Source organism: Tyto alba, unplaced genomic scaffold (assembly GCF_018691265.1).
Source record: "Tyto alba isolate M040663 unplaced genomic scaffold, T.alba_DEE_v4.0 Super-Scaffold_2, whole genome shotgun sequence".
NCBI lineage: Eukaryota > Metazoa > Chordata > Aves > Strigiformes > Tytonidae > Tyto > Tyto alba.
The window spans coordinates 53,856,662-54,144,874 of NW_024881282.1; the positions used below are offsets into that span (position 1 = coordinate 53,856,662).

Consider the following 288,213-nt stretch of genomic DNA (forward strand, 5'->3'; position numbering starts at 1 on the left):
ATGATTATCACCAAAAAAAAAGGACAGAAAATATGATTGTGTCCTAATCCTGCCAGTGTTGGCACATCACTAATTTTACATGGATGAGCAATTCTGGCAAACGGTTATATAAAAATTTAGTTGGGTTTATTAATTCTTGCAGTATTTCTATTATGATACAGTAGGTTTATTTTTCCAAATCAGTGTTCAAGATACAATTGATGATGTGTGCATTAGGAAACAACAGGAAAAGATGAGTGTTGAATGCAGCAATATGAGCCCCTATTTTTGATGGATTACAATCACCAGGGCTTTTTATAAAAATTACTATTTGCTCAGAATAGCAAAGCCAAGTGCTGAACTCTAGATCCTAAATACAGCTGTGGGAACCTGATGGAAACACATGGCTTCTCAGAGCTGATCACAAATTTTGCTGAAGCTAAAAGGTGGCTGCAGCAGAAGCCAAGTGGAAGAACTTTCTAAAAAACAGGTTTGCTTTCCTTGGCAGCTTCAGGAGCAGTTGGAAATGAGTTCTAGCCCCACAGTTTTCCTGATGCTCTCATGGCTGTGTTGTGCAGAATAACAACATCAAGGTGGCTTAAATGCCTATGAATTCCCTGCAGCAAGGTCTCCTATTAAATGTTTAATATATGGCTATAAAATTACGGCCAATGTTGTTTACATCAATAGCATTTACCATGACCCACCAAATTACCCTCATTAAATCAATAGTTTCCAAACTTCATTTTCACCAAGGACCATAGTCTTTGCTGAAACATTATTATGGAATTAATAATGGGATTATTATCATAATAGTCCTAAACTACCATAATCCATAATACTAAATCAATATCTTTATGATTCCTGGATGCCTTTTCCCACCTCACCCAGACACCTTTTTTATTCCTGCCTTGCTTCAACCCTCCACTGCTCCATTTTAAAATCCCATTTTTCCCTATGGAGTAGCTGGTATCCTCCCAAAACCACTTCTTGCCATGTTTTCAGTGACTCATTCCTTTCCCCAGAGGGGTAAGGACTTGTGACCCCATAGGGACACTGTCCCTTGTTTCCATCCTTAGGAGGATTTCTGGTCATTTGCAAGTTTGTGCTCAGGGAAGAGATCCCCCCATTGGGACAAACCCCTCCAGGCAGAGGTACCATGTTAAAATCCTGGGGCACAGTCACTGCTTCACTTGGGTGACCCCCCGCACGCTCCCAGAGAGGGGCAGCAAGCTCAGCATACTGCGATGCCAAAGACAAGTTTCAGTCCCTCGTTTAAAAAAAAAAAAAACGGATGTAAACTCTTACTGAATGGCTTTAGGGCATCTAGAATAAAAGGATAATTGTACATGTGAACTATAATCCCGTGTCACAAATCCCCCGTGAGGAGCACATGAAAACAACCTGAAAAAGAGAGCGGCACAGTGCCTGCACTGTTTTCCTTAAACATGTTTGCTTAAACTTCAGGGAGTGGCTGGTTTTCACTGAAAGCGCTGACAGACCAAACCCTCCAACCTTCCTGAGAAACTTCTCTCAAAAAACTTTATCCTTGAAAACCTGCTACATCAATGTAGCTGCCAACAGAGTCAGAGAAATACCTGCTTATCAGCATTTTCAGATGCTTCGTATGCAGCTTATACAAGCCTTTCCAACCAGCTTTGAATTTCAGGCTTCATCAGATTTAATGGAGCACCGTATCTGTCTTTGTGGTGTCAACACTTTTCTTCGGTCTCCTCTTGAGCTGCAGACTCTCTCCCCCCTCTCACGCCAGCAAAGTTTTTGACCATGACTTCCAGACCTGCATCTCCCACTCATTGCTGCTGAAATGGGGGTCTTCCCAGAGCCAGCTTGTTTTGAGGTAACTGTCAAGGGTTTATTTTACAGTGCTCTCCACCCACCTGAATCCTTTATTATTAAATAAGGCATAAATATAGATGATACAGTTCAAGATTTTTATTAACCACTGGTATTTTAATGGGACTGTAGCTCATTAAGTCCCATTACAAAGGTGCAAACGGAGATACCGCAGCCTTTGAAATACTGAAATCCATAGAGGGAACCACTTTTTGGTTCAGGACTGCAAACTGTAGGCACAAAGGACAAGGGTGTAGCTGTGACCATTTTCCTGTTTTTTGGAGCACATAGACAGTTGTCTGAGGGCTGGAGTCACCAAGACCGGGATGAGCAGCCCCAAAACTGCCTCACCACCTTCACTGTCAACCCCACGCTGTGCCCGGCCAGGGAAGGCAGCGAGCAGCGGTAGAGTTATGTTACTCTCATCTTCAGGGAGACCAAAACTGGTTTTACTTAGGCTGGCAACAAGTTTTGGACCAGCCATGGGGTACCACAACTGCACCGTGGCCTTGGAGGCCGTGAGGTTTGCACAGGGCTGCTGTGCCGGCCGTGGGCAGAGAGCCCTCAGCACCTTCTTGCTTCAGGCTGGGCTCAGCAAGTGGAGGGGAAAGGACTCTGAAAACACAGGGTGAAGGGAACTAAGTGGCTACACTGAGAAACAATTGGCAATAACCAGTATTAGCTTACGGCATGCTAATTATTTACTTGCGTGACTCAAATGTATTTGAGGTGAATGTTTCACTCTCAAAAGGGGCTACAGCTCCATAGAAATCACTGAAGATTTTTTAAAAAGACACTTTATATTTTTTAAAAAGTTGTAAACACAGATGTTCAGTCACAAAGAATTATATTTCCAGAAGGTCTGCATATTTATTCTATGTCAGCTATTTGGTGGAAGATTATGAAGCTTGCTTTATTGCTTTAAATCTGTTAAAAAGCATCTTTTCTATCCGGTTTCTTAGGTTGTTGCACACAATAGTTGAAAGGCCATGACCCATAGAAGACAAAGGTTAATTTGATTTTCAGATACATCAGCTGGAGTAAGCAGAAGGTCATGCAGATTGCCTATTGTTGTGGCAATGTGTTTGCTTAAAGCATTTCCCTCTGCTGCCTCCGCTGCGGAAGCAGAAATATTCAGACAATCCTGTTTGCACTTTTTCCCCATCAGTCCCCTCCAGAGCCAAACTGATTTCTCCCTGACACAACCTTTTCAGTTTGATTTTAGGCCTTCATGTTTTCTTGTGGGATTTTTTTTTTTTTTTTGAGAACATCTGAAAAAGACGGTTTCTGTGATCTCAGAAGAGCCTTTAAGTTAGCCCGATGGGTATATTGCAACACAACTGAGATGGTCCCAGTTCTAAACCAGTGAAACTCCTTAGTGTCGCTGTATACAGGATGGCCATAACTAAAACTCTGCTAATGCTCTCCTAAGTGCCTGTCTTAGCTGGAGCTGGCAGCCCTGTAGTACTGAATGAAGTCCTGGGTTTTAGTTGCTGATTCAGTTCAAACTGGGAAAAATGAAGCAGATATAACTGTCACATTTTTGTGCCTTGGGCAATTTATTATAAGAAGACACATGAAAAAAGTATTCTTTTTCTATTATTATCATCTTTAAATTCACTCTACAGAAGACTGTCAAAAGCCATAGCTTCTAGTCAATAAAAAAGGAAATAAAAACCAAAGACAAACCAAGGCAAAAATAAAATCCCAATAAAGAAAATGAGGTGAGTAAGAATCCATTAGAATAAAAATGCCATGAGCATTAATAAAAGAGAGTGGTCAAGTTACAAAACAAGTGTGGGGCGAAAAAAAAATAGTGTGCTTGTCCAAGCTAAAAATGGCTTAGAGACCACCCTACTGACACAGGTCTTTGCAGAAAAGCAGCAGAAACTGTAACAAGAGACCTTTGAAGGATACTGTAGAAGAAAGGACAAAATTTATAGTATCTTGTTACACAACTAAAACAGGTGAGATCTTTTTTTTTACTCTAACACAACATAAGTATTTATATACACACTTTTATTTCTCCATAAGACATCTGAAAGTGCCAATAAATTCTAAATACTTGCTTTTGCCTTGTTCTTTTTTTCTTTGGCTATTGACAAGATTCTGCATATTAGCTGTAGCAGTCTGAATGACAGCATATTAATACCAGAATGTCGTGCATTTGGGAAAGCAGGTAGTCAGGCTGACTATGCAGGGCCCTAGGCATCTCATGAGAAGCGCTGGAAAGAAAAAGATGAATGGAAAAAGTTTCCATATTGCTGCTTACAGAAGATGAGCAGAAATCCAAGAGCTAAATACAGAAGTAGAATAATTTCTTTAACTTTCTCTGTCACCATTTAGTATAGCCAGGACTGTGATTTCTGACAGCATAAAACATCTGGTAAACTCGGCCCAAAGACTAGGAGCATGGGGTTTTGACAACTTGCTCAAAAATCCCGCTTCTTTCTTTGGCAAGGCCGGCTGAGAATGAGTGCCATGTAAGGCACCTGGGATTTTGTATGCCCAGGCTGACATTCAAACCTTAAAGTTCCACCAGAACTGTTTATTTAATTAGTATTTTAAAAAACAAAAATAGAAGCACTGCCTAACTGTGAGCACGGCATGATTGTTAAAGCCCGACCATGCTGCAGACACAGCCCCAGCTGACACGTGGTTGAAAACCGGTGCCTGGCTGGCCCGAGCTGCAGGGAAGCTTGTGCAGCAGAAGCCGCAGCCCCGATGTAAGGAGAGGATCCTTCTTGGTGTTTGCCATCTGCTCTTGAGCCGCCGTCAGCAGACGCGTCCCTCTTACTCTTGAAACAGCCCCATTTAAGGAGCGTCTGCAAGGAAGGCAGCTAACAGGTTACTCAAAAATTCCCCACCACTTGGTATATACAAATCACTTCCCCACGTGTTTAACCCATGCTTAACTCAGGCACGAGTCAAGACCATCTTATATTCTGAAATATGCTCCTCGTCAACCCAAAATGTTAAGGCAGTTAAAACTTATATGCCTGTGCTTAGCCAAGCTTTTAGTGCTGTCCCAGAGCTCCAAGCACCTACAAATACCCACACGTCCTTTTACCTGCTCATTTCCTGTTCTCTCTGCATTGCAACCTATTTGATTACTTTCCGTTTTTTTGCTGAGACTGTCAGCAAAAGTGTTGCCATTGCTGGTATTTTGAAGCATCTCACATCATCATCAGGGCAAGATGTTCTTTCCCAGGAGCCAAGGCAAAGGAGCCCCAGAGAAGATATAATCATTTTGCTCCACCTCCCCTATGAAGAGCCACCAATGGGAGCACATAAACAAGCTAATCCCTACTCCATCTCATTATTAGCAGATTTAGCTACAGGCATTAAAAAGGAACAGATAACAGAAAGTAAGAGGAGGCTGTGGAAGCAAAATTGTGGTGTGATGATGCTGCTTATTGTGAAATTAGAAGTTTATTTTTAGGATACTTGCAGATAGATTCTTGTAGAAAAAATAATTCTGTAGTTTTAGCAAATGTGAAATTCTTATAGGCTTATGGGCAGTTTAAATTGAAGAATTTATTTATATTTATATAGATTGCAAGCAGTTATAAGATTATGTGACATCTTTTACTGTGATTGACAGTCAATTAAGATCCCTCCTTTCAGTCTCTCAAAAGGAAATCCTGTGTGTGAAATTAATATTGACTAGAGGATGGTGCGGTAGAAATCAGGTATAGCAGAGGAAATAGGTCACTCCAAGTATTGCTAGTATTTATTTATTTTAAAATTTACTTGGTGCTCCTGCTTGCAAACTGGCAAGAGCACCAATGGCTTCGATCTTGTCAGCTCTGATAAGCCTAGAAATGCTGGGGGTTGCTGCAGGCGCGGATGGGAGATCTGGTATTGTAGGAAGTAGGATTGATATCTTAATAAGTGGCATTTTCCCCTCCACATCACTATGATGCCTCAGGCACTGTGCTTCTGAAGGGCCTTTCTCTGGAGATAAAGAGCTTCCTCATGCTTATTAAAGATCGCACAGTACTTTTGAAAAGGTAAGAATAACTTCATTGATCACCACATGATGTGGTGATCTTCCTAGGCAGAATCATGTGCAAAAAAAAAGCTCTAAGTTTTTGTTTTTTGGGTTTTTTTTTTTTTTGTTTGGGGGATTAATAGAGAAAAACAACCAATTCTTCCTTCAAAACTGTTTTTTCCCCTGCAGATACAATCTCATCACCATAATGTCATACCTATTCTGACATACTTTCCAAATAAATTCAGCAGCAGAGTTCACACCTGTGAATATTCTGCACATCTGCCATAATAATGACACAGAAGTTCATGCCAGCAGAAATGGTGCATTCATCTCACATTAGACCTACTTCTGCTCTCACTGAAGTCTTTGGGAGTTTTCCTATTGCTTTCACTCAGAGCGTGAAAAGCACAGGAAACAAAAATCAAAGCAAGCAAGCAACATAAGGAATAAACAAGGTACAAGCAAGAAAGAGTTACACTGCTGAAATAAAATATATGCTCCTAAGAGGCAGAGCCCCTAGTATTTCCATGTTCTGTAAAAGAAACAAAACAGGGCCTGCACCATAATTAATTTTTATGATAGAAAACGTGTAAATACGTTGAGTCAATGCACTTTCATTCCATACACTTCCAGCTACTCCACATAATATACCCTCTGTTCAAGTACCGATGAGCCAGAACAAGAGTCCTCACAGTCAAGTGGATATTTAATCTTGCAAGCTTTTCCTTTATTTTAAAGTGAATTTTGTTACACTTCAAAAAGCAGCTAGAAAGGCAGAAATAGGACAGGAGGAAATGGAATGAAGCTGCTCTGAGGGAAGTTCAGACTGGGCATTAGGAAAAGTTTCTTCACTGAGAGGGTGGTCAGTCACTGGAACAGGCTGCCCGGGGAAGTGGTCATGGCACCAAGCCTGCCAGAGCTCAAGGAGCATCTGGGTGATGCTCCTAGTCATATGGTTTAGCTTTAGGTAGTCTTGCCAGGAGCAGAGAGTTGGACTCCATGATCCTTATGGGTCCCTTCCAACTTGAGATATTCTATGATTCTATACATAAATGATACCTACAGAGAGCTTATGATAGTCATAATTTTTTTACTGACTGTAACCATTTGTCTCCTTTTCTCCAGGTTGTAGGGGACAAGTTGATAGCTGGTGGGCAGGGCTGCCACTCAGATGGATCTCAGTGGGCTGGAGGAATGGGCTGACAGGAACTTTCTGAAGTTCACCAAAAACATATGCAAAGTCCTGCAACTAGGTTGGAGTAAATCCATATTAAGGGCTGACTGTCAAAAAAGCATCTTTGCGGGAGAGGGCCTAAGGGAACTGATAGACAACAAAGTGAATATAAGCCACCAGTGTGCCTTTGAAGCAATGAAGGCTAACCACATATTGGGGTGTATTAGCAGTAGTCAAGGCCAGCGATCGTACCCTTCTAAATGGCACTTGTGAGAGGACTGAGTCCAGTGTGGGAGTCCACAGATGACCTACTGGAGTGAGTCCAGCCACCAAGACTGTCACAAGAAGATGCTGAGAGAAATGGATTTGTTCAGCCTTTAGAAGGCAAGACTAAGGGGGAGAAACCTTACTGCTGCCTTCAACTACCTAATGAGAGGGAATAGAGAGGAAAGAGTCATATGCTTCTCGGAGGTGAATGGTGATGAGAGGCAACAGACACAAACTGCAACAACAGAAATCCCAAATAGATACCAGGAAAAAAAAATCTCATGGGTCGCTGGTTGAAGGTTGGAACTGGTGCTGCGATATCTCTGTCCTTGGAAATACTGAAAACTTAAAAGGGCAAGATTCTGGCCAATGTAATGTAATTGGCCCTGCTTTGATGAAGAAGTTGGAACACATGATCTTGAGAAGTCATCTCCAATCAGGATTTTTCTATCATTGTATAAAAGTTTAGAGTATCCTCAGTGTAAATCTGTTTTCATCATGATTAAAATGCTTTTGAATTTGCTGAATGCTGAATATGATGTATCACAAGGTGGTATAACATAATTCAGATGCTTCAAAGAGCTCATATGAATGTGCTTCTGGCCCACAAACACCTTCACTAGCTCCACGGTGTGGTTAGCCATTCAGAGAAAAGTGTATTACTTTTTACCAATATCACAAATATGTTTAGATTTTGAAAAAATCCAACCTGTCATCTTTCCTTTGCATTAGCCACGGGATTGCAGAATGACATGGAGTCAATTTTCAAACATTTTCCTAGAGAATTCAGCCTCAAAATTTTATTTGAAGTCAATATCCAAACCTTTAGAAGTCTACCCACCACCACAGGAAAATGTCTGGCTTGGACCAGATGGACCACAGGCTTGGAGATTTGAAGAACTTGCGGAGATCCGCCAGGCCTGACCATTACTTCCTTTGAGAAGCGGGGCTTCATCTTTGACTCAAAAGTGAACAACATGATCCTCTTTCCCAAGGAGAACTGAAATCAAAGCATCTCTATACATATCTGTAAGAAGAGGCCATATCATACCTGTTGTATCCCTACAGCATTCCTGTGTCAGAAGCAAGCATCGATTTCAAACTGCATGGATTTGTTTTGAGTGGTGAGCCATTAAGCTGTCTCCCCACATGTCTGATCCGAACTCTTCCTTGTCATCTTGCAGAGGTAATAATTTAAACTGTAACATGCCTACACATAGTCCCTTACATTTCTCTCCCTCATGTTTTGTGCAAAATAGTGACTGCACGTGGGACAGGAGGACAATCAGTGCATCCTCTCTGAGTTTTAGTGAACAGTATTTTACAAAGTCCTTGGGTCAAATAAACTGCAACGTTTAGCCTGCTGGTATAGCCCCTCCAGGAGTATACTTGATAACCTGTGAGGGACTCTACCTTTACACAGAAAAAATGAGCCTCTCCAGGATACACGCCAAGTTCTGCCCATACCTGTCCTCTCACTCCTGCGTTCCTCCAGGTGGCAGGTCCATTAAAGCATTAGTGAGAAAAACAGGTGCTGGAGCGCCTGTCTGATGAAAAACACTGGCCATCTAGCAGACAAAAGTTAGTATGAAGAGATTGTCCTCAGGTGGAAGAGCCTGGGAATGAACCGGGACTGGACAAATCTAATACAGTTCAGGTCACCAGTATCCCACCACCTCAGGCTTGCCTTCCTCTATAACATCCGAATGCAGATGAACGGCTGCCTGTTATGGCACCCAGACACAGGGCCTGTGAAAAAACCCCTGAATTTTAACAAGTCTTTTGTTTCTTTTTATTTCTTTTTCAGTTAAAGTAATGACCTCTGAAACATAACCAGGAAGCAAAGCAAAGCAAACTGAAATGCATGAAATGAAGAACTACAAGGTTTCCATTATATTGTCATCAAATGGTGAGTTATTAATGTCAAGTGGGTTTTTTTGATCTGAGAGGTTTACTATTCCTCAAAATATCTCTACTATCAGCCCTAGAAATGTCTAACCAAGAAATAGGAATAATAACGACCTCCTCCCAAAGGGGGTATATCTGTAATGTTTCATTTGGGGTGGGTGTTTTTCCAACTCTACTTCAGGTAGCACTTAACACACTCTTAACATCCCTGTTCACTAACCTACTTTTGGCTCTGCAGACTTTATTAATAGACAGCTTTATCATAGGAACTGATAAATGTCACATCTTTACATTTCTCATGTCTGTACACAAGGAACCTGGAGCAAACCCAGGCATTGTTGGAACTCAGCTCTCAGGATGTTGTTTAATAAACAGAAATGAAATGAGCTCACAGAGCTTAGTCTCCCAAACGGTGTAACTGTGCGTTCAGTGGTACACCAGCTGGTTTCAGGTATGAGCCAGCTAGATGACAGCCCATTAGCCCCACTAGCCACGTATGATGACTAACCAGCTTTTCACCGCTAAATCCCAGTACTGAGCTCCTCTCATGCCTTGCTGTACCTACCTGCTCCATTTTGCAGGTCACGCTGACTTTCTGTGCAACTTGCAGCTCTCAGGAGTACTGCAATCTCCCAGGGCACAGTAGCCTTGCTGTGCAGAGGACAGGCTTCCAACATACTCTTGCTACATTCCCCCTGCCCCTATCTTCCTGAAGCTTGGCACACGCAAACCTGAAACCTTTCTGCACATTCGGGTGACCGCCACTTGCAGCAGACCTCCACCATGTTTTCGGTACAAAAAAAAAAAAAAAAAAAAAAAAAAAAAGAGGATGACATGGTCAGCATGATACAGCCCGAGAAGGTAGGATTACAACATCCACTCCCTCAAATTTGAAGATATTCAGTCTTGTCCTTTCACCTTTGCATCCTAAACGCCTGGCTGTGCCCAGAGGCACCCCGGGGGGGGGGGGGGGGGGGGGGCTACCACACCATCGCTGCTGGCTAGCTGGCAGGCGTGACCCCCGGCTTCCCCAGGCCGGCTGCAGGACTCGGCGAGGCTACTTGTATTTTTCTAACGAACGGTTTTTGTAGGGAAGATATCCTTGACGCGTTTAAAGCCCTTCAAGCGGGAGCCTCGCCCCCCGCCCCCCCCGGCCCGCAGGCTCAGAGCGCTCTGCCAGGGGCCGGCCCAGCCCCGGGGGCAGCAGGGACGGGCGCGCCGGTAACGGGGACCCTCCCCACACACCCGCCCCTCAGCGCGCCGGGGCCCCCGAGCGGCTCCCCGTCAATCACCAAGCCTGCCCGGCCGCTGCAGGCAGCCGGGGGCGGCCCCGCCAGGCCCCGCCTGCCGCGCACCTGCCGCGGGCCGCCCCCGGTGCCGGTGCCGGTGCCGGTGCCGGCGCGGGGGGGGCGGGCGGGAGGCAGGGCCGGGGCGGCGGCCGCCCGTGCCCGGCGTGTGCCGGGAGCCCGCCGGTGCCGCAGGAGGAGCAGGAAGCGCCCGGGCAAATCCAGCTTCGTTATCACATGACTCAGCAGCCGCCGCCGCCGCCGGGTCGAGTTCACCCCGCGCCGCGCCGGGAGGGGGGAAACCTGCCGCCGCCGCCGCCGCTGCAATGAGCCCGCGGCCCCGCCGCTGCCCCTGAGCCCCCGCCGCTCCCTCCGCCCGGCCCGGCGCCCCCACTGCGGAAGCGCGGCGTGTGTGTGTGTGTGAGGGGAGGGGGGGGGGCTGCCGGAGCCGCCGCCGCAGCGCTGCCCGCCGGCGCTCCCCGCTCCCCGCCCTGCGCGGCGCGGCGGCTCCCGCCGGCGGGGGTACTATGCTCACGCGAGTGAAGTCCGCCGTGGCCAATTTCATGGGCGGCATCATGGCTGGCAGCGCGGGCGCCGACCACGGCAGCGGCGCGGACTTGCCCCTCCGCTTCCCATACGGCCGCCCCGAGTTCCTGGGACTGTCCCCGGACGAGGTGGAGTGCTCCGCTGACCACATCGCCCGGCCCATCCTCATCCTCAGCAAGGAGACCCGGCGCCTGCCCTGGACCACGGGCTACGCGGAGTGAGTACGGGCGCCGGCTGCGGCGGGCAGGTGGAGAGCGGCCGGGCCCGCCCGGGCTGCCCCCGCTCCGCCGCGCTGCACCCCCCCCCCCCGCTGCTGGGCGCACCGGCGGCGATACCGGCTGACACCCCCCCCCTCACCCCCCCCCCCTTCCCCCCCTCCGCGCCCCTCCGCCTCCCGCGTTGCCGGAGGCGCCGTCCCGGGCCTGCGCGGCGCCGCGGGCGGCGGGAGCCGCGGTGCCCGGCCCGGGCCGCGGGTTTGCATCAGGGTAGGACGTTGCCGAGAGGCCGAGGAAGCGAACGGTCAAGTGGCCTTGGAAGTCGCCGCCGAAGAGGCCGGGACCCGGGCGGGCAGCACCGGGGGGGGGGGGGGTGGGTGGCGAGGATGAGGTCCCCGCCGGTGAGCAACTGTCTCTCTTATTGACTCGGGAATGAAAAGGGCTACGGATGGGAAACCCGCTTCGGTTTGCGCGTCTGTAACTGCTTCTCGCTGCCCAGAAGTGGTGAGACGAGGTGGGGATTGGGGCGCGTTCCTGGTGTCCTGGCAGCCGTCGCGCTCGCTGATGGTGGCTGGTCACTTGTTTCCCCAAGTGCGTTCCAGTTTCGGGAGGCACTTGAGGAACATGACCTCCAAACAGGGGAAAAACGCAGTGGTGGCCAACCCCAAAACTGGGCTATCCCAGCTGTTTGTTGCCCCGACTCACTCGTGTCACGGTGTTTACTTGAGAGGGTGTCTGCTTGGGACTTGGCGGCGTAGCCCCGGGTACAATCAGAATGCAGGATTGCATGCAGCGCCTTAAATACCAGCCAGGCGAAGGGCAGCGTTTGTTTGGATGCAGATCCTCATCCCACTGGCGGTGGGAGTAGCTGCGGAGGCAAGGCACGTCCTTGCACTTGATTCCGGTATCGGTAGACACGTCGTTTGCTTTGATGATACAGGGGAGCAGGATTCAGTATTTGGTTTCTCTCTGCTGCTGTCTCTAAGTCTTGAGCATACCTGGCCATCCATGTTGCTGCCAACTCACAGATTACAGAAGTTACACTAAACTAGCTCTTTCAAGCTACAAGCTGTTTTGCTGTCTCTTCAGGCGTACATGAATGCCCAACAAAGCTACAGCAAAAACTACGTTGAAGGATTCATATTGTTAATGAGCAATCACTAGCTTTATTTAAAAGGTTGTTGCATCATTGGGGACACTGAAGTGGAAAGAGAGGTTTAAAGAATTTTATATTGGATTGTTCTCTTCAGATTATTAAAGAGTTGAATAGACCACTGGGCAAATTCCCCAGGAACTATAAATGTTTAAAAGTAAGCTCTAATTGTTCTGCTACTATAATAGTCCCTTAAAAAGCAATTCTTTAGCAACGCATGTAAGTGCTGTTATTTTTAGCGTACGTGAGGTGCTGCGGCTTTCAGCAAGTAGCAGTAATTGCAAGTTGATGACAAAGTGGAAGGGAGGTTCTCTGGCTCCCAGGTATGTGCATCCACTGCTGCCTGCGAGCTGTGCCTGAGACTGGGAAAGGAAAACGTAGGTGCTGGAAAGTGAAAGCCCAGGTCGAACCTGTAGATGAAACCTGCGAGGGAGTGCTTGGAGATAAAGTAAATGGCTCTGGGGATCACGAAAGGAGAAGAACATGTCAGGATTGTTTTCATATACTTGTTATTCTTCTGAGCTTTGAGCAATTCAGTTAATTGGGAGGCGTAAAAAAGTCACTGGCTTTCTCTTTTCCTGTTGTTATCTATATGAAAAGTGGTTGGCCTTTTGCTTTATCTATGTTTTTTTTTGTTTTGTTTTGTTTTTTTTTTTTTCTTTTGTCTCATCTCCTTCCAGTGCAGTTACTGGTTCTAGTGCTGGTGTAGCAGAGCTCAGTGAAAGGTACTCTTTCTTAGAGAAAGAACTAGTGAACTTGTTACCAGGATCTTCCCAGAAACATCTATATGATCTTCCAAAATGGGGTTTGGTTGTAACCAGAAGATGTCAAAATGTTCACTGCACAGAAGATAAGAGGAAAGCAGTGCTACCAAAATTGCATTGTCCTCCAAAGGCAAAGCTATGCAACAGCCATTAATGAATAAAGAAAAAGAAGAAAATAAGGACAAACTTGGGTTTGGCCCAACATGACTTCTTTTTTTTTTTTTTTTTTTTAACACCTACTGAACTATTATCAGGCTTTCTGAAAATAACTGTGAGACTTGCTTGGAGGTATGCTTTCAAAATATATGTTTTTCCTTTTTGGAGCACATTAGAGTTATATAGAGAAAAAAAAAAATAGAGAAATACCAGGTAGGTCAAATTACTATAACACATGTTCTGAAGTTTGTTTGCTTGGGGGAAGCAGGGGATGAAGTGCTTTTATGCTATTATTTGGCACTGTGTTAGCATCTATATTAAGGAAACTTCCAGAGCAGTGTTCGCCTTTTGTTACAGTACAAGTGAGCACTTGCAAGAATGTTAGGAGGAAGTCTGGTGTCCTCACAAGGAGCTTGTGACATAATACAAAGGTCAGACATTTAACTGACATTTTACTAGTTTTCTTTGATATGAAGGAACCAGAACATATGTGCCATACCAGCAGTGCTGTGAGGTCCAGCCTCCCTGCGCTATTGCCTTTTCCATGTTTCCATGTTCTAGCAAATCAGCAAACGTGATTCCAGTGTTTTGTTGGCAGGGTTGCCTTTGGGCACTGGCATTTTTACTACTTGAAGTTAAGAAGTTTGTTGTAGACTTAGAAGATGGGGATTTGGCCCAGAAGGTGTAAGGAGAGAGTGTGCGCCACCTTTCCTGTGTCTGCCCTGATGTCACGGGCCATTCACACGGCGGGGTTTGAGTCGGTGTATTTGTGCTTCGTGCACACCAGCATCTGTCTCGCTGTCTTCAGGGAGAAATTTTGGCTCTGAGGATAGATCACCTGGAGGCTTTGGCTCAGGGCAGACAGCGCTTGAAATTTTCATGTTCTTTAGTTGTAAAACATGCCAGTTTACAGATGATACTGGAGCTCCTTGATGTCGTCACATCGGTGTTTCATCCAAGCTGGAGAGGGCATTTCGAGGTTAGACCTGATTCTCATGCAGGACTAAAGCAGTCTGAGTCCACAAAATATGTAGGTTTTTTTCAGGGACTTCCTCTTGGTCCTTTGATTCCAAGATAGGGATTTCTCGCTAACCTAGGTAGTGATAAAGAAGCCCATATTGTTGGCTATTTCTTCTCCTTCATATCTATGGTATATGCCTGTTCATCTGACTTGTTCCTCTGGAACGAGCACTTCTCCTCCCCTTCTTCTTGCTTCTCATGTACTGAACTTTTTTGTAATGGATATTTTTGCAATATTGCTCATCCATGTCATATATTTTAACTTATTTTTTAAATTACCTACTTATCTCTGTGGTATTATGCAGTGAAATGTAAATTAGCCTTTATTTTGTATTATTAGCTTCCCCTCTTTTAATAGTGTGTTCATTATGCAAAGCGTGTAGGCAGGCAAATGGAATCTTCAGAAACATACTAGGTGCTGGGATAAACCATCATTGCTTTCTGAAATTTCAGTGGGAATCCCATAGCGACTCAGCCTTCCTTAGTTGGTGAGAGGCCTGAAAATTGTCTTCTGAAACAACTGTCCTGCTGTCTGCTTCTTGCACAGGAGACCCGAGACAATGAATTTCAGTTCACCTCCTGCTACAGGATGGCAAAAGGCCAGTAGATGGTTCAAAGAGATAGTCTTATGCCACAGACACTGTTCTAAGGGTCATCAAACTCTGTAGAGGCAAAACGAAAATGGTATCCCACATCTGGTAAGCTTTTAAATTGTCTTTAAAGGTATAATTTTATTTAGAAATAAACATTTCATTTTTAATCAAGGGCATCCTTAACATCGTTTTACTGCATGTGGTTGGCTGATGTGCATCAGGAGTGACCTGGGGAGAGGGTAGTCTGTTAACAAACATTCCTTTAAGTCTGCCTTTAATCTAGAGGGGTAAGGAGATTTGCAGCTCTCTGGAAAGTTAAGTGATTTATTTCAGTAAGGAGGTTGGGGTGGGGGGAGGATCCTGCCTGACACTTTATTTACTCGTTGCCCTTCCTCCCCTCCACAGGCAGCTGCGCTCTGGAGGCCACAGGGCTCTTCCAGACCTTTCCCTGTCTGAGCTGCGAGCTGGTTTCTGAGTTTCTGCTTGGATTGCCCTGTTACTGGGAGGGAGATTTCTTCTCTAGTCCCTTTCTGTGCTGTTCTTAGTGTGTTACGACTTCTTCCCTGCAGAGCTGCTGCTAAGTTGCCCTCCGCTCCTGCACTGAACTCAGAAAGTAACTGGCAAAGTAGGGGCAGTGACACAGGTGGAGTACATAACATGAAATGACTTAGATGGTATTCACCTGCATCCGAACTCTTCCCAGAACATTATTTTTCACATTTTGTTCTTTCTGCTTTATCTTGTTTCCCCTGTGAAGGTAGAGGATGAGCAGGGTGGAGCAGAGCCTTCCTCTCCTCGTTGAATTCCCTGGACTACATATGGCGCGACAAAATAGATGCTAAATTTGCAGATGACAAAGGACTAGCCTGCTGCTCATGCTGGTGGAGTTGCAGGGAAGCTGCAACTGAGTAGCGCTTTGTGGTAGAAAAACCAAGACTAGTTATTTTCCATCTGTTTTGAATGTGTATTCCTGGTAGTCCAGAATTCAGTACTGTAACGGCTTTTCTAAATTGTATGAATCCTGGGGATGGGACCGTAGCTAGCTGCTTCTGTATTGCATGCTTTCCTCTCTTTACACTTATATTTCTGCCATCTCTTCAGAGAATATCAAAAGATGCTATTAAATACACTTAAGGGAAACGAGGAAAGTTTCAATCGTATGTTGTCTGTGACCTTATGCAAAGGACAGTTTTGCCTGCCTTTTTTTATTAATTTTTAAAAAACTTCTAAATGATACTTCAGATATCTTTGCAGTTCCGTGTTACAATAGGTAGCCAGCAACTTAACTTTTGTGGTGTGTGTGTTTCTTTGCTTATAAAGTCAATTTATTATCCCAGTGGTGCCTTTCATTTGATGAGACACAAAGTCTAGGCTTTTTTTTCTATAATGTTACATTTCAGAGATACTGTGGTTTTTCTGTTCTGCAGGCCTGCAGTAGCAATTACATTTCTCTGTGGTGTGGTGACTACTGACCCATAATGAATGCAGAGTTGTAGGTGAAGTATGACGACTGTGTCTTTCTGCAGCATTATTACAGTGGCATGTTGTTACAGCAGTAACTTAAGTTCAAAATAAAAATAAGGGGGGAAGCTTATGGATTTTTTTTTTTCTACTCTAAGTAGTTGTTTGGTAAGGCTGATGATGTTGCATCATATTTTCTCATGCTGTGTTAGTTAGCTTGTAGGAAATTACTGTACATGACAACTGACTGGAGGTTTTTAGTAGAATAATTTCCAGACTTTCTCAGTGATCATAAATTTTAGGTTCACACAATCAACATAAAATTTGTTGATTTTGTGAGTTAAGATAATGCAGAAGTATTTTTCCACGTGAGGTACCTTTCATTTTCTGTCTAGACCAAACTATTTATACAAACATTAAGGTTTGTAATAAAAATCTGAAGCAGGTGAAAGCTTACCATGTCTGTGAGATGAGATAAACCAAAGCACAGAAATTGCTTGTCCTGAGTCGGACAATATGTTGATGTCAGAGGATAGCTTAGGGTTTGCAACTACTGATCGTTTATTCTAATCCCCATTGCCTCCTACTAACAGGAGATAACACTGCAGTCATGCTCCTGTGAATTGGAAGTTACACATTCTCATTTCTGGGAGCTAATCTTTCTAACTGTCAGCTGGGTGCATGACTCATACCCCATTGGTAAACACATTTCTTGTATGTATTCTGTTTGGTACAAATTTCAGGAGGATGGTACGCCTGGGAAAAGGAATACCTTTTTTTATCTTGTTCTGTTTGGCTGTCTTCTCAGGTTAAGTACATGGAAATAATGAATTACTTTCCTTTTTAAACTTTTAAAAAATTTGTTTATGCTTCTCTTTGGATAAAATTATGTTCCTTTATTCTTTCTGTAGTTCAGAACGTAAGAGTGAGTAGGACCTGATGAATGAGCTAAAAATTCAAATCCCATATGTGTACCTAGAGACGACCAAAAATTATTCCTGTGCATGAATTATTCTTCTATGCATAATGTAATGTTAACTTTAATATACATTGCCAGACTCTTGTTTAAACCTGAGCTCAGATAAAACAGCCTACAGAAACCTCACGATTGTTTTAAGGGCTTCAGAAATCCCTTTTCTTGCATAAGAGCTTATACGATAGCATCTAATATTTATGTAATGCCTCTAATTTGTCAAGGGTCTTGCAAATAATAATTGCAGAATAACCTTGGAGAAAAATGTACATGTGTAAATGTTCTAGTTCTTCAGGTGAAGAAACTGAGGCAGCGAGGATAAGTTTTGTCAAGAGGTTTGTTAAGAGTGTGGAGAAAGAATCCTGCGTTTAAGGTTCTGTGCTTGGACAACACAGTTGTTTTTCCTGCTGTTGTGTGCTTGGGTTTTCCTATGTGGTCTCTGCTTTCTTAGAACTAACAGGGGTAAAAGGAGAAAAAGAGAATGAAAAATGGTGTTCCGGTATTTTTAATGCAGTCTAAGTTGCACACACATGATTCCTAATGAGGCAAGTATGAAATTCATCCCTCTAAGCTGTCTTGTATCACTAATTCCCCAGAGGCTTAGGGCTGGTGCTGTCTCATGTTTCTGAAAAGCTCGCTTGAGCATAGTCCTGGCTTCTGAAAGCAGAGGGTGACTGTGTCTGCCCAGGCAGCCTTCCTTTGGCCCCTTCTGCCTTGGCACTGGTGGCAGTTGGCAGATGTTACCTGCAAACACTCTGGCTTTGTTCGTTTGTCTTAGATGCAGCTGCATGGCTTGGGAAAGGTGTAAGTGGGAATGGCTTGGCGGAGTTACCATCATGCTATAAAGTAATCTGACAGGGCTGTGCCCCTTAGGGTGAATGAACTGCTTTGAGCTTCTGAACGTGATCAAATGAAACGTGCTCAGTTCGACCTTGAAAGGAAGCAGTGCTGCAAAGCACAGGCCGTTCCTGCAATGGGATCTGTGTTTCACGAGACAAAGAAATATGGTTTGTGGGTTTAAGTACAGGTTAAGTCAGCTCTGTGTCGAGCTGCATCCCAAGTAAGACTTGGAGTAGGGGAGTGCTGTTAATGAGTGGAGGGAGATGTCTTTGGGTGGATTTGGGCAAAGCACCCACAGTAACTTTGCTGTGGCATGAGGCTGGAGTTAGGAGCAGGTGCTGCGTGTGTGCTGGAGCAGCGTTTGCAGGGGGAGATGGAGGTTCCTGGATCACATCCACCCTGCCCTGGATCTTTATCCTCTCCCTTTTGGATTGCTATTTTGACTGAACTTGCTGCTCTAAAATGCAAGAGGTCCTACTGGGCTGCAGCAGCTCAGTATTAATTGTGAGTTTTGTTGTCTCTTAACTGTCCAAGGATTTTTTTTTTTTTTTTTTTTTTTTCCCTTCCTCCTTGTTAAATGGAGGGAGGAAGGTGGTTTGTAAGACTTCATTCCCATTTGGCCAGTTACGTATACCTGGTAGGGTATATGTTTGTGTTGGCTGGCTACAATACAGGGTATTATCCAGAGTGTTTTCCCTGCTCATAGGTCAGGCAGAATAGCAGGGCTCATGGTTTAAAGTGCTCAGAGTGCAAAACAGTTAACACAGCTGGTGAGAGAAATCCCAGCTTGTGTTGAGCCCCTCCACCCCACAAATCCAACAGACGTGAGGTGGGAGTTTTATTGCCTTGTAATTACAGAGGTTCAAGCACGTAGGAGGTGGCCAGCAGATCCATTGCAGCCATTTGGCTGGCTTCACCGCTAGTGCCTCCTGCCCAGGTCCCCCGTCCAGCGGCATGCTTGCCGTCTGGTAGATGCTGCCAACGCTACTTGTGGTTATAAGTGGCAGGGTGCTAAATGGTTGATGCTGTGTGAGCTGTTCAGCAGATGAAGCTCATAAAATGGCTGGAGGCACGTTTGATTCCTCCTCCCAATACCGTACATAAGGCAAACGTTTGTCTGCAGAGTTTAGCGTTCTCTAAATAAATACCGCACATGGCGAGGCTTAACAGTAAGAGTCTGCTTGGGGGAGTTCAGGACTGCTGAGGTACAGGGGTACAAGCAGTGCTGTGTCCTCAGAGACCCTCTGGCTTGACAGAACTGAAAATGTATATATTTTTAACAAAATTGTAATGGTAAGCTGTCAGTGCCATTGACTGAAGTGATTATCATCTGTGTTTAACTTCAGTTAATTTCCTTCTCTTTCTTTTCTTTGATACCAAAGGTTGCATGGACACCTGAATCTTGTGTGGTCCTGGTCTTGATGGCCATGGCAATACTTCTCCTAAATGGTTCCCATCCCCAAGATGAGTGGGTCTGGTCCCCCAAGAGGAAGGAAAGCAGTGTTATATCAGCCTCTCTCCTCTGATGTGGGGAGATCTCTCTGTCTATTGGTTTCACTTATAACGCCAGGTTGCTTTTAAGTCTAGTGGGCATCTCCCCTGCTGGAGGAGTAACGATGTCAGATCCTGTAGGCTCTCCACCTTTCCTTCTTGTGAAAGCAGGTCCTGGGTCCTGGTGGTGACTGTGTCTGAAAGGTGAATAACTATTTCCAACCTCTTTTTTTTTTTTTTTTTTTTTTTTCCCCCTTTCTTCTTTTTGAAGTGCTACCATAAGGTGTAGTCAATTTTGACTGATTGTTTTTGATGCTGTTCAGGCTCCTTTGCAGGCAGCAGTAATGACACTGATACTGTGGAGTGGTCATCTTTTCCTGACTTCAGGGAGAGAGGGTGAGGAAATGAGTGGGAAACCATGTACCACTGCCTGTATGCTTTCCATGGTAGTTTTCTGCTATGATAAGAGAAGAAACAGATTGAGCTTTGATTGCATCTCTTGCTACTTTTATTTTGCACCATAAACAATTGGGGTTTTTAAGGGGGGAATGACACAACAGCATATGTGTGAGTTGAAGAAGAGCGTGTGCTGTTTGGGTATTAGCTTGTGGTGGTTTTGTGGATTGTGCTCTGATGTCCTGTGTACCACTGCTTCAGAAATCCTGCAGCAAAGTATTCTTGGACTGGCATTAGAGGTCTGTGAGATTGTCTAGGGATCCTTGCATAGGCATAGCTCTGTTTCCAAAGTTTTTCCAGTTAATTTTGCCTTTTATTGAATCTGCTGGTCCCATAGCCAAGTGGCCTTTGTGCTGTCCTGTCTGTGTATCTGCCTCATTGCTTAATGGTACCGACAGAGGTGAGATCTTTCTTCCTCTCTGCTCCCCCTGTGAGCCCTTCTGAATTTCCCTGATTTGTTCCTCTGTTCTTTGTGGCCTGCTATGACAATTTCTACACTCCAAACTCCCTGCAGAGAGGCAAAAGATATCCGGCTCCAGCCAAGCTTGGCAGCAGATATTTTATTTTCTTTTTTGGGCCACCATTGATTCACTCAGGCCAAGTATGATTTGTCTATCTTTAGGTATGTATTAGAGACCTCCTCAGAAGCAGATTATGCATAGCACATGTTTATAATGCCATAAAATATCTGTCAGCCAGAACTAACAATGTGGTCCTTAGTGGAGTCTTATGTTGGAGGTGGGACTGAGGATAGGTCTCTAGGTCTTGAACAACTGAACAGTGGTCCATTTTGTGGAGAAGTTTTGCAAAGGAAAAAAAAAAAGTTGCCCTTCAGATGTAGCAGGTCACCACGTGGACAGATGCGCTATGAGCTCTCATCCTTCAGTTCTTCCTGAAACAGCAGTTTTACCCTGTTACCCTGTGGAATAATTACTGAAATGACCAAAATACAGCATTGTTCACACATTAAGGAAAGGTATAAAATAAAAAAAAGCAGCTAGGGTAAAATGCAGCTGCAGCTGGTGTGCGAAGAATCCACCACGTCATCTGTGATTCCCAGGACAACACTGCTTGCAAAGGAACACGGGGAGCGAAACGGGCTGGAGAGCTCATGGTCTCTCCCTGTGATAGTACAGCAGGTACTGGAACGAGGTGGTACTACAGAACTGACAAGCTGCATACTGGCCACCCTGAGACAACATCCTGTCGGATTTTGATGAAATTCTGTCCTTTGTGCAAACTTTGCTCATTATAATGTCATTACAATACCAAAACACACCTCCATCCCAAAGGCCACCCGCCTCCAAGGTGCGACCACGCCTCTTTGAGTCTGCACCGTGAGTCTTTGTAATCTATACCTTTAAATGTGAGATGGGAGAATTTTACTCCAATCATAATAAAGGTATTTATGACCAGAGTCACTCAAACTCCACCTTGAAGGTAAAAAATAGTATAAACATAGCCTGGGAAGAGGGGAACGTGGGGGGAAGACACCATAGTATGCACTTCTGGGACCAGTCGACGGGCTGAGCCTCTCTTTCCCTCTCCATAGGGACGCCTTTGGGTAAGACTTAAGAACTTAGAAATCTTTCTAGAAAGTCTCTTTTCCATTTTTTATAGCCTGGCTGTATTGTTATAACTTTGTTATGTGCTTTACATATACTCTTATTTGCACGTGCTTTGCACCAGCAACCATAAGAAACTCTATATCTGTCATTTAAAGAAACTGTACCATTTAAGTAGCTAGTCATTTCAGTTTCTCACTGAATGCGACCAAAGCGTGGCTGTTCTAGTTCATGAGCACAACTAGACTGAAGGTGCAGTCCACTATTAGTGTATCCAAATCATAACAGTTCAATATATTGAACTCAATTGGGCTGATAGTGGTGAATTGGTTATCACTCAGATTTTCTGCCTTAACCATTTCACGTGACATACCCAGCCATGAAACACTTGATACTTATTCCCTGGGGTAAACCGGGATCCATTCCACAGTGAGCTACCTGGGCAAGGGTTTTGTCCTTTTGTTCAGGTGTGGTGTTTTTAAAGATACAGCTCTTTGAAGGCTAAGAAAATACCATCAGCATTGCTGCTTTGATTTCGATGGGTTTTGTTAGGTTTTGAAACAGCTTGAATGAAAGGGAGGTTAGGGCTGGAAACAGTTGCCCAAAGTGCCACTGATTTTGTTTTTCTTTAAATTATTATTAATTATTTTTCTTTTCCCATTCTCTCTTGAGGAAAGTTGCTTTTTATTTGTGGTTGTGGACATTTTTCTTTCTGATTCATAATCTGTGCTGCCTGTCCATGAGGAGGAGAAAGAGAGAAGCTGTGAGACTTAATAGTGGGAAGCAAACCTTCCTTTACTTTGTGGTTTGGAAGAGTGCTACTGAAATTGCCTCAGGCCCAAGCGTTGTAGCTGAGAGCAGGGTCCTCTCCAGCAGGTCAAGGGTTGTGTTGGATGATCCATTTCAATGGCAAGAGCTGCCACATAAAACCCATCACACCCCTACCTTGCTGACCAGGCTCATGAAGCAACTGAGCAGCTCTTCTTGTACCCTGGAGAGCAGAGGGTTGCACCTCTGTTCGTTTTGGTGCCCATGAAGGGAGCTTAGTGCCTTTTCCATGTCCCATGCACTCGCAGTTAATTCTACTGGCTCCACATCTGTGCAAGTGCCTTGGCAGGCTGAGTGCAAGTCTTGTTTTTTTTTTTTTTTTTATTTGTTCAGCAGTATATGATGCTTTGCAGAAGCCTGTGCAGTAAAACTAGGTTCCTTAAATTGCTGGTTATAAGTGTTTTTTAAAACAGCATTTTGGAGAAAGTGCTTTTTATTCCAAATCTGTATTAAGGGTCTTTGTTTCACAAGTGAATGCTAAATTTTGAAGTAGAAATTAGATTTGATTGAACTAGTTCTTTTTTTCTCTTTGCTGAACTTCTTTGTAGGTGTTTTGACTGCAAAAGGAAATTAAAAGGTGTTTTATTTTTCCCATTTCTTTCAAAGGACTTGATCTAAGTTCAAACTTGCAGTGTTTATCCTTTAGACGTTTTAAGAGTCGTACAGTGAAGCCTGTATTGTATGTGTGGTGGTGCTGGTGCTGGAGTATGCCTTTAGATTCAGGTATTTGATTAGGCAGTTCAAAATGGAAAATGCTCATCATAAAGCTAACCTCAGTGAATACTGTTGCTTTTATCATCGCATAGGTCAAAGTTTTGTGGGTAGTTGGTCTAAAATGAGTGATTTCTGTTTGCAGAATATAAATAGATTTTTTTCACCCATCCTTCACACAAAAAAAAAGTTGTTCTTCAGACATTTTCATGTGTCATTTGAAGGTGAGAAATCAGTCACCTATGCTCTTAACCATAATACAGAAATTGTTAAGGCGTTAAACTGATATTTTTAAAAATTAACCGTACATCAACATCAGATTTAGAGGGTGATTCCCTCTCCCTTACCTTGCCGCCTCTCTTGTTAATCCCATCTCCAGTCCTGGGCTTTCAGTTCATTTCTTTATTCTTCTAAATAAATTTTAATTAAGATCAGTGTCTCCACAGTCCTTGCAAAATGTAGATGACAACTTCTTCAGGCTGGGATTCCCCCTGGCATGCTTCTCAATGTCATTCTAAGGTCTCTCTGTCCCTCTCTAGTAGTGCAAAACCATGAATTATAGCCCAGTGAGTTCCTTCGGCAGCCTCTCCACAGTAATCCCTGAAAATCCTGGGTCTGTGGATGGTAATTCTATTAGCCCTTCAGCAAGCCGAGTCTGGAAGAATGCAGCTGGTGTGTGGGAATGTGGAAAGTTCCCTGCCATTGCCTTTAATCCTGCTTTTAGAGGGGGAAAAAGTTATAGGCTAATGTGATTAGCTGTAATCCCATTCTTGCTTGGTTTTAGAACAGTGTCTGATTCCTAAATCGTAGGCTAGTTCTGTGAAGTGCTTTCATGGAGGGGACAGGGAATTATTTTGATACTCAGCTCAATTGTCTTTGAGAAAAACTGGAATCAAGAGAAAAAGAAACTCTCATAGCCAGCAGTGAGTTTCTAGTTTTTGTTGCACTGCCTAATTTAGAAATCTGAAACCAAGAGCGTGTAAATGGAAGCACAAAATGAGCATAATCCTGTCAGGTATCTAGGTGTATGTATAAACACAAGCAAAGAACAATTTACACATATACTGCAAATTGCTCTTCAGGGCTTTGTAGGCCCAAAGGTTTACGCTGGGATCTTGTTATTTGCTGAGACGTTGCTGCTGCTGTTGAAGATGATGGTGTGGTTGGTTTAATGTGGACCAGGGACAGAGCTATCGCTAATAAAAGCCACAGCTTCTGCCTGAAGTGAATTATCTGGGGACTTTTTTTCTCCATTGAGGCACTTGTTTTTCCTTTTAGTGCTAAGGGAACGAAAACACTAGCTTCTGTGGCAGCGCTAGTGTGGAGTGTTAGAAATGCTGTTGGCTGCTGGAGAGAGGGGGCAGAGGCAGGACCCTCTGACAGGAGTGGAGCATACCGTGGCCTGCTCCTGTGTATGAACACAAAGAACACACTGCTTTGGGGACAAAAGGCATCTTCTTCTTGTGTGAAAGGCAAAGTGCAACCTGAGATCAAGGTCTTTCAATGACATCAGTTGCTCATAGCAGACTGGCTGTGCTTGCAGGTTCCGTGCTCCCTGTGGCCCGTTTGGGGGGGAGGAAGCATTGCTCTCACAGGCTCGTCCTGTTTTCTGTTTTCAGGGGAGAAGAGGGAGAAGGCAGAAAAATACCTTGTTCAAATATTGTTTGTTTGTGGAAGAAACTGGAAATAAGTGTGGCTGGTCTTGGAGTCAAATGCTGCTTGAACCCTCTGGAGTGAACGGCTCGGGAGAGAGATAAGGTCTGAGGACCGAACTTGTTGCTTTTTTGTTTGCGCAGCAAAGTTAAGATCCTGCAATTTAGAGAAGGTGTGTGAATTGAGGCTTTCTCTTTTCTTCCCATCAGGTTCCCCCTCCTCTTGTTCCCTTTCCTACCAGCATGGCAGTGGTGGCATCAGGACCCCAGGCAGGGAGGTCCCGGGGGCAGCTGCCCCAAGAGACACAGGGAAGGGAGGGATGGCGCAGGCCCTGCTGGTAGGGCTGCCTGACCTAAGCTGTCACACAGCTTTTTGATTCAGCTCCCAAAAGGACTGCAAGGTGGGAGCAATTCACTGAAAAGGAGTATTATTCACTTTTGTCTCCTGTGTTGAGTCAGCCTCAGGTATCGGTCCTGTCACAGTAGTTTAAATGTTTGGGAAGGGCGAGAGAGATGATGCTGTAGTGATAACATGCTGCAATACTAATTCTATAAACTTTTGGGCTTATTCAAGCTGCTGTTTTGAGAGGTTGTGTGGGACTGCCTTGTTTACAAATAAAACTATCACTTAGTTTAATTTCAGCATAAGCTACACTACCTCTCTTGTACTTGTTTACAATCCTGACATTTTGGTATGTGGTATAACTGCTGTGTTCCCTCACAGCTCTGTCTAAGGCCAGAAGACTTCTTTAGGCTATCAAATAAATGAGTGCCTTTTAAGACAACAACAACAAAACCCTCAAATTTCTCCCCACTATCAAATAATTGAAGCGGAAGTTTTCGTTCTTCTTTCCCCTTCGAAATTGTATCATATTCCCTGGAGAACCTGGAAACACTAGATGAGTAATTAGATGGATTTAATCTTGGAGAAAGGTAGTGGTGTTTGGCAAGGATAATTTGAACTGGTGTTACACAGGTATATGTTTTGAATATAATGTAACCCCTCTAGTATCCTTCTGGAGAGCATCCCAAAATGGTTGCTCTGTGCGTAGTCAAAAAGTCAAAGAAAGTGTTAGTACACAAAGGAAGTGGGATGTGATAGTGGAAGGTGGATTGCCTCTGTAAAAATCCATTTAAAACATGGTTGAGAAGATGCTGTTCACCTTTAATTATGGGCAAAGCTAAAGAGGAGGTGTAATGATTATGAAAAAAAAAAAAAAAACAAGTAGGAAACAGGGGAATTGAAAGAGAGGGAACAAAAATGAAGCCTACAAAACCAGGAGAGAGTACACTGAAGGCAGGCTAAATATTTTTGTAGTGGGGGAAAAGTTTAAAAGGAATAGAAACCCCTATGACAGAAAATGAAAGGCTGTAAACAGTGGTAAAAGATAATGCTTCCCTCTGTAATTTAGAGTATATGGGCAGAATTCATTTCATGAGGACATACCAAAGAAGCCTTTCACAACTGTAGGTCAGTCTTCTGTTTCAGGAGGTCCTGAGACCTTGGATCTAAAGATATTTAAAATTAGAGATAGGTGTCATGAAAACCCAGAGTATTTGTATTTTCTCCCCTTTTTCTTTAAAATAAAGAAGAGAGAACCCCTCGTGCTTTGATGCATGACAGAGGTCTCTACTGGGCATTAAGGGGATCACTCTGCTATGGTTGGGCTTATTCCTGAATTAACCTGGTATTTCTCACACTTCCACCTGGAATACCCAGACTCACCTCTGCAGCAGATAGCAATGCAATTAGTGGGGCACAAACTGAGCTGCTGAGAAAATTCTTCCAAAAGTGTGGGGTTTTTGTTGTTTGGAATGATAATCAATCCAGTGTGTTGTGGTTTAACCCCAGCCAGCAACTAAGACCCCCCCAGCCACTTGCTTACTCAGCCTCATGTGGGATGAGGGAGAGAATCCGAAGGGTAAAAGTGAGAAAACTCATGGATTGAGATAAAGAGAGTTTAATAGGTAAAGCAAAAGTTATGCATGCAAGCAAAGCAGAATAGGGAATTCATTCACTCCTTCCCATCAGCAGGCAGGTGTTCTTCCATCTCCAGGAAAGCAGGGCTCCATCGTATTAAATACTTGGGAAGACAAATGCCATCACTCGGAGCACCACCCACTTCCTCCTTCTTGCCCCAGCTTTTATTGCTGAGCTCAATATCATATGGTCTGGAATATCTTCTTGGTCAGTTGGGGTTAACTGTCCCCCTGTGTCTCCTTCCAACTTCTTGTGCACCCTCAGCCTACTCACTGGTGGGGTGAGAAGCAGAAGAGGCCTTGCTGCTGTGTAAGCACTGCTCAGCAATAAGGAAAACACCCTTGTATTTTCAACACTGTTTTCAGCCCAAATCTAAAACATAGCCCCATACAAGCTACTATGAAGAAACTTAACTCTATCCCAGCTAAAGCCAGTACACAAAGGAAATAACAAAATGTGAGAGAAGGCCCTTCGATGGAGACTGCAATGGAAATTTAAAGTGGCAGCACAAACGATACCAAAAAGTGGTATGTAGATTGTCTGCATGGGGAGAAAATTCCCTTTAAAACAAAACCTGTTAGGGATGAGGAGACTTTTCGTTTTAGGAGTCCATATTTAAGTACTGCAGAAAGCAACTTTTTTTGTTCAAGAGTAGATATGCTTATTTTATGGTATTCTAAAGAAAGAGCTTTTTCCCAGCTAAGAACTGTGAAAGTCTGCCTCACCAAGAAGAAAAATAGTTTTGACTGGCCGTTGGTGTCATGTAATATCTTATTCTTCATCTTTCAGTTCTTGTGTAATATTTTAGCCCACATTCCTGAAACAAAAAAGCATAAGAAATATATGCAGAAATATAATAAGAAATAGAATACCTATCCATTTTTTCCTCTCTTTCTGGATCTCCGGTGGAGAGTCCCAGCCCTCCAGAAGCATCATAGATGGGGAGGGGTGGGGGAGTGGGATGTGGGGCTCTATACTACCTTCCCCAGCATTGCAGGAATACTGTTTGGAAAAGACTTCACAATAATCAAGTGAACATACTGTTACAGTAAACAGTTGAGCATTGTTACGGGCAGGTTATAAGGCACAAAAGATCTGTGAGTAGCAAATAGATTAGTCATAAAGAGTCATTGAACTAATAACTCAATCTGGAGGAGCAGCAAGGTGGTCTTGACTTTGAAAATAAGAATGGATTTTGGAAATTGTTTCCCATGTGAGGGTTTAAACAAGACCTGAAAGAACCAAAATACCTACAGTCATACTCACAAGTAATGTGGAACATGTAGGATTTGTTCTCAACACAGAGAAAGGTACTTGCAGTACAAAAGCACCTGGTGCTCTCACCAGTGTGAGATGCAGCATAGTGAGGGGTGTAAGTCATATACAGAGCTAACGTAGCATTTTGCAGGAGAGCTTTTCTTAACCAAAATTAAAAGGATGTTTGTGAATATGTAGACAGAGATGGAGGTTTTCATACAGGAGGCACAAAGTAAGCTTGTTTGGGAACACTGCTGCTAGAACATTTGTGAGCTATTATTCTCCTATGTCTGAAACAGTGAAGCAGGCATTATGCATATCTGCAGATAAGAACTTATGCAGTATTCTTCAGCGAAATCTGCTGAGAATCAAATAAAAAGTAAACCTGGTAAGCGGTGTGCATTTAGCTATGTAAAAAGTAAATCTATGGGGATATGGGAGGAAGTGTGATTGGAGACTCAAAAGTGAGATGGAAGTTACAAGACGTTTTAGGAAGCAGTGTGAAATCTCAACAAATACCTGAGATGTAGGAAATAATACACTTCCAGGTAGCTGTGTAAGGTGTGCATAACCTTTTCACAGGACTTGATCAGCTTTGGATGGGTTATAGGAAAGGTCCTCACTCCTTCCTGTGTCTGTTCACCTGGTGCTCTGCTGCCCTGCAGCAATGGGAGATTCAGAGCTAGAAAAGCTTTCATTTTGCAGCAGCGATGTTAATTTTTGACATCAAGAGAGGGAGTGGTAGCAGGGCTGTGGAGGGGAGGGACCGGACCTGTCTGTGGTAGTCAGCAGCTGACGTGAAGAAGGATTTGCTATGGAAAGCATTGGCTTCTCACAGTCTCTCCATGCAGCATGTTGAATGTCTTCAGATCTCCTTCCAGCGTGAAGGGGTGATGTGACTACAAAGCTGACTTCTTAGCCATCTCTTCCCCCATGTTTCATGGGTGCACTTCATATTGCAGAAGAGTGAAATGTGGCCACCGAATGACAGAGTAGTCTGACAAGGTCCTTAGGGAAATATGTTTCCCCTTGGTCAGCTCTGAATAGGAATTTGGTCTAGAAATCTGAAAATAAGAATTTGACAACTGCTTGAAGTCTAGGACCATTACTAGTGTTGCCCTATTACAAGTACAGGCTTCATGTGTGAGCAGCTGCCTTACCTGGTGTTAGCAGCTGGGGAGTGTGTGCGACAGCTGAGAGTACAGGTTTCATCTGTATGTGTTGGTAATGACCTGTTAGATGATGTTTTGAGGAAAGCCATTTTAGACAGGTTTTTAAAGAAAACAAACCCATGACCTTTCTCTGAAACAAAGCCTTTCCTTATTCAGTGTGCCCAGCAGGCTGCCGGGAGGAAGTTTTGTTCTTGAGCGTGTTTTGTTTTCTTTTGCCTATTACTTTGGCCCTTCTCATCAAATTGCTCACTTGAAATCCCCCGCTGTTTGTTTGCAACAGTGGCATGAAATGGAAAACTTCTAATTATATCCTTATCTAAGAGTACTGCCACTCTTTACTTAAGTACTGTTTGAGATAAAAACGCCACGTTGATCTGCTTTTCAGCTGGACTAATCTTGCAGTGCAACAGGTATATTTTGTGAATTATGTTTCTCTGTGATCATTGATCCTTTTAATTAATTGTGTGGCAAATTATCATGAAAAGGAAGAGTTATATCTAAAGAGAGGCATTATTACTATTTTCCTCTGCCAGCTCGCAGTCTGTGATGTCCAGTGTGGCTGTGTTGTCCATTTGACCAGTGGAGTGTTAGGGGACAAGAAGTTGTCATCACAATTTGATTCCTCAGACCTTGCCAAACTTCTGAGGTCCTGCCCACAGACCAAGAAACCCTCATCCACAGAACCAGCAGGCATCTGAAACACATCGTCAAAGTGTTGTATGCAACTCAGGTGCCAGCGTCTCTAGGGAGAGCCCTCTTTCATCTGAAGAACACTCTTTGTTGTTTCTCTTGACAAACTGTGCCCATGTCTCCCCAAACATTTGAAACAATTCTCATTAATTATTCATCCCCTTATTTACCATCCTATTCTGTGACCACAATAGATCGGTGGGTATTTTAGAATCAAAACTGGAAGACCAAGAAAAGAAATTTTTTCATTCCTGAACCCACGTTTCTTTTCTGCCCTCACTTGAGCCTTCAGAATAGCCATCAGCCTTAGCAAAGTCTTCACAAGGAACAAAATTCCAATGGACTTAAAAAAATCCCAAAACCAAAGCGACCAACCAACCAAAAAAACCCCACCCAGCTGAAACCACACTATGCCAAAATAGCACGTGTTTATAATAAATGTTTTGAATGACAGAGCTGTAGGAATTCCCGAAGCCTGTGTATGCTTTCAATAGAGTAGACTTTGTCCAGAGCAGGAGTGCCATCATGGGAATTCTGTGGGTGACACTACACCCAGGTGCTTCCACATGCTTTCCTGCAGACAGTTGGTAGAGGGCTGGGACACCGTTTTCAGCAGCAAACATCTTTTGTATCTTCCTATCATCTTCCTGGCCTTGATCCAAGTTATTTTTAAACAAACCCCCTAAAAATCCAGTACAAAACATACAAACACAAGCTTTACAGAGATGAACTTGGGAAATCAAACTTGCTGTAACTCTCCTGGATATGCATAATAGATAATGGTAGAGATACACATATGCATAATGGTAGGGATATCCCTAGACATGTATAATGACTTTATGAGCTGGCTTGTAATTATACCCTGCTCTCCTGCTTCACCCCAGTTGTTCCGAGTGTGCCCTTTCTCCCAATGTCTCGCCAGCTAGTGCCCTTCTTGTCAAATGACATGGCCCATGTTCTACCAGCAACTTGTTGCTTTATGATTTATCTGCATTTTGTTTGAAGTTTTCTACATTTGTTCATTTCTGAAGAAGTTTGTGCATACCTGAGTGGAAACATTGGGCAAAGTTTCAGCTGTCAGTCAGTCTCATAAAAGATGCTATTGCTATCTAGAGACATGAGCTCCTTAATATTATTTTGGTAGTGGGCTATTTTAAGCCACAATCAAAAAAATGAAATAACCCCCTCATTTGATTGTTAAAAGAAAGGCATAACACAGACTTACAGAAGTCTTTTGGAAAAAAGCCAGTAGGATTAAATGCTGTCTGTGCACTCCCAGATGGTGAAGCTAGCAAAAGATTACACTTAGAGATTTTGTGAAACTCTCCTAGTCACCCAGAAATAGTTATAATATGTGGGATGCTTGAGTAATATTAAAACAATTCTTTGCATAATACTGTAATTTCCATTGTCAAATGTAATTGTCACATCTCCAGATTTTAATGATCCTTATTTATACTGCATCTTTAAGTTCCTTTTAAAACCATCAGAATTTCCTAATTTCAGAATACAGTGAATTTGTTGAAAGTGAAACACTAATGTGGTGCTTGCAGGTTCTGCTTCTGCTACAAAAAAAAAATGGGTATTTTTCTCTTTTATTCCAATTTCAGAGTCTGTTTCCAACCATTGCTACCATGCCTTCTGTTTTTCTCAGGACCTGGCAGAGGGATGGGAAGTGTAGGAGGACAGGCAATTGATGTTTAATCCTTCATATGTTTTCTAATTTATATGAGGGTTGATTATACATGCATCTAGAGCAAATAGGCAGACATACATATTCTAAGTAGAGATACATTATGATTTTCCTGCTACAGACAAACACTGTATCATCTTCCACGGCCTCCACGGTTTGGGCCTGGTGAAAATCCTTATGATGTCTTTTTACTTCTGACCTATTCTTGCAGATGAGAAAGCTTTGATACAGATTTAGCACTTGAGAAGTCTTGTTTCTTAAGAGATTTTGTCAAACTGTCACTTAGATATAATTTGGGCCTTTCTTATAGGGAGTAATTAAAAATGCTGTAAAAACTACAGAATTCCCTTAAGTAATTGAGTGACTGAGTGATCATTTTATATAAAGGTTTCAATGTACTAAATAGTCTGTTTAAAAAATAAGAAGTAAAACCCTGTGGCGTTGTGAGAACATCACTGTCGCTAATGCAAGACTATTGCAGATGCTTTGTTGCAGAGCTGAATTTGGCCTTTGTATCTCTTTGGGTCCCTAAAGGCAAGGTACCTGCTTTGCAGAATTGCCCTTTATTTCAGGATTGAATAGTCGAGTCAGTCAAGTCTGGCAGCTGCTCCCAAAGGGTGCCTTGGAGGTTCGGTTCCCTGACTCCCTGGTGGCATTTGCCAGCAGTGGGGAGTACTGTGTGGAGAATTTCACGCAGTTCCTTTCTTTGGTGTGAAGGTTTCTTGTTTTTCTGTTTGGTATATTAAGGGTAAAAAGAAGCATCACTATCTTCATATGAAAGATAAGTATCTGTAATGACAATGAATTATTTCCATATTATTGAGCATTTCCTGCTTTGGTAATTGTTGTTGTGTAGCAATGCTGTCAGTGGAGTTGCTGCCAAATTGGTTTATAAATCTGCAGAAACTGCAGTTAGCAAAGGGAGTTTATTAAAATAATACAATTTAGTTTACAGGGTTTCTTCCGCATTTTTGAAATTTCCAGGTTGCAGAATACAGACACATTATTTAATACTGTAGTTTGAAGTCACAAACCACTCGGTCACCTTGACAAAATTCAGGGTGGCCATCGTGTTTATTGGGATGAGAAAGGATAGCTACAGGGACATACCCAATGGGAGCAGGTGCAGGACAGAGCAAATCACTTCCAATGGAGACTTATAAGCTCTCCAGAAGCATGAAGTCATCAAGCTGGTGTGCTCTGAAAGAGGAGAGAGCAAAAGTGGAGACAATGCAGAAGGTTTTAGAGATGAATCACTGCTCAGCCTAAGTGGGCAGAGCTAAAGGCTTTGGGGTTTTGATAGTTTGGGTCTTGCTTTTAAGTTGAGATGTCTAAGACACCCTGTGCTTTACAGGCAACCTGGCCGTATCTCTTTGTTACATCTGTAACATGCCCAAACTGTAGGGTGGATTTGCTTCCACATATCACATTGCAGGGTTGCTGGGCGATGTTCTAGTGTCAGCATCCTTTAAAGGGTGTTGGAAGAGCTGCAGGCTGAAAAAGAGGACTGTGGAAGTTATTCCAAAGATGGACAAAGTGCCTTACAGCAGGAGATTTGGATATAATCTGTCTAGTTGACATAAAAAAAAAAAAAAAAAAAAAAAAGGCTGAGAAATGAGTAGATTTATGAAGCTACTTCTGGGAAAAATGCATTATGAAGGAACTCTTTTATCTAGTGAAGAAAAGCAGAAAAAGAACTGAGGCCTGGGAGCTAAAACTGTAAACTCAAATGAGAAATAAAGCACAAATCTTTTGTGGGGTGGTGGGTAATTCAAAGCTCTGTCAGGGAAATGGGTAAAGCAACTATCTTGCGGTCCTAACTTGACAAGCAAATACTCCAGAAACACCAAATGTTTCCACAAACACAAATGGCTGATGTTGATCCTGAGATATTTCAGTCACGTATAAGGATCTCTGGTAGATTAGAAGTCTGACTAGATAATTAACTTCTCTTTTCTGGCTTCAGAACTTTTTGTAAATACACTTTTTAGAATACCTGCATTAATAAATAAAACTATTTTCATATCAATTGGCTGTATTGGTTATAGCACTTGGCTGAAGTCTTTCAAGTGTAATTACTCGGTGTAGCTTACTCTGCTCTGATTAAAGATTGTGACAGCCTTACTAGTAGCTATGGAGATGCTCTGCACTTTCACCCATTTAGAAAAGATTATCTCAGATGGGGTTGTATTTAAGCAGGTAACCAATTAGTTGGGCCGTGGCTGAACCCCCAAATGCTGTGTGCCTGCATACAAAAGGTGTGCTATGTAGTCCTTGTGCCTGGTGATGGAATTGTAAAAGCCCGAGTTGTAGAATAGCCCTGGAGAAGCAGCTGGGGAGTGATGTGGTGGCAGCGATGCTTGCAGCGTTGCCACTTGCAAAAGGGCAGCCTTCCCACTTCAGAGGAGCAGCAGCCCACAGTTGCAGACTAGCAAGGCTGAGATTTAAATGCGGTTCTTGAAGATGGTTTCTCACAGCTGGACTGCAGAATACCCAAAAGGATTCTGCCAAAGCTTATCTTTGGCAGTTTACAGCCTTGAATAAAACATTTTAATTACGGGGTACCTGTACTTGGACCATTTCTATTTCTGTTGGGTTATTTCCATATCTTCACATTTACTCTGGTGCTGATTTGACTGCTAGAAGAACACTGACTTGTATTTTGTTTAATTCTGATTAATTAAAGGTGTGTTTGCGTCACCACGTTTATTTCTCCCTTTGATTTCATTTCATTCAGCCCCCAAGGAGCTATAAAATATCTACCAGCTCTCTGCAGTATATACATAAATACTTAATTATGAGGTGACTTTATTAATAGAATTTCTTGTTCCTTATTTTAGTTTAATATATATATATGTCATTTGGTAACATGAGCAGTGAAAAGAAAAGCTTGATAAATTTCGTGTATAAAGCAAGCAATGGTCCCCTGTGAGAAACAATGTGTAGGGATATCTGCGTCTTGTGTGTGTCCCTCTCTCTAAATATGTATCTATATATTTAAGTGTAATTATATATTTATAGATATATATCTGTGTGTGAATATCTGTATATGTGTATTTGTATATATAGATACACGCATGTTTTAAAACAAGCTTCCATCAAGATATGACAGACCAATCCAGTCATCTATTGGGAGACCTTACATGTGCTGGAGGACAGAGGGGAACCTTTCAGGACAGCTGGCTCAAGGCAGGGGTGACCTTTTAAATCACCTGCTGTGCTTAGTCTTACCTTTGTGTTGTCATTGTAAAGACCAATATTTTCATCATCAGTCTTTCTTCCCGTTATCTTACTTTAGATAACTGGGGTTGGAAATACCATAAATGGAGTGAAAAGATCCAGGTGTAGTAAGTATCCTTGGCCTGTTTCAAAGTCTGTATTAAAATTAAACTGATCTTACAAAGCAAACAAAAAACCCCTACATGACCTTATGGGCAAGATGAAACTCAGTGATTTCAAGGACTTGTTTATTCTTTGTCTCAGGGGTCAGTCAATGGCTTGAAGTTTTGTAGAGGAAAATTTCAGCTGAACTTATCCAAGGAGATGGGTTCTAAGTTGAATACTCAGAGTTCTTGAAAATATTGTGATTTATCTGTTCTCTTTGTCCAGGCCTGATTGACAGTCAGGACAGGCATATTGGGCAGTGAGTGAGTCAGCACATGCTTAGCTGGAAAAGGGGCATAACACAAGCTGACTGTTCTCCTGCAAGGAAGGATGTGCAGAAGGAGCTGGAAATAATCTCGGAAGGTTAAGTGTTGTTCCATAAGAGAAGGGAAGGACACAGGGGCTGCGATGATAGCTGGGACAGAGACAGGTGAAGTGTTACTGTGCTTCAAGTGTCAGAAGGATGTGAGAAACCAAGTTTCATTAGCTCTTCTGGTATCATTCCAGTCTTCTGAAATGCAGAGGAGACTATGAAGCCATTTATTGACCTTCACAGGAGCATTAATGTCCCAGTTCCTAATTATTGATATGTTAAAGCAAGGGCCAGCTGATATCACAGGGAAGAAATAAAACTTATTGGAAATATGCTTTTTTAGTATTATGCTGAAGCGTAATCTATTGTTAATGGAATTCTTTTTATAACTTGGTACACTGCGCATTTAAAAGTATTGATTATAGGATTTCTGTGGTTCTAAGTGAAAAGATGCTTTATATGCTACAAGATAAGGAGGAAAGAGTACCTGTTTTGTGTCCTAGTTTGTTTTATGGTGTTAAGAAAATGCAGAGACTGCTCTCCCCTTCCCCTTCTCTTCCTGATAAAAAATTTAGAAGTTAAGTTACAGAAAGGAAAAAAAACAAAACCAAACCAACTCGCAGAAGTAAAAAGTTAGTGATCATTGCTTATAATTACTTCTCTTAAAATACTTTATGTTCCGAAATGTTGTTTGGAATACTTATTTCTGAACTCAGACACCAGCTAACTAGAAGTCTGAACAGTTTTGCTACGGGTGTTTTTTCTTTTTAATTGTAGTACTTGTTCTGGGTCATGTATATGATTTTAAACACTGATGCTTCAGTTGGTTCCAAAATCAAATTTCCCATGCAGTACCTAGCACCTTTAGATATTTAAAAACAAGCTAACAAAACATGCACTAAAATCCATACTGTCCATGCTAGTCTTTTTATCAAAGTTCACCAAAGGTGATGACATCCATCATCTAATGTAGCGTAGTAGTAAGGATTTGAAAGTTTAATGCTGCCAGTCTTCCTTCGAAGTCTGGACATCAGGGATGTTAGGTTAAATCTTATCTCCTCCAGCAGAATATGACATTCATGGGAACTCTAAATTTCAGGAAAGCTGCAAGTCTAATGCTGCCTCTTAAAAATTCACTTACACCAGTGGAATTGAGTTGGCGTATGATCAAACACAAAAGTGTTGCTGTGTGCCGCCACACAAAAGAGCTGGGATATGACCTTTTAGGGATTGAGGGACTAGTGTTTTTCTTCTGATAAACTGAGGTATCTCAGCTTCCAATCCAGATGAAATACTGATTGTTCATATGAATGGTTACCTACTGTTGAAGTTGGTTAAGCTGTTCAAGAATGTGAGTCTTTTCAAATATACATGAATTGGAAGGGGAGGTTCTGAAATAATGTATCTCTCTTTTCTCATTAGTTTGGTGTAAAGGTGGTTTGATTTTCAAATAGGAGAAAATAATTCTCTAGGTATGTATTTATCACTTTGATCCATGCAAGTAAAAATTTTATTAACGTGAGGAAACCTGGGATTAAATATTTTATACCTGTATTACCTGAAAAATCATCACAGGAAAAAAAGTGATTTGTACATGTGGTAGCATCTGTTCTGGTCACTGTACATTAATCCTCAATGTTTCTTTTTTTTTCCTTCTACATTTTTTTTCCTAATGGATTGGTATTATAAAGTGAGTGTTTAATGATGAATTTGGAAAAGGATGTATGTGGCCTAATATTAAAGTCTCAAAGCTATACAGGCATGTAATGTGAATTGTTCCACAAGCAATGCTCTGTCTGGTGTCACTGGCTGGGCTCATGTGAGGCTGTTCTTGTTCTTTAGGGACCTTCCCTGTTGTTGGGGTGGTGTATTTTGCAGTGTGGACTTGAAACCAGTCTGCTGTGCATGCTGAATTACAGTCTGGTAGCACAGCATGCCATTTGGTGTGTGAACATGGGGTGTGTTGTGTTGCTGAAGGGCTAATTGTGGTTGTCTTTAGAAAGTCAGAAGCCCACCATTTTTGTTTTGTCCTTAGATCTCTCTTGTTTTAGTAAAAGTGATAGAAAGAGTCTCTTGAGTTGTGCCCAGAAGAGCCACAACTGACTTGGAAAGGACTGTGTAAGGAAAGCAGCACTGGGAGGTGTTTGGGAGGATTTGGGTGACAGATGGCACCCTCATAGCCATACTGGGTGGCTGAAGACTGGTGTGTGGCCATTGGGGGCTGTAAACCCTCCAGATAAGGTAAGTGTATGTGTTGGCTGTGCCGTTGTGTAATGGTATTTTCCCTCTCAATGCTTTGTCCTTACCGCTGAAATAAATGCTATCCTTGATCTGAACGGGAGGTTTTCTCCTCGGGGGTGGAGAAGGTGGAAGGCCCTGTCCAGCCCAAGTGTCGTGCCCTGGCATTGCTTGGTCAGAGAACTGGTGAGAGGAAAAGCTACTCATTGGAGGCAAACCAACAAAACATGCCTAAAATCTTAATGGTTGGTGCCAGTGACCAGGAAAGGCTCATAGGGGAGACTGGTGCTGTGGTTGTAGTGGGGAACATAGGAGGCCCAAAGGGAGCAAGAGAAGATGATGAGAAGCGTGGCTTGAAGAGACTGAGCCCCTGCTCTGGGCTCCCCAGGTTGTGTGGCTGCAATGGCTGGGTGCCTGCATGGTCCCCACGTGTGTGGAGGCTGCGTTAGCCCCTGGGGGCCAGTGTCAAGTACTGGAGTAAACTTCAGGTAAACTTCAGGGTTGGAGGCGAGATTTTAAAGTCAAAGTCATGCTGGAAAGTGTTCTTTCTTTCTGCTGCACATCTGGCTGTGTCAGAGTGGAGATATGTTTTGAAATGATGCTTCAGAATCTGTGGGTGAGCCGTACTGTTGTGGTTTGAACCCAGTCGGCAGCAAAACACCATGTAGCTGCTCACTCACCCTTCCCCTGCTCAGGGGATGGGGGAAGAAACTGGAGGGGTAAAGGGAGACTTGTAGGTTGAGATAAAAGCAGTTTAATAACTGTAATAAAATAAAACAATAACAATAATAGAAAGTACAAATGGGTAATGTACAATGCGACTGCTCACCATCCACTGACTGATACCCGGCCCGTTCCCAGCTAATGATCCTGAAATACCAAGATCCTGCAATTGCAATCCCAGAAGCGAGACAGAACATCTCCTTCCCTGCTGCCCCTCTTTTATATACTGAGTATAACGTTACATGATATGGAATATTTCACTGGCCAGTTTGAGTCCAGTGCTCTGGTCGTGCTGCCTCCCAGCTTCCTGTACACCTGCACATGGGCAGGACACGCGGAGGTGGAAAGTCCTTGATCTCTAAGCAACAACTGAAAACATCAGTGTATTACCAGCATTCTTGTCATACCAGATCCCATACTGAATCCACAACACAGCGCTATTCTAGCTACTAAGAAGAAAAATTAACTCTGTCCAGATGAAAACAGGACACATACCCAGCCCAGAATGTGGTTCATGTCACCTGTTCAGATGGATCAAGAGCTCTGACCAGGGTTGTGGGATGCTATACACAGCTGAACAGGAGGGGGAGGGAGTTTGCTAGAAGAAATGGGCTGTGTTTCTCCTAAAATAGAATGAAGACAAATAGTTCATAGTAACTAATAATATATGTAGATGTAAGTAATAAAAAGAAAAGCAAACTGGGCAGCTGCAGATGGAGGAGGTAAATGGAGTGGATTGTGGAAGCCTTGCTTTGGTCAGTAGCGTCCAAGGCTTGGGGGATGGCTATGGGAAGGAACGTGATGGCCATGAGCGGTGGTGGAGGCTGACAGAAAGGTGCCATCAAGCATAGCAAGCAGCTGTTATGTGGCACTGATCCACAAGCTGGGTTGATGGCCGGTGATTGCTGGATTGCTTTGTCCAGTTTGTGCTGGAAAAAGTGTATTTCAGAGCTGTTGCAATCTGTTATTCTTAATGGCAGATGAACTGGTTCTTCCCTTAAGGCTTCCTCTGTAGTACCTTGCAGGTGCTGTGCCAGCTGAAGAGAGAGGTCTTGCTGCAAAAAAGTTGCATCTGTTTATCCCAGCTTACTTTTGAGGGTGGAGGGGTTGTGTTTCAAATCGCCGTGCACAAGTTAAGCAGTTTGCCTGGCAACAGACGTGTGATGAAATAGCAAAAGCAGAAAGACACAGAGAAGTACGATGCAGAGCTATAGGATCAAAATTAGAAATGATCTGACTGAGGTGAGGTGCTGAAAACTTAAGTCTGTTAATGCTATTGCAAGCCTGCAAGGCAGGCTGGATGGGAGAGGAGGCTGGGTTTGCTGTCATTAAAGAACTGGGGAGAGAAGAGGAGGAAGGAAGTGAATGCAGAGTGGGGAAAGAATGAGCGGACATGTGGTATGTGTTAAAATAACTCGAAGGTGATGCACACAAATGGGGAGACAGCCTGGCGACTGGCGCAACCAAGTCAGCAGCGATGCCTTGCAGGCACAAGGCTCTTGCTGTAGGTGGTTCATGCTGCTGAGTGGAGTGGTGACATGGCACGGGCTCCAAGCTGAATGCCACAGTTTTTTGGACTGAGAGAGAGGTTTGGGCCATGCCATCTGGTGTTCTGGGCAATGCCTTGGTGCACATCTTCAGGGCTGTTATGAGAAGATGTCTACACACCACTGCAAGAGCTGCTGAGCCTGCCATGCTTTAAGATTTGCTCTTTTCTGGATTTAGTTTAGAAAGGACATATCTTCCTCATGCCCTGTTCTTGCCTTGAAATCCCAATGATCCCTGAGAGCCCTGAGGTCAGAACAACTGCTGTGTGATATTGTGCCTAGGTGATTGGGGTAGTGGTGGCGAATAAATGGATGAATGGAATGGAGGGACTCAAAAGCCTATGCTGGTCTCATGAAGTGGGGGGGGGGGGAAAAATATCTTTCATACCTTAGAAGTCCAGAATCCAAAATTTATCACTTTGATATTGCAGAGACCTGGGATGGGTATCTAAGATTTATGTAGTACTTATAGTAACTTGATCTCAATCTGGTTTTAGAAAGTGTTTAAGAACAGATGTTTTTACTCCTTCAAGATACTGAGAATAACCTTTTCAAATTCTTGTTAAGAAGAATACAGGCCATGAAGAAACATTCATCAATCTGTGAAAGAATTGCTTCTTGTGTAAGTCTAATAAATGCTTCAATGAAGTGACATGAACACTTTTCTGGCTGTTTCTAGAATTTAGAAGATCAGCTGGTCTGTAGAAGTAGGAATAGACTTCCAGTATGCCATAGGAAGGAAAATCTTCAGTGGGGACTGTTTATTATGGAGATGCTCCTATTAGATGACTTGACTTGCAAATATCTGTAGTAACTATTTAAAAGAAAAAAGTTGTTAAAACTTATACAGTCTCATAGTCAAGACTGAATCTGTATCTGAGAGTTCAGTTCCTCCGAAAGGGTCATTTCTGTCTGGTCTCCAACTGAAGAATTTGAAAGGTATCGTATCACTGTGTCTTCAAAATGCAGTTAATCTGAAGTAGCAGTAAATCTAAGACAAAGAATTATAATAACCATTTAGTCTCATGAAGCAAGCTAGTTATAAAAATTAATTGTAAACACTGATAAAGACATCAAAACCTTAGATGAACCCTACACGTGGGTCTATCTGATGATTTGCAGGGCTTATAACTCCTCTTTGCATTAACTATACAGTCAAGGTTCTCTGCATCAGTCAGGCACTTGTCCCAGGGTCATCAATTGCTGCTCACCAGTAATTTTCACTTAATTTGCTTCTTTTTCCTTAGGTGTATTTAACTAGTATTGTTAGTTGTTCTTTGACTAGGGTTTCTGTGCTTTTTTTTTTTTTTCCTATAAAAAGTGTTTTTCAATTGTGAGGTAAAAGGAAGCTTTGCCGTTTGTTCCAGTAGAAGCAGGGTAGGGCCAGGACTAGCTGTGTGTGTCCAGGATGTCAGTCTGCACATGTGGTTGTTGCATATGAAGGTCAATTTATGTAGTGAGCTAAAAATGTAACCTAATTATATGGTTCAGTGAGAAATTGTGTAGTACAGCTGTAGCTAGTGAAATCCTATGTGAAGGGAACACGCAATTTAAAAACAGAATCATCATCTGTAAACCCAAAGAAAAAAGAGCTAAGTGAGGTTTTGTTGAAAAACTACAAATGCTATGATAAAGCACTTCAGACATGGATTGTGCATACATGTTGTGGTTTTGCTTGTTATTTTTTTTCTCTTTTTTTTTTTTTTTTTTTTTTTTTTTTTTTTCCAGCTAGAGAGCAGCTGCTGGCTTATGGTTACTGTGCTTTTGCTGGAAAAACTGGCCCAGTGTTTCAGTTTGAGAGTATAGCATTGCTGGGAGTCAAACCCCAGGAACGTGTGCTTTGGGGAGAGCCTGGGTATAAGGCCTTATAGAAATGCTGTTTTCCAGATGTTTAGGTGGTGTTGCAGAGGAGAGATATTAATGTTCTCTAATTTTGGTGATTTCTGGGACATGGTCTTCACCTTTCTGTGCAGAAGCTGTGGAGAAACTGATTGGCATCTAGAAAAGAGGTGTCTTGTTAGATACATTTTAATCTTAGTATGTGATGTCTTTTAAATTCTCTTGAATAAATAGCTTTGTAAAGCTAGACCAGGGGTCTCCAAAATGAGGTGTGCAAGATGATCCCTTGGGGTGCAGGAAGGAAAATACTAGAACTTCAGTAATACATGTATATAATTTAGAAATAAATACACATATATTGTGGGTGTGTGATCAAAAATATTTTTTACCAGTGTGATGTGCAGTTAGGATGGAAACCACTGTTCTGGACAATAATGTATTGTCTCAAATACACAGAAATTTTTAAAAATTAAATCCTGTCAGAGACTGTTTCCACCTTGCAGGGAGCCTGCATGCTGTCCGTCAGCTTGGATGATAGTCAGCTGACAGAGTAGGTACTGTAGTTACGGCAGTAGCTCCCACCTTGTTCTTCCTATAATAGACAAGCTCTGAACTAGAGCTTTATCATTAGCAAGAAAAGCTGAATTCGGGGGAAGACTTTAGTAGAAGTTGGTTGTTTTGTTTTTTTGTTTGTTTGTTTGTGGTTTTTTTTTGTTTGTTTGTTTTTTTTGTTTTGTTTTTTTTTCAGTTTGATTTCCCTTACTCAGGACTGATCACAAAACATGTGGCTCAGTAGTGTGGGTGAATGTCAGCATTGGTTCTAGCATATAGAGAAAATGTCTTTGGTCAAAAGCATATTGGTGTTGGCCTGGAAAGTCCTGGTGGGGAGGGGAATTGGCACTGGGGTGGGGGATGCTGCTTAGCACCTGGAATGAGGGGAATGTCTCACCCTGAATTATGTAGACCTTTGTAAATAAAAACCCAAAGAAACCAAAATGTCTATGTGGAGGTGAGTAGAGGTGATTTTTAAAATTATTTTTTAAAAAATAATTAGGCAATTAAAAATTATTTTTATTTACTGGACCTTACAGGGTCTCTTCTTCCCTTCTCACTCGGAGGATGTGTGCCCTCTGTGCAGCCATGATTCTCTGTCTTCCTTGCCTGGATGGAGTGTCTTGACTACTTCAAGTGGCTGTCACCTCTACACACATTCATGCTCCAACTCAGGAACTTATTAAAGCCTTATGTTATGTTTTGGCACGTTACTGGGTAAACAAAAAAGTAAACTACTGCTTTCTCAGTCAAGGATGAATGGCCTTGACCCCCTTTCTGTTCCACCAGCCAAGGCTATCGTCACATCAGGGCCACTCTTCTTCCTGTGTATCTGCTCCAGTGCAGACCTTTCTGTGGTCAAAAATAGCAGGTGTGGAGAGAAGGAGCCTGGGATTAATTGCATTGTTCCACTTGCCCATCATCCTTTGGAAAAGCAGGTGAATAAGCCAAATCCTTTGTCTTCTAAAGCTCCTGTTGTGATCTGGAGCAATGTTGTGAGTGTCTTGATCACAAGTGGCAATCCCATTATAACTGGAAACCTACTTGTTTTTCAGAGCACTTGTATTTAATGAAAAGTCCTAGTTCTTGTTTTCTGTTTTTTTAAGGTTATTTTCTTTACAAACTTGGCACCTTCAGAGTTAAGAGTTTCTGATCTGGCTCTTGTGCAGAGAATTTGAGTGCATCACAGAAAGGGACATTACTTCAAAGCAAGTGCATCTTTGTACTTCTGAACGTTTTTTTAAATGTGTGGGAAACATCCATTTCCATAGCCCTTTCTGTGGATAGACACTTACTTTACCTAATGGACATTTTTTCTTTTATGCTGCTCCATTCCTTCTTGCCCTGCAGCCACAGGCACCCAGGGGTTTCAGCCAGCCTCCATCCTTGTGTGCTCACAGCCAGCAAGCTGTGCTGTGCTGTCCTGCGTTGTGTTTGTGATATTCAAGAGGCTCAGATTATATCCTTCTTGGTAGTGTAATGTTTGATCTCTTTTTCCTAGGACTTGATAATAATGATTAATTACACTGCATCTTCAGATCTCTAGACTATGTATTACTTTTTCCCTTATGCCAGAGAGCAAGCTTAATAGCAGTATTTGAGACTGTTGACCTCCCCACTCAATTAGTGTTTGACACTGATTGTAGAAATCTTAGTCTGGGGTTTCTGAAATGATTACAAAGATGACTTTTTTTATCCAGAATCTGTGTTCTAGCAGCCATTAGTACTAGCAGTAGGACTGTGGCTGTAGATCTTTCTTTTCCATGCTTTCAAGGGAATACTGTACCATGTATGGTTATTTCAGAAATCATAATGTTTCCTAGGGAGGACCTGTTACCCTAACTGAGATCCACTAGTTCATTTAAGAAAACGAAAAGGGAAGTGGTACAAACTGCTGTATGTCAGTACTTTTTAAACACCTATTTTGAAGGCCATTTTTTTAAAAAAAGAAGTTGAAAGGATGCTTTACGTATATATCTGATAAACTTTTTTTCATAGCTGGCTGGCTGAGTATATACGCTGTAACCCAGCTTTTGTATTGAGTGTTTGACCTGATTATTGAATATTTTGTTTTCTTTAATTCTACTAAATTGCATCTCTGCCAGCTGTCTACTGACTTCGCTAACGACATTCCTCTTCTCTCATTTGTTGTGAAGTCTAGATAATTAATCTCTGTAAAAAGTTGGCTGTAAGTTCCAGTGGTGACAGTCACTGACCTTGCCAAAGTCGATCTGTAGGATTTACCCTGGACGTGGCTGTCTTGTACTAACACATCACTCTGGTGTTAAGCGGCAGGTACCAGACCAAAAAAATGGGCCAAAGGTAGAGATTTATTTTAACCTACGCAACTACCAACAGTGGTGTTTTTATGGGTTGGCACTGGTGGTTCAGTATTGTATTTAATGCAAATGAGTTCTTCACTTATCTTCTATCTTCAACTGGCTTGAACCTGTTTAACTGCATGGTGGAGGACCTATCAGAGGAACTGGAAAGCCTTGTTCAAAGGGTCTCTGCCTAATGTAGTATGCTGAGACAGGACTAGTTGGGCCAAAACACGGGCCACCTGTATCTCAGGTCACTGGCCTGCATTTCTGCAAGAATCTGAATTTTGCTGCTTCTGCTTGTTTGATTATTAGTGCTTTTATTGACTAACTGGCGTCTAGTAGTTTTTGTTATTGCTGTCTGCTTTATTTTGATAATTAGCAATTATACTAATTTAGCTTTGAAGCTGAGCATTTCTTTTTTTCCAGCCTAACACCATTGGTTTTGGAACAGAAACAGCTGGGGAGGTGGAGGTGGGATGGTAGAAGGAGAGAGAGAAAACAAAAACCTTCTTCCCCCAGTATTCATTTTCAATTGGAAATCTGCACATGTCCTCCAGGATAGCTCTTCCCCAGTGTAGAAGCCATCCCATGCAGACCATGAAAGTTGCCTCCTGTTTGGCATGAGCTCCTGCTTATAGCCAGCTGCGAGCTTCCTGAGCTGGAGTGAAATTCAAAGGGAATTAGGAGGCTTAGTGACAGATCCAAATCATGTCAGCCCTTGAGATACGTCTTCCCAAGTCTGTATTTAAGAGCCCAGTTGGCAGAACTAACGTCTTAGGACTGGGCATCTCCAGTGAGTGAATAAAAACTGGGCATGGAAAGAACAGGCAGATAAACTGTGTAGCACAAACGTGAAAGAGTAAATTCCATGTATTCATTTTTACATGGCTGATGCTGTCAGCTACCTCAGTGGTCACGCCCACCTGCAGGTGAGAATCTGTAGGATTTGGTATTTTTGCACTAGGAGTCAGTTCTTGTATGCCTCTCTGCTGGAATGCTCATAGTCATGGGTGAGGTGCTTGAGTGAGCTGCTGGATGCTCCTGTCCCAAGCAATAATTGTTATACTGCAGTTGGTATATTTGCAAAGGGGATTTTTCAACCAATTTTATACTTTCAAAGTGGGAATGTCTTTAGCGTGAAGAATTAATCATAGCGAAGGAAGCTTCTGGCATCTCTGCACTTACATTGCACCCAGGCCGGTGCATGAGATGGAGGGGCGGTGCCGGAGCAGCGGTGCACGTTCGCAGGCACAGCTCATGGACTGGCCTTGGGAGCTTGCAGCTACTTTCTTCTTCTTCCTCAGCAGATATAGAATGGGTCCTAAAACCCAGCACTGAAGTTCATGGCTTGGAAAGAAAGAAGGAATGCTGATCTAAATAAATTTGATTTATTTATTTATTACTTTATTTTTACCTCTGTTTTTGCCTGCTGTGCTTACAGGTGGAAACAGTCCTGACAATTTTTTGCTTTGCTATATGTAGCTGTTGTGTGGGTGTTGCTGGGATGGACAGAAACATGGAGGGGGAGAAATGATCCACAAATGTGGTTTTGATTAAGATAGTTGTGTGTAGTGTTTGGTTTGGGGGACAGATATGAGGAGGGTGTATGTGTGTGTGTGTGTGTGTTGATTATTTTTGATTATTTTTTTTTTTTCCCCTTGCTTGTGCATTATCTCTACATCGATCTGCTTTGAGCCTGTGAGTGTCTCTCTTAGGTATTTATGCTTATCGTATATAATTTATTTCTTGAAACATCTTACCTAACCTCATTATTTGAATAATACAAATGATAAAGTTCCCAGTTCAAGTCCTTATTCATGGCTTATTACCAAAGCATTTACATGAAAGTGTGCAGAGTGTCTATGTGTGTTGGGGGTTAGGAGAGAAGAGGCTTTTTTCTTTGATAACAAGAATATACCTGCAAGAAAGTACAGAGATCTGGGTGCTTCTTCATCCGAGCTCAGAGAGTCACAGATGAAAGCATTACTTCTGCATCACGTGGAAGGGAGCGGGCATTTGTACAATTACTATGGTACATTTATTATTGGCAAGGAGAGCCTGTGTGGGCAGCTTCTATCAATTCTGCTCGAACTAATGAAATCCTTCACAGAGGACCTCTTGATACTTGAGTATAAAGTAAGAGCTAAAAGGCCTCTGTTCATTAATTTTTAACAGCCTAAATGCCTTCCAGGCTTTTGATTTTTAAGGGAAATCATAAAGCAGTAATTCACATGGGAAAATTTTGTCAGGTTTGAGCAGCAGCAGAATCTTGTGGGACTTTGCAGAGGAACACATTTCCTGATTGATGACTTTTAAAAACTGGTGTTAGGAGGTGTGCTTTTCACTCTTGCACTGCATAAGCCTGGGACACCTTCATCATCAGGTATGTGTTTACAGATTGGAAAATGTTTTATACCATACTAGATACAGTGCAACAGTGGTGAAATGAGGAGATTGCGCTTTAAAGTTTTGTAAAGCTATAATTTTTCAGGAAAAAATGCTTTTAGTTTTTGACTGAGCTGTTGATCCTGATGGCTTTGTGAGATAGCTGTCCTATTAGTTAAGGCTTTGGTGGTATAACCTCATGTTGCTTTCTAGTCCTCTAATGTTTGTCCAGAAGCGACCCTGATACTATGAAATGTAAATTCCCAATAGTATGGGACAGTAAGAAGAAGGAGAGCCAGCTGCAAGGATAATGATGCTGTATCTCTTGGATGTGAACAGTGGAGATGAACAGCCAGGGTATGTCATTCTCCACTGAATGTTTTATATTCTGTGATATCCTTAAACTATTAATCAAGCAGTAACATATGTTGCATAATCCAATATTCAATCCTGCTGGAATTATATTACTTCTTAATTTCTTACATGGTTACTTAGTACCAGCAAAGAGTAGTTTGAATTTTGTGCTTGTCTGTAGCTTTAGATGAAGTCTCTCACCTTCTCTGTGTAAAATGTATGTAATTGTTAGGATTTTTCTCATTATTTTAACAAATCTAAAGTCAGAAGGCTTTGTCTTGAATTTTCTTCACTTGAATGTAAAGAGAGGATAAAAATTCAAATTATGAGAGATGGTATATAGTTGGGTGATAAAAAGCACAGATTGATAACCTCTTAAATGTTTGCTTCAATAACTTTGAATCTTTTAAATAAAGCTGGTATAATCAGACAACTCTCTGCAACTCAGACAAAGCAAAAATGATAACCCATTGAATCACTAAGTATGCTCATAAAGTAGTTCACAACTTTTCAAAAGCTGTCTGAGGTGACTCCTGTGAAAAGCTTGACGTTTAGATGACCTCATTCATTCTTAGGACGAGTTGTAAAGTACAATTTAATTTTCTGCATATGCCATCTGAATGGGCATATATGTCTCCGCCATTGCTGGCCTACAAAATCATTTCTGTTGGAAAAGACCTTTAAGATCAAGTCCAACCGTAAACCTAATACTGCCAATTCCCACTAAAACATGTCACTAAACACCACATCAACACATCTTTTAAATACCTTCCGTGAAGGTGAATCAACCACCTTCCTGGGCAGCCTGTTCCAATGCTTGACAACCCTTTCCATGAAGAAATTTTTCCTAATGTCCAGTCTCCCTGGCACAACTTGAGGCCATTTCCTCTTGTCCTATCACTTGTTGCTTGGGAGGAGAGACCAACACCCACCTAGCTACAATCTCCTTTCAGGTGGTTGTAGACAGTGATAAGGTCTCCCCTGAGCCTCCTTTCTCCAGGCTAAATAACCCCCAGTTCCCTCAGCCACTCCTCATAAGACTTGTGCTCTAGATCCTTCACCAGCCTCATTGCCCTTCTTTGGCCATGCTCCACGACCTCAATGTCTGTCTTGTAGTGAGGGGCCCAAAACTGAACACAGTACTTGAGGTGTGGCCTCACCAGTGCCGAGTACAGGGGGACGATCCCTTCCCTAGTCCTGCTGGCCGCGCTATTTCTGATACAAGCCAGGATGCTGTTGGCTTTGGCCAACTGGGCATACTGCCTGCTTATATTCAGCTAGCTGTCAACCAAATGAGTTCTCACTTCAAAGTTGGATACTCCTCAGGTTTAAAAAAGAAAAGACAATTGCTTAGAAAGTGTTGGATCATGAAAGTGTGAATAGAGAGGAGTCATTTACTTTGAGAAATGTTGGGGTTTTCTTTGGTAGCAAAACATGAGTTCACTTGTTACCTTCAATCCCTGGGTTTGAAGTTTGATTTGGAATTAAATATGGGGTTAATATGCAGGGATGTCACTATTCAAGTTAAATGCATAAAAAGTATGTGCACTGCATGATTTTTGTTTTCTTACCCATAATATTGATCTGTTTGGAGCAAAGAAATCAATCTGTCATAGGATTTTGACCGCTTGCAATCAGTACATGATGCTAGCTGGATTATTTTTTTTTATTTTTTTATTTAAGGACAAGGTGATTAGAGCAGGTTCCTCCACTTGAAGTGTGGTAAATAGGTGTGGAGGCTTCTTACTGTTCCAGGTGTGGAAGGCTCGCATTTGTGTCTCCTCAACTCAGCATAGGTTTGAGCTGAATGTTTAAAACAGAAAGCCAGTCTAAAGGTATTAAAAGTAACCTCCAAAAGAAGGAGAAATTCTTTATTTCATTTTTATGCTATGACAAACAATTAATAGGTTAACTCCTCTCCATCTCTTGAACTCAATATTCTTGCTTCAGTCAATCCTTCTGAGATGATTCTGCAAAGCCATTCACTTATTTCTCTGCTCTCCTTTGTGTCTTAAAGCAATGGGCTTTAAGCATGCTTCCCCCTTGAAAAAAAAAAAAAAAAGAAAGAAAACATTGAGGGGCAGAGAAAATTGGGGAATGGACTTCCCTTTTTACCCTAAGTTTTAAGGTTTTCTTGAATGCCCTCAGGTAATGCATATTCGTCATCTTCAAGACTGAGAGTGGCTCTTTTTAACAGTTTTACAATGAAAAAGCCTTTTTGCTGACTTGTTAAGCATCATATGTTGTCTTAGCTGGAGTTAATGTAAGCTTGTCAAATTATTTTTGCTACATGTTGTCAGAGCAGACCCTGCTTTCTGGGATCATTGAATATTGATACAGTTTGCTTACTGTTTTTAAGTAGAAGTATACTACTTACACCAGTGTCATCTGATACTGCCACTTATCTTTAAATTCACAGTCATTGGATTTATTCTGTTTTACCCGTTTTATACATTTTGGAGCTACACTGTACTTCTTGAAATACCAAAGTTGTGTTATGACTCATGATACATCTGTTCAGGTATGTCTCATCTGCACCCTCTGCAAATGGCTGTTTTCTCGCCCTAGAAGGGGAGAGATGACTTTTCTGGGTTTCTTCAGGGAGGGGGTCATCCCACTATAGACATGATGAGCTCTCTACTGACACGACTCTGACATGTAACACTGCAGCTTCCAAATTTAGTATGTTTATTTTAAAACAGTTTCCAATTGAGAAGAGAGGCAAGAGGTGGTGCAATTCAAAGTCCTAAAATTTGGACTTAATTAAAAAATTAGAAATTCAGGAAAGCATATCCATCCATACTGTTTCTCATGCTCCTCCACAGGCATCTGCTGTCAGTCCCACCAGGCTGAATCCGATGTGGGATGTGGTGAAAGATGGCTGCTGTAATCGGTGTTATCAGTCAGGTGGTTTTATGGAACTTGATGGCTCTGTTTCTCTCCAGCCCCATCTGTTTGCTTCGTTTGATTTAACTAGGGGATGGAGGGGAGGAGGAAGGTGGAGGAACACTTGTAAATTAAACTGGCACCCTTCTGGATCTGGGCATCGTTTCAATGAATTCCCAAGAGCTCATGGTAGAAAAGGGTTGTGTATAAAATAAACCTTTCTCATGTTTGGATCATGGTGATAGTTTTGCCTCTTGTTTTCTTCACTGTAGATGAAGGAAAAGCAAACACAGGGTGCATGTTTCAACACTGTCAATTTGATGCTGTGAATTCTTGCCTGAGAGGATGCTGTTCTGAACATTTGGTGGGTGGACGATTAAGTATCGCCTTTGAAAGTCCTGGGGTTTTTAGCTTCTCATCAAATGAATCCATTATGACTTGATCTAACAGTGCTAATAGTTTCCCTTCTCTGTCTGGCAGGGGGTTGTTTGTTTTGATGTGATCTCATCGGTATTATTAGATGAGATTGAATGCTGAAACATTTTTTCCCTTTTACTCCAGTACAAAATTTATTTATGTGTTCTTAAGATGGAGAGTGTGCATCAGAATTACAGCACAGTATAAACAGCAAACATTTCTCAGCTGGTGAATGAAAATATTTATAATTAATATTCTGCAGCATACAGTGTTTTAATCATTTGAAACATCCTATTTTGACAGGATAGATTTCAGGTATAGGTGGCTGAAGCATTAGGTCAAGTTCTGTTACTTTCCAAACAAAACCTTGGTTTAACAGAAACATATATTGCTTTGTGATTACCTCCCAGTTTTAAATGTTATTCCTACAAAGAGTTTATGTATGTTATTATACATAACTTGTGTATTAGTATTTCTGTTGAATGCAGCAACGAGGCCAAGAAATAGGGATGACTGAAAGCAAGACTGTACGCTTACTTGGATAAAAGGTTTTTCAAACAGAATGTAAGAAAACCAACAATGTAGGGGAGTTAGAATGAGACGCTCCAAAAACACCTGGGTTTTATCCATTCTTCTTCCCTGGGTTTCTTGTGCCTTCTCTGATGAATGTTTTCCTTGTTTGTGTCCTGTTCATGGGACATGAACAGCCCTTTCAGGTTCCTTGCTATTGCTTGTGGAGTTCTCTAGACTAGGCTTTTTAATAAGAATTAAGTCACATCTTTATGGCAGTACCTCCATGGGAATTTGTGGCAGTCAGGAATTTCAGTTGTCTCAATGATTTTACTTAGCACTGGATAAGAGCCTAGGTTCTTCCCACACTGCTACATACTACAAAAATCTGGAACACCGCTTTTAACTTCATCTTGGGGCTTATTTTAACGATGAACCTATTGCTTTTGTTTGGTTTTGTTGTGTTTCTTTAAGGATTGGCAAATGGTCAACTCTCACCCTCCTATTTTAATGACCAATTAATTTCTTCTTTTTTCATCTTTGCCCTTTATCCAACATGTATTGCTCTAACTCCAGGCTTTATAATTCCAGATGAAAATAGCTTCCAATGTCACTGGGACAAGCCTTCTACCACATCAGGGTATGAGCATCTGAAGAGGATTTTGACTCTCAGTGAGGGAATCTCTTGGGGAGAGGAGGTATCTCCTCACTGAATTGTGAATCTGCTGTCACTAATCAACCACTGGTCACGTGCAGTGGGTGTGCTAAGTGAGTGTTAATATGCTTGCTTTTTGCCAGGCATGTGGTATGGACCCCAAGAACAGAAGAACTTGGATATCTTCCTCTTCTGGCAGATTAAACAGTACACTGTGTTCAACCAGTCTACACAAAGTACTTGAACATTTGATGCCAACACCTGTTAAGTTCTTCTAGAAAATGGTTTAGCTGTTATGGAGAGGAAAAGTGTATGTGCTTGTTTTTTGTACCCCAGAAAGGAACTTGGTGCTGAAGACAAACATTGATCCAAATCATCAGTAAAAAAACTTCATGGAGTGGTGTAGGAAATCCTCCCTTGAGTTTTCCTGCTGTTGTGATTGCTGTGCCATTCCCCTCAGTGAGTAATTTTAAACAAGATTAAATATGACTAAAGACAGACATATCTGTATCTGTCTCATCAGTGTATGTCATTGTACATTCTGAGTAGGCCCTGGGATGATTTTTGTTAAAATCAAAATGCTATCTCAAAACAAAAAAAAAAATCCCTTTTCTCTTTTATTTTTTTCTAAACTGACCATCATTTCTGGACTACGGCAGCAACCTGTTGGAAACAAAGCTATTAATGGTAAAACTGATGTAGATCTTGGTCAAAAATATAACACAATTTGCTATGGTCACCAAAGTAAAATGGCATCTCTGTCAGTTCAAATTAGGCTGTAGCCGAATTTAAAAGCTTACTCCTGCCCTGTGTTTTGATGACTCATATAGCAACTTCATGTTCATTACAGAATTCCTTGAGGACTCTTCAAGTTTAGACAAGCTTAAACTGCTGAGTACCTAGGAGCTGGCCTGCCCAAGGCTTGTCACACAAACCTCTTCTCCATCTGGATCACTGCAGTGACCCATGCAATCCCTGCTTGATCCATACAGTTTAGTAAAAGAGCACACTGTTATCCTCTGAGAACCCTTGAACTCAACTAGGACTTGAGCATCACAAGAATCGTTCATGTCCTTGGTGGTGGGATGCCTTGTTGTGTACCAGATGTCTTGAGGTCAGACTGGTTCTAAGTAAAGGTTTACGGTTAAAAATATGTTTGTTTGATCCACTACAGAAAAAGTTTGTTTTCAAATTTATAAAAAGGTAATGTGTCAAAATGTATTTTTAGGGTCATGCTTAGACAGAAGGTGGGGTTTTTTTGTTTCTTGGTGGTTGTTGCTTTTTTTTTACCCTAAGATTCTTTCTTAGCTATTTCAGCATCTTAACTTCTTAACTAGTTTGTGATGGTGACTAATGAGCCCTGTAGCTGGGCTGACATGTCCTAGAGAGTCCCTAAAACTACATCTTCCTTCTGTATCATGTATCCTTCTTTCAGGTAATATGTCTTTCTGAAGGCACTTGCTAGAGCCACTCAGAACGGCTGCTCTGAGTTATCTTCCCCTCCCTGCCTACAACATGAGGAATGTCCTGGCTCTTCCATCCTCATTTCTTTCACCAGGCACTGGCCTGTTATCTCATGGCAGGAGGTGAAGTAATTTCTCACCACGTCCTTAAGTTTTTTTGATTAAAGTTTCTGTTGAGTATCTCACCTATCACATCTCCCATTCTGGACTTCAGATTCTTACAAGGCACACTGTATGTTTAATGTTTGTCATCACATACTACATTTTAACAGTGTAGAACATTAAAACAGTGTAGTAGATATAGAGAAAGATTTAATATATTAAGTTCAACATAATATGCCTATAGCTTGTTTTTTTTTTGTGAGCATCATATAAAAAATGTGTTACTGCAGAGCTGAATTTGAGTGTTTATATTAAATAACCCCCTTTTCCTGCCATGAGCAGTGTTAGTTTTGAAAAGAGGAGGATGATCTTCTTAGGATACTGTTAAGAGTATTTTTTATTAAAGATGGTAGTGTGAAAAATGTGTGCAACTCTCAGGTGGCTGTTCTTTAATGAGTTATATAAGTTTATTTTTGGTTGGGCAATATTTCTACTTTATCTAATTAGGGTACAAGATGGACTCTGTACTTGTTTAGGAGTATGTCTTCAAGGTGTGCAAATGAGTACCAGGAATGTAGACAAACTGCATCAATGTGAATCTGTTGTAGTACTGGTTGTATCTAGCTGTGTGTGGACATCAGATTTCTGATTAAAACTTTTTTAAGCTTCAAAGGAAGCGGAAAGCGAAGCACTGAAATGTAGTTTTTTGGGCATTATCTCCATTATGCTGCACTGGAGTTACAGTGCAGCTTTATATGAGTCTTCATTCTGTAGCTATCTACTGGGTAAAACAACATTCTTTCCCCTAGTTCTTAAAAACAAACAAGCAAACAAACCCCAAAACCCACCACAAAGAAGGCAACTTACAATTCCTGTTGATCTGTGTAGTCTGGTCTGTGCTAACTACTTTCCATTTTTTATTTAATCTTTGCCATTGTTGTGATCAATTATTTATTGAGTTTTCTATGAAAACAAGGTCTGTGTGAATGTTCTGTGTACATCAAGGAGATGTATAAGTAAGGAACTTGATTAAAAATAGCCAATGGATTTCAAACTAAGTTTGACAGTTACTACATGTTTTGTAGAAATATTGACTGAGTAGGGAGTGGTTATTGGTCTAATACTCAGTGGATATCAGATGCTGGAGATGTCACATGTCTTTCAAATCTGGGCTTTCCATGGCACTTACCTTTTTTTTTTTTTTTTTTTTTTTAAAGCATCGGTATGGCCTTTTGGGGAGAGACTATTGCTTGGGCTCTCTTGATGAAAGACCCCAGAAAACAGATGCAGGTTTACTTTGAGGAATTGTTCAAATGTCTTAGCTTGCAAAATGTCAAAACCACTTGCCATGTTGCCTCTCCTCAATGACCTTTTCTAAAAATTGAAAAGTACCCTCTGAAAGAAGCTGCTGCTTAAGGTGAGGACCAGGAAGCTGAAAAGACACTTAACCACTTCAATATCTTCTCTCTCAAACTTGTTTTCTCCTGTGGGTATTGAAGAGCTTTGAAATATTTTAAGAGTTGATTAGTATCGAAGTTGCGCACAAGAAATCTTGTGTGGTACAAGACAGCTCACTTTAACCATGTCTGGTGTCTGCCCTGCACTGCTTCAGAGTTCAAACCTTCAAACCTGTGTTTTGCTGAATGGAGAAACCCCATCAAGGTACACGTAGGTCACATGCAGAGTGCAGCTGGCGGAAAGCTAACCAGGTAGATGCTTTGTGATCAGGGCAGCCTGCAGCTTAGGGCAAGCTGTAAAACCAGCCTGCAAAGCTGGGACAAGGCTGTTGACTTGAACAAATCCCCACACCACTGCTGGCAAACTGGGAAAAGCTCCTGTGCCTTTGCTGCTTTGTTTTACACTTAAACATCTTAGTGTGAATTTGCCTTCATGAGCCCTCTACCCTGAGTTGGATGTGAACCAGAGCAGCTGAGGTACTAGCATGCACTCCTTTTTTTGTGGACTGTAAAGTAGGAGATATGATAGCGTTTGGGACAAGGGTGCAACAAACCTGAGCCTTACATTTCAGTTTAGGGAAAAAAAAAAAAAAAGAAAAATAACCCAACCCATATCCAGACCATCTTTTTCTTTTGTATCATTAGTTTCTCTGTCTTCATGCCTTTCTCTGCTCTTGGAGTCTTTGATCAGGCACTGAGTTAACATTATTAATAGCCTAATTCACCTTCTCACATCCTGAGATCTCACCAGAACAACACAGGTGCTTTCTGCTACTGAGTACAGCTGTAGAGAAATAACTGTTGAGACAGTATATGGAAGTTGTAGTTTCACCTCCTAAAATCACATTATGGCAGAACTTCAAGGAGGAACAACAGTTTTAAACCACTTCTTCCTTTGTTCCCTCTTTCTGTGGTACCTACAAACATTCCTGTCCAAAAAGATGAAGGCAACAAAATGTCAAGCTGTTGCATTATCCTAGTGTGAACTTCTAGGCAACGGAAAGGAGACTTTTGTATTTGGTCTGCTGACACTTTTACTTAAAGGTCTTAAGAGTCCTCACTGGGAGTGAGACTTTACTCGTGACTGGCTTATCTAAGGCCTATCAATACAGTTGTTGCTCATTTTTGCCAAGATTAGAAATTGGAAATTTGCCCTGAGTGGAAGCAACTTTCTCAAAACTTCACAGCCAATGTATGAGGGAGATGGGAATGGGAGCACGTTTCTAAACCTGGCCTAGCATTGTGCTAGCATTATGCTGTTTCATGCTCTGGTGAGTGAGAGGAAAGCTTTTAAGCATCTCCCCCAGAAAAACTGGCATACCTAGCAAATGTAGTTTTAAGATAGCTTGTTTTGAGCTGCCTGCCTGTGCTGTCCACCAGATTAACTCTTTTGTAACAGTCATCAGGATGTTGTGGTGTCTGGGGCTTGGCCATGTTGGCTGGTGTTTTGGCATCAGTTACTGGTGGAGGTTGGTGTTGCTGCGAGTGAGCTGGCAGAGGGCTGGAGGTGGGTTGTGGAGGGTCGTCAAGAGCACTAAACCCCGGTGGAGAAGATGGTAAAGGCACCTCGAGGGTGGTAAAGGCTCAGCTGCTTATCTGCTTGGCTGATGAGTTGGGTTCACAAGACTGGCTCTGCAAGGGCTTATTGCTTGAGCTGAACCTCAGAGTTCTGAAAGGCTCAGAGCCTTTGGTCCAGCATAGTTATTTCTTTATTTGATGGGAGGATAAAAGTCTGACATACAGGCTTTTGTTGACCAAAAATTACAGTTTATCTAATTCAATACCTGGCTTATCTCTTCCGCTGAGGCAAAAAAGGCAGTTGCCTAAGGCAACCAATACATTCAGTGTGATTGCAAGTTGTGATTGGTAAACCTCTGTAGGCTTGACTGATATGACATTAAAAATGGTGTTGTCTTTTTCAGTGCAGTGCTGGTTGCAAATACATATGCATTTTGCTGATTTTATCCTGCTTTGCCAATGTATATTAAGAACATCTGTGATCTCCTAATAAATGAGATGCTGAGTGGGAGCCAGCATTTCCTTTTCTAAAAATAGTGCTAATGTTAGTTTCCGCTGTGTTGGAATTTCTCCTGGATATCACATAGGGCTGGATATTGAAAAAGTTTGCTCTGATCCTTTCTATACTTGGCTTTACTACAGCTGAAGGCCAGAGTTGAAGAGGGTAAGGGGGGAGAGGTGAAGAGCTATGTAAACCATCCATGTGTCCTTCCCAGGCAGAAGAGAATGAACTCCATGTTTGGAGGGATGAGGGGAAGCAGTTATCTCAGTTCATGTCTCAGAGATGTGGAACTACAGCCAGGAAAAGCACTTGCTTTTCCAGGTTTACTCTAAGTTGGCCTTCTGATTTTTTGAAGAAATAAGTCCAGTTTGGGTACTAGGGACCCTCTGGAGGTCAGGGGTTCGTTCTGTCAGTCCTTTACCTAGAGGTGGTCTTTTCTGAGATAATGAACTATCCCTAGAAAATGGGATGATTTGAACCTGCCTTTTAGATTTAATGCTGTACTTCTAATTATCTTTAGTGATATTTGGGAGAAAGGAAACTTTGTAGATGGCTAAGCAGTTGTATACAAAGAGACACAAAAGATTGTTCTTGGGTACTGTGTAGGAAAAAGGCCTAAATTTAAAATACAGGTATCCCATGTTCCCCTCTTCTTGACTTTTTCATCACTGCTTTTAACGCTGTTGAAGGTTTACCCCACACCCCTCAGCAGCTTCATCTGCAGAATGGGCCTTTAAAGCCAACCTGTGGAACTGGTTTCTCCACTCCTGAAAGCAGCAAACCCCCCGTTTGATATTTGGGAAACTGCCATGGGCTGAGCATCGGCACCCTGTCACTGGTCCCTGTGTGTCCTTGCTCAGCCTGAGGACACTGCCAAAATGTGACAGCAGAGGATGCAAGTGCCTAAGCTACTGGGGAGCAAAGTCCCCATTACCCTCAAGCTCTTTTCCCAACCTGGCTTCACCAACAAAGTCCCGGGGAATAGGAGCAGTCAGTGGTCATCTTCAACATCAGAAAATAGGTTCCTGAAAGAGTATATTTGCCTAAACTGCCTGTCTAGATGTCTCGCCACAGACGAGGGAAACTCCAGGTACTGTAAAGCAGACTTTAGAACAGGGACATACTCTTCTGTCTCTTCACCTAGGCTGGATACCCTTTGTGTAGGTAAAGAAGGCAATTAATCTGAAAAATGTGCATTTTTGCAGTTCCGTCTCATCTAAGACATGTGAAGGAAGGGATTATCTTTTATTTCATACTATGTATTTCAAAAGTAAGAGAGATACATGTTGTTAAATGCAAAATTGCAGATTTGGGTATGTACTCTAAATCAAGAACTGCGATTAAACACTGCAAGTACTTCACTTATTTATTACTGGGGATGCTGATAGAAGGCATCAGTCTATAAAACTTACCTTCGGCTTCAAGAGACCTGTAAAATGTGGGGGGAAAAAAATATAAATCTTTCTAACTTTCTCTCCTTCCACTTAATGCATTATCGGATCCATTCATCTGTCTCTTTCCTCTCCCCAAGCTAGCGTTGCTCACACTGTTTGTCCTCCATACTGTGCTAGCTTTATGTCAGAAAGCTCTATTTAGGGGCTGATCTTACTGTAGCAAAATGGACTTGCGTATGTTTTTCTGCATTTTAGCTGACTGGGAACTTTTTGTTATAGTTCATCTTACCACCCAACCATTGCTTCCCAGTGGAAAATGCTGTAGATGTGTGTGCCATCAATAAAGCTCATCTGTGGTGCAGGAGCAAAGCTGATGGGGGGGCTGGCCCTGAGCTGTGATGGGAGCTCCCATAGGAGCCTTACACCATGATGGATAGTCTTGGTGTCAGCTGTGCTTCCAAGCTGTGAAGCTGTGTCCACTGGTGTTCACCACCTTCTCTCAACTGTAAATATAAATGAAGCTGCAGTCTGATTTGATATGTGAGATACAGTTGAGATATAGTCTGAAATTGGAAAAAATTGGCACATTCTAATAAGCAGCAGTTTTGCCTGTGTCACTGCAAGCTGCATCAGTCAAAAGACTGTGAATATATTGTGTACTATAAGCTTGCATTGCTGGGAGGTAAATACAAATAAGCTACAATAGGAGAAGTGAATCATTTTTGCTTCTGTTTTTGTTTATATAGTTTTTCGTGCATCTGTTCATTTATATCGTTGCCCATGACAGTTTGTGGGGTTTTATTGTTTTTATTTAGTTCCCAAAGGCTTGGAAACTTCATTATTCTTGTAATGTGCCAGGGCTGGAAAGAAAAGCTTTTTGTCCTGTTAGGCCGTTTCAGGCTTCTGTGCAGTTTTTTTTACTTGCTTTGAAACATATGAAGAGCTGTGAGTATCAGACTGCCTAAAAGGTGAGGAATAAGCACAACACAGAGATGACTCAAGCTCTGCATGTATCTCTGAGCTGTTGCTTGTTTCCATTAACTTCAGACCGAAGTGATAGTACTTGAAAGCATGCCCACCTCTTCACTTGACAAGATGGATAGTCTCTTTCCTCACATGGTGACAGAAATGTCCTTTCTTTCATTAAACAGGCATCATAAAATATATTGAAAGCAAAGGTGGTCTCCTAATTTTTCAGAGAGCAATTCTTCAGGTAGATAAGCTTAGTGGAGACTCAAAATAGATTGAGTTGAGGAGTGTTCAGCTTGTGGTGTGTACCTAAATGTTATGCAAAACAACCCCACAAACCAAATATTAATTTGACTGTACTATGATCTATTGAGTCTCATAGATGCCTTCAGAGAGGTGGTGATGCAGGGAATATTCTTAAAGCAAATAAGCTGACCGTGATCCCCATCTTTGTGCTTTCTTGTGCTGTTAATAAAGTGATACTGCCTTTGTTACAAAAGATGACCCTGTTTGTGTTTTGAAAACAGTTTGTAAAGGACGAAGCTTGAGATGATTAAGCAATTTGGGGAGTATTGTTCCCATGTCCAAACAATGGATTTCTGTGTCAATATACAGTGAAAATCATCAGTCCTACCTTAATCAAAGATATTTTTGAAAGTCTGTGTACTATTGAGAATTAACTGTGTAACAATGTGCTTGTTTAATTTTTTTTATCATGATGTTTAAAGCCCAGTTGAAGGCCACTGTGGAGTCATAGGCAGATAAAGATGCTTGAAGCACAGAAGTCTAATGGATACAATTATCATTGTAGTGTTCTTTGCTGTAGTTATTGAGGCTATTCAAAATGTTAATTGGACACTAAATTTCATCTCTAGAGAAAAGGTCTACTAAATGTTTGGGTCATGTTCAAAATATGCCAGATCCTAAGAGGATATTAATTGCTATGCTTCACAGCACGTTATCCCAAAGATCTGTTGTTTGATGAAGGAAATGCAAAAAAATATGATACGCAGTGATGCCAACTACCAACTGGAATGCTTGATAGTTTTAATTAGCATTTAGATTTTTTTTTTCTTCCATATAGTTCAGTTTGTGATGGTAGGCAGGAGATAAATCAGGCGTGGAGGAAATAGAACTGTTGTTATAGAGGTAAGAAAATAAAGTGCAGTGAAGTTTTTAAATGCATATATAAATGGGAATTATGGGATGCTTGTTACTTAATCCTCTGGTGTCCCACTGATGTCTTTATGGCAGAAATTCAATTTATATTCAATGGGTAGTTATAGTTTAAAAAGTACAGTAAATACAGAAGACTGTGCAAAGTTTCATGCATGTGAAAATAAGAGGATTAAACGATTTCAGTACTTTTTTCTCTTTTTTTCCGTAATTGAAAAACCATGCCTTCTTAAGCAGAAATATTGCTTGCAAAACCAAAAAAGACAGACGATTTCCCTTCAGCATCCAACCTCCTGGAAAAATGTCTTTTCTTCATAAAAGGCAGTAAGTGCCAGCCAAAATAACTTTCACAAGAAGGGAAGGAGTCACATATGTGGGAACTGTATTTATCTAAGCTCAATTGATAAAATGTGATTAACTGAGATTGGAGCAACCATCATGTACATGAGAAGACCATCAGGCAGGAAGCAGGCAATTTTTTTGGCATTTACTTGGAGGTGTCTGGTCTTCGGACTACAGTGGGAATGTAATGCTCCTTTGTAAAATGTTCTACTATTAGTAAAGTAAGTAATTGCTCTACTTGCTCCTTGCTGACTACTCCAAAATGCTCCTTCGGTCCTTCAGATTCCTGAGACATCAGGGACAGAATTTTTTTTTTTTTTTTTTCTCCCTGTTTGTTCTGGTTTATATATGGAAGCAGATTACAAGGGCCATGGGGCTGTCAGACTGAAGATGGGCATCCTTTCCTTCCTTTCCCCTTGGCACCACCATCCCCCAATGGGTAGGGGAGCATAAAGATATAGTTGCTGCTTCTATCTACTGCCAGCTTGTTTTTCCACAGACTCAAATGGACAGCCTGCTCAGCCCTGAGTGCGTAATGCCACTCTGGAGAAAGTCAGTTAATGTGCCTTCTCCCAGGTGAACTTCTTTCCGTTGTTTGATACCATGGACCCACACAATTTTTAATTTATGCATTACGGTAGGAAGGTGTGTAAGGACAGGTGATGTGGCAGGAGATTCCTTTGCCTCTGCTGCAACCACCATCCATTCATCAGGTAGGAAGGAATGTATTTCTTTTCAGAAATGCATTACTCAAAATATTTTCTTTGTAAGATTGAATTTTGTACTTACTGATATAATAAGTGTTTCGGAGGAATGGGAATTTTGTTTGCTTGCTTTTTTATTTTAATTTTTCTTCCCCTTCTTCCCAGTAGAAGAGGACTCCTGTGTTTTAAATCTTTCTTTCCTAATTGCTGTGCTGATTACTCCTGTATTCTATGGGGCATTTTATTTAAACACTGAGAAATACAGAGATTGGATTTCTTAATCTTTATGTAGTAAATAAAGTTTGTTTTAACCAGATAAGTTGATCCCTGTTTAAAATATACATGGAGTGTGTGTATGTATATATCTCTCAAAAGAAGACAGAGGTAAAGAAGTACAGTGATTTAACTGGTCCTGAAAACCCCATCTAAACTCCTACAGTAGGTGGTTTGATCGTATTTTGTGGTTATTTGAGTCAGTGGAGTAAATGATCTCCATTTTCACAATGTGAATATTTCCCCAACTCCTGACACACATGGTCTCATGGGAAAAGGTGGGTATTCTAAGCTCTTTGATGAGTAGAGGGGAAGGAAAGTTATGTAAATATCATGATCTTGCCATGTAAAAGGAAAAAACCCAATGAAAAGATGGAAGGTTCTGGCTGCTTCACAAGTTATTTTGAAGATATTTTTATTTGTGAGTGTGTTTGTGTATTAGTATATGATACAATACAATTCATTAGTTATATATAAATGCAGCATTATTTAAAGAGTATTTTTTTGTTAAGTGGTTGTCCCTCATGATTAAAATATTATTTTCTCTTTGTGTTTTCTTACTCTGTAGGTGTTTCCAGGTTTTGTTTGATGTATATGTAAAACCCAGTGGATGTTGTATCATTCTACTGTCTTGTAGAATGCATTAAGAAACTTGAAGGCAAGAAGTAGTGTATTTTAAGCTGCCGTATTGTCTTATATTAGGAGACAATCTTGTGGAGCTAGAGGATAATTTTGAGAATCGGTTTAAGAGTAATGTATATATTGGTTTGCTATGAAGTTCTTGTTTCCTGCTGGTTATTAAACTACATGACTGGGAGGTTTTTGTTTTTCTTTTAGTGGCAGTATCTTTGGACTGCGTTGGCTGAAAGTAGGAAATATCTTCTTCATATTCCCTTCAGTGAAGGGAATGCAGGAATAGAAAGTTCCTAGTAATGAGAAGAGAAACAAGTTTTTTGGTGGTGGGATAAGAACCAGCTAGAGAGGGTTGAAGAGTTGGGTCAGGACACTTGTTGCCATCCTGAGGATTGGGGGAAGGGATGTGACCTCACCACAGCATATCCCCTTTAACCAAGGGGCCTGGCAGGAGCAGAGGAAGCTGAGACAGAGTAAATTTAAAGAAAAAAATAATAAAAAAAACAAAAGACTCAAAGACTCAGCATAACATTGAAGTTTTATCTAGTGGTGACGAGAGCTCAGGATGTCTCCGCTTGAACCCTGAAGAACTTGCCAGGGGACTGGAGAATGTGAGACAGGGTTAGGCTTTATCAGGTTTGGTTTAGCTATAGGCTTGGAGAAGCCCTTCGGCTTGATCACAGATCGTGTGGGCACCTTGGCACTGCGTGTCCCCACGGAGGGATCGTGTAGGGCCGAGCAGCTGCCAGGAGAATGCCTGTGCCAGGTCGGCAACAACCAGGGCTCAGAGCTGCCCAAGATCAAAGGGTGCTTCAAGCATCTCTGCCAGTGTCTTTCCAATTCAAAGGGTGGTGTTCAGAAAGGAATGGCTCTCACCCTGCCATCGCCATGACATGGCGATGATGATGCTGTGCTGTTGTCTCCGCACAGAGTTGGAACTTGCCAGTTCACTGTCCTTCTCGAGTCACTGGGACTCGTTACCAACATCCTGGTTAGCTAGTTCAAAAATTATGTGGGCTTTTCTACACTACAGAACAGTCTTTGTATTAGTAAATAGTCTTGCTGTGGAAGAATGTCTAACTTCATTTTTCTGTGAGTGCAGTAGAGGCCTTTTCAATGAATAATACAACACGTTTGAAGATTGGGAGAAAGGACTTTTGAAGATGAATGATTTTTAATGATGGTATTTGTGGTGCATAACAGCAGCTATCTCATCTTTTATTGCAAACTTATATTTCAGGTGGATCATATCGTGAAATAAGAGTGGGTTTTGGCTTTCTTTTCAGGATAAAGTGTGTAGGAAAAATGAATTAATTTTTGTTTCTGTGAGGTTCCTGAGAACTTCTCAACTAGAAAGGCATATTAGGCATATTTGAGCATCCTGTCTAACAGTGTCCAGCACTGGAGACCTGTCAGGACTTTGCAGGAATTCCTGAGTCGGCAGGTTAGGATAAACTGCCCTTCTTTGCAGGTCTTGTCCTGGCTGCCAGGACAGCGTTCATACTAGGAAATACTACAGAAGCAAATGCTGGCTTCAGTGCTTGTCCTGAATTTGTGCATGTTGTTTCTTAGCATGTCCCCAGCACGGCTGTGGCCTGTGCAATCCGGCGGTTTTCCAGAAGGTACCCAGGAGCAGCCTGGGCAGCTTGGATGCAGACACTCACTTCTGGGAGAGGATGAAGAGAATAGCCCATGCCCCTTGGCCCCTGGGCTGGAGAAGGGCCAGTTGTGTGTAGTAGAACAGGTGTAACCCAGGAGCAGGCCTGCACAGTGGAGCAGATAGAGTTTGCTGCCACCCAGCCAGGGCAACCGTGGTGCTTCCCTTTCACGGGGCTTGAGGTCTCCAGCCTTCTGCTGGGCTGACTGAACTTGCGAAACCGTCAGGAAGTGGATCTGACAGAAAATGAGTGATGTTTGGGTGAATGAGCAAAAAGGTGGAATGGTGAACCTCATGCAGGGAGAAGGCAAACCCTTGAGGCGGAGGATGGGACTGAATGTGTCGACAAGCTGCCCTTGGAGCCTTCTGCAGCATGGTTTAGTCATAGGGATGGATGGATGGATGTGTTGGAGAGGGAGCTTTGGTACACCTTCCAGCCTACGGTTAGGGGATGTTTGCATTTCTTCTATCAGGCCATTCTGTCAGAGTCCTAAACAGATTTTTATTCTTTAAAGTCCAGATTTAATTTTTTCTTTCTTTAAATATCCTTTTATCTAAAGGAGTGAGTGGAAGCTGCACACAGACTTACCAAGCAGACTTTTGGTCACAGCCTCACATTCTGGCCCACCCTTGGTCTGAGTTTTGCAGCTTTTCAGGCAGGAGAGAGGCATGTTCTCAGATGGTTTAGAGGGATATTTTTTTTCCCATCTACCTTGTAAACCATTTATCCTGTGCTGCCTTTACTGCCCTCCACCCTAGCTAGCATGAACACTGGTCTCCTTTGGACATGTTGATGAATGCGGGACACCCTGTGCACCGCTTTGAAGGTGCTGGTGCCACCTCTTTGTGGCTTTTCCCAGTCTCACAGCTGTCTCTTGATGCTACTCTGGAGGGATTTTGTCCTTGGAAAATGATTTGCAAATCCTTTGCTGCTACTTGTTGATCATTTTGAATTGAGAGCAGATTAATGATTGTTTCTCTAGTGGCAGTGTTGACCTCTTAATAACGGTTATCCAGCTTTCTTGTGCCTGTCTAAATATGTGCTCAGACGACTCCAAAGGAACATATATGTGTAGTGTGCAAATGTCTAAATATAGCAATAATAATCTCTAGATTTCAGCAGAAGAAATTACTGGATACACTTCCGTTTGTGCAGAGTACACACTGAGATAAGTCTATGTTGACATCTGTTTCAGTACTAATTTCTGATGTCTCCCTGGTACTTTTAGAAGAGGAAAAATTCTTTTTCTGTAAAAATATCTGAACATGTCTTTGGTCTCTGGTTGTGGGCTGGGTTTTTTCCCTGTTATGCTAGAGAATTATACAGTTTTCAGCCCCTTTCCAAACTGCCAACTTTCTGCTCCACTGAAGTTACTTCTGGCTCCAATCCCAGTATTTTGGGGGAACAATAGATTCTATTTTAGCCTATACAGATTTAATTGCTCTGAATAAGGTTGACAATTATCTCTTTTTGTGTCTGAGAATCCCACCAGCTGTTTTAGATGCATTTAAATTGCTGCACCATGCTAAACTCACTTGTCACATCAGGAGCTATAATGCCAAATTTCAGACACCTGGTAATCCGTCCTTGCCATTTATTTTTTAAATAATTTTTGCTGCATTTAATTCTGTTTCTTCTACTTCCCGTTCAACATTGGTTCTCTCTACTGGGTGGCATTATTAGTCAAACCAAGGGACTGCTATATCAGAGATGCATTTTGAGGAAAATCGTTTTCAAATAGCAAGAATACATATTGAAAGAGAAGCTGGTGGGCTTTTTTGTCGGGTGGGTTTTTGTTTGTTTGTTTATTTTTTCTCTCCACCCCCATAACTCATGCACCTAGGGTGGGAATCATCTGACCATATGCTGACAACCTGCTGTGTAAGTGTCTAGGCTCAGCTTTATAGTCCATGAAGAGGAACAGACGCTTCATGCTAATGTAAACAACTAAAATAGGTCAGATGAATCATGCCCCCAAATGCCCTCTTTCTCTTTGCTTATAAAGTCTGGGTGATTTACTCAGACTTAGCTGTCTGCACTGTAGATGTCTGACTAGATCTCACTTCTAGGGACGATACTTGTAGCAGCAGGCACATGTAGGTGACTGAAGACACATGTGGAGACCAAAGAAAATTAAAAGTGTTTGGCTTCTTGATGCAGAACCGCTGCAAGTGCCAAGGTGAAGGTGCTCTGGGCTTGACTTCTTGAGCCAAAGGCAAATCTGTGTGGATTTTCCTAAGAGACAGATCAGTATTTGATGTTTGCAGTTACATAGCACTAAACTGTTGTGCACCATCTCTTTTTCATTGAAAGCTTCTTAGACTCATAAGATATCACTGCATAACTTTTGGGGTTTTTTCCAAAATGTTAGTTTAAGCAGGACCTCTCTTCCCTGTCATCTGCTATTTTGGCCTACATATTCTCTTCAATCTGGTTGTGGCAATATGATGATTTTGGTTTTTAAAAAAATATTAATTTCACTGCACAGGTGTTCCTGTGGGGTAGCACACTGGCATGTGAAGGTCGAGGTTGCCTACCCTGGGCAAACCAAGAGAGGGGATACTTGTGAAAATTCACCTTTCATTCTTTGCCTGAGAAGTTGGTTCTCCTGCTAATTTTCTTAATTGTTCAGCTGTTGAATTCAGCAGGGTTTTCTTTTCAGTCCAGATATAGCTTTGTTTAATGTTTATTTACGGTCTCGTCAAGGGGGTAATAAATTCAGGCCTTCAGTTTCAGTCACTGCCTTAGTGCATATTTCAGGTTTGTGCAACTGTAATTACAATTTCTGAAAACAAGTTGTTCCTTGGTGTAGCAGGATGCAGGGACACACTAATACTTTATTATTTCCTGATGTATATTATTACAGATCTTGACATGATTTTAATATCCCAGTGGTCTGAGAGGAGTGGGGAGGGTTGCGTACAAATTACAGCAGTCAGTTGGTTCTGGTGTTGACTTTGTTCTTGTTGAGACCTCTCTGGGACTGAGTGCCTTCGATCATGCTAAGCAGGATCTGTCCCATCAGTGATGTTTAAGTCTGTCTGTGCTGGGCCACTCCATCTCCTGTTGGTCTCTTCAGACACAGTTGACTCTCCTTAGTTATAGCTCTTAAAACATTTGATGTTGGCCCTGCTCACTATGTTTGTGTTTAGTACTTGCCAGTCTGCAGGTTTTCTGGTGTGCCTGGATGTGTTTGCAAGTGAAGACCTTGGATTGAGGTTTCACAGGAGCCAGTGGCGCTTTTGCTATTAACTTTGTAAGGGGTAGGATTGATAATGGAGACAGATTTGCAGTACAACTGGAAAAAAAACAGTAGTGCTGGAGGCCTGGTAGTAGCTGTGCAGCTGCTCCTGCTTCCATTCAGACCAGAGCTGGGTCCCAGTGTGGAACCATTCTGTGTTTCAGGCTTTACAAGGTGGCAGTAAACAACTTCTGCTCAGTGCCAAATCCTGTGTACACACTGGGTCTCTTGCTTTGTGCTTTGCTCCCTCTGTGTTCCCATCTGGACATGGCCCTGGACAAACCTGCTCTAGGTGACCCTGCTTGAGCAGGGGGGTTGGACCGAATGACCTCCAGAGCTGCCTTCCAAGCACAACTGTTCTGTGTTTCTCTGGTATTGCACCTTCCAAAACTGCTCCTTAACCTTGCTGTGCCTCCTCTGCTCTTGGGTGGGGGCACACCTCTTCATCCCACCCTACCCCCTGTAAGGGCAGCAGGAGCCTGTGGGGACAATTTGCTCAGAGGTCCAGGCCCAGTGCCTGCCCGGTACGGATGTCCGTGCCATCTGAGGTGCGGCGGGACTGATTGCAGCACACCCTGAGGACAAGTTCTGGCATACCATGGGAATAGGTGGTGTGCAGACTCCAGAGCTCCAGTACCTTCCCTCTGGGTGCAGGTAGCAGATGGGGCTGGAAAAGACACCCTTGTCTCTAAATCCTGTATGCTCACATGCAGACAGGCACTCCTTTGCTCGCTGCTGTATTCCTGCTCTCAGGTAGAAAGTCTGCATTTGGCTGTGATTCTTTTTACTGGTACTGATTTTACCAGGGTCCCTATGTTGACTTTGTCTCCAAATTATCGCTGCACTTGACACTTTGCATCTGTGATGCCTGAATAACTCAGCAAAGATATTAAGCACTTTGGCCTATATTGCATGTAAAATAGATGTTTTCAATGACATAACATTTAACTGAACTTTGAATATCTTGCCTGAGAAATACCATAGGTGTTTGTACAGGGATGTGTGTGTATGTATATATAAAATACATGTAAAGGTACTGCAATATTTTCTTAATCCTGCTTTACATTAAATACCGTGAGGTTTTTTATACCTTAAATTTGGGAAAGCTAATTTTAGAGTTGGTTGTTACTCCCAAGCAGAATGAATGAAAAATATACAAACGTTTTGATGAATCCAGATCTATGAAGATTAAGGTAGCTGCCTTTAACTTTTTTTTTTTTTTTTCCCCCCAGGCTCAGGGCTGTTGATATTTCATTGGCTTGCATTTAGCTTATATTTTAACAGCTTCAAAGATGAGGTCTAGGAAAGTAATGTTAATAATAGAAGTAAGAGATTGGGTTTGAGGCACATTTCTATGGCAGAGTCACTGTAGTGTTTTTTGCATGTGGCCCCTTCCTGCAGATCTGTCATTTAATGTTCTCCCAGAAGAAGAGTGATGGATATAAAACTCCAGCAGCAGGGTGTAGTTTTCCTTTAAGCTATTCTTAAAAATTACCAACATATGAGTGGCTTTGAATTATTTTTCTACTATGGATTCTTGGTAGTAAAGCTGTATGTAATGTTTTCTTTTCTCTTTTTTTTCCTCCTCCTTGCCTTGCATATGTGTGCTTTCATACATATACAGTTAGCTATAATGACTTTTTAAGAGTAAATTAGCAGATTGACTTCTTTCAGGTTGTAGGGATTTCACAATACCTGCAGCAGTAGAGGGATATCGTGAATAAGGCATTAGTGCTTATCTTTGGAAATGTGTACACGCTCTGTCACACTTGCAGAGATTAGCCTGGGGCTAATTTAAATTGACAGCTGTATAAAAGGGATTAGTACCATCACCGCAACTCTTGCGGTTAACTTTCACACATGCTAAATGAGAGATCATTTTTTTAAAGCTTGGACCAGTTTTACATAAGCCATTTATCTTGATTTCTCTTGACTCAGAGAGCTGAGACTGTGGTCTATAGCAACATAGCCTAATGGTGTGGGATTTACTGAAGTACTTTAAACTCATAACTTTCTTCATTGTAAGCATAAGGAGAGCTTTTATTTTCATATAATTGGCATTGTTCTAGGGAAGAAAGGGTTTATTTTGGATGTGCTTTCAAAAGTAGAACTTTAGCAAGGGCATCAGGAAGGAAAAGAAGTGGCATTTTGTTTTCTTCATACATCCTTGCCATATGCAAACACTCATAAATGACTCTACAATAAAACTGAAATATTTTTAATTCAAATTGAGCATTTGGATGTTTTTTTTGGTTTTGGTTGGGTTTTTTTTTTGTGTAGTAGTAGTATTTGGTGTAGTAGTAATAATAGTATTGAGGTTGTAGGCAAAGTGAGTATTTCTGAGGCCCGGGTGCCCCTTGCTGTAGAGGTTAGGGGCAGGCTGCTGTCCCTGCCCTTTGATCATTTTAACTAGCATGATTTGTGCATTTCTGTCATATAACTGTGTGGGGACAACTGGACTGCATATGCAAGCATTCTTTCTTCTATCAGACTTGAATGTCAATTGTGTGCTCTTTATGAGGGATGCTTGTGTTCAAGACTCCCCTCAGCCTCATGTGAACAAGGAGTTGTACAGCTCATGGGAAGAGGCATGGAATTGGCTGCTTTTCCCTTGCATTAGAGGGAAAGGAATGGTGAAACTTGGGTTCTTGTTTTGAGTGTGAGCTCAAGGATAGATCCAAAGATGTTTCTCATCTAAAAACAGCTCAGCAACACTATCTGTAGATGTGTTTCTCAGTATACAGTCAAAAGTCAAGTATTGCTCATCAATGAACTTTCAGGATCATCCTTCAAGGCTAAGGCAGCAAAGTCACACATGTGACAAAATGGCTGGGAACAAAATAAACAAGTCATTATCATGATGTGCACAGTATGTTTTCTTAAGATTGAATTGGGTAGCTTGGTTTCAAGAGTTGTCGGTCCTAATGTGTAAAGTGAACTCAAAGGACTATTCACAGGCTGATAAACCATGATGAAGTATATTCCTGTAGAAAGGTTCTTTTTCTTTTCACACCTGTTTTGTTTTTTAATGCTTTCTGCTTCAATTTGAACTCTAAGCTTGTCATAAAATACAATATTGGCTTACCAGCCAAAACTGGTAAGCATTCTTTGCCTAATCAACAATAAAAATCTAGAAAAATCTAGTGATGCATAAAAATCTTAATGCTTTTGTGCAAATATACTCATCTGAGGGCTGACTTCACCACACTGAATATGCCTTATTCATATGAGAAGCATCATTTGAAGAACTTTCAAGGCAACTTCTTCCTGTATACCATGGAAATAAGTTCAGACCCGTTTTTCCCAGATCAGCAGGATTTTGAAATTTACCTATTGAGAAGAAAAAGGTCTAAGTGTGTTAGTGGAAATTGAACTAGAAGGACACTGGTCAACATGAACTTGATTGTCCTCATTATCTTCTGGGTCTCTTGCTTCTTTTTTTCAGCAAGCTTTGAATAGATAGCCAAAGTTGCTTTAAATAGGATGATAAGCAGTCTAACCTGGCTCCTTCTGCAATTTCGCTATGCTTTGTGGGTAAGAAATGGTGGTTCTCTTACAGCATCAAGTTCATCTTTGCTTTTTCAACCTCTTCTCACCCCATGCTGATAGCCAGTCCAGGAGTAGTGAGAAAGGAGAATTTGACAATTTTGCCAGCTGTGGCTGAGATTGCTCAGCCCTAAAGTGAGATCATGCTTAACCACATTTGTGTCCCACCGGTTTGGCTCACAGCATCTGCTCTGGGCTCAATGTCCGTTGCTTTTCTTGTGTAATACCTTCATGCTAATTATCAAAAAGAGCTGCTCATCTACATGTAGTGATTACAGAGCTTGCTGGGTTACTGTGACCTACAGCTGTCTTGTTCCTTTTGTAGCTACTTAGTATTTCATCTTTTTTTGTAAAATGTAGCTGGGTGATATGACACACAATAGCACTTTGGGAAGTGCATACAAATAACATCGGAGTGGACTTCCCTTCCAAGATGTCATTGGCTTCAGTCCAAAGACAAGCTGTGTTACCAGTTTATGTTCATTTACACTGAACTTGTGGCAGAAATTTTTGGGACTTTTTTCTTGCATTTTTTTGACTTCTTTAATGTATTTTAAATTTCCAGCATAATTGGTTTTCTACTTTCGGGCTTTGCCTATTTTAATCCCGTATTTAGGTCCTTATCAGCTTGGCGGGTATAGTAGCTTCTAACCGGGTCCTAAAGTGAACTTGACTTGGTATACCAGTGTGATTGCTGGATTGGGGGTGGTGGTGGAAATGGGAGGGTGAAGAAAAGCCAGCAATACTTGTCTGAAAGTGTTGTTAATTGTCATTCTGAGATTGTTGAAATTATAATGCAAAACTGTAGCGTTGTCTATAGGTATGGTATTCGTTAATCTGGGTTACCTCTGTGTTGTTAGTCGGGTTGAATGCAGGTTGGCGTCATACTGAGGGTTGTGGGGTAGCACATGTGTACCCCCACGGGTGGAACAGGGAAAGAGCTGGGCTGCGGCTCTGGTGAGTGGATGGAGCCTGCCAGGCTGAGGTGGGGAGAGAAGGGCTCTGTGCTGCCTCATTAACTGGTTTATTCACTGTTAAAACAGCTGCAGGTGCCCACTGCTACTCTGAACCCCCAGCCTTAAATCGAAAGTCACAATAAACAACAAACTGCTTTTTCCTACCTCCTTTTTCCTAACCCTTAAGGAGAGGAAGAGCTTTTGTGTTTGCCCAGGGCTAACAAACTGAAATTTTTGTGGATCAAATGGGAGCAGGTTTCCCAAGTAAAGACATCTTGCAAGCAATGCTTTCACCTTAGTTCATAGACTGCTTTAGCCTTCTGTTGTGGGCTATATTTTCCTCCAAATATGTAAGGCATTGTGTTAGTTTATTTTTTTGGTGGTGGTGGTTGTTGTTTTTTGGGGGGGTGGGAGGTGACATTTTGCCATTATTCTCTTCTCACCTTGTGAACAGCAGGAAGGTCCTTAATGTATATATTTCAGAAACTTGTATATGCCAGAGTTGCAGAAAGTAACTTTTATCCACAGTAAATAAATAAAGCACCTCAACAACAGCCCTTGGTTATCATTACTTAATTCTTGTGATTATTGAATACAGTCAGTATTTCTTAGAAAAAATATTATTTCCCCAGTGAGCAGCATTACTCTTTGATATTGTTAGTAACCTGAAAACTGATAATAGAAGAAACAAGAAATGTGTTTAAAGTTGTATAGTTCAATAAATATTTAAGATTATATGTCTGCTAATTAGATAAATGGAGTTTGAAAATTTCCTTGGGGAAGGAAGATAAAGATATGGTTAGGAGAAAAATTCCGTTTTGGTGATTGAAACTTTTCTTTTAATTTTATTTTTCAAAAGGCATGGATTATTTTGAAGCAGATAACTTGTTTGCAGCACTTTTCTTAGTATATTTTTAATATCTTATGGGACTTTCAGCTTTTGAGCAGAATTGGAGTCTTCTCTTAACTTTGCCTTCACAGAGAAAAGCATTTGACAGCTATCTTTTTATGAGAGATCAAAGGAAGCAGCAATTTGAGACCATCAACCGGTCTTCTGGTTGTGGCTTTGCTTTCTGTCACTTTATGAGAAGCATTGGGTCCTTGCAAGCTGGTTTTGTGTTCCATCACTCAGCCTCTTCCACTTTCAGTTGACTCTCCCTGCCGCAATGGCTTCCTGCCTGGCACGGCTGCTTCCTCACTGACAAATCCAAGTTGATGCATCTCCCCCTTTCCCTACAACACTTTAATTTTAGAAACCTTTGTAGGTATTTTGATGTTCCAGTGTTAGACCCTGTGGGGTTGGAAAATACGCACAGCCTCAGCCTTAAGCTACTTGGCTTAAGCAGCACGGGCTGCTCAGACCTTTGCTCTGGAGGTGCTTGTGTAGGATGTCTTGACCCTTGCAACAGATCTTAACAGAGGAGGTGGAACTGGGAGTGCTCTCTGCTACTGCAGAGAGGAACTTTGCCTTGCTGGGGGAGAAGCAGAGAGGATTTGGGGTGTCAGTTACCGCACAGCTTAACTAAACTGAGGGGGTGGGTCAGGCTCCCTGCTTACAGGTTTTATTTCTTAGGTTGGGCAGATCTAGAGTGTATGTGCAGCCAGTTCCCACGCTTCTGCTGCAATGTCCTCAAGCTGTGGTAGCTTTCCTAGCCCTTATATTTCAAAAAGGATTTTTTGTGCACACTGCTGTTGTCATGCATTGTTCAGAATTTCTGCTGAGCTCTTTGCCTTTACCCATTATTTTTATATTGGTATGTTACATACAGAATTTTGCTAGACTTGTGAGTTAAAAAATACAAATACTTGGACAACTACTTTGATTTCCCCTTCTCCCTCTGAATTGGTGATCTAGACCTGGTTAAAATTTTCCTCCTACAGCACAGCTTAGAATGGTTGCTGAAGCAAACACAATTTAATGTAATGTCAAAAAGAGTGGTATAGGGAGGAGTAAAACAACCAAAGAGTGTATGTACTGATATTGATGTGAAAAATAGAGGGCTGAATAAATATGCTTCGAAAGAGCTGTTTTTTGGCTTTTTTTTTTTCTTTCTTTCTTTTGCTCCGGAAACTATTATCAAAACCTGTTTTGGATTTGTTCAACTGGCCTGTTTCGATTATTTTAAGATAAACTCAAGATTTTGTAATCAGTGACCTTGGCACAGGAATTTGAGTTCTGCTTGTTGAATGAAGAATAGAAGCACAGCATGACCTACATTTCCATTCAGTCGGATGGGGTTTAGGGTCTCATGAGATACCAGCAGAATGCTAATTATGAGCCAAACAAACTAGCTGGCTCCTATCTGAAGGTTTTACTTCTAGCTGAGACAGGCTTGAGATGAGTCTCGCAAAGTACTGAAGCGTCCATCAAGGTTGATGCAAGTACTTCTTCGAGTGGGACCAAATTCCACCACCTCACTGTGCAGGCTTCAGGAAGCTCCTGTTTGCAAAGTAGGATGTATTTTTACTAGCACTACTCTACTGTGAGCTAAACCTTAGGATTATTTATTCATTGCTGAGCAATGTGTTTGACATGGTAGAGGCAGCTAATTATGTAAAAAGAGGAGCTTCTGGTCAAATTAGATATGTTATTTGGCTTGAACTTTGTAAAAGTTTGAATAGGAGGTAAATGAGTAATAGGGGAGAGGAAAGAAGTGATGGAAAGGAGCTGATCATGAATAGGTCTAATCAAACAGTTCCTTGGGGAATCATGAGGAGAGAAGACAAAAGCAAGAATTCCCTTGAAATCCCTATGTCTGAGTAAAAGCTAGAGAATTATGTAGGCCTCAATCTTTTTTTTAAATTCCTTTTTCTCTGCATTTTATTACTATTGTTTGCATCCATGATAAAATGGAAGTGGGGATTGGAGGAAGTGGGGCAGGGTTTTTTTAATTATGTGTGAGAAGGTAGTGCTTCATCTCTGTTCGCCTTACTGGAGGATGACATATTTTTCAAGGCAGACAGAAAAAGAGATATGAAGGGGAAAAGAAAATTGTAGGAAGCTGATGCACTTCCTCAGTGGAAGGAGGGGGATGGTAGATTTTCCATAAAAATTTTCAGAGATCTAATTAAGAGTTACCTTTTGGAGATGTGAATATCTTGTTAGTTCTGCTTTGTTATTTGTATAAGCCACTTAGATGTGTTTTTTGTCCTGGTAAGTTACAGTCTGGGAGAGCAAGGAGGAAAGACAGCAGTAAAATCAGCATTGGAAAGCTGGTTGAAAGAATTGCCTCGAGGTGGGATTTAAGAAGCTGCAGAGGGAGAAGGATTTCAAAAGGCAGCAAACAGAGAGATGTTTGAAGCTGAGTAGAAGGTGTTATCAGCTTCAATGCTAGGCATCAGGCCACCAACACATAGCTCAAGCTTTGAGATTAAAAATCACAGGGCTTTACTGCAGTCCTTTTCCGAAGTTTACTTGTGGTGTGGGATGTGAGAGTAAAAGAGTGCCAATGTCAGGTGCCAGGTAGCTTTTGGCATCTAGAATCTGCATTACCTGGTAGCACCTGTAAGTACTGTCCTGACATTATGATTAGTTCAACTCTTCAGAAGGATTTCCAAAATAAACTTAATCATCTCCTGGGTAGTGAAAAAACGGATTTTTTGGGTGATAAAGTGAAATTTTGGAGGGAACGTATACTGGCATCCCAACCTTCACATCTTTTCAGTATTCGGTCTTGCCACATTCCTTTTGACCATATCCTCTTCTAGCAAGGTGTTTGGTACACAGGTTCAACTTCCAGGCATTTGATGGTAGCTGACTGCCAAGATAGTCTGTTAGGTCATTTTGTTCTTGTAGCCTTTCTAATGTATTCAGTGCCTTCACAGATTTTCTTGGCAAGAGCTTTATAAAATGATACCGTATTGTGCATAACTTAACACGCTGTTAGGCATCAGAACATCTCCTACCATTCAAGTCCTAGAGTCCGTCACTAAACTTAGAAACCAGAGCAGCTCCAATACTTGAGTGATTGTCATAAGGAATGGTAAGTGGTAAGGAAGGCAGTGATTTTTGTAAGGAGTTAGTTGCTTTTGCCTCTATTTGTCTTCTGCTTTTTTTTTTTAAGTGGGGTTGCAAACAGCTAGCAGCATCGGTGAGGAGACTGATCAGCTAAATTGAATACTGATTAGCTCTTCATATGATAAAACTACACTTCCTGTGCTGCTGCAATATTTTAATCATGCTTGTAACATAAAAACTAAAGATTTGTTGGTCAACTGATTTAAATGATTTAGTATTTGTGCTTCCCCCACCCTGTTTGTGAATACATGCTTCCATATTTCCCATCATGTCAAGAAAATATCGAATTTTCAGACTAGAAGCTTATTGTATCTCATTTTTTGATCTCCAGTTGCTCAAAGGTTAGGTACTACAGGAGGTGAGTAGTTAAACTGCTCACAGGTTCCTTGCAAATAGATGCCCCTTCATCTCTGCTCTCTCTGTGTTTCACAAAATGATTTTATCCACAGTTGGTGTTTATTTACAAGAAATACTTACAAACAACTGGTGGTATTGTGCATACAGATGTCAGACTGCATGCAGTGTGTGACATTTGTCACTGGAAGGAAACTTGTGGTTTCTGAAAGCAGTTAATTGTAGTGGATGCACATTTTCTCAGAAGACTGTTTTTCCTAATCAGTGGCAGGAATACTCATTTGTATGTCACAGTATCATGTTGCTCGTAGAAAAACAAAAGAATATATTACCTTTAAGCAAGGTTGACACAGAATTGACAGTTCAGCAAGAGCAGGCAAGCTGGGGCAGAGTCCCCTGCAAGCCTTCCTTCGGGTTTTGTTTTCTTTTCATTTCAACAACCTTTAGCAAGTGTTTTCCTGTTACATAAAATTTTACTGCAATGAAAACATTAGAGATCAAGAAGTCAGGTATGTCTTGAACTTGCCATCAGGATTATGATGTGCCTTCAAGCTGTTTTACTTTATGGGGAGGCAACAGTTGTTTTTAAAGACATTGTGTGCCTGATGTGAAACTCTGTTTGTCTAATAGTGGAAACGCTGACTCTGACTAGTGGTCAGCTTGTTAGGTGACTCAAACCTTGTAGTACAGAGGAGTGGTTAGGTAGTGTTTGTGGAAGAAGACATGCTTGCATCGAAGTGGCAATGTCTTTGCTTTGTTGGAAGAAGACACGGTCCCAGCTTGCACAGATTTTTCCCTGTGCGAGCCCAGGGCTGTCAGAGCTTGTATCTTGCTGAACACGGTGTCAACTGATGCAAAATTAGTCAGTTTGTGACGAGGTTACCATGTAGAATGTGAAAAACTTATTTGAACTTGTCTGTTCTGAGATGGATGATACCAACCACAGTATCTTGGATAATGCAAACTTCTGATTAGGGTATTTAAATACTGGTGTTGGAATAGCTGTTATTTCAGCTTCATCACTGATGGAAGGAAGATGAGCAGTTGGGGTACAAGTCTCAGGATACTCTTCACTATCAGAAGCTTGTACTGGGCTCTTAGTGCTGGTTTCTGCATGCCCGCAGCTCTTGGTATAAATTTTCTGCTGTCTATGCTGCAGGTGGGACAAAGGTGTGAGGGTTTGATTTTTTTGGGGGGTGGCAAAGGGAGTTTATGTTGCTCTGAGTGCTAGAGGGGTGTATTTAGTATGCACCTCTGTGTTGCTGTGGTACAAGCAAGCTTAACTTGCATGTTGGAGTATTAGGCAAAGTCTTTCTTTTGTATTTCTGTCACAGCATTTCTAATATATGCCCTTTAAACAGAAAAATAGCAGTTGCATATTTTTCTGTGCCTTTAGCAGTAACAGCTTTTCGGATTTATAGGAAGTATTTTGTTTGTGTAACTTGGAACTTGACAGAATGCACACCCTTAGCCAACAGATTCGTAGCAGAGAAGCTGGCAGGTAGAAAAGCAACTGGGGATCTTATGTTTCTGCTAGGAGGCATAAGTGTTATCAGCCTTGACCATCAAGTAGTTCTTTTAAAGAAAAGCCTGGTATGCCTAAGGGTAAAATATGCTCGTGATACCATTGGTTCTTATTCACATAGTTCTGTGAGAAATGCTTATTATGCCGTATGTAGATGTATGGGAACAAACAAGTGTGCATATGTGTGTGCGTATGCATATGTACATGTATAAGGAAGTCAGGTACTTTCATTCAGTTGGTATTTGCAATACTTCTGGGCTATGGTTCTGTTCATCTTGAATCACATACAAGATACAGATGGAGGCTTCTGTGCTTTACTAACTTGGACATGTCCCTTGTTTTCTTTTTTGTTTTGTTTTTTCTTAGGGTAATAAATGCAGGGAAGAGCACACACAATGAAGATCAAGCTAGCTGTGAAGTTCTTTTTGTCAGGAAGAAAGCTGGGGGCTCTAATTCTACACCCAACAAGAACTCTTCAACAAAACGGAGGTCGTCGCTACCCAATGGAGAAGGTCTCCAGCTGAAAGACAATTCGGTAAGCAGACTTCTGTATCTTGTCAGTGGAGAAGTACAAAATAAATTAAAAGGATGTGGCAATATGACACTGAAAGATGTTTACTGAATGTTTCATATATTTTCAGCTACCTCTTATTATCTCTGCCTAAATACAGAACACTTAACTATATTTTTCTTTGATCTACTACTTGATTTTTTTTATTTCCTGCATTGAAAAATGCTCCTTGTATCTAAGACATTTTAAAGATGGGGATGGGAATACTCCTTGGATTTTTCCATTTTGTTTCATTTCTGAAAAGATAATCCTGATAAATTTACTATTGCAGAATACTGTGAATTTAATGGCTGTGGTTGACTTGTCCAGTGACGGTCACTGCAAGCATAGTAGTATCACCTTTTATACAGTCATACAATTTAATTAAGGGTCAGATAGTCATTTGGGTTCTTTTCACTGAAGCAGTATTGCACGTAGCAAGGTTGGTTTATGCAGGTAGGGTAAGGTCACCCTGCACACTGAATTAATTGATTTTTTGCAGACTATGGCTCTTCTCTTTGTGTAGAGTGAGGTACATCATGAACTTGTCTATTGGCAAACATCTGCTATTCTTCATCTGTCCTGTCTCCTGACTGGCTAATTACTTCATCTGCTCTTTAAGCCTGAGCTCTGGCTCCAGCAATGATTGATAGTGTGTGTTCAGTTCAGACATTTAGACATGTAACACTAAATTCCCTATCTGAATGTTGGAGTTAGACAATGTGGATGTGCAATACTTCTGCTGCTGGGAGAACAGAAGTTCTCCCTAAATGGTAATTAGTCTTTCAGTGGACTATTCGTATCCTTTTCTGTTTGTTTGGGGTTTTTTTGTTTTTTATTTGTTTGTTTGGTTGTTTTTGTTTGTTTGTTTTGGGTTTTGTTTGTTTTGGTTTTTTTTGTTGTTTTTTGTTTTGTTTTGTTTTAAACTAGGTTGTGATTAGTAGTTTGCTTCTGCCTCTCTCCTCAAACCCCATAGCTTGGTACACCTGATGGCTTCAGGGGTCATCAGGGACCTGAGCAACAAGCATTCCTCTTGCATTGTGTGCTTGCCCACTTATTGCTTCTCCTGTTATGTTTCATACTTCATTATTGCTGCAGTGTTTTCAAACTGACAGATTTTCCAGGTTTGCAAATATCCCTGTTCTTTCTTCTTTAGAATCTTTCTTTGAGTCACCTCACTCAGTTCCTGTATGCTGATATTCTGCATTGTATTCTGACAGTCATCATTTTTTTTTTTTTCAAATACCTATTTGGACACTCCTGGGTAAAGAATTGTCCCCTGTACTTGCTGGTACTATGAGTTCTTTGTACAGGCATGCAAGGCAAAACATAATTTCTTTTAATAGTCTGTGTTTTAAAAAGTCTTTCCTAGAAAGTTCATGCAACTGTCTGCTGTTGGCTCATGCAGATGTTTGGTCTGTGAGTATAGTTAATTCTTGTATGCATTAATTATGATTAGTGAAGCAAACATCTGGCCACAGTACTTGTCATATGTATAAAACACATCAAGATAAGCCGCTGTGTGCCTGGTTCTAGTGATGGGTTTGCTTGATGCAAAGGGCATTGCTGTATCGTGCACACAGCGTGCAGCAAAGACCCCTGTGCAGGCACCAGCCTGGGTTGACACATCTTGGTGCTGTGCAGAGGTACTAGCTTTGGTTTATTTATTTTAATTTCCAGGCCTACCATGTGAGATACCTGGTCAGGGGCCTCTGCATCTAAGATGTGGGTGAATGTAGCTATACAGAGTTTGCCTGTATTGTCATATTTTAGAGGCATGCATGGGACGTAAAAGCTTTGTTGCATTGTTTCACAAAGTCCAGTTAACTTCCAGCTTTTGTGTAGTATCAAATCATTCTCAAGAGCAAAAGGCAGGCTATGTTGTAATATTATATTGCATGATTAATCATCTTCCTCAGAAGGACCTTTTTTCCCAAACATTACATAGTTAATATGTTTAGATTGCATTAAAAATACAGGGATATAAAACTGTTTCCTTATTGGACAAGTGTCTTCACTGTCCTTGATGTTATCTGTCATTGTGGTCATCATACTGTTATGGTATTGTAATGGTAGGGTCTATAAACTGCAGAATTTTGAAAGCTGTTCTTTTTATCCACTTTAATGATTGTCACCCTCACTAAACATCCAGCTACCCTGTGTTATGTGAAGTATGTCATGGACTTCTCTGACTTCTCTTCCTCTCTTCACTAGTGTATTTCCTTCTTTGATTATGTAGTTTTCATCTCAATTTTGGAAGAAACAGCCACTCCCTTTCAAGCTTCTTGAGAGAAACATTTTTATTACAAATCTTCTGTTCTTTCTTCTGTTTCTGACATATTTTGACCAGAAATGAGCATAATGTCTGAAGTGAAGAGCCAGCTGATCCATATAATATAGTATACTGTTTTCATGCTACTTGTTATTGTGTTCTTTATATGTTCTCTTTTTAAGTACAGATTTACTTTTGTTTTCTACATAACATTTGAATGCATGCTATAGCACTCGTTATTTATCTGTGTAAAACCTATTCTACCATGTTATGAGACCACAGCTTGTGAATTTAAATTTGTAATATATTTTCCCAAAACATGCAGCCTATTTCTGGAGAAAGTTTTCTACTAGAGGGCAGTCTTACACTAGCAATTAGTAGGATATTTTCCTTGATACATTTTTTGCTGGTTGAATATATCTGAAAAGAAAAAAAAAAAAAAGTACATATTTCTATCATGTGTCATAATTTTATGTTTTCATATTTTTATACTGTGAAGTATAATATTGTGTTTTGCCCTCACATAGCATTGTTAGCAAGTATTTTTTTTAAGGAGTGTATGAGTTTGGTGTTAAATGTGATGACGGTTCAACTTACTCTGTATCAATAGGATGTATATATACAGGTTTGAGACACTCCAGTGAATGGTATATCATTCTGGCAAGTATTTAGTAAGAAAGCCAGAGGCTGAATATTGTAAATGCCTCATAGGGAAATGCCACTCTAACACACAATCTGAAATTGTCTCCGAGTGGTGAAGCAACTTGTAAAAATATTGAAGGAAGGATGAGAGAAGCTGTCTATTGAGTATTTGTCCAATTAAAAGAAAGATTTCTTCTGTTCTTGTTTAGTTTTTTAAGTGTGGAGCACAAGGGAAATAGGAACTGGAACTTAAACTGTCTCTTGTCTATTTCATCATCCTCAGATTTTTCTTTTTTCCCACAGAATCTTTGAGAAGGCCACATGCCATCTTTGTTTTACCCTGCTTTCTGAGAGGTTTGTGAAACTTAAATATCAGCTGCATCTGAAGTTGTGTGATTATTGTTGTTTAACACTAACTCTATCACTGCAGCCCTGCACTTTGGCGTAGGGAAGTCGGAGATCCATGGGTCATCTGCATGGGTTGGGTGCCGCTGCCATGGCCTTGACTTGGCAGGTGGACTCTACAGAGCTTCTAGGAGTGGGAAGAAGGAGGTGGTGGGCCAGAAATGAGGAGATGGAGAAGTGAACATTTGTTTATCCCCAACGCACAAAAAAAATCAAAGAAACATGTTAAATAACATAAATATTGTTTTCTTCTTGAAAGAGCAAGTAATAAACCAGGCAGAACAGTAAAAGGAAAGACTGCAAATTCAGCTCTAAATTAATTCATGCTCCTCCCCCTACCCCAGTCCACTGCTACTTGATTAGTCATATTTGCCCTCTGTCCCTGTTCGGGAACGTTCACTTTAAATTGTGCAGCTTTTTCACTGGTACTATTTTTAATTGCCTTTAATATGGGTACCTTGATGATGAATACTGAAGACCATCAGTGAGTGAAATGGGAATCCTGTGCCAGGATATTGTCATAGTGACAGTCAGGTTGCAAGACTTAATGTGATGCATTATTAATTGTCATTGTAATATGAGGATACATAATTATTAATTCTGCAGTTTTCTTTGCCACAAAGATGGGACGGAATATTTGTTTTGTGTGACATAAGGCTGGTTGCCTGCCACAGGTGACTGAACATCTCATTGGTAACAGGAGGAGGCTTTTTTCTGAGGATGGGGTGTCAATTTCCCACCCATTTCAGATTTTAGGAGAACTGAAGATGCGCTCAAATGCATTTTGTGCGTGTAGTTCATGTTTGGAAATATTAATAGTTGGGGTGGGTTGTGGATTTCAGAATAACTTTTTAGTGGCTACATAATTTATTTGCCTGTTTGGAATTAGCTTTATAGAAAATGTTCTGAAGGTTTACAGTGTAGGATCACTGTCTAGCTTACCTAAAAAAACTGTCCCAAATTAATTGCTGTATATCGCTAAGGCTGCCCATTTTTTTTTTTCCTATAACTGAACTCTAATTATGTGTATATGTATGCATTATCTTTCATGATTTCTCATCCATTGCTTGACCCAGAACTTTGCATGTCTTAATTATATTTTACAATTACAAAACCCAGGAGACTGCTGAACCTTCCTGAAAGCTCGGTCAGCAGTTGAGGAGCCTGAAGCTTATTAAATTTCCTAGTACACTCTGGAAATGAATTGTAAGGTCAGTACAGTGAAGGATCTCCTTGCTCTTCGTGTATCTGGTAGCTACTCAGAATGTTGTTAAATATGAATCTTTTGAAAGAAAATCTAAAATAAATCACTGTGGTGGCTGATCATACTCCCACTTGAAGGCTCTGGCCAGTTAAAAGAACAAATGGAGATTGATGTTTGAAAGACTGCTTTGGACAGAATACCACCACAGCTAGTAGAAATTGATGTCTTGTTCTCTGAGAGTTTGCAGAATGTTAATACTTTTGGGAAGAAGTTCAACTCCCAAATGTGAAAGAGAGAGAACAGCCATGCATACACATACCAAAATAGGTAATCGCTTGGTGACTATGGAGGTGATCTCAGCTGTGAGAGGAAAAGGAAGGACCTTTCTGTGCTTTGTCTCACCTGTGTGCCCTGACTGCCAGCCCTTGTTCATTCTCTCGAGTCACTGCTTTATTTGCAACATATATTTAATTCTCATCAAATTAGTATGGTTTTGGATAATTCATTTCTTTGAAACAGAGGAGCCGTTCTTATTCTCAGGGTGGGGGAAATTAATTTGTTTCCTCTTCTCGTTTTAGACAGCTAATAGATTATTTGTGGTTATATTCTCTTCATTAGTTCAAAAGAAAATGAAGCTTTGTAGGAATACATAGTCATTTTTGGAGACTGATATTTGGGTTACAGTAATGCCTGCAGATCCCAACTGAAGTTAAAACACTAGAGCATCTCACAGAAGAACTTGTGTGTAAGAGCAGCATTGTGGTAGTTATCTCCCTTGACTGTTTATGCTTACAATACAGACCTCTCGGTTTTCTAGGGTACTTCTGCAGTTGATAGGGAGAAATAAGTCTAATTTGGAATGAGGTGAATATACTCCGAAAGTGCAGGTATTTGGGTTTTTTTTAAGATAGTGAACTCCAGAAGAACCACTATAGCTGAGTTGTCCATGCTGTGTTCATGTTAGTGGCAGCCTGAGAGTATAGCACAGGCCCGTGTGAGCTCTGTCCTAATTTGTGCTGCCCATTGGCTTAGAGGAAGTAAGTAGTAACATTTCAATTTCACTTTTTGCCATGGGCAATTGTTGTGGTCTGTTTTAAAGCTTCCTGGTCTCTTGATGGCACCTTATTTGACTGCCAAGTTCACACAAGGCTTGTTCAGTGTAGGACATACCCAGTGTTTGCTCATGATAATGAAAGTGAATTATGTTTACAACTGCTCTCCTTTATCTTCTGGAAAGCTCTAATACAGACTTTTGCTCTGTATTAAATTAGTGTGTGTGGGGGGGGATAGGGGAGCTAAACTTGTTCCTAATTGTAAGTTTCTGTTATGGTTTGAGGGCAGGGGGAGTGCCACGACAAAATATCTTCTTCCTCTGGGTGGAAGATAAAATATTTCCATTTCAGAGGTGTAATGCCTTCATGTTTTTTCCCCCAAAGCCAGGATGTTTCCAATGGAGTAGCACCTTTCGAATGACATGAGGACATAAGCTGTGGAAGCATTATCCATGGTACATCATAAGGTGGATTTTGGCCAAGGAGCCAAACCCTAAGAGAAGAATGGGAGCAGAAATAGTTTGATTTACCACTCCCAAGAGGCACAGTGTTGCCATTTTGAAGAAATGGTTTCAGTTTTCAGCTGAAATACTTTCACTTTGGGTTACTTGTTTCTGTTAGCAAAATACGTTTTGCATGAATAGCAGTCTATTTTTATAAACAAGTTTTTTAGTCAGTAATCCTGTCATCCGTTAAAAATGGTTTAAGCAGAATTTTACAGCCAACTGTTGTGCGAACTTGGAGGGATTCTGAGCCCAGAGCAAGCTAGCACAACTGCCAGTCATGCCTTCAGGGGTGAAGTTTCACAACAGGTTTTTTGGTGAATTTACCAGACTGGGTAAGTGGGTGGGTCTGGCTAAGGAGCCACATTCGTAAATGCGTACATTTGTTGGGTTTTCCACCGTTATAGGATGCATCCTCTATGATCCTTACTGTTGTAGGTAATCCAGTACTATAGGACAGTACTCCCTTTTCACAGCATTTTGGTAATGAAATGAGGAGTGCACAATAGACTACTGAATTCCTTCTCTTGGAGGAACTTTCCACTATGTAGATGGCTATTGTTAATGCACTGGTTAAGAATATGTTTGAATTTTACTACAGCAACAATGCTATAAGCTTAATAAAAAAATAGTCTTTTATGTAACTTTTATAATAAAGGCTTTTAAATGTGTATGTCAAAGTACGTTATAAGTAATAATACTCGTTTAGCAATGAATTCAGCCCTTTGAACATCATGAACTTGTACTGATGGTCTATATACATATTGCTAAAAGAGAGATTTTGCATTAGGTTTTGGATTTTGTAGCTCGTGGCAACAATGAATGATGTCTTTTGGATCTACAAATGACAGTTCATGGTGTTCTTACTCCAACCTGTCTGCCGTGTCCTACAGCCAGTGGTTGGCACCTCTGTGGAGCAGCTGGAACAGCAGAAGGTAAAAGGAGCTGCAGTTCTCACAGCCCTGTCCATAAATCTGAAATAAGCAGTGCTTTAGGCATGAGGTGCTGGCATACAGGTGGTGCTTAGACTATATGCTGATCTGTTGTTTAAGGGAACAGTGTTTGGGTGAATGAAACAAATCATGTCTGTCACCCTAAATTAGACCACAGTCAGCGTGACATGCAGATATAATTTTTAAGTTCTTTGACTGCAGTGAGATCTAGGCTATGCTTTCTTAGTATGAGGTGTTTTGCAACAGTATTGCCTGATGCCTGCCCCTTGCAAAGTGATTTATTTCTAAATCTGCATTAGTCCGCCCACATCTGACTCACAAGGCAGCCCCACAAACAGTTGTTTCAGCCTAGCTGGGAGAAGGTGCAGGATTAAGAAGAAATGGAGGGAAAAGGAGAGATTGGAAAGATTCTTTCCACATGCTGCTGGCAAATATGCTATCGTGCAAAGACAGGTATTGTTATGCCTTAAATGCTTCCCTGAAGATTTCTAGGTGAATTTCTCAAAAAAAAAAAAAAAAAAAAAAATTGACGTTATCTAGGATATGGCTCCTTGGTATTTTTCAGGCAGATTGGAGCTTGTGCTGCCCAGTACTTAGTTGGCCTCCAGCCCTCGGTTAATGGGCCCTCTCTGAGTGATAGGGCACCCCACCACGAAAACATTGTTTCTGCTCAAATCAGAGCAGCAGTGGAGCTGACTTACACCTGTCAGAGGAGACGCTGTGGAGCAGAAAGGGAGAGATATTTGAAAATGTCATCTTTGATCAATAACTGATGAACAAATATATAAATTCACCATATATACCTTGATGTTAGTAACGAGGTCTACAAAATTTACCTTTTCTGGATATTCTGCCTGTATGGGAGCAGTTGTGCTAGGAGTTGTGCTAAGAAATAAGGTCTAAAAGCATGCCATTATGGAGAGTGCTATACCAGAACACTTGCATATAGGTCTTCTGATCAAAGGGTATGTAACTCCAGTGCTGCACAGGAAACTTTTCAGAGGACTGGGAAGAACCAGGTGGTGAATGTGTAGGCTAGCACAAGTGGAGTGCAGCTGATCCCACTTGTCTACCATCCTCGAGGACTGCTGTGCTGGCTCCTGGGCTGGCACAGGCAGGGAAAGCCTGAGCTGTCTCATCTGCCAGTACGGATGGACCTTATCACCAGAAGTGGGGATCGCATCTTATTATTAGATGTCAAATGGAGATCCTTCATCTCATGCCTAGTGGGGACAAAAAAGGTCTATCACAGAAGTATCAGGTGCTGTCTTGTGTAGAATTTTGGTTTCCATGGCGGTAGGTCCATCATTCATCAATGATGTGATTTTTTTTTTTTTTTTTTTTTTTTTTTTTTTTGGAATGCTTTTCTGATCTACACAGTCATTAAGAAATTTATTTAATCTCACAGTGGTAGCTATGCTTGGTCAGTGCATCCTGTGACGGCTGTAAGGTAAGAAAGATTGCAAGTTCAGCCTTTTTTTTTTTTTGAGGAGATTAAGGAAAAGAAAAAGGAAAAAAAAATGGTGGGGGTGTGTGGCAAAAATAAGCATCTCCTTCCTGCCAGAGCTGTACTAACACAGTGGGTATTTCTCCGTTTCAGAAGGAAGGTTACCTCTGGGAAAGCTACCTGTGTTTTACCTGCTGCCCCTGTGCCACCAGTCACCTCACTTGTGGCTGTGTAACGGTGACCATTTCTTTTCCTTCCCTTTTTTCACCTCTTGCTTCTCCAGGACACAGATGGAATCAACCTGTACTACTGGTCCCTGTTCGATGGACACGCTGGGTCGGGGGCAGCTGTGGTGGCTTCCAAACTGCTGCAGCACCACATCCTGGAGCAGCTGCAGGAGATAGTGGACATCCTGAGGAACACGGCCGCCCTCCCACCCACCTGCCTGGGAGAGGAGCCCGACAACCCGGCCACCAACAGCAGGACGCTGACGCGGGCGGCCTCCCTGCGTGGTGGTGTGGGGGCCCCGGGCTCGCCCAGCACCCCTCCAACACGCTTCTTCACTGAGAAGAAGATCCCACACGAGTGCCTGGTTATTGGGGCCATAGAAAGTGCGTTCAAGGAAATGGTACGTATATCTCAGGGCTCTGAAGTCCTTGTTGTATACACTGATTAGTCACATGGCCTGGAGAAGATGAACGTTCAGGGATTATTTTCTTTGCACTCTTTTTTTTCTTCCCCTGCTTAAACACTATCTAAGTGTGGACAGAATTATTTAAGAGCCTTAGTAGCTTACATGATACATCCCTGTGGGGTAGGAACTGCACCTTAAGTCCCAGGCAGCAACACAGCCATGTTTGTGGATTACCTGACTCTTAGAATCTTGGTTCTCTTTTAATTTTTTTCTCCACACACACACACACCCCCACACCCACCTGTTTGTTTTTTTAAAGATAAAAATTAGTATTGCCTCACAGTAGCAGATTTCAGCATTGGCTGTTACCGTAAGGCTGTGTATGTGGTCATGCACTTTACAAAGCCTCGTTGCCCTACCAGAGCAGCAGCAAAGGCTCTCAGCGTTCCTTGCACCACAGACCCTTGTTCGTGTTGCCCACAACTACATAAACAGGTCATAAAAGGTCACATCAGGGACATGGATGAGGGGCACCATCCTTGATCCAGTGACCTGTAGTTCACGTTAGTATTGGCGTAGCTTATAAAACACAGTAGTGACTGTAGAGAGTCTGTGTGCAGCTCTTGACTGACAGGTTGGGTGTGGGTGAGTGGGGCATGAGGTACTTTACTACCACCCACTTGACTCTTGTGTACAGTGTGAACAACTGGTAGGAAATCATGACCCTATGGAAACTGAATATCCATCAGTTTCCCCATAGAAGGCTGTTTTTTTCTCCTCTGTATTGATTTAGCTGCTCCACACCTTCCCCCCTTCACTTCTCCTCATTATTAAAAATAATTCTTGTCAGGCAGAGCAGAGTCTTGGCCTGGCACAGTGAGTACATGCGGATTAGGTCTTGGGAGATCTGATTTTGTTCTTTTTTTTTTTATTTTATTTTATTTTAATTTTGGTTTTGTTGTATTTAGAAAAGCCTCTTACTTCAGCAGAAGGTTTTTAAATTAGTAAGTGTTTCCCAGAGGTTTTATTTGTTGTCTGAAAAAAGGGTGTTTGATCTTTGTTTTTCCTGATATATATGAATTTTGTTTAGTACATGCATCTAATTAGAGACTACAGTTATTGTTATAACAAAGTAGTACTTCACTTTGAATTCCAAATAGCAGTTATCTTGCTGGATTGCACTTCCTTCTACCCTAGGAATTGCAGGCAAACAGACCCACCAGCTGGGTTTGGACTTTTAGGTGGGTAGGTCCAGGAGCAGGATCCACAGCTGTGACTTGGGTATCGCTCAGCATGGGGCATGCCAGCAGATTTATGCATTGTGGCTAGTGGATTCAGTTTTTTCTAGCTGAAAAGAAAGAGGACACATGAAAATCTTCTGTCAGTTTAGCATTCAGTTTTCAGAAAGGGAGGACTAGCTTGTTCATTTCTTTGTTGAGAAAGAAGGAAAAAGACGACACTGCCCATCCACTGCACACTGGTGGGGTTCAGAGCAAGCTTAAGAGAGGAACACCAATTTCATGCTTCAGTTGGGGTGATTTTCAGGCCAGAAGAGTGCCAGGCTCTGAGTGCATGACATGACTCTCTCCTTTTGAAACTGGCTCCAAGTGCAGGAGAGATGAGAAATGGAATTTCATGGGACTGGAAAGCAAAAATAAGAGAGCTAAAGATGGGCTATTTCAAGTGCTCTGCCTTTCTTACATGAGCAGTCTGAGTGCATTACCCATCATTGCCTTCCTGAACACATCTAAGTGAGCAGGGCTGTTATTGCCCTGCTTTACTCTGAGTTCACCCCTCTGTTCGGTAGGTGTTTGCAGAGCAGACCATCTTAGCTCATGTCCAGGCACCTGACTGCTTGGGAGGGCTTCTTTCATGATAGAGTATGCAAATACAGAAATCCTGGATAACTCACTACAGTTACGGTGTCTGGATATTCCATGTACAGGTCATAGTAATCTATCCTCCCTTTTTCTAAACTGAAGTCCAGAGAGTGTTTTATTTTTCTCCCAGTGTCTTTGTTCATATGCTACAGATCAGATACCTTAATCCTCACTTTTGGCCCTTATTAGAGGGCTGAAGTTCATTGTCTGTCTTTGCTATATAAATGACTCTGTGTCTACCACAATGTAATATAATTTCAGCATTAAGTTTTACATTAAAAAGAAGTCTTATCAAAACAGTCAGATTAAGTGAAAGCAATAGATAATTATATCTACTTTAAATTTCTGGGTGAGTCTTGTGCTTATAATTGGTTTAGGCAAAAGAGTATTTTCTTTTGTCTGTGTAAGGGAGCAGTTTATAAGATCAACACTTCTGAGTTTCATCTATGCTTGTAATGATTGATCTTCCTTCTGCCTCTGTCTAACTTCCTGCTACCTTATACTTTGGGTGCAGATTTTGGGCCTCTTCCACAGCACATTGTTTATTCAGCCCTATTTTGTACTGGAATGTCATGGCTGTTGTTGAGTTAGGTCAATGCAGTTGAGATGTGCATAATGTATGAGGGTTTTCTGCCAGCAGAGTGTATCATTTTACCTGGCACTCGGTGAAAGCTCATGTTTCCTGGACACGTAGGCAGACTTTTTGGTGTTATTTCCTGAAACACCCATTGCTGCAAAGGAGCCCTTTAAACTGGTAAAAAAGTTGAGTAAATACAGATACTTTTTTTTTTTTAAACATTTCACGCTGACAGATTTATCTAATGATGGTTTTGTCCCCTTTTCCTGGGAGCATTTAGCATATCATTACTATTTTTCCCCAAATGCCTTTTGAATTCTAGTTAAGATCTCCCTGTTTTTGCCTGAAGTCTCAAATAAAATGCAATTCATCCCTTTCAAAAGGCTTTTGAATTTTTTTTTCCTTTATTTGGTGTGGTTTCCTTTGGACATTGCTTGTCTGACGGCTACATGCAGTAAAACACTGGAAAGCTGACACAGACCAAGTCATTGTCTAACTTTAACAATTAAGATGTCCCCTTTTAAAAGCACTTCTAGATGGTATTCTCTGATTGTATTGAAACCTGCGATTAGCAAATTTCTGTGTTCTGTTCTCAGGTAATTTACTATCCTGTTTAAAAAGTAAAAAATGCTTCATGTCAGTAATTGTCAGTGATCACCATTACTCCAGGTAAAAGGAAAGAAATAAGCTCAAAATCTGAAGGTGTCATAGGTCAAATCCTCTAATTTTCATCTCTTGAGTTTAAACGTGCATTTATGGATTCAGTTCTGGGGAACCAGGAGGGATGTTTCCAAGTGCTGTTCTGTACCAGATAGAAGCATCAAACTGTATTTAACCTTGTATAGAGGTGTGTGACATAGTGTGTGTGTCTATTAAAGAAAGATTAAGGGGAGAGAGCACCTTTTCCACATTGAACCCTGTTTAATTTTGAATGGGAAAAAATGGCACAGAACTGATCTGTATGATTCATTTGAAGTATAAGTTTGTATACATTGTATCATGATTTTCTTATTTGCTGAGATTTTTTTGACTCAGATGAAATCTAGACAGGTGTTTCTGCAAGGTTGGTGTCATTTTAATTTGAACAATCTTGAGAGAGCAACATAGGTTGTACGGTTTTCCTTTTGAAAAGCTTCCTCTTATTAAATAGCCGGTAGAAATTAGGAGGATTAAAACAGTGTTGCAGGCATTTTGATGCCTTTTTGACAGAGCTAAAGCAGATTAAGGAGTTAATTTTGTCTTTATGCTGTCTGAAACTTTTTTTTTTTTTAAAGCAGGTACCTGATACTGTGTGTGTAGGGAGTAAAGCTGCTTTCCGTCCTAGCAAGATTGAGATCCTGGAGGAAAGGCCCCTACTCTGAGGACAGATATAGATGAGAAATAGTTATTCTAGTTGTTGCAGTATGCTAACTTGTGGTAATGATGATACTGCAAATTGAACGTACCTAGTTCTGTTTTCAAGGTCCTCAGTTTCCAAAATTTAGCATCAGGTATAGCTGGCATTCGCTTTTTGTGCCTCCACACTTGCTGCTTTCGTGCTGTCTCCCCTCGCCGCTGCACCCGCTGCGCACACAAGCCCGCCCGGTTGAGGCTGCCGGTGGCGAGTGTCCCGGTGCGCTTCGCTTCGTGTGCCCAGCATGAGTGGGTCAAGACAGGTGGAGGGAAAAGCTGGGGTGCCACAGCACCCCGAGAGCCACCGGCTGTCCACGAGGTGGCACGAGCAAGCTGCTGTCGGGGGTCCGGGAGCCTCTGACAGAGCGGATGGTCTGGCTTCGTGGCATAACGTTCCTCCTTGTTCGGAAGAGATTGTTAATTAGCATGTTTAACCCTTGCTTTTGGGAAGCCCAGGTCTGAGCCTTGGTGAGGCAGGCACTCAGGAGATCTGAGCAGTCAGGGTGGTGGGGATGGTCTGTCCTGGGGCTGCTTCTGTCACTGGTGGAGAAAGCGACCCCTCCTCTGTCCACTCGCTCTGGAAATGTACCCTGTGGAACTGCATGGTGTCCTCCGCAGGCTTTGCTCCATCCTCCCTGCGCTCCCTCACCCAGGGAAGGGGGACCGGGGTGACCAGGCGTGAGGCAGCCCTTGTGAGCACCCTGCTCCTCCCGCAGCTACCTCACGGGTCCTAAAAAGGGGGACAGAGCACAGACTAAATTAGCTGCTTCCTTGGCAGGGAACGATAACCTTTTAGAACAGAGGACATAGAAATCCTCTTTTTCATTTGTTTTTCTGTCAGTGTCTACATGAGTGGCGTGTGCTGCCCTTTGGGCTGAAAGGTGCCTTGTTTGCTTCTGCCCAGCAGTGCTCAGTTCTTCCCCTGCATGCAGATAGCTATGTGGGCATCAACTGCATGCTACAGAAAGGAGGAAAAAAGGAAAAAAAAAAAAAAGTTTGCTCTGAAATCTTTCTCCAGATGACAAATGAGAAAAGCTTTGTATACATTCAGACTTTGTCTGGAATGAGCCCCTTTATACCCATAAATGCTTCAGAGATGCTTTGGGGTTTCTGCCCCTCTTCATGCTGTACTACTTTCCCAGCAGCACTGTTATAAAGTATTTCATTAAAAGCAAATACCTATACATCAGAATGAGTTAGTGGCATTGGTGGGCTTTATTTTATTTTCATTTATTTTTCCCCTCCAATCTTGTTGAGCTGTAGGAAAGCCTTCCCTTGCTTTGCTCCCCTCCTCAAAAAAGGAAATGTCAAAGTGTGTAATATCAAATTAAACATAACACTGAACACACTCTGGCAAGTCATGGTAGTAAATTCAAGTTCTGAACAACAACTAGATGGAAGAGCCCATGAATGGCAATTATTCAAAAAAATCCAGTACACGGATCTAGTTTAAGTCATGGAAACTTTGAAAATGAGGCCCTAAGGATTATGTATCTTCTCTCTTATAATAGATGCTTCTGAATTCTGCTTCTTGAAAGAAATAAATTTTAATTTAGGCATTCCATCACTTAGAAAGTATACATATGACACAGCTGAAACCAGGTGAGGAATTGTACATTGTTTGAAGGTCTCAGAGGATACTCCAAACTGCGGAGATGAAGGTTTTTTAAAATGCCTGGCAGTGCCTGGAAAATCCACTGTAGTGTTTGTAAGTTTAAATTATTTTGATGGTTAGAAACGTCTGCTTCCTTTGAACTGTTCTTTTCAGCTTAATTTAAAAATATATAGAAACCATGGGGAGGAAAATCAGCTTCTCTATGGCAAGATTAGATAAATAGGCATATATAACAGGCCCATGTCTGTGACCAAAGGTTCTGTGAGATTTGATTTTTAGCTTGGAGGTGTTTTCCTCCTGGTCCTCATTTCCCCCCCACCCTCGAATTAAAAAAGGGGAGACGGGGGGGGGGAAGAAAAAGGAAAACCACAAGTCAATGGGAGCACGGCTTAAGAGCCAGCAGCAAAACTCGTCGTCTGTCGGGCAGCCGGGTGCAGTTCCCGTGTGCGGCGGAGGATGGCCGTGTCGGGCAGCGCTGCGCGTTTCTTGCTGTCCCTGCCACACCGCCCGCCTCGCTGCTCTGTGTGTGGCACAGAGGGGGCCTGTCCCTGCGCACACCGGCCAGCAATGAGTCCCGTTATTTGTGACAGACACCCTCTGCCCGGCCTGCTCGGGACAGCGGCCGAGCGCCGCTGAGCATCCCTGCTGCTGCTGCCCCAGGTCACCTCCCTCTTCTCAAATTGTAGGAAAGAAAGCGTGGTCCCTGGCCTCCTCCAACTCTGCAGACTTTCAATCAAATTGCAGCTGTCATGGTTTGCATTTGTTGTGGTGCTTTTCCTCAGATAAATTTAGCTCTAAAATAAAGCTTTAAATTCCATACCCCAAGGCATGGACAATTTGAGCTGTTTGTTGCTCAGTGCAAATATGAAAATGGCTGAAATATAGCTCCGTGTGTGTATGTATGCATGCACACAGAGGCAAACAAATATACTCATAATAAAAAACACATACAAGTAGGCAGGGTTTAGCTGAAAAGATCTGCCAGTACTTGCAATGGCAATGTTAAATGATGCTTCCTGTTTGAATCCAGTATTATAGGGAAACATCAGTTTGCAATTGGATTTGATTCTGGACACAGGACAGGAGGGTAATTTGTAACATGCTATGTTATTAACCCAAACTAAACTAAGAGGCAACAGAATGAATTCATTGGCGTATACTTTAATTTTTGTTTAAAATGTATGGAGTACTGGGAAATAGCTCATTTACTTCTCTTTCATGCTCTCCACGCTTTCCTGGGACTATATATATATGCACACACATGTATATACATATACATATACATGTATATTTATATTTTTCTGTATTTTTTTCATTCCTGGGCTTGATTGATTGTTGCTGACAGACATGACCTGTGTTTTCCACTTCTATTAAGCAGGAGGACTTTTTTGTATATAATATTTTTTACACTCAGAATCAGTTGGAACCTAAACACGGGAAGAACTATTTGAGTAGGTACGTACCTCCTTAAATTTGGGCCTGTGCACATGTATAAAAATTAAGTCTTTTCAGGACCTCATAAAAGCGGTGAGATGACACAGGGTTAAATACTGTGATTCATCCTGGAAAGTCTGTGAATGCCTAATATTTTTCAGTAAATACTGTGCTACTGACCTTTCCCCCCTCTGCCCGCATAAGAAGTTTGGCATCCACCCGTTCCCTGTGTTACTGAAGGGTAGCCTTGTTGGCGTGAGTGTCCCCTGCTGCTGTTTGTACAGGTATATGCTCTGCAATCCTAGCATCCATTTTGGAGAGAAGATAGTTATTAATATCGTAGCTAGGTCTCATTAATTATTTGTTGTCTAAGTAAAACACTCTCCAATTATACCACCAGACACCTGTTGTTAAGCTACATTTATCTTTGCCTTCATTGTGCTTTTTCTGTAGCAGATTCCTTTGCATCCCTCAGAGTTGCCATTTCTTCCTCGGTGCCTGATGTTTTACAGTCTCCTGTCCTGACTTTTCACTAACATCTTTGCATCATAAGTAATAGCTACTTCTCAACTTTCAGTTCTTCTCCCTGACCATGTGGCCATAGCTACAACAGTAAAGAAAGCCAGTGGGACATGCTGCTTAAGACAGACTCTATTTTATTTTGGCAGGGGGGGATGATCTTCATTTTCTAAAACATTAGTTGCAATGCTGTCTTTACAAATCTTGTTCTCTTTTTCCATTAGGATTTGCAAATAGAACGAGAGAGGACCGTGTATAATATTTCTGGTGGCTGCACAGCCCTTGTGGTGGTGTGTTTATTGGGGAAGCTTTATGTGGCAAATGCTGGTGATAGCAGGTGAGTAATTGTGGTGTCTCCTCAACTATTCCTTCACCCCAGACTTCCCAGGTCTGATGTTACCAAGTTCCTTAGGTACAAACAGTATCACAAGAGGGTTCCACTTATTGGCTGGAGGCTTAATGGTTCTCACTGAAATTAATGCAAATGGCAGTCATAGGCTTCCAGTATCTTGTTGAGTGGTGGTTGCAATCAGGGAGGTTGATGACACTTCTGGCCCTATACCAGTTTCTGGATGACTTGATGGTGGAAGGATGCTAAAGAGCCATTGAAACAGAAGAGATGCTGGGTATGTAGTAGAATTCTGTGTTAAACACTGACGAAGTGACTGCATCTGGAACAGCTGGTAAGGCTGAACTGGTTCATTAGGAAGTCCTGTGGCTCCTGTCTTGGAAAACCACCTGACTCTCAGATTTTTATATAACTGAAAGTAATAATCTGTAAGCAAGTAACTGCTACTCCTGCAACAGGGAGGAGAGGTTGGAGAGGGGCTATCACAGGCTAGGATTTTTACTGTGTTCCATTTTAGCTTGTGTACTTGTCCGTTTCTCAGAACTGAAGAAGTTCAGGAGTTGTACCGTTGTTATATTTAGAAGTTGGATGCTTGAAGACTAATGATGAGAAACTTTTTCTCTGTGTTCTGATTTAGCTAAACCTAGGAGCATACTGGAAATATCTCACTTGCATTCTTTCTCTCTCTCTCACTCTCTGCCCATACCACCATCAGAGAGAGATAATGAGGCTGCTCTTGCAAGACTTTAGACCTTCACATGTTTCTTTTGGCAGTGTTCTGCATAAACAGGCCAGGGCACATAGTTCCCTGCATGATACAGACTGCTGTTGTGTTCTCTTAGTTAGCAGCTGAGACACTGAAGTCTGCAAAGGTACCAGACCATGTTGTCTTTAGGTGAAGACTGCTGTGGTTATGTGTTTGTTTCAGGTTTGTGCACACACAGTGCAGTGCATGTTTGTACTGTGCGTGCCCAACGTATTTACAGAGAGCTGTCAACCGCAAAATGTTTTGTAGTTTAAACCTAACATATTTATTGCCTCTTTTCTGCTTTAAACTATGTAGGGAGTCAGATAAATCCTTTGTGCATAAAGTTTCTATTCTTTTCATGTTGGTGATTGTCCTTAATATGCTGAATTTTGTGTTTATATTGCAAATTGCTCACCCAGTTCCTCTTGACAAGTGACATATTTGAATCTTTTTCACATCAAATATCAAATGAGTCCTCACAGAGGGTAGCTGCAAACATGTTTGAGTAGACCACCTGTCTAGTCATCAGAACCAAATTTTATCTCTCTTGCCATTATATTAGAAATAACCATGTTTTCCTGTGCTATTGTGCTTGAAATACAGTTGAGTCTCTTCCATTAGGTTGGCTAAATTTCTTTATCATCTCTTACAAGTGTTCTGTGTAAAACTGGCCATGCGGGACTGACTTCTGAGTAGTTGAAATCTTTGTTCTTAAATGACTGGTTGCTTGCAGTTCCATCGGGATTCTTTCTCTGCTTCCTGAGAGTAGCCTCAGCTCCATTGCAGCCTCTGCCACCCAGTTGGAAGAAACTTGTTGACAATGATCTTGAATTAGCCCAAGCATCCACTGTAGTTAAAACCACTAAGTCTTCAGTAGTCTTGTAATGTTCATCAAGTCCATCAAAAACATCTCTTTAAAAAAACAGGAATAGCAGGAATTAGAAGGGAAGTCATCAGCAAGGCTGAGTCTTGTTTGAACCAGGGCTCAAATTTTTCTACTCATTCCTTGCATCTTGTATCTTTATCCCTCCAGATCCAAAATAGTTTGGCTTTGCACTTTCCAAATGGACCTCATGGAAACCTTCCTTGTGCTGAGGAGAATTCTCTGAATTCCAAAACCATTTCACTTTCAAATAAGCCCCCTTCTAGATTTTCATAGCTTAAGAAAACAAAAAGCTTTTAAGCTAGAAGATCACTTGATCTGGGCCTCTCTCCCACCAAATTCCCACTTCCCATGTTTCAAAAAGGGAGAAATACCTCTATTGCAAAACATCTAAGTTGCTCCTCATCACTAAAAGGGCATTTGAGGACTAGAAAAGCAGCTCAGAGTTTGCCCACCTACTACCAGAGTGCACACTGTAATCTTGTATTTTTAAGAGCCCAGTCATGTAGTCAAGAAGTTTTATTTGTGTTAGCTGGAAAAATATGTTCCTTTTTGCTGTCTCATGCCTTGGTGGTCAACTTCATCGTTTGTACGGATACAAATGAGGGTGGTGAGAAATACACTAAGGAAACTACTTTAAAGAATGTTTGTCTGCTCTTGAGAATAAGGGCAGAGTTTGTTTTTTCACCCAAACAGGGTACTTGGGCTTGTTGCTGTTGGAACTAGGTGCCAAAACCCCCAGTTCTTCATTCAGGCTTTAGTTTCTTTGAGTTCACCTACTCATTTGTGCCTCTTCTCTGTTGTCTTCCTCCTTCTCCCCTCTCTACTCCCCCACTGGAAAAAGCCTACAAATAAATCAAGCTACATTTCCCACAGAACAGTCTGTGAGAGGAGGTTTTGTGCTGCAGGGGTGGGGAAATAAACATCTTGGGTTCATGCAAACCTCATTTGTTCCGCCTCTACCCAGAAGAAGCTTAAGTCTTTTTTAATTCCAGGCAACTTCAAAACAGCAGAAGCTTTTAAAGGTGGGTTTTGAACAGCTTCTGCTGTCACAGGACCAAGGTACATGCAACAAACTGTTACTATCACAATGAGACTAAGGAAACGCCAAGTGTGAGACTTGAATAATAATGTGCTATGCAGTGCCAGCTATACCTCAGACTTATGTCTGTGGTATTCAGTTTAACCACCAAAGCTTCTCAAATCTAATCATTTCATGCCACGTACCCTGGCAGTGTTGTATAGCAGCTGTCCTTTTGTAGTTGATGTGTAATTACATCATGAAAAGACTTTAATTACCATATTACTAAATTACCAGCCAGCAGTCCTTTCAGGTTCAGCCCTAGCTCGCTTCTATATGGACTATTAGGCTTCTCCAAGCTGAACACTTTTGGTTGGTGTAAAAGGGAGGAAAAATTGTGCTAATTGTAGGTTTTGTTATGAACTATTATTGAGCTTGATGTTATGGCATCACTAATGTCAATGATATAATTAAACTTCTGCTAACGATGCAATCACAGTTCTGTAATAATTATACGTTAACTGCACATGATACCAGGACCCTACTAAAAATGAGGTGATGTATTCAGAGCCTGATAAAAACAACTTGGAGGGAACCACTTTCATTCTGTAATGGATTGTCTGATCATTCTTGGATTCTGCCATAAATATGCCTACCTGTACAGTCAAAATTCATGTCTGAATATTGGCCAAGCTTTCTCTCTCTCTCTCTCTCTCTCTCTCTCTCTCTCTCCCCCTCTCTCTCTTTCTCTTTTTCTTCCTCTCAGTGGTTAACATTGTCCATGCAAGGTTATCTAATTAGCGACTGATAGTGCTATAGTCAGTTATCCAATATATACTGTTTTTTTTGGTGAGTGTTGAGGCTCTGTGAGTTTGACATACACACTGTGGTAACTAGGCCAGGTGCTCGGAATAGCTGGGGTTTTTTAATCAGGAATGCTAAATCTTCTCTGTTCATTCTTTTAAGTATTATTGTTCAGTTCTGTATTGCTAAAGTGACTTTTATTTCTAAACTGCCATAACATGCCTTGTTAAACTCAGTTCTTTTTAGTTTTATGCTCTTTATTAGGATGTTGTTTTATAGCTAGTGATGAAGCAGTGGTAAAACAGGGACTTAATGTTTTTACTGATTACTGCCCAATTATTGTATAGCCTCATGCAACATAACATTTGTCCACTATCACTACAGTGACTGTAATGCAGTATGATCATATTGACTATTTTTGGCACGAGTGTTCTTCTGGCTTTCATGTTGTCTGGCTAAGGAGCTGCTTGGAGACTGCAGGCGCTGCCATTTTATGCTGTGCTTGGAGCCATGTAGGGTAGCTGTGCTTTTATCATTATACGAGAAGCAGAACATCACAAGTTGATTTGGCTTTTTCATAGGCCCTGAAACACTCACTAAATCTGCAAATGGGTTCTTGAGCTTTTTTGATTTATTGGCAGAACTTGGGATCAAAGCAAAGAGCCTGATGTTTTGGAGGCTTCACAGACTTGCAGGGTCACTTTGCTTCACAGACTTGCAGGATTTTTGCTTTGCTTCATCAGCTTTTTTTATCATCTTTTTTGCCTCTCTGCTTTTGCTCCCTCGTGCTTATGTTTTCAGGGCACATTCACCCTCTGCTTGAACATATATCCTCATGTCCAGGACAGGTTTTTCTCCTCCTTTTGGCAAGTATAGAATTAATGCTAAGGCATTTGGGATTTTTAAATGATAGGAGCTCGCTGAATGAATGTTCTTGTGGCACTTCTGTGGGGGTGCAGGTTAAGCAACTTCATTGGCGCTTCAGGTGTGCAGATGTGGGAGAGTGTGTTTATAACACTGACTTCTCCCATGAAACAGTGAATTGAAAATTGCATTCTATTTTGTTTACTGTTTCAGTTCTTTCTGGATTTGCTGCTCGTGTTGAATCTCACTGCATTTATACTTCCTCTTCTTCTGTGTCATGGTGCTTGTCATCTGCTTCCCTCGTGTAGTTCTCATTGTAGGAAGTCAAATTTGGGTGATTAATCTGCTTTTATGAAGTAAATGAGAGACACGGAGACACCCACATATCTTCTGACTGGCACTATAACTTAAATAGAATTTCTGAGAAATCAAAATTGATGATTCTGATCCATTTTTATGGTTCATGGTATCTGACGTCTTCCTCAAGGCGGTCCAGCAGGGTGATTTTTTTGCTAGAAGTGCTAACACTCTGTAAGGATGGAAAACAAAAAGTGTTGTAGTATATTACTGTTGTAGAGCTAGTTTCCTTTAGTCTTTGTTTTTTTTTTTTTTGTTTTTTTTTTTTTTTTTACAATATTTTCAAGAAACTTTAATTTTCTGATTTTTCTTAACTACTCATCTTCTAATCTAAATGGTGTATATTTTCCTTGTTTTCCTTGAGTGGTCTGCCTAAGGCATCTCTGTCTCCTTACATCTGTGTCTGCATAAACAACAATAACTGTGCTTCATACTTAGAGGTCTCTAGAGGGAAGACTAACTCAGTTACTAAGCTTCTCCAGTCTGCAGTATTTGGAATAACGTTCTTTTTCCTGTCTCCTCCTAAAGATGGGACAAAAATAGCTGCAAATCTCTGAACCACACACAGGGCCTTTTCACCCTGCGACCACGCAGTCCGTGGTGACTCCTCTTTGTCCTCTGAAGTTCTTATTCCTCCAAATACTCAAAAGATGCCTCCTAAGAGGCGAGAGCAATGTTTCTGGATTGTATTTTGGCCAATCTATCTGCACACCTCTTTTTAGATTAATAATAATTCTTTGATGCAATCACTTGGAAGTAGTAAATGTTTGATCACTTCAGGGCAACAGACAACCTGAGCCTGGTCTACTCAGGAGCCTGTGTAGTGAGGAGAGACTGAATTTAAGACGAAGTGAGTCTCTCCCACACACATTCTCCTTTACTGACTGCAGTTTTGTAGGTGGAGAAGTCTGATCCTGCCTAGCCAAAAATGTTGGAAATGAGCATGGCATCTTAGTCGTACTCAGGAGATACGGCCAAGTCCCATCTCTCTGTTTCCCCTGCTTCTTTTCCTTAGAAGCCTGACTTGCAGGCCTGTAGAAGCACTTCTGCTTCCCTTCTCCTGCCTGGCCTCCTTCCAGAGAAAAGCAAGAGCACACGATTCATAGGAATAGCAGCAACCTCAGATATTGCAAGATTTTGTACAGGGTAAAGCTTTTGGACGCAATTCAGGAAACACTTTAAGTGGGGTGTGGAGAAAAGGTGTTGGATCACAAATATGTCATTGCACTCAAAGTGTAGCGATGAGGAAGAGTGTTTTCTAGTGATCCAGTGGATGACAAGTTCCAGGGTACTGGCATGTCGTATCCAGCGCTGACTTAGCAGAAATTATTAATTTGGCAGTAAGTGTTCATAGGCTTTTGAAGACAAAACAAATGCCCTGCATCTTCTCCAAACTTCTGTTTTTCCTGGGAGAGTGTATGCCTTAGCAATCTCTATGGCAATCTAGCATGTGTTGAAGCCATTGTAAACATTTTTGGTGAGTGGTACATTCATTTAAGTCTTTGATCCTAACCACACAGGTATCTACCCATGAAGTCCTCATGTTCCAGATTATGAGGAAGGAGAGGAGTTTTGGCTATTCAAGTAATACCAGAAAATTAGAAAGCTGCAGTTTATTGATACTAGTTTCCAGGAGTGACAAATTCTTTTAACTTTAATTCTCTTAGGTTTTCAGCCTTTAGAAAAAGAAAGGAAAAACAAAACCCACAAAACCTAAAGGAACTAACCAAGCCAGAACAAAAAAGCTTGTTGCTGCTGCTGCAAGTAAAAATTACCCTGCTGCATAGTTTTATTGATAAATATGAGCATTGATCAAGGAAGAATTCCCACTGTAATAGCATCTTTGCATGTATGTTGCCTGTAAAGCTTATAGTGTGAGGCAAGATCGGTGAAGGATGGCAAGATGTAATTTTAATCACTCTCTTACTGATGTATGAAGAGCCTGTGACCTCTAATAGAAGCAGCTTGTGGTATAAGGAAACATACCAGACTCCAGATTTCCCAGTGCAGTGCATTAAGCTCAAAAGCATCTTTTTAATTTGTAGCTGACCACAGAGACACCTGCAGATTCTTCATTCCAGTGTTAGAGGGCCAGGGCCAAGGCATGCCAAGCAGACTGAGTGCCTTGGATCTCTAGCTCCCACCCCTACTATGGGTGGAGGGCCAGAGCGCGCACCCCAGGCTTGCTTGGTAAATGTTTCCACTCTGCTGTGGTCCTTACTGTGTTGGAAAGCTTTTCTCATGCCCTAAATTTTGTGAGCTTGCCAGGCAGCTCAGGCCATTCAGTCTCAGCAGCAGCTCCACAACTCAGCTTGATGCCTGTTCCTGGGGCTTTCAGTGAGGGCTTCCCTTGTCAGTTCTGCATGGGCAAATGAAGCAGGGCTTGGGTAAAACCCCTCTGATGCAGAGAGCAGTCTTTCAGTCTGCTTTTACTTCTCAGTCCATCTTGTTCCAATATCCTCCAGCTGCCGCTGAATTAAGCAGAAAAGCTGAGGTTAAAGTAGATGTGATGCTTTGGGTGCTAAAAGTCATTCTGACTTCCTCAGTGGTAAGACAGTGAAGAAAAGGCGGAAGAAAAAATCCGTGCTTCTTCCATCTTACGTGGTCAGCCATATCCCAGCCATATTACTGCCAAAATCAACACTGACTTGTGCAGCAATACCTTCATCCACTAAGCCCAGGTTTAGTTGCCATAGTAACTCGTCCTGGCGATGAATGTGATATCCTGGACAGCAGGGAAAAAGACTTTGATTCCACAGATACCAGTCCTGAGGCTCAGAGCTGGCCACAGAGATGTGACTGCACTTCTTTGTTCATTTCCCTAACATGGCCTGGGTAATTGGTGGCATGTTGTTCAGCCGTGATACAGAAATGTGGTGGTGTATCATCATTTCAAGCCTGGACTTAGCTGTGTTCAAATGAAGAATACACTGAAATCATCATGGGCAAAATGAATCCCGTGAGGGCAGCAAATCTCCAACCTATGGATGCTGGAACCAATGGCAGGCAATTTTTGTGTGCTAGCAGTGTCACTATAAACTCACTATAAACTGGTTTGTAATAGCTTCCTAGCTGCCAGCTGAAGTCCTCTGAAAGATCAGTGAGTTCAGATGTAAACCAACAGGAAAGGACACACAATTAATTACAGAGTATTTTAGTTTAGTTCATTAGCTTTTGCTTTAGTGTTACTGGAACCAGAGCAGACAATAATAGTGTATAGGTGAACATATAAAGTCACCACTGGTTCTATAGCAAAAGTTACTTTCGTGATTAAACAAACAAACAAACAGAAAAATCACATACAGATGGCCAGTGCCATTCCATTAGTAATGGGGTGGGAGTAAAAAAAAAAAAAAAAAAAGAAGTATAATTAGCCCTAAAATGAAACACTGTTAATAAACCCAGCTGTTAATAATAAGCCAACTGCTAACAATAACTCCATACTTAGATTGCATCAGACAAGCAATACACTTGAGGAGTAAATTAGAGCAGGGAATTCATGGGAGAGTCCCATAGGAAGAGAGCAGCAGCCTGACAAAGAGGCACTGGGGACGAGAAGCGTGCAGCTCTTGGGGTCAAAAATGACTGGGCAATGTGTCTTCTGCAAGCTATCTCCTCTGTGGACAGCCTGCAAGCTCAGTATTTTGTTTAATTTAAAACCGTAGTGTGAGTAGTGTGGCAGAAACAAGTGAAGCAATTTAGTTACAGTGTTGGTGATGGCCAAATGCTTCTCACCCTTGGATACAATATTATAGGGCAGAGGGAGGCTACCAGGAGTAGAAAATCCCTTTAACTGCTACTTACTAAGCTGTTAGTTGAATACATGGGATGGAATGTGAGGTAAGTTCTAAAATTTCAGATTTTTATTATTTTTAGTGGCAGGGAGGGAGATGCTGACCGGCTCAGGTGCTAGTGTAGATGAGAAGTAAGCCCTTCTGTGGAAATCTATGAATATTATTTTGCTTTGAGAAACAGCTTCTACTTGCCCATTTGTGATCCTTTATTAAAAATAATACAATTCATTTAGTAAAAACAGACCACCAGAATAGTGGCTTTAGAGTATATCAGCAGCCTCATTTTTCCCAGAGGCCTTCTCCACAGGAATCACTAAATGAGCATCAGAAATGTAAATATGAATGAGTCTAGTAACTGGAAACAACGTAAAGCTCTGCATGTGTGTGCACAGGAACAGCTCGCATTGCTTGTAGGTGCCTCTGAAAGGTGACTTTCAAAGTTTCTTGCAGGGACTGGATTTCATGATTTCTTTCCCTGGGTCTTTTCAAAGGTGGGAGGAGGTACTCGTGCTGCCATAGAAGAGGTGTAGCCCACTTGGCTCTGTGCTGGTGACAGGACGTGAAAAGAGGTCCTTCAGTGAAATAATTTGGGAATGCCTGGTGGGTGTCCTGCGAGCAGGGCTGTACTTGGTGGTTGTGCTGCTGAGATGTGAACCCTCAGAGCAGCCAGGGTGGCTGGCAGTCTGCAAGAGGCCTTAGCAGAAGTTTGGGAGGGTTTTTCATTGTTGCTGCAGGAAAAGCCAAAGCACGCTCCTGTAGGAAATTACTTTAACCCTGCCTTTTTGTGATACTTCACCAAGGCAAGTTCTTGCACCTTTTATTGGCCTGAGGGAGCCAAAGTTCCCCTAAGTGATGAATGAATGTGTCAGATCAGTCTGCTTTAACCACAGCATACACAATGAGACTATGTTGTCACAGGAAGAGCCACAAGCAGGGAGAGTGTGTTCCCTCTTAACGTTGGCTTTGTTCGTCTGAAAGAAAAATGATCCAGTGTTTCTATTCTGTCACAATACTTCTGTGGACAGCCTGATGTTTGTGCTGAAAAATGTGAAGAAACCAGGTGGCAAGAATGTTGAGTGGCAGTAGAAGGAAAATGAGGACAGAGGCTCTACCCCTTCCCTGGTTTGTTGCTTATTTTCTTCTTGGTAGTGATGCCGAGTAGGGGTTGTGGCATTTTTGAAACATCTCTTGGGTATTACAGGTGGGAGGCAGCTGGGGGTTTTTTCCACTGGTGTTGCTGACGGTTGCTGCTTTCACCTCTGAGTTTTATGGTGATGGATATGTCATCACTGGAACCTGTTTTAATGCTAGCTAAATGTTATATAATGGTTTGTTTCACTATCCTCAGCCTGCCTTAATTCATAAAATTTAGTGCAAAGCCTTTAAATTATTTCCTTTGGTTCCATGATTATTGCCAGTGCAGTGAGGTGTTTGTTCACCTGGTTTCTAAAGAAATATTGAGAAATATGTCTGTGTGTGTCTAAGGGAGAGTAATTAAGGTCGTAAGAAGTGAAACCAAGGTGCCAGGGCTGAATGTATTAAAAGTCAGTAATTGTAATGGCTGTGAGTTCCAGTACTTTATTTAGAGAGGAGACAGCATTTTTTGGAGTCTTTTTATAATCACTTCTTCTTTCATGTCTTAGCAATTAAGAAGAGGTAAATAAACAAAACTGGTTTGGAGCTCACCAGACATTAGCATTGTTTTCCTTGGCTTCTTTAAATATATGCATTTAGTTACCGTAGTAAACAAGTACCTACCTAAACTGATTCCACAGTTCTAGGATTTACTTCTTTTTTTCCCCAGCTATTTTGTGACACACCTAATTAAAATCAACTGCTTATTTCCCCTTTGAATATAATAAAACCTTGCCTTATTCTTTCTGTCACTTTAATCCTTCTTTCTTTTCCATTGATACATTTCTAATACCTCTTCAGACGGGCCAGACACTTCTGCTTCATCCATACCAAATCCACAATGCTTAACACCTTTTGACAAAATGGATACATCCTCCCTGTGGCTTGGAATTGATACACACTGTCAAAAAGGGTTTTCCAGACGGTCTCTCTTTGTCACCTTTACCAGATTTTTATCCTCTGCTGTAGAAATGTGCAGTTTAATGTTGTGTTTCAAACAATTTTTAGCTGAAAAAGTGTGTAATGGAATTAGGGTGTCCCCTGAATACTCCTAACAGTAGGAGATGCCTCTTTGTTTTGAACACCAGAATCCCAATAGACCCATGACAGCAGTGAAATTACACTTTTGACCTTGTTCACTGAAGTGTTTCTTTCTCTGTATGATTAAATGAGAGTAACCAACAATAGCTTCCTCTAAAATGTATGAGTTTCCCTCCGTTTGTTTCTCATAAACTCAGAGAGGATGCTGTGCAATTCTCAGCTGATGGTGTTCTCCACAAAAGAAAGAAAGAAAAAAAAAAAAAAAAAGAGAACAGGAAAAACAAACCCTGCTTGATTCAAGGAGAGGTGGCTGTTTTAACCATATTAAAAATGCAAAAGCAACTGATAAACTGGTATTTTCCTTAAGCCAGTGTTGTTGCTGCATCCCAAGTGTGAGAGCAGCAGTACAACACAGTGGCATATTTTTGCCCTTTTGTTGCTTCACTCTCCACGTGTTTTAGAAGGTGATATATACTAAAGCACCAAGTACTGTTTCAAAGTATCAGATCTGAATATAGAAGATAACCATATTCTTAATGTTTTGTGTGAATGCTGAAATACTCAAAAGCTCATTTAGCTGATCGCCATGGACTATGTAGTTACATCAATTCAAAGGATAAATGTAGTAGTTTCTGTAGATTTACATGCAGCCTTTTAAAGTCCTGGTGTTTCTTTTCACTTGCATGTGACTGAGTGGACACAGCCTGCTGCAGGATTTGCAGTGACCAACAGTCTCGCTTTATGCACCAAGGTGCTCGCACATCACTTGCTCCACATTTAGTTGTTCAGGCCATGGCTTCTCTGGATCAGAAAATGCTCAGTGAAGTGGCCAGAAGAAAGATACAAACTGAGAGTTTTGTTTCTTCCATTTTAGGCTACTTCAGCTGTGCTTTGAGGACCTTTTTCCTAATATATTCCTGTTTTCTATGAATATTTACCAGCTCCAGATTAGTGATCGTACATGCTTTGCACAACAAAGAAAGTATCTGTGAAACACAAGGGCAACTATGATCCTGTGGTTCATGTGGGTGGGGAATTAGGTAGCTGGGTTCAAAAGAGGGGAGAGGACTCAATGAAATCCATAGTTTGTTTTCAGATGGGATCAAAATAAGTGATTTAGTGGCCTCTGTGGCATCAAGACTTAAGGCATTTCTCGTGTTTGTTTGCTTGCTGTGGATGATGTTGTGTGGAGAGGGCATCAGAGCAGTAGAGCATGGAAGGCAGTGCACTGAGAGGTCTGCAGATCTGTGACTCCCGATTTCCTATCCTGCCAGAAAAACTTTTATTTTTTAAGTACTACTTCACTGGTGATATAAATTAATGATTGGTATGGGTCTGAAGCAACCTTGACATCAGAGAATATTTGGTTAGTGTTGACATGCTTGTTCCGTCTGAACATGAATCATCCATCTGCCTTTGGCAGGCTCACCCTGTGGCTCTGCTATAATGTGTTTCACCAGTGTGGCTGAAATTAGAATGTCACTATTAAACATGGCAGAATAAGATGCTCTCTGGGCACTTCATGTCTTCAAGTTCTTCTTGCTTCCTATGTAGCTATTTCTGACAGTTTAATAGGACATCTGTATTCTGCTATACAATAATATATTCATATTTCCACAATGCACAGGGAGCTAAATGCTTTCAGAGCACTATTTCATTGCGTACATGCATTTTTCATGCATGGCAGAAGCAGTAATGCTTGTGTAATGCCATGATGCTGCTCAGTCCATTAGGAAGTGTAAAGTCCAAATTAATTGTCCTGCAGGACCATGCAGCGTGGGTCTCTAAAAGCAGTTGCTGGGCTGCTTGTGGCTGCTGCGTCAGCCAGGCTCCCTCCCCGTGAGCAGTTACTGACTTTGGGCTGTTGAATTCAGGGCTCTGGAGGTTGCTCAGTGGGAAAAGCCTTCAGCTGGTTCTTGGCAGCTCTGTCACTGCAAGGTCACCGAAAGGGCAGGTCAGGCTCCAAACCCAATTAGGGCCTGATTCGGCATCTCTGCAATCACAGGGGAAAAATCCCATTGAGCAGGGTGGCTCCCAGGCCAGGCTTTCGCACCCAGCTTCTCCAGTGGGATGGCTGGCGAATGTGTCTTGTTTTTGTCACTTGGGCCGTCAGAAATACCATTTGCTGTCATGAAATGGCTAGGCAGCTGGTGCAGAAAGGTAAAGAGCCTGGTGGGAGGATAATGAGCCCACCACAGTTGACAGACCAGTGACCTGTACGTGTATGCCTGCGTCCCTCCTGTTACTCATATCTAGAGCTGTCTAATTCCTCGGATCAAATCACTTGACTCTTATGAGCAGCTGTAACTTTCAAGCTGAATAAAGTCCAACTGCTGAAAACATTAATGAAAAACGTAAAACTGAGGTTCTGTTTTATCAGGTATCAACAGCATTGCTTTAATTTCCCCCCCTCCAAAGATGTTGGTTTTGGTTTTTTTGTTTTTTTTTTTTTGTGCTGGGTTGTGCTTTTAATTCCAGGTGGCTGCAATTTCTAGTGAAAATAAGTTGAGCTATGAAAGGTTGACCCACTCACCTCTGAATTGCTTTTTTTATATGATGCGAGTCCCTCAGGGCCCAATTCTACCCATAGAAGTGAGAATGATAGCTATCAACATATATAGGAAGTATGTTGGTGTGCACAAAGAAAAACGTGAACCCCAGACTGGTTTGAGTGGTCTTTAAAATATGGATTTCCTGTGAAATGGTGATTAAAGGGGAAGTAAAGGATAATTAGAAAATTAGCCTGACATGCTAGCAGTCATATCAATGTGTGGTTTTATATTAGCTCTTTCAGACAAGCACAAGATCAGTAGGTCCCTTATGACTCTCTTAAGCTAGTGTGTAAAATTTGGTTAGTGTCTGATCAGCTCCTTTGATCAGTCCAGTCTAGACTGTTGTCAGAGTACTTACTCTGTACTAAGCCCACAGTCCCCTTAAATGGAGGCCAACTCAAGTGAGTCAAGTTACATATAAAAAACTTATAAAAACTGTCCACTGTCTTTGAGTAAGTGAGTCTGGTTCAAAGCCAAATACCATAGGAACTGCAAAAATAAAAGCAAAAGCGTTGTTGCAGAAAGGAAGTGGTAGAGTTCTTAATTCATTTTTAAGTTGCTGTCTTGGAAATCCAAAATAAAAATTTTCATCAAACCTTTATTATTTTTAATTGGACTGGCATTTTTGTAAGCCTGTAATGTATTCAGATCCTATAAAGGGGAAAGAATTCCATCAAAAATTATTCACAAATTTCTCTTAAGAAATTAATGAGTTACAACCACTATGTCTGCCTCATTTGAAGCACAAAATATTGTTTTTAATTGTAGCGGTGGAGGGCCAGTGGGAGCCTTCAGTATGTAGGTTGCACTCTTGCCCACCTCTAATTTCTACACAGGATTATTTGTAAGGGAGTGCTGGAAGTCCAGGAGCAGTAAATTTGCTGTCAAAGTAAAGCTGTTTTCCCCTCATGACTAGAGCCTGTTCCCACCTCTCCCATTGTAGCACCATCCTGTACCTGTCCTTTGCCACATAAATCTCAGAAATGCAAACAGTTCCTTTCCTCTTCGATAATGCTCCTTCTTTTTGCATACTAGCAATAGCAGATGATAATTTGGAGACAAGTTGAGTCCAATATCATGTCCAGAAGACTTGGAAAGTTATCCAGTGCCACTGTTTTTACAAATCTGGCTTGTACTGTGGCTGGTTTTCTCAAGATGCCTGTGTTTTGAATTTAAAGGTTAAATTTTCAGTCTTCGTGTGCCTACCATATTTGCCGGTTGCATTGCAGTGCCATCAGAATGCCTGACATAGAAGCAATGCCAGCAAATTGATCAAATTATTAAGAGAAGTAAGCTAGCACATAAATATCACATCAACAGGATTAAAGGAGCACAGAAAAGAGACCATTTAAAACATATAGAAACTGAAAACTAACAGTTGCTTGTTTCGTCTACACCAAATTCTATGCAAATTCAAGAAGAGAGCTGGTACACTGCTACTATCCAAACACTGAATTAATCTATTGATGGTTGAGAAACAGCTCCAAAACAGACATTAAAATCTTTGAGATGATACGTAGTTCATCCAGCTCTTTGAAAGAGCCAAGCGTTACTATACTTGTAGAGCTGCGTAAATGATGGAAAGATAAAACAATGTAATTCTGTGAGAGAATACATGACTGCAGAATGCAGTAGGAATACTGGGTAAATTCTTCCCTCTTGTGCCTGTGTTTCAGCCAATGGCATTACACCAGGGAAGAATGGAACTGCATTTTGCATGTAGCATAGCAGATTGTTAAGAGGCAACAGGCAGGTGTTCGAGAGAATTTCCTTCTCTGCCATTTGCAAAAGTGTATGTGAAATCTGGATGATCTATAGTCATTCCATTATCTGCCATCTTTTGGCAGGTAACTAGTTAAATTTGTGTTGAACGGGACTTGCTTTTCCATTTCCATTTGCTGGTGGAGTAGAAATGTTTTGACGTGACATATGACCAATCAATAATTGGAAAGTGCTTACATGAGTCATTTGAAGCCAGTAGTTTAGACAGTCTCAGCCACAACTGGGATTAAAACCTGCAAAGAGTTGTTCTACAATCAGTGATTCTACAGCATCTCCTCTGGGTGTCTGCATTTCACTTAATAAGGATACCCTGTAGACATCAACTGAAATAACTCTTGCCTTTGTTGCTCAGATGTTTTTGTGAGCTCTGAAATGAACTTGGCATATACAAATATACTTTGCTATCCAGCCTGAAGGATGCAGGGCAGGAATTATTATCCTGTTCTGCTGACAACATCAGTGGAAAAGAAATGGCTTTATTTTACTGTGACTCCGAAGAGAATAAGAATGTGACTGTACCCTGTGGTTTTCTGGGTATTTTCTATTTTTTTTTTTTTTTATTTCCCTATATTGATGATATTTTATTACCATTACAGGGCTATAATAATTCGAAATGGTGAAGTCATTCCAATGTCTTCAGAATTCACTCCAGAGACCGAACGCCAGCGACTTCAGTATCTGGTAAGAGACTTGAGGACCAAATCAGGTGCTGATGGTGACAAGTGTTGCTTGGTAATATCTAAGGTTCAGACACACGCCACTGTGTTGCTGTGGTTTGGTGAAGGACCATGTGTCTGCCGAACACCAGTGACTGAACATGTTTGTCTTTTAGCCATCAGCAACTGTGGAGAATAACCTGGTGGTGGAAATCTTAATGAAAGGAGGCTTATCTCTTCTGTGAAGGCCATCACTTAGCATGGCTGTGTTTGTGTAGCTTGTTCAGATGCAGACCTTCAGCAGCTTACTGGTGTTGGATAATAAGAGCTCAGACATGGAGCTCTTTACTGTATGACAGTATAAAATGCCACAGACTGCTTTTTGTGTGCACGTGAAGAATATTGCAGGGTTTTATTAATTTTCTCTAATAGTATGCCAATAGTATCTCGATCATGGAAAAGGCATCTGATTTAGAGGTGATCTCAGTGATCATTAGCAGCTACAAGATAGGATGGGTGAAGAAAGACTAGGTTTATTTAGTGTAGCAGCACCCATAAAGCTGGGACAGGGTGACTAGCTGAGGACATGCAGGATGTTTTTTATACATCAAGTTTTGTTGGCTCATAAGCTGGCCAAGAAACGTAAGTCAAAATGCATGCTGTTATTTTTCTTGCAAACAATCTTAATACTTTTTAAGTTTTTCAGATTGGTCAGTTGAAGTTGGTTGGCTGTCAAGACATCATTGCTAATGTGGCCAGGAAATTTCTTTTGTGCTTCTTCACATCTCCTGCTTTTTCCTCTTGGCATAGGCCAAGGCAGGCTTACTGTCAGCTTTGACTGACACAAGGTGGACAGGCCAAGGCTAGTGGTGTTCCCTGATTTTAAGGTGTATCTTATCTTCAGCCTGGCCCAAGCACTGTAGTTTGAAAGTAGGCAAAATGGCAGCAGTTGAAGGTGGGGGTATAAGGGTTTAAAGAAAAATTACAAATGTTTCCACAATTGTCACGTTTGATTTTTAGTCCAGTTCAGTGGCTTGATGCTGAAAATTTCAGAAGAAATACTGCTTTGGGAGTATTCATATTCAGAGAACCAAATGGAAAAGAGGCCTAATAAATATTTACAGTTCAGTTACATTTAAAGTAATTTGTTTGCCTTTAAAATAAAAGGTATCTTTAGTATCTAGGGAGTCTGCTACTTCTGTAGGAAATACGAGATAAAGCATTGCCTACAAGGGAATTTTTTCTCTTTTGATGTCCTTTCTGGCTTATATTTGAAAACAGCAGCTGATCTGAAAGACATTTCTCCTGTTTCCTTTGGAAAATTTCTTTACCTTTGTTTGTTTAATTTAATTCTATATGTAACAAATATGCCAGGGCTGTGGATATCATATTCAAAGAAAATACATACAAGACAGTAAGAGCATGAAACAAAATTAGAGATAATTTCAAACATAGCATTCCATAAGTAACATTTTTACTATAGTGTTTTAAAAAAGAGAAAAATATTACCTCAAATTTCTTACAAGGTTGGCTTAAACATTACACTCCAATGGTTGCATCTGTCTTTCTGATTAGATCCCAAATACTCACTTTGGCTGTCCCCAGGTTCTGCTATCAGTCTATTCCACCATCAACATCTCTCTTCTGATGTTCTTATCTGAAAGTTACTTACTTTAGAGTTATTTTCTTATTTGTAGTTAAAGCTGAGTTTCTTTGTTTCAAACGTGTTGCACTGTTCTTCCTGCACAATAGGAAGAAAATCACTTAATCATTTTAGCATTAATATTTGACTTCAGAAATGTGGAGATACCATTTCATATGGGGATGTTACTGCCCAGGCAAAGGAAGGTTATGGATTTACAGCCTGCAGGCCACTGAGCATTGGTTCCCTGTGCAGTAGACACTGTTAGCACAGTCAGGGCCAAGGAGCTTTCCTCTGCCTTTAGTGCCTATTGATCGTTTTGGCCACGTGGGACTTTCCTCCTTTCTGGGACCTAATTTCCATGTGTAAAGAAATCTGTGGGATAATGAGTTGTTCAGTCCATGTGAGCATCTCTATACGAAGTTTTCCAGCCTAGTCTTAGACAAAACTGTGCTTCAGCTACTACTGGTTGAGTAACTGAGAGGAGGGGAAAACAAGTGTTTTCCTTGTCCAGCTCCCATTTTAATGCAGGTTTATTGCCACGTATCCAAGAACGGCCCTGAGCATAGGCCTCTGGCATGGCAACCTCAAAAGACCAGGTTGTCTACCCAGTCATTCTGACTTTTGAGCAGTTCTGGGCATGGTTGTCCCTCTGTCTCCACATGCACCCCATTGTTTTGCAGCGGGAGGACAACATACAGCTAGGGATTTCAGGCAGGCTGTATGGCAGAGGCAGACTTCTTTCTCAGGGGACTTGTGACTGTATCGCAGAAGACAGTCAGTCCCTCAGTCAGAGAGAGCTTCTACAGATGTAAGGCATGAAAACCTAGCACCAGTATTCCCTTGGTCCTTTGGCTTCTGTAGAGGATCAGTGCTTCCCTTCCACTGGTGGATGTTCACAAGGCTCCTTTTGTTTTGAATTTTTGTGCCTTTATTTTTAGCGCTGTGGCAGGAGAGCTCCACACAGTACCTACTCAAGGACAGCCCTGGCTTCCCATATTACTGTATCATGAGGGAAAACAAAATCCAGTATCGACTGGGAACTGCTCTGGTACATTCGGCAGTTGTGCAGACAGCTGCCAGAGGCAATTTTCCTTTCATATTCTGAGGAGACTATTCATTTCAGTCATGATAGTCTAAATTGCAACAGTAAATGGCATAGATTTTGTTACTTATTCCCTTGGAAAACACGTTCAAAATGAATGATGAATGAGTGTACTGCAGATGGGTGTACTTCAATTAGTTATGAAAGCTGCACTTCGTAGATGTCCTGTGAGGTCAGTGGTGTTCCTGCGTACTCTGACCACGTGTGTAGCTCGGTGGTGCCCCAAAAGTTCACAGCTCAGAGCAAAGATGGCGCAGTCCTGCTACCAGGGCAGGTTTTACTGCTCGTAGAGACTGGGTAGCTATCAGTAGCAGTGAGCTGTGGATGCTCTTTGTGTTTGGCACCACTCAAAGTTTCATGAGCCTGGACAGGCATGCGTTCAAAGAGGACCTATTCTTATTTCATTGTTCGGGTGAGGATTAAGTGATACTTACATGCTGAAGGATGCTTGGAGAACCCAGGCATAAAGAGGAATGAACGTAAATCTCCTAAATGTCAGTTCAGTGCTTCAGTTACAAGTCAGATACACCTTAATTCTCATACAATTTGTGGTTCCCTGTAACATCCAGCATAGGATTGCTTTGGCCATCTGATATTGCACAATGCTGTGGTAAAAGGGAGGCTTAAACATGTCCATACGATAATGGCTGAGTAATTTGCAAAACCTCTGGATGCCTTGTGCTGTACATGCTGCTGTGAGCGATTGTCCCATATACTAGAATATCCCATTGGAGAAAATGGCACAATATGAAAAGATAAAGTTTTAAGATATAGTTGACGTAGGGGAAAACAGCAATTTTGAAAATAGCACAAAATACGGTGAAACTGCCAGTGCCGGTGATGTCCCTGAGCCGTGCTCACTGGAGGAGCTGAAAAAGGCATGAGCAGGCTTTATCGAGGTACAATAAGATACATGCAGTGTTCCCTGCAGCTTAATTGTCACACTAGTGTGTAAGTCTGTGTTTATCTTAATTTCATGTTTGCTTTGCTGATCACCAGGAAACACAGCAGGAAGTAAACGGCCTTTTGAAAGAAACATGAGTGGACTTCATTTTAAACAACTAATGTTGAATGTAGTATATCCATCCACAACATACCCCATAAAATGGCAGAGTACCAAAACCACATGATGCAGAGTATACCAAATTTATGCCAAAAAAATGTAATAGCTTCTGAAAGAAATATGATGAAAAATATATTAGTTCCATAACACAGAATAACAATGTTGTCTGAACAAACCACATCTCATAAGGATGTAGAAAGTGTTTGATAGTCACTCTTTTTATTAAATTTTAAGTTCTCTGAATGGTGTTTCTGATCAGAGGTTCTTGCAAATTGAGACTAAACAAATGGAAAAAATGGAAAATATGGTGCCTCACCACAGATGAAATTCTGGTAGTCAGTTCACTTACAGTTTTTATTTCTCTTTCGATCACTTGAGGGGATTTCCCGATGTCTGCTTGTATATCTACTTGAAAGATCTGTAGATTCTTGAAGCGTTGCTTTTTATTTATTTTCTGGTTATGCTGCCCAGCACGGTTTGGTTAGGGTGGAGAGGAAGAAGAGTCCTGTCTTGTAGTAAATAGAGAACAATTCTCAACAAGCCCAACTGGAAGTTGCAGCTGAGTTTTATAGTAGAACATTCTTCTCTCTGTAGAATTACAAGTAGAGTGTCAAAAATAACTGTTAAAAAGAAAAGTGTAAAAAATATACAAAATTAAAAAAAAAAAATCCCAACAAGAATCCCCATTTCTTCACATAAGAATTCAGCTCACATGCAACAGGATCTTCCAAATTGCTCTTTTCCCTCTGTTCTACTGATGCCAAAAATATGAGAATCAAGTTAAGATTGCTGGATTGTAAATCAAGCATCAAGGCTTGGCTGTGGAAGAGAAATCTTATTTAAACATTAGCAGTCCACTGGTAACTCTGCCAGCTTTATTAATCTTATTTCACTTGTGACCTCAGACTTTCCATCTGAGTAAATCTTTATGAAATGCAGTCTCTCCCAATCGCTTTACCTTTACAATGTAGGAAATTCATGTTTTCAAAGGGAAAAATGCTAAAAGCCTGTAACTTTTTTTTTCTTTTGGACTTGTGATTCAGCCTAATAAGGAATCTCATAACCTGAAGGTTAAATAACTTCATTTTTATGTCAGTTATGAGAGTTTTTTGCTTTAAATAAGGCTTCTTGGTTTGTAGGCAGACGACAGTAGTCTTTAGCTAGAAGTGGTTTGTAATGATTTAATCAAGATAGGCTGTGCATTTTTAAAAGTGAACTGAATTGCACTTTCAAAGCAGACTGACTTGATTGTATACAGTATCATAGACTAGAAAGAATTAAAAAATACCAAAAAAGTCCAGCTCTACTGTCATTGTGTAGCAATACATCAAATAAATCGTTAGGAATGCTCCATCTTTTCTGGATGAAAAATAAATAAAACCTAAAAGTTTACATGTACTTTTAAATAAAGAATCCAGAGTTCTGGAAGTATGAAAAGCCTCATCTGGACTAATACTGCTAGACCTCTCAAAAGCCACTAGTGCTTCTCAACCATTTCTGTAATGAGGAACAGTGATCCAATTAGAGGGTCCTTGAAAACAGTATTTGAGTGGAGGAGGGGACCTTGGCTGACTGCAGGGAAAAAAAAAAAAAAAAGAAGTAATTCTCTTAACTGTACACGGAGAGAAAATTTGATGGAGCTCCTGTTCCAGGAAGGGATCACAATGTCAAGATCACACTTGCGTGCTTGAAAGCCTCCTTTTGAAAGCAGAATCCAATCTTGTTGGCTACACACAGCAATCTCCCTCAGCCCCATTTCAGCCAAGCTCAAGGTGTTTTCTGGAAGGATATCTGGTGATGGGAATGGGGACAAGCTGATGAAAGGTTAGCGCTATAATGGGCTGAGCCTGATCCTACTCCTATTAAATTGAATGGGAGCAGGCTTGGCCCTTAAATGCAGAAAATATTTTATTGTGAACTATCTGCATGATAGCTGCCAGGTAGATCAATAAGGGATTCCACTGCTTCCTGCCGCTCACCTTTGATGAGCGCTAGATTTATGACAAACCCACAAACTAAAGCCAGCTCATTTGGTCTGCCCTGATGGTAGCTGCTGCTGGAGATAAGGCAGACTTCATTGCCTTAACTGGCTGGATAAGGAAAAAGAGTTATCTGCAGAAAGGTTAAGAAACGCAACTCTTCAGTTCCCTAGCCAATTTGACTGTGTCTTCAGAAGAGCTTGCTCACAGTGTGGCTTGAGGGAGGGAGGGAGGGAGAATGGCTTGATAATGCAAATATTAAAGAAAAACGAGTGAGGTTTATTTTGGAAAGAAGAAATAGAGTGTGTTTCGGATTGACCTATCATGTCAGGTGATCTCTGTATAAATCCAAACCAAAAAATTGTGCAGTGGACAAAGAGCCTTGTGATGCTCTTGAGTACAGTCAGCTCTGGAAGACGTGAGTCTTGGACACGACTGGTGAAAAGGCCTCCCAACATCTACAGAGTAGCACAGCAGAAAGGACAGGAGCAGCATTCGAATGTTAACACCATTAGTTGCGGTTGTGACACAAAACTGCTGCTGCTTTTCTTAAAGTTTATTCTGCATGAAGGAAGTAGTTTTTAGAAGACAAGAAAATAATAGTGCTCTGCAACTTGTGTTTATTTGCAGTGTTGCATGTGATGGGGTAAAAGGGGACATTTTTCTTGAGGCAGTGACAATTAAAGTGTGGTGGTAATATTGGGCTGTGTGTGTGACAGATGAACTGGGAGTCAAAAAGCTTGAGCTTCACTCCACACGCATCCCTCCCAAGTTGCTGCTTGCTCTATGGCTTTCTCCTTTGATCATTCCCTTCTCTCAGGCCACTGACAAAAGGAGATGTGTTCAGTTTTACAGAGTGCTGTGGACTCCTTTGGAGTCAGTGGATGAGGCATAGAGATCCCAAATACTGAGGAGCGGGGAGTAGTGTTGAAGGATTTTGAGGGCAGGCGTATTGCTCCCTGTAAGGCTGCTGCTGGACAATGGGCAGTGTCAGAACTGGTGTATGTGCACGTTGTTTGCTGAAACAGAGCTCATAATCTTCCTTGTTTAAAAAGGAGGGGAGGAGGGGAAATATGTGTGTGGGAAACAAACGTGAAGGGATGGTAATGCTACCTCATTAAAAATAGATGATGTCTTGTTTTATGATGTTTGTGTGGTATCTGTGGCTTGGTTTCTGCCCACAGGCTTACATGCAGCCCCACTTGCTGGGAAATGAGTTCACACATTTAGAGTTTCCACGGAGGGTGCAGCGCAAGGAAGTTGGAAAGAGGATGCTCTACCGTGACTTCAACATGACTGGCTGGTAAGAATGCGTCCTTCTCAGCGTGGGGTCAGCCCTCTCCCCAGCCAATGCCTGCATTGCACGTATCTTTGATTAGCGTAAACTGCATCAAACATGAAGGTGTATGCCTGCATACCAAACGGAACGGAATTTCCTTCTTTCAGATGTATTTTTCCTTTAGAAGATAATGTTTTAAATAAGTTGACCTCCCTCTAGAGCTGAGACCTTGGTTCATTTTAACATGTGAGCACTCAAAGTGGAGCAAACACATAAAGGGGAGAACGTGCCAGGGCATCTTCCTGAAAGCTAAACAACTTTCCGATCTTGAAGTAGCTTTCTATAGAATCTGGATCAGTGGGCCATCATGCCTTTGCATGCTGAGGAATGCTTGCAGAAGGGAAGAGCTGCCTCCCATACTCTGGTGCAGCTGACCCCTGATTTGGGTAACCCTTGAGGAACTGTTTTAGAGACGGGCCTATCTGAATAAAAGTCATAGCCAGCCTAAAATGAAAAGGCTTCAATGAACAGCACTGACTTAATGAAGTGAAGACAGGGAGAACAATGAGGTTTTTGTCTCTGGCTAAATGTTTTCATTGTTTTGTGTGGGTTCAAGAGGCTCCTTCTCAAGTGACTCCCATTCACTTAGAGAAGCCCTAATCCTTGCAGTTGTGGGCTCTGTGTGTGACCTGTAAAGGCAAAGGCCCAATATATGCAAATGGTCTTCACTTCCATGCTGTTTGTTTTTTAGCAGCCTTAGCAAATGTCCTTTCAGGAAGGGAAAGAATGGAGGGGGTTAAAAAGCCTGAACTGTTGTAGGTTTGGAGATTTGGATGCTCACACACATCTACAACTCCGCATGCTTCTGATTTGTCCCATGCTTTATAGACCATAAATATAAAGATGTTTTAATGGCAGAATAATGATCTAAGTTTAATATTATCTGGAGTTTTTGTGAAGAATATGTTGATCTGGGAATAACCATCATTGTCCATCATCAGCTACTAGTAGAATATGCAGTCTCACCCTGACAATGATGACTTCATATTTTAAAAAGGCTACAGGCATGAGCAAAAAAATAAGAACAGAATGAGAACATTGGATCAACTGAGGACTTAAACAGCAAACCATTTGGAAGATCATGAGACACACTCCCAGTATCTTCAAAGGGAGTTTTCTTACTAAACTCCAGGATGTCTCTGAAGGCATCAGTAAATAATGGCTTCATGTAGACTTCCAAATGCTTTTTTCAAGATGTGAGATGCTATTGGGGGAAAAAAAAAAATAAAAAAAAAAAAAAAAAGAAAGAAAAGTAAAAAAACCTTCTAATTTGTAGGAGAGCTACAGAGGTATCATGGGTCAAAAACTTCCTGAGAGGAGGGGAAGAGGGTAAGAGCAGACATCTTTAATCATGGTTGGAAGGCAGTGAGGGTTTCTCCAGGTTCGTGGGAGTTGTGTTGTGTTTCCCTGGTTGATTAGTGGTCTGGAAAGGAAATGAGGTTAGAATGGTTGAAGTTGTAGCATTGGCAGGTGACACCACAGCTCTTTTCCCAATGAACAGGAGAGGCTGTGAAGAACTGCAAAGAATTAAGAGACTTACATGAGTGGGCATCACAGTAATCAAATTTGGTGTTGATAAATACCAAATAAAATGTGAAGAGGAGAAAAAAAAAAAACCTATTTGTGCACACTGGAGGTTCCAAATTAACTTGAGAGCCACGTCACAAAGCTCAGTGGAAGGTCTGCTTACTGTGATTTTTTCAGTCAAAATCACCAGTAGAATGTTGGGATGCACACAGGGTTGGAATGGTTAAAAATTAAACTAAGAAATAATTCTTTATATCTGTTTGTACCTCATTTGTGAATCTACGCATAGCACTTCACCTTATCCAAAATGGTTGTTGAATAGCTAATACTGTTTGGCATTAGAAGGAAAATAGGAAGAAACAAATTTTAGATGTAGAATAATGAGTAAGGTAGAAGAGCTTGGGTAAATCTAAATGGATGGCAGATTTGATTCAATATATTGTTTTTCACTACTGGTGTGAGAACTCTTAACGCTAGCATATGGCAGGGGGAGAAGAGAGTTGATTTTCCTGTTGATTTTCATGAATTTCCTGAAGTATAGGACACATGTTGATCCAGTTACAGATTCTAATATGGTCAATGCAAAAATTACTGCCAGTTTAGCACAAATATGCCTAGCTGTAGGCAGTTATTCCAGAATAAATACTTAAACTGTGACTTGAAAATTCAGTTCTGAATTCACCTTAGTGTTGTCCCAGAAAGAGGTGGCCTGTGCCAAGCAAAAGCATGTGGAGACTGTGATGAGGGTACCTCTCCCTGCTGTTACTTTTGACTTCTGGCTCGAAGTGGGAAATGGGGGCTATGTTTTTGTCCTGAATAAAAGAATCAGAATCTTTTAGCTGCTCCATATCCCACAGCTAATGCATCAGTTAACTCCTTGTTTGTTTGCCTCAGGACAATAAAATGGTGAGGGTATTGCTCTATTGCCATACATTTATCTAAACCGGAGCCCTCCTAAATAAGGATCCGTTTCTTCTTGCAGGGTGTTTGCCCAAGAGAGTCTTGTTTTCTATCAAATTGTGTGCAGTGATCTCCTAAGCAGAGGAGAAGCAATCTGTTTCTATTTATCCAAAAGTCTGGGTCAATTTTAATGGTTGAGACTGTGGACAAAATGTTATATTTCCAGTTTTGTGGGCCCTCGGAAGTGGTGGTTTGAGATGGCTGGTGTTTTACAGTGGTCATTTTCCACTTCAGGGGTTTTGCTTCAATTTTCTTCCCTTTTTAATTCCTAGATTTAACTGATGCATCAGGACACAGCGACCGAGGACATGTCTGTTCTGCATTTGTTTCTAAGGACAATATCAATCATGGAGAATAAATTAGCGTATATATTACTTTTCTAGAAAATGTCAGATGGAGCTCTGGCCAGCCAGAGCTTGATACGCTAAACCACTGCCAAACTTTTATCACTTAGAATGCAGAAGATCAATTGTCTGAACCTTTTATTGGTTAGTGACTTCACTGTGTTGACATTTGCACATACACGTAGAGAGGTGCAGGTGATGTTAGGAAGAAACAGCCACTCTTACACTTAGTTACTGAATCCTTTGGTGAGAGGGTGTAAAACTCTCTGCTCTGATGTTTCCTCAGGAAAACAAACTGGTTTATTTTAAAATTCAGGGCACTTTCTGTGTTTTCTATTAGAAGTGGTATGATTCTTTTTTTTCATTGTTTTTACCCTTCTCCTGTGCTCTGGAGCTTTTCAGATTCTTAACAATGGCTTGGCTTGCCCAGCTTGTTTGCATTACAAAAGGTTATTGTCTTTGGGTCTGTCATAATGCATTTGGCCTTTTTTTTTTTTTGCCTTTTTTTTTTTTTTTTTTTTTTATGTGAAGTTTCCACACTGGCTTTGTCTCAACAGCCCACAGTGGTATCAGAGCTGCCAAGTTTCCCCACAGCATTAGGACAACCACTGATCCAGCAATGTGTACCGCATCACTGGTCCAGACTGCCTGTAACTGCTTTGAAACCAGACTTTCCCTTCTCCCTCCGGCTCTCCCACCCTTTCTCCTTTTTCTGTAGTGGCAGTTGGGATGAGAGATCCACTGTATTAAATATATCTAAAATAAATCCCATTTAGGTGGGAGCTGACTGTGAGTTGCCCCTCCTGCACCATCTCCTCACGCGCGTTGTGGTTGAGCAACCATCGCAAAACGTGTACTGTAGCTGGCAAGGCATCTTAAGAGCTGTGTCTCCTGCCGAACAAGCCTCCGAGCTGTCTCGAGCTGTAATTTGCTGGCAGACATCTGTGTTACTGACAGTCTTTCACAGCTGGGTCTCTGGGCTGGGCTTTTCAGGCCCATGGCTTGCAGAGGTTAAACTTTTATCGGAGAGAGGGTAGTTCTGGTGGCTTTGACAAGTCCTGGCAACAGAAACATCAGGGAAGACTTGGTGGCTGTGTAAGCAAAGTGCTGCCAGCACTAAAAAGGGGTGTGGGTAGCCTGAGGTAGAAATATATGGGGGGAAAAAAACAAGCCTTATCATAAGTGCTCCTTTAAAGAAGGACTGCACAGAGTTAGTATTCTCTGTCTCCGCCTTTTAAATAAAAGTTAAGACATGGTTGGTCAGGTTTTCTTTACTCATAGGTAAATCCCACGTGAACAATTTTAAGTACTTCGCTCTATCTGTATCCTAGACACCTTCCTAAAACCTGTTTTTCTGACTCACTGTGTCCCTCATTGGCACAGTGGCTCCTTCCAGGGTTCCCCTCTCAGCCTCCCATGGGGCCGGAGGAGCCATACAGTGCTGCACTTAACCAAAAGCATCTAGAAGGTACTAACAACTGGCATCAGCTTTGGTGGTTTCAAAGTTAATTTTTTTGTTCCTCCTTGGAATGCAAACAGTGGCCTTTCTGCTGCTTGCATTGAAGCAGAGTTCTTTAAAGGCTTGTCTGCAGATCACAGCTTTAGCTTTTTGACTCGATTTTAGGGTGACAAGAGAGCCTCAGATAACAAGTCCATTTTTTTGACCTGATTAACTGACGGTTTCCCTTGCCCTTCAGGAGCATGCAGAGTTGAGCTGTATCCCATCAAAAACAGTCTGAGCTGGTGGAGTACCCACCACGCGTCACGGGCTGAAGCCCCAGACGGCAGCAACTGGGGGAATTGGGTGCTGCAGGCACGGTGGCAGCAGAGCCCTCGCCAGCTCCGTGTCCGTGTGTCTGGCGAAGGGCTGCTGTGGCACACGATTAGCCACCCGAGGGTCAGCCCGTGCCAGGGAATCGCCCGCCCGTGTGATTTATTCCAAAGCAAGGAGGCTGGTGCCCTGGGGCGAGCGCTAAGCAAAACCCATTTTATTCTAGAGTCAATATTGTCCACTGCCTGGAAAGCCGCCAGCCTGCTCGGCGCTCGCCCTTTTCTTTCCAACAGAGAATGTCTTTCAGCCTCTAAGCATCTGATTAAAAAAGTAACTTCACTTTTCAAGCCGTTTTATTTTGTTGGGATGGATGCCTTTTGCTTTCATTGTGCAGCCCGCCTTGCTGTCTGCGGTTCAGACTCTGGCTCACAAAAAACAGGGTCTCATTAATCACTTATTGGGGATTCAGAATACCCCAGTGAGAGCCAACATACATGTTTTGCTTGGTACTGCACGAGCTGATTTGAACAAATATTGCCAGTGCAGCCACTATCTTATTCCTTATTGCTGAGCTCGATGTCGTTTGGCGGCGTGTTCAGGTAGCCTGCCCGAGGAGTGCCTGAGCAGATTGAGAAATGCCACAGAAATGCTTTATGGAGGAGGTGTCTGCGCTGCACCCCCCTTTAATATAAATTGATTTATTGAATCAAGTGCAGAAGCCCTGCTACAGAAACCTCAGGCTATATTCTCTGGAGAACCACCTAATAAAACAGCCCCAACTGACACTCCTCATTAGCTTTTCCACCGATCCCAAGGCAGTATTTAAAGTGACAGTGTCCCTCTTTTCAGCCTGAATTTATCTTCTGGCTAATGCCTGTGGGTCTAATTAGCTTAGCATTATTAGTCTTATTCAGATAAGCTGCATTTCCTAACAGCTTGATTCCAACTTGTAAAAAGTAATTGGAAGTCTGCAAACCCTGTGCCGTAACCTGCTTGATTGCGCCTTTTAGCCAAATTCATGTAATTTACAAAAAGTCATCCTTTCTTCCCACCCCACCCCCCCTTTTTTTTAACTGAGCTTTTTTGTCTAGTGAAACCTTCTGTGCTTCTTCTGTTGAAATCCTGGCTGTATTGTTCGAGACCTCAGCCGTATCCTTTGTACAATCGCCAGGGAGAGATCAAATTTTAATTTCATAATTACTTCACAAGAAAGCAGCCTTTTCCCCAGTCATGCCTGGTATTAATTTCCTCCCAGCAACTTACATTTTCATAATTTAATGATTATGGGCCACCTTTGCAGCACTGGGCCTTTCTGGAGAAAAGAAAGATAGGATATAATTTTTGCAGCAGAAACCATAATCCATGGCCACTTGCCTTGCTTTCTGTGCCTTTGCTCGTGCCTCTCATTGTGAGGTAGCCAGGAGTGGGATGGGACCTGCCTCTTCGGTGCACGCAACCGGAGCAGCTTGCTGGGTTGTGCCTGGGTGTCTGGGGCACAGCTCTGCGATGATGAATGGCTGTTTGCAATGTGCATGTTATGCATCTTTTCAAGATTTGCAGCCCTCGCTGCAGGAGCAGCGGGAGGTGAGAGCTGACCTGCTGGGTACAGCACGTCTCCTGACAGTGACGAATGGCTCTGTTTTCCCCAAGTGCACACATGCCACAGGAGCTGAGCCAGTGTCTTCGGGGCAGAGAAAGCAGAAACGAGAAAGTAATAGTGCTGCAACAAAAGAGAAAACTTAAGTCTGGGGTAAAGCTCTTTGTAAATGGCCTCTCCGGGGCCAAGTGAGCACAACAAGAATGAAGTTGGTCTGAGTCACGTCCTTCAGGAGCATCTCCTTCTGGAAGCAGTGTGTCTAAGGCCTGTCCCTACATGGCTGTGTATCTCTGCTCAGGCTTTACCTTGGCACAGGATCAGGTGCTGCATATGCAAGGGCAAACAAAAAGCTCCCGGTCTGTTTTATCAGAAAGAAGCTAAACTGAAATGAGGTAATCTTCAGTCTGAAAATCCAAGCAAAACCAACTCTTTTTCCTGGTAAGGTGAAGTCTCTTCCCCAGCTCTTGCTTTCTGGCTTCCCCAGCTGCACAAATTTGACATAACCTCATCTGGGTCCCAAGGAAATCCTCTTTCTACTGCTACCCAGGATTGACTTATGTCTCTGCTTCTGGCTGAGAGGAGGCCCCTTGCTCCTCTTCAGAGTTTCCAGCACTGCCATGGGATGGTCAGGTCTCTGCTTGCTGTGTCTCACTGCCTGCCCCATCCTATGCTACAGTGATCTTTCCCAGAAGAGTTTGCTTCGTGATTTCTCCTTAACAGCAATGTCCTTTCCTTCCAGAGGATCTCGGCTAGCAAGTGTGGAGCAGGCACTGTGAGGTTAACATGCAGTCTTTCTTCCATCTGCCTCACCACATCCTTTTAACAAGAAGTACAGCAAAATGTGAATTTACGAACAGTTTTTCTGTCCATCACAGTGCTGTAGGCTCATAGGGTGTTAACAACCCACTTCCCTTACCCCTCTGTCTCCAGAGCAAATTGCTGACAAACCTTCCTGTTTGTCTTTTAAAAGTAGAAGAGATGAACTAAATTTTAAGAAGCACTCAAGACAAAAAATTTGCTAGGGAAAAAAAAGACTTGGCCTGGTGAGTCTGTTGCAGAACATGTATTCACTGCAGTATCTGCACACAGTTTCTGTCACTCGGTAGTGGAAGCTCAACTGGTCACAAGCAGTAAAAAAAAGTGCCCACAGTACACTTGCCCTGTGACTCTCAACCTCCTGAGCACAGAAGCAGCAAGGGAGAGTGCCTATAAGTACCCTCAGTTTTGTTTGGTTGGTTGGTTGTTTTTTTCCCCGATTTGTCCCTTTTTTTGAGCAAAGACCTCTCTAGATCCTTGGCCACCCTTTCCCCAACTTTTCTTCCACCCCTTTATTTTAATTCATTAGTGATGAGTGGACTGAAAAATCTGCCGCACTTCAGGAAGTGCCTGAGAGAAGATGCTGGTTCTCAAATCTTTAAAATGGGCTGGCCGAGATGGATAGAGTTTGTTTTGCTTCCACATGAGTACATAGTGCTGGGGGATATATCCTTTCCAAAGCCCAGACTCTGTCTTAGGACTGTACATGACAGTGAAAGGTCCCTGGAGGTCCAGAGTTCACATACCAGTCTAATTTGACCAAGCCAGAGATCATATTTGTATATGAGTCATGCTGAGAAACTTCAGTTTTTTAATGTTATTTGTAGATGGGTAGGCAGAACTGGGATTTGCAAAATGAAGCATTATACAGCTTCAGGTTCAGAAGAAGGAGTTTCTGAATTTTTGGGGGAAAAACAAGTGTTTTAAAACTAGTATGTTTTCCTCTTCACCTGGAAGAAACCCTATGAGAGTATTTTGGTTTAGAGTATATCTTTCCCTAAAAACTGTTTTGTGCACATGCATCAGTTGTCTTTAATTGATTTGGGTTTGCTATCATCTTTTCTCTTAACAAACATTACTATAGTTTGTGTGCTTTTATTATCTATGTTTATTGTAGTTTTGCCTCATTAAACTATATGTCAGATGAGTAATAGGGGAAAGATACTGAGGCACTGGAACATTAAAGCTAACCTATCTAGAGGGTACTTAGTATCAGGCAGTCTGGTCTGCATTTAGAGATCCTGACTCTGCAGAAGCACATATGTGTGAGGACATTTTTAGAAAATTATGGCTGGATCGAGACATAAATTGTATAATTTTCAGTGGCTCTGTGCCCTACCTGCAATACACATCTTTTCTTCGTGGTAGTAAGCACAGACTTATACTGATTTGATGCCTGCAGTTCAACAGACAGTACAGATAAACAGTTCCTTTTGGGTTGGTGATTTAAGCTCTGTTATCCAAAGAGTTCACTCCAGTCCACTGATATACTTGTGTGGGAAGAGAGAAAAAAATAAAAAACAGTTTTTACCAAATTTTGTGTTGCTCAGGGATTAAAATCTGTTTTTCTGTTGGTATGACCAAAGGATGTTGATCTTGGGGGAAGGGAGGTTGTTTAGTTAGCTTGGGTAGTTTTGTTGGGGGGTGGGTTTTGGGTGTTGGAGAGTGTTTGGGGATGATGCTCGGTTGGGGTTTTTTTTTAGAGTGGTAGCAAAGCAGTGCTAGAAATACACTGAATCCACAAACCTGTCTCAAAGGAGAGCCTTCATCCTTGTACTCAGTATGAACTAAGGCATTTCTGAAGCTGTAGTGCTTTTTCTTGCTTACGTGCCACAAGTGGATTTTGCTCTGTGTTTCAAGCTAAAGTCCTTTGATGGTGATATTTTTTTTTTTTTAATTGCTCTGCCTCAAGTTTAATTGGTAGTTTACTATCAGGTGTCACTATCAGAGATGTGAAATATGGGCAAACTTTCTAAAGCCAAGTGCTATGGAAAAGCAGAGCACAGAGTCTGGGTTCCCCCGTTGTTCACAGAACTGAGTCTTCCAGGTCAGGGTAGATTGTGTTTTGGCCACCATCTGTTGTGCCTGGGGATGCCAACGCAATACTTTTTCACGACCAGTAACCTTGCACAGTTTGCTACAAAAGAAAATATAGTGTGGATTTTGGTTTTGGTCATCAACAACTTCTACTGTTACGTTAATTTGTGCTCTCAGAAGGCTGATTTTGAGAACAAATTACATGGCAGGAGAATGCATAACACATGTAAGAAATTATCTAGGATTTTGGCTCTGAAATCTATATTTGAGAACTGACCAGTTTTTCAAATTTTGACCCAACAATATGCAAGTAACTTTGATAATCTTTTAAAGAGGCCTAAAGTACTGCTAATGACCTCAACACTGAAGGAAACTTCTTCTGTAGATTGTGGTGTGCATTTAGCAGCTTCTGGTTATTCTTTTTGCCGTGTATTTAGAGCAGATTCCAGTTAACTTATGAGTAACATCATGTCAGTCCTAGTTCTTTCATTCTGACATCTCTTTGGCTCTTGGTGCGATTTGGCCCGGTTTTCCGAAATGTTGATCCTGAGTCCAAATGTAACTTTGTGGGTGGTACATATGTCAAGCCCTAGTTCAGTATTTTTGGACAGCAGTAGCATTTCATAATTCTTTTGAAATGAAAAGAAGAAACGAAGTTAACTGAAACAGAAAAAAAAGTGCAGCTAGATCTAGCTGGGCACAAGCTTGCCTTTTCTACTCCCCTCCTCCACCCCCCTGTTTTTCCATTTGGAAAAACAGAGGTTTACGTGGCAGAAGCACTTGACAGGATTTAGGCTTATTTGGAGCAGCAAGCAATAGCTTAGCCTTGTCTTTATAACCTGTCATCTTGTGCCCTGATGGCCACTAAGACCTCCTGGGATGCAGATGAGGGAGATGGGGAGAGTGGAGGGTTGCAGCCCTCTGTGTGTTTGTTAAAACAGTGAGCTAGGCTGAATTATGTAGGTGGCTGAATAAGGCCATGTTGGCACTAAATAAGCCAAGCAACCCCCTCAGGTTCTCTGTATTTGATATACCTACTGCCATATTATATCTTTATACACAGCACACTTTAAACAGCACATGAAGGTATAAATGCAACTTTATTACATAAAATCAAGTGAAATAGTCCAGAAGATTGTAGCCTGTGTGAAATAAACACACGTACAAAGTACAAGAGGTTTCATGGGGCATAAATCAAAATGAACTTCATAGCCTGCTTCCTTCTCCCCAGTGCAGTTGCTGAGCTGCTAGCTGAAAAGCTGTCCTTCATCCTTCTCTTGCAGCAAACCACATACTCATATATTATTAATTCTGTTTCACTAGTAATGCAGGATGTAGGTACTTCTCTAGAGTGACTCAGGTTGCTTTTCAGCGTGTCTGTGCCAGCTCCACTACTGCAGTTGCAGCTCTGAGCATTGTTTTTCAAGCACTGATAATTTTTCAGGCAATAGCAACGTCAACAGAAAAAGCATGTTTGAGATGAGTCTTGACACCCAAGTTCTGAGCCCAAGAGGTGATTTGCTGTGAGAAACCACAAAACAAATCACTTTGGCCCTCTGAGTCTCCCTCACGTAGTCGCATAGCTTCAGGAGGTCATAGGCTAGCCAGCTGCCCTTCCTAATCTGCTGATGAAACAAGTTACCTTCAACCCTTGCAACAAGGCCTCTTCCAACATCATTACACCGTTGTGTCACAGCTGAAGGCCCTAGGGATGATGGTCTTTATGGTGGTTACATAAAAGATGCTGGACTCAGCAGTGAGGACCTTTCTTTTGAAGGACACCATCCAAAATTATGCCTCTTTCACCTCTTTTTTTTTTTTTTTTTTCCCTTTCTTCCTAAAATGCAGTCAGTGTGAGGTTCTGTGAAGTAGGATATAAAGAAGGAGGGGAGAGAGGGAAGAAAACTTGGCCCGTTTTTGGCTACTTACAGGACAGTGTAAAGTGAGGTCTTCGGTCTGAAAAATTAGTAGTTATCTTCCGGGTAATACAGTTTGTAGGTAAAGAGTGGATTTGTTTTTTCATTTGAAAAGGGGGTTGCAAATAGTTAAGTCGCATCAGCTTGACCCAACAATCACGGAAATGTGGTGGGATGACTTCTATGACTGGAGGGTTGGAATGAAAGGATACAGGCTCTTTAGGCAGGGGAGATGAGGAGGGGGTGTCGCCCTCTATGTCAGTGACCAGCTGGAGTGCATGGGGGTGGATGAGGAGCCAACAGAAAGCTTATGGGTCAGGATTAAAGGGAAGGAAGGGACAGGAGACATTACAGTGGGGGTCTGCTACAGGCCACCTGACCAGGAAGACCGAGCAGGTGAGGCCCTCTGTAGACAGATAGGAGCAGCCTCACGTTCACAAGCCCCAGTCCTCATGGGGGACTTTAACCACCCCAGTATCTGCTGGAGGGACAGTACAGCAGGGCACAAGCAATCCAGGATGTTCTTGGAATGCATTGATGATAACTTCCTTCAAGTAATAGAGAGCCAACGAGGAGAAGTGCTGTGCTGGAACTTGTTCTCACCAACAAGGAGGGGCTGGTGGGAAATGTGAAGCTCAAGGGCAGCCTTGGCTGCAGTGACCATGAAATGGTGGAATTCAAGATCCTCAGGGCAGAAAAGAAGGCACACAGCAAGCTTGCTACCCTGGACTTCAGGAGAGCAGACTTTGGCCTCTTCAGGAATCTGCTTGGCAGAGTAGCATAGGATAAAGCCCTGAATGAAAGAAGGGCCTAAGAAAGCTGGTTAATGTTCAAGGATTGCATCCTTCAAGCTTAGGAGTGATGCATCCTGACAAAGAGGACATCAGGTAAGAACACCACGAGGCCTGCATGGATGAACAAGGAACTCCTGGGCAAGCTCAAACACAAAAAGGAAGGCTACAGACTCTGGAAGCAAGGACAGGTAGACTGGGAGGAAGAGAAACTGTCTGAGTATCCAGGGATCAGGTTGGGAAGACCAAGCCCCTGACAGAATTAAATCTGGCCAGGGCAAGAAGAAAAGCTTCTATTGGTGCATCAATGGTAAAAGGAGGACTAGGAAAAATGTGGTCCCTCTCTGGAAGGAAACAGGAAACTTGGTTACCCAGAAGGCTGAGGTACTTAACAACTTTTTTGCCGCAGTCCTTCACCAGCAAGTACTCCAGCCACACCACCCAAGTCACAGAAGGCAGAGATGGGTACTGAGAGAATGAAGAACTGCCCACTGTAGGAGATCAGGTTTGAGACCATCTAAGGAACCTGAAGGTGCACAAGTCCATGGGACCTGATGAGATGCATCCATGAATGCTGAGGGAAATGGTGGATGAAGTGGCTAAGCCACTGTCCATCATATTTGAGAAGACATGGCAGTCTGGCAAAGTTCCCACTGACTGGAAAAGGGGAAACATAACACCCATTTTTAAAAAGAGGTAAAAAAGAGGACCTGGAGAACTCTACAGACCTCTGTGCCTGGCAAGATCATGGAGCAGATCCTCCTGGAAATTATGCTAGGGTACATGAACAGTAAGGAGGTGATTGGTGACAGCCAACATGGCTTCAACAAGGACAAATCATGCCTGACAAATTTGGTGGTCTTCTACCATGGGGTTACAGCACTGATGAATAAGGGAAGAGAAGAGATAACTAACGTCATCTACCTGGACTTGTGCAAAGCTTACGACAGTGTTCCACGTGACACCCTTGTCTCTAAATTGGAGAGACATGGATTTGATGGATGGGCCACTTAGTGGATAAGGAATTGGCTGATGGTCGCACTTGAGGAGTTGCAGTCAACAGTATGATGTCAGAGTGGAGAGCAGTGACAAGTGGTGTTCCTCAGGGATCAGTACTGGGACCAGTGCTGTTTAACGTCTTTGTTGGCAACATGGACAGTGGGATTGAGTACGCCCTCAGCAAGTTTGCTGACAGCTCCAAGCCAGGTGGTGCATTTGACACACTGGAGGGAAGGGATGCATCCAGAGGGACCTTGACAGGCTGGAGAGGTGGGCCCGTGCAAACCTCATGAAGTTCAACAAGGCCAAGTGCGAGGTCCTGCACATGGGTTGAGGCAATCCCAAGTACAAATACAGGCTGGGCAAACAGTGGACTGGCTGCACCCGAAGAAGGAGGATTTGGGGCTATTAGTGAATGGAAAACTAAATATGAGCCAGCAATGTGCACTCACAGCCCAGAAAGTCAACAGTATCCTAGGCTGCATCAAGAGAAGTGTGGCCAGCAGGTCAAGAGATGTGAATCTCCCCTTCTACTCTGATCTTATAAGACTCTACCTGCAGTGCTGTGTCCAGCTCTGGAGCCCCCAACATAAGAAGCATACAGACCTATTGGAGTGAGTCCAGAGGAGGCCATGAAGATGATCAGGGGGCTGGAGCACCTCCCTTATGAGAACAGGGTGAGAGGATTGGGATTGTTCAGCCTAGAGAAGAAAAGGCTTCGTGGAGACCTTATAGCAGCCCTCAAGTACTTAACAGGGGCCTATAGGAAAGATGGGGGAGGGACTATTTATCAGGGAGTGTAGTGATAGGACAAGGGGTAACGGTTTTAAACTGAAAGGGTAGATTTAGATTAAGGAAGAAATTCTTTACTGTGAGCGTGGTGAGATGCTGGAACACGTTTTCCAGAGAAGCTGTAGATGTCCCCTCCCTGGAAGTGTTCTATGATTCATAACTTAGTCTTGTTTGCTATTAGTAACAAATATGTACAACAACTTGAAAATCCAGTAGGAGTGGTTGTCTTGACAGGCTTGTGGTTTGTTTAGTCACTTGACTCTGATGCCCAGCATGGACTCAGCAGAGTCCTTTTTCTTGGTGTCAGAGCACAACTGGGCCTATGCAAGGAATAGGAGAGTGTTCAGACTTCTGCTCAAGGACGTGTCACCAGGGCTCCCAGCACTGTAGGTCCAGCTGGAAGCTTTTGGACGTGTTTATGAGGAGTCAGCGATGGTAAAATTCTTCCTCCATATTCAAACCAGGATATCCAAGTTGGTGAGTGAAGCAGAGATATTAGTTATTCCCTGTTGGAAATAAAGGAAGGAACAAGGGCAAAGTCCATGACTGACTCATCCTTCCCAACAAAATGCTATTCCAGGATTTAAACATCAGGGAAGTATTATCATGCTGGCTACTTCTAGTGATTTCTGCCTTTTTGTTTGGTTTAAGAGCTAATTCATTTGTCCTCTGCAGTACAAAATGCCATTTAAATGCCTTCATTATATTGTTTCTTAGTGATGCCCAACTATTGTGGTTATATACCCAAGATATTCTTGACTACGTGGTCTCCCATGATGCACCCACTGTATTGAAAACTTCACCTGGTTACGTTTGGGGATTTTACATGTAGTAATGTTTTGTAGTATAGGAGTAGAGTCCTCTCCTACTGTTTCTTCTGGGCATTTTCTTTTTTCTTCCCCCTCGCCTCATCCCCAAAACTGAATATGGGCCTTACCTGTGATTACTGGGAAATGTAAAGGTGGGGCTTAGATGTCTATACTACTATCTTTAAGTCAGAGTCTTGCCTATGTGATGCAGCGTGTATAGCTGGGTAACACAGCACCATTCATTGGTCCCAGGTCCATGCCGTATTATGGTGAAGCAGGGGGCAGTTGGATTACAATGTAGGATTTCACCCTTCATTTTTAATTTCCTGCTGGTTTGTGTGACAGACTTAACATTGCTTAAACCTGATCGAATGCGAGTCCCCACAGCTCAAGCAGCCAGCCTGGCTGGAGAGCCACGCAGCAAGGGCTTGCAGGGGACCTGCTGCGGCGCAGTCCCTCCTCCTGCTTCTCCCTTCCACTTCCATGGGGAGCGCCGAGTCATGCATTCAGAGGATGATTTTGGCATCACCCCAATGGCTTTGGGCAGGGTTGGACTGTGAGGGAAGGACAACACGCAGGGAAAGGCTGGGGAGGGACAGTTTTGTGGTGTAAAGAGAAGGTGTCCCTCTGGGGCAACACACTTTAACTGAAGGGGCTTCCCAGCACCTTAACTCGAGCATGTGTTATACAAACCACAGGACTCTACAGGTTATGAGAATGACAACTGTCTATTTTTTAATTTTTTATTTTATTTGATTTCCCACCGGCAAAATTGTTCACCTTCTCACCTCATCAGTGTCAACAGCTGGAATGTGTAAAAGGTAGAGTACACAGGCAGGTGGTAAACAATCATAATATGAGCATTTCCTTCTCTTGGCCATGGGAAAGCTGCTGTGAAATGTAAACTCTGGCATCCTTGGCTGTCCCAGTCAAGGTCAAATGAGCACTAAATATCCTTCTAAGAGTCTTCAGCATGTGAAGCTTGTCTTGGTTTAAGCAGTCCTGGAAGGTGAGAACAGGATCAGAGAGCTGTTTCACACTTTGACTGTGTACGTGTCCTGTCATTGCTCACCATTTCATGTTAGCAGTGTGAATCTAGTCATTGGTTAGCTGCTTGATGGGTTTGGGGTGGTCTTTTTGTTTGGTTGGGGTTTGGGGTTTTTTTTGACACTGTGTTATGGTGTAGCTACTGCCATAGCCAACAATATCTTACCCAATTAGGATATTATTCTAGTCCACCTCTTTTTCCTTGCAAGCCATAGGAGCAGCTTGGCTTGTTAGATATTTCCTTGTGTTCACTTCTCCTTTTGGTGAAATGGATAATTCTTTAGGGAAAATCTTTACACAGAAAAAGAAATTTACATCTTTGTTCAAAGACAGAATCCCTAGGAAAAATAATTATTTTTTTTGTTGTTGTTTAAATCACAGCTGCTTGTTTCAGGGCACTGGGTCACTAACTGAGTGCAAGCTTTATAAATGTTGTTTGTCCTCACCCACAGGGCATACAAAACCATTGAGGAAGATGACTTGAAGTTTCCCCTTATATACGGAGAAGGCAAGAAGGTGGGCATGTTTGTTTTTCTCAAACCAAAGGAAGAAGGAATTCTGTGCTGTTTACCACTCAGTTTAGCCTGTGGCAGTCCACTGTTTTCCACTCAGTATCTCTTTATTTTATCGTTTTGACAGCTTGAAAGAATATCTTGATTCTGTCATAAATCAGTCTCATGTCTGGGGGGCGGCGGGGAGAGCTCAACATACTAAAACACATTTTTATAGCAAACAGTCATTTGCTGTTTAGTTTGCTTTTGTTTTTCTTCCACTGTAAGTAGTCTACAATGAGACCATCTTAAATAATTGACTTAAAAAGTTCCAGGTTTCATTGTGAAATATGACTAGACTGGATGAAGACAGCAAAATACCTCATGTTTGCTGAAAACAAAGCAGGAGGATATTTAATAGTGCTCTGAGATGCAAAATTCTAATTTAGGAAATGGGGGGATCAGGGCAGGATTTGAAAAGTAGAACACCCCTTAACTGTACCTTCTTCACTAGGGTACGTGAATTCACTGTTGAATTCTTCTGATGTGTGAATGCTGATAGTTCTTCTTGAAAGGGAAAAACGAACAGTTCCGTTTGGGTGTACTTTGTTTCCAGCTCTGTGATTAAGAACAGTGAGATCATTAGTGCTGATCCCAGCAAGCTTAGCTGGATGCAGCAGTAGGATCAATATAAGGACGCCGGTGGTGTCAGTTTGCCGATATTGGTATGCTCACTGTGTTTCTAAATAGTGCTCCCCTGCTGCATTAAGTTCTTATCTCAATGCAAAAGACACGCTCTTCAAAATTAGTCCCAAGTTTTGAAGGTTCAGACCTGCAGCTTATCTCTGAATTTGGTTAGGTTTATAATTATTTGCAAAATGTTTCATGCGCATCTTTTTAATTTACTTCCTTATTGCCTCATGGAGCCAGGGGTTAGTGAGGCAAAATAAATTTGACTCAGTTGCTCACTGTTATTGATGCTGTGAGCTCTCTTGTTCAGAAGCTGCTGTGTCTAAATGGTACGCAGGCAGCAGAGAGCGAGGTTCCCTGTGAGGCTGTCTGCCTGGTCAACCATCTTTGGAGAAGCATTAATGAAGAAGAGCCAGGCAGCTCATGTCGCAGAGGAAGGTGCTTGGGGAAGGAAGTGGTAGACCTGAGTTAACAGCAGACCTGCCCTAGACTGGCTCTCCACAGAGAAGAGCACTGTGGTCAGTGCCACTGTCACCTGTGTGTTCAGCAATTTAAGGTGGCCTTTGGCATTTTTCCTTGGTGGAGGGAATATACGGCAATATGTCAATAGGAAGGAACTGCAGGTTTTTTAGGTGAGTAATTAGGCTTCTCGTCCTTTTTATAAAACCTGTTTACTAACAGTATAATTTGCTGAAGGAATGCTCTTGTAGACTGTCATGGGACAATGAGGCAACTAGGTTAGGTTTCTGTAGTCCCAGTCCTTTACAGATGGTCGCAGTCTAAGGTGTGTGTACACAGACTGGGATGTGGATGAATATGAAGCTTGGAATAATGAAGGAAATGGAGATGGCACGAGTGTGAAAAGCTTTGCAGTTGTTTAGGTGTGTTAAATCTAGAGTTTCTGGGAGAGAAAAGGGAATTCGTCCTAATCGTAGCAGTTATGGAGTAGGAGCATTATCTCTTTCCATGTTGACACAGTGCATGTAACAATATTTGATCCCGTTGCTTTTCTTTATTTCCAGGCTCGGGTTATGGCAACAATTGGAGTAACCCGAGGACTGGGAGACCATGACCTGAAAGTGCACGACTCCAATATATACATCAAACCTTTCCTGTCCTCATCTCCTGAGGTAAAACAGCCAACATTCAAATATCTGATTTGTGGGAGAGAAATATACTTAGCATGCTTATTTGTTCTTCCCAAATCGTCCATTCTGATTGTGGTCTAATCCAGAGAACATGCTGCTGTTTAAAAGGTGCAGCATGTTAGTAACATCTGCATAGTAGGAATATTGTAAATTCCCCAGCTGTGTGCCCTGGCTCTGGTTGTTCCACATCCCTGGCAGAGCATTGATGCCTTCTCACTCTCTGGTCTAAGGTTATCCCATAGCCTTGCCATTCAGTGTGGCAGACACCCATTTCTCCCCACCTTCATGTGCTCCAGCTTTCCTTTAGGCCTAGATCATGCTGCCTTCACAGAAACTAATGTAAAGCTGTGTTCTCCAGAAGGGAGCACTGGATGTCTTCCACGGTAGCATAGTATCCGCATCATGCTGAGGATACCGGATCAACTCCTAAGCAGGAAAATGTCAAGGGGGTTTGGAAGAGTGCTTTAGGCTTCCATCTGTCTGCCCCTTTACCTCCAGTTCTTAATTCTTTATGATGGTTTTGTGAAAACACCAAATTATGGCAGGAAAGACAGTATGCCTTCCCAAATGATAGCATAACGAGGGGATTATGCAGTATTTGTATTAGGGGTAGTTTTAAATGCCTCTGTCATTTTGACTTGCTTCCCACAAACAATTCCAGTTTTTGACCACCAGAGACCTTGCAGTGAAGGATATCAAGCCTTCCAAAGGGATTTGAATGTATTTGTTAACAAGAAACATGCAAACATCGCTTTTTTTCCTCTGTAGCTGCATTCCTGTTCCCACGTCAAAGAACAGATGACACATATTTTTCCTAAAATATTAAGCAAGGGCAAACCATCTGATGACAGCACAAAAAGAGGAATCTGTGCTTCCATGGCCCAAATGCTGAGAGCCGTCCACTGTCAACTGGATTGCTGGGGTTTTAACCATACCCTGTATTTGACCTTGAATTTATTGCTTGTTATAGCAGTGTGAGAGAATTAAACAAGTGACATAATCCTGCTAGGAAGGAACCAAATTATTAAATTAACCTTGCTTAGAACATCTTTGAGACTTTAAAAATAAACATTTTAAAAGTACTGAGAGATTCTGGCCCTGAAGAAAAGGGGGAGATCAACAGACAGCCTCTTCTTTGTATTTCCTTGCTATCAGTCGAGTACCTTCCATCTCCCTGCTTTGAGTATGTGGTATCCCTCACTTGGGACCTGCTCCTGTTCTCAGCCAGGCAGGCAGCAGCTCTGCCCTCATCACTGTGATGGATTTGTTTAGTGCCAGAAAAATGATGCAATTCTACCTATTTATTTTTCTTTCTGGCATGCTGAGACCCAGTGTTTCTGGGGTATGTAATGGCTGCAGCACAGTATCTCAGCAGTATCATCTCTGCCAATTGCTGCTGCAGTATTTGTCTGTGTGTATAAACCAAAGCTTCTCATGGGCTTTTCTGATTTGTGTAGAGTGTGTCTGTACGTGTTCAAATTCTGGAATATGACATCCAGTTCATATGCTAGCCACGTTTCAGGATCTCTTAACTGCTTTGCGAAAGGGAAGCAAAATTGGCTTTGTTTCCACGTTCCTTTCACAGCTAAATTCAGCAGAAATGTATGAGGGCAGGAGGAGGAAAGACAGAGCACCAGCCACCTCAATTTAGAGATACTGGCAGAAAAAGCCCTGAATTTTATTATGAAGTAACATATGCTCCAACTTGCTTTCCAATGCACCTCCTTCTCTTAATAATCACTTTGTTTTCTTCCCAGAGAGAGCCCCAGTGCTTTATCTCCTTGTGTTTTTCCCTGTCTTGTTCTGTCCACACGTGGACAGTGCACCTTGCATAGAAACTGGCATTAAGAAACAACATCTTTATGCTGCCATCTGAGAAGCTTGGCACTTGGAAGTAAAGGCAGTGGCGTCAAGCAGCAGTCATATTTGGCCCTTGTGCAGCATTGGATTTTGAATTGTTTATATAGAGGTAGGGAAGCAAAATGTCTGTTTTCCAGACCTGGAAAGGGCGAAGCACAGGAAATTAAGGCACCCAGTGAGTCGTGACAGAAAGAGGATCCAAGTCCTCTGGCTTCTGTTTCTGTGCCATAATTACAACGTCCTTTCCCAAGTTGGGAGCAACGTGGTGAGTTTCCAGAATATTTTCCTTCCAGCATGACAAAGCTCTGATATGCCATGTCCACTAAAATTAAGCTGAAGGAAAGGTAAGCATCCCTGAGACTACATCCAGAAATAGGCATATAAAAGTAATTTGAAGGTGGTGTGAAATGATACTTTGATAGAGTGCCAGGCTATGGGAGGAGAAGTCATGTAGCCAAGATTGACAAATGTAATCAGGATTCAGTGGCTCAGCTGTTACGAGACCAGATTTGGAGGACTTCTGCAGGTTGGTGAGCTCTAGAGAATTGAGCCTTTTATAATGAACTGGAGTAGCACAAAGCAGGCAAGCCGTGGCTGAGGCTCTCTGACATGGAATTAAATATTTATTTTTCATAATGGAACAGTTCATTTGAAAGCTTTCAGCAGGAAATTCCGCTTTTTAAAGCTCAGCAAGAGCCACCTTGTTGCAGCTGAAAAGCAGAATTTCATCCTGAAATTTTTCAAACAGCAGCTCAGCTGTTTGGTGAGGAGAGGTGTGGCTCTGACAGCAGCATTTGTCCTTGTCGGTGATGAACCCCAAGCCAGCCACAACAGCAAATGCTAAGAAAGTAATGAAGGAGAATTTTTCTTGTTCCATTATATTAGTAAAGTCTTTCTGACAACTCCACAGCTATGTGAAAGGAGACCATTTTAGATTCACATCTGCCTTCTGGAGAAATCTTTAGGAATTACACCATTGAAAGGAACAAGCAAGGCAAATGCTTAGAGAAGTACAGAATGATCAAAGGGAGTCAAGGTGGTTTCAAGAAGCAAACATCACACTTTAGTCCTTGAGGGTTATGTCTACCAGAAAATTAAAAAAATAATAATAAATGCAGTAGATGGTCTTGCATGAGCACTTTGATTTCTCAGAAAATGTTTGAGAGGCTGTTCTGCATCACAGGTTATTAATATAAAAGATATGAAGCTACAGACTAAGTGGAAAGTTGGCACAGTATACTGGAAATTGGCTAAAGGGCAGGAAACAAAGGGTAGCAGTAAAAAGCTAAAAGGAGATTAATTGGTGAGTGCTGCAGGGAGCAGTGTTGGGACCCGCTTTTTATTATTTACATATAAATTACTTGGAGGGTGGTATTGAAAGATCTCATCGTTTGCCAGGGAAGCTGCGCTGGATAGCACTGCGCATAAAAAGGGACGATACAATTAAGAAAGGGCTTAATTTATTGAAGTAGCCGAGTTGATCAGTAGTGCAGGCGGGTGAATGCAGGCTGTTGTTTGGCTCAGGTTCCCCCGGGGCTGGCTGTGGAGGAGCACCTCAGGTGGCTGCCGGCTCGCGTGTCACTGTTGTGAGCGGTTTGCGAGCCGCAGGGACTCGCCTTGGCTGCCTCTGAAAAACAAACCTGGCAAACAAGCTGCAGTGCCTTCGCGGAGCTGCCGTGGTCCTTTTCAGCAGCCAAATGCAGGTTTTGTCCGGTGGGCAGATGCGTTTGAAGTGTCAATACGGATCCTGCCCACCTGTTTGCTCGTTGCTTGCCCAGAGCATTTCTCTCAGCGCTCTCGACCGCATGTAAGCGGGCAGTATGAGAAACAAACGCCCGGACTGAAGAAAGGCATTTCGTGCCAAGCTGCGTAACGCGTGTTCAGAAAGGTGTCGTGTGTGACTGTGGACTCTGGCAGTGTGTGTGTATCCACTGTTACCCATCAGCAGACACCTGTGAGTACCAGTCTAGATAAAATATGGTGTAACCCAGTGCTTATTGTCATGGATGTCTGTGCTACAGAGGTCCTGGTGCTCCTTCCTTATAGTTGGCTTTTTACATTTTTTGGTCACTAGAGTCAGGTTTAGCTAGTCAACAGATCAGCTGCTCTACATCAAGTAAGACATCAGTGGATGGTAGAAGTATGATGACCAAACTTGGCTCCTTTGAGGGCTGACCTGATGCTCCAGAGAGATGTTAAAGAGCAAGAAAGTTTGTCAGGCCAGCACAGGAGAGGCTGGTAGGCTGGGGACAGTTGCTGACAAGGCTCTCAGGACAGCACGGGAGGCAGAGGACGGAGCACAGGTAGCCCAAGGCGTTTGGGGGAGAGGTCACAGGTTCTGTGGAGCACTATCAGGATTGACGTCTGGCTGCAGAAACGTGTCATGAGGGAAGGATTGAAGATTTGGGGTGGAATTGCTAGGAAATTTGTCAAGGGTGCAGCACCAGTTAAAAAAACCTCTGCACTGCCAGGTGGTGTCTGGCCAACCATCACCTGCACTAGCAGGGCTCTGCAATACTGTTCTGCCATGTGTGCAACTTCGCACAAACTTATGTCACAGACAGAACATCGCTTAAACCTCACTGTAGCTGAAATACAGCTACAGGAAGGAGGCAGTCATTGGGAAGGTTGGCTCTAGAATTTAAAAAAAAAAAAAAAAAAAAAAGTAGTAATTTCCATTGGAGTCAATCAGCTACTTTTGGTCACATAAGATTTACAGTGCTCTGGGGTTCTTGCTGTTGCAGGCACTTAAGTAACTCCCTGGATCTCTCTTCATCTTTCTGAAACTCTGGCACATCATGCTCCTGTGCCTTTTCTGTACAGCATGCATGGAGTATGCTGTGGGGTGCTGCACAACGTGGGGGTGTGTGGAGGGGGGTGTTCAGTGGCCCTGCTGGTCTGAGTATCCATTCCACATGCCTTGGTTGTGCAGCCCAGCCTGTGTGGCTCTGTGAGCTCTGCTGTCATACTGCTCCGTGTCCAGATTAAGGCACTTGTCTCTGCTGCAAGAGACCCTCACTGACCCAAATAAGAGCTAGAACAAGGCTGCAAGTAGAGAAGTGAAGGGTTAGGAACTGGCTTGTTTCTGCGCCTGGGCATGGTGGTCTGTGAGCATAACCTGAACCTATGATAGACTGGACAGCTCTAAATTAACTAACTTTTGTCAGCGACATGCTGGGAGCACCTACAGCTAGCTGTACTTCAGAAATCCAAGGAAAGACAGAAAGAAAGATCTTAAGAAAAAATTAAGTATTCTGTGGACATGGCTGCCCTAATATGTTGCTGCTGTGGTAACTGGAAGGCAGACAAAGCTGCATTTCAGTGGTCATTTTGTTGCACGTCCAACTGGCCCCTGTATACGTGAATCCTACCTGCAGTTGTCCCAAGCTTGCTTCCTGTGACCTTGGCACATTCTTTTCCTTAGCCTGGATCCCTGGCATCCTGTATTGCTCACCCCGCTGCCCTTCTCTGACATCTAGTTCCTTCCCAGTGGCACTCCTTTCTGGAGATGCTCGGTTCCCAAATTACCCATAAAATCAGTGACTGCATTTTTTTTTTTTTTTCCCCAAAACCGAAACATATTCTTGGTAAAATTATCTATTCTTGTTGTTGCTCTAGCATTGTACTACACCAAGAATTTTGGACCTTTTGACCTGTGGATTGGCTGAAGGTAGCTTTGACAAATTTCTTATTCACCCCAGTGCTGTTCCCTGGTCTGAGAAGATTGTTCATTTCAGGAGGATTCAAATCTGTGATGCATAGTCTTGGTTTCCTGCCTTCTCCCCCACCAATGCTGCAAAAAAGAGGCTCTTGTAGTGTAATGTGTACTTTGCCTGGGTGGGAGAGCCATGGTAGATGTGTTTTTCCTACCGCTGACATTTGAAACTTGGTTATTCCAGTGAGGGGCTTGCTGCTGAGTGCATCCCTGGGCATTAACCCCAATGCTGTCTCAAATATTTGCCCGTACCCCAGAGATCTGACCAGAACATTTGCTGCTTATTGATGGTTGTGTTGGCCAACTTACTCTCCACACCCCAGTGATTTCCGAGTTGAAACCCTGGGCTGTTCAGAGACTGAACTAAATTCTAGGTGATGGGGGGGACTGTGACAGCTACTGGTTTCTGTGCAATGGGCTTGACAGGAGAGCTGGGCTTGCATATAGGGGTCTTTTCTATAACAGTATTCCCACTCAGTCTGAATAAGGAGATATGCTTTAATGAAGAGAGTATCTTGCCTTGCCTTTAATCCTCTCCAAAGTCCTTATTCAGCTGCTACCTTAGATAATGAAGTGAAGGTTACATTTTACAAATGACCTTCTTGTGCTTTTGAGTGAAAGGCGAACAAGTAAGGATTAGCAGTCAGGGCTAGGTGATTTTTTTTTTTCTTTTTTTTTTTCCTTCCTCCAGTACTGGTGGCAGTTCTATAAAATCATAATTACACTAAAAGGTCCAGGCATTTTATGTGCATTGCCTGCTCCATGGCTCCTAAGGGGAGAATGCACCAGGAGGGAGAATAAAACAGCTCATATTTTCTAGTTATGCTAAATGCTTGTTCTGACAAATTTCCCAACTGTCACTGCTGTTAGTGGAGCCCAAGGCCAGAGTAGAGTGCGTGATGAGGTGCACCATTTCCAAACTTCAGCACAGGTGATCGTTTCCTCCTGTCTGCCTTGCCAAGGTTGTCACGCTTCTTTCAAACTGTGGTTCTTGCTGTGGTAATTAAAGTGCTCCGTGAGTGCTTTGTAACGGCTCCCCACCGCAGCCTGGAAATCGCAGGCGGTTTGTCAGCTGGAATACAGTGTGTGCTGGACGGAGAGTTGCACCCAACTAAAGGCTCAGTTTAAAACACTTGCTATGAGTTTTCCTCCTATTCTGGCTCAGCTGATGGTCTCCTGCCCCACATCTGCCCCCTCTGCTCCCGGCTTCCCCAGCCTCATCAGGAAGAGGGCAGTGGAAGCTGTTTTAAAGGCAGGGTGTTACAGAGGTGCCAGCAGCAGTGCTCTGCCTGACTGGCTGCAGACTGACGAGGTGAAGTCGGTGAGCATTCTAATAGTCGTGATTAGCTTGGGGGTTTACTTCTGTGTAGATCTTGAATCGGACTCTACCTACTGAACTCCTTACACATGCGTATAACAGAGCAGGCAAACAGTTTTCTTCCGTTTTGTGGAACCAGTCACTTGCTCAGGCGTAATTCTTGAGTGCATCAGCTGCCTCAGGTCAAGAAAAGTGGATGTGATGCCTTCTGCCACCCAGTCATTTCCAAACATGCAATTTATCTGGCAGAGTTAAATGGATCTGGACAAATAGTGAAAACAATTATTTGTGAATATTTTATTAGAAAATATAAAAAATTCATCAAATAAATTATTCAGCTTCCATATGACTAGTCCTGCCAATGATAGGGAAGAGCCTCACAGGCTGAAACTGGGCGGGGGGGAGGGGATTCAAGCACTGCTGGCAGTGGGCCCCACGCACGGTGTTTTGTGGCCTGGCTGAGGAACACCTGCATCCATCCCGGCTGGGGTCAGCACTCGCGCGGCGCGGCGCCGGGGCAGGGAGGGCTGCCATCTCAAGGGCTGAACTGGAGACAGACCCCAGCAGTGCCACGGGAGAGGTGTTTCAGTGCCCTGGCCAAACCTGCTAGCTCACAGCCAAACTCAGCAGTGTTTCAGAAACAGGTCTGATGGTCTCCTCCTTCATGAATGACTCTTGTGTTGTGGTGGTTTTTTTTTTTTGTTTTAGGTGAGAGTCTATGACCTCCTGCAGTACGAGCATGGGCCAGATGATGTTCTGATCCTAGCTACTGACGGGCTCTGGGATGTGCTGTTAAATGAAGAAGTGGCAGAAGCTGTCACTAACTTTCTACCAAACTGTGACCCTGATGATCCCCACAGGTTCGTGCTCATCCCTGATTTTCTAGCTTCTCTGTAGAAGAGTGTTTTCTGGTAGACTATTTTTGTAGAAAGTGTGGTGTGAATAACATTCAGTAAATATGCAACACTTCAAGAAGACATTTTTATAAGTTGGATGGAGCCTCTACAGCAAGTATGGGGGTTTGGGGCAGGTGGGGTGGGTTCTGTTATAACTCAGAATTGCCTGCCTGCAAATGAATAGTTGCGGGATCACAGTACCTTGGCATGGGATCCATTTTGTTTGCTGTAGGAGGCCTTGTGGAAACTTCAGGAGGCTGAGGTCATAGAATAACATGGCAACAGGTTTCTATCTCCAGCAGTCAGAGGTTTCCTTAACGCTAAAGATTGTTTCTCACTAGGGCATCATCATCATCTCTCTCACCCTGTATGTATGTATAAATACTGCACGCTGTGGTTCCCACTCATTCTTGGTCATGCTGCGACCTTTAAACCCACCTTCAGTAGGGGATGCTCAGCTGCAGGACAGGTGTGGTGACAAATTAGATGGCAATAGGTGGAAAGTCTGATAAATTTAGTTGGATTACATTTCATTTCGCAATTTTAACCTACCTCATCCTCTTTATTTTCCTGTCTTTATCACCTCTTACTCGACCAGTTTCTGTCTTTAAAATATACCATCATGCAAACAAACAAGTTCCCAGACAGCTAGCTAGAGCCTGTCTACTTCGAGTGAGTGTGTCTGTCTGCTGCTGAGTTCAGTGTCACCGTGAATTAAAACACTACGCTAGAGATCAGAAGTCTCTCGCTTGTAAAAGGGAGGACTGTGAAAGTGGAAAGAGCTTTATCCTTCCCCAGGGACTGTTCAGGAAGGGAAATGTGTGTTGCTCCTGAATTCAGGCCTGGCTGTTGCTGTCTTCTGCTCTCGCCCTGGGCTGAGAGTGGGGAAAAGAGCTTTTACGCATCCCCAGTTGGTGTGTGCAAAGTGGAGCTTCAGAAATAAGCTCTGGGATATCTCGGCAGCCGAGTGGAAACACATGGGACGGTGCGAGAGCTCAAGCTACAGTTGTTTAAATGTGGCGACTCTTGAGGACATGGGGAAACCCATCTCTAAATGCTTAGTGTTTCTCATTTCTAAGTGGTCATCTTCACAGTGTCAGCCCTGTTCTTCATCAGAAAACAAGGAAGGTAACTGGGTATAGACACCCTGGCAGCAACTTGAGTTTTAATGTGAGAACAGCTCCAAAATAACTCATGAGGAGTATTTTCTTGCCCTGACGCTTGACAAACATGGAATGCAAAAAAGAGGTTTTGCTGCAAGCACTCAGTTGTCAGGGCAATGGATGATTAGCATGAAGCTGCAACTGCAATATTTTGACCTTCCCCACCTCCCTGCACCAAAAAGATGTGGTGTGAACAACAGCCAGGGTTGTCTTTACTTCAGCAAGACCAGGGAGGTGTCTCTGTCCTCTCTCTGGGAGATCAGGCAGGATGAGCGAAGGGCATTTCACGGCTATGTAGATATGCCATTAATTTAAGGCAGGAGGAGATGACCCACCCAATCTACTTTCAGTGATTCCCTAGCGCTGTTCAGAGGTGCTAGGGAGCTTTCGCTCTCATTTCTGCACCCCTGAGTCGCCTCTTGCAAAGGCATCTTGTAAAACGTAATACCTTTGCCCTGCTCTGTCTCCATTCTCATCTAGTAAGTGGGAAAGGTTGGCTCTTCCTACCATCCTCACTGGTCCTGTCTGTTGCGAATACAGTCTGGGTGTACTGTGTCAGTCTTGTTTCTTTTGGACTTTTCCAAAGCTGGTGATGGCCACCATGTTTGCTGCAGTAGGAATGGGAATTCTTTGTTCAATTTCTTGACTTCTTAGGCGAATAATTTTTCATGCGTTATAAAACAATCATAGAAATCAGAGACACCAAAGGCAAATAGAGATTTTGTTTGTTTCATTTAGATTTGTTTGTGCTGGTCTAGCTCCAGTAATTATGGGGGACTATTCCCTGTATGTGCCCAGTGTGAGTAAAACACACTCCAGAATTGGGCTTGCTGTATTATGAATAAGAGCAAACACATTTATTAGTATTTGACCTACTGGTCTATGAATGGACATCTGAATTGAAAATTAATTTGTTCTTTTTAGTAACTTTGTGCCAGGCCATTTAGAGGCTTACAAATAGCGGTGACAAGACATTTCTCATGCCAGCTTGCAAAAGGTAATTAGAGCAGTCCCTCATATAGTTTACAATCATATTTATGAAAATTACCTTTGTGGAATTGCTCTTGCTGCTCAGTTGTAAAGAATATTTAAAGGGTTTAAAGTACTGTGTGAGAGGTTTTATGTAATTACTTCACAGTGGTCTAAATGAGGTATAACTAATGAATTTACAATAGCATAGCAGCTCAGACTGGAGCCGCGCTCATTCCTCTCACTAGTCAGTGACAGGAAAATCTTGTTTGCCATATCAGTTATGTTTAAAGGAAACGTTATTCCACAAAATGTCAGATTCTGTGATCGGTGTAGTGACATAGTCTGTGGTGAGGTGATCAGCTGGAAATGTGAAATCACCAGGGATGTAGAAAACTTGTCAGAATGTAAGAGACTTGCCCCTTGGGTTTGGTAATGCTGTGCCTTTCTGGAGAACCTACCTGTAGAGCAGACTCTGGATCCATCTGACCCAGTACCGCACTTACTCCCTGACAGCAGCATATTAAAAAAAAAAAAAAAAAAAAAAAAAAAAAAAGTAAGCTAGGGAGGAAGACTTTAGAGCTGCAGAGTACTTATCTGTTACGTAATTAGCTCTTTGAGGGAACAATATCCCTCCCATTTGAATCAGAAGTAATTTTATAGGCTCATGGGTAAGAGCCTACAGCCCTCGGCAATACTCTTGGGACTCTCTCTTGCTGATATTTACTGTCAGAACTGTGAGTGTTTGCTACCCACAGAAAAAGCATCTTTGAATCCTGTCAAACATAGCATATGCCTGGGCATCTCCAGGTGCAGAGACAGCAAACTCCTTGGGTCTGTCTTCACCCAGACGTGCAGACACAGCCTCAGGGGATTCGGGCAGCGGGTAATGGGCACAGACTTGATTGGAGAACAGTTCCTCCATGAGGGCTGCAGTGGAAGGAAGAAGCTGGGGTGGAGCTGGATTTCTTAGCCACTTCATTTCTCATGGGTATTGTAGCAGACAAGAGGATGAAGGGGACCCTGAGTGAAGAACGGGTGGTAGCAACACACTGCTGCTTTCCGTACATCATCTCTGTGAAGAGGTGTGAAGATGGAGAAGCGTGACTCTTGCCCATTTCCTTCAGCTGCACTTAAGCAGGTTTACCCACTGACCTTGGGATTCTTTTATTTCTCGTCCTCCCTCCTGTCCTTTCTCATTCCCTCTCACTCTCTCTCACACTAGCCAGAGATTTATGAGGATGCTGAGGAGTTGCTCCACCTCTGCTGGGTGTGAGAAGATAAGAAGCTGCTCAGACAGCAGCACGATTCCCCCACTGTCACCATTTCTCCTGCAGTACTTTCACTGATCAATACTGAAAGCTTCAGCAGAAGAAAAAAACCCATATATATTTATTCTTAAAACACAAAAGTTGTATTCCAGCGAGGCTGTTCATTAGGAGGAAGTGGATACTTTAAAACTACTTCAGCAGTTCTCTAATGCTGTCTCGACAGCTGAATCCCAAGTTCAGAGTGCTGGAGAATAAAGCATTCGGTAATGGACTGCTGCTGCTATTCATCTCCAGGTACAAGAGACTCGCCCTATCTCCTCGAGTGCCAAGTTGAACAGCATTGCTTCAATTCAGCTCTGCACAAGGAGAGGAATATGTTACCTTGCTGCTGCCTTCACCCGTTCCTTTTCCTTTGCTTCGATGTGCTGGTTTTCTTGTGTATTTCACAGTCTGTCTATGAGAGAATTTCTGGTTTATTAAAATTCCTTTTTTCTTCTTCTTTATCTTGCCCTCTCCAAACATTAAGCAGCAAAAGCTTTACACAATCAAGAGCAATACTCATTCCTTTGTACTCTTTAGATGTGGGGAGCCCTTGTTAATTAGAAGGAGGAGGAAGGCAAAGTTTTCTCTCAGAATGATGGGTGTTTTCTTCTGTTAAATTCTGACAATAGCTGAGAAATCCTTGGAAAAGATGTTCTAGCCAAAATTCACTCAGCATCAGACATGCTGTGAATAAATATTCCGGTCTCTTGCTTGACACGTGGAGTCCTTTTGTTCCTTAGGCCCTGCATCTAATTTGGGGATTTGGGAGCTGGGGAGTGCAAGTATGTCTGTTTGGGTTTCTTTTCCTTAGAAAATAGAATTTCATGTTGCATTAGGACACTAGGGGCAGCGCTTCTTCTTATATCCTGCCGTTACAGCTCGAGGTCATTGGTGCAGACTTACCTCGGAACATGTGGGCAGTGTTCAAGTGTGTGTGTGTTAGAGTTCGTGCCTTGGGCCCTTTTTTTATTGTGAAAAGTAAATCTTTTGTCAAAACTAGAGAGGGCTGGAAATTTTATCACTATCGTTAGGAACAGGGGTGTGTTGCTTCTGTACAATGTTACTTGGATTTAACATTAAACCTTTTGGTTAGTCAAATGCTGGTTTCTTTGCATTGAAGAAGTCTTTCTAGTAGAGCAAATAAAGTTATTCCTGGTTCAAAGGAGTTATTTAAGGCACCAAAATTTGAGAAACAGAACATAATTGGCATTTTTCCCTTCTTTTATCCCCAGAGAATGAATAAAGTCTCTACTAATAAAAACTACCGCTTAATAATGCATTCTCTGGTGAAAATTTCTGGGCTTAGAACAGTCCTGAGTACCCACTTAATAAACTTCCCTCCCCCGCCACTGCTTCTGACCAGTGGAGATACTTTCCTTTCCTGTTCCTCAGATTGGATCTGGCCAAGTATCCTCCCTAGAGAAGGTGGTCTTGAAATGCAAGCTCTTCTTGTATGTCTTGGTTTCTGGAAACTACGGAGGTGTGCTTTGCTTCTGGTGGCCCATGTGTTAGGCTTCATAGAGCCCCACATCATCTTGGAAGGTTGATAATTATGCTTCAAATAAAACGCAGGCAGACATGATATAGAACTGTTTTTTCTTGTCAGTCTTTTAACTGTTCGATTAATTTTTAATTATCAAATCATAAAAAAGCTTGCCTCCGCCCAACCAAATTCAAAACATCTCAGCCAGGTGTTGGACTGATGAAGAAATACCCATGACAGTAGCTGTTCACCCATAATGAGATTTCTTTCAGAGGAAATGTCTAAATGAGTACACGGGTGTGTTGATCTAGTAACAGCAGGTAAAATGATAAGGGACGATATGTTGGAGCCCATGACGGAACACTGTCTGTGCACCACCTTTTGGACTCTTTCTGCCCCTGAGCAGCATCTGTTATTTTTTCAGGATACAAAATAACTCCCATAAATACAATGCTGCTCAGCCCAGCATGTGCTGGGAGTTTTGGAGTAGCATGAAAGTTGGTGTTTCACTAAATTCAGCTCTTGACAACTCGCATTCACACAGTTCTCATTGAACTCACAAATGTGAAAGAACTGTGGGACTCTGTTAATCTGGCTGTATTAACTGTAAGTTTCCTTTCCCAGTTTCAGAATAAGAGAGATTTAAAAATCATTCCTGTGGTCAAGGAAAACAGATAAGTTAGTCTGCTTGGTTTAAAGTGTAATTTGGATTTTATTTTTATTTCTTTATTACTTGCTTTCAAATGACTTTGTTGTGGTTTACGTCTGAAATAGTTGAGCTATGTTTACCTTCAGGTGTGTCAGTGAACAAGGGTGTAGTTTTCAACAGCAACCAGTATTATTTGGGGTCCTCGTTTTTTCCGACTACTCCTAGAAAGCCAGTTTGTTAACACAAACATGTTAATGTTTTTCTGCAAGCTGGTGAATCCAGGCACCCAAAATGACCAGTGACTTTTAGGATCGATTGGTGCTCGTCCGATACCTTTAGATTCTGATGCAGGAGCTGTCACCTGAACTGGAAGGGATTGCTTTGTGGGTGTGCCGTGCTTTGCGTTTCTCCTGCCTGCTTCTGAAACACGGGGAGGCTTGTGCTGGTAGCTCACAGCGGTAAATCTGGCAGGCTGTGAAACCCACTTTCCTCTCGAAGACGAGCACTCCCTGGCTGTGTTCTGCCTTTTCCACAGGTACACGCTGGCGGCGCAGGACCTGGTGATGCGAGCCAGGGGAGTGCTGAAGGACCGAGGCTGGCGAATATCCAACGACAGGCTGGGCTCTGGAGACGACATCTCTGTCTACGTCATCCCTTTAATACACGGGAACAAACAGTCGTGAAAGTAGCATCAAGAGTGGTTATAGGATGGGGATCTTTTGGGGAAGGGCCTGTAAGAGACAATATGTTTTTGGTGATCTGACCAGGACACTTTCAATTGATGTAATCTATTCAAAACTAATGCTGGAGGGGTATTTTTCTGCCCGAAAGGTAGGGCTCTGCACATATACTGTATATGATTAAAGATAACCCTTAAGATTACATTTTCCCTATAGAAATGGTTTTGGTGCTTAACAGGAATGGGATTTAAATGCTGCTAGCATATTATGGATTCTGTTGTCCCTCCAGGTGGGGAATTAATTTTTTTTTTCTCAGTTTACCATGTAGCTTGGAAGAGCCATTTCAGTTGTGAAAGTAGAAGTGGGTATCAGAAGCCCAGGAGGCTCCTGAAATCTACCCCCAAGTATTCAGAAGGGGACTTGGGTCATATTTCATTTAAAAATACCTATATATACATATATGAGACTCAAGAGTTTTCTTCTTTTAAAAAGTTGCATTTGTGACTTACCTATGGACAACTTCAAACTTGTGTAACCCTTCGAACCCTCATTTTCCTCTCTTGTCTCTTCTGCAGTAGACTATACTCCTGTATTTTAGTAGGAAAACTGAAATTGTTTTCAGTGTGACTGTGCCTGTTTACCACAGCTAAAACAGCCACCTGCAAAATTGTCCAGGATAAGTAGGTCACAGTCTGTATGGCAAGGTTTATTCTGGTGTGAGGAGTTATTTGTCAAGATTCTCTGTTGTGTGTATACCATGATTATACAGAGCACGCAAACTCAGCTTTATGTGATGTTTACCTGGAGGCCATGGTTTCTTTGGGATCAAAGATTTTCATTCATTGAATGGTTCTGCCTGCTTTATCTTGGTGAAAGGATCCCTGACCATACAGCTTTTACATCAGTTGAGATTCAGTACATTTATTTGGGCTCCTGAGTGTATTTTTAGGTGGATTCCTACTTGAAGGGGTGGTATTGTTCTCGTTATCAATTTGTATACCCAGATAATGATCTATTTAGATGTCGTTTCACTTCTTCCTGCCTCATTTATTATCCAGTATACCTTTGCCTGCTTGTCTTGGTGACAGCTTATAACTTTCTGTCGTCTTGATATTGAGGACTGTAGACAAGGATCAGAAGATCACTGTGATAGATACAAGCCCTTAGCTAGCTTCAGCAGCTTTTTTCTTAGCAGTGATGAATCAATTTAAATAAAGAAAATCTGAGTAAAACATAATTAGAGTGAAAACAATAGTCCAAGAGGGAAACAAGTGAGCAGATCTGCAACTTAACCTGGCTGCCTGTTCTTCAAGCAGGCAGCTCTCTGACTTCATTGACAGGAGTTGAAGAAGAAACAGAATCAGAATATTCTAGTGTATAGGCAGGTATATGGGCTGGGGAGCCAAGTTCAACCTAATTTTTCCCCCAGACCACATTCTTTCAGAGCTGCTAATGTGGTTGGTACTACTTAGCCAAAAGACAGGGAGCTGACGCAACTGTAGGGCCCTGACTAGGCAGCTCACAAATGTTGTGTCTTTTCTAAAGGAGGAGGAGGATGCTGTGCCCTTTGCAGACTTTCTCCTGAACAGGCATGGCCTAGAGCTTGCCAGTTTTGTATTTTATAAATGTGCTGTGTAAACACCGCGCAGTGCGTGTGCTATATAGCTGCCCAGATGCTTTATTCGATTGCATCTGGAAGTACATGTGCAACAGTCTCAGTGGATTTAAAATACCCTTGCTCTAAACCTCTAGACCCAGTAGGAGTTTCAGGTTGAGAGGAGGCAACGCAGAGTGTGTAATGGCTCAAACATGCAGCAAAATGCATGATTTTAGCCTTAAAACTGTTCAGTGCATTCCCCAGTGCCTGCATGTAATAAAGCTGTGCAGAACACGGATGGTTTATATTCTAGAGCTTCAGCATAAATCAATGGCATATCTGATTATGTGTTGTCATGCTTTTTATCTATTCTTTCCTTATTTTTTTTTTCCCTTTACCTCTTTTTCTGTGTGCAGCTGAGCGAAAAGAGAGGTTTGGAGTCTAGAATATTTTTCACATGGCCCACCTCATATGTTTTAAAGTTTAAGCAAGAGATCTTTTCTCGCACTTTTTTTTTTTTTTTTTTTTTTGCCTAATAAACTTGTAAACATGCTTTTCATGCTCTGTGTAACTCCTGTTGTCTCTTCGCAAATGCAGTTGTGCAGTCCTCTAGCAATTCAGATCTTCTTTCACAAAGAAACTAATGTTGGCAATTCCAGCAGTCATCTGAACAGCAAAGAAGCTGGTGCTTGCTGGTACCAGCTACAAGCCTGAGTCAAATATTTCAGTGCTTATGCATTGTTAGTCCTCATTATTTGGTAACATGGTGTCAACACACATACCAGTCATTATAAAACCACTGATTACAATGTGGTGGAAATAAATTTGCAGTGTAGCATTTGCCAAAATTTGAAAGTGAAACTACAAGGCAGTGGAAAATGCACCTTCTCACTGAGGGGCATTTTTAAATGTACCCCTGGAGAGCCAGGTTAGCAGAGTGCGTGACCTGGTGGGGAGCAAACTGGCTGGTGTCTTCTCAGAGCAGAATCTTGTGGGCACTGGTGTATGGCTTTGTGAATCAGCCTCCCTCCACTGTGTCTGTTGTCCACCTGAGATACTGCTGTCAGTCAGCCCCTCTCCTGGAAAGGGCAGAAGTACAGTATCAACACTTAATATCAATTAGCATCAGTGAATAAATTCTGAGACCCTTAAAGAATAATAAAAAGTTTCCTACTCAGACGTATGTGACTGAAACTATGCTGTGATGCTTTTTGATTTGCTTTTTTACAAAGTCTCCGTTACACATGCTTACCTCCCTGGAGCATCTCCGGTACATCTCTGATACTCTGTTAGTACGTGAGCTTTCACCTCTGTCTGCTTTCAGCAGGAGCTTCTTACCTGCCTGCACTGTGGTCTGTGCTCTGCTTCAAGGCATGGTATAAATACATATACACGCTGAGGCATCATATAAATAGGAGACAGAAGTCACTTATTGGAGAGGTATTGTGTGAGAAGCAAGAATAATTAAAAACCTTTCCAATTCCCTTTGTAGGTTGAATTATTTTGGGAGTCACAGCATTAAAAACCACTGATGGCAGGGAGGATCCACGGTGCACAATACCATTTTTCAGATAGGCACATGTTCAGCTGCTCTAGGGCTCAGTGAAACTCCTGAGGTAGGAGCAGACAGCTCACCTTCTCACACTGGAGCAAGTTGGGCACCAAGTACAAATTTTAGATCCTTGGCACATCATCTTAGTTACTGCCTGGTGCTGGCAGCACTATGTGGTTTTTGCCAGTGAAGTTCCCTTAGTATCCAAAACTGTTTGAGCCTGAGCAGCAAGGAACCTCAGTCCTGAGTTACGTTTGTGTTCATGTTGCTGCTGCACCGTTCTGTGTCCTGGCCTGTACGTAGGCACTGCTTAGAAAGTCAGGCAAGGCTTGTCCTTCCTCGGACCAAGGCAGGGAGAGGCAGCAGCAGGCCCTGTAGTTCAGGTTGGCTGACTGTGTAATCAAAGTCATATGGTTCCTAGTCTAGTCCAATTTCTAGAAACTCAAAACCAAGAAGCTTCTACCATTCTCCTGTGAATATTGTTGCAGAAGGTAGTACAGCCATTTTGGACACGCTTCTCTTGCACTACAGCCTAAAATACTTGTTTAATTTGATGAAGGTGGGTGGAAATTTACGCCTTCAGGGAGGCACATGACCACCTTTGGGAACGTTAAGGCAATGACGCTTCCTTCATGAAGTGTATTGTCTGAGAGGGCTGATGTTCAGTGGCCTCATGCTGGAGAGAGAGAATTTTCTTAATACTAAAACACAACAGGGCTAACAAGCTAAAGGAAAAGTGGTCAGAGTCTGCTGTTAGCAGTAGATTTCCATGTTGAAGTCACTTCTGTGTTAGAATACGACAGGAGAGGTCTGTGAGGTACAGTCGAGACTGTGCCTGCAGGATATTTTTGAAGTACTGCACTTGATGTTTGGGCAGATTTTGGCTTTGAACTTTTGCTACATTTTTAAAGAACACTACACACTCCAAGCAAATCTACTGTGTTTTTTCCTGCCTTGGCGTTTTGCTTTTATTTTACATCTTATGTACAAATACTTTCAACATTTTTGTATCAAACATGAATTGCAAACTGTGTGGAATTGTTGCTCCTCCCTGACATTTTTGCTGTGTAGTTTTCCTCCATGTCTTAGATGAAGATACAGTGATGTGGCTACCATAGAGAGAGTGACCAAACAATGCTGTAACGGTGCTGCTGTATTTCTACCTGTGATGTACTTGAAGGAGGATGCCCTTGTCCACTTCCACTCTCACTGTTTTTCCTTTTTTTTTAACCATTGCTGGTGGTGTTCTTTCATAGGTGTCTTATTTTGGTTTGGGATTATTTTTTTCTAATAGCTGCCACATTTTTCTTCATTGGACAAGTCATATTGTTTTCAGATCTGTACAACTGTCTAGGTTTTATATGCCCTGAAGAACAGAGGACCTGCTGGAGGAAGATGTTTTGGACCAATGTACTTCTGCTTTGTGACTGTGAAATGTTAATCTTTTTGTAACCTAAGAACAAAAAATGTTTAGTAAAGGGATATATTTTGTGTTTTTTGAAACTTTTCAGTGCAATGAACAAAAGAGGAAGATGCTGAAGAAGTGTATGCGCAAAGTTTTAAAATAAAATTTTAAATTATATATTATATATATCCATCTACATCTATAACCATTATTATTCTGCCTTTGTCCTGAGAAGCACCTAAGTCTCTCTGCGTGTACTACTAATTGTGCAATATGGACAAGCAGCACACTCTGCTTTATGAGGGAATGGATGATTCAGTGACAAAAGGTCTTACTCTTGATTTAATGAAGTAAATCCCTGTGAGGTGCATTAGTGTATGTGTTGATCTGGAAGCTGCAGGATAACTGTGAGCTATGTGCTGCCATCAGATTGATTCATTGCTCGGACTGCCAGCTGCCATGTTCTGAGTCAATGAAGAGCTGTTCAAAGTGATCAGCTATCAACTCTGTGGCGTGAAAAATGGGGTGTAGTTTTTAAAACGACTACACAGTTGGAGTAAGTTTTCCCTCCTCCCCAGTTTCTTAGGAGTCACAGTCTTAAATTCTGCTGTAAGTTCTGAGTAAAACCAAGGGTGAGTTCATACATTCTACCCAAGCAAGCTGTCATGGCTACCTAGTAACCAAAGATGGAGTTGAAGGTACCAAAGATGCAGGCAGTAACAGCAGCCTCTTTGCATGGTACCAGCACAGAGCCACGGGCAATACCCCTCGGGGTTGCCAGCAAGAGAACCAGAGCTAGGCCTGTATCGACTGTTTACATCTTTGAAATATTGCATTGTAGCACAAGCGGTTCTCCCGATTCCTATTTCACCCCACGCATAGTAGAAGAGCAGTGAAAACATTTGTTCTAGTGTTACCCCAGTTTTCAAAACACTGCATATGCCTCGCGGAGCCAATTTGTGACTCTCACTCTGGTTCTCCTCCTTCTCCTGTTAAGTCCTACAGTTTATTACTGCAGTCCGACCACTGTGTCAGGTTTCAAATTGCTGTGCAAATAAAACTTCCGTGCAGCTTTGCCTTGCTTACCCGTGTCAGCTGAGTAACTAAGCGCTGGTAGCGAGCAGTGACAGGGAGCTGTTGCATGTCAAGTGAACCTAAAGGAGCTTGCTCCACATCATCCTATTGCTTTTGCATCTCTTATGCCCTAAATTCTGTAAGCTTGTAGGTCAAGTAAGGCTTGTTACTGTCATTTTTTTTAGGTAAAAGATACAACTCTTCAGATTTGGACATCAGTTTCTTAATTCCTGTAGGCAGTAAATCAGTACTTAGCCAAATAATATATTCATGTTATTCTACTGAATGTACTCCGTTAACTAAAGCGACATAAGGGAACAATCCCAGTAATTTATTGTATTTTATACAGTTTCTGTAAAACCAAGGCCTGAAGTTTTATCTTCTTAATGTATCCTTGCAGAGCAATGTACCTTCACAAAAAATTTACTTCGTTATGCTATTACACTGCAGCTTTTATTGATTCCAGAGTTTCTCTTGTGCTTTCCAGGAAGGCTTATATAAACCAAAGTTATTCACATCCTGTTCTTGTTAGAAGGAAGGATGAAGGCTTTTTGTAAAAATCCTCCACTTTGCAAAACAAAGGATGCCTTAACCTTTTAGGGACATAAAATGATTTCAGAAGAAATTATGCTTTGAGGACAAGATTAATAAAAAGGAGTATGATCAAGGTAGACAAAAATGTTTCTACAGGTAGATAAAGAACATGTGATTTGAGGACTCTCAATAATTGACTAACTAATCATACATTTGAAGCTGCAGAAATAGTCTACAGCACTCTGCCACAAAATACTAAGGGGAGAGGGAAGAAGCTGCAGTAGAAAAAATAATCAGATCCTTTCTGCAGCTAATTTAAGACATTATTTAGATGCATAGACAGATAAGATCACTGAACCTTCATGAATTTGAGATCATGTAAGATTAGAATTCCATTATTTTTCTTTGGTGTATTAGTGCGTAATTTATTGGGCTCTAAAGAGTCAAAATGTCCCTCATCTTTACCTCTGAGCAATAGAAGGCAATCCCTTAGGGTGTTCTTCTGTAAAGATGGCACCGTAAGCAGCTGTAATGGTTTGGCATTGTCCCTAACCTTTGCAGTCATCCCTGGATTTACCAGTCGGTTGGGTTGGTTTGGGCTTTTTTCTTGTCTGTGGTAAATCAAGGCCCTTCCCAACAAGCCGTACTCCCAACAGAGCATCTCCCTGGTTCATTTATGCTATGGGTGGTAGTTTTCCTTCCTTCTGCTTACTGTGCTCCTCTGATTTAAAACATTTGGGAGTGGTTAACTGCTGTTTGAGATGTGCCGCTGAGTGCTTGGCCATCCACCTCCTGACACCACTCGCTTCCTACGGGTGTCGATACAAAAAGTGGCACCGGCGACGCAGGAACTGCCGGTAGCCAAAGGGGAGCCCCGTAGAACTGGAAATGATTTCTTCATTAACCTGACATTGCTCATTACCTCAAAATGAAAGCGTACATGCATGTAATATGTTAATGATCCTACTTGAAAGGGGATAATTTAATGGTTTTAAGTTGGTTTGGGGAGGGGGGGGGGTGTCAACTTTTTGAGCCGTTTTTAGCCCACTTTGCTGCAGTTATTCTCCAGGGAAACTACTTTTCCTCAGCAAATTAAGAGCTGGCTGGAAGATCCAAAGGTTAGCACACAAGCTCAGATGCAGCATTTAGCTTCTGATGTGACAGTCGCTGCTTATTTCTGTAATGGCTACTACAGCTTTTTGGAGACTAAGAAAAGAAACCTGAAATTTTGGTATTTTTCCTTTAGGAAGGTAAGACTTAAGAATACGGAAATTCTGCAAAATATCCATGAGTAAAATTACAAGAAAAGATACTGTTTTCCCATGAGAGTAACTGGTGGAGGCAGATGACTGGGCAGTCACCTTATCAAGTAGCAGAAATTGTTGGTAAACAGAGACCATTTCTCTGCCCAGTATAATAATCAGTAAATCTCAAGGATTCAAAAGCAACTGACACACCTGCAGTCATTTCAGTCTCTTCAAAAATGTAGACTGACTCTACTCATCCTGCTCTCGTAAATGTGTATTAGTTTAATTTTTAATCCTGCAGCCGGGGAGCCTCAGCAGCTGCGGGCTGCGGCAGCTGCTTCACGGTACGGTGCAGTATCCCAGCACATACCGGGATGGGGAATGGGAGACAAGAAGCAGCCAAATTCAGTTGCAGTTTTCCAGGATCTATAAGCAGACAAACCAATTACTCAGAGCATTGCCAAAGAATGTACAAGGAGTGGGGAAGTACTACATCCACAAGCAGTCTGGACCGTGATTCTGAAAGATCCTCTCGTCCCCACACTGTGCTGGTTTACTTTTGTTCCTGGGTTGGCACCGCAGCTAATTGCACCGCATATCTTATTTCTTACTGTCCTCTAGCTTTCCCTAGAGTATTGTCAGCCAAATGTCAACTGCATCTCATCTAGCTGAGATCAAGGTACTCCACAAACAAGCTCCTAATACAAACTTCTTATGCTGCATTTTCTGAGGATTGCGCTCACTTTGCTCCCAATTAAAAAAATAAATTTACTTTGCTGGTCTTTGCACCCCCCCTCTTAGTGCTTGTTTTTCACCAGCACTCATGCAATTGAATTTTACACCTGGGAACTCAGAATATGTTAGAAGAGCTGGAAAATCATTCTTTCCCCTTCTCTGCTTGAGCACCAGCATAGAAGCAGTTTAAATGAGCCAGACAAGAATCAAAACACACCCGTCAAACTAAGTCTCATGTCCAGACATACAAGTATTTTATGAATGGGAAAAATATTAAACACAATGCTCAGACAGTAAATCTTGCTGTGGTTACATTTTTCTAAGAATGGTGTTTTACGCAAGGGCTGTTTAACGCCAAAAAAAAAAAAAAAAAAAAAGGGGGGGTGGGGAGAAGAAAAAAAAAGATTTACAGTTATGTAAAATTTCCCAGTAGGGCTTCTCTGCTACTGCTCCTGCAAGCTTTCCCTGCTGCTGGCTTCACTAGGAAAGCAGGTAGCTGGAAGCCAGGTTCTCAGTCAGTTAGGAGATAGAAAAGACAACACCCAACTAACCTGAAGTCACCTATACAGCACAGACTTAGTGCTGATAAATAAGTGTTTGTAGAATACTGAATTTATAACTATATATATATTTATACAGGAATGTATACAGGAAAAAAAAATGGCAAGGAACTTTGAACAGCAACTAAGATGTTGGAAAAATGTGATCTGTTTGTGCCTGTTCCAGGAGCTGAAAGCAAGTAGTGGTCTGTAACTATACCTATTTTAGGTGTCAGTTATCCAGAATACAGTTAAGTATAACTTTGTGCTTTTGTTAATGAATCCTCCACCTTTTAGGAGGTTTAGCGGGGAAGATAATAGCGAAGCACTCCTTTCTCGAGGTGCCTCATTCACAAGAACAAAACTGAATTTTAAAAATTGAACTGGGAATAACTCAGTGTCGTGGTTTGAACTCAGAGGGCAACTGAGCACCATGCAGCTAATCACTCCTCCCTTCCCCCCAGCATGGGGAAGAAGAAAATAAAGCAAAAGGCTTGGGAACTGACATAAGGACAGCGAGAGGTGACTCACCCATTACGGTCACAGGCAAAAGACAGACTCCCTAAGGGAAGGAAAAAATAACATAAATTTAATACAGACACTAACAACGCCACTCAACAGAGCAGGACAGTGAGAAGCATTACCACATCTTAAAAACACCTTCCCCCCATCCCTCCCTTCTTCCCAGGCTCAGCTTTGCTCCCGATTGCTCTACCCCCTGCCCCCAGTGGCACAGGGAATGAGGGATGCAGTCAGTCCTGCTGCCTCCTTCCCCTTGGGGTGAGGGGAGGAACCCCTCATATTCTTCTCCTGTTCCAGCATGGTCCCCCTCTCACAGGAGACAGTCCTCCACAAACTTCCTCTGACCTGAGTTCTCACAGGATGCAGCCATTCCTGAGCTGCCCCAGTGTGTGTCACCCCCACATGTTGCAATCCTCCCAGCACTAGAACTACAACAGCGGGGGCTGCTTCTCCCCTCAGAGTCCTGGCCTCCTTTAAACACAGCTGCCTGTCCTGGTGTGGGCTTCTCTATAGCCTCCAGGTCGGCCTCTGCTCCACCGCAGACCTCCATGGGTGGCCTTGATGTCTCACCATGGGATACAGGGGGGTCTCTGCCCCAGTGCACCTCCCCCTCCTTCCTTCCACTGGTCTTGGTGTTTGCACACATGTTCTCCTCATAACACCTCCTCACAACTCCCACTCTTCCTCCTAGGTTCCACTTCTTAAATACACTACCAAAACCCTGCCACTCACACAAACCCAGCACACTCAGTTTTGTTCATTCTTTGGAGGAGTCAACAGCTATTGAAAAGCATCCTACATCTGCAAGTCCTGGGAATGCACCATCATGGACCACCATGTCTTGGTCCTGCGAAGCTGCCTGTCCTTAGCCAGCACCAGGCCTCAGAACCTCCCGAGGATTAGTGGAGATGATGATTCTTGGGGACCTGCAAGATTCAGCAGTGGCTCAACAACGGGAGGATACAAGTATCTGAGTAGAGAGTTAAATCCTTCAGGATATATCCTCTTGGGTTTGGTTGGCTGGTTGGTTGTTTTTTTTCTTTTTTGATGATGGCTGGTATTTGCGCACTACCCCAAAAAAGACTCAGGAGCAAGACCAGCAACTCTTTAAAATCTCTCAGTAGAGTCACTGCTTCTCCACTGAGGAAAATGGAAAATCGCCATCTCTCCTTCTGCCCTGGAAGCAGGCAAAGAGAAAGAAAAGCACTGCTTTGCTAGCAGTCAAGAACCTGCACTGCTGCTGCGCTTTAGGTCATGGTCTGCCTCACAAATATAGACTGGTAGTAAGGCTTGAGGTTTCAGGGTCTCCTCCTTGGTGTCCTGGGCTATAGTTGGCACTCAACAGCGTCAGTTGCGGTCTCACAATGGCTGAGGTGGATTTTGTTGCTCTTCACTAATCCTATGTTGCTCCTAAAAACAAACGTGCTGGGGATTCTGGAGAAGTACTATTATTTTTATTTTTTTAAATACATATAGGGCCATAACATGACGATTGCATGCCAGCCTCCCCCAGCAACTGTTCATGCTTTCCCTTGCCCTCCCCCAGCAACATAACACACTATGTGCAACGAGCCACTTGCTCCCAGGAAGGTGATTCATTTCTAAGAGAGTCACATTTGTAGGAAAAAAATGCTTTGAGGGTGTTGCTGTGGCTCTGTGTGACCTGCATCGGGGATGAAGTAGAAACCTCAACATTGCAGACATATCCCAGGGTCGCGTTCACAAGGCACAGGGAAACAGTGGGGGAAGGACGCAAGCAGAGCATGAGCAGCTCTGTTGCTTCATGTGAAAATAAACTCTAATAGCAATTAAGGGAAAGGAGTAGGAAATTAATAAGGCAGTAAAGATTTTTCCAAATTGGTCACAAACCATTGGTTTATCCCTTGAAAAGCTCAGCTGACAAGGATTCTCTCATCCCTTTGTCCTCCTATCTCTTTCAATAATCATCCTTCTTCATGCAAATATAGATGGAAAGGAGGGAACAGAGAAAGGTTAAAATGGAAGCAGGCTATCTTTCATCGACATGGTAATTTTGCTGCTTGGCTCGATGCCAAACGCTCACTGCAGCCACTAGCTGCCATTCCAACATGAGTGAAAGGATCTTTAATAAGAGTGTAAATAAAAGCCAGGCTGAGAAATGAGTTTTCCATCCCAGCAATCGCTGGCCTAACCTCTGCTGTAAATAGTCTCTCAGAGCAGCACAGATGGAGTACCAGCACCTGGGGATCAAGGCAATCTCTGCGCAGTGCAATTTAAACAGCTGGGTACAATTGAAACACGAATTAGCAGGATAGACAGAGGGATTCTATTTTGTGCACTAAACAAATAATTCAGTCCTTTTTTTTTTTTTTTTTAAAGGGGAAAAAAGTGGTGCGTTGAGGGGAGAACTTCTGACATGATCTTGTGGGAGGTGCTCTTCACTGCAGCTGTTAGATTAATTTAACCATGAGAATTTCCCACAAGGCGCTGTGAAAACAGAGCCCTAATTTATGATCATTGATTTAACAGCTTGAAAGTGATTTATCTGACCTCAGTAAAGATAGGGAGGACACCAGAAGAATGATCGGTCATTCTGGGCTTTGTGTGGCTGTGATTGGCCTTATTAATTTAGAGCAGAAGGTCTGTTTCAATGTCTTACTGAGATAGTCAAAGGCAGTTGGCAACTGAACCATTTTAAATACTTTTTTTTTTTTTTAAAAAAAAAGCATTACTAATGCTGCTAAGTACTAAGAATTTATTCCACATGGAAAAGATCCTCATTAGTTAAGAAATGGTAAGGCTTCATTTAGAACTGCACACAAACAGCCGCCTGGTCTTGGATTTGCAAGTTGATTTTTTTCTTAAGTAATTTTTTTTTTTTCTGTTGTTGGGAATCTAAAGCACACTGTGAAATGGAATTGTTAAGCATTACAGTAAATAAGAAATAGCTTTGCAAGAGATAAAAGATGTTGGCACAAGGGATTGCTGGCTCTTGCTCTTTTTAAGGGTAGATTTCAGAAACACCTAAATGCTTCACAAACTTTAGTATTTTCATCATTCAGTCCTCTTTACGGAAGTTATAGACCATGTCTGTTGACAAGTAAATATATCTATGTTTTATTTCAGAAGAATACGCTTTTAGTTAAAATGAGTGTAGCATCCACTACTGAAATGTCACAACTGAATGATGCAATTTCTTTGCACAAATAGGAGAAAGGATGAAAGGCAAAGGGAAAGGTGAGTGCTCTCTCCAGAAAGAACAACCTTTTTATGAGGAGCATGAAATGAAATTCAGATGCTTTAGAAGTTTACCTACATCACAAAAGCTGAATACAGAACAGAGTGTGTTTGCACAAGTGTGTGCACATGCACAAAAATCACATAGGAGTTGCCAAAACTGCTTCTTGTATTTAGAGCGCTAACCAGGAAAACGGGCTGGAAACAGTTGAGCACCAATTTATCCTGCCACCTGGACTGACGTGTGGTCAGGTTAAATGTCACTGATTTGGATGGTTCTGCACTTCATTCACCACTGGATTATGCACAGCTTTAAAAGCTCATCTACAAGGATCTCAGTAGTTGTCTTGCCACTTTTCAAGGTGGGAGACAGAAATGCTGCAGGCTAGGATTTCATCTATGAGGGATGAATGCTTACAGTCATTTTGCTGTCCTGATGAAATGTTATGTGACCTGAAACTAAGGTAGTCCACTTAATCTCCGTACAACAGGGGAAAAAAGCAGAAAACAGTATTTCAGCCTTCCAAAATATGAAATAACAAGTTATTTTTAAAAGTGAAAAGACAACATAAAACAATAGAATAAAATATGAAATATGCAGAGAAGCCCACACAAAATCTCATACGTGTTGTCAAGAGATTGAAGAATAAACAGCTATCTATCTCACTAAAAGGTTTCGGGGACATTCAATGGTAACTATAAAAACAAGCCCAAAACCCCACACAAATAAACCAAAGCTGAAGCCCACATTATGGGCCTGAAGAATACAGAAAGCTATATGTCAGCCTACACATCTTGCCGTCATCTTGTGTTGTTCCCTATAGTACACTATAGAGACATTAGGAGAATATGATAAATTATGTGCAGTATTACTTTGCTTAAATTCAAATCTATGGGGAAAAAATTAATCAATAAGGTGAGTAGCACACTAATATGTTTCTACACACCGTTTTTACCCATGACAAGAGTCTCCTAAATAAATAAAGCTGCTTCTCCAGAGTACTGACCTGCATACCAACAAATCTTTGTTCCTCCCAAAATAACACTAGATATTTCTTCCAACTTAAAGCCCATTCTGGATGGGTTCATATCTAATTCTGGAAAATTACAAATAAGCATCCTCAACACCACAGACATTATGAACATTTCTAAAAGAATGACTGCTTTTAAGCAAATGGATCACCTTTTTTTTGATCCCTGAATTTACCACTGACTTCCTTATAACACTTGACACTATGGTATACATATGTGTAAACTGGTCTTATAGGTTAGTTTAAAAGTACAACTATTTTTCATTTATCATCACCAGAGCAACAATCCAGAAAACATTCTCTTTTAGGGGCTATATTCCACATGACATCCTCAAATATTGTTCATCTCAGAATTCTCTTGTTTAAAATTCCTAAGGATGGTTTAACTGGTATTTCAGGGTCCAAGAAGCACCAGCAGTTCAGGACTAGAACATACAGAATTGTATTTGGCTTCTTTTTTTTTAAAATAAAATTCTTAAATTTTTAAAAAGTTCAGTTACATGTTTGCAAAAATATTCCTGCTTTATCAAGAGCCAGAGAGACCATTTGAGACGACTGGAACTTTGAGAAAATTTCTAACAACTGATGAGCCCGATGAGGTGATCTTTTACAAGTCCTCCTCTTTTTCTTTGAACTTCTAAGAACCATTTGCATGAAAAGGCGTCTTTAGTTTCTGCAAAAGTGATCTGCAGACAAATATGCTGAAGTGCCAATGTGCTTACCATTAAAACAAGGATAGTGGCAGCCCCATCCTCTGATGCTGTGTTGCCCTTCCTAGATCTGGATCAACCCACAACCTGCCCACTCCTGCTTACGGTGTGCCTGCTCCCAACAGCAAAGACCAGGAGCAGACTTCCCTTGAAAAACACTAGAAGGAAATCACTGACTGCCCAAGGCTGCGATTAAAGCCACTTTTAGATAGTTCTGTACAAAACACAACAAAAAGTGGTGTTGCAAGTCTCTTAAATACGCCCATAGCTTAAGAAAGGACACTGCTTGAGGGTTTGTTGGATTTAAATTATGTGGCTTGACCAAGAAAAGCCCAGTTCTGCCCAAATAGCAGACAGCATGAACAGAATAGACTTTGTGAGTGCCTCTTCACAAGCCTCTAGTCAAAGCGCTACATATCTTACAGCAAAGGATTATGTCCACAGAAACTCATAAAACTCACGGGAGAGTTAAAACCACGAGCTGAAAGTGATGCATTTCCTGATGTGGTGAGGACTACAGGCACGAGGAAGCATCTGGAGTGAGGTCGGTGCCCAAAAAAGGTGAGTATGCACTTGGTGACACCCACCGCTGCGGGAACACGAGCTGTGGCACCAGTCATGTCACACGAGCTCAGGGACACCCCCAGCTGTGGGGACAGAGCACTGGTAGGACAGAAACGACACAAACTCAAACCAAATCTGCCCATTACAGCGGGTCAGAGATGTGCTGCTCTGCATATGCAGCTTTAGAGCTAACTCCGGCAGCTAAGATGAACACTGTGCTCATATTCACTTCAACACTAGAAAAAAAATCACTAGAGTGAAGCTTATGGAGCTGAATAAAGGTGGGGGGGGGGAGGGGGCAGTTATTCAGTTACCTTTGCAGAATATTTAACATTACTCGAGATCTCCTGGAGAAAGGCTCAGTTCCAATAACGTACCCAGACTGATTTGGTCCTCATAAAATAATCTTTTAATGATTAGTCAGATGTGCAGCATATTGCTTATAAATGCAGAGGTAAGAGAAAGCCTCCAAGCAGAGTCTTGAAGCTGCAGGACTGCAATAAGGAAAGTCATTTGCGAACCTAAATTTTGCTTCCAGGGAATGAATCACAAAGTCACTGGAACTTTTGTTCAACACTGAGTGATGTCAATAGATACATGAGAGGAGGGTTCACCGGGAGTTTTGCTGGAGAGAACATTTATAAGCCATCAGTTGCTAGTGTGCAAACACATGATGCTGCAACAGATGGAAGCAGTTACACAACTGGCTGGGGAATAGCAAACAAAGTGAGGGTTTGTGAGAGCAAATACATATGATCAATCTTATTTATCTTTAAGATGAAGGCGCTGACTCCACCTTATATGCAAAGAGCTATCCACTAGATTATAGCTATTACGTAAAGGTATGAAAGTGTTGCAGAATATATGAGTTATGCATAAAAGCAGTATTTTAGATGGGAAGAAGGAAATTGTTCATATAGAATGCATTCCTGTAACAAAAATGCTGAATACTGTATTTCCTGCTTTCAGTCTCCTTCCTATGGAAAGGAACTAATTGCTTGTTTTCATCAGTGGTAAATACAGTCAGAGCTATTTAACTTAAATTTCAGTCTTTAATGGAAACATGCTTCATCTGTAGTGTCGTTATTCCTACCATCACTGCATCCACAGTCATTTCTTGTGGCTAGCATTAGGCCACCTTCCATCATTTGCACTGACAAGCAAAGGTAGACACACAGGTTTTCAAGAAATTACTCAAAATAATAAAATTCCCAAAGTCATAACTTCAACATAATTACCCTATGTTCTTAAAAATTGCACTTCATGGAAAAAACCCCACCATGAGATATTCTTGTTCTCACCATGTTCTCTTTACTACTAATGGCAGAATTTTTATTTTTGAACAGACACTTTGGATATATGTTAACCATTCACTACTGCTCAGAAATCCTATGCTAGTTTTTAGCATGCTTTCCGCAGATACTTTCTTAGGTGAGGATGAGCGGTAGTCCTTTAAAACTGGGACTAAGAATGCTTCATGCACGTATCCCATTAGTTTAGCAAAGCTCTTGAGTTTCAAATGTTTTTCTTACATTACTTTTTGTGTCTTCATCATGTTTTCTCCTCCATCAAACTAATTAAGTCTGGAAGCTACAGAAGAGTGAAACCAGGATTTGCCAGGAAACATTAACAAAAGAGTATTGTTATAGCAGCAACATTTCTGAAACCAGGAAATTAAAACCACCAGAATCTGGGAGACAACAGGGACAGAAACCGTAGAACAGCTGAAGAAGGTAAGAGACACTCACAAGCACAATCACAAAGACTTAATTTATGCTAGCCATTTTCATTAAATGTCCCACCGCTGCCCCATATCTACACTAGCATTACACTAACAGTTAAGTCAGGCTGACATTTCTCAATCATGTCTTGAGAACACCTATTCTCCTAGGCTGAAGTCCTGTGAATGCCACCACCCAGTGCCACCACGTGGCAAGGGCTGGGAAGTCTGACAGATCTGAGGAGCTGAACCAGTCAAGCCTGGTTTCCTCTGGATTTGTGCATATAGGATAAATTCTCATGCAGATTTTGTGGTAACAATAAGAGTGAGCTCTCACAGGCTTTCCACTAGCAGGCTCTCTTCTTTATCCAGCTGTCTAGATAAAGGCATAATTTTTTCAGAAACCTAGTATTTCTAATTTTTCTTTCTATTGGTCAAATCTGGATGAAATAGGCCAATGGATTCCTGGTTCATAAAGAAAGATTAGCAGATGCACAATCACATAAACCTTGTTTTCTTAGAAAGTCAGGTTAAAAGTGTTCAGCCATAGCAAAGTAATTGGTTAAAAAAAAAGCAAGTGAAATTACCTTATAAAGCAGAACAAGCTTTTGAGAAAAAAAGAACAACAAAAGAGCATGTGATGATGGATTTGTTTTACACTTGTTTCAAGAGACATGGGGAAGGCTGAAATGCCTAGAAACTACTCAGCTGCAATGTTAAGTGTATAACAGTGGCATGACACTACAAAATGATGCTTAACAAAAAGAAGTTGTTTTAAGACAGGATCAAGAGAAACTGTTAGAGACCATCTAGATAAATATTTAACAGCACACAATAGGAAGGGGCTCTTAGAAACCCAGACTTTATTCCCGTATGGTTTTGCAACTGTTTCACATAAGCCTTCTCATGAGTTTACAAAATGCTTTCTTAAAACTCGTCTTTCCCCTCCACCCCGATCCCAGAAGTCTGTCTACGATGACTATTGCTCTAACAGCACTTTCTCCATGTCATGCTCTGTGATGAGCCTTCATATCCTATGCCCTTCCTCCCTCTTTCTGTTCATGTAGGCATGGATTATATGTAAATATAGCTAGCTCTAGCTCAACTTAATTGCCCCTTGCATGGGTCTAAATTTAATCTCAGAAAGTATTCATAATACTAGCATATCCATTATGAAGTATTATCTTTCTGTACTGTTCTCAGTAATCCATCAATCTTATCATCAACTCGAGTCATATGCTGATCATCACACCTTTGCCCTTCCTTCCTCAGGAAATGGGAACATTCCACTGAAGCCTCTAGGAAATCTGTACACTTCTGTTCACTGATCATTATAGTTTTCAGATCAAATTTATTTTTATCTTGGCAAACGTACTTCTGGATCCATTCTCATGACAACCTACCCATTTTTCTTCAGAAGGGAGTACCAGTTACATCCAGGTCCTCTTTCTGATGCTAACTGCATCTTCCTTATATTCCCCATCTTTTCTTTCTTCTGTCTGCAGATCACTGTCATATGTTCTCTTTCACAGTCCATTTATCATGTTCACTGTTCCTTGGACACCAGACACTACCATCACAAATTTTTTTTTCTTTTCTTCAGTAAACTTGTTTCACAACTTTATTCTTCCTTCACTAGCCAGTCTTGTCAATTTGAATTGTGCATCAGTTATTCAAATGGTTACTTCCACTATTTGCTTGCATTTTTTTCCAAGTGTTCTTTTGGTAAATACCTACAAAAAGTCACCTATCTGATCTTCTCCTTCACTCCTATCTTGCTGTTGTCTTCACGAATCCATCTAAACTTATGTTGTTGTCACAAGCTGTAGCTAAAATTTCTTAGAAGAGATCTGTTCTTGTAGAAAAGTAAAGGAAATAGCAGTATTTAAATGGAATTATCCACCGTTATTTCTACATAATCAGGTTAAGGGAGTTGAGAGCGCTTTGGAAAATGGCAAGTACATAAACCATTTCAAAATGCGCGTGTAGAGGCTTACAGTTCAGTATTTCTCAGGAAATACTAAGCTTACTGCCAGAATTTCAAGCACCAGTAGGACCAGTAGGACAATAATTAAGTAGTAGTCAACTTGATCATCAGAACTCAAGTGCAACTAACTAAACTGGCTTTCTTTGATGGGGAAATAAACCTAATGGAGAGAAAAAGTGCACTGGTATTAGTATTAACCAGAAAAAGCTTTAGAAATGTGTTCTACTAGAATCCATTCCTGCAATATACTTCTCTCTGTATTCATTAACAACTGTGGGCTGGTGTAGGGAAAATGAGATTCTTACCAGCATTATTTGAAATGGAAAAGAGCAAAAATCTAGTCACTATAAATTCAATATCATCTTGATAAATAAAGAAGTCACTTTAAATAAACAAAAACATCATGAGACATGAAGTAGTCCTGAGAGGAATAATGAACTAAATTCAGAAAAGGAAGAAGGGGTTAAGTTATAGGAACACTGAATCAGGAGATATATTTTATGTTCATTACATAGTAAGGTAATACTGTTCCAACAAAAATAAAAAAGTGTAATAAATAAAAGTGTATTTTATGCAAGACAAATTAGGTCATTAGTTTATGTTTTAAACTGGTCTGATTTCAGTCACAGACCTAGGATTCTCTCTAGTTCAGTGCATTTTTGGAAAAAGCTAATGAAAATGGTCTCATGGGAATGGTCAAAATAATAAAAAATATATGGAAAGTAAGATCCATCAGGCAAAGTTGTGAAAAAAGTGCCTGAATAGATGCATTCATTTTAAGAAAATTATTTTCCACGTGTATGTAAAGATCTATCCTTTTTTCAGACTGCATAATCACTTGAAGGAGAATGGACATTACTTTGTAAATACAAAAAGAAAAAACAGCAAAAATGGAAACTTAATAACAAAGTGGAATTATTGGTAGAGAAAATTATCATACTTTCATCTTACATTTGTGCAACTATTAAAGACTTATTTACATTCTTTTTGATATAAAGTAGCATGTTCTTACATGAACCAGTTTTCATTCACTATCAAGTCCATCGTTTGCAAATGTCAACATAAATGCAATGATTTACAACCCCTCCTGCAGACTGTCAAATTCAGGTTACATTGGATTAAAAAAATGGGAGGTGAGAGAAGGAGAAAATGTAACAACATGTGTTGCTTTTCAAGCAGTTCCTTCTTTTGTTTGGTTATAGTTACCAAGCACAGGCATTTCTGATAACCTCAGGTATGACAGCGAGACAGAGTTTGTTTGCTCCTTTATCTTTTTTCCTGTAGGTTTTAAGACACGTAGAGCTTTATAAGCACTTACCCTAGAAACACAAAGGCAGCTAAACAACTTGTATTACACAGCAATGCACCTGAACTAAAGAGGAAACCATGTTGTGGGTCAGGTTCAGTATCAGGACTGTTTTAGAGTACCACCTAACCATAGAGCCATTGCACCAGGCTGTGGTTTAGGTGACAATACCATGGCAGGTGGCTGCAGATGACTCAAACATTTACAGGTTCAACAGAAAAGTTTAGTCATTTTTGGCACAGTTCCGGACTACTTCTTCCAAACCACCAGACTCATCTATGTACCACTGTGTTTGAGCCCTAGTTCTCCCACTGGTTCCCCAAGTTCACTTGGAGCAGCTGAAAAATCTCACTCTCTGTTTCCTGAAAAATTCAGTAAATGGCTCCTTTCAAGAGGTGAACAAGGTAGAGATTAAGTTAGCTGGTTATGCTGCAGTAGAGCCCAGAGGAGCATCCTTGGAGAGGAAGAGCAATTTCTCAACACTAGCTTAAGAGAAAAATCTGTTGACATCCACACAGATGCTTAAAAATAAATGTATCATTGATGCAAAAAAGAATGAGAAGTCTAAGGAACTCAGCCTTTATCACAGCCCTTCTGGGTGTTTGTTTTTTTGGCGTTTTTGTTTTGTTTTATTTTGGTTTTTTTTGTTGTTGTTGTTTGTTTTTTGTTGTTTTTTTTTTTTTTTTTTTTGTGAGAAGCAGACCATAATGTAGATTGATCTGATGGCCCATGTTAAGTGATAGTTTCTCACTGAAGCAACAGCTCAGATGCTTCTGTAAATGGAGCATCTAATATGCATTACTTCAAAGGGATACTGACTGTATCAGCAGTGGATCCAGCAATTCTACAGTTGTCATCTATAGCCATAAAAGACTTAAATGGAATATACATTGTTGAATGAAGAATGTTTCTAAGTCTTTCAGTAATTTGGAAAACAAAATCTGCTGGAATTAAGATGAAAACAAACAAACAAAATAAGTGTTTGAGAAGACTAACTTTCCTGGTACAGATATCTTGGGTTTGGTTGGTTTTATTTTTGGTGGCAGTGGTGTTTTTTTCCAAACCAAAGTTTAAAAATTAAACTAAATCCTTTGTAGTAGCAGTACTTGAATAAGCACCCAAAGAGAAACAGTATGTCCTATTCACAACCAAAGCCAATGATGATAGCAAAGGAAGCTTAAGCTTCAGTGAAAGCAAAGGAATTGTTCTGTTACAGCCATGCTGTAACACTAAAATGACTGTAACCTACTTGCCAGTGCAGTCCCAGCATCAAGCAAGCTAGATCTGCTCAGAGCACAGAAACTCCTTTTATAAGAAATATGTGTTTTTAAATTATAACACCAAGCACATTTGCACTAGGTATTTGCCACTGACTGATTTAAAATCAAAACAAAACACAAAAAACAAAGCCCCAGAAACTCAACAACAAAACACCAAAGAACCCCCACTCCACCTACGGTTCAATCAGTGGTGCAAAGACTGTGACTTGCAGAGTTTTTCTGAGTAGCCCTTTTCCTTTAAGGTGGCAGCACAGCACCTCCTGAGTCTGTTCACACTCCAACACATAAAACCAGGCAAGAAGAGCTGCAGGGCTGTGTAAAAAGGCACAGGAGAGGTGTCTTTGAGCATCAGCCACTGCTCCTCACCCTCCCCAGACCACCACAGCAGTAGTGGTCTAACCTTCTGGGTAAGTTTGCAGAAGCTGGCCAAACCCGGGGGGTAGTGGGTTTCACTCACTACCACCCTATTAGTGTGAGCGAAGCCTGGGTTTTGGGGACAGGCAGAGGAAAATTAGTTCAGTAGCTGCTCAAGAAAGGAAGAAAAAAACCAATCTCTGTACAGGTTAGGATGGGCAGACGTTGCCAGAACGAAAGGAGACCAAAGGACACCAGGCTTCTGCAGACAAAGCTGCAGCTGGGTGCTGTTGCCAGTGGGAGGGCAGAAAGCTGCTCAGGTGCAGGGAAGGAAGACAGGACCCAGAAATGGGTTTGGTGGCTGGACAGCTCTGGGCACAATCCATGCCCAACATACCTGTCAGGTATGTTTAGATGACCATCAGAAGAGCTACATCCAGCAGAAAGGATGACACTAAAGATGTTGCACAGTCATCACTGAAAGAAGCAACTTATTCTAAAGGCCAAAAGAATGTCCCTAAGCTTGTGGCACAAGTCACAAGCTGGATATGTGCCTTGTGAACCAGAATCAGGAACATAAGTTTAGCATCATTTCTAAGAATGATGAAGGCAGCAGGATACGAAGCCAAGGAAACACTAGCAACAGGCACACAATAACTGTATTTCATAGAGAAAACAGTGGCATACAATACTGCAACCGTGCACTGTTAATGATTTTATTTTTCTTAACCATAGGAGCAGAAGAGAAAGGAAATCTCTGACTTTGAATTTTCCATTAATAGTCACAGGTATCCTGCAGATTTTTGCACTACAGAAAGAAGAGAAGGACCATTACTGTGGTCATTGTCCTTTTGGACTCAATGGAGATGAGAAATTTAAGTACAGTAAGGAAGGCAGGATTACTGACTCATAAGAAAGAGAGGTCCAGGGCCCACAGCACCAAGCAGAAAGCGCCGACTGTGTTGATGACCAGGCTTTGAAATCGTTGCAAAAGCTTAGCCATTGAGCAGCCATGGAGTTCGATGGTGAAGACAGCCATTCCAAGGTACTGTTTTGACCTATCAGTACCACTGTCACCACTTGCTTAATACAATGGCCATATAATTTTTTCAAACAAACATGGATCAGTGTGCGTTGTTTAAAGAGACATTTGTAAGACGTATAGCATGTTTCAATTGTACCACTTCTCCCAGCCAACTGTTCAAATGTTTAAACACTCCTAGCATTCAAACTGTAGAAATTAATGGCATAAGATACAACTGCTGCTTCTGTGCCTCTATATATTATTTAAAGCTCTCCACAATGTTTACTTTGCCATAGAAGCGCTATGTTGCCTTCCACCCTTTTCTTTGATCTGCTGATGTGTATGTATACAACTTGCATCTTGAGACTTTTTCCCCACACACTTCATTCTTTGAATTCTCTCTCTCCACTAGTCCCATTTTCTTTCTGAATTAAGATGACCAGTTAATCAATATACACTATATTATGGGAAGATAACTTTGTCCATCTTAATAGCTTTCTTTCTGTATATGGAGGCTCTGTAGCAGAAGTCCACTTCAAGGGGACTACAATGACACCAGTCCCTTTTCTAAATCTTTGCTTAGTGAGATATAGTCCCTGTGTTGACTACTTTGGTCCATGTATACTACCAAAATCAGTACAAAGTGGTTAATGATGCTGTCTTGTACCGTATTAAATGCCAGGGTTATAAGCCCAGCAATCTTATCCTGCTTAATTGTATTCCAAATAGCCATACTAGAAACGTGCAAGCCCTTTATAAAGAATGCTGGGGAAGCAGTAGCAAATCCTACCTGGTTAAATCATTTGAAGGGTAACCTAAATCTTCAGTTGTATACTTTTCTCTATTATTTTAGATATATTAAATACAGAATAGAAAAAACAGTCCTGTTTTGACAGGCTTGACAAACCAAAATGTTGATAATAGTGTTAATGGTGTTTTTAGGGATAGGAAAATAAATTGAAATAGCCTAGAGATTTAGGCTGTGAAACTGAAAGGGAGGTATAAACATAACAAGAGAGAAAGAGGAAAAAAAAAATCCAAATGCTAAACAAATAAGAAAATACCATTTGGTCTTGCCAGGTTCTTCCATACCAGCCACTGTTAAAAAGTTAAACATCAGCTTTCAGTCACTTCAAGTTCTGTCAAAACTATTACCACATCAGAGACACTGCTTTTTACCTTGTCACAAGGCTGCACAAACTTTTGACTAATTAAAAAAGACCTGATTAGCATAAAAGGCAAAAATCAGAAGGACTAGAAAAGAAGAAGAAACTGAAGCACAAAGGGGCAATCAAAAGTAGCCAAGTCTTGGTATTTTGGGTAATGGTTGGGACTAGAACCATCAGTAAATATAGTATGATCACCTCAGTCCTTGCTGCATTGGCTTAGTCCGAGAACTTTGGGATTTCAGTGCATCATGATTGAACCCAGAAGTCCGTAAGTGTGGTGACCCACACTGGTGTTGACTTTGCAGGTAAATGCTGCAGATCTTTTTACTCAAATGACGAATTCCAAAGGAAATGAAGAACAGGGAAGCCCTCCTCTTCTACCATTCAGGTTTAACATTTAAGACACCAGGTCCACTGCAATCATTTTTCTGCCAAACACTCCTATTATCCATCAGATATAATCTCAATATGTTCTTTAAACCAGCAGGAATTTTCGACTGAATTAATTCTATTTTTATTTTTTTTCCTGACGTTTACAAATAATTTTATATAACAGACCAAGAGTTGCCATCTGTTACCTCAAACTACTTTTAGGTCTCTATACAACACATCCTGCGGATGTAGCCTACTTTATTGCTAGTAGATATGGTACTTCATGATTGACAGCATTAAGTATGTTGGACTGTGACTAACAAAACATTTTGGATTGCTTTGTAACAGTAAATGCTCCGCATATAGTGTCCGATCAAGCACTGTGTCTTCTGCAGCTATCATTACGGATGGTATTTCGCCTTCTTGGGCATTGATAACTGGATTGAACAATACTGACATCCATATACATAACTGCAAATTTTGGCCTTGGGATGCATGTGCCAGAGTAGATAAGCCGTGGGAAACAGCCCTGTATACAGCTCAGTTCCAGTGATTCACTCTGCTGATTCCTCTGAAGGTGGGCCCGGCTGCTTCACAGCTGCCTGCAACCCCTCCTGCCACATAAGTGAATAGAAGGCTGTGGAGGGTATCACAAAGACCTCAGAATTACCAGAAAAGATTTTCTGGACAAATGCCTTGGCATGGGCTGACCACAGCCATCTGGCCAGGCTTACACACGATCATCGTCACCAGCTGAGCCACCTGCATTAGGGCTTCCTGAAGCAGAAGATCCTAATGTCACCTGAACTGCTTGCGTGCTGCCTCCCGAGTCAACTTCAGCTAGCTGCAGCTCATGTGGTGACTGCTGGGGGTTGTCAGGAGCCATCTGATATCCTAAGAACTCCACCACCATGTTGTTACAACAGCAGGGCTGTAGGTAGTACAAGACTGGGGAAGGGAGGGAAGAACATATTGCATAAATATTTAAGAACCTCTTAAATATGAACTAAGTTGTAGTTTGACCTAGACCTGTAAGGAGGTACAGGCAGCTTTCCGGATAGAAAAGCTTTTGAAAACTAGAATGATGGAAAAATCTAAGATCCAAACTCCAACCAGATCCTTATAGGCATCCTTGTTCCACCCTGTGTAACACAGATGGCCCTGAAGCAGTCCTAGCTAGATGCAAGAAGAAGGAACTAAATGCAATACAGCAATGAATCGACTTTGCAGGACATGCGGAAGGGCTGCAGTTTATATAAGGCCCTTACATAAATTATGCATGCTGGTGTAGCCCTTAGGTATGCAATAGATGAACAGTTTCCTCACTACAGCAGCCTGCATTGACAAGAAATTTAGAAATAGCTTTCATACTGTAAAGCATAGCTGCTGACTTGCAGTACAGAGGTAACCTGTTAATCTGGAAGTGTGCTGGTTTTGGGTGGGGTAGAGCTAACTTTCTTCCTGGTAGCTAGTGTAAGGCTAGGTTTTGGATTTGTGCTGAAAACAATGTTGATAATACAAAGATGTTTTCCGTATTGCCGAGCAGTGCTTACACAGGGTCAAGGCCTTTTCTGCTCCTCATCCCACCCCACCAGCAAGTGAGCTGAGGGTGCACAAGGAGCTGGGAGGGGACACAGCTGGGACAGCTGACCCCCACTGACCAAAGGGATATTCCATACCATATGACACTGTGCTCAGCATATAAAGCTGGGGGAAGAAGAAGGAAGGGGGGGGATGTTTGGAGTGATGGTGTTTGCCTCCCCAAGTAGCTGTCACACATTATGAAGCCCGGCTGACCTGGAGATGGCTGAGCACCTGCCTGCACATGGAAGTGGTGAATGAATTCCTTGTTTTGCTTTGCTTGCACAGGCAGCTTTTGCTTTACCTATTAAGCCATCTTTATCTCAACCCACAAGTTTTCTCACTTTTACCCTGCTGATTCTATCCCTCATCCCACCGGAGGGGGAGTGAGCAAGCAGCTGGGTGGTGCTTACTTGCCAGCTGAAGTTAAACCACGACAGGAAGAAGCCCAGGGCTTCACAAACAAGAGTCAGACTGCACCATTTACCCTGTGCATCTATTGCACAGACACGGTGTTTCACGGAGGACTGTACTTTTGCCCTACATCTCCCTCAGCTTCTAAGATGTGTGTTCAATTTAGGAATAGAGAGAACAAAAAGAACATGCACCATTAAACATCTACCTCCTTGTCCTCATCTTCCTCCCAGCATAACTCAGGGTTCAGCTACACCACCTCTGAAAATCATTCAAGGAAACATACAATAGTGGGATCTGTCTGTCAACACAGGGGAAATGGAAAAAAATGGATCCAGGTGGTAACTTTCTTACCTGAATTAGTATCTACTGCATAGGTCATTGACAGAGCAATACATTTTTCAGAAGGTTCTGAAGGTCCCATGCTCCAATACCAGGAGTGTAAACACGGTGGAGGCTCTCAAAGAAGTGTCTCAAGTTTTGAGTTCACTTTTGGCCTCTGTTATTTCTGTTAGGCATACCACTATGCTTGCCACTGCACAGGAGATGAACACGTCTACAACAGCTGCACACATCACTATCAAATGAATCCCATGGTACTTTACAGAAACACAATTTATCTCTGATATCACCTGATCGGATGAGAGCGATACAGCTTTCACTTACGCTTGTCTAAGAAAAAAAGGCACCACTTCAAATACTGAAGTGTAATTCACTATCATAACCAAAGCTTCTAACGATAATTAAAATGTACTATTTTTAAGGTTTATTTTAATCTTCCAGAAGCTTCCTTCTGGAAGCTACTCAATTGGACCAGCTTCCCCTTTAAGAGCATGGTGTAGAAACTCTGGGAATGAACAAGATCCAGACTGAAAACTAAGCTTCAGCCTGAAACACAAGGCCTCAGCAAAAACTACACACACAAACCACACTGATTTTTACCAGACAAACCAGAAACCAGATAAAAAAAAAAAAAATAGATTTCAAAGGAGCTGGAAGTCTGTCACCATACTTTTTTCTTTGCTTCCACACCTTCTATTTTTCTTTGCAGATGGCATACGAAGAATGTTCTTGCCTTTCTGGTCAAAAGTCTTGGCATCAAAGTAACATATCCTTCCAGAAAATGTGCCACAGGTAGTACCAGGTCACTGGGCTATCACTTGAACAGTGTCTCCTAATGTGGTACTGCAAAAGTTAACCAACAGCAAAACTATCGCCTCTTCCAACATGCACAGATCTCCACACAGAAGATGGGCTAAGTATGACCTTGCCTCATTCAATGCCAGCATTTTCATGCCAACTCCTTCATCTCACTTTTGTGGGACAAAGCTTAAGACACATGCAAGGCAAAAATCCTTGCTCTCACAAAGGATGAAGTGGAGGGCAGGAAAAGCTCCCTTCAGAATGGGATGAGGCATACTCTGAGTTCTCTACAGGTGAAAGGGGGAATTGGGAAATATCACACTACTTTAGTAATGAGATGTTTAAACCTATTTTCATGGAAGTCAGAAGAACATAATCTTTTTTTAAAACTTCAACCTTCTTTCAAGAGGCCAAAGACAGTTCATGGCTTCAAATGTTACTGTGGGGAGGGTGGAATAAGGTGATCAGGAACCAGGAAGGGATCTGATAACCAGACATCACAGATGCTGTTTTCTTAGCTGGCCTAGAACAAGAGACTTCCATCATTCATGAAAGAAGGTGCAAGACTGGATTTTTTTCATTTCTGCACTGACACATTAGCATCACTAAGTTCTGAACGTAGTTAATCTGATGCACCAAGACAGCTCTCTGTTGCTGCCATTGCAAACTTCACCAGAAGAATAGAACAGGCAGGAAAACTTCAAACACTATTAACTTCAAAGATACAGGCAGTTTTGCCTGGGTTGCAGAAGCAAACAGGGTACTGAGACCAACAGGGCAAGAATGAAAACTTTAGGTACAAAGAAAACGGGAAGACAGCAGAAATATGCAAACTTGGGAAGAGAAACTGGAAGGCCAGGTAAGAGAGCCCTTTCTGTGTATAGAGTCTAGGCCAGGGAGAAGAAACAGAAGTTCAGTCTCACTTCCCAGACCAAACACAGCAACTTTCACTGTGATGTAGCACCTCCCATGTCCGAGGGCATACTCCAGACCCCTCCCATTAAACGTAATACTTTTATTTCAACAATTCCACCAAATCCCTAGCAAAGGTAACTTTTTCTGTTTCTCCATTTTTTCCCCACCTTCAGTGGCAGGACACACATTCTATTTTGACAGAAATTCACAAAGCCTGTACACTAATGCAGCTGAGAGGCTAAAGGACTCTCAGCTGAAAACTCAACCTGCTCAGCTAAATATTGAGTACTTTCTTAAAAATTAATTTATAATTAGCATAAATTATGATCCAAAAATATATTAGAACACTAACATTCAAGGCATTCTAGATAACTAGAATATGGATATTTAAGACAGTTTCCCAAATATTCACACTTTTGTTTTGAATTACACTTCTGCTACAGAAATAAGCTCTCTAGAGGCATATACCATGGAGATATATATATATAAAAAACGTGTATTAAACCTCCTCTAGAAGCAGTGTTCTAGAACCAATTTCTGTCATTTCACTGAGCAACATGCACGCATGGGACAGTGGAATATGCAAGTAAACTATTTAAATATAAAGAATGTGGTTCACTTTAATTTATAATTACTAGTGTAAACATTTCCTTGTGTTAGCTTAGTACTCATCCTTACAGCGCAAAGAAAGCATGCAATGAAAAGCTGCACACAGAAAATACATCAATGCATTTAACAAGTTAAGTAAGTGCTTATGCATTTATACGCGTAATTCTTTAAAAAATGGCATTTCCTCTTACTGTCTTAAACTGCTTCCCAGTGTAAGTGGGAGGTCTCACTCATTATGTGCACAGCCCAGGATCTATTAAAGTAGAAGAACCAAGCCAGCCCCTGGTTCTCAAATATCAATTTTGCGAGCATGGGAACACAGCACTCTCCTTGGTGACAGAGAGGGCAACTGCACCCTGCAGGGAAGCAACTATCTTGAATCTAAGATTTTAGGTTGATGCGTGCCAGTATCTTTAGAAGCAGCATTGACAGACAGTAGCTGGAGGGGTGAGCAGCTGGTGACTGTTCTTCACAAAATAGGTAAGACAATAGCGCAAAAAGACATCAAACCAGGGAATAAGAGCATCTAAAGCTTAATCGACTATGCCATGAATCTCAATGCATTTTTATTATTCCATGACTCAAAAGAAGTGCTCAGAAAAGCTACAGAGGAACATTTCTTGCAGTACTTTCTCACCCACCACAGCAAACAATACACCATAGGGATACTATAAACTAAATAACTTTGCACAGAAATTCCATCAACTCAACTATGTGCCTATTTTAATGTTTCTATAACAGATTCACAAGATGTTTGACTGAGTGAAACCTCTGAAGAATAAAGGGGAAAAAAATTTCAGCAAGAGACAATGCCATAGACAATAACATGCCAGCAGTACAGCTTTTTAATTGCCATGATGCAATTTTTCCTTCCAAACTAATTCATCAAATCGTAATAAAGGATCACTGAATTTGCAAGATATGAGCTACTCTTTCCATTTTAGGATTTCACACTATTTTCAGATATATCAGCTTCAACTTTTACAACATCACTAAGATAAGGCTAATTCTTCAGTGGAATGGAGAATCTTTTTGCCCCAAAGCATGATGTCACAGCCTTCTTCATATAAGCAAGCTATGTAAGTTGGACAGTTAAGCTGTAAGGACTGAAACTATGACAACGCCAAGGACAGAACTTGTCCGGACTAATTTCTATACTTTGAATGCAAGACTGAGCAGTGCTCTGAACTAATGTGTGGATATCCCCAAAGCAAAGCTAAGCATCTTGAATGCAACTCCTCAAGGAAATACTTCACATGTACGCACCTAAAACCTACCAAGCAATATATAACAACTGAGACCTATGTGGACATGAGGACAAACTACCTCAGGCATTATACAACATCTCACCAGTAATCCTCCTACCTGCATTATTTCAGCAGCACTATCTTATTTTAGTACATGTTCCTAACATTCTTCTGAAGTCACCATCCAAAGCACAAAGAACTGATTGCTCAGGTGGCAAGTGAAGTTTAAGGGCCATATTCTACACCAGAGATAAACAAGTCAGTGCATAATGGTAGTACACTTGAACACATTTTCTCCCATTGATTCTCTCCCTCACCCCAAAAGCTACAAGGGGAGCAAAGTTCTAGTTCCACCCAAGTTGCCTGAGCATAAGGGAAAGCAACAGGGAGGACAGTTTCACACCACCCACCTACAGGCACTTAGCTCAGCTGAAGCTCCTTCACCTCCCTTACAATCAACATACAGAAGACAAGCTCCTTGAAAGGATAATTCAGATCAAATACTTCTAAGGCACTTGAGTGTGTGATTTACATCCAGGACCTATCTCTGCCTTTTCCACTGAAGAGGTTAGCCAGCTAAAATAGATGCCTAAAGGTAGATGGTGAAAATATCACCCTAACTTCCAAATCAAACCTCAAGGGGCTGTTTGAGAGGTGCTGTTTGTTAGGATGTGAAAAGCAGGCAGCTATAGTATCCTTTTTGCCCCTTCCAATTAAGGTGAAAGGAAAAAACAAAAGCCACAACATGTTTTAAATTTGTAGACAGTCAGCAGCTATGATTGTTATTTTACTTAAAAAAAACCCTACTAGTAAGAATACTCAATGTGTTAGTTTATTGGCGAGCATGAAAATACCTTGTTTTTAAAAAGCTTAGTCTATGACAGAGCTTGAATTACCAGAATAATGAATTGCACAGGGTAGAAATGAAACATAATCAGATTAAATCTGTCAGCAAGCATTATGTTCCCTATGTTCTGCAAGGCACTTCAGCAGAGGTGCAAGAGCAACCTTTGCATGTCTTCTAAACATATAATGAGTTCAAACAGTTAAAAAAAAAAGAGGCAAAGTTAAGTATCTGTAAGTTTGCCCAACTCTTCCCAATATTATAAATACATTAGAACAGTAATTAGAAGCAGTACTAAGGCACCAACTTATTTTCAAGTGCTTAGCTACAGCTTTAACTTTCACTATAAACTCAAAAGATTAACCTGTTCATAGTTGACTTATAAAGACTAAAAAATTACCTCTTTTTCAAAAATGTAAGAGACAATTATGTGCATTTATTGTAAATATTTTAATATATTCCAAGTTTAAGCCACAGCAATAAGTGATCACCACACTAAAATTCATATCAAAAAGATACCCTTAGCCATCACTAAATACACCAGCAATTTTAATTCATTCACAATAGCAGATTTACGAGTTTGCTTTTCACAGTAAGTCAAAATATACAGGAAAAATATCTCAGTTCACCTAAAAAAATTTCAGCACCAAGCAGTACAATTAGTCAACTATACTGTAAAAAGACTATCTTATCAACGTAAAGAAAGTGGTAATTACATATTTTTGCTTTGGTTAGATAAATATTCAGGATTTTTTACCATTCAAACAAGAGCACTTAGTATCACAGATACAAGTTTTGCATATTCAGAACACAGAAAATACAAGTCCATCATTGATCTCTGTCGTCACAAAATATAAAATCCACCTCTTTCAAGGGTGCCATGTGAATAATAAGGTCTAAGCGTGAGAAGAAATGCAGGGACTTGCTCTTCAGCCCAAATCCAGATGCCCTCCAAACAGTGTGAAACTAATAGGTTTTTCATCCAGCTCTGTGAAAGAAAAGCAGCATCCCACCGACGGGGTCGAACCCCACTACTCATCTCAGTGGCCAAGGCTAGACTCCTTCTGCAGAAGTAGGAGGAGAAGGAATTGTTGCCACCTCAGCAGCATGCAATCCCGGGAAAACAAAGGGGATTCCCATTGTCATTGTCTTCATCTGCAGCTGATCATCACCAGCACTAGCAAGGCAGTAGCTTGCGCAGTTATCTCCACAGCGGGCAATGTCACAACCCGACCAACAGCACAAACTACTACCTCAGCCAGGGCCCTGGTGCACCCGGCCCCTTCTGAAGGGGGGAAACAAGCAGACAGACAACACAGCAACGGTAAATGCAATTAGAAGGAAAGCCAGCACAAAGATAAAAGGGATCTGGGGTCTTTTGATGATCTTCTTGTCTCCTTTATCTGCTGCAGACATCAACCAGACTCCTCTCGCCTGACTATGAAAAGCAAAGGGAAACCCCGCCCAGTTCCCCCTCCCCAGCTTTGCCCTTTTCCTTGCATGACCTGAAACCGACGGGAAGAGCTTCATTTATCAGATACATTACAGACCCCAGCTGGTACAGTAAAGATCACGTTTAATTTCAAACGGCCACAGTTCCGCAAGCCTATAACAGATGGGGCGGGGAGGGGAAGGAGGGAGGGAAGAAAGGAGAGAAGGGGGGGGGGGGGGGGGAAGGGAGAGAAGAGAGACACAGCAGAAAGACCCCCCCCCCCACACACACACACTCACACACCGATCCCCACCAGCCCGCTTCAGCCGCCCCCCTCGCCCACCCTGCGCGGGGACCGCGGCGGCACAGGACCTGCCCGCGCCGCCCCTCCCTGCAGCGCGGCCGCCCCGCCAGCCCCGGCCGCGGGCAGCCCGCGGGGGAAAGGGCCGCGGAGCGGGGAGGCGGCAGCCGCCGCCACCGCCGCCGGCATCCCGCCCTGCCCGCCCGCAGGTGACCTCCCGCTGGGCCCCGGCGGGCCGGTCCGCCCGCTCCCTAGAGAGGCGGAGGCTCCGGGACCCAGCCCCGCTCGGCCTCGTGCCGCCGCCCGCAACGGAAAGGGCCGGGGAAGGACACCCCCACCCCCCCGCTCCCTCCCGCCGCCGCCCCACAGCGTGGAGGAGGAGAGTCGAGCCCTCAGGCGCCAGGGCGCAGCCCGAAGGGTCGGGGAAGGGGAAGCGCTCGCCTTGCCGAGGCCGCAGACAAAGTGGGGGGGGGAGGAGGCGGCGGGCAGGCGCCCCAGCCCCGCTCCCGCCGCGGGTCTGTCCCTCGCCGCCGCCGCCGCCGCCGCCGCCGCCGCCTGTGTGTCCGGCTGAACCATAGAGATCATTTAAGGCGGGGGGGAGAGAGGGGCTCATCCACTGCCCACGTGACTGGACATGTCACTCACCCGGCCGGCGCCATCTTGAAGAGGGAGGGGGAACGCTGCCCCCCAGCTGGTAGTCAAGATGGCGTGGGGTGGCGGGAGGCCGCTATTCACAGACGGGCGCTGCGCCGCTCCGCTGCGGCTCGCCCTTCGATTCCCGCCGGACTACGCAGGAGGGTGTTACGCTCGTCCTGGGGGATGCCGGGAAAGGGAGATTCTCCCGCTCTCGATCCGGGCTCCCTGAACAGCCGCGGGAATCGCTGCGACCCCAGCGGGGCTCACGGGGAGCGTGGGCGGGAACAGGCGCCCTTAAACTGGGGCTTTTTAGCTAGAAGGACCTTCCGAGAGAAGCGCAGCGCTCAGGGGCGGGCTGCGCGCCCCTTGTAAGGCTGCGGGGGGCGCCGGCTGGGGCCGAAGAGCGGAGCCACGGCCGGCGGGGCCGGGCTGGAGAAGGCGCTGAGCGGCGCGGTGGCACTGAAATGTCGCCGTCCTCCCCGACTGCTCGTGTCTTTTGGTCACAGGAATAAAGAGGCAGCTCGCACCAGCTCTTCCGTTCGTGCAGCGTGACGGTCTCCCGGCGACCGCGGGGCGCCGCGGCCGGGCTCGGGGCAGGCGGCGGAGCCAGGGAGGAGGGCGCTGGCTATCCAAGTGCAAAGCACGTTGCATTCGTTGGCCGTGGGCTTTAACTGTCGAAATTAAGTCGTTTTGCACTCTACAGCTGCTTCTTTATATATATATATATATGTATGTATGTATGCATATATATATGTAAGTATTAAACTTGGAAGCTTTTTTGTTTCTAAATGTAAATAGACCCCAGAACGTATGAGAAACTACATACCAGAAACTGGCCTCAAAGAAACAGACTCTGAACCTCATTACAAGTTCACAGAAGTTACAAATGCTAACGTTTTTATCGTTTCTTTTGGACTGTACCAACACATCTTACTAAGAAATCTACTGAAATCCAGCAATCAATACACACGAGGAGTTAAAAAAAAAAAAAAACACTCAAGTTTACAAGGACTGTATTAACATCAGTGATGCAGAATATGGAAATAACCCAGCTTGCAGCCAGATCTCAAGTGAAACAAGTCTTCGAGTTTACAATGCAAAGCTATCTACAACATGGGTTGAGAATAAAATGCAATGCCTTCAGTGACAAATTGAAACAAAATTGTAGATGAGAAAGTCACACTAGAAAGCAGCCAAAACGTTGCCACCTTAAGAGACAAAGATAAAATACTTCATGATCATGTAGTTCCCTGTTTTTAAAGCTGCTACCTATATTAGGCATCAGGCACAATCAGATCACTGACTGCTTGTTTAAAAGACATTTAAACCAGTGACATTCTGTTGGAGAAAACATGCCAAGAGTTTCTGTATGCTTGTAAAGTACATATGTTTTTGATACTGTCAAGTTAACATTTTACAGCTGAGAAAATGGAAGCACCCAGTAACTTGGAGTCCTTTGCTTCTGGTTGTGAAAGGGACTGACTGACATCCTTCAAACTATTTTCTCTCAATTCCTGTTTTCCTTAGTAAAGCCGCGTAATGCTGTTTCTCACAGGAACTGTAAGACTCAATTGTTCTGCTCTTTGAGGTCAACTCAGAAGAGGCAAAAGTATTACAGAGAGATGGATGCACCAAGGAAATGTATGCTCCATTCCTCCTCAGTTAAGTTGGCATAGACCTGAAAACCCAATTCTGAAAAAGAAACACAATCTAAAAATGGGAAAGTTTAAAATTTACAAAATTTAAAGTTTATTAAAAAAAAAGCAAATGTTAGATATTTTCACACTTCTTTTCCTATCAAAAATTTCAGATAATTTAAACTAAAATCATATTACAAAAGGTATTAATAGTGGAAAAAAATCCTCCATACTTAGAATACTGAAGTTTGTAGTTATTTCTGGCTTTTTTCCTTTTTTTTTTTTTTTTTTTAACTGCGTTCCCTTCTGTTCTACGGCCGTTTCAAGAATATAATGTAAAGCAACTTCTACACAAGACTATCAGTATTTCATGTCTCAATGACTTGTTTCCCTGAATTAAGGTCTCTTTTATATTCATTAATTAGCAGACTGAAATCCATCTTAACATGAATACATTTAGAAAATTTCTTGGACAAGGAGTTTGCAATTTATGTATGAAAAAAATCACCACTGCTGGGTGAAAGTAAAACGTACATTTAAACCACATGATTGGGATGAATTTAACTATTTATAAGAAGGGGTAGATAAACAACAGTAGAATAATGTTTCCTCTTGGAAGTATGGTAAGTTTATTAACTGAAATATTTGTAGTCTATCATGTATAGGCAGAAACTGTTATTTTTAAATTGCTATCAGAGATTTCACTAAAACCAGCAGATATTCAGCATACATCAGTATTTATTATATGGCAAATCAGAACATCTACACTGATATTTTCTTTTTGGACTTGGATTTATCTAAAAACTAGAAGCCCAAGAAGTTATTAAAGTAGATCCTGGAAAGCGATGAAAAAGGAACTAAAAGGTTAGGAAATACGCAAGGCTGTAGATGGATGCAGCTACCAACCTGCAGTCTTCCAGACCCTAATGTTTGTTGGAGCCACCCAGCCCTTGCTGATTCCTTCATGCTGTCCCACACCCTGTAATGCAAAGCTCTGAAAGATTTTGAGGACTGATGCCCTTAGTCACTTTCAGTAATTCAAGTCTTCTTTACTGAGGATATGAATGTGCAACAATTTTCAAAGAAGTCATGGTTACTAGGAAATAGCTTCTCTTCTTCCTCAGAGATGAGAAAATCAAATGCCAAAAACAAACCTTCAGGTACCAAGTTACAGGTATCAGAAGCAACTGTAACCTTGCTGACCCGAAACAATTGGGTAGAAAGCAGCAGTTAAATGTTATATTAAAAACAAACAGAAAAATTCTCTCATAAGGAGCGTACAAAAGTGTAGCAGGACTGGAAATGTTTAGTTCAGTTTAGTAAGTTCATAAAGACAATACTGTCATGTACTCAACCAAACTGGGGAACCTATGGGAAACCAAGATAGATCAGTAGCAAGGACAATTTAAGGTTGAAAAAGAGCTCTATTTTCTCCACTAACTGTTGGTTTCTTAGGTCTTCATCTAAGTATTTAGACTAATGCTGTGACTACAAGGAAGTTATAGCATGTTTTCCCTTGCGGAGACGGGATACAACAAATAAATATGTGAATATGATCTTTATGAGGGGAAAAAAACAGCCAAACCTCAGAGTAGGTCCCTGCAAAGGACATGTGAAAACCCAAAAAGCAAACAAAAAACCACAAAGGAAAGGCTCTTGGGAGAGCTCAAAAAAACTACAGCACCATCAACAGATTGCAAAAGTCAGTTGCATTTACTATGGGTGTCTGAGCCACTGATAGAGATTCATCTTCCCTATTTTGAGATGTCTAAAGTAAACTGAAAAAAAGAATCCACACAACACCAGATGCCTAAGCTTGAAGTAGTTGTCCTATGCTCCTGTAGCAAGAACTGGCACTTCCACATAACAACTTACGTTACCTCTTAGGATGGAATGGATCTCCTGCTAGGCCTGCCTGTTTGTCTTCCCTGACTGCAAATGAAAGCCAGGCTAGTTAATCTTGAGGTAGACCTCAAAATTTTAGTTACCTAAATCTCAGAAGAGGAATCCAACTTGCACCTCTCAATGCTGCTTCTCATAAGTTTGATTACAGGAGGAATGATTTATGTCAAAAGTGACATGTGTTTAATCATGATTTAAATAAGCAGGGAACTATGTTTTAAATCTTATTTTGCATTTATATTTATCTCTCCTGAAAGATTATTTTTATTACTTCATTAGCAATTATTTAAATGTTCGTTTGTAATTAAATATAGACATTGCACTAAGATTGGCAACCTTTTATAACGAGGGAATACATTTTAAATAGTTACCAATTCTATAGCTTATTAGGTGCTAAATGGCTACATTTTATCAGAAAATGGTTGAGTACTTTTTTTCTTGGTTATTTAATGCTTCATTAGTTTGCACAGAGCTCTATTTCTATGCAAAGTAGAATAACATGAAAAACAGCATTCAAAATAATTATTTCTTAGCTTGATCTGTTCTAAATGTATTGGATACATTCATGAAATACATCTTGTTAACAAAGAGGATAGAACTGATTGTTTCCAGCTGGTACCATCTTCAGCTTTTAAACACAGTAGATTTTACCTTCACAGATCTATCCTATGTGTGGAAGGGGAAAAAAACCCAAGCTTTTTCAATTCCTAATCAGTTTCCAAATTTGAACTAGTTACTTGAACTGGGCTGGTTAAAGTGAAATTGAACTGCAAGAAGCAGCTACTACTATCAGACTGTGGTTCAGCACTTCAAAAACTTTAGCCTTGATTCTTACTCTGTAAAGAGGAAGGGGTTTTTGATACTCCATTCATCAGTTCAGTGCATTCTCTTTAAGACCTTGGCAACACATAACTGCTTAAAATTTTAAGAGATCAGAGTGCTGCAAGAGGTTACTGATTTCATATTTTGAGAGAAAATATTTAATTTTAATCAGTCTTTTCTAAAATAAATGTTTATATTTCCTCATTTGTTCTAGGGCTCTACTATGTGCAGACTCTGGGGCACATTTTAGTGGTAAGGTAGTACCGTATTATGCTTCAACGCCAAGCCCTGAGGCATGAACAGATGTTCAGTAAGTAGATCTGCAAGTAATAGCTGTGATGTACTCCAGAAACCAGTTCTTTGTGCATGTACATGCCAGCAGTACTATGCAAATAATATTCCTGACCCCTTCCATGTTTTCTCATGAGAGAGGTTGATCAAAACCAGACTGCTCTCCGTCCTTTTTAAAGGTCCTCTGTTGGTGGCAATCCAGTTTTGGCTGCCAGTTTTCTATGGAGCCTCTCAGTCCCTCCCCTCATGACCAGGCATTAGTCCGTGGTGTGATGGGAGAAAAAAATGTGTGAGTCTTCTGGCAAGGAAGCCAGAAGCATAAGCACTACCTTGGCAACTTTAATAGTTCCAAATAAGAAATAGTTAACATTAAAAACAACAGACCAGGCGATGTCAAGTTTCAAGTTTCCAACAGTCTCTTATCCTCACCGGCCTCTGCAGTCTTGAAGCTGTCAACTTTGGAAAAATCACTGGTCATGGAGACTCATGCCAAGTCTAAGGAAGATATTATGTTCACAGAGAGCAGCAGTTATGATTCCAGTTTGAAGATTTGGGTCTTCAATAACAAAACTATGAAGATGCCAAACAGATACCTGACTTAGAAGGGATTTTCTTTCTTATTTATCTATTGGCAATCCTTTCTGAAAACAAAACAAACCAAAAAACCCTTAACAACATTAAACTGACGGGTGGTATGGGCTGAGATCTTTGACTATGTTTCAACACTGCAGTATTTTTTGACTGAAGATGGTAGCTGTATTTAACTCATCCTTTCTGTAAGGAACATGCTTCATGTGAAGAGAGGATTACAGTGCTGATAAAGAGATTTCTTAAGAAGTTCTTACTGTAGGCATGTGGACCACCAGTGGGAAAAAACATGTTAACATGCAGAGAAAAGCATATCATACTGATTTTTAAAATAGGCTCATCTGAGAACTCCTCTAAGCATAGATTATAAAGGAAATTAAAGCAATTAACACTCATCTCTTGCTAATGAAATGCTGCAGTTAGCATAGTAAACACACAGGTATCTTATCCTTTTTATCAAATCTGTTTCATCATCAAGACATAAATGCTTAAATAAGGACCTCAAGAAATACAAGGATCAGTTTTTAGCATGTTACTGTCTAACTAGTATGACAAAGGACTTCACATTCCGAATCAGAAAAGTGGATGGTAACTCATGCATTGTAGTTCTTCCATTTGACACATTCTACAATGCAACACAAACCCCCTATTCTGCTGGTAATACCACTCAGTATTATTTTTATTGCAAGAATTCCATCGTGTCTTTAATATACACCTTAATTCTCTATAGACATATCATACATTGTTAGTTGAAATATTTTAAAACAGCATGAGTAGAGATCAGGTGTTTGATACATAACTGAAAAATGAAGATTTATTTAAATAAAAGTTTTGACTGGATGCTTTAGAGACAGTTACACTATCATTGTATAGATTAAATGTTATAAAAACATGCATTATGCACAGAAATGTATCAGTTTAAAAAGCTGATACAAGATTTTAATTTGTAATTGCTTAAAAGATGTTAAGGCTTGTTTATACTTCTATTATTAGAAACTGTTGCAAAGCATGTTTTCAGATCTCATTCTTGGTGGTGTTAATGACAGCCGTTTGCACTGACTGCCAGTTTAACACTGGAACAATTTTCTGAGGAAAACTATCAAAACTGTTTTGAAATTCAAGTCTCCTATTCAAGAAAGCTGGTAAAATTAAGTGGAAAAAGCTGACTGCTGCTTAACAGCAGCATCTTACAGTCATCTTGATGAATTGCATCCTGTTTTCTGGGAGACCATTTCACCAGCTGAGATGTTGAGTTATAATCCTGTTTTCTAGCATACTTGTAATACATCTGTCAATTTGCTACTGACTTAGTAAGCACACTCTATTATCCTTATATTGTATTCAGAGAAGCTACATGTAGAATCCCAATCTGCACACTGACCCTGATCAACTATTATTTACTTTTAGGGTCCTGTTTGATTGGCTAAACTCTGCTTCCCTGTTTTGCTTATGAAAGAGTTGTGTGAAATAGTGTTCAAAGCCTTACTAAAATCAACATGTAGCAACTAGTTCTTATCCTCATCCACAAGTTCTGTCACCTTTTCATAGAAAGAAATTAGACTGGGTTTATGTGTCTTGATCATAGCAAATACTTATCAGTTGTTATGCATGTCATAGATATCTTGCTGATGCTAACAGCAGATTTTAATTTTCACTTGTCAGAAAAAAAAAAAAAAAAAGGATTAATACCAAGCCAGTTGATCTGTAATTTCCATCTTCTCCATTTTCTCCTTAAAAAGTTAAAACACTTTTTTGCCTTTTTTTTTTTTTCAGTCATCTGGTACATCTTGTTTTACATTAGTTTTCAAAGATGAACTTAAAAATGCTGAAGTTGCTCAGATTAGTTCTTTAAATACTATGAAGAAATTATTCAGGCCCAGTCAATCTGACAACATGTAACTATTTTCCATCCCATTTTCCTTTTTCTATGTAAGCTTCTTCAATGTTTGTCACTCATATCAATTGCACGAGCAATACTCTGGCAGCTGATTTTTGACTTTTTGTATCAGTCATCACTATAACAAACCAGAAAATTCAACACACAAATTGCAAATTGAACCAAACACACAGTCACTTGATATGTCAGTAGCCATCCTCTTTTAAGTAGTCAGCACTTTTGTTAGCACCTATCTTTTACTACTTACATATTCATTCTGTCAGTTGACAGCTGTATCTCATCTACTTTCATCCCCATGTATTAACACTGTTCTTCGGTGGTATCTGAATTTCCACCTTCTGTAGGCATTCCCTCCTTGTGTTTTAAGTCAATGAAATTCCTCATTTAACTGAGTTGGTCTCTTATTTCAGCTTGTCTCTGTCTCCTGCACTGGGATACACTGGGACCTTCCCATCTCCAAAGAACTGTCTTACATCCTCAGTTCCTTTCCTACGTCAGATTCGTCTTCTGTGAGATCTTACCTATCAGTTTTCTGCAGTCTGCCTTCTTGAAGTCCAGTAATTTTTGTTTTGATGTTTTCCCTCCACCCTAAGAATCATGAATATTTAATTTCACTACCTTTCTTACACAACTTGTCTTAAACCATCGAATTTTTTTCCTCTCTGCTGATGTAGTCATTTGTGATCCCAACAATTGGTTCCTAGAAAGTGTAACATTGTCCTAAATTAGACAACAGTCAGATACTTTTAATATTACATAAACCTGAACACTACAACTCAGCTATGAAACAAGATTTACATTTGATGAGTTCTTAAAATATGACACAACCGTCATGTGAGGAAACTACATCGAGGAGGTGTGCTTATATGATGGTGCACAAGTCATACTGAAGCTCTCTGAGAAGCTTCTTCCTGAGACTTGGGATAAACTAAATACTGCACAGACCTTACTCATTAAATTTATTCATAACCTGCAGCCAGGAAAAACTCTCTATATCCTGTTAGCCTTGTAATAGAGTTATTTAGTAAGCTGCAGGAATCAGTAAGGTCTCAAACAGTTTACATCGCTACCTAAGTATTTTTACCTAAAGATGCTAGAGTTGAAAATTCTGAATCTCACCTGCATGTGCAAACACTAATCATTAAGAGAGAATGCTTTTTTGTACCAAACCAGGCCCATGATGAGCACCATTATCTTAGGATATTTTATTGGTAAAACTGGAAGGCATTCCTGAGAATTCTTAAAGCAACACAATCTCAATTCACTAAGCTAAAGAGGAAAGAAAAATGTTACTCATTGGTACTACACAAGTCATATTTTCATAGCTGATTTCTTCACAACACTATACGTATATGGTGCACATGTACAGAAAGTGTAACGTTTTGTGATACTCCCCTTCCCCCTTGACAAGTGACATGGAGAACGACAGAATGAAAATCAGAATAATGTACAGAAAATACACATAGTATATTTTATTTTATGAAATTTATGCATTCCTGGAACCTAGGAGCATTTCCGCTAATGATAATTTCTATTGCAGATTTGTTTTTGAGAAAGCCATTCTCATATATTCAAAATTTGTAGTGTGGGCTTTTCAGGTTCCTTTCTAGGAGCAGAGCTCTGCTACTGGACAGAGCTTGAAAATTCTGAATATTGCATTAGATTAGCCCAAGTTTAGATTCCTCAGGTTCTCATCCTTTAATTTTAGTTGTTTAATATTTTTTTTTAGCTAAATTTTTAATAGAACACTGGAGCTTCTAGTGAAACATTTTTATTATTCTTTTCTAAAGAACAACCATATCTATTTTCAGCCAATTCTTAGCACTCTCTGTGACAAAGCTACTTCAAAACTTGGCTTTTTATATTGGTAACACTCAATAGTAACAGCCAAGTTATTAATCAAATGTTTCTAATGAACATTAGATGTTAAACCTAAAAGACCCCACTGGAATGAAAAACTGCACATTTTCAAAACACTTTTCTACAATAGAAGATAACTACATTAATCCTTAAAGGACTTCGAAGGACAGAAAGAGGAAATAATTATTTTGTTTTCTCTATGTGTAGACTTTCTTCTGTAGCATACTGTCCGTTCACATTGTAAGTACAAAAAGCCACTGCTCAATCGCCCAGCTCTGATTCAATTTGAAGATTTATGTGATTTTCTTAGCCAATTTTTAAGCTTCACCTATCATATAAAGCTTCCTTCTTCCCAATCATTTCTCTATTCATCTAGCACCAGCTTCCTCTTCCTGTTTTTCACACAATTTCATCATTTTGGGTGAAAGACTTCTGTGTAATTAAAAATCCAGAGCTATCCTTTCTTTGCACATACCTGCCATCATTGTCTCTGTATTTTCAACTAAATAAAACTTAAAGGCTGTAAGAAGCAAAGAAATGTTTGAGTTCTATTGTATTTCTTCACAAGAAATGAGCAGCCTTGTCTGACACATTTTCCACCATTCAAGAAGGTAATCCTGCAGCTGTAATATGGTTGTATTGGTATTGCAAAACACACATTTATAATTGAAACTAATTTGTGAACCCTAAAGAGTATTTACTCTCCAAATGAAATCTGTTCTACATAGACTGCTACAGTCCTTTTTATTGGACTAGTACTTGCCCTAATATGCAAAATACTGTCTAGACAAACAGTCCCTGCCCCCAAAACTTGAAACTGATGAAAAGCAAACACAGAAAAGGATGGTCAGAAAATAGGGGTGGAAAATCCAGGGAGAAAGAAGAAAGAACACTATAGTATCTGATTACTCCTCAGTAAACTGTGTCTTAAAGTAACAGGTCAGATAGCAAAATAGTAAGTGATAATGTAGGAAATATCAGTGCTTACAGTTAAGTCACTTAAGAGATCATACAAATGTCCATGAATAGATTCCTGTCTCAAGCCAGTCAGTAAGTAGTTTGAAGAGAGAAAGGAAATAAAGTGTCTACCAGATTGCTTTTTAGCGGTAAAAGCTCATCATAGGACTGTTCTGTAGAGCTTAAGCATCATTCATGACTCAGCAGTAGCTGACTGCTTTCTCTCTTAAAAAAAAAAAAAAAAAAAAGTAATGCAACATGTATCTCTAATTTAGCTTAAAATATCAAGGAGAAACCAGCAACTATTTGGTTGGAATGAATTCTTGCTTATGTGCACAGCTCATGAAGTCCTCCTGATCTGAACAGTGAAATGAAGAAACCTCAAAGAAACAAATAATTTTATAGTGCTACATTTGAAAAAACTGGAAATGGTCTCAAAGTCCAAAGGAATAGCACATATCCTTTTTGACAGACAGATGACGTTCATGCTTCAGTTGGCCTTTTTTTTCCATTGCTGACACAGATGTCAAGCAGTAACAATTCACTGTGCTTCCCCAATAAATGTTTATTCTTCCAGGAGATATCTAGTCATACAGGATAAATAACTGCTACAGGAGCCTTAACTGCTTGCATAAACAAAACTAACTTTATAGACCTCATCACTTTCATGACCCAATGCCTAAACAACATAGGAATTATGAAGAATTTACTTTGTATTCCACATGACTGTAGAAGATGACTTTATAAACTGTAAACATTGTTAATATTTTTTATTTATTCCTATATAGTTTATTTCACATATACTAAATTTCCAAAATACTGTTTTCAAGAAAAACAAACTAGAATTTCTGTAGATCATCTCTTATACCTACATCTAGATAGACAATGTTAAGAACAAGGTTAAACCGTATTTACAATGCATGTTACAATTTCTTAAGAGTGAAGAAAAAAACATAAGAACCCTGACTAGAGTTGCTAGTTCACATTTTGTTACAGTAAGCAAGGTCTCAGTTAAGTTTATATGAGTACCAGGTCATGTAAAGTGAACTATATATGTATATATTCTTTTGTTAGAACAAGTAAAACTTCAAAAACACTGAAAGAAGAATGTTGTGAGTAAAGTGGTATATAAAGGTATTGTAGAAGAATGTTTTTGTTTCAACTCCAAATTGAAAATTACTGATTTTTTTTTCTTGAATTATCATGAAGTAAAAACCAAACCTCATTCAAACAGGAAAATAAAAAGACAACAGCAGAACTCACTCTCAGCATCGTCATCATGTAATCTGAAATTAACTTCTAAGAATTATGAATATACTACTAGAGTCTGAGGCTATACAACTGAAGACATTCCATAGAATTAGACATGGTAGACTAGGGTCTTTTGAGACAGTGCTGATCATTTTTTTCCCCTTGTGAAGTCAAACAGTAGAACCTCCACTGAATACAGTGAAATACAAATTAAGCTAGCTCACTGCTTCTGAAGACACTGTACAATACATTAAAATTTACTACATTTTTAAAGCACAAAAAGTTACTGGAAATTATTAACAGCTAATGTTTCAGGAGAAAAGTCTTTTTACCTATGCAGAAGTTCAACCAACTACTTTTTAAAAATTTGCTTTTCTCAGGGAATACAAATATTCTATCAATATTTTGCTAATGGAAATGAAATGCTGTACATGTACAGCTATAGGCCATGTCTGTGCAGTAGTGTGGATCCCAATTTAAACAAAACCTACACCTTAGCTGCCTTATTAACTTTCTTATTAACACTCGACTCTAAACAGTCTTATAGGCATGTAGCAGTATCTGAAAGTCAGAATGTGCACCACTCACAATGCAACTGTGCACAGCAATTCCTTCTTTCACTTGTAGAGCCTCACCTTATTCAGGAGGATTCAAGTTGAAGGTTGTAGAAGATGCCTGCCCGTGTAGGAAATGAGTAGCAAGCTGCAAATTTGAGGTGAACAACTAGTGAAAGATACAGAACTAAGCTGTACAGAAACACATGAGGAATAAGCATGCTTTTTCCAGCCCCCAAGAACAGTAGTATCCTGAACTTCTAAATGAATTTTTGTAGAATACAGTGATGACCAGTACTTGTGTTTGCCATGTGCTGAGGAAAAGAAAGGCATTAACCTCAGTAAAAATATCTTGCTTGAAGAATGCAAGGCCAACTATGAGAAGGTTTGCAGTTTGGCAAGAAGAAACAAAACCTGTGTGGAAAAAAAAAAAAAACAACCCAACATCTGCAGAATGTGATGATAAACTACTGAAGTTTCACAGATGTACTGCTACTTGCTCTTCTAAGTAACTAACAGTGACCATGTATTTCATGCAGCTTAATGCACCGTAACATTCCACAATTCACCAATAAAACAGGTGGGGAAGCAGGCACATGTACAAGAGAACGAAATGGATATCCAGTTAGATAAGGATCTCTGATGATAAGCAAATAACTTCTGTAGGTTATTTTGAAGAATAAGACTTTTTATAAGAAGTTCCCAGCTTGAGGCATCTGTTCCTTCTTCTTAATCAAAGTTCCTAGGTAACCTTAAATCCTTGTGTACATTAAGGCAATGGTCATAGCCTTGAGACATACAAGTTTTCCCAAGTAATCCAAAATCTTGATATGAACCTCCTAACAATCTGTAAAATGCTCACATTTTCTCTTTGGATTCCCAATCCGTGTCTTTTCTTAAAGTAGTTGAACTGGGTTTGTGTGTGTGTGTGGTGGGGGTTTTGGTAGCAGCAGAGGGGGCTACAGCAGTGACACCTTTGAGAAGCTTCTTGAAGCTCCCCCGCCTCCAAGTCAGACCCACCTCTGACCAGGGCTGAGCCAATTAGCAATAATGGCTGCGCCTCTGTGATAACGTATTTAAGAATGGGAACCTGGGAGGAGGGTGGGCAGTTGTGAGGGAAACACCTACGCAAACGCCAAGGTCAGTGGAAGAAAGGAAAAGGAGAAGGGGGGGAGCTGCACCAGAGCAGAGACTCCCCTGCAGCCCCTGGTGAGAGGGCAGGGATGCTGCCCTGCAGCTCATGGAGGTCCACAGCCGGAGCAGATGCTGACCTGCTGTCTGTGGAGGAGCCCACACTGGAGCAGATGGCAACGCAAAAAGAAGGCTGGGACTCTGTTGGAAGCCTCCGCTGTTGTAGTTCAGCGCTGGGAGGACTGCAACATGCAGGAGGGACTGATGCTGTAGCAGCTCAGGAAGAGTTTTCAGCCTGTGGGAAGGACTCATGTTGGAGAAAGTTCATGGAGGACTGTCTCCTGTGAGAGGGACACCACACTGCAGCAGGGAAAGAGTGTGAGGAGTCCTCCCCCATAGGAGGAAGGAATGGTGGAACTGAACATAATCCCAGCCCCTGCACCACTGCGGGGAGGAGGCAGAGAATCAGAAGCAAAACAGCCCAGGAAGAAGGGAGGGGTGGGGGGAAGGTGTTTTTTTTCAAGATGTGGTATTACTTCTCACTGTCCTACTCTGTAAGTGTTGTTAGTCTTTGAATTAAACTGATTTTTTTCTTTAATTCCCCCAGTGAGTCTGTCTTTTGCCTGTGACCATAATGGGTGAGTCATCCCTCCCTGTCCTCATCTCGATTCCCAAACCTTTTGCTTTATTTTCTCCTTCCCACTCATGAGGGGGAAGGGGTGAGAAAGCAGCTGCATGATGCTCAGTTGACCTCTGGGCTCAAACTATGACTGTGGTGAAGAGGAAGAAAAAAGGTGAAGGGTGTGGTTGCATCCAAGAAGCATTTGATGCTTATCTTCTAACTTCCAGCTGAATGTATTTCTATACAGTCAGCTGTACTCCTTTTCTTGCTAATTTCAGTGACACAATGCAGACCTCAATCCTGAAAACATCCATGTGTTTTATGTCTCATGACTAAGCAACCCTACAGACTAGAACTTGGACATGTATCTACTCAATAGGTAACATGAAATTAAATTTCTTCAGGAACAAGATTTACCTTGCTAGAAACATGTAAAAATGTAGAATTTAAATATTCAAAAATGCTGTTTGCATCAAAGAAGCCCTAAGAAATTTTAGCAAAAAATACAAATAGAAAAAAGAAACTGATACTTCAAATTGGAAGAAATATTTGAGTGCTGGACAAGAAAGCATAGCAAAGAGAATAATTCTTATTACCAGACAAAATTAGTCAATGAAAGCCCTCTTTTTGAAACTAAGTAGCTTTCATTTGAATATGGTCAATCTCAGCTTCCATGTCCAAAACATGCCTCAAATAGCACAGATATTAATTTTGTAATTAAGAGGAAAGGAAGTAAAGTTAGCTCACTGGTAGTTTATTTCAAAACCTTTTGAAAATTCATGTCCACAGGTGGTAGTCTCAGCTCTAAAGTCAGAAAAGACTTACACACTTCCTTTTTAAAATACAGATAAAGGTGAAGATTTGCTTCACTGGACATCTGTGTTATCACTGAAAAACCAATTGGAAACTAATGAGAAACAAACCCACAGTTTGGTCTTTCCAAACCTCTTACCAGAAATTCTGGTTAACATAATAAAGTCCAAACCAAAATAATGCCCTTCTTTCCTGTCCTACACTTTGTTTCTTTAATCACCTCATAGACCTTGACTTATCTTCCACTAATTAGGAGAGCAGTTGACAGGTTTTCACTTTCAGAGTATAATGTTATCTCTATGTGAGACCCAGTTCTGTGGTATACTGGAACTGCTCCTCCAGAGAAGCTGTTTTGACATAAATTCTATTAATGAGAAGCATTTGTTTCCTTAATGTAAACTCTGTGTTCTCTAAAAACTATCCACGTTTGACAATTAAATTCCATGCAACTTTGGTCACAGAGAAATGTGCAAGGTCTTGAAGCCTCTTTAATATTTACTGTACTTTGAAATGGAAAGCTTTTAAAAGGGACCGTAAACTGGAGCCTTATGGGAGCAAACTGTTCAAAGCTGTGCTTGTATAACATTACTCACAGGGTATTTCTAACCCTGACCAGTTCATCACACCTTCAACTGGAACCTCCTACAACTTTTATGTCTATTCACATGTACCAATCAATGTCCCTTTAGCCAGGAAAGTGTAAAGCAAACAGATGTAATACCATTTCTTATGCATTATAATCTCTTTTAATATCTATAAAAGACCTTAAGGAACAAAAACCTAAAGGTAAGCTCTGAAATTCTGAAATCCATATAAAGGCACCTGTCTTTTGTGTGTGTGTGTGTGTCGGGGTTTTTTTTTTTTTGTGTGTGTGTGTGGTTTTTTTGTTGGTTTGGTTTGGGTTGGGTTTTTTTATTGGTTGGTTGGTTGGTTGTTTTTTTTGTTACATTTGGCCTTTGTGCTTTCATATCACAGGTTAAAAATCTGTGAATACAGGTGAAACATTATTGAAATCATAATTAAGAGTTTAAGTGCTAAGTCACTAACTTTAAAACCAGTACTACTAAAAGTATTTTGCTTTCATTGTGTATTAAGTGAAACAAATTCACATTTACTTAATGACAAATTTTACTGCACTTCTGAGTAACTATCTTCAAAAGTACACTTTTCATGGTTTTATATCAGACACAGTTTATGACTGAAAGATTAGAACAATTTGTTTGGGTTGAAAAGACATTACAAAACAAAGCACTTAAAATTATTGAACAAAATATTACAGCCAAGTATTTCAGATATTTGAAATCACCTTCCTTGGGTCATGATTCAAACACTGTGATACCTGCCAAGAAGGTCAAAAAAGGTTAAGAACCCTCAAATCTGCTTGGTGTTTTTTTGTTTGTTTGTTTGTTTGTTTTTTTAAAGGAAGGCTGCAACTACAAAAATGGATAGAGTTGAGTAGAACAAACATCTTGAAACAAATATATTATGAAGTGAGGTATGGTAGTGCTGAAGTGCTACAGTGGATTTCTGCATATTCAAATTTATTTCAGGTCAACTTCTTTGAAGTTTGAAGTCAGCAGACTACTGACTGCTTGCTGAAATCTTTTGCTATATGACCCTTAGATGTCCAATGGCCACCGAGAAGATACATTCAATTAAGCAAAACCTAACAACATGATCAGATATGAATGAGCATATCTGGCAATTTAGAAGGCAAACTGTAAGTAAAAATGCAAGCATACAACCTATTCATAATAAATATGTTTTCAAGCATTTAACATTATCATTATTTTAAAAAGAATTTAAATAATAAATGCAACTATTTTATACAGAACTGTACCATTTATTATACACACAAGTATATCAGTTCCCTTTGTTTACAAAGGCTGGTTACAGATATATGGAATGTTACAGTACCATCTTGCATAAAATTTTAGTACAATTCGTACTTCAAAAAAAGGGTGCAAAACACCAGCCTAATAAATCTGACTGAATTGAAATATTTTTAATTACATCATTAACACATACACAACAAGCTGTACATAAGCCCACTTTTCAATCACCACTTCAAGATACTGTAGCAAGTACATTAGATTATAAAGGATTCAAACTATTCAGTTAAATTTATTAAAGGTTTGCACTGCTACGCACTCTGGAACCTTTGAGATCTAGCCTGTATTCATGAATTACTGAGCTCTTGTTAGTACAGTTAAAAGGCAGTCAGCACTGGTTGCCAAAGTACTAGTCACAAGAGATTTCCTCAGAGAAACTTCAACTGGGAACAAACATTTTTGGATACTGTTTTTCCTTCAAGAATAAAAAAAATGGTTTATGGGGTCAAGACTCTCCATTCTGTACCTTGGATGCTGGTGGATGCATGAAGTCCTTAAAGGGAACCAGTGCCTCTTTCAGAGCAGAGCACACTTCTGAGGAGGAGCAGGTGATACATTCTACTAAAGTCGGGTACAAGGCAATAACTTGTGCCCATGTGTTAGCATCAACTGCAATGAAGAAAAGAACAGATTGAATCACTGACTGCTGTCCAAATTCTTACAATAGATTTTTTTCAATACCTGTCTAAATAAGGCCATCTTCAGGTGCCTAAATATAGGTACCTAGCACAATATAGACACTATGACATCTGTACAAGGCTCTCAGATATGAGGTAGGATTTTTGCAGGAAAGCCACACTCTCATTTGCAGCAGCAGCTGGAAGCCAGAAGGGATATCCATAAAACGGTGCTACACACCTGTGTTTCTACATGAGTCATTCACTGTGTTTTCTGGATGAAGAACTGACAAATCGAAGATAATACTTTTATGAAATCTGTAATACGCATACATCTTCTCAGCTATTGACAGAAAATTGAATTGGATGCACATTTCACTTTTGGAAACTTGTCAGCAATGGGGCCTTTTATTAATTTCAAATCATTCCAGATTACAAGAGCTATAGAAAGCACAGGGGGAAACACTGGACCAAACCACAAAAATATCCACAGTAAAGTTGTTAGTCCAACAAGTGAAATTAAACATTGTAGCATTAATCTTATTTATTATGTCACTTCCTTGCTTATCCCTGCTTTAGCTCTGTTTTCAATAGAAAACAAAACCCTGATTTCAGATGACATTAATGATTTTCTTGAAGAAATAAAATTATTAAAAGCTAGAAGAAGTGGGAGTAAAGTGATTCTCTAATTTGTCCAGTGGTTGTCTTCATAAGAAAGTTTGCAGGAGGTTTGGCAGTCACTGCCATCGATGGACCAGGTGAGGAATTTCTGTCATTGCAGGAGGGATGTAGGGAACAGTCCAGCTGAGTTGTCTGCTGTATCCCCTCTAAGAGAGGGGCCCACCAAAGCAGCATTTCAGTTGCCTTCAGGGTTTGCCAAAGGGCTTTATGTATCCTGGCACAGTTCTGCCCTCAGCCTCTTGCCATCAGCCTTGGAAACCACATTATCGTAAATCTGGCTGGTTGCAGAGTCCAATACAGCTGAGTTAACTAAGACTCCTGACTAAGTTTTCTGGTGGGAACTCTCTATGTGTAGAATAGGTGCAGCTTACAGGAGGAACAGGAAGAACGATTGTATATGAACTCGAGGTCATCCATTTAATTCAGCCCTTTAAATATACCCGTCAACCCTTTACTAGGGCATCAGTGAGCTAAGACTTTCTCAGTGTGGGGGGACAGAACATACTAGAGCAAAAAGAAAGGGAAAGCAAGACTGCAAGTTTAAGTGTCTAACAGCCTGCCCATGCGTTTGACTTGTACGCCCCTTTAATTGCAGAGTGCACCTACGTGAACATGATCCACAGCAACCTATAAAGGTATCATGAGAAGAAAAGAGGATGTACGCAAGACTACATATACTTAAAAATTCTGTTAACTTTTCATGCAACGTTTTTTGTTTGTTTTTAAAAGACACCAAGCTCTATCTAATAAAAGACACCATAAATTAAAGTTTTCTATTTTATTAAACATATCTTAGGACCTTATACTTTCAGGTATACTGAAAAAACTTCGGGTTTTTTTTTTTTTTCAGTCTACCTGCCACTTACATGTACACAGAATTACAAAATACTGAACCTTACAGATTATACTTTTCTTTCACATTTCTGTGAAAATTACTACAGGAAAGAATAAATACGTCTCTGTGGCAGATATAATGTTATCTTGTTTAGAACCATGTTGTTTAACAGTAACTTACCATTTTCAGGTTGAGTTTTTTTAAGTGAATCTATGAGAGTACTGACAGCTTTTAAAACAAATATGATTTCTGTTACTTGTTGCCTACAAAGGAAAAAATGCAAACAGTCAACTACTCTTTTTTCTCAAGAATATAAGATTTCTATGAAACTTAGACAGCATTAAAAAAAACACGTAATGGAAACAGCTGCAATGAAGCCTACCAAAAAAAAGGACATTTAGAGATTAAGGTCATAGTTTGTCTTTAACTTCCCCACCATCATTGCTGTTTTCTCAGCTAGGATAGCTTTAAATTTTATATGGGAAACAGTAATAGCATACACATCTCAATCTCAAAATACTCATGTACATGATTAACTGTAACATGAAAATAATCGATTTCATTATTCATGACCAAAACCTTCAAAAGGTAAATGAAGTTTAAACGAATTCCCATTTCAAATAATTTCCTGGTACTTCCGTCAATTTTTCTCTTTCAAGAACAATTACTTGAGTAACGATTCACAATGTTGCTGTTTGGATATTTTATCTTATTTTTGTGGAGTCTCCACCTCTCAATTTAGATTGGGAATAATGGAAAATCAGATTTCAGAAATATTATGTTATAGATACCAGAAACATTGTTTCACTAACTGAAAATGTTAGTTACTAAGTCACATTCCTAGTGTCTATGTAACAGCACTGAATACAACCATTATTACTTAAAGCATTCTCAACAAAAAATTATCAACATTTTCTTTGTAATGTCTTCCGCACAAACACTTCTCTGGATTTAAATTTCACCCCTAGACACACAACTTTTTTTTTTTTTTAACAACTGAGTGATATTTTGAATGCAACCTTCTTCTCATAAAGTAATACCTCTCATTTCCTAAAGACAATGTACATACCGTGGAAGAGGACATTTGCCACTCAATCTCTCATCTTCTATGTAGCGGTGCAATACATCCTGTGACCTTTTCAAGAGCACAGAAAGTGCCATTCTAGAGATGTAGCCTTCCTGAGGAGTTGTGACTTTATTACTGAATGAAAACTGGAGCAGTGTTTCAAAACACACCTTGGAAAACTCCTCTCTCATTCGAATATCTATTTCAGCTTCTGTCAAAGTAAAATGTCATATTTAATTGTGCAACGTGCATACCAATACACTGAATGTTGCATTTCAATCAGTTTATTGTATTTTGAAAAAAGGTTATCGCTCCTCTAGTATTAAAAAAGATTAACAGTGGTAAGAACAAATATGAAGAATACATTCTAAGAACAGGTGACTGTGCAACAATTAGAATAGTTCCAAAAATGAAAGATAAAATATGCAACACATTCAGTACCATTGTCACCTACTCTATATTGCTTTATTAATAAAATAGATGAAATCAATAAAAACAAACAAACAAACAAAAACAACTCCAGTTCTACATCATCAGTACTAATATTTGGTACTGTACAATCCAAATACTTTTCTCTGTAACTGCTTATGTCTGTTTTTTATATCTGTCCCAAAAATCTATAAATGCTTTTTCTTAAAGGCAGAGAAGGTATCTGGTTAGGTACACCATACAGTTATACTAAGGTCACTTAGTTTTTAAGAACAGGATATTATGTCTATCTTACAATTGTCTGAAATTATTGTTAGAACTATTTCAGCTGTCAGAATGCAAAACAAACTATGTAGAAAGTATAAATAAGTAACACAAGTACAATATTATGCATGATACTGACCAAGAAGTAAGGAAATAATTTTTTAAAAATTGCAAGTAATGCTTCCATGAAATAAAAGATAGTTTATAAAAACAAGCTGGATATCAAACAGTCTATACCAAATAAATACTGTGTGACCTCAGGTCTTTACCAGAATAAGTACGCTCAACATTTTCATTGCTTTCTAGTAGATTTAAACTCTGCATCTTTTGTCATTCAGGTACCGTACCTGTAAAGGAGGATGACTGAGAATGTATTGAGCCTTTATTGAGCATAGTCATTATTTGACCAACAAATTCCTTAGGAATAAAATTAGCATATGGCAGTATCTCTGTGCTGATAAGCTGCACCACCTAAAATAAATTAAATAAATTTGTATTGGTTTTCTGAATATTAAAGTTGTAATTCTTGAATGATAAATGACAGAAACATTAAACAAGAGAGACGTGCCTAATGAAATGTCACAAAATCTTCCAATGATAGCTTTTAAAATTTGCAGATATGCCTAAAAATTGTGGTCTTGCATGTAACATTAAATTTGAAATAATAAACTTGTTTCCCCTCATACTTTTGTCAGAGTTTCTGAAGCAGCTATCACTCAGACTGCCACTGACATTTGAAGTATATTCTTCAAATTAAATTTATGGTTTTGAGAAGAGAAGATCTAACATTAGGAATATCTCCATCCCTCCACCCAATTCAATATCCTCACTATGACATTAACACATATATCACATGCTTACAACGTGACATCTGCAAAGCAGAACAAGTGAGTTAATTATCTAAACAAGCTTACGGCAATGGACATTAGCTGAAATGCTTTTTATCTTTGGTCTTGATGCTCCCATTCAGGAGCAAAGTGGGTTTAGAACTTTAGACAGGTGAACAAACCCACAGACACCACCATGTCTTCTCTGCAACTCTTCTTCCTTTGTACCCCTAATCCCTGGTCTGCCACATCTCTTTGTCCTGGAGTGAAAGGGGACCAGTCCCTGCTCATTCCAAGTATCACCTTTGCTTAATTTTCTTCAGCCTCATTCAACCAAACCTGATCTCTTTTACAATTACAGCGGTCTCTGTACTGCACAAAGAAGACATCATTTCTTTGTTTATGCACGAGCTTTTAGGAATTGAGAACACATGTGGAGGGCAACAACATCACTGCTGACTGAATGCCCCCTAACACAGAAAGCACTCCCATTAGATTTAATTGTCAGCTCACTCCACGGTTTACAATTACCTGTGTAATTGCTTGGCAGTAACACAGTAAGTAAGAATCAGGTAACGCGTAAGAGGCAGAAACACACGTTCTGGTTTAGCCACTTTACACTGCTTTGAACTCGAGTGGATAAGAAGTAGTTTTTGGCACGCTGCTTCCCACTTTTTGCATAATTCTGAAGCAGCTAAATTCTGAGCCTAGGAATTTCCTATCTTGTTTTCCAAAAGGAAAAGAGTATCACAGAAAAAATAACGAATGGGTAAATTTTCCAAAAATTATTTCAGAACCAAATGCAATCTGTGAATGTCACTATCTTGTTACGTTCAACAGTGTATTTGTCATTGTTTCCTTACCTCAACATCGATACTCTCATTCTTCTGAAATTCTTGAATTGAGAGATTATCAGGAGGTGTGCTAAAAATAAACAGACTGTATTATACTTTTAAATTCACAACGTGTTAGGACGTAAGTATGGGAAAATGCATTACATTTAAAGTTATTACATGCATCAAGTTAGTACTATTATATGGTAATGATTAATATTTTACAATAAAATCTTACGACTACTGATGATAAAATGATTCAAAGGAAAAAAGTAGTAAAACGGTAAAAATGAAGTTACAACTGATGGACCTGATTAAGGACTTGCATCACCAACACTATTTTTCATATGCACCTCAAAGTAATCTCTCTTGTCTTATACGTGCAAAAGTCACAGTATCTGTTTAGATGAGTCTGTGAAGTATCATCAGGAGATCACAGTTTATAACATTTTACTTTTTCTCTCACTGTGCAAGATGAGAGACTTGATTTTCAGCAGCACATCTGTAAAAAACCTAATTTTATTTTTAGATTTTCTTCTGCATTAATGAAACATACTTTTCATTAATGGGACATTACTTTCACTTTTTCCTTGATAGCTGAAATTATATATTTGTTCTCATTCTTAATGAATTTTACAGAGACAAACCCATTTTACAAACAGTATTTTTGAAGAAATTCACAACTTCCTGCAGTTCTTCTATTGCATATAAAAATTTATTTACAGACGAACTGTCCAGAAGTGATTCAACCATGAAAATTACCCAATACTTTGCAAGATCCTATCTTACCTGTTTGTAAATTTGGAAATCTTGTATCATTTAATTGGAAATTTTATGTCAATCATCAGTTATGCTGTTATCTCTGGTGAAGTTTTATTTCCTTTATTGAGTCCTTCCTTGTACTTACTGGACTACCCGTTCAGTGAATTCAAATTCCTCTCCTTTGCTGGATTATGCTCCTGCTGAGTTACTGGACCAAGTTCCTCAGCAGGACAGAAAGAGTAAAGGTCTCCTACCTAGACAGCAATCAACTACTTCAGCTGATGTGCCTACCTCAGTGTGTTAGTTTGGATCAGACATGGGCGTTTCAAGTTAAACTTTCAGACGTCACTGTTTGTAAACCTTGGTTCATGTCTGGTCTTACAAGTGCATAGAATTGGATTCATTTTCAATGAAACAGAAAATGTACTCCAAACTCTCGTAGATGCTTACATGACAGGAAGCCAGACTAGAGCTACCCTGAAATAAAATACGTAAAGCGAGCACTCTATGGGTGACGGGTCCTCATCATGAAACTGTTTTACTTTACAGATCTGCTTCTACTGCATTCTGGGGAATCAAAGAAGGTACTTCACACAAACTCTAAAATACCTTGCTTATAATCCCATAATCATAGGATTGCCTGATAAAATCTACACAGATTCATCATACAGTTAGTGAAATTATTAGAAGAAAAATCAATTATGAGCCAATGACAACCTGTGGTACAAGAACTTTCCGAGCTATGTAAACTGGGAGGCTGAAGGAGCACATCGTAAAAATACCACTATGTGGTCACCTTGTACTCTTCCTTAGGCATCTTACTAATCCAACAGGAACAGCAGATAGGTCTATATATGTGTCTTCCCACCTAGTTATGCTGTTCTCGTTTTTCTGACATAGAGCAGAAGTCAGAATCCTCATGTCTACATCTCTCTGAAATTCAAAGACAATTGCAAAACCCACTGGATTGTGGGTTCAGTTTCTCCAGTGTCTGATCTGCACTGAAGGTAACATGTTATTAGAGCTAATGGAATAACCAGTAGCATTGACAACAAAAGTCAGAGACATGGCACTATAAAAGGTCAATATAATTTCATATATTAAATTCTCTCCTTTTCCTATAATTTTACTTTTTGCCTTATTTTAAAATAACTATAGCATCTTCAAGCTGAGGAACAGATTGGAAATTTGACAACTTGAAAGGAATGGTTAGAGATATTGGAATTAATACTGCTTGTGGTACTTCAACTTGCTGCTATTGGGTATGCTTGTGTGTTATCATGCATCTTAAATTAGACAATACTTTTTTTTCCTCCAGAGAAGCCATCTGATTAAGTATACAGTATGGTCACTACTGAGAAGGAAGGAAAACGATGGAGTCAACCTGCCACAACATTCCCTGCCTAATTTATGGCAGAATAGGCAGATGCAAGGAAAACAGAGCTCTGGACTGAACAAAGACCCAATCTGTTCTGTAAGCAGAGGAATCAATGAAGTATTGTAGTGACAAGCAGACTGGCATCCTTTGGCTTATTTCCAAACTCCCTCCCCAGCCCCCAGCTCTTCCCCACCCCACATCCCTCCCCGGGAAACAACAGACATGTGGTTGGTAGTTCAGAGCTAAGCACGTGCTCACTGGCAAGGCAGCTGCCAAGTATACAATTGTGGACCTGTGCCAGCCTTGTCCTCATAAGGGTACTCGTCTGGGCCTGTCTTCTCCATCCCACTGCCAATTTTAATGAAAGGTTTAGGAACTCAGGAGCCTTTTAAATCTCATTCAAATCTGGTTAGTTTAACTAACAAGTGTTTTGTTTTTTTCCCAGTGCTCCTAGATGATGCTGATCAAGTCAAATAAGATTTTTTCAGGATAGGCTTTCTGGGTGCTTAGCATGAGACCTAAAGTTCAGTCTGCATACCTAGAGATAATTTTCAGTTTTAACAATTCTAACAGTATGTCCCAATGTTCCTGCTTCAAAAATAAATGTATCTCCCTTCTCAAAGGAACTTTATGTAGATCACTTCAGCACTGTCTGTGAAACACTGAAGTGTTGTATACATGTATGACTAGAAAAAACCCAAAGACGACAATGTGAAATACTGTATTTATTACTGGTTTGTGTGTTAGGCAGTCAGGAAGTCTGGAGTTATATGTTGGAAACAAAGAATAAAATAAAATACTGAGTAGCTGTTCAGCCAATACCTTTCATAACATGTAAAGAAGTTTACTATTTAAAGGTTTTGAATAGCTATATAAACTATTATGATGCATACAAATGCAGGTCAAGTTAAAATACATGGGAAGCTTTCACTCAGAAACTTGCTAATTTATGACTGAGGGGACTTTGAGCTGAGGTTTACTTAATACCTTAAAAAGGTATTAAGACCCTTCTGTCCAGTCAATCACACCTGATTTGCCGTACATGCTACAGACTGTGCTACATACTCGTTCATGTAGCAAATTACTCCCAAGTAAATACATTTTTGTAAGGTGTCTATATGAAACATCTATCTAGGAGCCAAAAACTTCGCTGGTCTGATGCAATACAGCCAAACTGTACCAGAAGGGTCGAGAGCCTGGGAAGATAAGAGGCAGCGCGATGCCGACTGCTGCTATGTGCAGGCTGCCCCAGGTACAGAGCTCCCGGCCGCTGCCCACTGTCTAGGGAGGGATTTAGAGCCTGACAACAAAGAGCTAACAGCCACCCAGAGTCCTGCTGTGCACAGCAGCACTCTGCTCTGAAGCATCTTTTTGGAGAGTATTGATTTAATTCCCTCATGTGAGCACATACTTCTGCTCTAGTAAATTATATATACACACTCATTTGTTGAATTTTATTTTATATAATGGCTTGACATGCTTCCACAAAAGCCTCTGGGAAAGAAGAATGATATGAAATAATAGACAGATCGGCCTCTTACAAGAAGACAATTGTGTAAATTAAGTTACAAGAAATGTATTAATTTGTAAATGTCATTTTGATTTATAATAAAAATCAAGATTATCGAGGCTCCTCAACTGTAGCTTGTTTTTTAAGAAAAAAAAAAAAAGCTGAAACTTATTGCTTGGAAGTTGCTAATTCTCAATGACAGTAACATTTTCCTTTCCCATTTACCTGGGCTCTTTTGACTATATTTGAAATTTCTTGATGTACAAAGCTGCAGAGACAATTTCTGCTGTGCTCTGTACTTTTTAAAACATCGGTGAGTATATCCCTATTCAACCCCATAGCTAGCTTGAAATCTGTTCCTGTCCAAAAGTCAGAGGCAAGACGATGCAGGGGAGGTTCACTGTTTTAAACTCAGAGATTCACAGAGATTTAGTTGAAGTGTTCTAACCACAGTGGCCTCTTGCCTAACCATTGCCAACTCACTTTCAGTGGCTGAAGCAACATTAGGCTATCTACACATGCGATTTCTAGGACCACAGCGATTAGAAGAATTATGAGTTAGACGAGAAAGATGTTTAAAATGTTGATTAAAAATTTAGAACATCAGTGAGATACGAGTTTTATCTTTCTACGCTATCCTCAGCCAGGTAGAGACTTTGGGAATGTGCATACAAAACTGAGACGATATGCACTGGGATACTTTAAAGAACAAAGTGAAAGTGAGAAACTAGCCAAACCTGTTATACAGTGTTGCTAGGAGGGTTGACTGCAATAAAACATGAGCAAGTTTTACAGACATGCAGATGTTTCATAGCTAAAACCACCCCAGCAGTGCTAGGTCAGCTTTGAAGAATAAAGGTTTGAAGAGCGGGTACCAAAGGAAGATATTTACCCAGCTTCGCATGAAGTCAGGGCAGATAATAGCATGGAACGTGTAGTTTGAATAGTGAAAAGTGTGGAGTATGAAAAGGTATACAGGAGTGAAGGAAGAAAAGTAAGTTTCTTTGTGACAAAACATTTCAGTTTCCTTGAAGCGGAGCGCTTAGGAAAAATTACAGAATTGCAGCATAAAAAGGTCAATTTTCAGTTCTTACCTTATTCAGATCTAGCTGAATATATCTAACTGTATTCCTGTCACAAGGGGTGACGTGTTGGATAATGGCAAAAAATCCAGATAATGCAGTAACGCTGTTACTCTGTCTCTCCTATAGCCTCTTGGGATGTCTCTGAATTGCATTTTCCAAATTCTTTGCACTGCAGAACCTCTTCAATCCATGCTGGTCTTCAGCAGCGCAGCCAGATTTGTGCACTTCTGCACCTGACTTAATAAACGCCCTGTCCTGCATGGCATGTTTGCAAGTTGGAAAGCCACCAGGGACGACTGACTCACAACCACAGTAAGCCACAGTTATGGTCAGCAGGGTCACCAAAACCAAGTTAAGTTTACAGTCACTGACCTAACTAGGAGCACAGGGTGCTCTCATCTTCTCAACTGTGGCTTGGTTAATTGATTTTGGCGATACAGACAAAAATCCAAGTACTACTAAAAGCTTTAAAAAACACAACTCATTGTTAATATAAATAAATAAGGGAACACAGTGAAAAATGGTTTTTATACCACCTAGCTGGCCTAAAAGACCAACGTGGACAGTTGGAAAGTACATTCCCATTGCCTTCTCCTATAACCTGAAGGTATTATCTGACGGCACCTCAGTGACAAATTTTAGCTGTTACTTTCAAAATAGTGAATAGATTCTCCCAAATTACTCTGGAATAAGACACCACTACAATTAAAATATATTTTCTATTAGAACTATAACAAAGGAAAAAAAAAAGAAAGAACACAGTAAATTTTAAAATTCTGAATTTAATTTACTTAGAAATGGAAAAACTACAAATGTAAGAGACTGGCTAAACTGCAATTCCAATCCACTAAAAGACACAGTTTAGAAAATTTTAACACAAAGGGATAGGCTGTCCAAGGCTAGTTTCACAGAATCTTGCACGGAAGGAAATCACAAGAGAATTACCTCAATGTGGGGAACTTCCACAGCTACCTCTAGAGCCCTCCTTGCATCACAGCGAGAGAGGCACACTTCAGAAGCATTGTGGGGAGGAGGAGGAAGAGGAGGAAGAGGATGAAGAAAAGGAGAAATGACCACTATTACTAATAGTCCTGACTACTGGCATGAGGCAGATGTACTCCTCCTTAGCTTTAACTTTTTTTATGACCGCAAGGTTCAGGCTGCTAGAGGGAACAGAAGGGCTATCTATCCTAAATCTACTAAGAGATAGGGCTTTGACTGCAGGTAGAACTATGCACGTAGGAAGACAACTTGCTATTTAGAACAAGACAGATATCACGGGGCCAAAAAAATCCTTCAACCCCAAACCAGACTTTCAATAGCCATACAACGTACAACTATTTAAGCAAAAATCATCTCATAACAAGCAAGGAAGAATAATGATAATGGCCATTAATTATAACAACAAGTTAAATTATCCTGCTGTAGCCATATGGTTCTATAATTTAAAATACAAAAAATAGGCTGATGGTTTCTTTTGAACCTTAGAGCTTCGAAGTGAGAGAACAGAAAAGTTTCATATAACTTTTCTGAGAACATCTTTAATTCTAATGAAAATGCTGATCCCTAAATCACATTTTGTTTGTAAATTTATAGAATACACTGGTGTCTAAAAAGGCAAAACCAGACTTAAGTGAAGACAGACAAGTTTCAGGGCATCATAAATATTCACAGAAGTACTATTTTTCCTTTAACTCCAGAGAATATTTGCCCATGTATGACAGCTGGCAAAAGCTATTAGAATTTATGCCAACAGTGATTGTTTGTAGCAAGCAACATGTTAAGATGGAATTTCTATGGTTGGAACAACTTTCAAGAAATGTATCAATCACTCGTAAGTTAAGCAAAACAGATAACATATTTGGCCAAAAAGGTCATGCAGATGATAGTGGATTATCTTGAATTACATTGAAGATCTGTGATAAGATTGCTTCCCTGGTTTTGTGGATGATTAATACCCCAAAACTGTAGCAATGCCAGTCTGGGTCAGCCAAAACCATGCAAAATAGATACGTTTCATCTGTTCTGCAGATATTTAAGAATAATTTTCAGCAAATAGTAGTACATATTCCCAAAGTAACTTCTAAGCGAACATACGTTCTTCTACAATAACCTGAAAAACCTTCATTTTGATTTTGTAAACCCAACAATGATACTGATTATAGGGTGTTAGCTGATCTGTACTGCCTGTCTCGGAATGGAAGGAGGACTACTAACCGCAGCTGAAAACAAAATGAAACAAGATATTGCAAAGATTATTTTAAATTAAAGAAACAGCGAAGCATCAAACTAAAAATATGGATGATTAAAGTGTCTTATGTAGCTGATGAGCTTGGTTATTTTAAATTCCTATTTAAGAATATTTCTTCAAAATATATGCAAAAAACAAAAGAAAAAGTTTTTCATCCAATTGCCATATAACCCTACTGATGAAATTCCAAACCCATTCATTATTACAAACATTTTTACTAACGGTTGTGTCTCTCAAATTAAGCTTCATTGGTATTTATTTTTTGTCTATTTTGGGCAGGCTGCTATTTATTCATTATTAGTAAATACAGCTGTGTTTTGTTGCTGATTTTTTTGTGTTTGAAAACTGTACACACACAAATACACAGCATATTAATGTTAGGTACAGAAGAACTCTACCATGTTCTATTAAAAAGAACGATTAATTCATTACTGAAATCAGCATATACACAGAAAACCAGGGAATGAAATTTTTCATATTCCACGTCACTTAATCTGAGACACTATTAGATATACTTAAGCTACTTCTAAAAGATGCTTACTCACACGTTCACAGAAGACAGAAATTCTATACTGCTCCTAAGCAATCTTCTACAATAGTTAACCTTCCTTATAGTAAAAGGTTTCCCTTTTACCATATTCTGAAGATTTATCAGTTTTCCTAATGAACAAACTAATAGATCAGATTGTCCAAGACTCAAATAGTTATTATTTGTCACTTCTGGACTTTCTCAACCCGCCCACATCTACAGAGTTCCATTCCTGAGAGATTATGAATGTACTTATACACCTGCCTGTCTGTCTAGTTACAATTCTGAATATTTAGCTATCCTTTTCACCAAGTATTATAAATAGTGTGGATAATTATTAAGGTGCAGTCGATTTATCTTGGGTAGAGACAAATGCAAGGAAACTATGAGATTCTAAATGAACAGCAATGAAAGAAATAATTTTCCAAAATTCTTAGTAAGTTAAATATTTCAAGATGGAACTCAAAAGAAATACATACAGTTAATGGTGTTCACCTTAACTAAAATAAAAAAATAAAAATAAAAAAATTATTGTTGCAAATCTGTTCAAAGTGAGAAAAGAAACAAACCGAGTACACATCAGTAACTCTTTGTCAAATCTATAGTAATTGTCCTCGGGAGTTCATACAGAATTCACTGGCCTGGTCAGAAAGGCTGTGCCTTGTATTCAGAAGTCAGTTGAGCTCTTTCCTGATCTGACATTTCACCTTTTTCAATTAAGTTTTTTCTACTACTTTCTAAAAAAATACTTTTTTGAAGTAGACAGACTGGTTAACTTTTTTCCTTCGTTCATTTTCAGGTAACAAATATCTCTAAAGATAAGGCTATTTTTACTGAACTCTACTAAGACATTTACTGGACAAATTACTTACAAATATTTTCCAGTTCAAAAAAAAAAAAAAAGAAGGAAATTGTGTTTACCTTTTGGTGAATAAAAAGTCTTCAAAAGTATTCGCTAGCTCTGGCCACATACTGTCAAATTTTCCAGAAGATGCATGCTGCCTTGCAACAGGTAGTCCAATAGAAAGAACTTTGAGAAGAGAAGAAACAGCTAGCTTCCATGTGCTTTCAGAAGGACAGGAGTATTTCAGACTAAGAGGTATTCTTAGTGTCTGCAAAATGAATGTTAAGACAAAATTTATAGTTGTTCAGCCACATCTAAGAATATGACAGGTTTCTGCAGATCTTGACAGACACTGTCTTAGATGATAGTACACATCCCTAACTTTTCTGCTGGTATATGAGATACTCTTTTAAAAATATAATTTACCATACACCAGAAGGCTAAAGCACAGCTCTGTTGCCAACTACAAGGTTAGAAGTCAGAGTTGATCCATTACCAATTACACTATGAAATTACGTACTAATTTTCTTTTTCTGTATTGCCATCCACCATTTCTGCTAAGCCTGACAAATGGGCTTTCCTAACATCTAACAGACTGCAGGCAGTTTGTTATTACGGATGCATTCTGGAGAGTTTAGTCCCATTCCCAGCAAGCTATCCCAAGTGCTTCCACAGTAAAGAAAAAAGCCTCATTAAATTTAAACTTTCCCTACTATGCAAGTTGAACTGTACACATAAACACTGCAAGACACTTGGTCATTGCTGACTGTTAAACCACACGAAGTTGAAAAGCAAAAAGAGTTAGTGAAATTCTAAGAGAAAGGCTGCAATACAACTCAAATGTATAGCAAACAGAAACACAGCAAATTTTAAGTCTTTTAGATAGAAATACAGCTTCAATATCTATAAAAGAAAGTCATTAATGAGTTTAAAAACATTAAGCATATGTACTATTTACACTGTATGGATTCCTTTTAGCCTTGTGAGTCAAACTAACTAGAGCCTGATACCAATTTATCTTGGAAAACTAATTATTTAATTTACATTTAAAATACATAGTGACTAAATTTGGGTATTACACATATGCCCCCAATGCTTTTAGTGAGGTCTCTGTAGAAAGCAAAGGGAGGAAAGAGGATACAACTCACTCTCGCTCTCAAGAGTGAGTCAACTGTAATTAACTATTGCCGAAAATTACGAGAGCTAGGATGGAACCCTAGAGATAAACAGATCATTTTATTTTGCTGCTGTTGTTCACAGGGTTCAAATCTAATTCCAATATCAACATGGGTTTTAGAGATATTAAAAATAATTTAAAACCAATTTTCATCTACTGTAATAGATTACATTATTATCAACTGTGAACATTAAAGAAAAGCGGTGTTTATATCAGTTTCACCTATCCCATTAAAACAGAAGTGGAAAACAACTGCATTAACTTTGAAATGCAAATAATTAATTCACAACAGATTCCAAATAATACCACATACCTATTTTAAACACACCATGTTTCTAAATTTCTATCCAGGAACAATCTGATGTCAGTCAAGTCATTACAAACAAACCTATGTCATGTATATTTTTTTGTCCAGACATTTACTACTACTATTATTTACCAAAATTATTTGCTACAATGGAAACAAGATCAAATAAAGTTCGGAGTTTGGCAATTTCACCTTAAAGGCACACTTGTGCACCCATAACATTTCATAGCTACATCAATGACATACAAAGTTATGAGAAGCAAATCAAAAGTAATAGTTAGAGCACGCATCCCCCAAAGTAGATCTCTGCTAGTCTACAGAAAATGGTCTTTGGCCTTCAATGCCATATTTACTAAGAGCCCTGCTTATCAGATTCAGGCACATAATACTTTCAAAAATTAATATTTGTGGCCTAGCAAATTTGTTAATTTTTATCTTAACACTGAAATACTGATGCTGACATTATCCAGCTAAAGAACAATACACACAGCCTAATCAATAACCTTGCAGCTTCAAAAGAAATTACTACCTGCTGCTTATCTTCATAAAATACCAGTTTGTTTACTAAAGCTTACCAGAAAGTGTTTATCAACACTAGCTCAAAATAAAACTCACTATTTTCAATAAAAGATCCTTAAATTCAGAGCATATGCAGGAGAAACTTTTACCTTAATAATGTTCTGAAGAACTTTCTCTGTTACCACAGCTTTATGGCAAGCTGTCTTTTGGTATAAGTCCACCACAACTTCCAATGATCTCTCAGCAAACGGTACGTAATTCAATGCTACCCATTCCGCCTAGGAAAAGAAATTAGTAAATTATTGAACTATATGTGAAAATGTAATAATTAAGGAACAGAAAATGGATTGTTTGCATTGAACTTTTAACGCATGCAAGGTTTGCTAAGAATATGGTCCAAGCAACAAAACTGCAAATACAACGGAGTCCGACTATGAAAATGTACTCTACCTTGAAGTAGAGCACATTTTAAGTAGGAGAAATGTTGCAGTCTAGGCAAGCAACTACATTAGGACAATCTTTAAGGAAATTTAACTCACCGGTGCAAATAGTTGTATCTAGTGTGATTCCATTGTGTTCCAGGACAAATAGAATAAGAAGAATTAATACATACATAATAGTTACCTCTTCGATTACACTGAATCAGATGCTCATGCTTAGTGAACAGCAGAGTATACAGATAAAAAGAATTACTGAACACGTCCATATTCTCTACAGCATGTGCAACTCAAAAATTTGCAGCTTGAGGGAATTTTCTCCGTTCAAAATTATCGTGTCTTTCTATTAAATTTGGTGTCACATGTAGGACAAGTTATTTTAGATTAATCCACTGGACAAATTCAGACACATTCACTATGTCTAGTGTCCAGGCAAGCCCTTTCTTAGATGGAGAAATACAAAGCATAAAAGCAAAGTAGAATTCAAAGGGAGCAAACAAAGGCAACAAAAGAATGTAAAAAAATTCTAACAAAGTACCTTAATACACAACATGTACAACAAAGTTTTTACAGATAGAATAAATGCATCTTGCTAAACAACCTATATCTGAAGCTGAATTGAGTTCACCAGCCAAGTGAAACATGCGAGATTTCTCATTAATTACCTGATTATACTTTGCATTTGCAATGTGCTTTGTTTCCAGCTGTCCATACTGTGGAGGCTTGCAGGAAAATTCTACAAAGGCCAACAGCTGGTCGAAGATTGCAGGATACATTATCTGCATACTTTCTGAGCCCACACATATAGCCTATACAAAAAAAAAAAAAATACAAAGCTTTCTATATATCTTGAGCTTTCACATTCAAAAATCTGCATCAGTACAAGGAGTTCCTCAAGAAAAATTCCCATATAAGACTATACGAGAGTCATGTTGTATAAAAGACAGTGTATAGTTCTAACAGTTTAAGGAAAGAAGTTTTGTTGTTTTACTAAAGTAAATTAAGTGGCAAGCTAGCTGTATTTACTAAACTAGATATGCCCACGTATCTAATTTCATCCAATAAAAGGTATCTTTTCTTTATAAACTCTGCTTTGACATGACAGTTATATGTAAATCTAATATAAGTCTTGTCTGTTGATCTCAGACACATTTTTAAGCTCTACTTCAAGGAACATTTAAATCTCAGAAGTAATTCATACAACATTCTTGTAAGTAGTTAAGATTGTGTCTTACAGAAAGGAACATAAATAAAATGAGAATGATGTGATTTTGGTATAGCTAAAACTCATAATCTTGCTTTAAAATGGAAAACATTTCAGGAAAGGTGTACTTAGATGATGTCAATGAAATATCATGTTGTCATAGGCTAATGACTTCCTGTTGCAATATAAATCCCAAGGCAATTTTAGGGCATTTACTTTCAAAGCCAGATACAATGACTCTGTGAAGTTACTCCAATTATTCTCTGTCATTTTAAATGTCTTGCTTTTCCTCCCAAAGTCTCTCCTCTCAAAGCTTCAAGAAACAGTCTATTTATCACCCCACAAAAAGATCCTTGTGTTTGTACTGTCATTCTTCTCTGGGGAGGAATTAAACCCCCTTTTCATTCACCACAGATCATCCATGACAAGTTGTGGCTGAAGTAACTCAAGGTGCCAACAGATCCTCCATGCTGAGGTTGTGCCATGAGCTGTGGCTGCTGATGGGCTATGAAACTTCCTGACTTTACAGCCATGAGAGGGAGCAAGCCAACAGAGTCTACAGGCACTGTCATTACTAGATCATCCCGAGACCTAGCTGCACCTTCAGGCAGTCTACAACCTGCAGCAAAGCACCCCATGAATCAGCAGTGGCCTTTCCCTTTTCCTCAGCTTCCTGCAATTCAAAATGCATGTTTAATGCTCAGAAAAGCTTAATCAACATTATGAATATAGTGCAGCACTCCTAAAAAGCCATACTCCTTTTCTGGTGCTCAAAAAGATGCTTTGATGCTAGATACTCACCTATGTGGCAGAGGACTAAAAGGTTAATTGCTGATCTAGAAGTATTCAACACCATGTAAAACACTTTCAGCTGATATGCTGCTGCACTAAAGTCATTGCACTAAATTTTAACAGGTTAATGCAAGATTACATACCTATTAGAAAAGGTATAAAAAAATATTTTATGTACCAACACATGGATTAGAAAGTGAAAGAGAGCATCCACAACCCCCTGGATAACTTCTGTACAGATGCAACCTACATTACCCACAGAAGACTATCTTAACATCTATAATGGCAAAACTTCAAAATACGTTTGCCATTCACTCCACATTGTTAGATTTTTACTATTCATTTCAGGATGAGTGGAAAATAATTTCAGATGTTGCTTTTCCTGTAATGGTGAACAAAGGCAATTACAACTTCCTGTTTGTGCATGACTAGCTTCTTATTTTTCATATTTTATGAAACTCTTGTAACATTTTTATTTTAGAAATAGAAGCATTTTCTATTCAGTCTACTGGGGTATTTTCAACTGTAAACATTATCCATATAATATTAAAAAAAAGAGAATTAGGTCACTTAGTTTTGAAAATTGACCTCAATAGAATTGCTTATCAGAAAGATTTATGCCTCTGTCTCACACCAGGTAACTTTTATCTAAGTGTATGAAAAACTCAAAAATAAACAAGCAAAGTGTGTGACTAAGGATGTTGAAAGTATCTTTAAGAGCTGCATATAAAACAGAGTAGTATTTACTGCATTAAGTGCACTGATTTATGTACTGAAGTAGAGAGACACGTATAAATCAAAAAGTAATGGCCAGGCAACAACAAAATACAAACGAACCAAAAATAAAATACTCTGCAGATCTTTGTTTGTAAACAACGTAAAATTTGATTGTAAAATTTGACACAGTACATTTGTTTCAGAAATTTATGCTTTAAAGCATTCTGGTACTAACCTTCACATTTTTTAATAGTTCAGATCTATCTAACAACTCCCTGAGCAACTAGTGCCATGGACTATTGGTTTAGTTTATTTTTTTTACAGCTCTCTGTAGCTAATTCTCTACCATCTTTGCCAGTGTATGTAAATATAGCCTTGAGTTTACCACACCCATAGCTCAAGAGGTTTGCATCCATTCTGCCTGTAGAGGCACAATTCAAATGTATCTGATCGCCAAGTGTGTATGTGGTTCCTCTGTCTGATGAACCAGCTACCTCAATGGAGAGTTGACCCAGAGTCAATGTAGGGAGGTAGTGAAAACAATCAGAGGATTTGGGCTCGAGTACAAACTTTAGCTGAGCTACAGTGATGAAACAGGCACTTATACTACAGCAGTGAAAGACTAGAAAACAAGTTCTAATAAGGAATAATAAGACTAAGAACAAAACAAAGGGTGTAAAATGGGCTCAGCACACAGAAGTCTGAAAGGAGAACTAAGGTTCCCTTCCAGTCCCAGGTTCCTGAGTTGCAATGTCCTTTGCTAGTGCAATCACATCATAAAATACTCTTTATTAAACCAGTCAGGGGCTCAGTCTTAAAAGTGTCAGGGTTTTTCAGTGGTTGTTCCAGAACTTCTTAGAAAAATCAGAACTGACCCAGATCTTCCTGTATCAGCAAAGAACAAAACTTAATCTGATCCCACCATGTAAACATGTAAGAAATATTTAGTTTAAAAAAAGGTTGCAAGTATTTACATACTCTTAAACTGTTCCACTAGCTTCTGTGTGTACTCCTGAGAATATTAATTCATTTCAACAGAGGAAGAAGATGCTGTGGCCTCCAGCAAAACCACCTGTCAGATGGCCTTTGCTCCACATCGACACTGGCTGCCTGCCTTACCACGTGAATCGTACTATGTTTTGTAGCCAGGAGGAGCAATCGTGATTTCACAGAACTGACAATGTCCAAATATATTTTAACTTATTTTTTTAGTGATTTCAGTGCTGTTCTGTTAGCAATATAACTATAGATGGGGCAGGAGGTACTGTATGAATTCAGGTACCTAAGACTTCCTCTGTAAGTTAGCATTTGCAAAGGCTTGTAACTGTCATGATAACCCTTTCGACTGGGAGTAGGGAAGAGGGGATGTCTCTGTTTCTCATGGGGAGTTATTGCTTTTGTTATTGTTTAAGAAAACTTCAGCTAAAACAGTTCAAAGTCTTGACAACAACAAAAGTATAAAAAAATGTGCAGATTTTCCTCATGCTAAAAACTCTAGTAATGCCTGCAGCTTTTGGGAGCTAAGACCATCTGGATAAGGAGACCGGCAAAGGAACAGAAAAATCTGAGAGATGAATATATGGAGTGATTAACTGGGGAAAACAGGACTTCAGCAGGACTGAGCTGCTGGAAAGTGAAGGGTACAAAAGGGCCAAGCCTGACTGGAAAAGGATGAAAATGTAGTGGATATGACTGGTGTTAAAATTTCATGTTATTTATATCCCCACATACAAAACTGAATTAATATCAACTTCTAATCTTACACCTCTGTTCTCAAAATACATTAATGAGTATTTGTTAAACCCATAAACTAAAGGAATGGCTGCAAGATAATGATTCTGCCTTGCTTGTAGGGTTTAAGAAAGTATGAGATAAGTCAACCCACACTAAGCAAAAAGAAAACAAGATACTGAATTGCTGCTCATTTAGTAGGAACCATGTGTTCTATTAGCTAAATGGGGCAGGATCATGTCAGAGGCAGGAGGGTAGGTATGACCACACAGTTAAGCAAAGTAGTCATAACATGAAAGCCCAAAGGGAATTAAGTCAGGTCACATGGGTAGTTTTAATTCTGGTATCTTCCAAGTAGGTTTTTTGAGGTGTTTGGAGGTTCCATTTTTTTAAAGCAGAACTTAATATAAATGCATGATCTCACTCAACTTTGCTTGTTTTGAGTAAGTTTTCTGAATGAACAATGTATTTTTCAAGGAGATATTTTACAACTCCAAAAAGACAGAAGTAATACTTTAACTATCTAGAAAAAGGGCACCCTAATTTGCTGTTTACAGATTCACTTGCATGAAGGGTGCTCTTTGAGGATGAATTCTATAGTAAGAATTTCTTGAGCAGAGATACAGCATTTTCCTTCAACACTGATTAACAAGAGCCAAGAAGGTAGGTAGTCTGTCAGACACCTTTTTATACTTTGTTTTGCAAGAACTCAAAGTTCACTATTCTTCTAGACTTTGTTTATGGATGTATCTGGGCAATATAAGGAATACTGTTTGTGGGCTTGTTCCTCCAGCTCCATGTACAGACCTTCGTAACAGTAAAACACCTTAATATTAGACAGACAAGTAAATGGCTACAAACACAGCACAACATTTAAGGTATTTCTGCAATCAAGCAAAAGTGCATTTCACAAAGATTACACCATTCCTTCTAATGCAGAGCACCTGGGTTGCACCTGATTGTTCTAATACAGTACACTGTGCAATTATAAGTAAGTTAAAAATTCATGTTTAAGTCACCACACTACAGGTACAAAAAGAAGAACTGAGACACAGTGCAGTTTAACTTTCACCACGCATCTGAAGTTACATTGTTACCTTTTGTAAAACATCTAAAGCTGTAAGGACTGCTTCCTGTAAACTTGTCAAAACTGCTTCAGTGTAAGATGGAAGGATGAAAGGGGAAGCATCAGAACTGATTGGAACTGAAACAGCACCGTGCAAAATGACACCCAGCTTTTGGAGATCATCCATGCTGAAACCACTTTTGATGTGTTGGTAAAGAGCTGGGAATATCTGAATTAAAGCTGTAAGGAAAGGCTGGCTGGGAATGAAAGTCAATTTATCACAAGTAATTGGAGGCCTTGTACTTTCTGAACCAATCCTATACCAGCTGTTCCAGGCTGCCCACCAAAGATTCAAATCTTCAATTTCATCTGTTATTACAGGTGGTTCAGATCCACTGTATCTTCCTATTCTTTCTCCTATGGAGTCAGTTCTCATGAATGATCTGCCAAGACTTGTGGCAGTTGTTGTCCCTACCACGACAGGTACAGAAACATTGATAGCAGGTGGTGTATCGGGCTTCTCTGAGTCTCGGACAGGAGAAACAATTTGTAAGATCTCCTGGAAGCTTTTCAGAGCAGCCAAGGAAACTTCATTATTTTTGCTGAGTGCTGCTGATTGGATGTGATCAAGAAGAACATCCCAGGCTTGGGGAAAGTCTCCTATTTAAAAAAAGAGAGAGGGGGGAAAAAAAAAAAAAGATCAACTTGGAACTGGCTTCCTATTCTCCTTCACACCCATCCCGTCTCTAAAAGGCTGTTCATGTACTTGCTGTTCTAATACAGAGAAATTTCATGAGGCTAAGTGATGACTTGAATGACTTTCAGAATACATCAGTTCAACCGTAACTAGAAAGAATAAATGTGACAGAGAAACACACAAACATTTAGAATGAAACATGACATCAATGTTTATGTCAAATTTGCTGAAAAAATCACATACCACATCCCATAATAGCAGAAGACGACATTTTCTTTATTCAGGATAGTGAAACAAATTTGTTCTTAAACATACCAGATGTCTGTTGATTTCAGAAAGTGCTAAGCACACACAAAGAATTAAGGGTCAAATCTACAGTCTAAAGGTCAAATCTCTATATATAATCTATATATGCACTTATAAAGAATTGATTGTTAAATGCTCTGATAATTTTACTGTAGAGGAAGACTTCCTTTTTGGAGTTTTTCATTAAATTTAGCATTAACTTTTAATTTTCTATGTCACTAATTACTGGGATTAAATAATTAAAATAGACCTGTATTGTTTTAATTTTATATTCAGCTTTATCTCAAGTTTAATAGTTTAAAATCTACTACATTTCTGCAAAAGGCCAATACTCCTGACAGCTATTAATATGTTGATATCTGTATCACAAATAACCAAAATGAAATAAAACCCAACATATTTCCAGTTATATATATTAATTGCATACTATGGTATGGTGAAGGTATATTAATGTAATGGGGCATTTTCTTTGCAAGCTATACATTCTTTATATCACATTTTTATTTTTGAAATTAACATACTGAAGTAATTCTAGTTAACCAAACTGGAAATGAAAACTGTTTTGAAATCATATCAGACTATCTCTGTTTAGAAGACTAAACTGAAACAAAACATTTTTTCTTTACAAAACAGGCATGAATGCTGAATTATATTACCTAGTTCAATATATTTACATTATTCAACTGTATGTAACAGTATTTTACATTTTGCAATAGCTTGGTAAGTGACCTAATGTTTCACTTCTATCAGGAGAAAGCAAAAAAGAAATCAGGAAAAAACAGAGCCCAAGGAAAAGGAAAATGAAGAAATCAAGATACCAAGGAGTTATAGAAGAAAAATAAACAAACTTAAAAATGGGAAAGGTAAAGATTTTAAGGAAGAAGAGGAAAAGGGGAATTCACTTCAGTTAAATATATTAGGGACAACAGTGAAATAAATCAAACTGACATCTCTGTACAAGACAAACAGTGAAGGAGTATCATGAGAGGAGAAAAAGAATCACTTGAAATAGTAGGTAATCTCAACATTTTTCCTGTCATAACAAGTCCAATCTTTTCATTAAAAAATTTCCTTTCTTCTTTTCTAAGCTATATACTTCACCAACTTTATAACTGAGTTCTCTTTACATTGTAAGAGTACTGTTAAACTTGACACACTAATGCCATGGAAGAGATCTAGGCAAGTGTTGCATGACCTTAGACAGACAAAAGGAAAAACATGTTCTGACAACCAAAGGAACAGAAAAAATATTATTGTTATCAGACTATTATAAATTAAAGTTATCTGGCACCCAGAATTGCAATTAGCAAGGTTTAATCACAAGTACTATGATATGGAAGGTGAAATCGGTACTTACAATTTTTGGCTCAAAGGAGCATGAAATAAAAACTTTGTAATTTTCACCAGATTTGAGGTGAGACACAACAGAACACACTTTTAAGCTAAGATTAAGATTCTTGCCCAGTACTCTAACTGAAAAAACACACAAAAGCAGAAAGCTTATCACTGTATCTTTCAATAACTTTACACTATAAATTTTACCTAAAGGCTGCAGTAAGTATCTTCTGGTATTAAATATTCTTGCAACTCCAGCCAGTGTTAATACCCATGTCTCAGCCCACTGTTTCTCAGCTGTATCCCTTGAATGATGGATGAGAATGTTGCCTCCTCCTGATTCAATCTTCTCTTTGTCAGCTGTGGTAGAAGATTCTCGAACCCTATCCAACAGGTGAAATAAAACCTGTAATAGTCAGAAAAAGAGGAAAAAAGCAACTTTTCAAGTAACACAGTTGTATTAATGGTAAACCAACAAAAAATAGCAATTTTTCTAATTGATATTCACTTGCTAAGAGTCAGAAACAGTATGATCAAAACCAATGTGAACAGTGTTAGCACTAACAGAAGGCTAAAACCAATGGATCTCAGATACCGCACATGTACAACAGGCAACAGACTCAACTACAGCCTGACTTTTTCCATTGAGGCACAACCAACATGACTATCATCTAGAACTGGGCATTCGACAGATCCTCTCAAATAAGAGAGCCAACACACAGTGCAAAGTAAAGCTTGATCTAATATCAGATCAACCCAATCACACAACTCTCAAACGTCACCGCATTTTCACACAAAGAAAGGAGTCATTCATCTTCATAAGAAGGGAGCAGACTTTTTACACAACTGCCGAGTAAGAAAGAAATGGTCAAGATACAAAAATTACATTTCATAAAGAGGCTTTAAGGGCCAGAGAAAAGAAAGCATGAAAAAAACCCAAACCAAACAAATCAAAAGACAATACCAGACTTCTGTCACCTTAACTTATCTTTAGAAAGTCTTAATAAACTAGTCAACTGATATTAAAATAGTATGTCAATGGTTACCAAAATGTGAATGGAATTTAAATAAACCTTCAGTGGAAGCTTATGCATCATACCTTCCATATTACTGTGTGCCACGTTGAATGTTGCAATAAAGTTCCATGAGCACCAATAGTAGAAAATAATGTCTGCCCAGCACTCTTTCTAACTGCAGGTCGGGGATCCACACACAGTTCTCCAAGTTTGGCATACAGGCATAACCAAAGACAGTCAAATGGTGGTGCAGGATGAAAAGGTCTATTCAGCATCACCCCCTTTTCTTCTGCCTGTTTCTGCAACACTGCTTCTTCTTTGTTTAGCTCCTTTTCAATTATTTCACCTCTTTGGAAAAAATAATCCGAAATATTCCACTACAAAATAAGACATATGCTGTTGTACAGTAAAAATATTAGCATGCTCTTAATTATTAAAGAAATTGTTTCTCATTTTCACATTTTAAAGTATTTTGCGAAGTACATCAAGATATTAATTTCCCTACAGTGATGGAAGAAAATCAGCACATAAGTACTGCAAGGTACAGAAAGTAATTTTCTTGGCCTCAGCTCTTAGGCCCCAGTTATACATGGAGTACTAGAAAGGGAAATAATGTATTAAAGATAAGATAACATGGTTACAACACAATACTACTTCTTTACCTAACCCTGGCATCACACAGATTAAAGATAAAATGTGCTCAATTTACTTATAATTTCAAATGACAGCATGAGAGTTCAGTAAGAACTCCAAAAATTGGTTTTGGCTTTCATTTGTAGAACTGACTATAAATTAATTTTCATTTAAGGAAAAAAAAGAACAAAAAGAAAAGAAAATGAAAGCCAGAAGCAGCACCACTGTAGGTTAATATAAAACTCACCAACAAACCAATTGAAGTTAAGCTAATATTTAGCTCTTGATTGTGAAGTCCAAAGCTTCCTGCAACTTCAACAACTATTTGTAGACAAGTACATGGCATTGTTGGAAGAAAGTCTGTCACAACCAACTGAAGACACTGGAATGCAGTCCGTATTAAGGACTCTCTTAAAAAAACAAAACAAAAACAAAACACACACACACGCATTTCAAATTTCTTGAAGAGCACAGGAATGCTTTGAATACAACACCTCAGGAGATAGCATTATTTAAAAAAAAAAAAAAAAGTTTTTGAGATGAATTTGCAACATTTTAAATGTTTCAACTAGCGGATTTTTTGAGATACAGCATTAAATTCAAGCTTCAGATTCTGATAATGTATTTTAGCTCATGTTAACTAGGTAGTAAAGTTGAAGTTTAGACTCTCCAGTGGTCATCAGCTAATTTTATATAGTAAAGTCCACTTCTCTGCACTACAGTTCTAGGACCTGTCAAGTTAAACTCTGTCAGCTAAAACATTCTAAAAAAAACCCCAAACAAAACAAAAGAAAAACAAAAACACCCACAGACAATATAAAGCTTAAGTTTAGGCATGATCATCTTCCAAAGAGTAAGATGTTCTGAACAATTTCTTCAATCAGCAGTTACAAATTACTTAAAGTATGCCAAACAGGTGTGCAGAGTGTATTTTTATTTATTAGGGAAGATGCATGCTAATGTAATGGTAGTCATACTTGCTTCAATACTATATTGTGTTAGACAAAATCTTTTCAAAATATCTGCCATTAAAAGGATCTTTAATAAATACTTTGCCTTTGAAATTAAATTCTGAATACAAACATAAAATAAAAATGCAGTGTGGAAAAGTTTTGTAAGAAGGAGCTCTCAGAAGCAGTAAGTTAAACTAAAATATATAAGTATAACTAAAACCTTCTTTAGTGAGAGACAAAATGAAGGAATCAAAAGGAGTGGTGGAGTGTAGATAATATAAAATAGGGAAGCTGCATTTATATTTCAATATAGGGTTATTTGTAATGCTTATTGTTTAATGAACAAAAGAAAAAATTCCAGAAGTTTTTAATAGAGAAACTTAGTGTCCTTCAGAATATTCCAGAAAAAAAATTTCAGAACATAGATATGGCAGTTACATATTTCAGAATCTTAAATAAAATAATATTTTTTTTCAATTAATTCAAAATGAAAATCATAGGTGGGCCATTTCTGCTGTACTGTAACAGCCAACATGATATGGATGCCAAAGGAATGCACAAGAGACTTCACATGGACAATGATGGTATAACTAATAATTCTCTAATATGATGCATACTGCAGAGAGAAATCCATGCTACCACATAAGACCAAAGGGTTTATCATTGCTATACTACTGGAAGACATGGTCACACACTACTTTCCCCCATATTTGTTACAGGAGTCTGTAAAGTGAAACACACCCAAAACTGTTGCAGTTCCTCTCCACTGCAAAGTTCCAGCGGTATGTGACCTTCAAGGACTCTAAGAGAGAAGGGAAGGAGGCAGGAAATGGAAGTGTATTTACACTAGTCATTTTGAACAGGTGAGTTAAGGGGAAAGTAACCTCTCTGTAATCTTCAAATATGAGGCTGCTACAACAAATTCAAAACACTTAATTTTCCAGTTAATGTCCCACTCTACCGTGTGTTTGGAGAAAGGTTTCCAAGTCCTTCATGCAAGTGGCAACAGCAATACAGCTCTTCAAAATGTAAAATTGTCCTTAATTTTATAGGTGGCCACCAGAAATGTAAATATAAATTCAAGAAACTTAAGTGTAGCTCAAAAATTTAGGGTTATATAGGGTTTTATCCATCCCTACAATAAACAGGGGCATCCAATTGAAAAATTGTGCAAATAAAGACTTCCTTTTGTTTGGCAGGCTAGTACTGTACAATCAAGAAGTGACCGAAGTATCACTGGCTCTCAAAATAGCACCTTCTGTATTTATAGCAGCCTGGCAAGAAGTTCTCCTGGAAGGTAAATGCATTTCTGTCCTGGAATTCAGGATGTTCCCTGACCAGAGGGAAGACGCTTGTTAGGAAAGTCTCATGGTCAATAAGTTTATATTTAAAATATGATAATAGAGCTCACAGCTTGTGCTCACAGCTATAAGTGAGGCAAGAAATTCAGTTCTTTCCCAAGGAGAAGGGGGCTTGCTACATTTTTTTTCCCTACTGTAGTTGATATGATGTAGGCAAACAGTGCTGTGTAGTTGAAGTAGATTATTCTGTACACTTTGTAGCAGACTAAGATACAACACAAGAGCTTAGTAACATCTTGAGATATCTGCCAGTGAGGTATGGGTTTGAGATGTAAAATGACCTGAAGACTGTCTTGAGAAGGAATTTGTGTTGGTTCTCATGTATCAACACCTATAGTGAAAATCAAAAGGCATGTAAGGAACTACAGAACACATTGCACCAAGTGTGGAAACAGCAGGTACCAAAGGAAGCACGGTTACCAAAAAGAGGACGCTCACAACCAAGAATGCCAACATCCTTGGGGATTTTGGTGAGTGCTGCTGCCTGAGCAAGCAATACTGGTACAAAAGCAAAACCCTTCAAGCACCTAAAGGGGCTTTAGGAAGTCTTCATATGGCCAGAAGGCAGACAATAAGGTGGAGCAAAAGCAGAGATATACCAAGGTGAATTCTTCTGATACCAGAGTTATTTGCTGACCTATCCTGGTCCTAGCCTTGACTTGCACCAAAGCTGTGTATAATTCTTGGTGCTTACACTTCCACGGCCAGATGCTCATTTCACTGCTCATTTCAAAAAAGCTCCTTGCAACTTCACCTCTCACTTTCCCTTGTGGGCAAGAGGACCAGTCCAGTAACATTCCCTGCCTGTTGGCAACATCCAGCTGTGTTAGTCAATCAAGGGATTCACCCACAGCAAGTAAATAATCTTCCATCCTTCTGCTACCAGCTGCCATTTAGGGAGGAAGGCTTCAACAAAAAGAGAGCATTCAGAAGATGACACACACTAGAGACTACCCAAAAATTTAAGAAGAAAAAGAAACAACAGAGGAACTGTGAGCAACAGCTAAGTCATAAGGAATTATATTCAAGCACCAGAGATGCGTCCAGCAGATAGTTAAGATCAAATGAACTGGCACAAGTACTCCTCCTCTGTGTATACTGCATGCTGACCAGAGGAGAGGGTAGAGTGGAACAATATTCTGGTCTTCTGAAACATTAATTCGGTAAAATAAAAATGTGCTACAGGAAAAATTAGAAAAAAAAAAAATTTGCTAAGTAAAATTGTTCATAAGCTAAAAAATTACAATAAACATTATGGCTATTATCAAAGTGGTTATTAAGGTAAGAAAATAAAGGCAGAATTCTTTCTGCTGTTCTTATCTTACATGATTTAAAAATGTTATTTCCACCACTTACCCCTGATCACTTCTGATTGCTCCCATGACTCCAAGCACCAATGGCCAACCGGGTCCTAAACTGTCACCCTGACTTTGCAAAATCTGTAGCACACACTCCAACTGCTTGATTCTGATATCAGGATGACTAATGTTTGACAGTTCCTTTAGTGGATTCAATAAAAGCAACTGCAGTCTCTAAAAGCAAACAATAAAGCATATTAAGGATGCTAAAATTTAACCGATCCTTAATTATTTTTATGTATATTAAATGAAAATATACAGTACCAGTTGAAAGTCCATTAAATTAATTCAGTAACTCATTTATTAAATGCTCAAATTCAGTGTCAGACTGGTCTTTCTAAAAACAGTTTATAAAGGATCTCAACAGGAAATCTACATTTTTTCTTTGATTTCCCCCACACACACCGGCTCTCCAGGTCCCTCAGGAATTAGTTACAGCATACTGTCACAGTTGCATAAAAACCATTAGGCAACTTTACACTCATCCAGCAAGGCTAGATTAGCTTCCTACTAAACAGACGTTGAAAAAACTACTCCTTGAACCTCAGTAAAAATATTAGAACGTTTTATTAATAATGGATTGAGTAACTGTGATTTGGAAGGTTAGGCAATTTACACTTTACCTGCCACTACATCACACATATACTTCTGAACACTCTGGAATTGTTTTGCACTCATAAGGGTGATCTATGATTTGTTCTAATAAATGGATATAATATGTAAGCATCACCACTCTTTGATACGCATTTGAAAAAGGAGGGTAGTTCATTAGAATGCATGAGGTGATTCTCAGTAGTTACATCCGAATGTTACAGCTGTAGGCTTTATAAATTCAATAGTAAAGTTGTTTTATGAATGCCTCCTATTCATTGAACTGTAGAAAACTTCCTTTAGGGAAGATTTTGATTTCATGTTCATTTTAAGTTCCAGAAAAGGAGGAAAGCAGCTCTTCTTAAACTTACTTTACCTGATTCTGAGATAATGGAGGATCATGGCTGAACGTCAGTCCCGCTTTAATGAGAGAAGTTAAAGCTTCTGCTCCCCATTCTCTCATTCTGGAGTTTGGATGCTGACAGACCTGAAAACACAGCAGTGGTTTTTTTTAAAGTCAGTTTTATTTAACCAAGATTTGAATATATGTAATATATTAAAAATTGGTATTTTAATTATATTAGAATTTATACACAATATTGTAATACATTTTTACAACAATACAGTGAATCTCTAGATTATAAAATTACGTTTAATAGTAAAACAAAATATTATCTTTTGGACAGACATACCTTCTGAATAAGGAAGCAATAGGAAGCAGTGAAAAACACAGAAGGAAACATAATGAAAACCACAGCAGTTCAAACCAAGACATTTTCCAAAATGAATATACTAACAGCTAATTCAGATAAAGATTGATTAAAAACCATCAAACAGCTCTTCAATGAATGCCTGAAACTCTCAGGTTTAACTTGGCCTTGAGCTACTATAAAATTCAAAGTTTCATCTTTCACACACTGCTTAACATAATCAAGTAAGGAAGCATGACAGCAGCCAACACAAAGTGTCTGCTCTTCTATATTCTCAAATACAAAAAGTAACTACATAATAAATGTAAAATAAGCCTTACACTTCACTATTTGAAAAACTTGACAAAAAAATAACAAATATTATTTCAAGCATGTTTCAAATGTGTGTCTTCATTTCTCCTTGTCTCCTAATTATCTAAACCTAATAGTTTTGCTAATTGCCTTTTTTAGAACAGAAAAAATTAAAAATATTTTGCAAACCCATTGCATAGATACCGAGTATGAACTGTACTCCCATATCTGATGCACTACCCTCAAACAAGTAAGTCTACAGTTTCATTGACCTCTACATAATTATTTCCACCCACCATTCCAGCCCTAGCTCAGATGGTGTGAGAATCCAGAATCAAAGTCCAAGACAGGATCATAAGGAAGGCTGATAGTTTTAGTTGGTGGACCATTCCCTTATCAGCCACTAGACAAACGGAAGAGGAGGACAATGAAGAAAAGCTAGCTTAATGTTAAAAAATGCAGACAAGAAATAGCTACTCTCCTGAATTACTTATATTTTTGCTACCTTATATAAAAAAAGAAAGAATTTGAACTACTTCATGATGCTCTGAATCTGACCAGATAATCAGTTCCAGAGAAAGGGAACAAATTCTTCCCTCAGGTTGTGCTTAACTGAATTTGTAGCTGATGTTTTCTCCTTCCTTACTGTACATTGACAACTGAAGTTTAAAAGAAAATAAGGCAGTACTTTAAAAGAAATTGAAATAGACTGTGTATTTCCTACAAAACAGTGGCAAATACCCACAATGGATAACAGACTGAAACAGACTGTTTACTAGATGAAAACACAGAGAATCAAGAAGTGGATGGTGAACGTTATTGCCTTGGAGGGGGAAAAAAGACAAGAGACAAAGATGTCTGCTTTAAGTCTTTAAACCACTAAGTGTTCAAATTTCTTATAAATAAGAGAGTATGTGGAGAAGATCTCCATAAATAAGGTTAGAGACGGCCAATCCTTAATACTGTTTGAAATAATGCAGTGGTTCTAAGGAAGTGTCTGATAGCTTTTCTTCCTCATTTTCCAGAAAGTTTCTCCTTTCCCACTTTAAATTTCTTGCACTCTTCTACATATCTGTGTAGAGAATTAAAACTTTACAATTACACTGTCACCTGTTTTTAGTTTCAAATTCAAAATTTAAGATTTTTTTCCTTGATGGAACACACTTTTCATGCTGAAGTTAAAATTCTTAAGAAATTAAAATAGGATTATGACATCTATTTTTACTTTTGTACAGTATTCTCTTAAAGAGATGATTCAAAATGTTATCTTAAACATTTTTAAAACAAACTCACTCTTTGTTAGTAAATCTAATGGCTTCAATCTATCCAGTAAGGACACAAAAACATATCTTAAAACATATCTTAAAACCTTTGTAGATATTTCTACTATGTGAAACTACAGTGAAAAACTTGTTTATGTTACCTTTACTATACTTCATATATGTGTTATAGTTAATCAATCATTTTAAACATGGCCATGTTTAAAACATACAGAGACTGATGGCACCATAAAGACAAAGTCAATAAGATATATTAAAGTATTGGGATTCAAATATATTAAGTTCAAATCGTGATTCATTCAAGTTGCAAAAACAAAGTGCACAAACCAAACATGTACATACAGTTTAGATTATTTTTTTTAAAATCACGCTTTAAAAATGCATTTACACAAAACCTTAGCAATATAAACTAAGTTCTAGTAAAACTGATAAAAGCAATTGGTTACCTCCAGAAGATGACCAGTCAGAGGTCTCCAAAGAATCTCAATCCTGTGCATGTTAACTAGTCCTGTTTCCAGTAATTTAGCAACAGCAAAAAGTGATGGTTCCTTAATAAAATGGAATTTGAACACATGACTTTGAGGTAACTCGGATAATGTCAGAGCTTTTTGTTCCATTATAATTTATAAATTAAGGTGCAACTAATCACAATGAAGTACTGTGTTTTGTAGGCTGTGAGTGCTGTCACTCCATCTTAGGTAGTGTGGCTGGGAAGTTTCCACAGCATCTGCAGTACTTCACGAGAAGCCACAAGGGGGTAGCAACAGCATACCATGAAGAATGCTGCTTTCATAATTTTTCATAGTTTTCTCCAAGTTTGACAATAACCAGAGCACTGATAACCCTTTTAAAAATCTCATTTTAACATGGTCCACCCTCCAACCAGTTTTATAACATAGTTTCCTAGCAAAATAACCTTTTTCCTATCACAGCTTCTAAAGTTAAAATTATATATGAACAAACAATATAGAATATTTAATTTAAGAATCTCCTTATGCTTTATCTTCCATTGGCTTCATAAATGCCCTGCAGGAATATGATACATTTCCAATTTCCAATTCATCACATACATATGCAAATATTTGTGATTAGCTTCTTTTAAAATTTTTTTTTTAAATCAACATATAGCTAAAATGACTATTGTGCTGGAATTATCCTCTGTTCCCATTTCTGCTGAATTTTTATTCTCATTTTCAACTGATTTTAAACACAAACATTGCTTATTTTAATTTATTCTCTGTTGCTGTAATTGTCAAATATTATAAAGCATATTTTCTGTCATCATTATCTCTAGTGTAATAGATAAAGGAAAAACTATCAGTAACTCTACTTTGGGATTAGATTATGACTAGGAGAATATATACTCAATCATATTCAAAATCGCAGGGCTCTAACTTTTCTGGGCTAAAGGATGTTTACTGAAGCTGACAGGAATACTATGATTTTCCCATGTAAATATGAATTGTCAGGGTTTTTTAATATTTAATTAAATCGTCAGGCTTTTTCTGAAGTATATTATAAAAGAAAATTGAAATTAAAATGAGCACCTCACAGAACATACTATCCAGAATGCCTAACCTCTGAAATTGCAACAGCTTCTAGAAGTTTTATCTGCCCACAATCTGATTAATGGAAACACATGACATTCCGTAGTTAACAAAAACCATACCAGGAACAATGAAAATGTTCAGAGAATTTAGTAACCATATGAACCATTATAAACCAAGACATTCTCTGGTTCATAATTTGTTTTTTTATTCTAGAGTATCAAATGTATTACTGTCTTAGTATTAGAAATAGTTAGCTTAAAGGATAAATGTACAAGTCTTCTTCCTGTTTCACAAAAACACCTAAAAAGAAAATAAAGAAATTTTTTTATTATACCTTATTGTTTCCATAGGCCATATCCATGGCTTCCAGAGATAAGGAGCAAAGGGCATTTATTAAGTGATGTAAAGACACATCATCAAGGTACCTGAAAAATAATAGCTATCAAAACACTGTCAAGTTTGATATACACACATTATTTTAATTACAAGATAAGTTCTCTTACTGTGAGCTTTCAAAAAGCCTTGAAAGTATGTTGGATATAACTGGCAGATCAGTCATAACTGCTGTAGTCAGAACCTTGAAGAAGAGACAGAAATGTGTTTTATAGATTGCAATAGAAAATACCACAGTCATTAACTGTAAAATGAACAATCATGCTTACTGTGCTGGGCCCTTCTACAGCTCTTCCAGGTTTTAATGCACCCCCAACACCAGGCTTCAGTCCCAGAATCCACACAAGGTGCTGAAACACAAAAAGGATCATTTTCAGCAGAAAGCCTTTTCAGGCAGAGAGGAAATGAACATAGTACTGGAGCTAGCCAGCAGCCTTCCAGCCAAACAGAATTCAAGGGAAATACTACAGTACTTTCTCAAGGCAATTCAAAGTACACCATGAGTAGATTCAAAGCTTCTTCTATTGCTTATGTAAAAACTCAAAACCAAGTTATGGCAAAAAAACAAGGCATAAAAGCAAGGCATAAATATTTCTTATTATACCTGAAGAGTAGCCAGGACAAGTTGCCACGATGTACCAAGAACGGCTCCATGGCAGTGAGCTAAGTTGAGTAATGTCCTCATACACTGGATATTTTTTGAAGTCAGCTAAAAAAAAAAAACAAAAAAACCCAACAAACGACTACACAATTTTTATTATTCTACAATAATAGTGTTTCTAGGAAACTTGCAATTTTTACTAAATAGCTTAAAGATTACATTTTGTTTGCACTGGTGCAGTGTATCTTTCTTAATGAAATAGCTTAGTATCTCTCCTTCTCTCAGTCTTATCTTGCTGGGGTTGAATATAATTTGATCACTACCCTCTCCTCCCAGTTTCACATTATTATCAAAGACACAAGTTCAAGTACTCCCGCTTTAAGTGCATCTTCTCCACAAAATCAGTCTACCTTAACAAAAAACATGTAAATGAACCTTCACACACAGGCACATAACAGAGCTGAGACCTAGGGTTTTTCAAAAGGAATGGATGGGAGCTGTTGAGATGAGTCAGATTAAAACCCAGAGTAAATCTCTTTTACAGTTAGAGAACTTTGCTGTCCAGGGCTGTTCCAAATTAAAAGCTTTGGATAGTATTTCAGATAACCATTATTTGTAAGAATGCTGTTTATCTGTTGTCTATTTTTGAGACACATTGAGATGCAGAAAGAAGCAGTTAAGCAGGATGAGATCACTTACAAGTTGTGCTTACCATTACTGTTCCCTGTGGCTGAAGAGCTAAGGGTTGCCCTACTGCTACAACTTGCTGATGAGATTCGCTTGAAGGACTGATCATTTGAACGTTCTGTCCCTGAATGGAATATGCTAGAGGAAAATTGAAAAGAAAAAAAAAATATCTAAATTTAAAATCCAATACTTATTTGTAGAAACACCACCTTCTGGCAAATACATTCCAGAGAATTTTTTTACAGTATTAGCTTTAACGTAGCTCACTTTGAGACCTTTAGCTATATTTAGATTGTTGTATCATTGCCTTACGGAGTTAAAGAAGCCAGTAATTACTCCCTCTGTTAGATATTGCTTGCAATGCATTAATACATTTAATGTCAAGACTGAAATATTTGTGCTAAGGTACAAGCATTAGACTATGTCTCAACCCTGTTGTCTGAGGTAATCGTCTGTATATGGTATCACTGTGTGCTACCATTGTACTATTACATTCAGAAAATGAAGGTGTCATAAACGCTGTGTCGTGATGTTCTTCCAATACAGGACTTCAGGACACCCATTTTATAACTCAGATGTAAAAGGAAGAGTAACCTATATAAAATAAGTTAAGTTCACTGCTTTCATTTCCATAGCGATTGGCGGAGCTCAGTCATGTGGACTGCTTCGCAGACTTACGATCCAATAATGCACTTAGCTTGTGGACTGGCGTAAATGTATTTCTGTTTTATATTAAGAGGTCCAATGTTAGATCAATCTGCATATTCTCCAGGTAGTTGCATTTCTTGGTACATAATAATTAATTTTCAAAATCAGAAACAGTGTACATCCTCAACTGGCATATCCCATGAATTACAACATTCTCTCAGGATGTGGGAAGCATTAATTCAACTTCTTGTAAGCTGAACAGAGCCCAGAATTTAAGATCTTCCATTTACATAACAAGTACTACTACTACTAGACAACTGTAGAAAAGACTGCAGTACACCACAAATGCAGGATGTTCTAGCCAACTCTTAAGTATCTGAGTTGCCCAGACCTTTTCAGAATTTGAATGCCTTAATTACATATCCTAGCAGATCTTTAGGATGACAGACAGACCTCCTTAGAATATGAACTTCTAACATATGCTAACTATTCAGGAGGTTTTAAGCTGACTAAAAACAATACCCAGCAGATGCAGCAAGACTAACCACTTCTGAAAAGCAGGTGGTCTAGATCCTGTCTGAGGATTCTAACAATTTAGTATAGTCAAATACTACAGTTGCATTTCTTTGCAATCACATCCTGAGAAAATTTGGGTTTAGAGGACAATACGTGAAAACACAATTAAGAAAAACCTATATACTTACATTTGCTGGACAGAGCTGCAGTTGTGCTGTTTAATACAGTAAGGGCATAGTGAGGAGGCAAGGATCCTTTGCAAATGGCAGTGATAAAGGCATCTCTTGATGTTACAAGACCCAGTCTTCCACAAAGTGCAGCCATGGTCAGTTCTGCTTTTAGAATATTTTCAGTGGCAGCTTCATCAGTGCTGAAAGAGTACACTTTGTTTAGTAAGAATTAATCCATGACACAGAAGCCGGCAGCTAACCAAAACTGAAAGCAATGAGAATATATACTTTAAACCTGTCACCACTATAAATACTGAAGAACAAGCATAATCAATTAACAGAATTCTTTCAGAAATATTTCCTACAAAATTGATCTTCAGTTCTGAATGACCTGGAAAAGGAGACTGTGAGGAGGTATTTAACACTAATTTCAGGAAATGGTATTTGATAATAAAAGACACTTTGAAAGAGACAAATAAGTTACCAAAGTTATTATGTATCAAATAGCTTTTCCACTTCAAAGACTGCATAGTACTAACCAGTACTGAGATGTTACTGAGTCTCTTATCAAGTGTAATCAGGACATGGGTAGAATCACTTCAGTGTGTTGAAACATTCAGTCAAAGCAAAAAGGAATAAAAATAATTTAAATAGTTTAAATGCAAGCCTTTGAAAATGTAATTAATTGTTCTATATTGAAATATATTGGATGCTGATGCTAGACTTCTGGATACTTCCATGTTGTTTATTCTTAAAAGATCTTTACTCAATCTAGCCATCACTAACCCACGAACCTGTCCGTTCAGGTGCCATGAACTGTGCTCTCTCATACAGCTATCAACTTGACTGGTATCAAAAGTCAGTTCAACTTATAGCTGGGAATGTCATCTTTGAAAAATCAAAAGAAATGAAAGACCAAATACCTTGCATCAAGTAAGAGGGATAAAGCAGCCAGAAGACCACACCAACAAGCATTCACCATTTCTTCCCAGACAGCTCTGCTAACTTGAAAGAAATACATATACTTGTTTATAGTAGAAATGCAGTATTTTACTTAGTAACTTTCAATTATATCACAAACAAAATGCTTGCTACTGCATCTTTTAAAGTGGTTTTATATGTATGTTTACACAGACACGCAAACACACTCACACCAGTACCATTTAAACAGCTGCATTTAAAGTAACATTGTAAAAGTAAAAATGTCACCAACGCAATGTTTATCCTAAATTACACCCAAATCAAACGTCTAACAAGGATATGTATCACTATTTTTAATCTTGGTCTGTAAAAATAAACATTCAGAGGTGCATAAACGTGGGACAAGAAGCTCACTGAAATTCTGCAGTGAAGGAAAAATGCTGTCCCCTGGTATTTATAAATCTTGATTTTTAATTTCTTAAATTTAATTAAGAAAAATATAAATATGTAGTTCTAGCAGACCTACAGTCTGCCGGTTTGTTTCCCACAGGTCCCTGCCCGTCCCGCGCCCTGGCACCGGGCTCCGCGCTGCCTGCAGCACCACGGAGAGCGCCGCCCCCACAACCCACCGCCACTCTCCAGGCGCAACGCCTTCCTCTACGTACACAGAGATTCCTCATCTGTTGCACAAATACAAGCCTCAGTTCCTATTAGTTCTGCTTTTAAAGAAGTTCCTCCCTAAATACTTCAATCTTATATGAAATCGCCCCACTAAAATATTCATCTTTTTATGTTGTTACTAGAAATACATTTTCCTTTTAACGTGGTCGTAACTGCCACGTCTCTCTCAATCAAGCCGTCTCTTGTGACACTGGATCTCGATGTTAAGCAGAACTAAGGACACAGGAAAGCAAAGCAGTGAATGCCTGTTGGCTTTCCCTCACATCCCACATTCATACATGTGAAACTGTATTAATAGACCATAAGGAGTCTATGGCTTAAGTGCTATCAGACAGAAGCAGTACTTCAAGTAATTTTTTTAGACACTACTGCTGTTCCATTGTCAGAAAAAAAAAAAAACACCCACAAAAGCCAACAAACCCAATTCATGAAAAGCTTTTATATACAATTTAGAAACAATAAATTTAAGCAACAAAGCATGAACTATTTTCATCCCCCTTTATGTAAAATTGCTGTATTTTATATAGTGTTTGCATTTTCAAATACCTAGCTCTTTCTCTGATTGGTCAGATACAGACTGCAAGTCTTGCTGCTCTGAAGACTGTGCTGGTAATGAAGTTGTCTCTGTGGTATGACTGACTGTTTCTGCCTCTCCCAACTCTCCTTCAATCATGGTAGTGATACCACGGACAAGATCCAGTAAGCAGTGAAATGCCACTGACATGGCATAGCCTTCAGGAATCGTAGGTGGCTCTACTTTGTCCAACATTTCCAAACTAAAAAATTGAAAGCATGACAAGTAAGTGTGTTAACAGTACCACTGTGTTTAAAAAAAATAAATGTTAAGTATAAACAGGTCCTAAATGCCATCCTTCAAAATTTATGACAATTCAAGAAAAAAAAAAATGTTTAATTAAGTCATTAATAAAAGAGTAAATGATACCCTAAATAAAATAATAAATGAAAGGGTACAAACCCTGAGTACAGTACTTAGATCTGCAAATAAATATTTTTAAAAATTAACACATATAAGCAAGCATCACTGAATTAATTATTCTTTTATTACTTTACTTAAAGCCACTGCAACTGAACCCATTCAGAAGAACAAGAGTACATAGGAACAACAGAGGAAATAGGCCAGAAAGTATGACAGTGTGAACATAGTTATAACAAATTGAGAACAATTCAGACATTCCATTATCATTATCTTTCAAATCCATATGACCGGAAAAGCCTGTCATAGCCGGATAATACATGACCAAGTATTCATCACCTGCAGGCATAGGTAAATAAAGGAAGTTATTTGTACAAAGAGGAAATGTCTACATGATTCACTGCTGAAAATCATGCCATTAAAGCATCACTATGCTGGAACTGCAGCCTCATTGCCACTTTTCTTCGTATTTCACCTTAAAAGGCACACGCTTTTTCCTCAAAAGAACTGCTGAGTTACAAATCCAACAGGAAACAGATTGTAGCTGCCATAGCAGAAGCAACTACACAAGGAGAGTCAAAAACTACCTGTTACCCCAACAACCACAATTTCATCATTTGCTTTGCAAACTACTCTTAAAAAGTCTAGGCATTCCAACTACAGTATACTGAAGACACTTTTATACTGTAGTGTCACCACTCTCTTCTGCGCAGAGGATTGCATGAGAACGGCCATGAAAAATTTGTCTTTGTCTATTTCTCTTAAAAACACTTCCTCGTGTAAAGAAGAAGATGAGGCATAGTGGTCTGGGAAGAGACAGGCCCACTCTGGCAAAAAGACCTCTGCTAGCTCCATTCACAATTCATATCTCCAGTTAAATCACTGAGTAAAAGTATAAGGTGTAGCCACTGTATGAAAATCTAATGACAGCACTAGAAGAGAATCAATGCTAGGATGTGACCCAGATCTGCAGTTAGAATTACTCATCTCCTTACATGCAGGGACTACAGACTAAAGTACAAGATAGGAGAAAAACTGCTGACAAGACATGCTCGTGACAATTCTATAATCTTACACAGAAGAAAAAAAGAATGCAAAAATTCCTGAGAGGGAGTCATGGAGTCACTGGAAGGATTCAAAGGTAACACACAAGGAAGTTCACAGCAGCACAGGAAACTGTGACAGTGGCTGCAATGTTCTTGAGCCAGTTAAGAATAGAAAGTAAGAAAAAAGAAAAGGAAGAAAAGAAGGAGGTTGTAGTAGCTGGCCAAAGCATGAAACTTGCTTTCATCTACTTTTGTTAAAAACGTGCATTTCCAGAGAACAGTCAGGTAAACTAAAATAACATTCATGGCCACTGCTGGAACAAGAAGTCAAGTCAACACATACATGTTGAACTGTTAAAATCTGAGGATGAATTTGTCCCTCTGCATTTCAAAGTCAGATAAAGGAGTTTCTACCTTAATGAAAGTATTGAAATCCAGGCTATTTGTTGATTTCATCAAGTATTGGTATGCCAAAATTTCATGAGATGTACAAATAATTTCCAGTTCAAAAGAGATTGACCCACAATGGTCATGACTGGCATGAAAACAGTTCTGCTATTTTGAAAGTAACATAGTATCTACAGCTCTAAACTGAGAGTGTGATCTCCATTATACAAAGTCATGACAAAGTAATTGGGCATTCTAAACATTCACAGTCTAACCTTCATATACAGGTTATATACCACAATATCCTGTTCAATAAAAACTGTAAATACAATAAACCTGGTGTAAGGAAGCTATTTTTCAATTCCACTGATGTCCCATTTGCTTAATGCCCCTAATGTTTGCCATTACACAACCCAGCAAAAGATTTTTTAAATTGTTACATGCTGTAGTGAGGCCTAAAAGTGAAGAGTTAATACAGCAACAGTAGGGTAGAAAAAAAATCCAACAGATGCTAAAGCCATAGGGGATATCTGGATCAGAATCCAGAGCATTCAGAAAAAATAGCAAAAAATCAGAACAAACCATGGCACTGACAGAAAGTAAATCCATAATATACCTCAACGTCGGTGAAACGAAGCCCTCAATATTCGCTAATAAAAAAATCCTTGGTTTAAGTTGGAAATAAAAAAAATTTGTTATATACATTTTCAAAAAGATAGAGGTACTTACTAGGTAGCTTTAGCACTGCCTTGTACTGTTACATTCAGGATAGGTATCCAAGTGCCCCTGTACTCAAAGGCAGGTAATACAGTTGCACCTCCTCCCATCCCAAGCACTCCTGGGTTAGTTTGTGCTGAGCCAGTATTCCCCGATGCATTGCTTCCTGTTCAGAAAAACAAAGCGATAAAATTAACCAATCTAATTCTAGTGATCAGCAAATGGCCTTTTTCTAGATTTAATTTTTGAGATACACAGATTAATCTGAGATGCCCTGCTCAGTAATAATAAACCACCAACACAAAAACTATTTTTTAGCTCCCTCTGCTGTCTAAACCACAATCTTATGTGTGAAGTAATTAGTTTAAAAGGCACAGCTGATTGATGCCAACTGACTTATTTTCAGTCAGAATATAATGTTTCTGTGAAAGGTATAACAGCATTGGTAATATTCTGTGAACCAACTAACCTTACACGGTCTCAATAAAAGTACATATATTTTAGTGAAGAGTCAGAAAGATACTTAAAAGTTAAGGATCATTTAAATAGTTGCATCTAGAACTCAATAGTAGGAAAAAGAGGTTAACCATTCCAAGAACAAGATTATCACAAACTTTAAAGATTTCAGAAATGCAAAATCCACAAGAAAAAACTCAAAGAAAACTGCAATCTGTTTTGAATCTGTTCCATGCCAAGGTAAAAGAAAACAAGACACATCAGGGAAGAGCTGACAACGTGACAACCAACATCTAGGAGGGGACAAATTTTGGTTCCAATTTAAGAACACAAAAAAAAAGCAGATAAAAGGACAAGGAGTTCTGCAATTATACAATTCCTACATCTAGAAGGAGGTCTATACTTACTAGAAGTAGGTATCACAAGTTCAGACTGTCCGTACAGACAATGGGGAGAGAGAGTCCCCAAGCAGGTGACTCTCAGCACCTAATACATCAGTGTAACAACTGAATGTTGGTGTGCTTGCTTTTAATATGTAGAGAGATTAAACTACTAATTTAGGCAAAATGAATACACACAGAAGCCTGTGAATACACTTTAACACAGTAAAGCTTCACAGATTATAACAACAAAATCATACTGCTAAAACAGAAATGGTTAACCAAACGCTGTCACTAACACACACACAGTTCCACTGGTGTCATTTTCTGTGATCCCACTGAGCAGTTAGGCATAGAACTACTTTTTTTTATCAACCTAACTCCTTAAAGTTGTAATAAGGCTTACAGTACACCAGTATAATAAAAGTGACACAAAACTTAGGTAGATGCAGCTTTGCACTTCTATTAAACAGCTACCTTACTGCAAAACTGAGGCTCAAAAAGCCAACTACAGCTGTGAAAGACAGCCTGCTATGTCAGCACTATCGTTAGAGGTCATCTTATATCAGAAGACTCAGTTTGAAAATTAGGTTGCATTGATCTGCTCTTTGTGTTAGACGTGGTCATAGGAGGAAAAGAAAAAGGGAAATGCATAAGAAAGAGACATGAGAAACACTTGGGCAGAAGGAAGTAGTGAAAAGGTAAAGGAGAAAAACTGGAACAGTAAGCCAGAGAAATAGCAACAGCACTAAGGGTATGACCCTACTGGAGTGCTGTTTCACATGAAGGCAAAATCTAAATCTTCAGGAGAATGAGTATTTTAGAATGGCTTCTCATGCTTGTTACACAATGAAAAGTGCTCTTCTGATTTACCTTAAGTGAATTAAACTAACCCAGAAATAATACTAACAGAAGTGTTCTATCAGCTTCCATACAAACAGCTACTGAACAACAGCTACCAAGAAATTTCTTCACATTATCAATGCTAACACCAACTTGGAATTCAGACTTCATAAGTGAATCCTGGAAGGTGTGAGTCTAAACTCAGACTTTTTAATGTTTATTAATTTAATAGTAGTTATGAGAGATAATAATTATACTTCGATTATCTGTTTATCTCTTCTAAGAAGGCATGTAAAAAGACACCTTTAGAAATTATTTTGATGTTGTTTGCTGCTGAAGCCTCCACTTCCAGAACCATGGGAAAAAGCAGAGAGCCTTAACTCAGATGAAAACGCCTATAAAGGCATTAAGAGGAAGACCATTTCTTCTTATATAAATAAAAATATACCTACTGAAATGCCAAAACCCCGGCTGCAAGAAAAGACAATCAAGTTTAGTTTCAGTAAGTGACTGTTCTCAGCTTACAGAAAAAAGCAATTAAAACAGATCTTTCTTTCTGCCTCTTTGCTTCCTCAGTCCAGTTTTGCCCCTGAATATCCAAGAAGAATTAGCTGTTGCCTCCCTGGAAGAAGCAAACACACACTGTCTTACTACTTCAATTGCACACTGCCATAAATGACATCCCCGCACAAGGAGACAAAAATCAGACAAATTTGTTATGGTCAGAAATTAGAAATAATTCCCTCAGGAAAGTTGCGAGCCAAGGAGCTTAGTCACTGTAGAAGCAGACATGAATGGAGGAGCACTGTTCCACTGTCTGGGGGCTACATCTTCCCCACAATACAGGTAGATAAAATCACCTCTTGTACCAGACCTGAAAACGCTGCTTTGTCTCAAGCTAGCTCTTCACCTTACTGAACACAGAAGTATAGAACTGTACCAAGCCAAATTAATTGAATCAAATCAGAATTCACTATTACAAGAAAATACTAGAAAACTAAAATGATAGTAAGGACAAGGCTTTACCAGTTTGGCTTGGTGTTGCTGATGTGTTCCCTGTGCTTGGTACAAGAAATAGTGACTGGATGAAGGACCCCAATGCGTTCACAATATCACGGAAAACTTTAGTGGAATGTTGCTTCATATCATATGATTGACAAAAGGACCTGAAAATATGTTATAAAATATAATAAGTATTTGACAAATTAGAGACTAAAAGCATAAGTTAACAGCAACTCCCCACCCGAACTATAGACTAAAAGCACATTTTCACTGCAAATATTTAGGTAAATAATAATATTTGGGTTTAGGTAAATGCTCCTTTGACATTGGTAAGACAGAGAGGGTTTGGAATACTCTAATAACTGTAATTCAGGCCTTTGGGGATAATAAGCATTGTCTAATGCGTTATAAAAAATTACCTTGAAGAGTTTGTTGCATTTGAGTTTCTACACATTTACCATGTTTTAGGAAGCATTTTCCACCAGAGAAAAATAAAAAGTTTTCTTAAATTCTATGTAAAAGTGAAACTCAATACATTTAATACCTTAATAGCTGAGGCTGCACACAAAGTCTGTGAATAGATTCTACTGCAACAGCTCTTAGCCACTGTGGTTTGTCTGCATCCAGAAACTTAACCAGCAATGACAGAAAGATTTCACATTCTGTTACCTAAAAGACATAGTTTATATCCATTAAATTAAAAGAAAAAGCCTCCTCCAAAGTATTTTATCCAAAAAATTTCTGTTTCATCTTAGGAGTCCTATCCCAGCAAGTTTTCCCCAGGATCTAAAAAACCCCTTCAACAAGCATTTACTCAAAATTATATAAAACACATAGCTAGTAATCATAATATTTTTGCCAAGCTAATGCCACATATGCAATTGTGTTGTGTTAATTTCCTCACAGACATTGAATTAATGTTCTTACATGTGCTATAGTAAATAAACGAAACATAAAATATTCTTTTTTAGCAAATACTTAAAATCTGGGAGGTAAGAACAGCCAAACATGTGGTTTTTATGCACACTTTGTCAAAGATTTAGCACCAGAAGTCAAAAGCCTCTTAGCAAGTACTAACAAGGCACAGAAATCAACATTACCTAAAGCCAGGTAAACAGTAAGATCAAAAGGTTCCCAAAACCTTAGCTGAAAGGCAGTTAAATACAGAAAAACAACAGCTAATCTACTCTGAGAATTTATATAAGCCCATGTTTAATAAAATCACACATGCAGAATACATGTAAACACAAATACATGTAAGAAGAAAAGAATATTTAGACTTTTCTTCCCTCAATATATGTTAACAGTTCCCAAGAACTAATTAATACTATTACCGATCGCAGTACTGGCACATACATAGAAAAACAGAATTGTATAAGGAAAATTTGAACATACTCTTACCAGCAAACTGTAAAACTGCTTAATCAAAACAGAAACTACTCTCAGCAAACGCATACAGATGGGGAAATACGGTTTTTCCACTGGTGCTGGGGAAGATGATGTGCTGGAACCTTGCCTGAATTTGATATTCGGGGAGAAGAGCTTTATAACAAGAGGGCATACTCTTTCTTTAAGAAGAAAACTGAATTCCTGATGCTGAAAAAAAAAAAAAAAAAAAAAACACAGAATACATTAAAAGCAGATATTCTTTAATTGCTAGCAGTAGCTCTGATTATGCATCTTATTTACATTTACTGTTATGATCTAGCACTCTGACGCCAGGTAAATCTTAGTATAAACTGCACACTCAGGAAATGAAAAGGAAGAACGGCAGTCACCGTTGTAAAGCTACCAAAAAGTATGATGAAATTACATGGTCAGGTTCACACTGTGCACCACTCTTGATGCATTTTGCAAGCTGAAATAGGCTGCTAATACATCATTTATCACATTTATTTTTTTAATTTAGCTACGGTCTGCTAAAACGTGTTACTATAGGATCACAGTGCATTTATATGCAGTAGAACCACATAATTCATAGTCACGACTCTTGATGCTATGCAAGTGGCATGAGGTTAATGTTTTTGTAGAAATAACAATGCCACAAACCAAGTTACGGAGCTGTCACATAAATCACCCAAGATAGGAAAATACATCTTTGGAAGAGATATAAATGGCAAAGCAAAAAGTGAAACAGAGTACAACAGGCTCAACAAAATGCACAAACACAAATAGTGTATGGGAATAGAAAAAAGTGGACAAAAAGCCCACAGTACTTTTCTATCATAAAAATCCAACATATCAAAGCTACAAGTCCTTTAAAAAGTAGTACTCACGCTAAATTAAAGAGGAGTTAATGAATTGTAAATTTTACTACCTATGTGAATAAGAGTCTTCCTATTTCCCCTCCAAGAACTACTCACTTGTAAAAACACTTGTGGAAAGTCATTGAGGACCGACTCAAGAAGTTCAAGGCCAAATGTCCGGGTCATTTCTGTCATACCCACGAGCCAGTAGGGAGCATCAGCATTAACTAACTGACAAAGATCCTTAAAAAGAAATACAGTAGCATTTACATTCTCTGCACAGTCCTGTACCAGCATAAGTTTTCTGAGTCTACAACAAAATCTACACTCTCTCCCTCTTTTCCAATGAGCAGTTTTCTGTTTTCAATGTAAGTTTTCCTCAAATACTTCTTTTACATAAACTATTAAGCAAAAAACTTTTTAAAAGCAATTTCGAAATTTGCTGGTATCCTTGTAGCAACTGTGTTCATTTGTGCCCTCAAAAATATCTCAAGACCAGTGAATTTGCCCAGTCAAGAAGATTTGTATTGGTTTGATGAATACAATTACTACTTCTCATTATATACTCGACTTGAATATACAATACCAAACACAAGAAGCAAGACTAGACTATAGTAGCAGTGTTTGGCTCACGGAAAAAAAGGGTTCTTGAATTTAATGCAGACATGTATGCTTAGCTATTATTTAAAGTTTGTAGTAATACATTCTCCTAGGCCACTTTGTCTTCATATTCCAATCACCCCTCTGGGATACAACATATCATTGGCAATTACAATCAATGTGCATAAGAAAGCCTGAGGCTCTGGTTAAGGACCTCGTCAATATGCCAACAACAAATTTTTTGAAATTTCTTACACAGATGTAAAGTATCCCATCATAACTGCAAATGTATAAATGTACGCTCCCCAGTTACCTGAAAAAGCATATATGCATCTTTAGCACATGGCTTCAGTGTACTAACAGATCTTCTGTTACTGTTTCCTTGAACTGCAACTGGCTGGTCGATAGTACCTGTGTAAAAACAAAAACCAGATTTGTGAACAAAGGAACCGTTAAAAATCAAGTACGCATTAAGTGTTTTTACAAAAAGATTTCAGGAAAATGGCCAGGCAATTCTTCTGCAACTTACCATGTCTACAAAAATAAAGATTAGACTGAATACCAAAGATCAACAATACCAAGCACTCCTTTCCAATAAATGTTCTCGTTAAAACTACTACTGCCGTGTATTTTTCACACACAGTAACCTAAGTTACCTTCACCCTAAATGAAATCCTCACTTCAAATTCCTTCACAATACTAACCAGAAGACCAGTTCTCATGGCTTGAAAAAATTCTAGGTTTTATACATTGCTGTACTGACTTGGACTGACACAACGGCTAAGAATTTCATCTCCTCTGAATTCAAGTAAAAGTTAATAATGTCTGTGATTATTTTTTTTTTTTTTACAACATTTATAGTCTTTTTACTACTTCTTTATCTGGAAAAGATAAACATTTGATGCGCACCTGAAAAACAGGTCAATAGAAACAAGCAGAGTAAGAAGTATGCCCACCTTTGTATCGTTCATCTTCAGCAACCACTCTTTCAAATACAACAGTAACTACCTGCCGCACTGTAGCTGCTGCTGTGTTATTTGTGATATTATCTTTCGTGAAGTGCAATCGAAAACAAAGTACAATTGCCTGAAAGGAAAAAAAAAAGTCACCTTACAACAGTGTATTTTCATCTTGTAGTTAAGAGTCAAGATAGCTGACTGAGAAATGCTTTACACTAGTTTGTCAAAAGGTTGCCTGAAAAAAAATTTTTTTAAATCGTTAGGAATTTGAAGAACCAGAATAAATTTTAGAGATTATCCTAGCCAAAAGCCTCTTTAGCAATCCTCCCCAAAGGTAACCTAGAAGAGGTATTAACTGAAGACATTACAATGTGCCAATAAAACTACAGTCATCATACAGAGAATACATAGTAAATCAATTACATAAAACAACTTGTATGAATATTAATGTCAGAAGGACATTAGGATTATATGGTTAATCACAGAAAGGTCAGTCAACTCTGAAGCTAAAATGCCATTCCTCTCCTACATTAAATCACAATACTTTCATAACCACATTGCCTCAACTGCTAATATTCCCCTCTGAGGTGCGTATTTTAATGTGCCATGGTGCCAGCAGTGATCTGAATACTGTTTCCCATTAGATTATATATTACCTCTAACACAGTTTAATACTTACTTATTTTACAATGAATTTTGAAAATTAACATCTGAATGTGTAGTGAAACCTGTATTTCTTGTTCTTTTGTCCTTATGCTGTGTTCTTGCACTTGCATGAACCTTGATGACACCTGGCTGTAGCACTACATGCTCTAAACCATACAAGGTTCAGAATTTTTTTTTGCTTCTTTCTTGTAAATGATCTGTGGACTCTGCTCAGATGGTATCACCATGTGTTTCAGAAGTCATGGCAGTCCGGTGAAGTTCCCACTGACTGGAAAAGAGGAAACATAACCCCCATTTTTAAAAAATGGGAAAAAGACCACCTGGGGAACTACAGACCAGTCAGACTCACTCATCTGCATGGCAAGATCAGGGAGCAGATCCTCCTAGAAAATATGCTAGGGCACATAGACAATAAGGAAGTTGATTGTTGACAGCCAACATGGCTCCACTAAGGGCAAATTGTGCCTGAACAAATTAGGTGGCCTTCTACAATGGGGTTACAGTGTTGGTGGATAAGGGAAGAACAACTGATGTCATCTACCTGGACTTGTACAAAGCATCTGACGCTGTCCCACATGACAACCTTATCTCTGAACTGAAGAGGAATGCCATCCAGAGGGACCTGGACAGGCTTGAGCACTGGGCTCTGCTAACTCCCATGCAAAGATCCTTTTCCCCCTTTGAGACAGGTGTACTCCGTCTGTTGCCAGCGGGCCTGGTGTCATGTAAACTGACCCATGATTGAAAAACTCAAAATTCTGCCAGTGACACCAGGCTCAGAGCCATGTATTGATCTGCTGGCTCTTCCGGTTTCTTCTCTCATCATTCCCTGCAACTGGAAGAACAGTGAAGAACATGACTTGTGCTTCTGTTCCCTTAAGCAGTCGTTCCAAGGCCCTGAATTCTGTCTGGATTGCCCTTGGACTTCTTGTTGAAACTTCATTGCTGCCTACCTGAAAAATCAATAATCTGAGGGCCATACGAGATTAGGAAGCTTTCTCTTCCCATCTTTAACCCAGGGAGGTAGCAGACTTCCCTGAAAAGTGAGTCTGGTCTGTATATTGGGCCTTCTGTTCCCTTCAGAAGAGAGTCTACCATGACAGTGGCCTATCTGTTTTTCTTTAGGGAAGCAGCTTTGACGCAGAGTGTAGGCCAACAACCTCAGTGACACCTCCAAGCTACATGAATCATTACTGTTCAGTTCCACTTGCTGAGCCTGATACCCATTATGCAGGGGCATCTGGGGAAACGGGGTAGTCACAGAGCCGATGCGCTTGCTGTGCTGGGCAGGAACTTGTCACCATTTCCCCTTATCTCTTAAGTCATTGCATTTAGCCAAGCAGAGAGAGGATGCAGAATCCTCCATATCATATGTCCTGACTGTCTGTTGGGCCTGTCCCACGGAAGGTACGGTGTGATTCCAACAATCTAGCTCTCTCTTGCACTCCCTAATACTCCTCAACCTACTTGCCTCCTCCCAGAGCTTTGTCACTAAGTGGAGGAGTCCCTCTATCAGGGCACACCTCCCACACGTGTGCTCACTACTGCTGGCCATTACTGGTGTAAGATCAAGGTCTATGCTGCAGCCTGGCAGCATGTTCCCACTGGAGCTCTGCCTGGGCAGCTGCATCAGTTGTGGTGGGTGCAGAGCTTAGAGAGGCCATAGCTTTCTGCAGGTTGGACACCACTGCTCCATGGTCGAGCTGGCAGAGCTTCAGCATCCTTCTGCACGCCCTGCCAGACAAATTGCCACGCCATGCCGTGCTCACTAGTGCTTCTTCTCTACGTGTTGTAGGGCTTGGCTGCTGTTGTTCCTGGTCCTGCCCAGGTCTCGTGAGCTGCTGTGGCACGAGCTGTGGGCTCCCGCCAGCTCTCTCAGCTCCCCCGGGGTTCCCCATTTTGGGAAACCTCCGTGTACTGCACTGGAGCACTCTGCTGTGAGTCATGCTGGAACTGGAGCTGCCTGCCTTGGTGACTCAAATAATCTAACAGCAGTGCCTGTATTAAGTGGCTTTTCAAGATGGTTTATCAGTCATTTTCTTAACTTAAATCAGTCAAGCTGAAACATGAACATGCAATATATATCTGGCTCAAACTGAATTTCCCTAAGAACTTTTCAACATGTAAAAAAAACAACTTTCAGATATTTCTTGAAAGAATCTTGGGGGGAAAACAACAAACAAACAAACCATTGCACCATTTTACCCATGCCAGGTAACACTTTTATTTGGTTAACTGAGAAACTAGTAATTCCAGGCCTTGGACAATACCAAGAAGTTTTACAAGATATTGCTCTGTCAGGAATGTTTTTTTCTTACCCCTATCAGAGCCTGTCCAAATTTGACTATACACTTCTGAATATACAAGATTTTAATATGCACTAAGGAAACTGTTGCAAGAACAGCAATTACATTATCCATTAATTGTATTACGTGAGCACGCTTCCGGATCAGGACACAAGACAAGAGAAAGACATAACGGGAAAGACCTTTGCTACCTATTTGGCACTGCTGCACCCACATGTTCCTGTAGTTGGTGTCCAAAAGGAGAAAGTTTCCAGACATTAGAGAGATGAACAAATAAAGGATGTTGGAAAAGGTGTTTGGAAGACACACACAAAAAAAAAGGTAAGTGAAATAGGGTGTAGATAGCAAGAACCTAAGAATAAGGGGGTGTCATGGTTTGAGCCTGGTCAGCAGTTGCTCACCCACCCTCCCCCCACTTGGGAAGGGGGAGGGAATCAGAGGGGCAAAGGGAGACTCGCGGGTTGAGATGAAAACAGTTTAATAACAGTAACAGAACAACACGCTGACAGCAGTATCAACGGGTAATGTACAACACAGCTGCTCACCACCCACCGACTGACACCCACCTGCTCCCAGCCAGCGATCCCAAACACCAAGGCCCCACAGCCACACTGCCAGAAGTGAGAGCCCCTCCCAGCCCACTCCTGCCTTTATATAGGGAGCACAAGGTCACATGACATGGACTATCGGCCAATCGGGGCCCAGCCCTCCAGCTGTGCTCCCCCCGCCCCCGCACACAGGTGAGGGCACTGGGCCCTGGGGAGCCCCTGGGGTCTCAGGGTGCTGCAGCTCCTCCCGCTGCCGAACCAACGGGAACTCTAGTCCAGCACCAACCAGGACAGGGGGTAAGAGAGAGAGGGAATACAGAGGCAAGGGATGAAGAATAAACGAGGGAAGTGATGAGAAGCTGATATATGATATGCAGAAGGGAAAGGTACAGTGGACTTAAACAGTAACTGTCTCCTTCTAGAGCCTGGATTCAAACCTAATAAAGTGACAACACTGCAGGTTGTTAAAGAACATCTGCTACCCAGCTAATGACTGACAACCCACCTTTTTTCAGTATTTCCATATTCTTCAAAAATCATACTTCTACCCAAGAACATAGCATTTGGAAAATAAGCATTATTTGGAACAGAAGAAACAACATAGTGCTGAAGAGTCTTTGACATAATTTGACTACTCAAGTAAAAAAAGAACCAACTGACAAACCACTCAGTTGAGTTTCTATTCTGCCATTTAAAGGTTTTATAAGTTTTCCATTACCTTTCTGCCTTCAGCAGACCTTTGTAACTTAGCTTTGTTTTCCTTTAGTGCTTTTCCTTCCCTTGGTTAAGTAGACTAACAATGATTTTAATACCCACACATTTAACCAGCTAGGAGGCTATTTAATTAGAAACAGAAGCAAAGAAAACCTGAAAACATTCCACCAGAACACAATGTCTTCAAAAATGTTCTTCAATTCTATTTGTTCTCAAAAATAAATAAATAAATAGATAGATAAATTAATAAATAAAAATCACTGTGATATTAAACTAACACACTGAAGGCACAGCATAACAAAGACAGCAATTTAGAATGACTTGTTTAAAAACAAAAAAGCATTCTTAAGTTAAAGAGAAAATTATAAAATGTAACCTAGAAGATGAATTTACTTTAAACAAAACTCAATTCACAGATGGGTAAAAAATGTTGCTCCTTCAAAGGGAAGTATCTAGCAATTTAAGATTAAAGCGGATTGGAATTCTTATTTTTTGGCTTAGTTGAAACATAATATCCAAAATAGTACATGTTTTAAATTGTGCAATGAAGTTTTCAGTTCTGAATGAAAGAGCAATAAATGGACTGCTTCCAAAAGAGATTTAAGGCAGGGTGGCAGGCAGCTTCTTCTAATATTTGCTTTATTAGTGAGAGCTTACACTGCACTATGTACTCTGATTTCAGTTTGAAAACATACATATGACGAATTTTGAAGACAAGGATAAGTATTGCTTTATTTAAAGTTCCCATTAAGTCAGAAATGTATTATTGTGGAGTTGCCCTTGCAGAACCGCTTCAGTGCTCCGCAGGCTGAAGAAGAAAGGCCTGTCACATCAGGAGAGAAGCTGGAGCCGAGTGAGGCAGCCCAGTCTGCTCCCTGTATAACCAGTGCAACTAAGAAAAGGCAACGGGTGACAGCAGTAGGTGATTCTCCTCTGAGAGTTATGGAGGCACCCCTCTGCCAACCCAGCACACTCTAGAGAGTTGTGCTGCTTACTGGGGGCTCGTATCAGGGGTGTCACTAAGAGACTACTGAGTCTTACACAGTCCACCACTGCCATTTCATGTGGGCACCCCGGATACAGACAAGAGCAATCCGAGGAGTATCAAGGATTACAGAGCCCTGGCAGTGGCAGTGAGGGACTTTGGACCGCAGGCAGTTTTTGCATCAATCCTCCTGGTCAGAGGGAAGGGGTATGAAAGGGCCAGTCAAACTTGGCAAATCAACAACTGGTTATGGGACTGGTGCCACAGACAGGGGCTTGGTTACTTAGACCATGAGACTCGCCTTGAGAAATCTGGTCTACTGGTGGATGATGGGGGTCCATCTGTCAGAGAAGGGGAAGAGCATCTTTGGTCATAGGCTTGCCAAGCTGGTGAAGAGAGCTTCACTTCCTCCAAGCCCAGGAGCAATGCATCCCAACAAAGAGTATGTCAGGTAAGAACACCAGGAGGCCTGCGTGGATGAACAAGGAGCTCCTGGACATGCTCAAACAGAAAAAGGAAGCCTACAGAGACAGGCAGACTGGGAGGAATACAGAGAAATTGTCTGAGCAGCCAGGGATCAGGTTAGGAAGGCCAAACCCTTGATAGAATTAAATCTGGCCAGGGACATCAAGGGAAACAAGAAAAGCTTTTAGAGGTACATCAGTGACAAAAAGAAGACTAGGGAAAATGTAGGCCCTCCCAGAAAGAAACAGGAGAACTGGTTAACCAGGATAAGGAGAATGCTGAGATACTCAAAGACTTTTTTGCCCCAGTCTTCACTGGCAAATCCTTCAGCCGCACTACCCTAGATGCAGAAGGCAAAGGTAGGGACTGGGAGAAGGAAGAACTGCCTAACGTAGGAGAAAAGCAGGTTCAAGACCATCTAAGGAACCTGAAGGTGCACAAGTCCATGGGACCTGATGAGGTGCACCCGTGTGTCCCAAGGGAACTGGCAGATGAAGTGCCTAAGCCACTATCCATCATATTTGAGAAGTCGTAGCAGTCCAGCAAAGTTCCTGCTCATGGGAAAAGGGGAAATATAATGCCTGCTTTTAAAAAAGGGAAAAAAAGAAGACCTGGGGAACTACACGCCAGTTAGTCCCATCTCTGTGCCTGGCGACAGCCAACATGGCTTCACTAAGGGCAAATTGTGCCTGAACAAATCTGGTGGCATTCTACAATGGGGTTACAGTGTTGGTAGATAAAGGAAGAACAACTGATGTCATCTACCCGGACTTGTGCAAAGCATCTGATGCTGTCCCGCGTGACACCCTTGTCTCTAAATTGGAGAGACATGGATTTGATGGATGGGCCACTCAGTGGATAAGGAACTGGCTGGATGGTCACCAACTCAAAAAGTTGTAGTCAACGGCTCAATGTTCAAGTGGAGAGCAGTGATGAGTGATGTTCCCCAGGGGTCAGTATTGGGACCGGTGCTGTTTAACATCTTTGTCAACGACATGGACAGTGAGTTTTAGTGTACTCTCAGCAAGTTTGTTGACAATACCAAGTTGTGTAATGCAGTCAACACGCTGGAGGGAAGGGATGCCATCCAAAGGACCTGGACAGGCTTGAGAGGTGGGCCCGTGCAAACCTCATGAAATTCATCAAGGCCAAGTGCAAGGTCTTGCACAGGGATTGGGGCAATCGCAAGCACAAACACAGGCTGGGCAATGAGTGGATTGAGAGCAGCCCTGCGGAGAAGGACTTGGGGGTATTAGTGGGTGTAAAACTGACTATGAGCCAGCAATGTGCGCTTGCAGCCCAGAAAGCCAATCGTGTCCTGGGCTGCATCAAGAGAAGTGTGGCCAGCGGGTCGAGGGAGGTGAATCTCCCCCTCTACTCTGTTCTGGTGAGACCCCACCTGGAGTGCTGTGTCCAGCTCTGCGGCCCCCAACATAAGAAGGACATGGATCTGCTCAAGGAGGTCCACAAAGATGATCAGGGCTGAAGCACCTCCCTTACAAGGACAGGGTAAGAGAGCTGGGGTTTTTCAACCTAGAGAAGAGAAGGCTCCAGGGAGACCTTATAGTGGCCTTCCAGTACTTCAAGAGGGCCTACAGGAAAGGTGGGGAGAGACTCTATCAGGGAGTGTAGTGATAGGATGAGGGGTGACAGTTTTAAACAGAAAGAGGGTAGATTTTGATTAGATATAAGGAAGAAATTCTTTCCTGTGAGGGTGGTGAGGCACTGACACAGGTTGCCCAGAGAAGCTGTGGCTGCCCCCTCCCTGGGAGTGTTCAAGGCCAGGCTGGACGGGGCTTTGAGCAACCTGGTCTGGTGGAAGGTGTCCCTGCCCATGGCAAGGGGGTTGGAAGTAGATGATCTTTAATACCAGTTCCAACCCCAACCATTCTATGATTCTGTGAATTAAAAAACAGATTGAAAAGGAAGCTAAAAGATATCCTGTTTTCAGAGTGTAAATATAAAAACAATAGGGACACAACAGAATCGAGAAAGGCCCCTCCTCTTCCATTAGTTCTAAATGCTTCATATGTAAAATTTCTCCCAGTTTTTCCACTTGGAAATTTTAAGTGCTATAGTTGGCACTAACAAATTCTTACCTTGGACAGTGCTTCATCATGCACAACTGTATTGGTTGTTAAAAGTACAAGAACTGTCTGGAGCAATTTAAGTTCTTCAAGACTATTTTCCATCAGTTGCCAAAGCATATTAATAATGTTTCCTGCTGCAGCCTACAAAGAAACATTTTTTTGCCAACAATTAATATGTTTACATATTGGTATATCGTGTGCACATATGTAAGAATAGCACTCTCATAAATGCATATCATAACTGAATTTGCCTGTTTGTCTACACCATAGGACTATATTGAGAACATAAAGACAATTTCATTGTCACAAGCTTCCCAAAATATTTTTAAATAACTGACAGCGGGAATCTCTTCATGTGTAGTCCAAAATAGTGTACTTAATTTTCTATTTAGAAATATAGAAGAGACAGTACAAATACATTTCACCCTCAAAAATCATTCATATCAGAGAAAAAACAATCTTGTTTTACATTATACAAGCGCAATTGAAGGTATATTTTAACAGTATTATTTTCACCAGCTTCTTAACACACTATATATGTAGTACCATAATATATCATGACATTTACAGTTGCAGGAAATGTGCATCCATTTTATCTTATTTTTAAAAGTAAAATGTAACAAAAACATAGTACATAATGTTACCACCCAGAGTAAATTTTATGGATGAAACTTTAAGAATGTAGCAAGTACAATTACATGTTCTGTTCCTGAAATGTAATAATGCAAACTAAATGACCTGGTTTGAATTTTCATGAATTTCCTTCTAGAAGTTACTAATGTTCCCTTACCTCTTTTTTTTCTTTTTTTTTTCCCTCCCAAATGTAAAAAAAATTTTCTTTTAAATTACAACTTTGTAAAAACAGACATGAGTAAAATATTTGGCAGACTGTGTTCATTATAATAGAAACAGCCTCCTAAAAAACAAGCATTCACCTTCAGTTTGAGGCCTGTATTTCTCACACTGAAATATTTATGTATTTATATAAAGATCGGACTTACCTCTGAAACAACTTCATGGGACATGAGCCTCTGTATGGCTGCTAGACACAGCTGAGTGATCTTTGGCTCCTTTGTTCCACAACCCATTAGAAAAGGCTGAACTACCTCTGAGCTGTTCTCTTTCAATGCTTTCAAAAAGACATATGGAAGCAGTCAATGTTTAATACGTTGAGGAATACAATGCAAAATTTGTTAATCATACCTGTTAACAAAAAGCAATCTCCAGACTTGAAAATTTGGAATTTACCCTTGTACCACAGGGAAAAGCCAAATGAAGACAGAGACTGGGCTGCCACAACTCACTTCCACAATTACCCTGGATGAGGCTCAAATCCCAAGCACCTTCTGCCTTACACACTCAAGTGACTTTCTTTTTCCAAACCCAAAACATCCACTTAGAGTCAGTAAGAAGCTGTAAGGTTCTGCCCACCACAGAGCTTTCTCTGGCCTTGCTTTGGTAACCAGCCTCAGACTGGTAGCAGCCTTCTGCTCTGCTTCACCTCAGCACTGAATTCAAAAGCAACACAAAGCGCGGACCAGAGACATACACCAAAGCATGTGGCACAAAGGGAAATAGCAAAATGCCACCAACAAAACTGGAAGAGAAAGAGACTGGACTGTTTGTATCCTGGGTACGTACAGCTGGCTACCAGTTTTTCAACCAGTGTTTCAGTGAGAAAGGGCATCTTCTTAAAATTAAGCTTTGTCAGGAGAAAACACAAGTTTCATTAACTTCTCAATTTTTAAAAAAATTTTTTTTAAGGAGAAAGAACTTCACAATGGATAGAACATTCCACTACAACATTTTTAGAAGTTTTTTCCCAAAAAAGTAATTCTAGAGATCAGAGATAAACTTCATAAAATTAAAAAGAATAAAATATTTCTGAAATATCAAAGAAAAGCATGAATGACCGATGAGTGGTTTTCTGTTTGCAGCCATGGTTGTTGATTCATGCAAACTTTTAAGATTTTAGCTGCTCATCACCATTTCAGATAGTAAAAATTTCCTCACAGTTGAAAGCTTAATGTGTGTTCTTACACTGAATGTCACACACCATGCTTTAGTCTGTGTGTAATATGAGAAATGTGTTCATGAAAGTTTCTCACATGTTTTAGAGTACAGAACTTACCATGAAACAACAAAAACTACATTCTCACATAAAAAACGCAAACATGATCTATTTTATTTTTTCTATTGAGCGATTTGAAGTTTGGCTGACAAGAGGGTTTATTACTAAGTATCACAACAACTAATTTGGAAAAAAAAAATGAATTATCAAGGTAAAAGCCACAAAAATACATTTTAGCAATTTTTCAATTGAAGCACTAACATGACTAAAAGTTTCTATGAAAAGAATTGGCTAGTATAAATTACAGATGCCAAGTTTCTATAAGGTAATAGTTCTTACAGGGTGATATTAACATATATACAGTCCACAGTTTCATCAGACTCTTCAGAGCCAGTACAGACTCTATGTCCAGTTGACAGAGGCTGACTTTGCACCAAATGCCTAATCAAGAACAATTAAAATGTCAGCATAAGTGTGAATTAATACATAGGTTTACTGACTGTTTAATAATCTGCTTTGATTTCAAGAGGTTTTAACTTAACTACAAAAGAAATAAATCTGCTTTTAAAATATACAATATAATCCATATCCACCAATACCATTCTCTTATGAAACACTGTTTTTCAAATTAAAACCAAAATATTGTCTACTTCATCAAAAATGGAAGCTTTTTCCCAATTAAGACATGTAATTTATGCATCTAATTGTCAGTGTCTACATGTGAGCTAGATATCTAAGCTGCCTTTATAGTCTATGAACACCTACAACACATGACCAATAGAGCCTAGAGAACTTGCTCTAACATGGGCACAAATGCTTCTTCACTCATGTAAGTTTCTGAATTGCCACTAAATTCTAACCATCAAGCACGAAGAGGAAAGCAAAATTTTTAAAAAGATACCACAAAACATTCCTCTAACATAAGACTCAAAGTTGTGAATAGCAAAAATAGCATGAGAGTTAGTAAGACAAAAAAATTAAAATATTTTACAGCATTTTTCCCCTTATCCATTAGAAACAATCTCACAACAGGTTCTATACTAATATTTTTATTTTTTGAAGCTGAAAAATTAATGTTTTGTAGATCTGGTTTGGTAACAATCACTATATTAGCTTCAGCTTTAAAATACACAGAAATTTTCTTACATGCAGGTCTACTTCCATTTTGCTACCAAAATTATGTTAGAATGTACTAAAAAAGAAATCTATCATAATGAACCACATCAAAAAATAAGTTTTGGGAGAGTAAAACTTACTCCTTCATTACAATTCTAATTTTTTAGAAAAATTTCTATAACAAAAGTATGAATTGTACATCTCAAGAGCCACATGGAAATAATTTCTCATGTTTATCTCCTGTGATATAAAGCACAAACTGACTTCTCTTTTGGAATTATTCAAATCCTCATAAATACAGTCTAAAGCATGGACAGACTGCCAAGAATTAAGACTATAAAGCTGCTCGACTTTTCCAAGAGAAGGAAAGAAGTTAGCTCAATGACCTCAGAGTTCTGGTAAGTTAAACACATCTCACCAGACATAATAAAGATTTTTAAGACCTTATTAAAGATTTTAAGATTGCATTTATTTTCCTAAAAATTATAATCCTACACAGTGTAATCCTTCAAGAAAGCATCAGGTCAGCTTATTTAAAAAATCTGATAGAGTTGTTCTCATTTATCTTAATGAAATGACAGTTTACATCAAAATATACAGAAAAATCACATCCAGATGAAAAGTTATTTGTATTACTAGAATGTCTAGTAGATGTTCCTAAATCATCTAGCAGTCAAAAAGTATCTACTTCATTAGACTTCACAATTAAAGTAGCCTTTTGCAGCTTTATTGCTACTAAAGTATACATACTCTCTTCCTCAAAAAAAAATTTAAATAGAAGATAGGAGACAACAGATATCTTGACATTAACTCACCTACAAGATTAGGCTACAACTGATACCTCAAAAAATACAGGAGTCCATAAAGAATTGGGACTGTTTAACGCCATTATGTTTAAACTGTGGAATGTTAGGATAATGTGCAGGGAAAGTATATGTTCCCCTCTGTTCTGCAGTTTCTTACTGGGAAAAAAAGTTATTACCCCATTAGCAAAGATTAACTAACCAAAATAACTTCTAGGACCTGCTGGTTTTCCAAACTTCATACAAACAAATCTGCACATTTTTTTTCATTAATAAAATAAATACTAACTACATTCTAGTTTAACCCTTCCAAAGGGAAAGTACTTACAAAATTTTACCAACTACCAGAAAGTGCTCCCTCAAAAAGACAGAAGACAGCAGTCTACTTTATCCATGCTCAAAATCAATGACCTTTCAGATCTCTTCACTTTGAAATGAAGATTAAAAAACAAAGAATGCTGCAGGATTAAAAACTAGCTTTCTAAAATATAAAGTTCTTTACACAGTAATATGCCAAAGAATGTTGACAGCTTCCCAAATGGCTAACTAGAAAATTCTCTTGTTCATTTGCGTATTTTGATATAGCTGACATTACCTGGCATAGTTTTCCCACTTATGTCAGCATTCATGACAGCAGTAAAAACAAAGAAAATAAACAAATAAAAAAAGAGGCATTAAAGTAAAATATTAAAGGGTGGGACTGCTACTTCAAATAATTCTATAAAGTGCCTCCTTACCAGTATCTGATTTGCATACCTCAAAACAAGAAATAGTTTTACATCTATTTCATTGGGACCTTTCAAATAATTTAGCATTTTAAGGATTTTGACTACAGCTGGGGTAAACACTCCAGTGTTAATACAGGAACATTCAAACCTGGCCAAAGGCTTTACCAGCAATTGGCAAGAAGCCATCAATTTACATGCTATTTAATAAAGCTGAAGAAAGTCAGAAATACTGTTTTAAGCACTTACAAAGCTGCAACTCACAAGATATCTTCTGTCCCTCAAGGCAATGACACATCTTAAATTGAATGACCTTGTCTCAGGTTAAGATAGATTTTTGCCTGCCAGGCACAAGTCTCCAAAGGCTAGACTCACTATACACACAGATGAGGATCATACTGCAGAACTCCACACAGGGCACTCAACAACAGCTGTGGTGAATGTAAACAGTGAATAAAACATTGAGAATTTGAAGTCAAAGTGTTTCATGCTATTTTGCTAAGTGGATGATTACTTTTGTAGAGCCACAAATGAAAACTGAAACCTTCCTTAGCATCTGTATAGCACTAACCTGAATCAGAAGTAGTATTAAAAAATTCTCATGCTACTGGATTTTTTCACTAGGTGCCTGAAAGTAAAGCATCGCTGATATAGGATACACTAAAACACACGTAGGATTACTACACATATCCAAGACACCTTTTTAACATTTTTATCTGTAACCCAACTTTATTTTTCCCACTGCACTGCAAATAATTACCTGCCAAAATGTCAGTGTTCCGTGCAGCTATTGTTTTCACTTTTATTATTCCTGATTCAGCAGCCTGGAAGGGAAGAAAATAAGTAGTTTAGATGCTATTTCAGACAACAATATCTGGAAAGAAATAAGAATACCGAAGATAAATAGAAATGTATCTTCTCAGAGCAAAAACGTTTTTGTAGTGTTTTCAGTAAGCAGAGATAATGCAGAAATTAAATCACTGTAGCTCCTGGAATTCCTTTGCAGAATTCCACAGGAAGGGGTATAGTCTGTGGTTCAGAATTTTCAGAAATCACAATTCTCATTGTATTACTTTCCAGTCCTACAAATGCACAAGAAAAAAATCACTAGTAAACAAAAAAACTGTTACAGTCTCTGTGCAGTTTCAAACTGTGAAACAATTACCACAATATATCATCTGTCATACTCATCAGGTTGAAATACTGAAGAAACTGATGACATCAGTGTTTATATCAATGCTTAATACTTCACACTTAAGCAATGAAATCTAGTTAATAAACTGCATGTGGTACACGACACTTGAGTATTGTTACTGTTCTTCCAGTCTAGTAGTGTTTTCCATTTGAAAGCTAACACTTTCAATAACGAGTATCAGAATTAAACCCATTTTCCTGTGGATTTTGTAGCCTCAATGCCCTGCACAAATTATCCCAGGGCAGTACCATAAAGGAGCCTTCCTAACACGCCATACAATGCACACCAACAGCCTCCTTTCCCCATAAATCTGACCTGGCAGACCAACAGCATCCTCCCTCTTCCTCACGCACCCCTTCAGCGGGACGCGGGGCTGCAGACGTGCAGGTGGGGGCACGCATGTGTGCAGCCTGGCTGGAGGACAACCAGGCACTGCAGAGCTGAGCAGCCCACCAAGGAGATCCCATACCGTTGCGAGGGAACAGCAACTCTCTCTTCAGTTGCCCATAAATGCTTCCCAGCATAAAACCACTAAAGTTGTGTTCTCTGATGAAATCAGGCCAAACTGAAAAAGTAATGTTGAGGCTCTGCATTTCAAAATTATGATTTCTGACAAGCTTTATGCACAGAACACAAAAATACATTCTAAATGGCAACTTTCCATTTTTCAATTCCATTAATATGCTATAAATCTCTGGAAAAAAATTAAAGAAATCATGTCCAATAAACTGCACCGAAATAAATGCAACAGGTTTTCCCAAGAGATAGGAAGCAAATTTCTAGAAAATACTACTCTGACAAACCTGAAAGCACATTTTCCCTTTTATTTCAGCTTCGCATTCCTGTGTACTTCCCACACTAAACAATTCCATTTTTCCTCTGATACTACTATTTAAAGAAGAATGCCATCACTATATAGAACAGATTAGAAAAGCAGGCAAGCTGGGGCAGCAGAAACACAAAGACAACAGCACATGAAGTTCTACCAAGTAGTAATATTCTCCATCCATCAAAACACTATTCCAACAAGACTTCCCAGAAAGTCAGATTAAGACTGTATAAATTCATAATCAAAAATTTTGATTAAGAGTTGATATACATATTTCTCAAAATAGATAAATTAGAAACATGGAACTGAAATTTTCAATTTTTTTTTTCCTCAAAACACAGAAATACTAAACACTGCCTTAGATCATGTGAGAGATTGGTGAAATACTGGATCATTACTTAAGCTTTGCTGAACACAGCGTTTCTACTTTAAAAATATAGACAGAATAATATCCACAGTGCCTGAACTAACACGCAACATGCTCAAGTGAGCACAAAGCAACATGTAAATATATCCTTTGCATAATAAAAATGAGGACTGCCAAATACAGTTCTCATTTTTTTTAATTACCTTAACTTAATGTGTTGAAGTGTATTAAGTCAACCCCAGTTCTTCTTCAGTTATAAATTGTCAGCTAATTAGGGGGAATTTTATCAAAACAAATTGTTCCTATTAATTAGTATGAAGGATTTGTCACAGTCCAACTTCAATTATCTTCAAACTAAACATCATCACATCTACGGACAATCTATTTCTTTCTTGCCAGGAGTGACAACCTCACTCTGAGTCAAAGAAAGATTAAGCCTGCCCACTTGCGTGACTTTTGCAAACACGGTGCACTCTGTACAAAGAAGGAAAAAAGTATTTCCAACTTGATGTCGCCCAGTTAGCTGTTTCCATGTTAGCTTTGTATAAAATAGCATATACTTTTTTAAAAAATAAGGTAAAGCAAAACAACAGATAGTAGACTTTTTACTACTGCTCTAACAGATAGTTTTTCTCCATGAGACACAGGAAGTTCTATGATTACCTGCATTATGCTATGTTTTCTATTTAGAATCCAAATTCAAAACGTTTACAGTTAGAAGCTAATTACACTGCACACATTCCACAAAAAAAAAAAAAAAGAAAAACACACAATCAATACTTCACTATATACATAGAAGTCCACATATTAACATTTACAATAAATTACCTCAGCTGATCACAAATAAACAGTAGAAAAAAATGAGACTACAAACAGTTACCTGCCTATTCTGTATACATCAATATAAAAGTGTATTTGGATTGTATCAATTTAACTTGGCAAATTAAAAGAGATATTAATGGATTTTAAGTTTACAAACTTAGATCAATTCTTACAGTACTCTCCAGGACACTCGCCCATTAGAAAAGGATCTCAGAAAAACACTAACCAAGGAGATAGCCAGCATCATACTGTGCATTTATGGGTACAAACTGTCGTGGTTTAGGCCTGATTGACAGCCAACCACAATGCAGCACCTCTCTCTCCCTTCCCCTCTGGCAATGAGAAGGGACAGAGAGCCAGGCTTGGGGTTCAAGATAGGACTGGGATGAGGGAAAATCCCCCTTTTATGATCACAAGCAAAAGGCAGACTCGTTAGGGGAAGAAAAAAAGAACATACATTTATTACAGACACTAACAACACATAACAGAGTAGGACAGTGAGAAGCATTGCCACATCTTGAGAACACCTTCCCCCCACCCCTCCCTTCTTCCCGGGCTCAGCTCTGCTCCCGATATCTCTACCTCCTCCCCCAGTGGCGCAGGGGCAGGGAATGGGGGGTGCAGTCAGCGCTGCCACTTCCTTCATCTTTGGTGAGGGGAGTGTCCAAAACTTATTCCTCCTGCTCCATCGTGGTCCCCCTCTCACAGGAGACAGTCCTCCACAAACTTTCTCCGATTTGAATTCCTCCCATGGGCCGCAGCGTTCCCCACACTGCTCCGTCATGGGTCACTAACTTCCTCCGACTGGATTCCCTCCCACGGCTGCAGCCCTTCCCGAGCTGCTCCGGCGTGGGACTCCCCCGCATGCTGCAATCCTCCCAGCGCTGAATTACAGCAGCGAGGCTACCTTTTCCCATGAGACCCCGGCCTTCTTCGGGCACAGACCCTTGATCATCCGAGCAGGAACAACAGGCCATAAATCAATGTCTGCTCCACCACAGATCTTCATGGGTGGCAGGGGGGGGCCGCCCTGCCGTCTCACCACAGGATACAGGGGGGTCTCTGCTCCGGCACACCTCCCCCCTCCTTTCTTCCTCCGTTCCTCCACTGACCTTGGTGTTCATGCAGCTGCAGCAACTCCTCCTCACAAGTCCCCCTGCCCGTCACCACGTCCCTTCTTAAATACGTTATCGCAGAGGTGCAGCCGATTGGCTCAATTTCCCAAACACAAGTGGAGCTGACGTGGAGCTGGAGGAGCTTCGAGAAGCTTCTCACAGGGGGCCGCCCCGATAGCCCCCTCCCCTGCCACCAAAAAACTCCACCACTCACTCAACCCAGGACAAAATATGATCATTTACTTTCACACAAACATGAGGCACCATATTTTTAAAGCAGTCATCACTTTAGAAGTGACATTATCAGCTTCCCTTGCCACTGTAGTTAATAGTAGCCTAATGAACAAGTCAATCTCTTTGATTTTAAAAAGAAGCAAATACACATAATTCCTGTAACATAACAAAGCTCAAGTGTACCTGAAACACTCAGATGGTTAGATTTCCTATTGTTACTAAAATAAAATGTCTCAAACACACAGTTGCCATTATTGAGTGCTGTTTCATATTTCTGCTGAGACATCTACAACACCTGTCCTGGGTTGAGTGAGTGGTGGAGTTTTTTGGTGGCAGGGGAGGGGGCTATCGGGGCGGCCCCCTGTGAGAAGCTTCTCGAAGCTCCCCCAGCTCCACGTCAGCTCCACTTGTGTTTGGGAAATTGAGCCAATCGGCTGCGCCTCTGCGATAACGTATTTAAGAAGGGACATGGTGACGGGCAGTCGGACTTGTGAGGAGGAGTTGCTGCAGCTATGTGAACACCAAGGTCAGTGGAGGAACGGAGGAAGAAAGGAGGGGGGAGGTGTGCCGGAGCAGAGACCCTCCTGTATCCTGTGGTGAGACGGCAGGGCGGCCCCCCCTGCCACCCATGAAGATCTACGGTGGAGCAGACATTGATTTACAGCCTGTTGTTCCTGCTCGGATGATCAAGGGTCTGTGCCCGAAGAAGGCCGGGGTCTCATGGGAAAAGGTAGCCCCACTGCTGTAATTCAGCGCTGGGAGGATTGCAGCATGCGGGGGAGTCCCACGCCGGAGCAGCTCGGGAAGGGCTGCAGCCGTGGGAGAGAATCCAGTCGGAGGAAGTTAGTGACCCATGACGGAGCAGTGTGGGGAACGCTGCGGCCCATGGGAGGAATTCATGTCGGAGAAAGTTTGTGGAGGACTGTCTCCTGTGAGAGGGGGACCACGATGGAGCAGGGGGTAACAAGTTTTGGACACTCCCCTCACCAAAGATGAAGGAAGTGGCAGCGCTGACTGCACCCCCCATTCCCTGCCCCTGCGCCACTGGGGGAGGAGGTAGAGATATCGGGAGCAGAGCTGAGCCCGGGAAGAAGGGAGGGGTGGAGGGAAGGTGTTCTCAAGATGTGGCAATGCTTCTCACTGTCCTACTCTGTTATGTGTTGTTAGTGTCTGTAATAAATGTATGTTCTTTTTTTTCTTCCCCTAACGAGTCTGCCTTTTGCTTGTGATCATAAAAGGGGGATTTTCCCCCATCCCAGTCCTATCTTGAACCCCAAGCCTGGCTCTCTGTCCCTTCTCATTGCCGGAGGGGAAGGGAGAGAGAGGTGCTGCATTGTGGTTGGCTGTCAATCAGGCCTAAACCACGACAACACCCCATTTGGGGAGGAGAAATATGGATGAAGAACAGAAATTGACTTAGTGATAGTATATATTCAAGCCAGGCTCTTTCAGTACATTGATTTGGTTTTAATCGAAGAGTCAATCTCACAGCAAAACTCAACAGGACCCTTCAGGCTCAAGCACTTGCCTTACCATCTTTGTGTTCCCTTGGACCTTACCAAGTATTTGCTGATTATGTAGAATCACCCTTCAAAGAAATCAAAGTCAAATACAGAATTTACATACAAAAAAATCAGGACACACATAGTGCAGTTTCAAGTAGACTGAAAAGAAGACTCTGCATACTATCTACCTCCTGGCCTCAACGTTCTTCTTCCAAGGTACAGTCTGGCAACAACATTCACAGCTCCCCAAGAATCTCACCCTAAAGCTACTTTAGACAGAGGCTCTCTGCACAAGAGAGACCAGGATATGGAAATCCACAGAGATTTCCAAACCCAGCTTTAAGAGTTTCTCAGATCCAAATCTCTTTCCTCCCCTTACAGATTTCTCAGTCCTCAGTTCAAACAGGGAAAAACTTCAGCCTTTCTGACATTAGATGCGCTCTAAGCATCTTCCTGCTGCAGCTGGGTTTGTCTATGTTACCGTAATACACCACTATAGCTAACTCTATCATCATAATGTTACCTAGCAGCCGAAGAATGGCCACAAGGAGTAATGGTATGGCGTACGCTTGAACACGTAACTGTATAATTATTTAGCAGTTTACTTCTCACAGACAAAGACAAAATGGACCTCTATTGCAATGCACACGGATGGGCAAGCAAGGACCAGAGGGGTCAGCTGGGATGTGATCCGACAGCACATCAGTTGCTCCACAGTAATCCCTAAGGATTTGCCCTTATTGTGGGATAAATGTGAAAGAGCTACCCTTCTTTCCTTGAAAAATAACATAGTTAACAACTTTTCATAAAGGAAAGATGACACAAAATTCTAATCTCGAATCTCTTTTACCAGTGACCCTTTTCAGAAAGCAAAAAGAACACCCACTGACTCTACCATCTCAGCAATTTTTTTAACGTTTAGAAAAAGTTTTTTAAAAAGGTTTTAAAAAGGATCAACTTGCTGATCTGCAAAGAAACTGGTATCTCATCATTAGGACCAGAAATCAGCACCTTTGGGGTTTTTTTTAACCAAAAATTATATATACACATGAAGACATTTAATGTAACAATTTAATGTAACAGGCATGTGCTAATTTGTACTAAGAATTGATCTAACATTAAATATTTTTGTATGAACCTCTAAATGTGATGGTATTGTTACCAAAAGTTAATAAAAGAATTTCCACTGCTAGTGCTTTGAATGATCATTTGTGTTTTGATTGTATGTTCAGAACAGACTGCTATCTCCAGAAATACCAAAATTGCTGTAAGGTTTGCAGCTCCTACTACACAAGCTTTTGATTTCTCTCTTCTAAAAATAAAAGTACTCAGGAATGCTTTCAGGAATGATAGTTTGTGTTGGTATTTACGTTATGTTGTTTGCCAACCTCTTACTAAGGTTGGATGAGAGTAATATATCATCTATAGTCACTTCCACATCTATTACATGAAATAAAAAGAGCAATTTTTTTTTCTATTCATCATTATCTGCCTTTCCAACTGGAACACTAACCCTATATCCAATAGTTTAGCTAAGAGATCCTCCTGTCTAAAGTACAGTTTCGCTTCATTGTTATTCTGGCCTGCTTTGCAAAAGCACATTCTGGACCATTATTTTGCTGCTAAAAAACTATTTGGAAAAGGACATGCTCAAAAAAAGCTCCACAGTAAATCAACCTTGTGAAAGCACTCAAGTATACAGTTGTGTGAAAAAGCACTGTACTTGCCTTCTGTATATTTATCTTCCTCCCAAGGAGTACAATCCCTACGCAGACTCTTCTCTTTTACATATGTTCAGTCTACCTGTGATTTAAACTGGTGAAATGCCAGTTCTGATCTGACAGCACTGTGCACTCAGTGGGATTCACTATATTGAATGATTTAATGTATTTGGATTAGAGCTTGCTCACATTCTACTGGCTTGCAGCAAAGCTGACCAGCAGTCTCTGGGAATGGAGCACCACCCCCCCACAAAGGCAGACCCAGGCAGGGAGTACATCAGCCAAGTACTTAAGTCAGCTGGGCACATACAGGCCCATGCACCCAAGGGCCAACGCCATTGAAAGGACACCCTCTATCAGGGCCACAGTGACGGCGGAAGGTTAGTGATGACCGGGGAGAGGTAAGCGCGGCACACATCCCAAGGGAGGGCAGGGAAGAGCTTTTAGGGCACTACAGGACAATCAGCTTCACATCACTCACTGGGAAGGTTACGGAACAAATCCTCCTGGAAGCCATTTCTAGGCACATGCAGGACAAGAAGATGGTTGGGAACAGCCGACATGAATTTAGCACGAACCAAGAGCCAGCAGTGAGCCCTTGTAACAAAGGTGGCCAACCACATGCTGGTCTGTATTAGCAAGAACATGGGCAGCCAGTCAAGGGAAGGGAGTCCTTCCCTCTCTTTGGCTCTTGTGGGACTGCTGCCGGAGCAATATGTCCAGTTTTAGCCTTCCCAGTGCAGGAAAGTCATTGTCATACAGGGGCAAGGCCAGTGGAGGTCTACTGAGACAACTGAGGGATGGAGCCCAACAGATAAAGAGATGCTGTAATAGCTGCACTTTTTCAGCCTGAGGAAGACAAGCCTAAGGGGAAGGCCTGTTAATGTCCACAGCTTTCTAAAAGGAGGCTGCAGTGAACATGAAGTAGTTTGTTGATCGTGTGCTCCATCCTGGATATATGTACAAGTAGAGAAAGAAAGCAGAGAACACTGAAAGCGATAATGTTCCTTTCAAATCATCTCATATTCTGCAATTCCTGCCCAAGTTTCTCACTGTAATTTTTCTTACACAGAATCTTAGCAATCATGGTAAAACAGAACTGATTTTCCTATAAATTGGAAATCGTATTTTGGTAAACCACTTTCAAAAAACCTTCAATACAAAATCAGCCACAGTTTTCCAATTTTTAAAATTCACAATGTGTGATTTACCTGAATTGTTGAACAGCCTGATTAACTTATTTTTAAAGAAAATAATACATTTGCTGGTTTTATTAGTATTATCTTTACTTAGAGACAAGAAATTGCAAACAGACCATCAGTCTCTATTCATGTACAAAGTAGTTTCTTCAGCTGCTCACACTTTACCTGAGACAGAAGCAAAATTATGCTACATCATAATTTACTTGTGTTCAATGAAGGAAATAGTGTACACTTCTGCTCCCAACAACAGGCACACCAACCGCTGAAGATACCAAGCTAACTCCTGCTAGACTTGATTCTAATCAAGAATGGTGCCATTCTCAATTACCAGAGCTCCAATGCTTTGAGAAAAAAATAAAAGCATTAACTGACTATTATACACTTTCTCCACCAACTCAGGATTTATGATATTGCAGTTTTTTAGGTTTGTTTTTTTTTTAAACACACAGACTCGTTCATTTCCAGCCTTAGTTAAACTGCAACAGTTGCCCTCATATTACAAGTGTTCTTCCATTTGACAGGAGTAACTCCTCCTCTGGTCCATTAATGTTCTGAAATTGTCAGTTTGTAGTATCAGCAGCAAATTCAGAATCTTGAAGGTGAATTGTCAGTAATGCCAGGAGAGGTGCCAGTGTTATCTAAATTGCTTCAGAGCTGTTGCCTCTGGAGGTACCTCACTTGACGTGGATGTGTAAGTAAAGATAATGAAATACAAATACTTAATATCAAGAGTTTTCATTTCACAATCAAAATATTACACCTCAGCTAGAAAAACCATCACATATAAATCAACAGAACAAATCAGAAGGAGCAACATAAAACAACTCATCACTGAACAGCATGGATGTAGACAGAAAGGAAAAAAAGCTAACCAAGACTTGATACAGAATAAACACAGCCAATTAGCAACTAATTCTTAACTTACACTTCTCCCTTCCAGAGTCAGACAGAATTGGGATGAACCTTGTATTTTGTATTGTTGTATATACAAATTATACTTATATGTACAATATATTGCATAATATTCATATTAGATATATGTAGTGTATTGATGTTTTGAGAGAACCCATGTCTACCCTTAATGCATTTCTGAGTGATCCATCAAGTACAACACAACTGATTATATATCATTGAAATAGAGCACTTGAATTTTCATGACATACTTCTGCCACAACAATCATCACTATATTTAAAAAAAGAAAAAACCCAACACCCTGTTTCAGAGCTTTAGGTTTGAACTTGAAGTTCAAACTAATTTCACCTTCAGCTTGCTGGTCAGAACAGATGGGACCAGGGAACTCCTGAGGCTTTGCCATAAATACTGTACTTAGTCACCCAGTCAGAGACAGCAATGCCTGTTTGCCAGGCACCTGGTAAAAAGAAACAACAGTCGACAGTTTGGGCACTATTTGAGAACTGGAGTCACCAAGAATTTCCAACTTCTTCTACAGGTTTCCTGTATAATCTTAAAGGAGCCATAGGAGGCAGATGGGGATTAAATCACAGAATAAGATGCACAAATTTAAATATTTAGACTCCCATTACAATAGAGATTTAGCCTCTACTGAATGCTTCTCAATTCTTAAAGCCTCTCCTTAAATTAATTCAGCTGACCCGCTAGTAGGGGCTCAATACAGAGCTCTAAACTAAGGCCTCTGTATCCAAGACACCTACATGCAGACAACAGAAGTCCCATGCTCTTCCAGACAAATTCCTGGAAGCCAGGAATTGAGATACGTGAATGTATCTCAAGTGGCAAACATACCTGACGTGTAGGTGACAGAGTGAATCAATCTCCTGGCTACAAGATCCTCTGAATAGCTATTTGGCTCTATCGACAGTATTTCCATAACAAACTGAGCCCGCACAATTGATAAAGAGAGTTTAGATACCCGATGTTAGGCACCTTAATCCTGCAGTGAAGTCTAATTTGAAAAGTATACAGACAGACTGAGACACAGAAAATTTTAGTAATTTTTTTCATTCATTAAATTGCAAGGTATCATATGATGAAGAAATTGGGTCATGAATCATTTTTCAATACACGATGTTTCTTATCAAAGACTGAAAGGATGACATGACATTTAGGATTTATTATAAATCTTGATGCTTAGAACATATTTGGATAGACGATGGTCCCCTAGAAATATAACCCTACCTCTTTTGAAACATCATTTTGAAAAAATACTACTGCACACAGGTCAATATTGAATTAAAACCACTGTAAAATTACTGGATTAGTAACATGAAGCTCATAGATACAACAATTGCCAAAGATCAGGAATTATAAAAGGAACTGTGGGAAATATTAGGGATCACGTGTTTCAAGCTACCAGCTCAGCTACAGGCTGGGAACTAAAGAATGCTACAGAATAATCTCCAGTCACACACACAAAACACCTGCAAGCTGCCCAATTATGACAATATGCATTTTGCAGAGCACAGTTTCTCTATTTCAAAAGAGCCTTTAAAATGTTAAGTGAATGTTACAGAGGCTCTCGAAATAAACAGACAATAATTAAAACAAAATTTACTTTTGCTACAATCGATTGGTATTCCAGCAATTATTCATAAATGGCAGAGCTGAATGTCTGAGAGAGGAAAAAACTATTACTGCGCAAAATTCAATAAACTCCCAGGATTCAATGACAATCCAAAACGCCTGACCACTCACATAAAGAGTGAGTGCTCTCAACCTCAAGAAATTTCCTTGGGCAGCATCCCAACCCAAGGGGAGAGTCCTTGACCACAGTGTGCGGCTCTAGGGGGGACTAGCTCAAAATGGCTCCCCCAGGGGACTCCATTTACACCCGAGCAGAATCTGATCTGTGCTCAGTAGCAGCCCTTCTTGGCTGAGGGCCACAATTACCGTAAAACCCTGAGAACAAGGGTGTGAAAAAAGAAATCAGCAGCCACTATACCTCGGCAGCCAGCAAGCCCCATCTTCATCAGGGTGGGTACACCTGCCATAGTGAATATCCATTAAAGCAAACAAAAAACTCTACAGTATTTGCATCCTTCTGAACTAATGCTGTGAAGACCTGAAAATTAACCAACCTAGAAAGTTCATTGTAGGGTAACTTCCCTGTACGATGTGGTGTAAGAATTATTTAATCCATTTTATTAAAAAAAATAAAGCAGAAATCCCCAAAACTTGATTACTCCTACAAAAAATGGTCTACATACAGAAGTTTGTTCTTTACCGCATCCATTTGACCCACCTTTTTACTATTAGAGTAACATGAATGCAGAGCTCTGAAACCATTCAATGCCAGTAATACATCAAGTGACTGAAATGCCCAAATCACGAGGCATTTCACCATGTCATTTTCTTTCTTCTCCAACTTGTGTACTGCACTACATTCAACAGATTATCTGAACTATTGTTTCTGTTACAGAACAAATAGCTAATATTCACACTTTTTTTTTTTAAACTGTTCCTTCCAGTTGCATTAGGAATCCTAATGATCACTTCGACATTATAAACCCAATTAACTAATCTGTATCATTTTAGCATATGTTTAAACTTTGTAATACATCTTCATATTTAGTTTCATACCGCTACCCAATGACATCAGCGATGTTTCCTAAAAGGATAAGCTTCCCAACTAATTTTTTGGCATAAGCCCTAAGATGCGTTCAGGATCATTGTATCATTTGAAAATGAGAATGATTTAACTTGGGGATAAAGCTGTCACGTATGTCACTCAGTGCAGACAGGAGCAGACTCCAAAGGAAGAAATGTATGAATAAAACCTGTATTCACAAAACAGAACAGACAGCCCCTCAGAAAGGGCAAACCCTGTCTCTTGGTTCAGCTACCCCACACTACTTCTACTGTAATTAAATAATTTAAAGTTTGCTTTATCTAAAAGTCACTTGAATCTGGATTCTTTAACTTCTACCCAAAGAGTTCTGCAAAGCTACTTGCCTGCAAGTAGAGTTACTTATAAAAGAAGGAAAGTAAGATTGCAAAATTGGATTCTATTATTTTTCCCAGATACAGCAAATTAATTTACAATACAGTTTCAAAACTGTGTCCGTATGCCAAAGGCACACACAACCCAGTAAACAAACAAAATGCTGCTGTTTCAAACAAAGATCTGGAAAAGAAACAGTACAGAGAGGCTATCAAAAGCTATCTTTCAGGAGCCCCAAGAGAGCACTTCAACTGAGCAAAGTATTCAAAGCTAAAACTGCGCTACTCTTCCAGGTTGAGGGAAGTTGAACACTATTTCTTTTCCAGCCCTACTATTCCTAATAACCGCAGCAGCAAACATCCTAAAACATACCAGCACCTGCAATCCATTACACAGCTGCCAAGCAGAGGGCGCACCCTGTCCCACCACGGGGCTAAACCAGGCCGAGCTGATCCTGCCCCAGGGAGGATGCAGTCCCTGCTCACCCCAACCCCACCTGCTCTCCTCCCTTCCCCTCTCCTACCAGCGCCTGTAACTGTGCAGGGAGCTTGGTAAGAGTGACATTTTTTCATAGGTTTGGAGGTTTTTTTAAGCTCACTTTGCTTTTACTTCTATTTTAAAGTCAAGAAAAAACCCGAGTCAATGTAGAGACCGCAAGCCTACTCCAAAGCTGAGACTGGATTTGTGGAAACAACAAGGAATTACATACGACTGGAATTCAAGCCGAGAACAACTTTTTGGGTGTATTTATTTTCCCTTTTAACTCCATTATTTCTGCTAATTATAAATATTTTCCCGTGTACTTCCAAAAGTTCTTATGCAGTGAAATTATTGAAGCAAATCAGATGCAATTTACAGAATAGTATTTTCACTCGGTAATAAGAAACTGCAGGTAACCTATCTAGCACACTAAACTATTTTCAATTTTATGATAAGACAAAATTCTTACTCCAATTCATGAAAGAGAGCACCGCCAGCTTCCCACATGCCCAGCACAGGCTAACAAAACTCCAGTCACCAGCAGGTTAAAACAGTTTATAAAGCTCTGTGCATATGCCACTCCATCCAGTTCAGAGTTAGAAGCATTACAGTGCCCTCTAGCACAGAGCAAAGCTTAGAGCCCACTGTATTCAAAATGACAGAATAATGACCAAGAGTATTGTTGTCTAGGAGAATCACCAGATTACTTAACATGAGCACAACTAAAGCCTGGACCAAAGACTGCTCCACCCTCTGTAATTTCAAGTTCCAAAAGACAGTTTAATTTACTCTTGCCCTGAGAGCTTCTATCATGTAGATGGTTAGGTTTTTTTTTTTTTTTTCCCTAACAGGGAAATAGAAATATATATTTTGAAAACACAATACATTTTTCAGCAAAGTCATTATTTGTATGTCTGCCAATATAAACAGCTTGGGCATATCACAGACATAATGACCAAATCACTCCTTGGTCACAGTATACAGCTTTCACGATCAGTGTACTTCTGTAGTTGCTGCAGATCTGAGGAAGTATCCAATGGAAAAAAACATGTAGCAACAAACAGACGTGGGTCTGAAGTCTAGTAGTAACTGGTATTCCCCACACTCTTAAGAAAAATAAATCTAGCATGTTAGTTAATCCCCAACTATTGCCAGCAGCACAATGTCAAACCCACAGATTCTTTCTGCAGCTCCCATTCTCAATGTGTTAAGCGACATGACCCGGAAAAATTCTACTTGGGTATTATTTGTCACAAGGAGCAAAGGCAAGGTGTGAATTGCTTTGGGGCCAACAATACATTCTGTAATTTCTTAGTTAAAAAGTCTAACTAGGGGGGAGGAAGTTTGCCATACATTTGTGTCATAAATTTAACATTAGGAGAAACTCAGTGATTTCAGTGTTTCTTAATAGGTTATCAAAGAGTCAGCAAAAACCTCAGAATTCCCTGTTGTGACTGGATTTACAACTACATGATTTCCACAAAAATGTGACCTACTAAGAAGACTTTACAGACTCAGAAGTAATAGAAAAATATGAGATGAAAGTGCTTAGAACAGTGAAGAGTTCAAATTCCATTTCCAAAAAGGGTTTATGGCCTTACTTCCAGCTCCTAACTGAGGATAAGGTCTAAATCCCACAGTCTGCGATCCCACAGGTGATTCCCCTTTTCTACCTCATCCACACACACACCCTGCCCGCACCCCCCCTCCCCCCCCCAAAAAAAAATCCAATAAAGCTCTTCAGCTGTGTCATCTGCCTGTTTGAAGAATCATTTAATATTGTTTTGGTCTCTCTGTACATAATAGATATAGCATTAGTTTGTAATAACATACACATCCAAAGGATCATTAAAAAGTAAAAAACTGAAGCCCTATTTAATTTAAAAAAACCCAGGCTCTATTTTTCTGATCATACCGCTTTCTAACTCCTTACAGTATTGATTACAAAAGGATAGGATTTGCTCAAATTAATCATTTGAGCAACAAGTAGAATTGAGAACTACACTACTACTTTTATCAGCAGCAAACCTACCAGCTGAATTAGTTTTGCAGACTTTTAACAGTATTAATATAAAAATTAAAAAAAAACAAGCAACTAAAACCAAAAACATTATAGACAATTTTAGAAATGGCTGACAATAACAAACAGCTGTGAGCAAAATTTTAGATTACATCAGAAATTGGAAAGATTATTAGAAGCAGTTTACCTTCATAAAGTACCTATCAAATTAACAATTACCATATAGCTCATACCTACTCATGTTGGATGAGGAGTTTTTCAATAGTTTTATCACTGTATGGTAAGTTTATTAAGTGACATGGAAGCATACACATCAGCTGCAAGATAAACTCATAAACTACAATGCGTGCAGTAGTGATGAGGATAGTCTAGTTACACTGCAAGTAAAAGAGTGAGATTGTAAGTAGTAGGAACTTGTTTTTAAAAGCCTGTGTTTGAAAATGGTTTTAAAAGCTGGTGCTGTTCCAAATCAGAAAGATGAACAAGCCATCCCTCTTACACTCTAGTCAAATCTAGTCATGATCAGACCAAACGCACGCAATTAAAATACCTGTTTAGCAGTTGAGATTTGTCAGAAAAGGACACCCGCTTCCTTTAAAACTAGAACAACAAAAAATGGCTTCCAGAAGTGAGGAAGTAAGATCATTTCCTGTGACTGTATCATACATCCTACTGGAGGACTGCTCTCACCTCAGACCTCTCTCTAAGAGCTCACAACTCATAGCAGAAAGAGTCCCACCTCTTGATAAACACATTCCAGTACTATTCCATAAACCTACCAAAACTCCAGACAACCGTGGAAGAACTTTGTTAAGTGTTTTTAATGAAGCTGTGCAAATTGCTGTTGAGGTATAAAAGGGAACACCAATGTTGTACTTACACAAGAATATGATAAAGATGCTGAACAAGTATCAAGAACTGCACGTGCAGTACTTACTCTAACTTTAAGCATGGCAAATATAATGAAGTATTACTAAAAATACTACAAATTACATTTCCTATCTCCTTCATAGATCTTGAAGAAAGTAAACATTAACACTGTGGGGAAACTCATTCAACTGACTGGAAAACTTACTCAGACTCACAGAGCAATATACAGGAGAAAGTGGAAGCAGCATCCCACCTCCCTCCAAAACACACACACACACATTTCTGTTCAACTGACCACAACTTTTTCTTATTTACATGTGACCACACAGAATTTCTCAGAACTGATCACAACCTTCTCTTGTTTTTCTATGACCACAGACAATTTCCCAAACACACTGGCATTCCTCTGCAACCTACAATCATAGATAACATGTTCTGCTACAGCGTGTCACTTCATACCTTTCATAACAAGCACGGTCAATTCCTCTGTTTAAGTGCATAACACTTCATACAACATTAAATATGCTAGTACTTAATTGGAAGTCAAGTCACATTACTTACACAATTCCTTTCTTCCAAACTGACAGAGTCTTTACCATATTTTCCCAGGTGCCTTTCTGGTTCTGCAGCTTAATCTGAGTTAATATATTAGTATTTTTCCTCCCACTACTGCATAGAGAAAATAATTTTTAAAATAGCAAGTGGTAAACTACTGATAGGGTAAAAGTTAAACTGTGTGAGCACACTAGAAAAAACACGATTAAAAAGTATAATTTAGAGAGAAAAATTCTGACTGCCTTTTTATTGAAGAAATCCTGCTCATCAAAATTACTTCAGTCTCAAGCTGCACACAGAGTAAACTGAGGTTTGAAAAATAAAACATACAACCCTACCGGCACGAGTCCATTCATGGAATTTTTAGAAAGGGAGAAGGAAAAGTAACCTGAACTTCTGTGTCTCCCAAGCTCCCTCGGCTGCAACCACAGCGTCAGAAAGCCACGTAGCCCCCAAATCAGGGGGCACACCAGCGATCACCGGCGGCCCAGAGCGTTAACGCCAGCAGAACCAAACGCTCAGCAGCAGGAACGACGTGCCCCGACTCGGCAGCCACCCTTCAGACCGCGCGCGCCTTCGCCTCGCGGGCACCTCGCAGACCCGACAGGCGCTTTGCGAGGCCCCGCGGAGCCCCCGCGGCCCCCGGCCCAGCCGCGGCCCCTCCGGCGCGCGCTCGCTGCCGGCCCACCTCAGCCCTCAGCACCGAGCCCGCCTCGGGCCAGCTGCGGGAAGAGACGCCGAGGCACCCAAGCCAAACTTTGCCTTCCTCCCCCGGGAGGGCGCTGGGGGGGGAAGCGTCTGCCCCCATTTTGCCCCTGTCAACAGATGACCCATCTCCCCAGCCCCACTCCCTGAGTTGAATTAGCCCGGCCCACGCCCCCCTGCCTCGACAACGCGTTAAAAACAACCGCCCACGGACTAAACGCGGCAGCCCCAGACAGCGCTCGGCATCCCACGGCCGTGGAGGACGGACCTCAGCGGGCGGGGGGAGGCACGGGCCCGCCGGCAGCGCCCCCCCACACCCCCTCGCTCCGGCCGGGCCCCGCGGCGCGGGAGGCCCCTCGGCACCGGCGCCCGGCTGAGCTCAGCCCGCCCCTCACCTCCTTGACGGGGGGAAATTTTTTCCGGCACTCCAGGCTGAGGCCCCGTAGGTCTCCCTGCATGTTTTCCAGCAGCTTCTTCACGGCTTCGGGGCTGCTGGTCCCGGACATGGCGCCGCCGGGCCGGGCGCTGTTGCGAGCGGGCAGGGGCAGCGCCTCTTGGCTCCGCGGCCCCGGCCGACACGTCTGCGCCCGACACCGGAACCCGTCAGCCGCCGCCCCGGCCCCTTCCCCGCCGCCGCCGCCGCCCCCCCCCCCGCTCCCACAATCCCGGGCGCCGTCAGCGCCGCTTCCGCACACACGGCGCCGGGGGCGGCACCCGGGCCCGCGCTGCCGCGGAGCGGAGCCGCCTCCCGCCGCTGGCCCTGGAACCGCGGCGGCGGCGGCGGCGGCGGGGGAAGACGACGACCCTCGGCCTTGTCGCAGGGCGCTGGCAGGCAGCCTTCAGCCGCCCCCACTGAGCGGCTGGAGGAGTCCCCTCTCGCCCTGTCCGGCCTTCGGGGGGATAGTAGGCGCTGAATTAGTTTTTTTTTTTTTTTTTAAAAAAAAAAAACCGTTTTTTGTTACGTTCTCCTTGTGAATCGTGAAGTTCTTTGTTTCCTGCAGCAGAAGGGAAGGTTTGCGCCTTTGGCGGCCCAGCTTTCCATGGCTTCCTCCCGGCGAAGCCGCAATGGATCCTTCGGTGAGAATTTTAAGATGAGCACAGGCAGGGCTAAAGCAAGGGGGCAGGGGGCTGTCGGGTCCCAGGGACCTTCCTTGTCACCAGCAGTGTCCCTCCGAAATCCAAAAGCTCTCCGACCAGCTGGCTTTAACCCGTTTCAAAAGCAAACAGCCGAGCAAGGAGCAGGAGCTTTTCAACCAGGATCTGTTGCTCAAAGTGAAGCAAAGGCTTCTGAGCGCTGCCCGGGAGCTTCCTTCTGGAGGACAGCATTCGTCGTCGAACAGTTAACGTTTCGCAAAGGTTTTGGTCTCTGCAATAATTATTTGTCCATATTCTGGTTGCTGTAAATCCTGCCGTGTGGCAGCTGCCCACCTGTGACACAGCATGGTTTTGTTGCCCTTCCGTAAATCCAGGGAGCTGGGAAACGTTCTTGACGTTTCACAGTCTAGGTTTTAAACTTGGGAATCTTGAAAAAAAATATGAAGAATCAGAAGGGAGAATAAATTTTTACTGCCTTACTATTTAAAATAGTTTTATTTTAAACAATGGAACTTCTTCAGACTTTCCTGAAAGTGTTCAGTTTTATTAAGAGAATGTTCTAAGATTTCTTTTTATCTTTTTTTTTTTTTTTTTTTTTTTGGTGTGTCGTGTAATGAGAAAGGGAAAAGAACTGTTTATAAATTTGAGCATCCCTATTTGTATGTTGGGGTTCATTTACTGTGAGATACATTGCAAATCATATAGGAAATGGGCTCCCACTGGCACAGCATTGTACACTGTACCTGTAGACATAAATCTTTAAGTGGGCTTTATGAGGCAAAAAGAATTTGGTGAGTCCTGCTGTAATTCAGGATCTTAGGAAACTGGGTATGGAATTACTTTAATAAGCAACATATCTATTAATTAAAAAAGGGGGTGGGCCTTAGGTCAAGTTCAGTCTCCATCTTCTCTGAAGGCTATTCTGTGTTTGATACTTAAATCTCAGTGACTTAGTTTAAAATTTGTTCTATTTGGATACTTCACTTTCTGTCATTTACATTTATCATACATATCTTTTCAACTACCAGTTTTGATGCTCGGTCTGCTCAGTATTACTAGCCAAATACAGCAAGATTGCTCTTGGGTTTGGAAATGAATCCTACAAATGGTTGCAGAATTGAAAACTCTGTCAGATCTGCTGAATATGAGAATTGGGAACTATGCACGTGCCTGAATCTCAAATGCATCTCCTAAAATCAAGATAATCTTTCTCACTGTTTTGATGCACACCTCTTGTAAATGCAAAAGATTTATTAGTTAAGCTAAACGGGAACTATTTAAAACTAAACTAGCCAGGATGCTTTAAAGTGACACTGATTTGATTGGGAATGTGACTTACTGTAGTTGCATTTCATTGCAATAGATACTGTTGCACGTATTCCTAACCCTGAGTAGAAGTGCTTGCCTGTCTTTTGGTATGTTCTCAATGCCTCAGTTTTAGTTCAGGTGCCTTTTAAGTCAGAAAGTGCACAGTCAGCCTATGTGGACATCTCTGAGGGCACATTTTTGAATAGCAAGCTAAAAATGCTAGTTAGCTGTTAAGCTAACTTTGTATTTCGCTGCAATTACTGTATTGTTGTTTGCTTTGTTCTAAAATTATATGTCATTTTGCAATGGGCAATGGGTGATTGAAATCATTCCCTGTAGCTTTATGACCCTAATTACCAACAAAAATGCTCATGAGACCTATTGTGATTCATTAAATTACCTCTTGGAACCAGTGTTCATGTTCATTCCAGATGATGCGCATCAGTCCTTTTGATTTGATTAAACATGGGGTAGCGCTCGGCTGTATTAATTTCAGGTGTCTACTCCTAGTTATAGGCTGTCCTGGTAAATGGATGCAGATGCAGACTCCGAGTATGAGAACAGGGTTCTCTTGCTGCTTTACACAGAGGCAAAACTATCAGATTTCACTGTGGCAACGTACTGGTTTCATGCTGATGGAAAGAATTGTGGCTTTTCCTCTGAGTTCACTTTACTAACACTCCTTTATACTTTTGTAAATGATACGAATCTATATGTGGTAACAATACGTAACAAACTTTAGGATATGAAATACCATCAATTCTGTGGTCAAGTAAAGGTGTTTGCAGACATCTATGGTGGGGTTTTGTACTTTAGAGTTAAGAGTCATGATGGAGAAAATTTTACCCCCCTAGTAGATTAAACATAGATACTGATATCAAAAGGCAAAGTTAAATTTTAAATTAAAAGAGAGACAGACTACTACCAAATACTTCCTTTAGTCCTTAATAAAGACCTATGCCTTGTACTGGTCTGCGTAAGTGCAAAGAAGCCCTACACACATACATTATTATGTGTAAAAGCTTCAAAAGCTCCTTCTTAAATTACAGACACGAGAAATGGGGCAAGAGACTATTTTTTTTTGTTTGTAGCTACAAATGGGTTAAAAGCAGAAGTAATAACCTTCTTTCTAGTACCTGGTATTCTTCTTTTGTGGAATATTGTAGTCCTTGTTCCTTTAGGATGTGACTGTACTGGGAAGTTAGATCTACCAGCAAATTGAAAAATACTTTGTTTTCCAGTGTGAATTCCTTGTGAAATTAGCCTGTGTTCTTTTCCACATAGGTGTGTGCATATATTTATATGTCAGTACACATTTTGTTTGTGTATTTGCAGTTAATAATACACATTTTGTTTAGTCAACTAAAAAAGCAATTCCAGCTTCTGTCTGTTAGTGAATCAACCTCTTTGTCATTAGCAAACTATCAGTAATTATGTCACAGTCTCTTTAAGGTCACTGACAAAATGTTAAGTAGCAATGCCCAAAATGTCAGACCTGTGACTTGTATTAGATACTCAGCAATGTTTCCCTATTGAGTTACAGCACGATCACTTCAGGGCCTACACAGAAATTTCTCAAGCAGAGGCTTAGGTGTTTCCATGACTCTTGTGTAACCGGCCAGCAAATCTGGTTTTCCAATTTTTCTTGCTTGAATCTTGTCCAAACAGATTTTCAAAGCAGTGGTTTGGGGTTTTTTTTTTGCACTGCCCTTTCATTGCCCTAATTGAATCAGGTGAACCTGTGTAGTTTTTTTCTGAGAAAGAACTGCTGTCCACTGCTTGAATTAATTCATTGCTGTCTTAGAGTCAACAGACAGATACATGATACTCACAAACTCTTAGCAGCAGCTCCCCTACCCTTCATGCTTACAACTGAGCATGAGTCAGGACAGATTAAATAACTTTTCCAGCTCACAGAGGAAGTATGTGGCTGGCCTGGGAAATAAACCTTACTCTCTGTGTTAAATTGAACCTGTCTTTCATTCCCTTACACAATAAATAGTATTTGTTAGATATCAGAATTATTATTTATTCAGACAGCACCTGTGAATTTTCCCTGCCGTGGTGTGTAACGCAGTCCATTCATGATACCTCTGCTTTCTGTCAAGTGTAAAAAATACAGAAACTGTGATGGAGATTTTACTTGACAGTTGTTTACATGGAAAAACCCCATGCTGACCATCCCTGTTACCATCTTAACAATTCTCACACTGTGAAGTCACGGTCGGTGAATGCAGGAACATCAGCGATGTTGCACTTCTGATCGGAATTTACTGCAATGTCTGTTATGAGGAGTTTTGGTTTAGAAATAAAGGCTTAGATGTGCTGAAGCAAAATAATTGTGATTCTAGGCAGTGTTATTTTATCCAGAGCTCTTGCATTGGACAGTAGATCAGCTGCACTCTCAGAAGACTTTTCCTGAGTATCCCATCCTGCAGGATGTGTAACATAAAAGTGCTCGTCAAGAATGTCAAAAATACGCACTGTGCTGCAGTCTGTTTATTTTGCGGCACTCTCGTCTATTTGCTAAAAAACTCCCTACATCTTTTTAATCCTTTCCTTTTTATCTCTTCTTCAGCTCGTATAAAAATTATGGAAGTATTTCCAGGCACCTAGTAGCCTACAGACAATCTGCTAATCACAAAGCAACATCAGAGAGAAGGGTATTCCTCTTTGTAAAAATATTTCTTTTTGTCTGCTGCGGCAGAGAGGAGAAGCAGCTGGAGGCTTTCCCCATGCCCTGGTGAATCCCTCCTTAAGATAATAGCTCCAGGTTGCAGCCCTGGGGCTGGCGAGCAATACTGTTACTACAGGAGAGTTTCCATCTACTGAATGGATGTTAGGTCCTTTGTGTTAGGGGTGGCCTCTGTCTACATAGCAAGCACTGCATTTATATCTATAAAATACAGAAAATACCTATAAAAATAGGTATACTCACATAAGTTGCATGGAGGCCAGCACACTCCTTGGGTATTCTCTCCTCACACTGCCACAGCTGCACTGCCAACATGACCAACTTAACTTAATTTGTAGCTAACTCAGACTAGCCTAGAAAAGATTCAGCATGGCCGTGTACTCCTGAGAGCCTCCAGCACAACTGTTCACAAACATAACTGAAGTGTGACCACTCAGTTGTTTTATAGGCAGTTCTTTCTATAAACTGCAGGGATTAGAGATTTCTTATGGAAGAGAACTTGATGAATAGCTGTGTGGTACAGAGACCTTGATTTGCCTTATATGTTGTGCTCATCTTTGTTGCTTTATGAAGATTATAGACTTCTTATTTCATGCAAAGGACTTTGCCCTTGATATAAATGTTTGGCTGCACGTGTGGCTGTGATTATAAGCAGCAGTCTGAAAGAAATTTTGTAACTCAGGTTGGGTCAAAAGAGATAAACAGAATGAACATACTTCTCAGGGAATTTGGAAGACAGCCAAAGAAATCCATCTGTAAAGAGCCAGATGCTTTCCTTTGTAGTAAAATGACTATACAGACAACTTCCACATGTGAATATGTATTCCCAATAAAGCAGGGCTATACCATAGTATGTATCTATGTCCTGGATCGTGTGCAAGCAGGTACATCCATATCCAGCAATGCACACATGTGGCAATTTCTTAGTCATTATTGGTGTTTTGGGAGCATTTCTAGAAGTTTTATTCGGTATTTCAGAAAAGGGGTACCCTTTCTGGGACCTGCTCCCAAGGCACAGTGGATGAGCCTGTCCATCTCCTCATGCCGGTGCGTGGAAGCGCTCCTGGCTGGCTGCTGGCTGGAGCATAGGAAATTCCTGGTCTGAACACTCATTCTTCCAGCGGAGAGCCAAGCCCTGGAGCTGCTGAATGGGTCATGAAGTGGGATGTGTAAGAAGCTCAGGTGAAACTTGTTCCACCAGTCTGAGACCTGGTTTCCCTTCGGAAGCCTGGTCATCAGTAGATTCCTATGCCTGTTTATTTCTAGGGGCCTTACTTCTCTGATTCTGTTTTTACTAACAAAACCACACCATGGTCTAAGAAGATTTGATGAACAATTTAGTTCTAAAATTAGCAGTTAACATGTACTAAGTATTGACAAACTCTTTATGAAATGTCTGTGCTCCTGACCAGCTCAGCCACACTTCAGTATGTGGGGATACAAATGTCTGGCAGGCTTGAATGTCTTGTGCTGTCAGAGGCAAGACCATAGAAAGCCAGGATTCAGCCTTACTGGCAGTTATGGTAGAGTTTCAAAGAATCTGACGCCTTTTTTTTTTTTTTTTTTCCCTTTCAGGACATTTGGAGTCTGTCTTTGCAAACTTGTTTCTCAAAATTATTAACACAGCTCCTGCTCTTAAAACATTAGCCAATACTTGGACGCATAAACTGCAGTTTTCTAGATAATGACTAGGTGAGGAATCATGTCAAAAAATAGTATGACTCTTCTATTACTGTCATATTTCAAAATGTCCTCATAAAATCCTGGAATCACCTGGAGATTTTTTCCTTTCTAGTGGTTTTCTGTGTCTTTCACTAAGAAGTTAAATCCATTGTAGGAAACAAGTTACTTTTGTTTTCTTTCCCTTGTTACAAGGCAACCCACAGCTATCAAAGATTTTAATTTCCTTTTTTTTTAATCATAGGACTCTGCTTTTTTTTAGAATTAATTTGAAGTCCTCTACCATCTCCTTCTTAGTATCCTACAGCTACTTTCTTGTTACATTAATCTTTTCTATTCATGCAGTATAGGCTTTTCCATGCTCCTGACCTTGTTTTTGCTGTGATTCATCTTTTTTTACGTACATTTATAGTTCTGAACAATTTCTTCCACTTTGCCATCAGTTCTTTTGCTTTTGTTTCCTACTGGTGTAAAGTCACATTAGATTACTTGATATGTTTGTTCTGGAACGGTGGATGTAAATTTAAATCTTAAGCCTGGTTTGTTCCTTTTTATTTCTAACTGCACGTCTGTTCACGGAAGTTTTGGGAAGATTTTTATTGGCTAAATAAGTTGGTATGTCTATGTGGGTTTTTTTATTTCAAGGAAAGAATATCATGTCTGTCAAAGTCTAACTATTGTCAAAAGCTGCTGCAAAACCAGAGACATTATAATCCATCACACTTGATATTAAGGGAACAATTTACATCATAGAAATGGACTTTCTAAATGACAATCTCAGACTGACCATGGTGTTAATCAAACTGAATCCAAAGATGATAGACAGATGACAACCAAATATTTCCCGTAGTAAATAGTTCTACAAATTTCTTTGATTTTTCTATTGATCTTTGCCACCTTACCTGAAAAATATTACAGAAATGTTTACGAATACGTTTCCTGAAGACAACTTCTAAGGCATTATTTCCTATACCAAAAATCAACGTGTACATCTAATTCCATCAAGTTGTGTAAAAATAAGTTAATTCAACAATTCAGAGTACTTTATGAGGGAAGTTCTATTGTCTCCACCCATCGGTTGATGGTGATTATTGTGTATTATAGGCCTCAGCAATCTGCTTGATCCAAACATTTCAATTGACTTTATTGCCTAACTGTAGTTCACTAATCTAAAACATTCACAACTTCTTTTTAAATTGAGAATTTGCAAAACAAAACATTTTTAGTATATAAATGATTGTATTTTATAGTGAAATCCAAAAAACATATAGTGTCAGTAGCCAGCAACTCATCAGTGGCAGAGAATTTTTTAAAGTAAAAGGTGTGAAAGTCAAACTGCTGTTATTGACAGTCCTGGTACACTTAAGAAAAATGTGTCTGAACTTAGGTCTCAGCTCTACACGTTGTATTTAGGATCCATGTCATACATGGCAAAGTTATGCAGGACATCAGTCTCACCAAATAAACAAGTCATTTAGACACTGCATTTAATTCATTGAGCAGCTATTAGGTCATGAAAAATTAGTCAACATGACTAATACATTTTATTTGATTTGGCGAAGGCAGCTACAGAGTGGCAATACTGTGCAACTTTTATTGACCCTGTTCCCTTGCAGCTGAGTTACATTAGGGTTTATGGAAGCTGCTGTTTCCCCATTGAAATGGCGGGAGTGGGACTCAAACAGGATCCAAATACCGTCTCCTCTTATATTCAGCAAATTGCCTGAGGAAAACACTCCTGTATGAGCAGTCCTAAGCTGTGTGATTCCTGAGTACCACTGGGAAACATTCATCTGTATTGACAGAAGGGATGTTCTTTGTATTTGCTTTTAATAAGCATGGTGATACAGAGTTAGTAATTACTGTCCCTTCTATATGCAGACTTTCTCCTCAGCCAAGGGACACACTCACATTCACAGAACACCCACAGCACAGTATGTATTTTATAACATTGACAGATGTTGAAGACAAGCACAGCTCATCTGAATTCTTTCCAGACACCCTTTCTTGCGTTCTGGAAAATGCCTTTGTGCCCCCAGAGCCAGCTGCAGACCTTGTTTCAATTACACAATGTGTAGGTTTTAACTTTCATTTTTGAGGAACCATGCATTTTTCAACAGGGGTATGTCTGAACCAGTCATTGTGCTTTAACAGAAATTGTCGTGGAAAAGCAGGGATGTTCTTCCAGCATTCCAAAGAAAGAAGAAAAAGGGAGAGGTGTGTTTCAGTGTAGGTGGTAACCAAGGGGAAGAGTTATTTTAAGGAAATTACAAGAAATCAAAGAGGTCATTCAGACGGAATGTGGAGTGACTTCGTGAGTTTGATTTGTTAGTAGCAATGGTGCAGGAAGGGAAGAAAAATCATACTGTCTGCTACCCTGAAACAAGAGCATGGGTTTTATTCCCATATTAATGAATTCTTATAACGCTAGCACATGAAGGCTTTCCCTCAAACCATGCTGAGCTCAGAGCAAATACCTACAGATTCAGGCTTCCATTCAAAACTTTTAAGTGGTGTCACTGGGTCTAGAGGGAGGAACATTCCTCTGAAAAGACCGGGGTGGCTATGGAGTCATAGATCTCAAAGCCAAGGCAGGTGGCTCAGACTAAGTCTCCATCCCGGCAGGGGAAGGGCCATCGCACGTTTCGGCTGCCTCCCTCCTCAGCCAGGGCTAACACAGCACCCGCCAGTTGCCTCCGGTGGTTCTGATGGTGTTTTCCTTCTCCTTGTTAAAAAGCAATTGCATAAAAGGCTCTCACACTTGCCTCTATTTTCAGATTGTCTGGTTTCGCTTTTGAACCATTAGTTCTTTGAATGTTTCTCTCCAATGCCCCCTGCATACAGTTATTTCCCCCCTTGTAAGGTGTTGTACACAAATTAAGGCACTTCTGAGTAGTCTTTCTGAGAAAACGATTCTTCTTTGTATCTGTTAGTGCAAATACATTTACTCTGGGAGTTGTAACTTTTTTTCTATAATACCTCCCAGCTAATAATCTGAACTTTTACAAGGTAATAACACAAATGGTGTATTTTCCCAGGATCCTTACCACAGATCTGGGAAGATTAAGTCAACTTATTTCTGCTTATGAATCCAAGGACAAGTTCTTATGCCACTGTTTCACAATGGGGGCTTGTGCTGAATTCCTTCTCCACCAGGGCTGCACAGGATTTAGGTGTGCTTGTTACTTTCCACTTTCTTTGGATACGACCTGGATATTTTAGACACTGAGTCAAAAAATTAAGTCCAAGTGCCACTAACTTCTCCAATAACACCCCTATTCCACAATGATTTCCTAATGGAAACTATTTTGAGTTGTTGGTCAGTTCCTAAACTTTGTATCGAGTGATACTGCATAACAGTCATGTTTTGATGAGAGTAATCTGATACTTAAGGTGATCATTGTGTCAAGCATTTAAATAATTCTATATGCACTTATAATCCTTATCAACTATCTTTTTCAATTACTGACCCCCCTCAAGTAACAAAGCATTTCATAAACCCATACCAACTGACATGAATTCTTTATCATTTGGGTCCTGCACTGATTTTTGCATTATTTGGTCCACGATGACTGTTAATGTTACCTGGCATATAGTAACCCAGTTCAAGGGACAAATTAGTCATAAATTTGCCACATTTGGACTCCTCTGGGGTTTCCACACTATTCTGATTTAGTTTCTTTCCAGTAGGACAGGAGTCTGCCTGCCTCAGGAGCGCATGGTGCCAGTAAAGCGTGTGATGTTGGAACTATGAAAGTGGAGCTGTTTTCACAATCTGTTTACCCCCCAAGGAAGAAAAATTAAAAAATCCAAAGAGAGCAATTTGCCTGCAGACTATGAATATGCTTATTGGATCAAATACAGCTTTCATATTGTTTCACTACATTTATAGTTATTTTGTCAAAGTAACCAGTACTTAGAAACAATGAGAAACTATACCCTGAAATTACGGACTCTGACATCAAAGAAGGTATAGTATTGAAGAAAACTGAGAGGTTTGCCAATTAATTTCTTTGCCTGCCATACTGACTTCCCTCTAAAGATTTCAAAATGCTTAAAAAATACACTGCACTCTATAACACAGCGCTAACTTGCTGGGAAAACTAGAAGGGACTGTGGCCTTCCCATTAGCAACTAGCTGTAGATGCAGATGTTTCTACATCATCTGGCAGGGTAATATCTGACAGCTTTTCTAATCTGCCATCTTAACTGTTAAGCTGTAAACTTCACTTCAGTGTGCCAAGAAGGCAGGTAGGACTTTAAGTGGATGACAGAAAAGATCAGGGCCAAAGCATCCAGAACACTGACTGAAGCTGACTAAAACAAGAGGTCCTGGGCAGTATCTCCTCACCTCTCCTTCCCTCCCAGCCAGGCTTTAAATATTGCT

At 40.5% G+C, this 288,213-nt stretch overlaps 2 protein-coding genes across 11 annotated transcripts; one reads left to right on the plus strand and one right to left on the minus strand.

Annotated features, from left to right (window-relative positions):
* Nucleotides 1-10,907: 10,907 nt before the first annotated feature.
* On the plus strand, nt 10,908-154,359 carry PPM1H (protein phosphatase, Mg2+/Mn2+ dependent 1H). Its single transcript, XM_032999808.2, has 10 exons — nt 10,908-11,228; nt 78,007-78,175; nt 86,952-87,296; nt 94,944-95,056; nt 110,645-110,729; nt 117,678-117,796; nt 133,691-133,754; nt 135,442-135,549; nt 143,169-143,320; nt 149,469-154,359. Exons 1-10 carry the CDS (start codon nt 10,993-10,995, stop codon nt 149,614-149,616), a joined length of 1,539 nt encoding a protein of 512 aa, XP_032855699.2. The 5' UTR covers nt 10,908-10,992; the 3' UTR covers nt 149,617-154,359.
* A 44,461-nt stretch (nt 154,360-198,820) lies between these two features.
* MON2 (MON2 homolog, regulator of endosome-to-Golgi trafficking) lies at nt 198,821-277,670 on the minus strand. 10 transcript variants are annotated; one of them, XM_032999811.2, is made up of 37 exons: nt 277,444-277,459; nt 260,269-260,332; nt 259,379-259,395; nt 255,795-255,922; nt 254,803-254,934; nt 247,017-247,146; nt 246,374-246,471; nt 245,578-245,703; nt 244,616-244,810; nt 243,759-243,883; nt 243,239-243,378; nt 240,546-240,699; nt 237,996-238,225; nt 236,771-236,852; nt 235,866-236,047; nt 234,539-234,651; nt 233,830-233,934; nt 233,495-233,575; nt 233,336-233,409; nt 233,167-233,257; nt 231,729-231,830; nt 229,694-229,696; nt 229,378-229,488; nt 228,409-228,584; nt 224,986-225,148; nt 224,189-224,482; nt 223,297-223,495; nt 220,783-221,411; nt 215,907-216,050; nt 215,344-215,361; nt 214,954-215,082; nt 212,879-213,069; nt 204,473-204,533; nt 203,130-203,253; nt 202,093-202,300; nt 201,204-201,286; nt 198,821-199,499 (listed from the first exon to the last, which is right to left on the minus strand). In XM_032999811.2, the coding sequence occupies exons 3-37, from the start codon at nt 259,383-259,385 to the stop codon at nt 199,336-199,338; spliced, it is 4,992 nt and encodes a 1,663-aa protein (XP_032855702.1). In that variant the 5' UTR covers nt 259,386-259,395; nt 260,269-260,332; nt 277,444-277,459; the 3' UTR covers nt 198,821-199,335. The 10 variants fall into 10 exon arrangements, 9 of the variants coding, with proteins under 9 accessions (XP_032855702.1, XP_042648331.1, XP_042648332.1 ...); XM_042792397.1 differs by lacking the exon at nt 277,444-277,459 and adding an exon at nt 276,732-276,869; XM_042792398.1 differs by lacking the exon at nt 277,444-277,459 and adding an exon at nt 276,350-276,365.
* Between the last annotated feature and the right edge of the window lie 10,543 nt (nt 277,671-288,213).

Excerpts from the sequence above, each read along its gene's own strand:
- PPM1H (XM_032999808.2), top strand. The coding sequence starts at position 10,993 with ATGCTCACGCGAGTGAAGTCCGCCGTGGCCAATTTCATGGGCGGCATC. Across the intron at positions 11,229-78,006 it reads TGGACCACGGGCTACGCGGA|GGTAATAAATGCAGGGAAGA; the intron begins GTGAGTACGGGC and ends GTTTTTTCTTAG. Across the intron at positions 95,057-110,644 it reads GCAAATGCTGGTGATAGCAG|GGCTATAATAATTCGAAATG; the intron begins GTGAGTAATTGT and ends TTACCATTACAG.
- MON2 (XM_032999816.2), bottom strand. The coding sequence starts at position 277,554 with ATGTCCGGGACCAGCAGCCCCGAAGCCGTGAAGAAGCTGCTGGAAAAC. Across the intron at positions 243,379-243,758 it reads GTGCAGCCTCAGCTATTAAG|GTCCTTTTGTCAATCATATG; the intron begins GTATTAAATGTA and ends ACATATTTTCAG. Across the intron at positions 201,287-202,092 it reads GGCAAATGTCCTCTTCCACG|GCAACAAGTAACAGAAATCA; the intron begins GTATGTACATTG and ends TTTCCTTTGTAG.